At 44.0% G+C, this 225463-nt stretch overlaps 7 protein-coding genes across 13 annotated transcripts; 4 read left to right on the top strand and 3 right to left on the bottom strand.

Annotated features, from left to right (window-relative positions):
- The first annotated feature begins 11131 nt into the window (after positions 1-11131).
- Positions 11132-15848, top strand: LOC110504082 (uncharacterized). Its single transcript, XM_036961818.2, has 5 exons — positions 11132-11239; positions 13280-13425; positions 13568-13630; positions 14880-15294; positions 15433-15848. Exons 2-5 carry the CDS (start codon positions 13282-13284, stop codon positions 15846-15848), a joined length of 1038 nt encoding a protein of 345 aa, XP_036817713.2. The 5' UTR covers positions 11132-11239; positions 13280-13281.
- Positions 15849-28381: 12533 nt separating this feature from the next.
- On the top strand, positions 28382-39578 carry samsn1a (SAM domain, SH3 domain and nuclear localisation signals 1a). Its single transcript, XM_021582904.3, has 7 exons — positions 28382-28594; positions 29267-29476; positions 31215-31332; positions 34345-34496; positions 34614-34826; positions 35216-35363; positions 38494-39578. Exons 1-7 carry the CDS (start codon positions 28538-28540, stop codon positions 38643-38645), a joined length of 1050 nt encoding a protein of 349 aa, XP_021438579.3. The 5' UTR covers positions 28382-28537; the 3' UTR covers positions 38646-39578.
- A 660-nt stretch (positions 39579-40238) lies between these two features.
- hspa13 (heat shock protein family A (Hsp70) member 13) lies at positions 40239-46089 on the top strand. Its single transcript, XM_021582900.3, has 5 exons — positions 40239-40656; positions 40937-41277; positions 41441-41654; positions 44017-44184; positions 44430-46089. Exons 1-5 carry the CDS (start codon positions 40632-40634, stop codon positions 45017-45019), a joined length of 1338 nt encoding a protein of 445 aa, XP_021438575.3. The 5' UTR covers positions 40239-40631; the 3' UTR covers positions 45020-46089.
- Positions 46090-46116: 27 nt separating this feature from the next.
- LOC110504078 (glycerophosphodiester phosphodiesterase 2) lies at positions 46117-151105 on the bottom strand. Of its 4 annotated transcripts, XR_005039309.2 has the most exons (17): positions 150418-151105; positions 103609-103784; positions 82095-82198; positions 79513-79606; positions 79210-79269; positions 75445-75543; positions 74205-74298; positions 69618-69763; positions 67184-67266; positions 55227-55377; positions 54471-54692; positions 53115-53272; positions 52873-53020; positions 51426-51508; positions 49207-49319; positions 48634-48887; positions 46117-48366 (listed from the first exon to the last, which is right to left on the bottom strand). XR_005039309.2 is itself a non-coding variant. In XM_036961226.2 (16 exons), exons 2-16 carry the CDS (start codon positions 103723-103725, stop codon positions 48281-48283), a joined length of 1758 nt encoding a protein of 585 aa, XP_036817121.1. In that variant the 5' UTR covers positions 103726-103784; positions 150418-151105; the 3' UTR covers positions 46117-48280. The 4 variants fall into 4 exon arrangements, 2 of the variants coding, with proteins under 2 accessions (XP_036817121.1, XP_090074925.1); XM_036961226.2 differs by lacking the exon at positions 48634-48887; XR_016491407.1 differs by lacking the exons at positions 79210-79269; positions 79513-79606 and having other exon boundaries at positions 150418-150771.
- Positions 151106-156676: 5571 nt separating this feature from the next.
- On the top strand, positions 156677-160987 carry LOC110504077 (serpin H1). Of its 2 annotated transcripts, none has more exons than XM_021582897.3 (5): positions 156677-157076; positions 158569-159188; positions 159332-159430; positions 159545-159777; positions 159945-160987. In XM_021582897.3, exons 2-5 carry the CDS (start codon positions 158606-158608, stop codon positions 160245-160247), a joined length of 1218 nt encoding a protein of 405 aa, XP_021438572.2. In that variant the 5' UTR covers positions 156677-157076; positions 158569-158605; the 3' UTR covers positions 160248-160987. The 2 variants fall into 2 exon arrangements, with proteins under 2 accessions (XP_021438572.2, XP_090075276.1); XM_090219150.1 differs by having other exon boundaries at positions 156961-157903.
- A 2965-nt stretch (positions 160988-163952) lies between these two features.
- LOC110504076 (retinal guanylyl cyclase 2-like) lies at positions 163953-187895 on the bottom strand. 2 transcript variants are annotated; one of them, XM_090218798.1, is made up of 19 exons: positions 187271-187895; positions 186251-187070; positions 185214-185515; positions 184563-184917; positions 184227-184311; positions 183990-184086; positions 183769-183903; positions 183562-183642; positions 183096-183272; positions 182765-182921; positions 182049-182198; positions 181567-181715; positions 176250-176413; positions 175851-176043; positions 175484-175658; positions 166843-166941; positions 166133-166227; positions 165950-166035; positions 164132-164966 (listed from the first exon to the last, which is right to left on the bottom strand). In XM_090218798.1, the coding sequence occupies exons 2-19, from the start codon at positions 186996-186998 to the stop codon at positions 164882-164884; spliced, it is 3333 nt and encodes a 1110-aa protein (XP_090074924.1). In that variant the 5' UTR covers positions 186999-187070; positions 187271-187895; the 3' UTR covers positions 164132-164881. The 2 variants fall into 2 exon arrangements, with proteins under 2 accessions (XP_090074923.1, XP_090074924.1); XM_090218797.1 differs by lacking the exons at positions 186251-187070; positions 187271-187895 and adding an exon at positions 165617-165712 and having other exon boundaries at positions 163953-164966; positions 185214-185511.
- A 4164-nt stretch (positions 187896-192059) lies between these two features.
- LOC110504075 (sialate:O-sulfotransferase 1) lies at positions 192060-200351 on the bottom strand. Of its 2 annotated transcripts, none has more exons than XM_090219148.1 (10): positions 199980-200351; positions 196411-196574; positions 195776-196238; positions 195430-195544; positions 194421-194605; positions 194174-194295; positions 193837-194011; positions 193438-193602; positions 192982-193182; positions 192060-192771 (listed from the first exon to the last, which is right to left on the bottom strand). In XM_090219148.1, exons 2-10 carry the CDS (start codon positions 196447-196449, stop codon positions 192419-192421), a joined length of 1818 nt encoding a protein of 605 aa, XP_090075274.1. In that variant the 5' UTR covers positions 196450-196574; positions 199980-200351; the 3' UTR covers positions 192060-192418. The 2 variants fall into 2 exon arrangements, with proteins under 2 accessions (XP_090075274.1, XP_090075275.1); XM_090219149.1 differs by having other exon boundaries at positions 200075-200331.
- Between the last annotated feature and the right edge of the window lie 25112 nt (positions 200352-225463).

Genomic DNA, 225463 nt, shown 5'->3' with positions numbered 1-225463 from the left:
CCTCTGCATTATCATTAACAGCAGACTCGTACATTTCCTCCGTGAAAACAATGTACAGAGCAAATGTCAAATTGGCTTTTTACACTATCGTACGACAGACCACGCATTCACCCTGTACACCCTAATTGACAAACAAGCAAACCAAAACAAAGGCAAAGTCTTCTCATGCTTTGTTGATTTCAAAAAACATTGGACTCAATTTGGCATGAGGGTCAGCTATATAAATTGATGGAAAGTGGTGTTGGGGGAAAAACATACGACATTATAAAATCCATGTATACAAACAACAAGGTGAAAATTGTTTTAAAAAACACACACATTTCTTCCCACAGGGCTGTGGAGTGAGACAGGGATGCAGCTTGAGCCCCACCCTCTTCAAAAAAAAGGTCCAGTTGCCAGGACCACAAATACAAATACAAATTCCATCTAGACATCAGGCTTAAACATCAGTTGCCACAGGTAACTTCCACAAAGCTGTGAACGATCTGAGAGACAAGGCAAGAAGGGCATTCTATGCCATCAAAAGGAACATAAAATTTGACATACCAAAAATATTTGAATCAGTTATAGAACTCAGCCGAAACGCGTCGGTTTAAAAAAAACTTTGTTTCTATTGAACATGCCATACTAATAAAGGCATTTAAAATAATTATATGAAGAGTGCCTTGGTCCTCCTTTGTTTTTGATGACCAATGTACCCCTTTTTCCAAAGAGCACCTTCTATCTACCAAAATGTACTATTGTGTACCTTAGTAGCGTTTCCCTTCCTCCTCTTTCTACCAGTTATAGAAATCATTGCCCTTTATGGTTGTGAGGTCTGGGATCCGCTCACCAACCCAGAATTCACAAAATGGGAAAAACACAAAATTGAGACTCTGCATGCAGAATTCTGCAAAAATATCTTCAGTGTACAACGTAGAACACCAAATAATGCATGCAGAGCAGAATTAGGCTGATACCCGCTAATGATCAAAATCCAGAAAAGAGACGTTAAATTCTACAACCACCTGAAAGGAAGCGATTTCCAAACCTTCCATAACAAAGCCATCACCTACAGAGACATAAAACTGGAGAAGAGTCCCCTAAGCAAGCTGGTCCGGGGGCTCTGTTCACAAATGCTGTTCACAAACACAAACACACCCCACAGAGCCCCAGGCCAGCAACACAACTAGATTTCACTTCACCAATTTGGACTAGTTTGTGTATGTCCATTACATGAAATCCAAATAAAAATCATTTTAAATTACAGGTTGTAATACAACAAAATAGGAACAACGCCAAGTGGGGTGAATACTTTTGCAAGGCACTGCAGCTCATCACAAAGCTAATGTGAGGTCACAGTTTTGGAGGTCACAGATGAGCAGTACAGTCAAATGAGCTCAAGCCTTTTCAGAAGTATTATAAAGGTCATGATATGCTACCAAAGGAGGAATTGACTCTGTGCTTCTGAAATACTGAGAAAAGCTATCCATCCCTAACAGACCTGTACTTAAAATGAGAACATACGTCAGCAATATGCATATGCTGAAAGTGGTAAATGTCACACCATTATGAATTCAATACCTCTAGTCTAAAACATCAATCACATCGTGCAGTAGTATGAGTGGCCCACTGAAATAACCTATGAAAGCATGACCCCAGAAACATTGACTTTCTATGCACCCCATGGCTTAATCTACGCTATATAACCAAAAGTATGTGGACACCTGCTTGTCGAACAGCTCATTCGAAAATCATGGGCATTAATATGGAGTTGGACTCCCTTTACTGCTATAAAAGCCTACACTCTTCTGGGAAGGCTTTCCAGTAGATGTTGGTACATTGCTGCGGGAACTTGCTTTCATTCAGCCACAAGAGCATTAGTGATATCGGGCCCTGATGTTGGGCGATTAGGCCTGGCTCACAGTCGGTGTTCCAATTCATCCCAAAGGTGTTCGATGAGGTTGAGGTCAGTCCTCTGTGCAGGCCAGTCAAGTTCTTCCACACCGATCTCAACAAATCATTTCTGTATGGACCACGCTTTGTGCACAGGGGCATTGTCATGGAAAGGTCCTTCCCCAAACTGTTGCCACAAAGTTGGAAACACAGAATCGTCTAGAATGTCATTGTATGCTGCAGCATCAAGATTTCCCTTCACTGGAACTAAGGGGCCTGGCCCAAACCATGAAAGACAGCCCCAGACCATTATTCCTCTACCAAAATGTACAGTTGGCACTATGCATTGGGGCAGATAGCATTCTCCTGGCATCCACCAAACCCAGATTGTCCGTCGGACTACTAGATGGTGAAGTGTGATTCATCACTCCAGAAAACACGTTTCCACTGCTCCACAGTCCAATGGCAGCAAGCTTTACACAACTCCAGCCGACGCTTGGCATTGTGCATTGTGATCTTAGGCTTGTGTGCGGCTGCTCGGCCATGGAAACCCATTTCATGAAGTGACTTGTCACACTCTTTGCATTCTCTCAACCGGCTTCATGAGGTAGTGGTTTCTTTGCAGCAATTCGACCAATCACACAGTCTCCTCTGAACAGTTGATGTTGAGATATGTCTTTTACTTGAACTCTGTGAAGCATTTATTTGGGTTGTAATTTCTGAGGCTGGTAACTCTATAATGAATTTATCCTCTGCAGCAGAGGTAACTCTGGGTCTTCCATTCCTGTGGCGATCCACATGAGAGCCAGTTTCATCATAGCGCTTGATGGTTTTTCCGACTACACTTGAAGAAACTTTCAATGTTCTTGAAATGTTCTGCATTGACTGACCTTCATGTCTTAAAGTAATGATAGCCTGTCGGCTTCTTTGCTTATTTGATCTGCTCTTGCCATAATATGAACTTGTTTTTTTTACCAAATACATACACTCCCTACCTTGCCACAACACAACTGATTGGCTCAAACACATTAAGAAGGAAAGAAATTCCACAAATTAACTTTTAACAAGGCATTCCAGGTGACTACCTCATGAAGCTGGTTGAGAGAATGCCAAAAGTGTACAAAGCTGTCATCAAGGCAAAGGGTGGCTATTTGAAGAATCTCAAATATGAAAGATATTTTGATTTGTTTGATACTTTTTTGGTTACTACATGATTCCATGTGTGTTATTCATAGTTTTGATTTCTTCATTATTATTCTACAATTTATAAAATTATAAAATAAAAAATAAAGAAATTGAATGAGTAGGTGTTCTGAAACTTTTGAGTGGTAGTGTATATAGTGTAGCATTCTGGTACTCCAGTGAGGGGTTTCTATTGTGAATGAGTGAGGTCTCTTTGGTTTTAATGGAGTAATGGTCCCTCCTTCTATTGGATTATGGGAGAGATTTCATGTGATATTAATCTGAGCAGACGGCAGGCAGGCAGGCAGGCAGGCAGCCCTTGACTAGCGACTAGCGGAGGGCTGTTGTTTCTCTGATGGAGTGACTCCCCGGCACAGCTCTCTACAGCTCTGTCTGGTCCACAACAGTCTCTACAGCTCTGTCCAGTTCACATCGCTCTCTACAGCTCTGTCCAGTTCACATCGCTCTCTACAGCTCTGTCCGGTCTACACAGCTCTCTACAGCTCTGTCCAGTTCACACCGCTCTCTACAGCTCTGTCCGGTCTACACAGCTCTCTACAGCTCTGTCCAGTTCACACCGCTCTCTACAGCTCTATCTAGTCCACACCACTCTCTACAGCTCTATCCAGTCCACAACTCTCTCACCAACTCCAGGGGAAAGAAACTGGTATAGTCTTTCCTCTCTTCGAAGATGAACCTCTTCTGCTTCTCTCTGGTAAGGCTCAACTTTCTTTTTCTACCTCTCCTCAGAGTGTAGGGCTTCTCTCTCTCTCAGACGTGTCTGTGTGTTGAGGAGGGGATGATGTGTTCCTAAAATTCAGCGCAGTGAGAAGCACACTGGCAAAGCACACTGGCGGAGCACAACTTGCCACCCCAAAAAGTACATGAACAAATCATAAGACATGATTGTTCATTTTTTTATGACAGGAAATTAAATTTTCTCTCTGCCCCTTGGACTTTACGCTACACCACTGGAGAGGCATGGCTTGATTTGGTGGTGGATTTGAGCCCAGCTCGACACAAACGGACAGGGATTTCTGTGGGGCTTTACTTCAGTGTCTTTTGGTGAATTGTATGGTGCAAGTCCTCTCCTTGGCCAGATGTTAGGGATGTTGAACACAGTTATAATTGAACTGAAGCGTGATTGCTGCTTCAGGCTTTTGATTGCAGATTTGTTGTTATTCACCATCATGTGTATCAGGATCTACTATGGAATAGTTCACAATACATAGTAGTGGCCCAGATGTAATGGATCCCAGTTCTACAGGTGCTGCTGACAGATTGTTTTTTTGATTTTTTTATATTACCCCTATATTACCCCCAATTTCGTGGTATCCAATTGTTAGTAGCCACTATCTTGTCTCATTGCTACAACTCCCGTACGGGCTCAGGAGAGACGAAGGTTGAAAGTCATGCGTCCTCCGATACACAACCCAACCAGGCCGCACTGCTTCTTAACACAGCGCCATCCAACCCGGAAGCCAGCCGCACCAATGTGTCGGAGGTTCATATAAGGAAATCAGTCAATTTAAATACATTTATTAGACCGTAATCTCTGGATTTCACATTACTGGGAAAACAGATATGAAGCTGTTGCTCACAGATACCTTAAAAAGAAAGTAGGGCCGTGGATGAGAAAACAAGTCAGTATCTGGTGTTACCACCATTTGCCTCATGCAGGTGTAACAGTATAACTTTAGACCATCCCCTCACCCATACACAGGCGCGAACCAGGGACCCTCTGCACACATCAACAACAGTCACCCACGAAGCATCGTTACCCATCGCTCCACAAAAGCCGCAGCCCTTGCAGAGCAAGGGGAACCACTACTTCAAGGTCTCAGAGCAAGTGACGTCACCGATTGAAACACTATTTAGCGCGCACCACCGCTAACTAGCTAGCTATTTCACATCCGTTACACTCACCCCCCTTTTGACCACCTCCTTTTTCCGCAGCAACCAGTGATCCGGGTCACGGCACCAATGTAACAGTATAACTTTAGACCGTCCCCTCGTCCATACCCTGGCGCGAACCAGGGACCCTCTGCACACATCAACAACTGACACCCACGAAGCATCGTTACCCATCGCTCCACAAAAGCCGCTGCCCTTGCAGAGCAAGGGGAACCACTACTTGAAGGTCTCAGAGCAAATGACGGCACCGATTGAAACACTATTTAGCACACACCACCGCTAACTAGCTAGCTATTTCACATCCGTTACACAGGGCGACACATCTCCTTCGCATAGACTTGATTGATTGTTGATGCCAGTGGCCATCAAAGGTGGCCAGCGTGCCAGTGGCCATCAAAGGTAAACATTTGCCCAATGAAGTCGGTTACAACGCTGAATTGCAGTCAGGTCAAGACCCTGGTGAGGATGACGAGCATGCAGATGAGCTTCCGTAAGATGGTTTCAGACAGCTTGTGCAAACCCACAGTTTTATCAGCTGTCCAGGTGGCTGGTCTCAGACTATCCCGGATGTGGAGGTCCTGGGCTGGCGTGGTTAGACGTGGTCTGTGATGTGGCATTGTGTTGGGTGACAAAACTGCACATTTTAGAGGGGCCTTTTATTGTCCCTAGCACAATCCTGTGTAAGGATCATGCTGTTTAATCAGCTTCTTGATATGCCACACCTGTCAGGTGGATGGATTACAGTATCTTGGCAAAGGAGAAATGCTTACTAACAGGGATGTAAACAAATTTGTTCACCAAATTTGAGAAAAACAAGCTTTTTGTGCAGATGGAACATTTCTGGGATCTTTTATTTCAGCTCAACAACAGTTTACATGTTGCGTTTATATTTTTGTTCAGTGTAAAAATAATTCAATCAAGAGATGGTAATCCATAGAGATATCTGATCAAATCTTATCAACCTTCCCCCAAGACGCAAGAAATCTCAAACAGGTCTTTGTTGCTAGATTAGCGCAGCAGTCTACAGTGTGTCTCCTGATTGTGTCTGTGATTGTGTGTGTGTGTGTGTGTCCAGGAGGGTTCTATGGGCAGTCTGTATGAGGCTGTGCAGGACTCCAGTGATGCCCAGGTCTACACCATCCCCAGCCGTTCCTCCAGCCGCTCCTGTAGCCCCGCCGTGCTGCTGAATGAAAACACCAAGTTGCGTGGCTCGGGACGATCCATCTCCATGGTGATTACACACACACATATGCAATATGCACACGTGTGCACAAATGGATGAATATACCTATGCAAATGAATGCACACATATACACACACAAAAATTCACACACACACTTTGTACGCTTAGATTGAGTTTTAATGGGGAAGTCCATTTCCCAGAATTAAGATCTTGACCTTAAACATACCTAATGCTAAAATCTGTAGCTCCTCTTTTCTGTGTCCCCAACATATTCACTGATTAGCGCATTCATGGCAGATATTGTCAACTATATAGTGTATAATTTATATAATGCCATGTCATGGGTATAAGTTAGCCATCTGGACAAAAACCAGAGCTAGATCTTGTGGGGTACCTGTTCTCGCAGGAGTTGAGATTTGTGGTCTGCCAGAGGATTAGATTAGACCCAAACAATAAAGCTCATTATTAAATTATGAAGATGAAAACAATCCATTGACAGCTGGTCCTAAAGTCATAACCATCAGCTGCCAATCCATTCTGTTCTGCTAAGATATGTGGACATCACAACCAATAACTGTCATGTTTATGCAAAGGTTTTCTTGACAACAGGCAAACTCTTCCACGTGTTTACACTTTTTATTGAACATTATTTAACTAGGCAAGTCAGTTGAGAACAAACTCTTATTTACAATGACGGCCTACCCCTGCCAAACCTGGAGGACACTGGCCCAATTGTGCAACGCCCTATGGGACTCCCAATCACAGCCGGATGTGATACAGCCTGGATATGACCCACGGACTGTCGTGACACCTCTCTCACTGAGATGCAGTGCAGTGCCTCAGTGCCTTAGACCGCTGCGCCACTTGGGAGCACATACAGTATAAGCATGTAGAACCAAAGATTGATACGGTTGTCTTTTGCTTTCAGGAGATCTCCCAGATGCAGAACAACACCAACAAGAAGAAAAGAAGGTGAGTTCATGTCATACCTTGCTCAGATCGATTTCTATTGACAGAGTGTGCGTGCAGGGTAGTGTATCCATAATAAAAAGCACATGGGAATGGACCAGCCCTGAGTTCAGCCTTTAGTCAGTAGAGTTAAATGTCTCCAAAGGCGCTCTATCCTCCCAAGGGATAATACTTTAAGTCGCAAATCTTTACCAAGCTTCCTGCCTCTATGTAGATTTCACACTGTAAGCCCCCCAAGCATCTGTCTATTTATACAATGCTCTCTAAAGCAAAGGATTGGAAAGGAAGGAACATTACAATCCAAATCAATTACACACTGGAAAATGTCATTTTCATTTCGGTGTCACTTGTCAAACCAATTTTATGTGATCAGATGAAAAGGAGGCCCTGTTATGTTGGTTGCCAAGAAAACAGGAGGCACAGGGCTCTGTGCTAATTTGAGAAAGTGGATTCGAGCACATCCATGTACTCTACAGATCTCAGTCAACACCTTAGGCTTCTCTAATTGATGTCCCACTTCAAAAGCTTCACAAGCAGCACTTAAGAGCAATCTCTATGTCATTTATGGTTTTAGACAGCTATAAACTGCAAATTTTGAACCACAACAATTTACATGATTGAATTATATGGGAATTCTCTCTCACTTGAAGACATACCAGGACTTTCTTTAAATACATCTATCTATAGCAGTAGACCACAATATGGTTCCCAGCCCCTTGGTAATAAAATTGTGTTGTTGTTAGACTGGGGATTAAAACAATATCCACTTAAAATGTAGTCCGATCTAATGCAAAGATCCCTGGGACTTGCTGTCTTAAGTGCACAGTATCCCTTTGGATCAATCAGGTTGTTGAAATAGCAGATTGTGGCTTTAATTCTGTAATTTGTCTGCCCTTTAATTTCAGAACACATATATCCAAATCAGCATCAGATAACGGAACATTAGGTATGTATAATAAAGGTATGTTTCTGAGGTGTACTTGATGAAAAGAGAAGTGATAGCAAGGCAGACTTTTTTCAAGACTTTTGTTTTTTATTTTTTCACCTTTTTTTAACCAGGTAGGCTAGTTGAGAACAAGTTCTCATTTACAACTGTGACCTGGCCAAGATCAAGCAAAGCAGTGCAACACAAACAACAACACAGAGTTACATATGGAATAAACAAACATACAGTCAATAATAAAATAGAAAAAAGTATATATACAGTGTGTGCAAATGAGGTAGGATAAGGGAGGTAAGGCAATAAGTAGGCCATAGTGAAGAAATAATTACAAAATAGCAATTAAACACTGGAGTGGTAGATGTGCAGAAGATGAGTGTGCAAGTAGAGATACTGGGGTGCAAAGGAGCAAAATAAATTAAATAAATAACAGTATGGGGATGAGGTAGTTGGACAGGCTAATTACAGATGGGCTATGTACAGGTGCAGTGATCTGTGAGCTGCTCTGACAGCTGGTTCTTAAAGCCGGTGAGGGAGATATGAGTCTCCAGCTTCAGTGATTTTTGCAGTTCGTTCCAGTCATTGGCAGCAGAGAACTGGAAGGAAAGGCGGTCAAAGGAAGAATTGGCTTTGGGGGTGATCAGTGAAATATACCTGCTGGAGCGCGTGCTACTGGTGGGTGCTGCTATGGTGACTAGTGAGCTGAGATAAGGTGGGGCTTTACCTAGCATAGACTTATAGATGACCTGGAGCCAGTGGGTTTGGCAATGAATATGAAGCGAGGGCCAGTCAACGAGAGCATACAGGTCGCAGTGGTGAGTAGTATATTGGGCTTTGGTGACAAAACGGATGGCACTGTGATAGATTGCATCCAATTTGCTGAGTAGAGTGTTGGAGGCTATTTTGTAAATGACATCGCCGAAGTCAAGGATCGGTAGGATAGTCAGTTTTACGAGGGTATGTTTGGCAGCATGAGTGAAGGATGCTTTGTTGCGAAATAGGATGCCGATTCTTGATTTAATTTTGGATTGGAGATGCTTAATGTGAGTCTGGAAGCAGAGTTTACAGTCTAATCAGACACCTAGGTATTTGTAGTTGTCCACATATTCTAAGTCAGAACCGTCCAGAGTAGTGATGCGGGACAGGCGGGCAGGTGTGGGCAGCAATCAGTTGAAGAGCATGCATTTAGTTTAACTTGCATTTAAGAGCAGTTGGAGGCCACAGAAGGAGAGTTGTATGGCATTGAAGCTCATCTGGAGGTTAGATAACACAGTTTCCAAAGAAGGGCCAGTGTACAGAATGGTGTCGTCTGCGTAGAGGTGGATCAGAGAATCACCAGCAGCAAGAGTGTGACTAAATTATATACTATACCACTAAGAATAAAAATACAATTTTATTGAATTTTTTATTTGACCCTTATTTGACCAGGTAAATTGACTGAGATCACATTCTCATTTACAGCAACGGCCTGGGGAAGAGTTACAGCGGAGAGGAGGGGGGATGAAATGAGTCAGTTGGAAGCTGGGGATGATTCGGTGGCCATGATGGTATGAGGGCCAGATTGGGAATTTAGCCAGGACACCGGGATTAACACCCCTACTCTTATGATAAGTGCCATGGGATCTTTAGTGACCACAGAGAGTCAGGACACCCGTTTAACTTCTTGACGCACCCATCCCGTTAGCGGGATCATTTTCATCAACACCCGCTGAATTGCAGTGCGCCAAATTACAAATATTGAATTTTCATGAAATCACAAGTGCAATATAGCAAAACACAGTTGAGCTTGTTGTTAATCCACCTGGAGGGTCAGATTTCAGTACAGCTTTTCGGCGAAAGCATAACAAGCGTTTATGTAAGAACATCTCTCTCAGTAGACAAAATATTACAAAAACCTAGCAGCCAAGTAGATTGGTCACGAAAGTCAGAAAATCAATAGATTAAATTGCTTGCCTTTGATGATCTTCGGATGTTTGCACTCACGAGACTCCCAGTTACACAATAAATGTTCCTTTTGTTCCATAAAGATTATTTTTATATGCAAAATACCTCCATTTGTTTGGCGCGTTATGTTCAGAAATCCACAGGCTCGAGCGGTCACGACATCGCAAACTAAAATTCCAAATAGTATCCGTAATGTCCACAGAAACACGTCAAACGTTTTTTATAATCAATCCTCAGGTTGTTTTAAAAATATATTATCGATAATATATCAACCGGGTCTGTCGCTTTTTCAATAGGGGAGGGAGAGACAATTGCTGTCCCATTCTGTTGATCAAGCAAAACTCTGCGAACACCCAGCTATCCACTGACGCGATGTTATCTTTCGTGCTCATTTTTCAAAATAAAAGCCTGAAACTATGTCTAAAGACTGACACCATGACGAAGCCATAGGAAAATTAATCTGGTTGATATCCCTTTAAATGGAGGCAAGGCATCCATTGGAACAGAGAGCTTTCAGGAAAAACAGCACTTCCTTGTTGGATTTTCCTCAGGTTTTCGCCTGCAATATCAGTTCTGTTATACTCACAGACAATATTTTGACAGTTTTGGTAACTTTAGAGTATTTTCTATCCTAATCTGACAATTATATGCATATTCTAGTTTCTGGGCCTGAGAAATAGGCAGTTTCAAATGGGTACTTTGTTTAGCCAAAAACAAAAATCCTGCCCCCTACACTCAAGAAGTTCTGAAAGACGATCAATCAACAGTTTAGCATTAGCCAGACACACATTTTCAACAGAATAGTCAAACATGAGCAATGCACAGAAAAACAGTTACATTGCCAAGAGAGTATTGGACCAAATCTCTAGATGTTTTTGCGCCCAATGAGGTAAAAAGATCACTGGCACTTGTCCCAGGAGTCTACTACAGTATTTTGTTGCAAAACTTGTTTGAGGGAGGAGGACACATTCAAAAATAAAATTGGAAAGCTTAAACGCTCATAGCCGGCCACAGGGTAACCTACTTGACTGTCTGTGGTACTTAGGGCCTCCATTTTGTTTTCACTGTGGCCTGACCTGAACTTGGTCAGCCAAATAAACCCTTAACAGTTTTGATTTCTCTCCCTGCAGATCATGCCGCTGCCAGCGGCAATACTGTTCTCTGGCTGCCCGCCAAAGTCCCTCCAGAAAACGATTTAGATTTAGTCAACATTGAGAACAATCAAAACGAAGGTAAATTGTTTGGGGAGTTTGAGGTTAAGCGGATCTATTCACATGCTTTCATTTAGACACTCCACAATATGGAATCTGGCTTTGGCGTCACTTGAGTGTGGCCTACAGTTTTCAAGTGTCTGATGAGATTTCCATAGCACCCAAATCTCTCTTACGTAGAGTGTTGTGTAGACGGGAGCTTTTCTTAACACACTTGGGTGTCAGGCCTTGGATGAATTACAGTGCATTCAGAAAGTATTCAGACCCCTTCACTTTTTCTACATTTTGTTATGTTACAGCCTTATTCTAAAATTGATCAAATTGTTTTTCCCTGTCATCAATCTACACACAAAACCCCACAATAACGTTTTCAGAAATGTTTGTAAAAAATAATAATTATGTATCAAGTTTACACATTTACACATTTACCCTTTACTCAGAACTATGTTGAAGCATCTTTGGCAGTGATTACATCCTTGAGTCTTCTTGGGTGTGACGTTACAAGCTGGGCGCACCTGTATTTGGGGAGTTTCTCCCATTCATATCTGCAGATCCTCTCAAGCTCTGTCAGGTTGGATGGGGAGCGTCGCTGCACAGCTATTTTCAAGTCTCTCCAGAGATGTTAGATTGGGTTCAAGTCCAGGCTCTGGCTGGGCCACTCAAGGACATCCAGAGACTTGTCCCAAAGCCACTACTGCGTTGTCTTTGCTGTGTGCTTAGTTAGGGTCGTTGTGAACTTTCGCCCCAGTCTGAAGCCTGAGCACTCTGGAGCCAGTTTTAATCAAGGATCTCTCTACTTTGCTCCGTTCATCTTTCCCTCGATCCTGGCTAGTCTCCCAGCAACTGCCACTGAAAAACATCCCCACAGCATGATGCTGCCTCCACCATGCTTCATCGTAGGGATGGTACCAGGTTTCCTCCAGATGTGACTCTTGGCATTCAGGCCAAATAGTTAAAGCTTGGTTTCATCAGACAAGAGAATATTGCTCCTCATGGTCTGAGAGTCTTTCAAGTGCCTTTTGGCAAATCCGTCTGGCCACTCTACCATAAAGGCCTGTTTGGTGGAGTGCTGCAGAGACGGTTGTCCTTCTGGAAGGTCCTCCCATCTCCACAGAGGAACTCTGAAGCTCTGTCAGAGTGACCATCGGGTTCTTGGTCACCTCCCTGACCAAGGCCCTTCTACCCTGATTGCTCAGTTTGGCTGGGCAGCCAGCTCTAGGAAGAGTCTTGGTGGTTCCAAACTTCTTCCAATTAAGAATGATGGAGGCCACTGTGTTCTTGGGGACCTTCAATGCTACAGACATTTTTTGGTACCCTTCCCCAGATCTGTGCCTCGACACAATCTTGTCTCGGTGCTCTACGGACAATTCCTTCGACCTCATGGCTTGGGTGTTGCTCTGACATGCACTGTCAACTGTGGAACCTTACATAGACAGGCGTGTGCCTTTCCAAATCATGTCCAATAAATTTAATTTACCACAGGTGGACTCCAATCAAATTGTTGAAACATCTCAAGGATGATCAATGGAAACAGGATACACCTGAGCTCAATTTCAAGTCTCATAGCAAAGGTTCTGAATACTTATGTAAAATAAGGTCTTTAAACAAAAAATACATTTGATAAAAAATCTAAAAACCTGACGCTTTGACATTATTGGGTATTTTGTGTAGATTGATGAGGAAAATTGATTATTTAATACTTTTTAGAATAAGGCTGTAACGTAACAAAATGTGAAAAAAGTCAAGGGGTCTGAATACTTTCCGAATGCACTGTGCCAACAGGATATTCGTTTTGTAACACTGGGGGAAGTGCAGGGCATGTGTCATTTAGTCAGTGTACTACAGTACATGAAGTTGTGGTGGGGGCATTGCATTAGTGTCTAGTACTTGAGACACAGGGTAGACTTCACTGTATAGTACTGAAACTAAATGTGATTGTGAATGGACACAAGAGATTATATCTCAAAATAAAAGTCTCAATCACAGTGTTATATTGGAACATTACCTATCAAGGTTTGGGAGTTTAGAGAGACTTCTGACTGGTGTGACTCTGTTGTTCAGAGATGGTCAAGCCCATGCTCAGAACTGAGGTCCAGGCCAAAGCCATGATCAGAACCAATGTCAAGACCAAAGGAGGAAGAGGAGGACGCGAGTCGAGCATAAAGAAGAATGAAAAACCACCAACCCCACCAATATCACCAACTCAGGTTGGGGAAAATACCTATCCTTCACTTTGTCCAGTACCATGAGCTTGTACAATTTGTTTACAATTAAACATTTTCTATTTGCTCTATCTATTCTTTCCTAAAGTTGATTTAATAATTGTTTACTTTCTGTTGTTGTATGTAGATGGTGAGTTACGATGGCTGGGCTCAGAATCCAGACAGGCCCAACAGCCGGCAGAGAGACCTGGTAAATGATCGGCAGCAGACTCCATGCTGCCCATTCCATGCCAGCTCAGAGTTTTACAATCTTATAATGGGATGTTGATCTGCCTGTTTTCACATCCAACGAGCCTCTTGGCTTTAAATTGGGCAATCACTTAACACAAATGCTGATTAAGTTTCAATGCTGTACAGATGGCTCAGCTGGGAGATGGGTACCACTATGCCCCCATAATCTCTGGGCCACATGGCAAAGACGGGTGGGTTGCTGGGGTGGCACCATGGGAGTGCTAAGGGAGTGCCTACTCTAACTAATTCACAGTGTGGTCCAGACATGGTATTGCTTGCCAATGGTGTTGGAGTGGATCCACATTTGGGCACTCAGAGCCTCTCTCAGTCGCTGTGTTGGCAGCTTGGCACAGATGCTAACAAGACTAGTGCAGTGTGCTGGTATCCGAAAATGGGATTTGGACACCAGTAGTGCCAGCATCTCACCCAGAAAAAATGCATGACTAGCTTTTCATAATACTAACCCGTAAAACCACCATAAGACACGACTGAGCTTTTTGAACCTGACAATAGCTAGGTTTCCATCCAATTGGTGACATATTTTTACACCAGTGGTGTTTCCACCATATTGACTTTTTGCAGATACAAATCCATGTGTGATGACGTATTGCACACAAAATGTACATCTTCTCTTAAGATTTCATGTACCTAAAGTTCAAAATGTTTCCATCGCATTTTCAACTCTACCGATAGTTTTGTCACAAACTGTTGCGTTAAATACCAAATGGGCCTACTCTGGTCTTGGCACATGTGCTCTAGCCAACAGCTCACAGAATCAGTGCTACATCAGTGGTTCCCCAAATATTTTTTGCAGTTGTAGGAACTCAATCCAATTTTCAACTTACTCTTCAAAGTTGTAATAGTGTAATTGTTAGATTAATTTAGTTATTATGTGTTCATTAACCAATTCAATTAAAACACTCTGTCCGTTTCTAAGGATTTGTAAAGTTCTTATTTGCATAAAATGGACAGAGACCAGCCATCAAAATTAATCAATAGCGTTTATTCTCGAGAGCTCTGGTCATAATACCATGTACATTGGTTTATATACCTCACATTTCGTCATAAATGTCCCCCCTCCTCCACATTATTATAATTTTTTATATGATGACTTTAGTTGGATAAAAACTGTGAATGGAAATGTGGTTATTGACAACCTCCAAAACAGACATGTTTTTATTATGTGTTTGATTTTTGTGACACTCCAGATTGTCAATGACAACAGGGAAGTGGCCAGGCCCAGAATGCCAATCAAAAGGAGCCAAAAGCCTGGGAGTCCAAAGCCTGGGAGTCAAAAGCCTGGGAGTCCAAAGCCTGGGAGTCCAAAGCCTGGGAGTCCAAAGCCTGGGAGTCCAAAGCCTGGGAGTCCAAAGCCTGGGAGTCCAAAGCCTGGGAGTCCAAAGCCTGGGAGTCCAAAGCCTGGGAGTCAAAAGCCTGGGAGTCAAAAGCCTGGGAGTCCAAAGCCTGGGAGTCAAAAGCCTGGGAGTCAAAAGCCTGGGAGTCAAAAGCCTGGGAATCAGAAGACTTGTAAGAAAGGGAGTACAAAAAATGGAAAAGAATGGGCCAAGAAAAATCAGGACACCACACGAAGTAAGGAATCTACCACAGACCACAACACTTATGGTATGTCTCCTTGATCATATTGACATAGATAGTAACAACATAACAAAGCATGACAAAACATGTGTTCTATACAATTTTGATGAATATCGATAATTTCGATGTTCATTTCTGTCCCCTTCTTCTCCGGTCACCACGCAGCAGGGCCCATCCCAGTGATGGCAGGACCGTATCTGGATGTGGTCCGGAGGTCAGCTGCTGATTGTGAGTCTGTACTACCATCAGCCCAGGAGAATGCTACCCTAGCCCCGGGTGCCATGGAGCTGAGGACCGGGCCTGGAGGCCCTGGAGCTCATCCTAGGAACCATTGCTGGAGTAACCCAGCTGAGAACGTTCAGGCCTGTGGGACATCCTACCACATCTGTCGCAGGCCCCTCACAGACTACCCCGTTTATGCCCATGACTACACCCTGCCCCGGGCCAAGGACAAACACCAGGATCTGTACCAAGATGAGAGCCTGAAACGAGACCCCTCGCCCCAGGGTGTCTCTCTCTCTGTTACTGATGTGGACCTCTGCAACCCCAATGTGAGTTATTGGCAAAAAACGACAACATAGCCATCTGCTAAAGTAGATTATAGTAGATTATATAGTATGTCTGTAATAGACTGGAACAAAAATGTCCACAAAATGCCCAATCTATACCCTACTTCAAATGCATTGGAACGAACCAATCATTACATTCCATTGAAATAGATGATTTGGGTTTATTTTAACCCATAGTAAGTGACTGCTATAAAAACTATGGTTTGGTAAACAAACACTAGGAAAGAGGATGGGCTCACATGCACTCATTGAGATATTTCTATACATGCAGTATACTGTATCAATCGGAAATTCAGTGAGCACATGCTCTGGGTGCTTTGTGTGAGACAAAGCTGTTGTTTGGACTTTACGTGACATTGGGGCAGATTATTTCAGATTACTCCAGTGTTGTGATTGCGTTGGCTCCTATATATATGTTTTTTCTTTGGTTCCTGGAGAGAGATCAACACCTATTGGTTACAGGCCATTGAACGCAAAACTAGGGAAAAGGAGTGGCTAGTGTTTGAAATGTTTATCTTTAGAATGCTGTAACATGTCTATTTAAGATTTTTCTTTCTAATAAACAGGGTTATAAAATATTAAATAGGACCATGTCTAAAAATATAGGATTATACTGTATCTGTCAACAGCATCAAATCAAAAAAGAAACATTCCTAATGTCACAGTAGTAGTGTTTAGGGTGTTCCATTCTAAATCAATATTCGTGTGTGTACTGTAGATACATTTCCACTGCATGCTACCCTCTAGTAACTTCATGTACAGTCGTGGTCAAACGTTTTGAGAATGACACAACTATACATTTTGACAAAGTCTGCTGCCTCAGTTTGTATGATGGCAATTTGCATATACTCCAGAATGTTATGAAGAGTGATCAGATGAATTGCAATTAATTACAAAGTCCCTCTTTGCCATGCAAAGGAACGTAATCCCCCCAAAACATTTCCACTGCATTTCAGCCCTGCCACAAAAGGACCAGCTGACATCATGTCAGTGATTCTCTCATTAACACAGGTGTGAGTGTTGACGGGGACAAGGCTGGAGATCACTTTGTCATGCTGATTGAGTTTGAATAACAGACTAGAAGCTTCAAAAGGAGGGTGGTGCTTGGAATCATTGTTCTTCCTCTGTCAAACATGGTTACCTGCAAGGAAACACGTGCCGTCTCATCATTGCTTTGCAAAAAAAGGGCTTCACAGGCAAGGATATTGCTGCCAGTAAGATTGCACCTAAATCAACCATTTATTGGATCATCAAGAACTTCAAGGAGAGCGGTTCAATTGTTGTGAAGGCTTCTGTGCGACCAAGAAAGTCCAGCAAGCGCCAGGACCGTCTCCTAAAGTTGATTCAGCTGCGTGATCGGGGCACCACCAGTACAGAGCTTGCTCAGGAATGGCAGCAGGCAGGTGTGAGTGCATCTGCACGCACAGTTAGGTGAAGACTTTTGGAGGATGGCCTGGTATCAAGAAGGGCATCAAAGAAGCCACTTCTCTCCAGGAAAAACATCAAGGACAGACTGATATTCTGCAAAAGGTACAGGGATTAAACTGTCATTTTCTCTGATGAATCCCCTTTCCGATTGTTTGGGGCATCCGGAAAAAAGCTTGTCCGGAGAAGACAAGGTGAGCGCTACCATCAGTCCTGTGTCATGCCAACAGTAAAGCATCCTGAGACCATTCATGTGTGGGGTTGCTTCTCAGCCAAGGGAGTGGGCTCACTCACAAGTTTGCCTAAGAACACAGCCATGAATAAAGAATGGTACCAACACATCCTCAGAGAGCAACTTCTCCCAACCATCCAGGAACAGTTTGGTGATGAGCAATGCCTTTTCCAGCATGATGGAGCACCTTGCCATAAGGCAAAAGTGATAACTAAGTGGCTCGGGGAACAAAACATCAATATTTTGGGTCCATGGCCAGGAAACTCCAGAGACCTTAATCCCATTGAGAACTTGTGGTCAATCCTCAAGAGGCGGGTGGACAAACTAAAACCCACAAATTCTGACAAACTCCAAGCATTGATTATGCAAGAAAGGGCTGTCATCAGTCAGGATTTGGCCCAGAAGTTAATTGACAGCATGCCAGGGTGGATTGCAGATTTCTTGAAAAAGAAGGGTCAACACTGCAACTATTGACTCTTTGCATTAACTTCATGTAATTGCCAATAAAAGCCTTTGACAGTTATGAAATGCTTGAAATTATACTTTAGTATTCCATAGTAACATCTGACAAAAATATCTAAAGACACTGAAGCAGCAAACTATATGGAAATTCATATTTGTGTCATTCTCAAAACTTTTTGACACGACTGTAGGACGAGTTGATGAAAATAATTTCTTGCAACATTTAAGAACAATCATGAAAAACTGCTGAGCATTTATTTCCAAGGGTCTGCCTGGAGGTTCTGAAGAAATAGATTAGAAACTGTGATCCTGGACTGTGACAAGCATTCCTGATTGCAAGCAGTGTGGGATTAGGGAATGTTATTGTCCATAGACTTCTATCATTTGCCATTGGTCAATTGTAGCTCTGCAATGTAAACATTTAATTTATTCCCCTTCCTATAACATCAGAGGACTGATTATACAGATATACAGTTGAAGTTGTAAGTTTACATACACCTTATCCAAATACATTTTAACTCAGTTTTTCACAATTCCTGACATTGAATCATAGTAAAGAATTCCCTGTTTTAGATCAGTTAGGATCACCACTTTATTTTAAGAATGGGAAATGTCAGAATAATAGTAGTGAGAATGATTTATTTAAGCTTTTATTACTTTCATCACATTCCCAGTGGGTCAGAAGTTTACATACACTCAATTAGTATTTGGTAGCGTTGCCTTGAAATTGTTTAACTTGGGTCAAACGTTTCGGGTAGCCTTCCACAAGCTTCCCACAATAAGTTGGGTGAATTTCTGCCCATTCCTCCTGACAGAGCTGGTGTAACTGAGTCAGGTTTGTAGGCCTCCTTGCTCGCACATGCTTTTTCAGTTCTGCTCACAAATTGTCTATAGGATTGAGGGCCGCAGCTTTGTGATGGCCACTCCAATACCTTGACTTTGTTGTCCTTAAGCCATTTTGCCACAACTTTGGAAGTATGCCTGGGGTTACTGTTAATTTGGAAGACCCATTTGCGACTAAGCTTTACCTTCCTGACTGATGTGTTGAGATGTTGCTTCAATATATCCACATCATTTTCTTTCCTCATGATGCCTTTCTATTTTGTGAAGTGCACCAGTCCCTCCTGCAGCAAAGCACCCCCACAACATGATGCTGCCACCCTGTGCTTCACGGTGTGGATGGTGTTCTTTAGCTTGCAAGCCTGCCCCTTTTTCCTCCAAACATAACGATGGTCCTTATGGCCAAACAGTTCTATTTTTGTTTCATCAGGACATTTCTCCAAAAAGTGCGATCTTTGTCCCCATGTTCAGTTGCAAACCGTAGTCTGGCTTTTTTATGACTGTTTTGGAGAAGTGGCTTCTTCCTTGCTGAGTGGCCTTTCAGGTCATGTCGATATAGGACACGTTTTACTGTAGATACTGTAGATATAGATACTTTTGTACCTGTTTCCTCCAGCATCTTCACAGGGTCCTTTGCTGTTGTTCTGAGATTGATTTGCACTTTCCGCACCAAAGTATGTTCATCTCTAGGAGAGAGAAGGCGTCTCCTTCCTGAGCGGTATGACGGCTGCGTGGTCCCATGGTGTTTATACTTGTGTACTATTGTTTGTACAGATGAACGTGGTACCTTCAGGCGTTTGGAAATTGCTCCCAAGGATAATCCAGACTTGTGGAGGTCTACACATTTCTTGGCTGATTTTCTTTTGATTTTTCCATGATGTCAAGCAAAGAGGCACTGAGTTTGAAGGTAGGCCTTGAAATACATCCACAGGTACACCTCCAATTGACTCAAATGATGTCAATTAGCCTATCAGAAGCTTCTAAAGCCATGCCATCATTTTCTGGAATTTTCCAAGCTGTTGAAAGGCACAGTCATCTTTGCGTATGTAAACTTCTGACCCACTGGAATTGTGATACAGTCAATTATAAGTTAAATAATCTTGTCTGTTAACAATGGTTGGAAAAACTACTTGTGTCATGCACATGTAGATGTCCTAACCGACTTGCCAAAACTATAGTTTGTTAACAAGAAATTTGTGGAGTAGTTGTAAAACAAGTTTTAATGACTCCAACCTAGGTATATGTAAACTTCCAACTTCAACTGTAGTACCATGAAAGGCAAAGAGTTAAACCGCTGCCTATACAACTCTTGCATGAACTCACTATTTGATTTGTTTCTGATGTGAATTTGACCATTATTTGTGAGGACAATGTTTGTTTGTTCCTCTTTGATGACAACAGGATCTTCTCCAAACTGAGGCCTACATGCTTAGAAAAAAGGGTTTCAAAAGGGTTCTTCGGCTCCCCCCATAGGATAACTATTTTTGGTTCTTTTAGGTTCTAGATAGCACCTTTTTTTCTAAGTGTATAAGTAATGTTGAGAAGGACTATCGGTTTGGAACATTCCAATGCAAGGAAGAAGTCATGTAGAAAAGCTCGCTCTGTATCAGTATGAAGGTAAGACCCAGATGCAGACAACGTCGAATTAACAATGGTTTAATAATCCAAGAGGGGCAGGCAATAGACAGGTCAAGGCAGGCAAAGGTCAAAAATCCGGAGGTGGGGCAAAGGTACAGGTCGGCAGGCATGCTCAGGGTCAGGACAGGCAAGGGTCAAAACCAAGAGAGCGAGAAAAAGAGAGACTGGGAAAAGCAGTCATAAATTGTTGGTTATCTGCACGAACCCGGTCTTCACTATGAGTCATCCATACTTCAATTGTCTTAAATCATTTATTTATTAACTAACTAAATAATCACAGAAATGCACAAACAAAAAGGTAGATATGGTTACAAGGAAATTATAGGGGAATGTGCCCTAGTGGGCTAAACCAGCATGGAGGCTTGGTGGACAAATGGGAAGTGGGGGTCCACTGAGATAAAAGACACTACAAAGTTGATAATTCTAACAATTGAAATGCTAATCCTTTGCACATGAACGCTCACTCATTCGGGAATAATTGCAATCAATATATATATTTACGTTCAGTGTGTCGTCGTGATCTCTGTTGGAATGTTTGTTTCTGTTGGAGAGTTTGTCCGCCCTCTCTCTCTCTCTGCTGTGGTTAGAATGGTTAGTTCAGAGTAACATTCATGCAATGTTGTAATAGAATAGATGTTTCGGTGGTTGTCCGTCTTCGCGTTCAATGATACCGAATTCCTAGCTGCAGACTAGTAATTAGTATCAAAGATTTGTTCTTATTCTGTCGGTTAGATAGTCTCAGAGTTTAACCACGTGGTATGGTTAAGAATTTAGCAATGGGCTCAAACCTTAGCCCTCTCGTAATTGAGAGAAGCATGGTCTCTACTCAAATCTTAGCCCTCTCGTAATTGAGAGAAACATGGTCTCTACTCAAACCTTAGCCCTCTCGTAATTGAGAGAAACATGGTCTCTACTCAAACCTTAGCCCTCTCGTAATTGAGAGAAACATGGTCTGAAGTGGGAAAACCCAGGTGGGGGTTTTATTCGGAACATTGAAAAGAGCTGTCCCATGACGCCAGGTCATGTCTGTCCTCCTGGGGGCGGGCCAATGACTCATTGAAACTTTAAACAGAAATACAATCCTCTCACATTAACATCATTACATAGCATCACATCATTTCACAAATAGTTTCATCTTGCCTCATTCATTTTATACAATAATTAGATGCAGACCTCATAACTGAGACTCTTGTATAAACATGGTTATGGTAATGTGGCTGTATTGTCTCTCATGAGTTTCACAAAATTGTACCAAATGGACCAGTTCGTAGCTGGCTATTTCACCGACCTTTCATACATTCTCCAGAACATGAATATTGTTCAGTTCTCAAGTTCTGTGAGGTGGAAGAAATTCCTTTGTTCTCTCTATGAAAACTCACTTTCTCTCTATACTGTCTGGCCATGAGGAAGAATCTCCTCCAGGAATTTATGACCTGCCTAACAGCAGCCTGGGTGTAGGAGAGAGAGAGAGAGAGAGAGAGGGGGATGGTGCAGAGAGAAGGGGAGGGTGCTCTCTGTACCCAAAGAGGGCAACGTCATGACAGCAGCATACCCAGAAGCTACAGAGATGGAGAGAGGAACAGAACCAAACAAACAAGCTCATCCATAACATTGATAAGTATAATAAACGTTGCTTAAATTAAACATGAACACGTCTGTATATTCCTTATACCATAACCTGGTACTGACGGGAGGTAAGTGTGAAATGTATGTACTAAGATAGGGACGTTAACTTGTGTGTCGACCCACATTGTTAACGTAGCTGATAACGGAGCAGGGAGGCGCGATGAATGTGTGTGTGTGTCAGTGTACCAAATGCTGCCCGCAGCCAGTGACGGACATCTCCGTCACAGCCTCCACCAGACACTGACGGGAAGGGTCAGGATGAACCAGGATAGGAGCAGTGGTGAGCGGTGTTTAAGGTCCAGGAACACTCAGTCAGCTGCAGAGGACCATGTGAACGGAACCTTGGTAGAGGTAAGTGCAGACAGGGGGAGGCCAGGGTGCTGTAACCCCGGATAAAGAGGCGATAAAACACGTGTTCTTGGGGGGAGCGGGAGAAGACGAGGATGTCATCAATGTAGATGAAGACGAACTGGTTCAACATGTCGCGGAGAACATCATTCACCAGAGCCTAGAACACGGCAGGGGCGTTGGTGAGGTCAAAGGGCATGACCAGATATTCGTAGTGGCCGCTGGCCGTGTTGAAGGCGGTCTTCCTCTTGTCCCCCTCTCGTATCCGCACCACGTGGTAGGCGTGTCGTAGATCCAGCTTGGATAAAACAGTGGCCCCCTGGAGCGGCTCGAAGGCTGAGGAAATGAGTGGTAGCGGATAACAGTTATTCACAGTAATGTCATTGAGTACCCGGTAGTCAATGCACGGGCGCAGGTTCTTGTCCTTTTTCTCCACGAAGAAGAACCCTGCGCCAGTGGGAGAAGAAGAGGGACAGATAAATCCTGTAGCTAGGGAGTCCCCAATGTCGGTCTCCATAGCCTTGGTCTCTTGTCCCAACAGAGAGTACAGACGTCCCGGGGGGGGGGGGGGGAGTGGTGCTAGGGAGAAGGTCAATCCCGCAGTCATAGGGGCGGTGCGGTGGAAGGGAAGTGGCTCGGGACTTGCTGAACAGCTCCCGAAGGTCCTGGTACTCCGCGGAAATGGCGGAGAGGTCAGGAGCAACTTCCGAGCCCCCAGGAAGACGTCCCAGGGCAGGTTGCACCGACTTCTGACAATGGGCGTGATAGCACCTGTAGACCAGTTGATGAGGGGATTGTGTCGCTGGAGCTAGTAGAATCCCAAAACCACTGGAATCTGGAGGACTTGATGTGCAGGAATTGAATGGTCTCGATAGGATTCCCTGACACACGTAGGTTGATGAGAGTGGTGTTATGGGTGACTCGACCTATAGAGCGCCCATCCAGCATTCTAACATTCATGGGAATGGAGGGGGCAGAGTGGGGATTTTCAGCTCGGACACCAGCATAGTGTCCAAAAAACTCTCATTGGCCCCAGAGTCAAATCTCCAGAGAGATTTGGACCTGTTTCCCCACAGCAGAACGACATGAAAAGAGGTGCGAGTAAGGGAAGCAGAAAAGTTCTCCATATGGCTCACCAGAGTACTCGCTCCTACCAGTGAACCTGGTCTTTTACCAGGCAAGAGGACACAAAATTACCAAATATCCCGCAATACAGGCAGCTCCTTGTGTTGATCCTGTGTTGATGTTCCGCTGGTGACAGCCCAGCTCTGCCTAGCTGCATAGGCTAGGGAAACAGTGCCTCGGCCGTCTTTGGGGACTCTCGAGGAAGGTCGGGAAACCTCGGGTGCTCTCGGCAATGGGACCGTTGGGGACTTCCAGGATGACTCGGAGGCGAGGTGGAATCCCTGGACGTGCGAGCTAAATCAAATTTCCTCTCCGTCTGTAATTCCTGCAATCACCCATCGAAGCAGATGGTCAAAGCAATGAGGGAGTCAAGATCCGTGGGTAACTCCCGAGCAGCAAGCTCGTCCTTAACCTCCTCCGAGACGCCGTGCAGGAACATGTCGAACAGTGCTTCCTGGTTCCACGCACTCTCAACTGCCAATGTGCTGAAATCCACCGCATAGTCGGCCACTCTGCGGGTGTCCTGCCGGAGCTGGATTTGCTTTCGGACAGTTTCTCTTCCGGAGAACGGGGCATCAAAAACCTTTCTCACCTCTCCCACAAACCCCTCCAGACTCACGCACATGGCCGGCTGTTGTTCCCATATGGCAGTAGCCCAGGTGAGACCCCTCCCAGACATCAGCGTGATGAGGTAGGCTATCTTGGAGTGATCAACGGAAATGAAGGAGGGCTGAAGCTCAAAAACGAGGGCACAATGAGCTAAAAACACCCGACAGGTGCTCGTTTCTCCATTAAAGCATTCCAGGGGAGGTAAGCGGGGCTCCCGGGAAGGTGGAGTGGCCTATGGGGCGACGCTGCTAACCACCGAGTTACCACCGTGGCAGGCTGCCCCCCCCCCCCCCCCAGACTACCCGCAGAATTGCTCCAGCAGCATGTCCAATGCCCGGTTATGGCACTCAGCCAACGTTTGGACCCCCTCCATAAGACCATGAAGCAATTCCTCGTGCCTACAAATGGAGGCTCCTTGAGAGGAGATGGCTTGCGCAGCTGGCCCGGGTCTGCTGGGTCAGTCATGGCCAGTTCGCACTACCAGGCAGAGGTCAATAATCCACAGGTGGGGAAAAGGTACGGGTCGGCAGGCAGGCAGAGTGGTCAGGCAGGCGGGCTCAGAGTCAGGACAGGCAAGGGTCAAAACCAGGAAGGCGAGAAAAAGAGAGACTGGGAAAAGCAGGTGCTGAGAACAAAAATGCTGGTTGACTTGACAAACAAGATGAACTGGCAACAGACAAACAGAGAACACAGGTATAAATACAATCACAAAGACAGGTGAAACAGATCAGGGTGTTACACTGTGACCTAATAATCAACGTACTAGCTTGCTAAAAAGTTATCAACCACAGTATGAATTAAATAGGTAATTGATGCTGACTGATTCCCTAATTTTCTGAGGGCAACATTTATCTTAGAATAGCTATTTACATAGCCTAATGTAAGATAATCACATCATGTTTGATTTAATGTGGCAGTAAATAACATTTAATGTGTCAAATGTATTATCAAGTAGATCAAGAAGAGCTTGTTTTAGTCAAACGTCCATACGGAGTCCAAATGTTCAAACGGAAACTGTTTCGACATCACAAAGTTGCCATCTTTCTGTGTCTGCAGTTCATAGCCTCAACACTTCCTCAAAACATTCACCCGAGATTTTGACATTTCAGCAAAGAAAAGTTCAACATCGACAGTATAGTATATTTAGGATAATTATATATAATTATAAGTATATTTCCTGCTTTTTTCTTACTGGAATGTTTTGTGTGAAAGAACTTTGGAAAGAACTGAATCCAAATAATAGTAATTGATGAAGGTTTCAAAACATTGTTTATCCCACAATTTCAGTCCAAAAAAATAATAAATAAAATTTGTGCTGTCTGGGATTGATTAGTATAAGGATTTTGAAATGATTTAGACGTTTTTTTATTTGACTTTTAATACTTATATATTAGTATATTTTAGTATATTTTAGCAATTACATTTACGTTTGATACTTAAGTATATTTAAAACCAAATACACTATTATCCAAGCTGTATTTTACTGGGTGACTTTCACTTTTACTTGAGTATGACAAATGGGTCCTTTTTCCACCACTGCCCTACAGTCAAAGTGGATTCTGTTTTTAGAAAATTTTACAAAGTAAATAAAAATGAAAAGCTGAAATGTCTTGAATCAAAAAGTATTCAACCCCTTTGTTATGACAAGCCTAAATATGTTCAGGAGTAGAAATGTGCTTAACAAGTCACATAATAAGTGTGTGCAATAATACTGTTTAATCTGATTTTTGAATCGCCTTATCTCTGTACCCCACACATAAACTCAGCAAAAAATAAACGTCCCTTTTTCAGGACCCTGTCTTTCAAAGATAATTCGTAAAAATCCAAATAATTTCACAGATCTTCACTGTAAAGGGATTAACCACTGTTTCTCATGCTTGTTCAATGAACCATAAACAATTAATGACCATGCACCTGTGGAACGGTTGTTAAGACACAAACAGCTTACAGACGGTAGGCAATTAAGGTCACAGTTATGAAAACTTAGGACACTAAAGAGGCCTTTCTACTGACTCTGAAAAACACCAAAAGAAAGATGCCCAGGGTCCCTGCTCATCTGCGTGAAAGGCTGGACTGAGGGCTTGAAGGCCTGTTGTAAGGCAGGTCCTCACCAGACATCACCGGCAACAACGTCGCCTATGGGCATAAACCCACAGTCGCTGGACCAGTCAGGACTGGCAAAAAGTGCTCTTCACTGATGAGTCGTGGTTGTCTCACCAGGGGTGATGGTCGGATTTGCGTTTATTGTCGAAGGAATAAGCGTTACACCGAGGCCTGTATTCTGGAGCGGGATCAATTTGGAGGAGGAGGGTCCGTCATGGTCTGGGGCGGTGTGTTACAGCATCATCGGACTGAGCTTGTTGTCATTGCAGGCAATCTCAACGTTGTGCGTTACAGGCAATACATCCCCCTCCCTCATGTGGTACCCTTCCTGGAGGCTCATCCTGACATGACCCTCCAGCATGACAATGCCACCAGCCATACTGCTCATTCTGTGCGTGATTTCCTGCAAGACAGGAATGTCAGTGTTCTGCCATGGCCAGTGAAGAGCCCGGATCTCAATCCCATTGAGCACGTCTGGGACCTGTTGGATCGGAGGGTGGGGGCTAGGGCCATTCCCCCCAGAAATGTCCGGGAACTTGCAGGTGCCTTGGTGGAAGAGTGGGGTAACATCTCACAGCAAGAACTGGCAAGTCTAGTGCAGTCCATGAGGAGGAAATGTCCTGCCGTACATAATGCAGCTGGTGGCCAAACCAGATACTTCTGACTGTTACTTTTCATCCCCCCTTTGTTCAGGGACACATTATTCAATTTCTGTTAGTCACATGTCTGTGGAACTTGTTCAGTTTATGTCTCAGTTGTTGAATCTTATGTTCATACAAATATTTACTGTACACATGTTAAGTTTGCTGAAAATAAACGCAGTTGACAGTGAGAGGATGTTTCTTTTTTTGCTGAGTTTACAATTATTTGTAAAGTCCACCAGTCAAGCAGTGAATTTCAAACACAGGTTTTCCAATGCATTGCAAAGAAGATCACCTATTGGTACAAATAAAAAAAGCAGACATTGAATATCCCTTTGAGCATGATGAAGTTATTCATTACACTTTGGATGGTGTATCAATACACCCAGTCACAACAAGGATACAGGTGTCCTTCCTAACTCAGTTGCCAGAGAGGGAGGAAACAGCTTCTGGATTTCACCATGAGGCCAATGGTGACTTTAAAACAATTACAGAGTTTAATGGCTGTGATGGGAGAAAACTGAGGATGGCTCAACAACATAGTTACTCCACAATACTAACCTAAATGACAGAGTGAAAGAAAGGAAGCCAGTACAGAATACAAATATTCCAATACATGCATCCTGTTTGCAATAAGGCACTAAAGTAAAACTGCAAAAAATGTGGCAAAGTAATGAACTTCATGTCCTTAATACAAAGTGTTATGTTTGGGGCGAATCCAACACGAGTACCACTCTTCATATTTTCAAGCATGGTAGTAGCTGCATGTTATGGGTATGCTTTAAATCGGCATAATTTCAGCAGGACAATAACCTAAAACACAAGGTCAAATATACACTGTGGTTGCTTACCAAGAATGTTCCTGAGTGGCCTAGTTAGAGTTTTGACTCAGCTTTAACATCTAATGCAAGGCTGTCTAGCAATGATCAACAACCAACTTGACGGAGTTTGAAGAATTAAAAAAATTATAATGTCCATATATTGTATAATCCAGGTGTGCAAAGCTATTAAACATTTACCCAGAAAGACTCACAGCTGTAATCACTGCCAAAGGTGATTCTAAAATGTATTGACTCAGGGGTGTGAATACATATGTAAATTAGATATTTCTGTATTTAATTTTCAATAAATTAGCAAAAATGTCCTACTTTAAAAAAATACTTTGTCATTGTGGGGTATTGTGTGTAGATTGGTGAGAAAAAAATATATTTATTCAATTTTGAATTCAGGCTGCAACACAACAAAATGTGAAATAAGTCAAGGGGTATGAATACTTTCTGAAGGCACTGTATAGCCTATGCCAGGTGTGAGTCATGCAGCAAATGTAGCCCAACCACAAATGGTAACTAGGTTCTAAAATTATGTCACCTTCATCACAGTGTTCCTAGAAATTAAAATGTTTTTAGAGAGACCGCAAAGTGCTCATCTAGCAGAATGTGTTTTTTCCCCTTCTGAAACGGATACCGTGGTAATAGAAAGAATGTTGATTGCCTCACATGTCACATCCTGTCATTTTGAGGAAGCCAAGCATTCGATCTGGGTTAGTTTAGTGCAGTTAACACTTAACTACCATCAGAGTTGGTCAGAGTACAGATAGGCTTCTTTAAGATTACATTAGACTGAACTCTAAAACCAAACAACATCAACACAAAATGCTACAGAGGGCAGCCTCAAATGTTTCAGACAAACCAAAGCCCAGTAAACCAAAGGTAGGTGGAAACACATTATTTCTAAGTAGCACGTTTAAATACATTGAATTTATAACTATTTGTGTAGAATTGACAACTCTTTAGCGCTAACTACCCACAATAGTTAGCAAGAAAATGTGATTCTAACTAAAAGAAGAAGCAGTGTCTTTGACTGATGATGAGTAGAAGTGCAGCAGATATATGGTCAAAGATGTGAGGAGGGGGAGGTTCCGTCAAATTACTCAAAAGGTTCCCTAGATTCCTGCAGTGTGGGGTCCTGGTATGTAATAGGGATTTACTGGAATTATTCATTAAATACTTTTAGGTTTATGAAAATCTATTAGCTGTACCTCACAAGCACATCATGATAGAGATACACGCATAGTGCAAATGGGATTGAGTTCAAGTAGCCTCACGTGCCAGACTTCTAGGCTCAAGACACATTGCTCAAGACAATGACGCAGTATTACTGTAAATCAAGGGAGTAGGATCAAATAATTAATTACCACTGATTTGGTCCCTTTTTCATCCTACACAGTACTTATATTTGCGTAGTGTATAAAAACGTCTACCTATGTCATAAGAAACGTAAAAGGAAAGGAAATCATCAAAAACCCATAGTGATTTGGTGGGATGGTGTGCAACATGTATTGCATAATGTTCCAGATATTCATCTGTGATCTCTCCATGCAGCGCTCCACCAGTTTTGGGCGATTTGACGGCATCAGACAACCATCACCAGCCAGACTAGAGGAAAATGTAACAAAAGTGACAGAGGAGTCTGGATGTGAGAGTTTTGATCAAACCAAACAAGGCAGCCTGGGGAAGAAGATGAAGGCCATCTCTCTAACCATGCGCAGGAAGATGGGCAAGAAGCACTTCAAAACCTTCTCTGAGGAAGCTGTGAGTTACACTACAGACTGCCTCTTTCTCATCCTACACAGTACTTATATTTGCGTAGTGTATAAAAACATCTAGAGCTCTTAAAATATTGTATATTTTCCATCTGACTGGCTATAACTCACATACTCAAATGCACCATTGTGATGTCTACCTATGTCATAAGAACACTCTTATAAAATACACTATATATACAAAAGTATGTGGACACCCCTTCAAATTAGTGGATTTGGCAATTTCAACCACACACATTGCTGACAGGTGTATAAAATCGAGCCCACCGCCATGCAATCTCCATAGATAAACAATGGCCTTACTGAAGAGCTCAGTGACTTTCAATGTGGCACGGACACAGGATGCCACCTTTCCAACAAGTCAGTTCTTCAAATTTCTGCCCTGCTAGAGCTGCCCTGGTCAACAATAAGTGCTGTTATTGTGAAGTGGAAACTTCTAGGAGCAACAACGGCTCAGCCGCGAAGTGGTATGCCACACAAGCTCAAAGAATGGGACCGCCGAATGCTGAAGCACGTAATGCGTAAAAATCGTCTGTCCTCGGTTGCAACACTCACTACCAAGTTTCAAACTGCATCTGGAAGCAACGTCAGCACAATAACTGTTAGTTGGAAGCTTAATGAAATGGGTTTTCATGGCCAAGCAGCCGCACACAAGCCTAAGATCACCATGCGCAATACCAAGCTTCGGCTGGATCAAAATCAAATCAAATCAAATGTATTTATATAGCCCTTCGTACATCAGCTAATATCTCAAAGTGTTGTACAGAAACCTAGCCTAAAACCCCAAACAGCAAGCAATGCAGGTGTAGAAGCACGGTGGCTAGGAAAAACTCCCTAGAAAGGCCAAAACCTAGGAAGAAACCTAGAGAGGAACCAGGCTATGAAGGGTGGCCAGTCCTCTTCTGGCTGTGCCGGGTGGAGATTATAACAGAACATGGCCAAGATGTTCAAATGTTCATAAATGACCAGCATGGTCAAATAATAATAATCACAGTAGTTGTCGAGGGTGCAGGAAGTCAGCACCTCAGGAGTAAATGTCAGTTGGCTTTTCATAGCCGATCATTAAGAGTATCTCTACCACTCCTGCTGTCTCTAGAGAGTTGAAAACAGCAGGTCTGGGACAGGTAGCACGTCCGGTGAACAGGTCAGGATTCCATAGCCGCAGGCAGAACAGTTGAAACTGGAGCAGCAGCACGGCCAGGTGGACTGGGGACAGCAAGGAGTCATCATGCCAGGTAGTCCTGAGGCATGGTCCTAGGGCTCAGGTCCTCCGGGAGAAAGAGAGAATTAGAGAGAGCATACTTAAATTCACACAGGACACCGGATAAGACAGGAGAAGTACTCCAGATATAACAAACTGACCCCCCGACATATAAACTACTGCAGCATAAATACTGGAGGCTGAGACAGGAGGGGTCAGGAGACACTGTGGCCCCATCCGATGATATCCCCGGACAGGGCCAAACGAGCAGGTGTCCATATACTTCTGGTCATGTAGTGTACGTCTGGCCAAGCAAGACTCAATTTGTATTGAAATTAGGTCTAAGTGACAAAATAGTATCCAACAACCTAGTCAGTATTTGTAAGTGGCTATGTTGAATTGTTAACCTAATGACACTTCCTTCCTTATATAAATAGCACTGTTATTTATATAGCAAAGGAATCCACCCTGAAATGATTTAGCTTACTCACATAGTGGCTTGTCCATCTTGTATTTCCCCATGCAGGGTGAGGACACTGACAGAGACCTAGAGGAGGAAACAGAGAGCAGTCCTCCTGTTGAGAAAGGCTCTGAAGAGACCAGCAACTCTCTGGAGAGCCTCTGCAGTGGACAGAGCTCCTCCAGTAAGTCCTCTCCACAGGGATGTCAACAGAAAGTCATGTCTCTCCTCATACAAGTCTGTAAATGAAGTTACACGTTTGTAAATGAAGAATAAGCTAATGTGATGTGTTTTCATTTATTTTATTTTACCATTGTATTACCATATTATTAAGATGGCCCCGAAAAAGAAGTCTGACGTTTTACGTGTTCCTATCCAATTGTGTTTTTTTGGTTTGTTTCTTTGCGTTGTTTGTAACTTGTTTTTTTACTTATTTTGTATTTTGTACATAATGTTGCTGCTCTCTTATGACTGATAATGTTGCTGCTCTCTTATTGACATCAGAATTGCGATTACTCACCATGAACTGGCAGAATCCTTTTTTTCCTTTAACGAGTCCGACGAGCCCAACGTGAATGACATACTACTTTCCTGGAAACGTGAAGAGAAAGCAGAGAAAAATGGTCCGGAGGGCGGACTGTCTTCTGAGAATTCGTAGGTGATCGAATAAACCCCCACTGCCTTCCATTCTGCTAGCAAACGTGCAATATTTGGAAAATAAAATCAATGACCTACGAAAGATTAAACTACTGCACATTCAAAACTGTAATATATTATGCTTCATGGAGTCGTGGCTGAACGACAACATTATCAACATACAGCTGGCTGGTTATATGCTGTATCGGCAGGATAGAACAGCGGCGTCTGGTAAGACAAGGGGTGGCGGACTATGTATTTTTGTAAACAACAGCTGGTGCAAGATATTTAAGGAAGTCTCAAGGTTTTGCTCTCCTGAGGTAGAGTATCTCATGATAAGCTGTAGACCACAATATCTACCTAGATAGTTTTCATCTGTATTTTTTGTGGCTGTCTACATACCACCACAAACTGATGCTGGCACTAAGACTGCACTCAATGAGCTGTATTCCGCCATAAGCAAACAGGAAACGCTCACCCAGAGTCGGCGTTCCTAGTGGCCGAGGACTTTGACGCAGGAAAACTTACATCGGTCTTACCAAATTTCTATCAGCATGTTAAATGTGCTACCAGAGGGGGAAAAAAACTCTAGACCACCTTTACTCCACACAGAGATGCATGCAAAGCTCTCCCTCGCCTTCAATTTGGCAAATATGACCATAATTCTATTCTCCTGATTCCTGCTTACAAGCCAAAATTAAAGCAGTGAATGACTCAATGAATGATAAAGTGGTCAGATGAAGCAGATGCTAAGCTCCAGGACTGTTTTGCTAGCACAAACTGGAAAATGTTCCGGGATTGCTCCGATGGCATTGAGAAGTACATCACATCAGTCATTGGCTTCATCAATAAGTGCATCGATGACGTCGTCCCCACAGTAACCGTACATGCATACCCCAACCAGAAGCCATGGATTACAGGCAACATCCACACTGAGCTAAAGGCCAGAGCGGACTCTAACCCGGAAGCTTATAAGAAGTCCCGCTATGCCCTCCGACGAACCATCAAACAGGCAAAGTGTCAACACAGGACTAAGATTGAATCGTACTACACCGGCGCTGACGCTTCTCGGATGTGGCAGGGCTTGTAATCCATTACAGACTATAAAGGGAAGCACAGCCGAGAGCTGCCCAGTGACACGAGGCTACCAGATGAGCTAAACTACTTCTATGCTCGTTTCGAGGCAAATAACACTGAAACATACATGAGAGCAACAGCTGTTCCGGAAGACTGTGTGATCACGCTCTCTGCAGCCGATGTAAGTAAGACCTTTAAACAGGTCAACATTCACAAGGCCAGACGGATTACCATGACGTGTACTGTGAGCATATGCCGGCCAACTGGCAAGTGTCTTCACTGACATTTTCAACCTCTCCCTGTCCGAGTCTGTAATACCAACATGTTTTAAGCAGACCACCATAGTCCCTGTGCCCAAGAACACTAAGGTAACCTGCCTAAATGACTACCGACCCGTAGCACTCACGTCTGTAGCCATAAAGTGCTTTGAAAGGCTGGTCATGGCTCACATCAACGCCATTATCCCAGAAACCCTAGACTCACTCCAATTTGCATACCGCCCTAACATATCCACAGATGATGCAATCTCTATTGCACTCCTCACTACCCTTTCCCACCTGGACAAAAGGAACACCTATGTGAGAATGCTATTCATTTACTACAGCTCAGCGTTCAACACCATAGTGCCCTCAAAGCTCATCAATAAGCTAAGGACCCTGGGACTAAACACCTCCTTCTGCAACTGGATCCTGGACTTCCTGACGGGCCGCCCCCAGGTGGTAAGGGAAGGTAACAACACATCCGCCACGCTGATTCTCAACACAGGGGCCCCTCAGGGGTGAATGCTCAGTCCCCTCTTGCACTCCGTGTTCACTCATGAATGCACGGCAAGGCACGACTCGAACACCGTCATTAAGTTTGCCGATGACACAACAGTGGTAGGCCTGATCACCGACAATGACAAGACAGCCTATAGTGAGGAGGTCAGAAACCTGGCCGTGTGGTGTCAAGACAACAACCTCTCCCTCAACGTGAACAAGACAAAGGAGATGATTGTGGACTACAGGAAAAAGAGGATTGAACACGCCTCCATTCTCATCGACGGGCTGTAGTGGAGCAGGTTGAGAGCTTTGAATCCCTTGGTGTCCACATCACCAACAAACTAACATGGTCCAAGCACACCAAGACAGTCGTGAAAAGGGCACGACAAAACCTATTCTGTATCGGTACCGCCATGTATATAGTCTCACTATTGTTATTTTACTGCTGCTCTTTAATTGTTACTTTTATATCTTATTCGTTTTTTTTTTTTTTTTTTACTGCATTGTTGGTTAGTAACCATTTCACTGTAAGGTCTACAACTGTTGTATTCGGCGCAGGTGACAAATAACATTTTATTTTATTATTACCATCATATTACAATATTAGGATAGGCTTGTAACCTTCCCTCCAACACAAGGATACACACACAACCTATTCTTGGTCCATGGGTAAATATGTGCAGTGTAATCATATTGTGATGTATTGTACCCTGTTGGCTCAGGTGGTTTGGCCAGCGTCTCAGATGGCTCCAGTACCAGAGACAGTCTGAGACTAGAAGAGGACAGCTCATACAACGGACACTTCTGTGGTAGAGCACGGGTCCACACAGACTTTGTTCCCAGCCCATATGACACTGACTCCCTCAAACTCAAGGTAGACAGAAGATAATGTTTCCAGAATGGGTGTATTGTGAAATGCTATGAAAGCTGTTTGTAAGAGCTGTTTCATAATCTATATGTATGAGTCCAATCTATTGATGTCTCTTCCCAGGTTGGAGACATTATCAGCATCATCAGTAAACCTCCCATGGGCATATGGACAGGGATTCTGAACAACAAAGTGGGCAATTTCAAGTTCATCTATGTTGACATGCTCATGGAGAAAGAAAGAGAGGAGGAGGCGCCAAAGATCAGGCCTCAGAGGATGAGCAAGAGACCACGACCAAAGACACTACTGGAACTACTGGAGCGGCTACATCTAGAGGTGAGTGCTCGGATGGCATGGCTAGAAGGGATCCATCTATTGTCAAATTAACTTCAGATTTGACTTTTCGTAGCAGGTTAGGAGAATTAACCTAGCAGGTTAGAATAATTGGGCTAAGGTTAGGAAAAGGGTTATGGTTAGCTAAAATGACGTTCATTTGACAAAAGCTGGATAGCTTCTAGCCATGGTCAAGCTCTGACTCTTTAAATGACTTCCAAATACAGACACATTTTGTTCTTTCCTCTTTACAGTAACCAATCAGTGTTGTCTCAAATACACAACAAACATTTTTTATATGCATAAACATAACCTAAAGCACTCAAATGTGAACAGATTAGTATAAGATTATGAAAGGTAGATGAGATGGAACTGTATCTTGTTTATTCAAGGAGTATGCATCTGCACTGCTTCTGAATGGCTACCAGACAGTAGAGGACCTGAGGCACCTGCAGGAGAAACACCTTATAGAGCTGAACGTGATGAATCCAGAACACAGAGGCAGGCTGCTGGCTGCTGTCGACTGCAGATATACAGAGAGTGAGTAGCAAAACCAATTTCTACTGTAGCCTAGCCCTACTGTATTTATATTGGGGCAAAGGGAATAGCCAATTGTACCACATACATTTTATGATGCGCAGCACTACACTCAGGAAGTAACATCTTGATCTTTGTATGTTATAATAAGCAGATGCTTATCGCTGCTATTATTTTAGAATTGCTCATCCTGCTGAGTTGGCACCAGTCAGAGAGAAACTGCTTAAAGAGGCAAAATGTCTTCCTCTATGAAACACTGCAAGGCTCTGAAACATAAAATGAAACAGAAAGATTGGTCTCCAATCCAGATTAGGAAATGAGCAATACTAGACCGTTTCTGTCAGCTGCTTACAAAACAGGATGCGTACAATTAGCATAAAGGTTATTTATGTTTGTGTCCCCACATAACTCCATTTATGTTGGTCTAAATTAAGGTCATAAATGTCTGTTTGAGCTAATTTCAGATCAAACAGATAGCACTGCCACCCTGGCTGAACCAGATACCGTGACTGTGGGCTAGTTTTGGACCAAACAGATGGCACTGCCACCCTGGCTGAACCAGATATCGTGACTGTGGGCTAGTTTCGAACCAAACAGATGGCACTGCCACCTTGGCTGAACCAGATATCGTGACTGTGGGCTAGTTTCGAACCAAACAGATGGCACTGCCACCTTGGCTGAACCAGATATCGTGACTGTGGGCTAGTTTCGGCCCAAACAGATGGCACTGCCACCCTGGCTGAACCAGATATCGTGACTGTGGGCTAGTTTCGAACCAAACAGATGGCACTGCCACCTTGGCTGAACCAGATATCGTGACTGTGGGCTAGTTTCGGCCCAAACAGATGGCACTGCCACCCTGGCTGAACCAAATATCGTGACGGTGGGCTAGTTTCCGACCCAACAGATGACACTGCCACCTTGGCTGAACCAGATATCATGACAGTGGGCTAGTTTCGGACCAAACAGATGGCACTGCCACCTTGGCTGAACCAGATATCGTGACAGTGGGCTAGTTTCGGCCCAAACAGATGGCACTGCCACCCTGGCTGAACCAGATATCGTGACTGTGGGCTAGTTCCGGACCAAACAGATGGCACTGCCACCCTGGCTGAACCAGATATCGTGACTGTGGGCTAGTTTCGGACCAAACAGATGGCACTGCCACCTTGGCTGAACCAGATATCATGACAGTGGGCTAGTTTCGGACCAAACAGATGGCACTGCCACCCTGGCTGAACCAGATATCGTGACTGTGGGCTAGTTTCGGACCAAACAGATGGCACTGCCACCCTGGCTGAACCAGATATCGTGACTGTGGGCTAGTTTCCGACCCAACAGATGGCACTGCCACCCTGGCTGAACCAGATATTGTGACAGTGGGCTAGTTTCGGCCCAAACAGATGGCACTGCCACCCTGGCTGAACCAGATATCGTGACGGTGGGCTAGTTTCCGACCCAACAGATGACACTGCCACCTTGGCTGAACCAGATATCGTGACAGTGGCTAGTTTCGGCCCAAACAGATGGCACTGCCACCCTGGCTGAACCAGATATCGTGACTGTGGGCTAGTTTCGGACCAAACAGATGGCACTGCCACCTTGGCTGAACCAGATATCGTGACTGTGGGCTAGTTTCCGACCCAACAGATGGCACTGCCACCCTGGCTAAACCAGATATTGTGAGTGTGGGCTAGTTTCGGACCAAACAGATGGCACTGCCACCTTGGCTGAACCAGATATCATGACAGTGGGCTAGTTTCGGACCAAACAGATGGCACTGCCACCTTGGCTGAACCAGATATCGTGACAGTGGGCTAGTTTCGGCCCAAACAGATGGCACTGCCACCCTGGCTGAACCAGATATCGTGACTGTGGGCTAGTTTCGGACCAAACAGATGGCACTGCCACCTTGGCTGAACCAGATATCGTGACTGTGGGCTAGTTTCCGACCCAACAGATGGCACTGCCACCCTGGCTAAACCAGATATTGTGAGTGTGGGCTAGTTTCGGACCAAACAGATGGCACTGCCACCTTGGCTGAACCAGATATCATGACAGTGGGCTAGTTTCGGACCAAACAGATGGCACTGCCACCTTGGCTGAACCAGATATCGTGACAGTGGGCTAGTTTCGGCCCAAACAGATGGCACTGCCACCCTGGCTGAACCAGATATCGTGACTGTGGGCTAGTTCCGGACCAAACAGATGGCACTGCCACCCTGGCTGAACCAGATATCGTGACTGTGGGCTAGTTTCGGACCAAACAGATGGCACTGCCACCTTGGCTGAACCAGATATCGTGACAGTGGGCTAGTTTCGGCCCAAACAGATGACACTGCCACCCTGGCTAAACCAGATATTGTGACAGTGGGCTAGTTTCGGCCCAAACAGATGGCACTGCCACCCTGGCTGAACCAGATATCGTGACTGTGGGCTAGTTTCGGACCAAACAGATGGCACTGCCACCCTGGCTGAACCAGATATCGTGACTGTGGGCTAGTTTCCGACCCAACAGATGGCACTGCCACCCTGGCTGAACCAGATATCGTGACTGTGGGCTAGTTTCGGCCCAAACAGATGGCACTGCCACCCTGGCTGAACCAGATATCGTGACGGTGGGCTAGTTTCCGACCCAACAGATGACACTGCCACCTTGGCTGAACCAGATATCGTGACAGTGGCTAGTTTCGGCCCAAACAGATGGCACTGCCAACCTGGCTGAACCAGATATCGTGACTGTGGGCTAGTTTCGGACCAAACAGATGGCACTGCCACCTTGGCTGAACCAGATATCGTGACTGTGGGCTAGTTTCCGACCCAACAGATGGCACTGCCACCCTGGCTAAACCAGATATTGTGAGTGTGGGCTAGTTTCGGACCAAACAGATGGCACTGCCACCCTGGCTGAACCAGATATCATGACTGGGTGTTGGCTAACCCTGGCAAAGATTACCAGCCAGGGATTAATCTAGTCATTAAATCAAGCTTAATTCCATTTGGATGGTTTGAGAATGGCAACCAAAATTGATTTAAATTGACTTGGATCGGGGCAGCTAAGCTGGCAACCCACATGTGTTTGTCTGGGTCTGAGGATCCAACCAACCAGACTGCTTTGTTCTTGTGTTCGCAGGCGATGATGTGAGGGAGAGTGAGGAGCCCTCTTCATCACACAGTTTGAAGGTGGAGAAGAGCGACTGTCCAAGAGACTCAGGCTGCTTTATTCTATCAGAGTGCTCTGAAAACAGCAAAGAGGACACAGAGAGCCAACCAGTCACACACTGATAGGCCAGACTATCCTAACTAACAGGTTTTGACATGTAAATTACGATGGCTCACCATGTTTATCTTGTCTGTATTTGGTTTAACAAGATGGGATTTAATTAATTACATGTTAAATGTAGCCAATTTTTCTTAAAACCAATGAATTTATTCATCATTTATGCACCTTTTATCTAACCTATTCATTCACATGAAGCACAGGTGTCAAACTCATTCCACGGCGGGCCGAATAGCTGCGGCTTCTCACTCCTCCCTTGTACTTGGTTGATGAATTAAGGTCACAAATTAGAAAGGAACTCCCCGCACCTGGTAGTTTATGTCTTAATTGAAAGGAAAACAACTAAAACCTGCAGACACTAGGCCCTCCATGGAATGACACCCCTGACAAATTATATTTGACTTAAATCAAATCTTAATGTTTGTGTATTGTGCTGGAAACTATGGTGTGTGTGTGTGTTTGGTTTTACTATCCTTGTGGTGACAGAAGGCTATTTCAGGCTTAAGGGGTTAGGTTTAGTTGGGGGTTGTGGTTAGGGTTAGGTTAGGGTTAGGTTAGTTTTAAGGTCAGGGAAAATGGGATTTTGAATGGAAATTCATTGTTTACTATCCTTGTCCCAACAACAAACGTGTGTGTGCGTGCACGGGAGTTTTTACATATCTTTTTGAACAATCCTGGTTCAACAAAATGTACAGTACCAGTGGAGGCTGCTGAGGGGAGGACGGATCATAATAATGGCTGAAACGATCGAATGGAATGGCAAACACATGGAAACCATATGTTTGATGTATTTGATATCGTTCTACCTTTTCCGCTCCAGCCCTTACCACAAGCCTTCCTCCCCAATTAAGTTGCCACCAACCTCCTGTGAAATGTACATACTTGTAGAACTCAATAAGTGCAATATGTCACACATTAATAAAGTATTTATGCATCAAGTCATCTGTCTAACTAATCCGTTAATTTGTACTGCACTGAATGTATAATATATTTTCAATCAAAATGTGTTGCAGTTATACAATATTGCTACATGTTGCATGCCTTAAAATGTTACGACGCTGAACACACTCATTTGAACGTCATACACGACTAGTGTTCATGGGAAAGGTTGTTTCTTTGCTTTCTCATTCTGTGTATATATAAGCGATAACGCATGGATTGGAATACGTTACCCAGAAGCTTTAGACCACATTATGGGTGAGTTCGTAAATTCGCTCAGAGTAACTGATTAATTTACGAACGCTCAACACCCGTTGAGTATGGCCGGTGTCAGTAAACCTCGGAAAAAGGCGTAATTAAATTGTTGCTATCAGCGTCACCAACGCTCTGAATAACATGAACACAGCATAACCAGCGCGAGAAAGGGCGAGAAAAATGGTCAGAGCCAGGAAGTATGCCATGCCAGGAAGTAGCTAGCATGCTAGCTAACTTTAGCCAGTTAGCTAGGGTGCTTCACTGCCGTTGTGAGGCCAGAACGCTCGGATCAACCCTACTCCTCGGCCATAGCGTCCAGTATGCCCTCCGAGAGCGAAACACTCTGAATTTGCGAAAGGACAATCTGACAACGCTCTGCGTGTTTTTAAATTCAGAGCGTTGTCAGATTGTCCTTTCGTAAATTCAGAGCGGCAATGTCCTCTGGCACTCCAGATTAAATTTACGAACGCACCCTATAATGGTGACGTGTAGTTCTGTGGATCATCCACATTATTCTGAACGTAGAACAGGTCAAGAGGGGTTTCATTAATTACTACAGTCACAAAGTCACAATTGGCTATCGTAAAAAGGATATGGTTAGTCATAAGGTTAGCAGTGTATTTAAGGGTTAAGTTTAAAATTGCATTTGAAGAAGATACATTGTAGATATAGGCGGGGTTTATGACTTAGTGGCTGTGGTAAATAGTGACAACATTCATCCATTCCGAAACTGATGAGGCGATTAGCCTAGATTTTGTTTTACTACGTTTCAGTTCGGTGGTGATCAATACTTGACAATGGCTGGGGAAATGTCTATGATCGGTAAGTAAGATTTATCTGTAATGTGTTTTTGTTGTTGTGTAACTAACCAGCTGTTTAGCTAGCTAATAGTAAGTAGCAAGTGGGCTGACAAATTACCGGTGGTAACAGCTGGCTAGTTGCTACCTAATTCACAGTAGTCAAGTTAGCTGGAAAGATAAACGAAGTGTCAGAACTGTCAACGCTGAATTAATATGTAGGCTATCGGTACCAGTTGTTAGTTCGCTACGTAGTCAACATCCAGCCCTAAACTCACGTCATTTCTTTATCTTCCGTGTCGCAGGATCGGTCATTCTGGCTTTATTTCTGGCTGGCTATCTGGGCCAGCAGTATCTGCCTCCACCGAAACCCAAAGTGATCGGCCTAGATCTGGGGACCACTTTCTGCTCCGTAGGAGTATTCCACCCGGGTACCGGGGATGTGGAGGTGATAGGGGATGAGGAGGGGCGGAAGAGCATCCCGAGTGCGGTGTCGTTCACATCTACCGAAGTCCTCGCCGGCCACGAGGGTCAGAATCTGGCCGACATCAATCCTGAAAACACCATCTATGATGCCAAGCGGTTTATTGGAAAGATATTCGAACAAGAGCTCCTTGAGCAGGAAAGTGCTCGTTATCCATTCAAGGTACAGTACATACTCCTGTAGTTACTTTGACAGTCAATACACCACGGTGAAAATGGCTTAATACATCATCAGCATTTGGCTACATAAGCTATGTGTGATTACAGGAGTATAAATATGCTATATCAATGACTGCTGACTTTCATTTGTAATACCTTTCTTTCAGGTGATAAACAACAATGGCAGTGCAGAGTTCTTTGTCACCACCAACCAGACGTTCACAGTTACTCCTGAATTCATTGGTTCTCGGCTGCTGCTGAAGATGAGGAAGATGGCGGAGCGTCACCTGGGTGTCCCCATTCAGAGGGCTGTTATCTCTGTCCCTGCTGAGTTTGATGAGAGACAGAGGAACTACACCATCAGGGCTGCCAACCTGGCCGGTCAGTCTATCTGGCAAAACTGTATCAATATCTGATGTGTAAACACTGCTACAGGAATTACTTACACTGTATAGCAGTTTAGTGTAGTCTCATTTAGAAACAGTCTATCATACAGGGATTGACATTAAGGGTTGCCCTATTGCCCGGGGCAAGTAAAACCGAGCGCAAGTTGAGCCTGTTCTGGTTCATCCATATTGTGTAAGGGAAAGACATCATTTATGGCGAGCTGCGCTTGGTCTGATAAATTTTTTTAGTGATAACAACCAAAATACAAATGATTAAATTACTGATCTTTCTGATTCCTCTCCTATGGGTAGGTGAAAGGCAGGCAATATGTCACTAATGCTCGTCAATAGCTAATTTACATTTTCGGATGTGCAACTGCGTTAGACTTTAAAGTCAATCCCTGATATAATTAGGTGTTTGTTCTAAAATAACTGTGTTACTTAATACTTACATAAACCTGTTTTCGCTTTGTCATTACGGGGTAGTGTGTAGATTGATGAGGAAAAGTTATATTTAATCAATTTTAGAATAAGCCTGTAACGTAACAAAATGTTGAAAAAGTCCAGGGTTCTGAGGACTCTCAGACCATGAGGAACAATATTCTCGTCTGATGAAACCAGCTTGAACTATTTGGCCTGAATGCCAAGCGTCATATCTGGAGGAAACCTGGTACCATCCCTACAGTGTGAGCATGGTGGTGGCAGCATACACTGTATTCAGACCCCTGGACTTTTTCAACATTTTGTTACGTTACAGGCTTATTCTAAAATTGATTAAATATAACTTTTCCTCATCAATCTACACACTACCCCGTAATGACAAAGCGAAAACAGGTTTATAGACATTTCTTGCAAATTTATAAAAAATAAATAAATAAACTTACATAAGTATTCAGGCCCTTTACTGAGACTTAAAATTGAGCTCAGGTACATCCTGTTTCTACTGATCATCCTTGATGTTTCTACAACTTCATTGGAGTCCACCTGTGGTAAATTCAATTGATTGGACATCTAAGGTCCCACAGTTGACAGTGCATGTCAGAGCAAAAACCAAGCCATGAGGTTGAAGGAAATGCCCGTAGAGCACCGAGACAGGATTGTGTTGAGGCACAGATCTGGGGAAGAGTACCAAAAGATTTCTACAGCATTGAAGGTCCCCAAGAACACAGTGGTCTTCATTATTCTTAAATGGAAGAAGTTTAGAACCACCAAGACTCTTCCTAGAGCTGGCTGCCCGGCCAAACGGAGCAATTGAGGGAGAAGGGCCTTGGTCAGGAAGGTGACCAAGAAACTGATGGTCACTCTGACAGAGCTAGAGTTACTCTGTGGAGATGGGAGAACCTACCAGAAGGAAAACCATCTTTGCAACACTCCACCAATCAGTCCTTTATGGTTGAGTGGCCAAACGGAAGCTAATCCTCAGTAAAAGACACGACAGCCCGCTTGGAATTTGCCAAAAGGCACCTGAAGGACTCTCAGACCATGAGGAACAATATTCTCGTCTGATGAAACCAGCTTGAACTATTTGGCCTGAATGCCAAGCGTCATATCTGGAGGAAACCTGGTACCATCCCTACAGTGTGAGCATGGTGGTGGCAGCATCATGCTGTGGGGATGTTTTTCAGTGGCAGGGGCTGGGAGACTAGTCAGAATCGAGGGAAAGATTAACAGAGAAAAGTAGAGATCCTTGATGAAAACCTGCTCCAGAGCGCTCAGGACCTCAGACTGGGGAAAACAGCACAACGACCCTAAACAAACAGCCAAGACAACGCAGGAGTGGCATCGGGACAAGTCTCTGGATGTCCTTGAGTGGCCCAGCCAGAGCCTGGACTTGAACCCGATCTAACATCTCTGGAGAGACTTGAAAATAGCTATGCAGCGACGCTCCCCATCCAACCTGACAGAGCTTGAGAGGATATGCAGAGAAGAATGGGAGAAACTCCCCAAATACAGGTGTGCCAAGCTTGTAGTGTCATACCCAAGAATACTCCAGGTTGTAATCGCTGCCAAAAGGTGCTTCAACAAAGTACTGAGTAAAGGGTCTGAAAACTTATGTAAATGTGATATTTCAATTTTATTTTTAATACATTTGCATTTCTGAACCTGTTTTTGCTTTGTCTTTATGGTCTGTGTGTAGATTGTTTTTTTTCCCTCTCAATCTAATCAATTTTAGAATAAGGCTGTAAAGTAATAAAATGTGGAATAGGTGAAGGGGTCTGAATACTTTACAAATGCACTGATACATAGAGTAGAATATTGGACATCTAATCCAAAGTCATTAAGATTCCTAAGGGCTTTGACCAAATCTACACTACCCACTATAACTAACATCTGATTGTTCTGTTTACACCACTCAGGACTGGACATCCTGCGTGTGATCAACGAGCCCACAGCTGCAGCGATGGCGTATGGGTTACACAAGGTGGACGTGTTCAACGTGCTGGTGGTAGACCTGGGAGGAGGAACGCTGGATGTCTCTCTGCTCAACAAAGAGGGGGGCATGTTCCTCACCAGAGCCATGGCAGGTAAGACGCTAATTTACTCTCAACTCTTTGTTGTAGATATGCATGGTTTAGTTGGTCATTTTCATTTATCTTGTTTTTAAATTGGGCATACAGTACAAGTGGAACATTTGCCATATTGTAGTTAAAGATGACCATTTCCAATTAGCACAACTAATTCAAATCATACAGTACATGACCTGAAATGGAATCAACTCCGATAGTATTCTTGGGCTCAGAGAATGATCCTTGCTGTTGTTATTTCCTAGGTAACAACAAGCTGGGAGGACAGGACTTCAGCCAGAGGCTGCTCCAGTACACCATGGAGAGGGTCCGCCAGCAGTACGGCGTTCCCCCCACCCTCAAAGAGGACATCCACCACCTCCGCCAGGCTGTGGAGGCAGCCAAGCTCAACCTCACCCTGCAGCCCAGCGCCGACCTCAGGGTACTTCTGCACCTGGAGCCCCAAGGAGACTCCAAGCAACCACCACAGGGGCCCACCAAGGACCCAATCCCAGTCATCTTCCAAGCAGTCATCACCCGTGAGCTGTTTGAAGAGTTGAACGCCGACCTCTTCCAGAAGATTCTGGCGCCTGTAGAGACAGTGCTGGCTGAGGGCCACCTGGGGAAGGAGGAGGTGGATGAGATAGTTCTGGTGGGAGGCTCCACCCGCATCCCTAGGATCAGGAAGCTGATCAGTGAGTACTTTGGGAAGGAGCCCAACACCTCAGTGGACCCAGACTTGGCAGTGGTGACTGGGGTGGCCATCCAGGCTGGCATCATGGGTGGCTCCTGGCCTCTACAGGTCAGCGCTATAGAGATCCCCAACAGACACCTCCGCAAGACCATCTTCAATTGATCTAGTCTAGAGGTAGCAAGGATGCCACCAGACAGATACTTGCCATATTAAAGGATGGTCTGCATTCTAACTGTTAATTGTGCTTCTCCATCTTCACAAGGTGTGCAATAGTATTATGAGGTTAAAATATGATCTTCAGCTGTAATATGTTCTCACAGAGAAACTCAAATTACACCATCACTTTACTGTCAACCCAACTTATTAGACCAACTGTCATAGATTGAAAATTGTTAAACTCAGGGAACAACCTTTATTTCTAGAGAACTGTGACCAGCCAAGACACCTTCAGCTATTTATTTATTTATTTATAGTGCTTGTACTGTGGGAGGAGGGGTGTACATGAGGTGTAGTTTTTCAGTGGACGACAACGTGCTTGTGCCTTTTCAGAGAGCTGCACTATTAGGCTTTGTGCTTTTAAGTCACCTGATATGAAGAACCACCAGTCCTTTAGGGGGTCCTATTGACGAAGGCATAATGCTATTAGTTTTGGACCAAATATTTTTGCACACATTGTTACTAGCTTTACATTCAAATAATAGCCTATGCTCAGCTTTGTATGGGTTAACAGATTTTCTAAATAAGGGACATGCTCAGTATTCCACTAACTTATTAACCAGCATCATCATTCTGGTGCAATTGAATTAAGAATCACTGGCTGACATGTGTATGTAAGTGCCATAAAAACACAGGACTAGGATTATGGTGCCTGTTTGAAGTGTTACCGTGTCTCACAAGACTGCAGGTGGACAGTAATGGTTGAGGCTGTTACAGCCCCTGGAATTAGAGGACAAACATGTTTGTTGACAATTGACATTCCATGATACAGTGAACACATTTAAATAATATACCTTTTAGAGGTTTGTTCAAGGTAAACAGTTTGCATGCATATCTTGTTGAACGTGCCTCAGATACTGCACAGTTCTCTAGCGATATGTTATAGGAATTTATCTGGACCATTCCATTTCAACATATGTAGATTTTTGTACTGCAAATTTTGCTCCTCCAAATGGCTCCCTTAGATATCTGCTTGTACTACATGCTGCTTTAAATAAATCCTGAATTACCCAAAATACCATTTCATTTTCTAGAGCAGCGAACAAAATTAAAGCCAGCTTTAATATACATTCAAACACAGTTCAGGACCAAACAGAGATTGCCATAAGAGAAAATAACATACAGATGCATCTTGCTGTCTGCATTCCATGATACTGACATTCTAGTACAGGTGGAAGAAAAAAATAAAAGGACATTTGTGATAATGTTCCCAGCACATATCAACTGAAAATTGTGAAAATTGCCACTCACTAGCTTCTTCAGCAATGTGGTAACATCTTGCCGCGTAACTGTACAATTGATGGAAAAACATCAGTATGTTTAGTTACTGGCATGGGCTACTGCATAGTACATTCAGAAAGTATTCATACCCCTCGACTTATTCCACATTTTGTGTAACAGCCGGAATTCAAAATGGATTTGTTTCTTCACACTACCCCATGACAAAGTGAACGTTTTTAGAAATACCTAAGTATTCACCCCTTGTTAGAATCACCTTTGGTAGCAAGATTAGTCTTTCTGGGTAAGTGTAAGAGCTTTGCAAACTTGGATTGAGTCTCTGCAACATGTGACTTTTTACTCCTGAACTTATTTAGGCTTGCCATATCAAAGGGGTTAAATACATATCGACTCAAGACATTCCAGCTTTTCATTTTTAATACAAACATAATTCCACTCACATCATGGGATATTATGTGTAGGCCAATCAATTTAATCCATTTTAAATTCAGTCTAACACAAAATGTGGAAAAAGTCAAGGGGTGTGAATACTTTGAAGGCACTGTACATCAAGCGTTCACATACAGTAGGAATATGGTTGACCTGAGCTAAATCTACACAGTCAACAGTAACACCAACCTAAATGGTGTTAGTTATCTTCCATCTAGAAAAATCACAATAAAAGGATATCACTTTGGTATCAGAAGCATTTTAATGTTGACTTCTGAGGCACACAAATACCAAAGGAGTAAATTAACACAAGTCAATCCATTCCTTGACCCTGTGTGTACTATTCTGATACTCAGCGTTGTCCCTTCAACAGCCTAGAGCTTTATGTTCACAGTTAATATAACACACCCCACTTCATCACGACATAAAAGATACCCTTTAATGTCACTCTATATGGTGCAGTTTGCTGTTCAAATGCCATTGAGAAGTTGGTCTGCAAAATATTTAAATGACTTGACTTTCATAAACTTCAACACTATTGCTATTATTATGCATCACATTTCCAATATAATCATCAGACAGCCATAGCATATAACACTTTTGTAACATGTACACACTCCATGTAGAACTGCATACTTGGGGTAGGTGGTGAAATCTCTACTGCCATAATACACTGTTCACATCCTTTAAAAATCAAAACATTCACAATGAACCGAAAACATACCCAGCAGTTTTGCCTGAACACAAGCCCTGCCTGAGGCTCCACAAGTCACTCGATACTGTATGTCACAAGCATGGATGAAGGAAATGCTGTTCAAATCATTATCTTACATCATGTAAATATTTCACTTAGTCGGAGAAGGCAGGACCCTCTGTAAACAGCTTGTTCGTGTTGTTTTTGTTCCTAAAAATTAGAATAGCACCCAAACGTGGCAAGAAATAGGAGCAATGCTGCACAAGTAGTAAAATCCTCTAAATAACTAAGAATTGGCTGTGCTATAAAGTGACTGCAAGTAAATAACAGTTAAAAAATAAAAAAGGTTCTTAATAATAAACAAGCATTGGTAACTGGGGGGGCCTCCAAAGCATCTAGAGCAGGGGTGGGCACGGGAGGTTTGAGTGAAAAAATATATTTAATAGGCCAGTATATTTTCAAACGAATTGTAAAAAAAAAAAAACATTAAAAAGGGATCTAGAGGTGAGAAGAGGCCACAAATCTGACAAATCAATTGGTTCATCAATAAAAAGTGATTTTAGTCCCACATTTGTATGTAACAAGCAAAAACAAACCTATTTACAGAATGTACAAAGCAATGGGTGGTGCTTGCCTGCGATTCTTCAGCAATACAGCAGCCTGTCAATCAGTCAGTCAGTAGGAGGAACAAACCATATAACAACCAATAACTATCTGGATACACTGAGTAAAACAAGAGTAATCAGGACAGACAAGACAGTCACTTGGAAGTCTTAATTTACTCAGTTTCCACATGCTAGTAGAGTCAGGTATCTTTCAGTAGATTCACATTAGGAGAGTGAGAGTCAATGGGAGATGCCTTCGTTGTTGTAGTAGTCAAAGCCATTCTCCATGTACAGGTCCTCAGCACTGCCCACACCATTGCTCACCTCTGGGAGGCAGAAGAGTGAAGGGACATCAGTAGGTGTTCACAGGGTATTTCACTGATAACACAGACCACATCAATGCATATTGGATACACAGGACATCAAAAACAATATCACTGCAACGTCATATCCAAACCACACCAGAGAAATCCCGTAGCTTCCTTTGCTCTGTATGTCACCACGTATCTTCTAAGACCTACTAGTGTGATTTTAAAGTGGTTTGGACTGACTGATGATCATTGAAGACTCATCAGCATCCCCATTAGACTTACCTTTCACCACCCACCAGGAGAGGCTGGTGGGTCACAGTGGGCTGTCTAGTAGCCCTGATACATGATGCAGGACTCTGTGGGCGATTGGGGAGGAGCGGAGGGAAGGGCGGGGCAGGCAGAGGGAGGTGGGAAGGGAGGGATGGATGGAATGGTTGGAAGAATGGTCACAGCAGGATGGACAGATGGCAGGATGAAGAGTGGAGAGGAGTGCAGGTCACACACACACACAGGATGAGACTGCTACTGCGGTTGACCTTGGGGAGGGCAATTACATAAGACACTCAGAGAGATGCATGCTGGGATATGGTCACACACTGGCATCCTCAGATACTCCTAAAATGGCTGCCTTTCCTAGTCTTCTTTTCTGTGTCCACTGATTAATAGGAGAAAGCAATATGACTGGCCAAAACAACCGGGCATCCACTTCATCTATCCAATGTCATCAGATCAGTGGTAAATAAATAAGGACAGGAGAAAAGGAGTGGAAGACATTTCAGAGTACTGGGATACACCAACACACAATACAGTAGACACAAGAATTCCAGTTCTCCTCTCTGTGGGGTCCTTCCTTACCGGAGAAGATGAGTTTCTCCTTCATAATGTTGACGTCTCTGCTGGACCTCCGGACTGCGGCACTCAGCATGATCTGTTCAGGGTTGTAGCTGTGCATGCCACTCAACCTCCATCTGGTGAGGAAAGGTCACACAGGGGTCAGGGCATCATATAGAGCAGGTCTCTCCGAACCCTGTTCCTGGAGAGCTAATGTAGTGGAAATTTCCTGTATTTACCAAAGTAGGAGTAGTAGGAAAACCTGCAAAATCAGCAGCGTATCAAATACTTGTTCTCCCCACTGTACATCATTGGTTGTGACTGGCTTTGAACATAACAACTGGAGTAACATTTGAGGCAAGAAGATTTACTTCCCTAATCCATTTGGTTATGGTAATTACCAAATAGAGGCATGTAAATCAAAATGATTACATTAGCAATATTGTGTCTTGGCTAATGCATCAATGCACTTAAAAATAACCCAGCAGAGTTTTTGTCCAAATCAACACCATAAATGAAAATGAGCGCTTCCCTCTAATACATTTCTAGAATTAATTTGTAGACTGTCATTCGGTCGATAACAGTAAAACTCAAGCGGGATAAAAGTGAACACAAGCATTTGTGCTGTGGGAGAAAGCATTGCCGTTTGCCACTAAAAGGCCAATAGTGGTAGGCTCGCTTGTATTTACTGTACCCTCTAGCAGGGAGGACGAGTGGCAGCAGTGAAATACAACAACGATACAGGTGAGAAAAAGAGAGAGATCTAAGATGTAAATGATAACGTATATAGAAATAAAGGATGGAGATACTGGCTTCACTGAGATAGAGGAAGAAAGATAAAAAGGGAAACCATCGTGGGTCAGAGTTGACTCAGTTACCTGATAATGTGATAGCTGCCAGATGCCAAAATGCAGCAGAGAAGAGGAGGAGCATGCACATCAGGCAGAGGAGAGGAGGAAGAAGAAAGAAGAAAAGGCGGAGAGATTAAAATAAGTCACTTTAGAAGCCAGCAGCGGCCAGCACTTTGCTAAGCATAGCAAACCCACACATAAGACTAGAGGGTGGAGGCCTTGGTCTGCTGTCCTTCATCCCACAACAGTATTATGGCTCAGGAAGGAAGATTCAATTCCTTTTAGCAGATTCCCATAGTCTTTCAGAAGATTCAAGGAAGCATACTTTCTGGTTTAATGTTACTTCAAAGTGCAAACAACTGTAAGGGGAAACATTGTTTGGTTGACGAGAGATACTTCTGATTCTCAAAGCCAAGCTGTTGGCATTGTAAATGAGCTTTATCAAATAACTAGTGTTTCATCCATCCCTGTGTTTTAACACGCTTGCTGTAAAATGACCTTGCTGTTAATGTGTGTATGTAGAGTTATCTGTTAATGTGTGCTTGTACAACATCTCGCCTGCTGTATACATGGAGCCTGCTGGTCCTCTGTAGCTCAGTTGGTAGAGCATAGCTCTTGCAAAGCCAGGATAGTGGGTTTGAATCCCAGGACCACCCCATACGTAATAAATGTATGGACGCATGACTAAGTCGCTTTGGATAAAACCATCTGCTAAATGGCAGATATCATTATTATGCATTAAGCCCCTGAGAGGTAAAACACACACACCTGTGTGGAAGGAGAGAGGGTGTGGAAGGAGAGAGGGAGGAAGAGATGTGATAACTGTGTAAAGGCTGCCAGAGGCACTATGGCAGCAATTACATATAATTAAGAGAGAGAGGAAAACACTTGATTACTACATTTAAAAATGACATCAGAATACTCGGCCTCCCGAGTGGCGCAGCGGTCTAAGGCACTGATCAGTGCTAGAGGCGTCACAACAGATCTGGTTTCGATCCCGGCTGTGTCGCAGCCGGACGTGACCGGGAGACCCATGAGGCGGGACACAATTGGCCCATTGCTGTCCGGGTTAGGGGAGGGTTTGGCCGGCTGGGATGTCCTTGTTCCATCGCGCTCTAGGACTCCTTGTGGCGGCCGGGTGCATGCACGCTGGCTTCGGTCACCAGTTGTATGGTGTTTCCTCCGACATCTTGGTGCGGCTGGCTTCTGGGTTAAGCGAGCAGTGTGTCAAGAAGCAGTGCAGCTTGGCAGGGTTCTGTTTTGGAGGACCCATGGCTCTCGCATGGCTCTCGCCTCTCCTGAGTCCGCATGGGAGTTGCAGCGATGAGACAAGACTAACTACCAATTGGATATTACAACATATTATATATATATTTTTTAAGGAGTACTTACTTTTGGAATACAAAAATTCCTATAACTACAGTGAAGGAGATGAGATCAGCGGCGACCCAGATCAGACAGTATTCATCTGGACTCTGAAACACAACATGGCAGCATTAGACCACCAGGTGTCACTGTCTCCTAAAACAACTCACAGCCAGGTAGCAACAAACCTAGAACAAAGAATGCCTTCCTAAAATGATGTAATATTGAAATTCATATAATATTGTGGTACAGTAATTAATGTGTAATGCATAATGGCCTCGTTAATCAAAAGGTGCTCCAAGGTACAGATGGGACAATAACAAAATAATACTCTAGTCAGAATAATGTAAGTCCCACATAGACCTAGATCCCATACTATCAGACATTGTGGGTGTAGATAGTGGCCATATTGACTAGCAGGCAAGCAGACAGGACAGACAGACACAGGGTGGGTAACATATGCAGTGCTAGCCTGAACTCCATGTCAACCTCACCCAGGATGGGCTCTATATTCTAGTCTGCACCACCCATTGTGTTCCCTGCTGTGAGTCAGTCTGCTAACCCAGAGAGGGGTGCCAGGAGGGCCTGGGGCGGTGTGGGTGCTAGGGGTGTAATGGTGTGGGTACTAGGGGGGGTACTGTGGGGATAATGGAGTGAGCGCTAGGGAGGTGCAGTGGGGGTAATGGTGTGAATGTTAGGTGGGTGTTGTGGGGGTAATGGTGTGAGTGTTAGGTGGGTGTTGTGGGGGTAATGGTGTGAGTGCTAGGGGGGGGGGGGGGGGTGTTGTGGGGGTAATGGTGTGAGTGCTAGGGAGGTGTTGTGGGGGTAATGGTGTTTTTTTATTTTACCTTTATTTAACTAGGCAAGTCAGTTAAGAACAAATTCTCATTTTCAATGATGGCCCAGGACCAGTGGGTAAACTGCCTTGTTCAGGGGCAGAAGGCCAGATTTTTACCTTGTCAGCTCGGGGACTCGATCTTGCAACCTTTCGGTTACTAGTCCAGCACTCTAACCAGTACCTGCTGCCCTAGTGCTAGGGGGGGTGCTGTGGGGGTAATGGTGTGAGTGCTAGGGGGGTGCTGTGGGGGATAATGGTGTGAGTGCTAAGTGGGTGCTGTGGGGGATAATGGTGTGAGTGCTAAGGGGGTACTGTGGGGGATAATGGTGTGAGTGCTAGGGGGGTGCTGTGGGGGGTAATGGTGTGAGTGCTAAGGGGGTGCTGTGGGGGGTAATGGTGTGAGTGCTAGGGGGGTGCTGTGGGGAGTAATGGTGTGAGTGCTAGGGGGTGCTGTGGGGATAATGGTGTGAGTGCTAGGGGGGTGCTGTGGGGGGTAATGGTGTGAGTGCTAGGGGGTGCTGTGGGGGGTAATGGTGTGAGTGCTAGGGGGTGCTGTGGGGGGTAATGGTGTGAGTGCTAGGGGGGTGCTGTGGGGGTAATGGTATGAGTGCTAAGGGGGTGCTGTGAGGGACTTACCATTAGCCAGATGGGGTAAGGCACCTTTCTGAGGATGTTGGGGGCTTCAGAAGAGACAGAGGAAACCCCGCTGCACCAGAGCACAGAGAACAGCCAGGGCTCGTTGACCGTGTACAGAGTCACACTCACGTTGCTCCTGGAGAATTCTCTGGAGGGTGCAGACAGACACATTCATATTTCATACACACATATATACAGAAGAAGCACACACAGTGCATGTGTGTCTGTGCCTGTTAACCCACCGGATGTCATAGGGGCTGGCCTGGCTGTAACGTAGCAGCAGGCTGCTGATTCCCTGCTGGTGAAGGACTTGAGGCGGCAGCTTCTCGACTGATGTCTGCTGAAGCCCTGGAGCCACCTGTCTTACCTGCCCCCTGTCCCAGTCTGGGGTCCACATAACCTGCACACAGACACACAGACAGACAGACCATGAGAGACACACACAGACAGACCGACCGACCGACCGAGGCACACACAGACCGGCCGAGATACACAGACAGACCGAGACACACACACCGAGACACACACACACCGGCCGAGACACACGCACACCGGCCGAGACACACACACGCACACCGGCCGAGACACACACACGCACACCGGCCGAGACACACACACGCACACCGGCCGAGACACACACACGCACACCGGCCGAGACACACACACGCACACCGGCCGAGACACACACACGCACACCGGCCGAGACACACACACGCACACCGGCCGAGACACACACACGCACACCGGCCGAGACACACACACGCACACCGACCGAGACACACACACACACACCGGCCGACACACACACACACACACACACACACACCGGCCGACACACACACACACACACACCGGCCGAGACACACACACACACACACACACACACACACACACACACACCGGCCGAGACACACACACACACACACAGAGACCGGCCGAGACACACACACACAGACCGGCCGAGACACACACACACACACACACACAGACCGGCCGAGACACACACACACAGACCGGCCGAGACACACACACCGGCCCGAGACACACACCGGCCCGAGACACACACCGGCCCGAGACACACACCGGCCCGAGACACACACACACACACACCGGCCCGAGACACACACACACAGACAAACAGACAGACACACGCACACAAACAGCTCAGATTACTTATGGGACATGTAGATGTGCAGTTAGTGACATCAGTGGTGACAGAGTAATGATTATTACATTGGTGACAGTGATGGATGTCACAGGCAATCTTCAGGTCAGCCTCAAGCTGACTACAGTTCCCTCTCTCCACTATGAGTGCTGTTTTCCTCCTCTTGATTTCCCTAGATAACCCAGGGGGACAGTGTCTGAGCCCTAACAAGGTTCTGTCCACTATCTATAATAATAATAATATTATATAATATGCCATTTAGCAGATGCTTTAATCCAAAGAGACTTCAATCAATCATGTGTGCATACATTTTAAGTATGGGTGATCCCGAGATTCAAACCCACTACCCTGGCATTACAAGCGCCATTGCTCTACCAACTGAGCTACAAAGGACCCCTATCGGAGTCGGGTACACTAGTGTTTCCTGTCTCACCAGGTGCTGTGGAATCCCAGACAGGCGTATGACTTCCAGGGTATCGTTGATCCAACTGTGGTAGCAGGGGTGTCTGTGCGGGGGTCGTCGCAGGCTGAAAACCACTGTCTGGTTATGGAGGGAGGCTAGCCTCAGCAGCTGCTCCAGACTACACACGCCCTGGTTCCCCACCAGCATCACCTCCCTCTGAGCCATGGACTGGACCGTCCAGAAGGGGTCGTCCTAGAGGAGAATGCACACAGGTACTCACAGTCAATCTGATCAATTGACTCTATTTATAAGATTATATGGCAATCGTAATAATACACCACTTTATGATGAGATATGAGATCAGGGTTTGGGTCAATTCTATTTGAACTCAATCCAGTGAAGTAATCTTGATTTATAAAATTGGGCACTTTCTCCACATTTATCAGATTTCCTATTTGCCGAGTGGCAATGAAATGGACCCAAAGCTTGGAGGAGAAATATAGGCCTAGTGAAAGAAAGGGTGGTGTGATTACTGCATGATTAAAAACCTTCAGAGAGCGAAAGATGGCATAAGAGTATACCATTCCTCCCTAGAGAGGGTGTGTCAGACCATACCATTACTCCCTAGAGAGGGTGTGACAGACCATACCATTCCTCCCTAGAGAGGGTGTGACAGACCATACCATTCCTCCCTAGAGAGGATGTGACAGACCGTACCATTCCTCAGAGAGGGTGTGACAGACAGTACCATTCCTCCCTAGCGAGTTGTGAATAATATTGTGGTACCTTGAGGAACCACTGGCCGGCGTTGAGGCTGTGTAAGTCTGTCCAGTTGAAGGAGGAGGCATCGTCCAGCTGTCTGGCTGGAAACACCTTCCCCACGTCTGTAGTCCTCCTCAAGGTGCGGTCTCGCATCAGAAATGGCACCCCGTCAAAGCTAGGACAGGAAAGAGTTAAACAGTCAGGTCTACTAATAAAATAGTATATTAATTGCCGTACAGTTTTTTCAATATATGATCTTATTTCTCAAAATCCCGTGATATTTTGTGGAATTTCTTACAACATAACTAGCTTTACATCACAGCTACTTTCATGTTGCTTGCTTTGCCTTCGCTGAATGCCAAATAATTTCCCCTCCTTTTCAGTTAACCTCAGGTTGTAAGACATGGAAAACGACAAATTACCTACACTTGGAATTGTTTGTCAAATTCAACAGAAGAATCGCAACATTTTTGTCAGATTCCATCCCAAGCAACTAAATCGGACAAAAACATCATGTAACCTATCATTCCTCATTGTTCCTCAGTGACCATTTAGTGTGACTGAAATATTTAATAAGTGCCAGAATGACCTCTGTCCTTTCAGATGTGTGTGTGTGTGCACACGCGTGCATAGCTCTCCTGTGTCTCTGGTCAGGCAGACGTACAGAGCCTGGCCCAGGCCCTGTTTAGGTTTCATTAGTCATCTCCACCATGAGCTCAGTGCAGCCCAGAGCCCAGCCCATCAGCACATACAGTGGATTGCGAAAGTATTCACCCCCCTTGGCATTTTTCCTATTTTGTTACCTTACAACCTGGAATTAAAATAGATTTTGGGGGGGTTTGTATCATTTGATTTACACAACATGCCTACCACTTTGATGATGCAAAATATGTTTTATTGTGACACAAACAAGACATAAGAAAAAATAATAATAATAAAAAAAATATTAACTTGAGCGTGCATAACTATTCACCCCCCCCAAAGTCAATACTTTGTAGAGATTTCCGGCGCCGACAGAGATGGCCACCTCGTGTCGCGTTCCTAGGAAACTATGCAGTAAAAAAACCTTTTTACGTGTTATTCTTAAATTGGTACCCCAGGTAATCTTAGGTTTTATTACATACAGTCGGGAGGAACTACTGGATATAAGAGCAACGTAACTCACCATCATTACGACCAGGAATACGACTTTCCCGAAGCGGATCCTCTGTTTTGCCAGCCGGCGAATCAAAACAACGACGGTGTAAAAGGGGCAGATGAAGCGGTCTTCTGGTCAGGCTCCAGAGACGGGCACATCTCACACCACTCCCTAGCATACTACTCACCAATGTCCAGTCTCTTAACAACAAGGTTGATGAAATCCGAGCAAGGGTAGCATTCCAGAGGGACATCAGAGACTAACGCTCTTTGCTTCACGGAAACATGGCTCACTTGAGACACGCTATCGGAGTCAGTACAGCCACCTGGTTTCTGGACACCACATATCATGAGGCTGCATTCATTGTAGCTGGGGATTTTAACGAGGCTAATCTGAAAACAAGACTCCCTAAATTCTATCAGCATATCGATTGTGCTACCAGGGCTGGTAAAACCCTGGATCATTGTTATTCTAACTTCCGCAACGCATATAAGGCCCTCCCCCAGCTTTCGGAAAAGCTGACCACGACTCCATTTTGTTGTTCCCTGCCTATAGACAGAGACTAAAACAGGAAGCTCCCGCACTCAGGTCTGTTCAACGCTGGTCGGAACAATCTGATTAGACGCATCAAGATTGCTTCGATCACATGGATTGGGATATGTTCCGCATTGCGTCAAACAACAACATTGACAAATACGCTGATTCGGTGAGCGAGTTTATTAGCAAGTGCATCGGCGATGTCGTACCCACAGCAACTATTAAAACATTCCCAAACCAGACACGGTGGATTGATGGCAGAATTCGCACGAACCATTGTTTTTAACCAGGGCAAGGTGACCGGAAACATGACCGAATACAAACAGTGTAGCTATTCCCTCCGCAAGGCAATGAAACAAGCTAAGCGTCAGTATAGAGACAAAGTAGTCGCAATTCAACGGCTCAGACACAAAAGGTATGTGACAGGGTCTACAGTCAATCGCGGATTACAAAATGAAAACCGTCCCCGTCACGGACCAAGATGTCTTGCTCCCAGACAGACTAAACAACTTCTTTGCTCGCTTTGAGGACAATACACGGCCCACTACCAAAACCTACGGACTCTCCTTCACTGCAGCCGACGTGAGTAAAACATTTAAAAGTGTTAACCCTCGCAAGGCTGCAGGCCCAGACGGCATCCTCAGCCGTGTCCTCAGAGAATGCGCAGACCAGCTGGCTGGTGTGTTTACGGACATATTCAATCAATCCTTATCCCAGTCTGCTGTTCCCAGTGTTCCTGTTCCCAAGAAAGCTAAGGTAACTGAGCTAAACGACTACCGCCCCGTAGCACTCACTTCCGTCATCATGAAGTGATTTGAGAGACTAGTCAAGGACCATATCACCTCCACCCTACCTGACACCCTAGGCCCACTCCAATTTGCTTACCGCCCCCAATAGGTCCACAGACGACGCAATTGCAACCACACTGCACACTGCCCTAACCCATCTGGACAAGAGGAATACCTATGTGAGAATGCTGTTCATCGACTACAGCTCAGCATTTAACACCATAATACCCTCCAAACTCGTCATCAAGCTCGAGACCCTGGGTCTCGACCCCGCCCTGTGTAACTGGACTTCCTGATGGGCCGCCCCCAGGTGGTGAGGGTAGGTAACAACATCTCCACCCCGCTGATCCTCAACACTGGTACCCCACAAGGGTGCGTTCTGAGCCCTCTCCTGTACTCCCTGTTCACCCACGACTGCGTGGCCATGCACGCCTCCAACTCAATCATCAAGTTTGCAGACGACAGTACAGTGGTAGGCTTGATTACCAACAACGATGAGACGGCCTACAGGGAGGAGGTGAGGGCCCTCGGAGTGTGGCGTCAGGAAAATAACCTCACACTCAACGACAACAAAACAAAGGAGATGATTGTAGACTTCAGGAAAAAGCAGGGGGAGCACCCCCCTATCCACATCGACGAGACAGTAGTGGAGAGGGTAGTAAGTGTTAAGTTCCTCAGCGTATACATCACGGACAAACTGAATTGGTCCACCCACACAGACAGCATGGTGAAGAAGGCGTAGTAGCGCCTCTTCAACCACAGGAGGCTCAAGAAATTCGGCTGGTCACCAAAAGCACTCAAACTTTTACAGATTCACAATCGAGAGCATCCTGTCGGGCTGTATCACCGCCTGGTAAGGCAACTGCTCCACCCACAACCGTAAGGCTCTCCAGAGGGTAGTGAGGTCTGCACAACGCAACCCCCCAGGGCGCAAACTACCTGCACTCCAGGACATCTACACCACCCGATGTCACAGGAAGGCCATAAAGATCATCAAGGACAACAACCACCCGAGCCACTGCTTGTTCACCCTGCTATCATACAGAAGGCGAGGTCAGTACAGGTGCATCAAAGCAGGGACCGAGAGACTGAAAAACACTTTCTATCTCAAGGCCATCAGACTGTTAACATTGAGTGGCTGCTGCCAACATACTGACTCAACTCCAGCCACTTTAATAATGAAAAAATTGATGTAAAAAATGTATCACTAGCCACTTTAAAAACAATGCCCCTTAATATAATGTTTACATACCCTACATTACTACTGTTCTCGATACCCTCTACTGCATCTTGCCTATGCCGTTCCGTAACATCACTTATTCATATATCTTTATGTACATATTCTTCATCCTTTTACACTTGTGTGTATAAGGTAGTTGTTGTGAAATTGTTAGGTTAGATTACTCGTTGGTTATTACTGCATAATCGGAACTAGAAGCACAAGCATTTCGCTACACTCACATTAACATCTGCTAACCATGTGTATGTGACAAATAATATTTGATTTGATTGAGCCACCTTGTGCAGCAATTACAGCTGCAAGTCTCTTGGGGTGTGTCTATAAACTTGGCACATCTAGCCACTGGGTTTTTTGCCCATTCTTCAAGCCAAAACTGCTCCAGCTCCTTCAAATTGGATGGGTTCCGCTGGTGTACAGCAGCTACTTCTACCACCACAACTTCTGCTAAAAGGGCTACAACTACGGCTGCTACTGCTACTGCTACTACCACCACAACTGCTAAAACTACTACCACCAAGGCTGCTACTGCTAAAAGGGTTACTGCTACTACCACTGCTTCTGCTAAAACTGCTGCTGCTACTACTACTACTACTACCGCTGCTACTACTGCTAAAACTGCTACTACTACTAAAACTACCGCCACTGCTACGAAAACGACCGCCGCCGCAATTACTGAAACTGCTGTCGCTATTAAAACTACTGCCGCCGCCGCAATTACTGTAACTGCCGCCGTCGCAGCTACTCAAACTACCGCCGTCGCAGCTACTCAAACTACCGCCGTCGCAGCTACTCAAACTACCGCCGTCGCAGCTACTCAAACTACCGCCGTCGCAGCTACTCAAACTACCGCCGTCGCAGCTACTCAAACTACCGCCGTCGCAGCTACTCAAACTACCGCCGTCGCAGCTACTCAAACTACCGCCGTCGCAGCTACTCAAACTACCGCCGTCGCAGCTACTCAAACTACCGCCGTCGCAGCTACTCAAACTACCGCCGCCGCTGCTACTACTATTACTAAAACTACCGCCGCTGCCACTACTAAAACTACTGCCGCCGCCACTAAAACTACCGCCGCTGCTGTTACTACCGCCGCTTGCAGCTACTATTACTAAAAATACCGCCGCTGCAGCTACTAAAACTACCGCCGCTGCCACTACTAAAACTACCGCCGCTACTACTAAAACTACCGCCGCTGCCACTACTAAAACTACTGCCGCCGCCACTAAAACTACCGCCGCTTGCAGCTACTATTACTAAAAATACAGCCGCTGCAGCTACTAAAACTACCGCCGCTACTACTAAAACTACCGCCGCTACTACTAAAACTACCGCCGCTACTACTAAAACTACCGCCGCTGCAGCTACTAAAACTACCGCCGCTGCCACTACTAAAACTACTGCCGCCGCCACTAAAACTACCGCCGCTGCTGTTACTACCGCCGCTTGCAGCTACTATTACTAAAAATACAGCCGCTGCAGCTACTAAAACTACCGCCGCTACTACTAAAACTACCGCCGCTACTACTAAAACTACCGGCGCTACTACTAAAACTACCGCCGCTACTACTAAAACTACCGCCGCTACTACTAAAACTACCGCCACTACAACTAAAACTACCGCCGCTACAACTAAAACTACCGCTGCTACTACTAAAACTACCGCCGCAGCTGCTGCCGCTACTACTAAAACTACCGCCGCTACTACTAAAACTACCGCCGCTACTACTAAAACTACCGCCGCTACTACTAAAACTACCGCCGCAGCTGCTGCCGCTACTACTAAAACTACCGCTGCTACTACTAAAACTACCGCCGCAGCTGCTGCCGCTACTACTAAAACTACCGCCGCTACTACTAAAACTACCGCTGCTACTACTAAAACTACCGCCGCTACTACTAAAACTACCGCCGCTACTACTAAAACTACCGCCGCTACTACTAAAACTACCGCCGCTACTACTAAAACTACCGCCGCTACTACTAAAACTACCGCCGCTACTACTAAAACTACCGCCGCTACTACTAAAACTACCGCCGCTACAACTAAAACTACCGCTGCTACTACTAAAACTACCGCCGCTACTACTAAAACTACCGCCGCTACTACTAAAACTACCGCCGCTACAACTAAAACTACCGCCGCTACTACTAAAACTACCGCCGCTACTACTAAAACTACCGCTGCTACAACTAAAACTACCGCTGCTACTACTAAAACTACCGCCACTGCTGCTACCAAAACTACTACTAAAACTACCGCCGCTACAACTAAAACTACCGCCGCTACTACTAAAACTACCGCCGCTACTACTAAAACTACCGCTGCTACAACTAAAACTACCGCTGCTACTACTAAAACTACCGCCACTGCTGCTACCAAAACTACTACTAAAATTACTGCCGCCACCGCAGCCGCTAAAAGCCACTAAAACCGCCGCCGCTACTACTAAAACTACCGCCGCTACTACTACTAAATCTACCGCCGCTCCTACTACTAAATCTAGCGGCGCCGCCACTTGCAGCTACTATTACTACTACTACTACAACAAAAACTACCGCCGCTGCCGCTACTACTGCTAAAACTACAGGCACATCTGATACTACTACTAAATTTACCGCAGCTACAACTACTAAAACTACCGCCACTTCTGATACTACTACTATAACTACCGCCGCAGCTACTATTACTACTGAATCTACCGCCACCGCTATTACTAAAACTACCGCCGCTGCCGCCCATACTACTACTAAATCTACCACCGCCGCTATTACTAAAACTACCGCCGCAGCTGCTGCTGCTACTACTAAAACTACCACCGCCGCTTGCAGCTACTATTACTACTGAATCTACCGCCACCGCTATTACTAAAACTACCGCCGCTGCCGCCCATACTACTACTAAATCTTCCGCCGCTGCTGCTACTACTACTACTAAATCTACCACCGCCGCTATTACTAAAACTACCGCCGCTGCCGCCCATACTACTACTAAATCTACCACCGCCGCTATTACTAAAACTACCGCCGCAGCTGCTGCTGCTACTACTAAAACTACCACCGCCGCTTGCAGCTACTATTACTACTGAATCTACCGCCACCGCTATTACTAAAACTACCGCCGCTGCCGCCCATACTACTACTAAATCTTCCGCCGCTGCTGCTACTACTACTACTAAATCTACCACCGCCGCTATTACTAAAACTACCGCCGCAGCTGCTGCTGCTACTACTAAAACTACCGCCGCTACTACTAAAACTACCGCCGCTACTACTAAAACTACCGCCGCTACTACTAAAACTACCGCCGCTACTACTAAAACTACCGCCGCTACTACTAAAACTACCGCCGCTACCACTAAAACTACCGCCGCTACCACTAAAACTACCGCCGCTACTACTAAAACTACCGCCGCTACCACTAAAACTACCGCCGCTACCACTAAAACTACCGCCGCTACTACTAAAACTACCGCCGCTACAACTAAAACTACCGCCGCTACAACTAAAACTACCGCCACTGCTGCTACCAAAACTACTACTAAAATTACTGCCGCCACCGCAGCCGCTAAAAGCCACTAAAACCGCCACCGCTACTACTAAAACTACCGCCGCTACTACTACTAAATCTACCGCCGCTCCTACTACTAAATCTAGCGCCGCCGCCACTTGCAGCTACTATTACTACTACTACTACAACAAAAACTACCGCCGCTGCCGCTACTACTGCTAAAACTACAGGCACATCTGATACTACTACTAAATTTACCGCAGCTACAACTACTAAAACTACCGCCACTTCTGATACTACTACTATAACTACCGCCGCAGCTACTATTACTACTGAATCTACCGCCACCGCTATTACTAAAACTACCGCCGCTGCCGCCCATACTACTACTAAATCTACCACCGCCGCTATTACTAAAACTACCGCCGCAGCTGCTGCTGCTACTACTAAAACTACCACCGCCGCTTGCAGCTACTATTACTACTGAATCTACCGCCACCGCTATTACTAAAACTACCGCCGCTGCCGCCCATACTACTACTAAATCTTCCGCCGCTGCTGCTACTACTACTACTACTACTTAATCTACCACCGCCGCTATTACTAAAACTACCGCCGCAGCTGCTGCTGCTACTACTAAAGCTACCGGCGCCGCCGCCTGCAGCTACTATTACTAAAACTACCGCCGCTGCCGCCCATACTACTACTAAATCTTCCGCCGCTGCTGCTACTACTACTACTAAATCTACCACCGCCGCTATTACTAAAACTACCGCCGCAGCTGCTGCTGCTACTACTAAAACTACCACCGCCGCTTGCAGCTACTATTACTAAAACTACCGGCGCCGCCGCTTGCAGCTACTATTACTAAAACTACCGTCACTGCTGCCTATACTTCTAAATCTGCCGCTGCTGCTACTACTAAAACTACCGCCGCCTGCAGCTACTATTACTAAAACTACCGTCACTGCTGCCCATACTTCTAAATCTGCCGCTGCTGCTACTACTAAAACTACCGCCGCCTGCAGCTACTATTACTAAAACTACCGCCACTGCTGCCCATACTTCTAAATCTGCCGCTGCTGCTACTACTAAAACTACCGCCGCCTGCAGCTACTATTACTAAAACTACCGCCACTGCTGCCCATACTTCTAAATCTGCCGCTGCTGCTACTACTAAAACTACCGCTGCCTGCAGCTACTATTACTAAAACTACCGCCGCCGCCTGCAGCTACTATTACTAAAACTACCGCCACTGCTGCCCATACTTCTAAATCTGCCGCTGCTGCTACTACTACTACATCTACCGCCGCCGCTATTACTAAAACTACCGCCGCAGCTGCTGCTGCTACTATTACTAAAACTACCGCCGCAGCTGCTGCTGCTACTATTACTAAAACTACCGGCGCCGCCGCTTGTAGCTACTATTACTAAAACTACCGCCGCAGCTGCTGCTGCTACTACTATTACTAAAACTACCGCCGCCGCCTGCAGCTACTATTACTAAAACTACCGCCGCCTGCAGCTACTATTACTAAAACTACCGCCGCCTGCAGCTACTACTATTACTAAAACTACCGCCGCAGCTGCTGCTGCTACTATTACTAAAACTACCGCCGCCGCCTGCAGCTACTATTACTAAAACTACCGCCGCCGCCTGCAGCTACTACTATTACTAAAACTACCGCCGCAGCTGCTGCTGCTACTATTACTAAAACTACCGCCGCCGCCTGCAGCTACTATTACTAAAACTACCGTCACTGCTGCCCATACTACTAAATCTGCCGCTGCTGCTACTACTACTACATCTACCGCCGCCGCTATTACTAAAACTACCGCCGCAGCTGCTGCTGCTACTATTACTAAAACTACCGGCGCAGCTGCTGCTGCTACTATTACTAAAACTACCGGCGCCGCCGCTTGTAGCTACTATTACTAAAACTACCGGCGCAGCTGCTGCTGCTACTATTACTAAAACTACCGCCGCAGCTGCTGCTGCTACTATTACTAAAACTACCGGCGCCGCCGCTTGTAGCTACTATTACTAAAACTACCGCCGCAGCTGCTGCTGCTACTATTACTAAAACTACCGGCGCCGCCGCTTGTAGCTACTATTACTAAAACTACCGGCGCCGCCGCTACTACTACTACTACTAAAACTACCACCACTTCTGATACTACTACTACTACTAAAACTGCTGCTACTACTACCGCTGCTACTGCTAAAACTGCTACCGCTGCCAAAACTGCTAATACTACCGCTGCTAAAACTGCTACTACTACCGCTGCTAAAACTGCTACTACTACCGCTGCTACTGCTAAAACTTCTGCTACCCCTACCGCTGCTAAAACTGTTACTACAACTACCACCACCTCTGCTACTGCTAAAACTGCTGCTGCTACTACTTCTACAGCTAAAATGGCTAGTACTGCTACCGCTGCTACTGCTAAAACTGCTGCTGTTAAAACCGCTGCTACTACCGCTGCTACTGCTAAAACTGCTGCTACTACTAAAACCGCTGCTACTACTGCTAAAACTGTCAACGGTTAGTTGAAGTAATATGTAGGTAGTGTTAAAGTGACAGTGCATAGATAATAAACAGAGTAGCAGCAGCTTAAAGGGGTAGGGCAATTCAAATAGTAGAAGCTGCTAAGAAGCCTTTTGGACCTAGACTTCGCTTTCCGGTGTCCTCCTACTCCTGCCGCCACCGCTACTGCTAAAACTACTACTACCGCTGCTGCTAATGCTAAAACTGTTACCACCACCATCACCGTTACCACCACCACCACCACCGTTACCACCACCACCGTTACTACCACCACCGTTACTACCACCACCGTTACTACCACCACCGTTACCACCACCGTTACCACCACCGTTACCACCACCACCACCGTTACCACCACCGTTACCACCACCACCGTTACCACCACCACCACCACCGTTACCACCACCACCACCGTTACCACCACCACCGTTACCACCACCCCCGTTACCACCACCACCACCACCGTTACCACCACCACCACCGTTACCACCACCGTTACCACCACCACCACCGTTACCACCACCACCACCGTTACCACCACCACCACCGTTACCACCACCACCACCGTTACCACCACCGTTACCACCACCACCACCGTTACCACCACCACCACCGTTACCACCACCACCGTTACCACCACCACCGTTACCACCACCACCACCGTTACCACCACCACCACCGTTACCATTACCACCACCACCACCGTTACCACCACCACCACCGTTACCACCACCACCACCACCGTTACCACCACCACCGTTACCATTACCACCACCACCACCACCACCGTTACCACCACCACCGTTACCACCACCACCACCACCACCGTTACCACCACCACCACCACCGTTACCACCACCACCACCGTTACCACCACCACCACCACCGTTACCACCACCACCACCACCGTTACCACCACCACCGTTACCACCACCACCGTTACCACCACCACCACTACTGCTAAAACTGCAACTACTATGGCTGCTACTGCCAGTGCTGCTACCACCAGTGCTACTGCTGCGAAAACTGTCACCGGTTAGTTGAGGTAATATGTAGGTAGTGTTAAAGTGACTATGCATAGATAATAAACAGCGAGTAGCAGCAGCTGAAAGGGGCGGGGGGCAATGCAAATAGTCTGGGTAACCATTTGATTAGCTGTTCAGGAGTCGTCTCATGGCTTGGGGGTAGAAGCTACTAAGAAGCCTTTTGGACCTAGACTTAGCTTTCCGGTGTCGTCCTCATCCTGCTGCTGCCGCCACCGCTGCTACTACTTCTACTACCGCTGTTGCTAATGCTAAAACTGTTACTACTACTACTACTACTGCTAATGCTAAAACTGTTACTACTACTACTACTACTACTACTACTACTGCTAATGCTAAAACTGTTACTACTACTACTACTACTACTACTGCTAATGCTAAAACTGTTACTACTACTACTACTACTAGTATCACCACCGCTACTACTACTACCACTGCTGCTAATGCTAAAACTGTTACTACTACTACTACTAGTATCACCACCGCTACTACTACTACCACTGCTGCTAATGCTAAAACTGTTACTACTACTACTGCTAAAACTGCAACTATTACCGCTGCTACTGATACCACTGCTGCTACCACCACCACCGCTGCTACTACTAAAACTGCTACTGCTAAAACTGCAACTATTACCGCTGCTACTGATACCACTGCTGCTACCACCACCACCACCGCTGCTGCTACTACTAAAACTGCTACTGCTAAAACTGCAACTACTACCGCTGCTACTACCACTGCTGCTAAAAACTGTCACCGGTTAGTTGAGGTAATATGTCGGTAGTGGTAAAGTGACTATGCATAGATAATAAACAGCGAGTAGCAGCAACTGATAGGGGCGGGGGGCAATGCAAATAGTCTGGGTAACCATTTGATTAGCTGTTCAGGTGTCTTATGGCTTGTCGGGGTAGAAGCTGCTAAGAAGCCTTTTGGACCTAGACTTGGCTTTCTGTCATGCTGCCTGCCTGCCTGACTATAAGGGTTTGAATCCTGGACAGGAGGGCCAGACCAGCAGAATGACCTGTGCTTGGCTGGACTCCTCCATCAACCACAACAGACTTGACTCCCTACTGATCTAGTTTGGCTGCACTGTGAGTCTCTTTCGGTGTGTGTGTGTGTGTGTGTGTGTGTGTGTGTGTGTGTGTGTGTGTGTGTGTGTGTGTGTGTGTGTGTGTACCTGATGGCCACGTCAGCCTCCAGCCCACTGACGTTCATCTGCAGAGCCCTCTGGAAAGACAGGATAGTGTTCTCTGGAGCCAGCTACAGACAGACGGACAGACAGACAGACAGAGAGGAACATCAGCACATACATTATATTGATGCATCTTGGAGGTCAGAGAGGTTCATATACCTTACTGCAATCTGAGAGTTCACAGTTTCATATAGGTGTCAGAAGTCTAATACTCAGTTGAAATGCGCCATTTTCACATAGTATGTTGTTGGGGTGGTGCTGGAGATGAATATGTATTTGACAATTTTTTTAAATGTCCCTTTAAATGTCTGTGAGGAAACTTGGAGAATGGATTCCAGTTAAAAGTCATGGGTTATGAGCTCATGTTTGATAAACAACAGACTATTGAACATTATGACTTGTGCAATTCACAATACCAGGCCACATGGGTCAAACTGATAAGTCAGTGATACTGTAGTTCAAACTGTAATACTGTGATGGGACTGGAAGCCTGGGAAAGTCAATGTAAAGTGCTGCTGGTAAACAGAGTGGGTCATGTGGTGTGTCCTGGGGGAGTTCTCAGGTCTTTAAGACTGTTAATTCCACCACAGTGTTTTACTTCTGGGGTGATCAACTACTGTAACATGCCCCAACTGGCTGGTTGGGGAGCAGAGCAGGGGTGTGTGTGTGTCTGTCTGCAGCTCGCTGGATGTGTCATGTGTACGAGTCGTTAGGACAGTGTTTCTCAAACTAGGGGAAGCCTGATTGGGGTCGCGAGAGCAAATTGACACTTAGTTCATCGAACAAGGGGTTACGTCAGTAACATCTGGTAACCACTAGATGCAGTTATATTAAACAGAGCGGTTTTTGTTTCCTTGGTTTAAGCTACAAATTATTATGACCCCATCACTGAAAGACATGACTCTCAGGAACATGTTGGTATGTGTGGTTTCCCTTTACTTTGCCCACAAGCTGTTAGAACCGAGTGGACAAGACCAAGCACTAAATTAGACAGGGAGAAAAAGAAAATCTCGTTTCCATCCACAGTTTATATGCAAGTCATTCAGTAAAAAAATCACGACAGCTGTGATGGAAACAGGAAGTTTCAGTACCATTTTATAGATGCCTTAAAAGTAATGTTAGTTCGACATGGGATCTTGTGGTGTCTGTAAAATTAAATTATGAGCAAATATTGTTTTGCTCATTGTATCTGCGAGCTGTTGGCTAGAGTGCACGTGCGAAGACCAGAGTAGGCCCATTTGCTATTTAACACAACAGTTTGTGACAAAACTATTGGAAGTGTTGAAAATGCCATGGAAACACATTGAACATTCTATTTTTATTTGGTACATCAACACTTACGTGAAAAAGTACATTTTATGTGCACTGTCAGTACGCACTGACTTTTATCTGCAAACAAGTCAGTTTGGTGGAAAATTGGCATATTTTCTTTATGCAGATTTTAGAATATTCGCATGAAAAATCTATTTTCAATTGGATGGAAACCTAGCTAATGATGTTATTTTCTACACAAAAGATCATACAACATTATTGCCTGATGATCTTCTGAACTTCCCAATACCTTTCTGATGCATTTCAGTCACTTCAAACCATATCAGCTTCAGATTGAAATACTGTCAAAAACACTGCCAGACTGATTTGTAAGAGACTGTTATAGCCCAAATTAAAAAAGTAAACATTGGCTGGCGATTAAATAAAACATATTTTAATTGGTGGGGTCCCAAATCATTTTTAATAGCAAAATGGGGTCACGGGCCAAAAATGTTTGGGAAACCTCGTGTTAGGAGTTGAGCGGTGAGGTTTTGGCAACAGCATGAGAATTCTTCATGCACTAGGCTTATATAGTGTACAGTCATACAGCGTTTGGCTGACAAGTCAAACAAATCAAGACAAACAAAGCAGGCGTGGGCTCTCTCACACACTCACACTTCCTCTCAATCAAATACACAATTCAATTTAATAAAATACAACAATGCCGGAAAGGAAAAGCATGCCTGGGGAGAAATGCAGCACTACGTGATGTGAATGAAGAAAACAAGTGAAGAAATACTAAACATGGTATCATATGAAATCTTACGTCTATAGATTGAGCTGATAGGTAAGGACTCTCACATACAATAGCCTATAGTTTCTATATAGTGCTTACAGAAAGCCCAGAAGTCTGTTTACAGCATCTATTTCTGGGCTATTTCCAGCTCGGGTTCAGAGAGTCATTAATACACTAGAATAGAGCCATAGGTAGTATGAAGGAAGTGAGTGGGTGTAAATATGAAGAAACTGTTGGCCAGCATGATTTCTTTAGTGCCCTCTATGTAGGTTACATCTCTATGGGTCTGTTATTGTATACTCTATAAGCATAGTGTAGGAGGTGCCTCCCCCTACAAGTCCTCTGATTGGGCAGCTGGTTCAGCTGACTCACCATGGGGGCGCCCTGGTGGCCAATGACATCAGGGCGTGGAGTGAGGTTTGCGTGGTCCATGATGCAGGGGGAGGTGATGGAAAGGGGGGCCATGTAGAGGCCTAGTAGAACACTCAGGTAGAGCAGGAGAACCACCACCTGGAACCCTGGGCAGAACACAACATGGATATGGAATGAATAGAAACCCTGTGGCGGGCGTAGAACACAACATAGATATATAATGAATAGAAACCCTGGGGCGGGCGTAGAACACAAAATAGATATATAATGAATAAAAACCCTGGGGTAGACAATTAAAACAAAATAGAATACCTGAGTATATAGAATAGCTATGGCCAAAAGCTTCAATGTCATGGAATACTTATTTGCTCTTGTCACGGATGTCTATTATACTGAGATGGTCAAGGAAAGAAAGAAATAGCACATCTGAAAGTAGTTTCTCTATGAGCAGGAAGACCATTCACTCAATGTTTCTTAACATTTTACGTGGACAGTTTGGGTTGAGATATATACAGTGTCAAAGCCAGCCAGCCTCTAGCCACACTTTCTCCTGTTCCATCTCTGTGCGCTGCAGTGCAGGTAAGTGATGATGAATGTAGCTAGAGTACATCACTGACACAGGAGGTCGGATTCATTTCAAGGTCAGTACTTAGGCCAGATCGACTGCGTCAGAAGAACTCTTGTTACAGACACACCCTCTGCCCTCAGAACCTCTCTGGCATTCACAGAGGCACACCAGCTAGCTACACATCTAACCTCACATCCAGGACCTACTGACCTCTGTAAGCCACCGCTAAACCACAGGCTAATGTATTCTGCACTGAAATAGATTTCATTTGTTGAAGAGATATACAGTGCATTCGGAAAGTATTCAGACCCCTTGACTTTTTCCACATTTTGTTACGTTACAGCCTTATCCTAAAATGGATTAAATAGATTAAGAAAAAATGATCTACATACAATACCTCATAATGACAAAATAAAAACAGGTTTGTATACATTTTTAGAAATGTATGAAAAAAATACAAAACCATCACATTTACATAAGTATTCAGACCCTTTACTCAGTACTTTGGTGAAGCACCTTTAGCAGCGATAACAGCCTTGAGTCTTCTTTGGAAGCTTGGCACACCTGTATTTGCGGAGTTTCTCCCATTCTTATCTGCAGATCCTCTCAATCTCTATCAGGTTGGATGGGGATCGTTGCTGCACAGCTATTCTCAAGTCACTCCAGAGATGTTCGATCGGGTTCAAGTCCGGGCTCTAGCTGGGCCACTCAAGGACATTCAGAGACTTGTCCAGAAGCCACTCCTGCGTTGTCTTGGCTGTGTGTTTAGGGTCATTGTGCTGTTGGAAGGTGAACCTTTGCCCCAGTCTGAGGTCTTGAGTGCTCTGGAGCAGGTTTTCATCAAGGATCTCTACTTTGCTCCATTCATCTTTCCCTCAATCCTGACTAGTCTCTCAGTCCCTGCCACTGAAAAAGATCCCAACAGCATGATGCCGACACCACCATGCTTCACAGTAAGCCAGGTTTCCTCCAGACGTGACACTTGGTTCAATCTTGGTTTCATCAGACCAGAGATGTGCCTTTTACTGAGGAGTGGCATCCATCTGACCACCCTACCATAAAAGCCTGATCGGTGGCGTGCTACAGAGATGGGAGAACCTTCCAGAAGGACAACCATCTCCACAGAGGAACTCTGGAAGAGTGAACATCGGGTGATCACCATGATCACCTCCCTGACAAAGGCCCTTCTCCTACAATTGCTCATTTTGGCCAGCTGGCCAGCTCTAGGAAGAGTCTTGGCGGTTCCAAACTTCTTCCATTTAAGAATGATGGAGGCCATTGTGTTCTTGGGGAGCTTCAATGCTGCAGAAATCTTTTGGTACCCTTCCCCAGATCTGTGCCTCGACACAATCCTGTCTCTGCGCTCTATGGACAATTCCTTCGACCTCATAGCTTGGTTTTTGCTCTGACATGCACGGTCAACTGTGGGACCTTACATAGACAGGTGTGTGCCTTTCCAAATCATGTCCAATCCATTGAATTTACCACAGGTGGACTCCAATCAAGTTGTAGAAACATCTCAAGGATGATCAATGGAAACAGGATGCACCTGAGCTCAATTTCAAGTCTCAGAGCAAAGAGACTGAATACTTGTGTAAATAAGTTATTCTATTTTTTATAGATGATCAAATAAAAATAAAAAACTGTTGTCACTGTCATTATGGGGCATTGTGTGTAGATTGATGAGGAAAAAAACTAATTGAATCAATTTAAGTATAAGGATGTAACGTAACAAAATGTGGAAAAAGTCAAGGGGCCTGAATACTTTCCGAATGCACTGTATACTGTATTTCAATAAGAATAGCCTGGTAAAATTAAGGATAAATAAATTATAGGGTTTTTATATTGTAGCAATATTACAGCACACATTAATAATGTAACTCTTCGTTAAGAGTTACTGTGAGAGCAAACAAACTGCTACGGCGTTGTGTCTGTCCACAAAAATCCACTGTTCTACCCAAATACAACGTATTAAAAAAATGGAACTGGTGTGTCTATAAACTACAACTGAGTGTCTATAAACTACAACTGAATATTCATTAAAGTAATGTGCCTCCAAAAATAGCACTGATGATTCAGTATTTAATCTAGATCCCCAAGCAACTAACACTAGTCTGCCTCCCCTGTACTAGTCTCTGACAAATTTAAGGATGGCAAAAATACCCCAGTACTTGATGTCTAACTGGCCATGTCAACAGACAGGGCCTAATAATGTCCTGTGGACTGGTGGTGTCATGTGAGGCCAGAGGAATGCCTAGTATCCCTGCCAACCTGACGGGGGCTTGCCCTTTGTGTACATGGTGTTAATCATTTAACGCCCAGGGCTCTGAGGCTGTTATAGGAAAACTCCACCCAAAATCTATCTTTTGGCATTTCGTTCATTAGTCCGTTGTTGACATAGTACCAAAAAGTTTTGCTTGTCAGCAATCAAGTTTTCAAGATATGTAACTTTCAAAAAACAGAAATCATCCCTGTATGATGCATTTTGCATCCTATGATGTCAACAATGGACTAATGAAAGATACCAAAAGATTGTTTTTGGGTGGAGATTTCCTTTAAGTCATCTGGCAGTAGTGGCTGAGCTTTCTTCAGTGAGGTGAACAGTTGGTAACATGCTCTAGTGTTGTCACAATAGCAGATTTTTTTTACCTTCAATACCGATACCAGGTTTATCATCATAATACTAGATATGAAAACGATATTCATTACCAAAAGGCTACTCAATACTGAAACGCTGCCACTGCAACAAAAAAAGAAAGTGTATTACTGTAGCTAGTCCCAGAAAACCACTGGGGTTGATAAAAAAAAAATTAAACATTGAACAATGTGTTCATAATTGGTAGAACTACTAAAATAACAAATACAATATCTTCAATTTTATATCAAATGTCTTGCAAAAAATAAACACCATTAAATAACATAAGAATATCTTCAACTTTGCTTATGCAAAACTATAAATCATAGACTCAGAGCAGACAAAATGGTTAATTTGCTTATCTATGGCCAAAATATTGGCTCAAATTACATTCATTAGACCTATAATTCATTACAGCTAAATAATGTACTAAATGAACAGTTTAGTTCCAAAACCACAAAAAAAACACTGAAGCTCATTTCTTAAACTTCTATAGTCTACATGCCATAGAAGTACAATGGAATTTACACAGTATACTATGATTCCCAGAGTGCATTTCACTTCCCATGGTGCAATGCTCTTCCTAGGGCTGCTGGCAGGCTAGTGGCTACTGCTAGCAAGCCCAGACAAATGTGAAGTAGTCTAAATATATTGCTGTCAAGTTATGAGTGCATTTCACCAAACTTTTGGGTTGTGTAATCATATTATAATGCTCACATGAATGTCATGCTTAATATATTGTAACGAAACAGGCAGGGAGCGTGGTTCGGACCATCAACCTTATGGCCCGAAGCCCAGCGTGCCATCGACTGTAGTACAAAAGCATGCTTGTGTGGCTGAGTTGATATACGTGCTTACAAAAACAATTCCAATTTCGTAGAATAACTACAACGTTACAATGCAAATGTCATGTGTAAGAGAGTATTTTTTTGTATGTAGATTTGGAACTAAACGTCCCTTGCACTGCTTTGTAACATCTTTTGCTTAGTTGTTTCGGTGGGCTAGCCCTCATCTGCTCCGCAAGCAAAGTATTCCCACAGTTCGCTTCTGGAGACAGTTTTGTCAACAAGCTGCGGACGTGAAGGTATGATGTTTTCTTTTGAAGAAGCCATGATGTCGGCATTTTCGCTCTCCTCTCGCTTGCTTATTAAAAATGGCTGGCGCTGTGTCAGCTGCATGTACAAGCGCAAGTAGCCTGGCTAGCTTACTACTGCCCCCTTGAGAAGATTCAGACAAATTACTAAAAAGACTCAATCCATATATGACTTGAGACACATTTGACAGAAGTACCGAAAGTAACAAAAACTCTAGTACAGAAGTTTCAGTATACCGTGCAACACTACCATGGTCAGTAACAAGGTCGGGGTCGGGTCGAGCTGCTTACTTATTTTCTCTGTGCGGGCGATCTGCCCAGCCACCAGCCAGGCCAGAGCGGTGACAGCCACCAGAGCTCCTAGGTGTAGGAAGGGACCTGTGGCCTGGACAGGGGACCAAAGGAGACCCATTCTATTAATGAAATCATTCAGTGTTGAAGGTGTGGAATTGCTACTCTCAATCACAGTTGTCAATAGTATGACATATTGTATGCTACTGCATGATTACTAAAACCAAAAATTATTAAATAAAATAAATGATTAATTAACATATTGACTCAGTCTTAATAATATATATATTAGACGCATTTCAATTGAATGTTGCAATTTTATGTACAGTAACTGTCAAAGGTTTGGACATACCTAGTCAAAGTAATGGACTGTCGTTTCTTCTTCTTATTGTTGTCCTTAGGTATTGGTTTCTTTGCAGCAATTTAACCATGAAGGCCTCATTCACACAGTCTCCTCTGAACAGTTGATGTTGAGATATGTCTGTTACTTGAACTCTGTGAAGCATTTATTTGTGCTGCAATCTGAGGTGCAGTTAATGGTAATGAACTTATCCTCTGCAGCAGAGGTAACTCTGGGTCTTCCTTTCCTGTGGCGGTCCTCATGAGAGCCAGTTTCATCATAGAGCTTAATGTTTTTTTGCGACAACACAAAGAAACTTTCAAAGTTTTCCATATTGACTGACCTTCATGTCTTAAAGTAATGATGGACTGTCGTTTCTCTTTGCTTAATCGAGCTGTTCTTGCCATAATATGGACTTGGTCTTTTACCAAATAGGACTATCTTCTGTATACCACCCCTACCTTGTCACAACACAACTGATTGGCTCAAACGCATTAAGGAAGGAAATTAACTTTTAACAAGGCACACCTGTTAATTGAAATGCATTACCTGATGAAGCTGGTTGAGAGAATGCCAAGAGTGTGCAAAGCTGTCATCAAGGCTACTTTCAAGAATCTCAAATATACAATGTATTTCTTTAACACTTTTGGTTACCACATGATTCCATGTGTGTTATTTCATTGTTTTGATGTCTTCACTATTATTCTACAATGTAGAATTTTTTAAAAATAAATAAATAAAGAAGAAACATGGAATGAGTAGGTGTCCAAACCTATGACTGGTACTGTAGTTCAATACAGTCGTTCACATGATTTTTCAAGTATATAACCACATATCGGGAAGGTGTCCTGTGTACAGTGTGATGCAGAGCCCTAAAGGGGCATGGGTTGTTCAACTGACCTGGAGTGATACAGGGATGACTGCCCACTCCTCCCCCCATGTTTGATTGACAGATATGAATCCGATGGCAGTGGTCAGCAGGGCAGCACTCACTCCAATCTATGAGGGCAAACAGAGAGTGTTACAGACAAATCACACACACATTCTTCCCCCCCCCCCCTCCCAAGGCTAACTATTCCAACCATCTGTAGTGTGTTTGGCAGATAACAGCACCCTGGGGCATGATGTCACTGCTTTCACAACCCCCAGGAAAACTAACTCAAAATGTGGGGTTCAGGCAGTGTTCAGTCGGACACTTGAAGACACACACAGTATACAGGCCATATACACATACAGTGAGGGAAAAAAGTATTTGATCCCCTGCTGATTTTGTATGTTTGCCCACTGACAAAGAAATTATCAGACTATAATTTTAATGGTAGGTTTATTTGAACAGTGAGACACAATAGCAACAAAAAAATCCAGAAAAACACATGCCAAAAATGTTATAAATTGATTTGCATTTTAATGAGCAAAATAAGTATTTGACCCCCTCTCAAATCAGAAAGATTTCTGGCTCCCAGGTGTCTTTTATACAGGTAACGAGCTGAGATTAGGAGAACACTCTTAAAGGGAGTGCTACAAGACCATTGCCAAGCAGCTTGGTGAGAAGGTGACAACAGTTGGTGCGATTATTCGCAAATGGAAGAAACACAAAAGAACTGTCAATCTCGCTCGGCCTGGGGCTCCTTGCAAGATCTCACCTTGTGGAGTTGCAATGATCATGAGAACTGTGAGGAATCAGCCCAGAACTATACGGGAGGATCTTGTCAATGATCTCAAGGCAGCTGGGACCATAGTCACCAAGAAAACAATTGGTAACACACTACGCCGTGAAGGACTGAAATCCTGAAGCGCCCGCAAGGTCCCCCTGCTCAAGAAAGCACATATCTGTCTGAAGTTTGCCAATGAACATCTGAATGATTCAGAGGACAACTGGGTGAAAGTGTTGTGGTCAGATGAGACGAAAATGGAGCTTAAATCTTGGGTGAGAACCTCCTTCCCTCAGCCAGGGCATTGAAAATGGGTCGTGGATGGGTATTCCAGCATGACAATGATCCAAAACACACGGCCAAGGCAACAAAGGAGTGGCTCAAGAAGAAGCACATTAAGGTCCTGGAGTGGCCTAGCCAGTCTCCAGACCTTAATCCCATAGAAAATCTGTGGAGGGAGCTGAAGGTTCGAGTTGCCAAACGTCAGCCCCGAAACCTTAATGACTTGGAGAAGATCTGCAAAGAGGAGTGGGACAAAATCCCTCCAGAAATGTGTGCAAACCTGGTGGCCAACTACAAGAAACGTCTGACCGCTGGGATTGCCAACAAGGGTCTTGCCACCAAATACTAAGTCATGTCTTGCAGAGGGGTCAAATACTCATTTCCCTCATTAAAATGCAAATGTATTTATAACATTTTTGACATGCGTTTTTCAGGATTTTGTCTCTCACTGTTCAAATAAACCTACCATTAAAATTATAGACTGATCAGTTCTTTGTCAGTGGGCAAACAAAATCAGCAGGGGATCAAATACTTTTTTCCCTTCACTGTATGCGTAATTACAGTCAAACACTAAAGCACATATAGTTGAAGTCGGAAGTTTATATACACCTTAAACAAATACATTTAAATTCAGTTTCAAAATTCCTGACATTTAATCCTTGTAAGAATTCCCCGTCTTAGGTCAGTTAGGATCACCACTTTATTTTAGGAATGTGAAATGTCAGAATAATAGTAGAGAGAATGCCATCTATGTTGTGAAGTGCACCAGTCCCTCCTGCAGAAAAGCACCCCCACAACATGATGCTGTCACCCCCGTGCTTCACTGTTGGGATGGTGTTCTTCGGCTTGCAAGCCTCCCTTTTTTTTCTCCAAACATAACAATGGTCATTATGGCCAAACAGTTCGATTTTTGCTTCATCAGACCAGAGGATTTTCTCCAAAAAGTACGATCTTTGTCCCCATGTGCAGTTGCAAACCGTAGTCTGGCTTTTTTTGTGGTGGTTTTGGAGCAGTGGATTCTTCCTTGCTGAGCGACCTTTCAGGTTATGTCGATATAGGACACGTTTTACTGTGGATATAGATACTTTAGTACCCGTTTCCTCCAGCATCTTCACAAGACACTTTGCGGTTGTTCTGGGATTGATTTGCACTTTTCACACCAAAGTACGTTCATCTCTAGGAGACAGAACGTGTCTCCTTCCTGAGCGGTATGACGGCTGCGTGGTCCCATGGTGTTTCTACTTGCGTACTACTGTTTGTACAGATGAACGTAGAACCTTCAGGCGTTCAGAAATTGCTCCCAAGGATGAACCTTGAGCTCTTGGCTGATTTCTTTTGATTTCCCCATGATGTCAAGCAAAGAGGCACTGAGTTTGAATGTAGGCCTTGAAATACATCCACAGGTACACCTCCAACTGACTCAAAATATGGCAATAAGCCTATCAGAAGCTTCTAAAGCTATGACAATTGTCTGGAATTTTCCAAGCTGTTTAAAGGCACAGTCATCTTTGTGTATGTAAACTTCTGAGCCACTGGAATTGTGATACAGTGAATTATAAGTGAAATAATCTGTCTGTAAACAATTGTTGGAAAAATGACTTGTGTCATGCACAAATTAGATGTCCTAACAGACTTGCCAAAACTATAGTTTGTTAACCTCACTAGGGAAGGGGGCACTATTTTCACGTCGGGATGAAAAGCGTGCACAAAGTAACCTGCCTGTTACTCAGGCCCAGAAGCTAGGATGTGCATATAATTGGTAGATTTGGACAGAAAACACTAAAGTTTCTAAAACTGTTAAGATTATGTCTGTGAGCATAACAGAACTGATATGGCAGGCTAAACCCCGAGGACAAACCATCCCCCCCAAAAACAATTTCAGTTTACCACTATTTTCAATGGCTAGTATTTTAATAATAAGGCCACGTCCTCCCAGATTGCAGTTTCTAGGGCTTCCACTATATGTCAACAGTCTTTAGAAAGAGTTTCAGGGTTTGTAGTTTCAGAGTTTGTAGTTTTTCTAGGCGGCTCCCATTTTGGCCGTAGTGTTTCCAAGCGCGTGGAGGAAAGCGCGTTCTTTCTTATTTAGCTCCGGTAATGAACATACTATTCTCCGTCTTAAATGTTAGAATTTGAGTATTAGGATACCTAAGGTTTGATTATAAACGTTGTTTAACTTGTTTGGAAAAGTTTATTATTAACGTTTGGGATTCATTTTGTATGCATTTTGATGGAGGGAAACTGAGTGGATTATTGACTGAGGCGCGCCAGCTAAACTGAGTTTTTATGGATATAAAGGACATTATCGAACAAAATTACGTAACTGGGACCTTTTGGAGTGCCAACAGAAGAAGATCAAAGGTAAGGCATTTTTTATATCACTATTTCTGACTTTCGTGTTGCACCTGCCTGGTTGAAATATGATTTATGTGTTTGTATGCGGGGTGCTGTCCTCAGATAATCGCATGGTTTGCTTTCGCCGTAAAGCCTTTGAAATCTGACATGGTGGCTGGATTAACAAGAAGTTAAGCTTTATTTTGATGTCTAACACATTTTCAGGTGTTGCCAGGTGTGACACTACCGTCCCACGTACCCTAGAGAGGTTATCAAGAAATGTGTGGAGTGGTTGAAAAACAAGTTTTAATGACTCCAACGTAAGTGTATGTAAACGTCCGACTTTAACTGTACATACACAAACAAACACTCCAAAAATCGCACACTTGAGCATTACCTTGTGCAGCCAGTGCAAGTTCAGCTGTTGTCCCACTGCTATGTGGCAAAGTGCTAAAATCTGAAAGAATAGACACACAAATAAATCACATCACGTGAATTTCCACAACCACTGTTTTCAAAACAGGTCAACAGCTGCATGTGCCATCATAACTTTCACATGTGGACTTGGTCCAGACATGCATGGCAACACGTTTCTGCCCTGCCAGGTTACACCCCTAACATTACCTGGCTGTTACCCAGGGCCTAGACACAGTATCAATATCATCTCACAGTGAAAGTTTGATGAGATGACACAACTCACCATTAAAAATGCAATATAAGTGAAGCCGGCAGCGGTAGTGGCCAGGATTGGAACGGTCCCGTCGCTCCACTCCCCAGAGCGGTTATATAAAAACCTGTCAAACGGAAGCCAGTTACACAATAGTAGCGTCTCATGGATATCAGGGCAGGCTACAGTTAGTGCTGATTTGGTCTCTGAGATGATGAGCGCAAGATCGTAGAAACCAGCACTGGTCAACCAGGAGTAGGCCAACCAGCTTCCTTGCTGAGCGGCCTTTCAGGTTATGTCGATATAGGACTCTGTGGTAGTTTTACTGTGGATATTGATACTTTTGTACCCGTTTCCTCCAGCATCTTCACAAGGTCCTTTGCTGTTGTTCTGGGATCGATTTGTACTTTTCACCCCAAAGTACATTCATCTCTAGGAGACAGAACGCGTCTCCTTCCTGAGCGGTATGGCGGCTGGAATTTTCCAAGCTGTTCAAAGGCACAGTTAACTTAGTGTATGTAAACTTCTGACCCACTGGAATTGTGATAATCTGTCTGTAAACAACTGTTGGAAAAATGACTTGTGTCATGCACAAAGTAGATGTCCTAACCAACTTGCCAAAACTATAGTTTGTTAACAGGAAATTTGTGAAGTGGTTGAAAAACAAGTTAATGACTCCAACATAAGTGTATTTTAACATACAGTTGAAGTCGGAAGTTAACGTGGCAAATTATTGATGCCTTGTTCTAGAAAGACTGTCTCCTTAAGGTTGTGTCTCCACACACAGGAGAGGAAGTACATCACTGGGGCCAAGCTTCCTGCCAGAGGACCTCTATACCAGGCAGTGTCAGAGGAAGGCCCTAAAAATTGCCAAAGACCCTAGCCATCCTAGTCATAGACTGTTCTGATTCCCAGTGCTACCGCACGGCAAACGGTACCAGAGAGCCTAGGTCCAAAAGGCTTCTTAACAGCTTCTACCCTCGAAGCCATAAGACTGTTGAACAGCTAATCAAATGGCTACCCAGACTATTCGCATTGACCCCCCCCCCCCCCCTTTTTTACACTGCTGCTACTCACCGTTTATCTATGTATAGTCACTTTACCCCTACTTACATGTACATATTACGTCAACTAACCTGTGCCCCCGCACATTGACTCAGTACCGGTACCCCTTGTATATAGCCTCGTAATTGTTATTTTATTGTTCCTCATTCATTTTTTTTACTTCAGTTTATTGGGTAAATGTTTTCTTAACTCTTATTTTTCTTAAAACTGCATTGTTGGTTAAGGGCTTGTAAGTAAGCATTGCACAGTAAGTTCTACAACGGTTGTATTCGGCGCATGAGACCAATAAGATTTAATTTGATTTAGCCGAGTTCAGCTAGGCACCAGCCGAACTGAGGCATGCTGACGCCTTTAGAGAGAGCGTGTAGAGAGAGTGATGATACAATTAATAGGAGAGAGAAGAAGAGAGATAAGAGAATGAAAGGAGAAAGTGGGATGAGGGGGCAGGGAGAGAAATACAGAGCAAAGGACGATGGGGGAAGCAGAGGTGACATTGTGCACTAATGAGAGGAAGAGAAAGGCGGTGGCGAACAGAGAGAGTGAGGGGAATGACCTTGGGGGGACAAAGCAAATTGCACCTTTACAAGAAGAACCAAAGCTTTGCTCTCTCTCTCAAGGCACGCACACATTGCACCAAAAATCTGACTGCCAACATTTTTCACGCAATTCTACATGTAAAATCGGTAAGCACTCGGTTTGCAAATTACGCTCAGAGGTGCAAAGTGCTCTCGGCCAGCAAACGCTGTTGGTGTGTCCGAGAACTTAGCCTTTAGTCTCGGTTTTCTGGGTGACAGAATGATTGTCAGACACAAGCTGACCTGACCGTGTGTCTGTCTGGTCTGAAAACCCAGCGTGAATGAAATGCCACTGAACACTATGAAACTACAGTACACACGAATATGGCTGGACTTAAGCTTAGAAGCACATACTGCCATGTACGAGTTTCTCATATCATAGTGGACTCTGGGGCATAGCGTGCACATTCAATGTAGAAGGCTTTGAGGACTTGGTCAGGAGCTTGGTCAAAAGCTCAACTAAATAAACCCAATTCATAATTTCAGTGTTAGTATATTCTTCAATTGAATACGCAATGTCTCTTGTCTCATGGCAAAACCAACACCTGAATTGTCTCCAAGTATAATTGGTTTTATGGTAACTGTGGGGAAGACATTAATGGAATAATCTGAGAGGTGATTTGGGGTCAAAGGGTATTCCTGCTTTATGTAATCATGCTAACTATAATCTGCAGTGATAGATGCCCTAAGGCCTATACATCCGCACCCATATTAGGGAAGAGGATTATCCCAAAATGATTTTGGCCAACCAAAAAAAACTCTAGTTAGCATTTTCAGTTCAGGCAAAAACATATGGAGACAAAATGGCATCTTTTAAAAGTAAAACATTAAGCTAAGTAATTGCCAGAGAATCAATGTAGGGGACGGTCATTGGAGCATTTAGTGAACAGACCACTGACGGATGACGCCGATATACTGAGAGACATTAATCTATGAGTTGTATAACTAGCATACACACGGTACAGCAGGACTCACCAGTTGAACTCATTGTAGTCGTTGTGTGCCTCCCACCAGAAGTAGAACCAGACCAGGAGCAGAGAGAAGGTGATGAAGAGGATGAGAGACCACAGGAACTCCCACTGGGAATCAAAAAACACAAAGGAAGGATTATTACCTTTACCAGAGTACCATTAGTCAAATATCATCAGATTAACATAAAGCACTTTGGCCAGTGTTGTGTTGAAACAGGTGAGGAAACATTGGAATACTATTGGTACATTCACTGTATTTCTTTCTTTGATTGCAAGTGAGCAAAGGGCTGATGAGAAAGTGCTTCTCCACCCCAGACTGCACACCACTTAACATTACCCCCATACATCAACATACCAATCAACACTGACAACAGAAATGCAAGCAACAACACTCTCCTAGATATCCGGCAGAGTCATCATTGGGCAATCTGCCCTAATCCAGCCAACGTGAGAAAGCCAAAGACTATAATCTGGATGTAGAGAGACTGATGACGGTGCAGCCAGGGCCGGCACACAGACTGATGGCTCAAACCTGGAGGCATGTCAAACATTTTAAACACCATTCGCTAGCTGCATCAGATTAACGTGGTAAACCACAAACAAATGAGGAATGGTCTGGAGAACAAGTCAATACAATAATGCTCATGTTTTATAGTGAATGTACTGTCAATTCTGTTCATAAATAATTTCACACTCCCACTTTGTGTACACATTCACAAAGCCTGCATGACCAAAGACAAGACAACATTCATGCCGCTTTGCAACTGATTGAAAAGAGAACCACATGTCTGGTATCAGCGAAGGTAGAGGCAGTATGCAGTGTATGTGACAAATAAAATTAGATCTGAACGGTCATCGGGCAACATGGTCTCAGTAAAAAAGCAGGGGGGCTCAAACTCACATCCCCCCAATCCACTGTCGTCCCTATCAAGTAATTACTCACATTAACTTAAATAGCCAATAAGGCCATAAACCAACTATTGGTCAGCCTTCAAATGCCACCGCAAGCTGTAATAAGAGCTCTAATAAAAGAGATACAAGATATAATGTTAGCATGCGGACATGCACACATCTTGGAAGACAATGCACAAAATGTGAGCTTTTCAAACAGACAGCAAGACTGGCTGCTCTTCAGAGTCTGGAGGACTGGAGAACGCTCAGATACAGATGTAGAAATATAACTGACATGACTGTTTGATTTGCAAAAAATATATAAAAATACAAAATAAAAAACACTTGTTCCAGCTCTATACATAACATTTATATCTGTAATAATGTTCTTACATTGCACCATCCAGAATAAGACCCAGTTGACCCTGTACTTAGCCTTGCTGTGATAGGGGATATCAAGGTGATATGAGAGCACAAACAAAGCTGTCTGGACGTTCACCTTGGATGACTGTTCCATGGAGGGCATCGGCTGGCAGTAGCACAGGATGTAAGACAGGGCCAGGTCTAATGGCTGGGTGGTGACAGATACCAACCAGCCTTGTATACCTTCTGCCCATCTCCCTGGGCACTTGAGAGGAGAGCCTACATGTGTTAAGTTCAGCCCAGGCCAAACAGCAGTTTAACTAGGGGGACACTAAAGCACATGTTCGGGAAGGTATGAGGATTATTACGTAACATGATGGGACAGATTTGGTGATTTGGGGCAGGGATTGAGAATATAGTAGTATAAGGGAAGGAAGCATGTGGGATTTGTAGGTGGCGATTCTTTTTAGCCACCAATCTCTTCCGGATAAGTAATTATAAAAAACAGGAAAACAACATATGTTAAATTATTATTATTATATAGACCAGAACCTTGTTACTGTTTGACGTCCAAGTTTGAACATTAGTCATGAAGATTAGGCTATTCTTTATATTTACTACTTCCTCCTATGACCGTACCAAGAAAATCACTCTCGTTCAGAAATCAGAGTACTACGGACTCCAGAACGGTTACCATAGAGTTAGTTTCACATGGCTACACTTCCAAATCTCGTATTGATTGCAACGTGAGAAAGCCAGACATCAAGGTAACCATAGGGTTAACCCTGTGGTAGGGAGGTGGTCCCTGTGGTGCAGGCTAGGGTCTGACTGGGCCTTGCTGACTGATCCAACTGCTCTGGCCCTGTCCCCCTGGCTTTTAATGACTACCCAGAAACACCTGGGAGAGGGACACCTTGAGGTCATGCAAGGGGACATTGTTCACGTGTTGATGGCAAAATGGATTACAGAGGTGACACCCCTGGGAGAGGGACTGGATTGTCAATTAGTAGGTAGTGTTTGGACAATAAAGGAGACAAAACGTTGGGGATCATTTTAACCTGGTTGTTTGGGAGCTAATCAAGTTGCCAGGCCAGTTATGTGAGTGGCAAAGATTGCATACAATGTGCAATAAATGTGTATGAAAATAATGTGCAATTCAAGCTTCAAATGAACATATAATTTCAAACGTATTTGGAGCATTATTAGGCTGGCTGTCACATTTATTCCTTCAATTAATATTCAGCCAAGCCAGCATCATTGTTTAGTATGTGCAACGTGTACAGCAGTGGTTCTTAACCTTGTTGGAGGTATTGAACCCCACCAGTTTCATATGCGCATTCACCGAACCCTTCTTAATTGGAAAAATAAAATATGATTTTTTTCAAATTCAAAACATTGGTATATATTTTACTGGTGCACAAAATGAACTGTGCATCAACATCACTGTGTTCAAAGAACAAAATCATCAAAACATGATTTTCACACAAAAACAAAAACATAATAATGAATATTTACTGCAAATCAGTGTGACTTCTTGTAACGCTCCGGGTGTCGTGGGTGTGGAGTCAGACGCAGGAAACAGAGAGTGCGATGCTGTGCTCTTTAATGCCCAAAAACGCAACACAGGGTGCTCACAACCAAAATATACGACCAGGAACAAACACGTTCCTCTACATACAAAACAGAAGGTCACAATCAATCCCGCACAAAGAACCAGGCGGGCCGGCTGACTAATAAAGCCTCACTAATTATACCCAACTCTAAACAGGTATACTCAATAAACACATAAGGAGGGGGAGGAAAGAATCAGGGGCAGCTAGTAGGCCGGCGACGACGACCACCGAGCGCCACCCGAACGGGAGCCACCTTCGGTCGGAGTCGTGACACTTCTGCTGTTGCCTTTCAGAGACCAGTTCAGAAATGCGCGGCTTCACCTTGGCAAGTGCCACTCTCATGTCATTTTCGCAACAAAGTCTGTTCCTTTTCTTCATTTTTATGTCCAGCATCCTCGAAAAGGATTGCTCGCAAAGATATGTTGTAACAAACGGTATGAAAATCTCCAGAGCTTTCTTAGCAATAACAGGGTACGTTACCATTTGTTGACACCAAAACGTTGAAAGCGTTGTTGTTCTGAAGAGTTGCTGTTGAACCGGGCTCTGCTGAATTTCAATGATTTCATCGAGGTATTCATCATTGACATCTGTTGTCTCAACACTAAACTCTCTTGTAGGGAAGTATCCGTCGAGAGACTTTGCAAGCTCATCTAAGTGCGTGGCAATTGCTTGCTTCAGTTCCGCGGGTAAAGAAATGTCTCCAATTCCAGATGCATCTTCGATCTTACTTACACAGTCGTCCAGCAGGGGAAAGTTTGCGAAGTTGTCGTTCTCTGTTCGTCGTTTCCATAACGGTAGCTTTTTTTGAAAAGCATTCAGGTTTTCCTCCGCTTCGATGATGTTGACTCCACCACCCTGCATCTTTTGATTGAGATGATTGAGAGCTGCGAAGATATCAGCCATGTACGCTAAAATGAGAATGAACTCAGAATTGTTGAAGCAATCTGCATGACAATGTTGGTGTTCTTGCAAAAACAGGGCTAATTCCACGGCAAAAACACGATTCAGCAACTGTCCCCGGGATAACCACCAGACATTAGAATGGTACAGAAGTACCTCAAATTCAGAGCCCATTTCTTTACACAGCTCACTGAAGATGCGGTGCCTCAGAGCACTAGTTCGCACATAGTTCACGCATTCCACTACCATTTTTAATACTTCTGCCAGTTTTGGAGGCAAGGTTTTTGTTGCCAACGCATGCCTGTGCAGAATACAATGCGTAACAATGATGTGCGGTGCATCAGCTTTCACTAACGCACCAAAACCAGACTTTCTTCCCAGCATGACTGGAGCTCCGTCCGAACAAACTGCAGAAACCATATCCCACGAAAGATTGTTGTCTTTGAAGAAGTCATCCACAAGTTTCTTCACATCGGCTGCCTTAGTCGTTGTTGTAAGAGGCTTACAAAATAAAAAATCTTCCTTTATCACGTCGTCTTTCACATAGCGCACGAATACAGCAAGCTGGCTTAGATTGGAAACGTCTGTGGTCTCGTCGAGTTGAAGGCTGAATTTTGCCGGGCTTGAAGCCTTTGCTCATGTCCTCTATTCTGTCGCTGATGGTGTCATTTGAAAGAGGAATTTGGTTTAACTTAACTTCAGCCTCTTCTCCCAGCATGATATTCGCCATCTTCAACACAGCTGGTTTTATGAGTGTTTCACCAATGGTGTGTGGTTTGCCCTGCTTTGCGATCAGGTAAGCAACTTCGTACGATGCTGTGAGGATCGGTTTGTTGATGGGTACAAAGCCGAGAACAGGCAGAGTAGCCTTTTCATCTAGTCTGGCTCTCTTCACCTTGAATTCAGCGAGCGTTGTGTTCTTGTATTTTCCATCTCCATGCAGCTTAAGGAAGTGTTCTCTTAGTTTTGCCGGTGCTAGACTAGAATTGCTCAACTTGACATTGCAAATCATGCAGTTAGGACGCTGACTCCCATCACGTTCCGTTATACATGTGAATCCATATTGTACATATTCGTCCGACCACTTTCTTTTTTTGCTCGACATAGTAAGTATGAAGGGATTAAAATATTAAGAAAAAAATCACAAGACGTTCCATCACGACAGTCACAAGTCAACTACTGAGCACACCAAATTCCCTGCAGCACAGTTAGGCCAAGCGATGTAGCGTGATCACCTGCAGCCAATAATGGCCAAGCAGGGCGTGTCATCACGAATCATATGAGTCGGATGTGTGTCGTGACCTCTGCCGAACCCCTGAGACTGACTCACCGAACCCCTGGGGTTCGATCGAACCCAGGTTAAGAACCACTGGTGTACAGTATGACTGAACATTAATCCTGTCTCGCTGTTCTTCTCTGCTGCTGTTTAGGAGCTGATCAAATCAGAGATGTCTGGCATGATACGGCCTGCCTGCCTGATATCACATTTGCATTCTGCAAGGCTTGCTTTATTTAGGGAGGAACATATGCCTTCAGGCCAGAGCCGACACCATAGCATTAAAAACTGCTTTCTGACTACAGTCGAAACAAGGAACCAAGTCAAAATGTACTGAGTGTAATAGATCTAGTAGTCTGTTGAATCATACAGTATGTTGAACTTCCATTAAAAAATGAGGGATGCAACCTTTTTGTTATATTTATCACACAACGTGTCCAAGTGAGGTTAAATGGTCAATTTTATCGACCAGTCAAGAGAGGTCAGGAATATTTTTTTGTAAAAGTACAGTATTTAATGGGTCTGAGAGGAAATAAAAGGTTTTAGATTGTATTGAATGGGAGGTTTTCAAGCCCAACAGAGCCGACTCATTCGGCCTTGTACTCTGCTAGCTGGGTGAGGAAATTACTTTCCTCTACCGGGAAAAATGTATATATATTTTTTGAAATGTCATGAAAATTGCTGTACTGCTTGTTCAGGCAGACACCTGAATAAGAATGGAATACATCATAGCCTAAGCCTCATTGACCAACAGAGGCTAAAAATAGAGGGATGAAAAGGATCAGGGGATAATTCTCTTCTGTGGAACCGTAAACCCTCGTATTACTGCTAAAAATCAGAGGATCCTCCACTGTCTCTCAGGACCAAATATGAGGAGTAGATTGCAGACATGTCATCACTTAAATAACATATTTGCATGTACAGCCGAACAAACGGCATATTCTAAATTGTTTAAAGCTGCAATATGCAACTTCTCTGGGGCAACCTGACCAAATTCACACAGATTGAAAGCAGTAGATATGTTCTGTATGTGCTATTTCTATGCTTCCTGTTCTTAAGTTTCATTTTTGCATCTTTTACTTTAGGTTTTGAACACCAGCTTCAAACATCTGAAAATACAATATTTTTGGTTTTTGAAAAGGTATTTCACAGAGATTTAGATGGTACAATGATTCTCTACACTACACTTGCATGTTTAGTCAAATTAACTATTAGAATTTTAGCAACCTGGAAACGCAGAGTGATGTATGCATAGCGCATCTTTAAATTAATATTTCAAGATGTTTAGAAAAGAGCTCTACTCGTTACATCACAGTAGCTTTCTACTGACCAGTTTAGGTATAACGAGTTTAGTTGACGCAATATATTTGTATATGTTTAAGGCCATCTTGCTTTGCTGTGCCTAAATGGGACTACTCCACAAAAGGTACTTGCACGTAATCCAATTTCCTTCCTACTTGCTAGCTCCAAGGCTAGCAGAGTATTCTCCACTATTCTCCAGTGGCTCCATCTAAACAGCCAGCAGTGTAGTGTTTTATGATTGTATTGGCTTTTCTCTTATGGGGCCAATTCCTCTCGTTACCTCCCAGTACCAAAGTCATTATAGCATCTGCCTCTACCCATGCCTGCTAGGATTCCAGGCTTTTATAGTGTCATTATGACTATAGATAGACCAACCAGCATTTGGCTGCACAGAAGATATCACACACACACCTAGCATGGAGCACGGAACAGTCCACCTTCACTGCAGGTCAGCAAGCTAGAGAGCGCTCCCACGAGACGGTCATAAAAATAAAAAAAATCACAGGCAGGCAAATTATAATGAATGTAATGATGCTAGACTAGAACGTCCACATATACTGTAAACTCATTATCAGGTTTAACTCCCTGTTTGAAACAGAAAAGGAGAACGTCGGATCCAAGTGCACCAGCAAGGTAATAGGAGGACAGACAGAAGGAGCACATAATAAATGAATGATTCACTAACACCATGATGAGGATAATATTATTAGGCTCCAGAATTCCCCTGCCCTACTGCTGTCCCATCTACAGTAGCTCCTGACTGCAGCTCAGTAGAGGAATGAGCTAATTCCACACCAACCCTTGAGGGCTGGGTCTATCAAATCAAGCATGCAGGCACGTGAAGTTCACTGGAAGGGAATCCACTGGGAGGGAATCCACTGGGAGAGAATCCACTGAAAGGGAATCCACTGAAAGGGAATCCACAGGAATCCACAGGCTACAGGATTATGTCTGCAGAATTAATGATGTTACAGTAAGGCACGACAATTCAAACTACATTAGCCCAGTCAATCCACAGAAATACTACTTCAACAAATCAACAGTCCTCATGCTAAATGGTATCCAATCCTTCAATTAAAAAAAAATCCCAAATTGAATAATATGCATGAGATTTATTGAATGCACTTATTGAACACTTAGAATTACACTTATTTCACATGTCAATTCTGTGGAAGCAAGATAAGAGGCGTGAGGAAGAACCCACCCATTACTCATCATATACACACAGCATGCAAACACGCTACCACATGCCAGAAGGCACATTTGGCAATATCTATGGAAATGTGTTGAGAGCGTTTTAGCCTAGAGAACCAATTCCGCCTAGTATTCACACACTCCTCAATCTCATAGGATAATGCTTTAGTTAGCTTCTATACATTGACGGGGTCAAATTGGGGTCATGATAGGGGCTGCACCAAATGTTTGATGTATTATAATTGATAATGCTTATGTTGTATTAATAGAAGGGGAAGGGCTATAAGACCCCTCCACATTTATAGGGTCCTAGACTACAGATAGATTTATATATATAATATAGATTAACTATATCTAATTAATCTTGCACCAAATGTTTGATGTGTTATAATTGATAATGCTTATGTTGTATTAATAGAAGGGGAAGGGCTATAAGACCCCTCCACATTTATAGGGTCCTAGACTACAGATTAACTATATATATATATATAATCTGTAGTCTAGGACCCTATAAATGTGGAGGGGTTTTATAGCCCTTCCCCTTCTATTAATACAACATAAGCATTATCAATTATAATACATCAAACATTTGGTGCAAGATTAATTAGATAAAGTTAATCTATATTATATATATAAATCTATCTGTAGTCTAGGACCCTATACATTTATAATATACATTTATAATATATATATTCATTATAAGGTTTAATTGTTCCAGTCTTTTCTAGTCTCAGCCTCTTATAAAGAAACGGTCTGAGAGATGTGTGAATTATTGCAGGGTGTCTGTGAGAAGGCACCTCTAGGCTAAAAGAGATTAGACAGAGAACCCTGCAGGGGAGTAAAATAGATAAGAGACTAGTCAGACATACCTCTGTAAATCAACTTGGGGAGTGGACATTTACTGATGAGCTCTTAGAAAACTCTGGAACTATTGTATCTCTCTTGCAAGTTATAAATAGCTGTGTATGCATGGGCTTGGTCTGATGAGTAGAAGGTGCAGTTACATCACTAGAGCTGGACTTTGGGCTTAAAATAATTTAGGACTTTTCCTATTTTGCAGAACTCAGGAGAGACATCAGTTGTATGTGTGATCTTTGACTTCTATCTACAGCTGTATTTTGATTATAAAGTGCACATTGAGTGTTCCTTATTTGTTAAGTAAATAAAACGGTGCACAAAAAACAGAACCAACAACATCAAAACTGTGCATCTGTTCAGTCCTGTATTAAAACACACTTCACCCCTTAACACTACAGTCCAAAGTGTATCATCAATTAACTATCTGGAATATGCCAAACTATGAAGAATGCAACTATGGTTTGCCTGTGGATGATGCCGTGCAGGTGTTTGTACACATCCATATACACACACACACAAACAAATAGTGCTATACATGCACTCAAACATTCAGTTCGCCTTGCTGTTATGACTTTTGTTGTTTGCATTGTTGTTTTCTGTTTTCCTTGTCTTTCGTTCATTTTCTTGGTTATTGGGGGGGGGGGGGGGTCTTGGAGGTGGGGAATTTATTATTTTATTGTGGGAGGGGTCTCTGATGGTTGAGGGGCAGCTCTTGGGGAACTGTGGGAGGGATCTTGGAGGGCTGGTGGCCTGGCGGTTGGGAGCTTGGGCCGGTGGCTGATGGATCGCTGGATCGGGTCCCCATTTTTGACCTTGTGGGAGATCTGTCGATGTGCCCTTGAGCAGGGCGTTGACCCTGTTTGCTTCTGTGTGTCGCTCTGGATGGGAGTCCATTAGATGACTAATGTGATGTAGTTGTTGAGCGGCTTCACTGCAAGTATATTGTATGATTTAAATATTCAATACATTTTGTTTTTTTCAAGAATGCAACTAGGGACTGAAGCAGGTGTACACAGGCCGGGATAGCGAGCGAGAGTCCTTCCCACCATCACCCACCCTTTCCTCAGGCAGTGGTCTGCCCAGTCTCCTTGTTGTCCTGGGCCAGACCAGCAGCTGGTGGGGTTGTCACTAGATGTCCCACAGCTCATCACAGCCCTAATCCCTTCACAACTCAAAATCATTAGTGTGTTTCCCCACCCAGCTAAGGCCCACCTATCAGACCAACAACATTGCCCTGAGAAGATCAGGGTTAGAGGGTTCCAGCCCTCTGGTCCTCGACCCTCTCTCCAGTTATGACAGAACTGTCAGGAGCACCAACTGGCCGTGGCTTTACTTATTATAGAAAATAATGGCCTCTTCAGCTCTGTGGAGCTGCTGACCTCATAGCTACAACTAATATGATACCCTAGATATTTTGGTATTACCTGATCTTCTTGGTCAGCTTTTGATCTGAAACAGCGTGTTGTCATTGGACACTCATATCTAAAGAGTTGAAAAGTTCAGGAAAACATTGGAGACCTTGGTAACCTCCCGGACTGGCTGGACTCACTGAACACTAGCACAGGGGAGAGAATACAGTCTCTCATAAATAACACACTACTGCTGAAAGTGTATTTTCTCTGGTTAGCCTTTTGGACATAACACGTACTAGAAGGTAGCCTACACTTCCACCAACCAACGAAAGCTATGTGATTATGGTAAACAAAATGAAATATTAACCACCTGCCTTACATTGCACTCCATGAGGAGCCTGCCTGTGTTACGTGAGTGCAGCAAGAAGCCAAGGTAAGTTGCTGGCTAGCATGAAATCTCTCTTATAAAAAACGATCAATCAATCTTAACATGTTAACTACACATGGTGGATGATATTACTAGCTACTCTAGCATGTCCTGCATTGCATATAATCGATGCGGTGTTAATTTCTCATTGAATCACAGCCTACTTCACCAAACGGGTGATGATTTAACAAGCGCATTCGCGAAAAAAGCACTGTCGTTGCACCAATGTGTGTGTACCTAACCATAAACGTCAATGCCTTTCTTTAAAAACAGTAGACAAGTATATATTTTTAAACCTGCATATTTCGTTAATATTGCCAGCTAACATGAATTTCTTTTAACTAGGGAAATTGTGTCACCTCTCTTGCGTTCCGTGCAATCAGTCAGGATATATGCAGCAATTTGGGCCGCCTGGCTCGTTGCGAACTGTGTGAAGACCATTTATTCCTAACAAAGACTAATTCATTTGCCAGAATTGTACATAATTATGACATAACATTGAAGGTTGTAAAATGTAACAGCAATATTTAGACTTAGGGATGTCACCCGTTAGATAAAATATGGAACGGTTCCGTATTTCACTGAAAGAATAAACGTTTTGTTTTCAAAATGATAGTTTCCGGATTTGACCATGTTAATGACCTAAGGCTCGTATTTCTGTGTGTTATTATGTTATAATTAGGTCTATGATATGATATTTGATAGAGCAGTCTGAGCGGTGGTAGGCAGCAGCAGGCTCGTAAGCATTCATTCAAACAACACTTTCATGCATTTGCCAGCAGCTCTTCGCTCTGCTTCAAGCATTGAGCTGTTTATGAGTTCAAGCCTATCAACTCCCAAGATTAGGCTGGTGTAACCAATGTGAAATGGCTAGCTAGTTAGCGGGGTGCGAGCTAATTGAGTTTCAAATCAGTGACGTCACTCGCTCTGAGACCTTGAAGTAGTTGTTCACCTTGCTCTGCAAGGCCGCAGCTTTGTGGAGTGATGGGTAACGATGCTTCGAGGATGGCTGTTGTCGATGTGTTCCTTGTTCAAGCCCAGGTAGGTGCGAGGAGAGAGACAGAAGCTATACTGTTTCACTGGAAATACTAAAGTGCCTATAAGAACATCCAATAGTCAAAGGTATAGTGGGGAGAACAAGTATTTGATACACTGCCGATTTTGCAAGTTTTCCTACCTACAAAGCATGTAGAGGTCTGTAATTTTTATCATAGGTACACTTCAACTGTGAGAGACGGAATCTAAAACAAAAATCCAGAAAATCACATTGTATGATTTTTAAGTCATTAATTTGCATTTTATTGCATGACATATTTGATCACCTACCAACCAGTAAGAATACCGGCTCTCACAGACCTGTTAGTTTTTCTTTAAGAAGCCCTCCTGTTCTCCACTCATTACCTATATTAACTGCACCTGTTTGAACTCGTTACCTGTATAAAAGACACCTGTCCACACACTCAATCAAACAGACTCCAACCTCTCCACAATGGCCAAGACCAGAAGGCTGTGTAAGGACATCAGGGTTAAATTGTAGACCTGCACAAGGCTGGGATGGGCTACAAGACAATGGACAAGCAGCTTGGTGAGAAGGCAACAACTGTTGGCGCAATTATTAGAACATGGAAGAAGTTCAAGATGATGGTCAATCATTATGTATTATATTAAGTTAAAATAAGTGTTCATTCAGTAGTGTTGTAATTGTCATTATTACAAATAAATAAATACATTTAAAATATCTGCTTTTTTGGTCCTCCAATAATCGGTATTGGAAAATCCTATCTAAATCAACCTCTAATGTCTACATGGAATAATTCCCCTCAATATAACTGGCAATTGTAGTGGGTAAACAGTCCCCTCCTGCCGTTTTGAACTTAGCGAACTCAAAGAGAATCTGAGTAGAGACAGACAGCCGGAGAGGGATTCAAACTGACAGACAGAAAACATTTCCCTTTGGAGAGAGACTGGATTCAGGAAGATTAGGCTATTCCCCTCCTCACCCAATATTAAGAGAAATTGTTTGAATGTCAGCACTACCGAACGTGAGTGCAGGCTGACTGAAAGGTGCTTACATATGATTATTGAACTATAGAGACAGGTAGACAAGGCACTATTAGTACAAAGGTTACCAGTTAATTTGTTTTCAAAGACAATTGATCGTGACCTCCACCAAAGGGTATTAATATAATTGCTTACCTGAATGTCTTATATGAACATAGTGCTTAAATTAGTCAAATTCCATTTCACGTAATCAAATTACCATCAAAATAAATTTCCATAATTAAAATGATCAGACATTAGAAAACCTAGGACTGTGATTTCTAGTCGCTCTAAAGCTTTACTAATGACAGACTCATGACATACTATCACCATCAACCCCTCATTCAGCTAGCCTAGCGGCTGCTGGTTTAGTCGTCTCTTGGAAGAGAATCACACAGAAGTCTGAGGATGAGTGCTGGATACGCACCTGTATCACAGAACGCTCCTGGGCCCACCAACACCATCACTGCACATCGTGGTTTGTGTTCCAAGGCCCTCTTGGCCCTGTCCCACAGGAATATAGAGACATCCTCCTAACGCTTGTTTACTCAGTAACTTCTACAGCTGACAGCCTGTAAATGTGTTTTCTGCAGAGGTGTTGAACCTTTTATTCTGTCAGGGAACTAAAGAAGTAATGGAAGACTTGAGAGGAAGACAGGAAAAAGATAGCAAAGAGAATGCTCCCTGCATGTTGCATGAATGTTCCCTGCCATATTAGAATGTTGCCCATCTGGTTTTCTAGTTTAGTGCGGACTTTAGTTGCGACATAAAACAGTGATGATAGCAAATTATTTGAACAGGATTTCAGTTTCACGTGTCTCTATTTTATTTAACAGACCAAGTCTACAGAATTATGCTTGTTCCTATTTCTAGACCCATTCTGCTCCAGGTAAAGACTGGCTAAATGGAAAAACTCAATTATTACTGAGGGCAGATCAGCTTGCAGTGCCAGTGACGTGGCCACCCTTTCTACAAACCACTAACTCAAAGACCAAGTTAACAAAGAGGGAGGCTCAGGAACACTGGCCTGTTTATTATCCAGCTCGTAGGGGAGATGACGACAGCAACCACTTCTGTTCTGTTCTGAATCTGGGCATTACGAAGCGAGTCCATGTCACATTAAGACCTCTCATGGTCATGGTTCAGTGACGCTGCCTGTCATGTTTAAACATGTAAGTGATCGATCTTTTGATTAGCAACACTGATTGGTAACATTTGCTATTAAAGATGCATCGATGATGTCATCTGACCAGGCAGTGCTGGCACACTTAACAGGTGATCTGCCAATGTGAGATGATTTATAGGCCTCCAATACAAGGCAGCACAGATTCCATAGTTAAATTGATACTTTGGGATTTTGGCAATAAGGCTATTTACCTACTTCCCAAGTCAGATGAACTTGTGGATAGCATTTTCATGGCTCTGTGTCCAGTATGAAGGAAGTTAGAGGTAGTTTCACAAGCCAAGGCTAATTAGCACAGTGAAGAAGTCCATGGTATCTGCTAGCAGATACTCAGACTTCCAGCAACTGCGCTAGTTAGCAACTGCGCTAGTTAGCAACTGCACTAGCGCGAGTTAGCAACTGCACTAGCGCGAGTTAGCAACTGCACTAGCGCGAGTTAGCAACTGCACTAGCGCGAGTTAGCAACTGCACTAGCGCGAGTTAGCAACTGCACTAGCGCTAGTTAGCAACTGCACTAGCGCTAGTTAGCAACTGCACTAGCGCTAGTTAGCAACTGCACTAGCGCTAGTGTCGTGGAAGTTTCCTCTATTTACCAAATCATGAGAGCAAACCACACACAAGTCAGAGTTAGTTATCACAAAAGTCCATCTTTAATTATATGAGCTCTATCACAACCCTGTGACTCTCAGATCAATTCAGTGTCTATCAATGAATTCTCTGAGAGTCCCTTACACATTGCAACTGAGATCCTTTATAGCAAAGACACACATAGCCAGACAGCATAGGCATAATATATCGCTCATCTTTGTCTCCTAAACTATGTTCTTTTCTCAAACTCAGAACCATAAACCAATCCTCCATATCAACAGGCATATATCAAATCCATCCTATCTTGACAAGATCACAGAGACACACTGACTGGCACACAGACATTGTGGAGCCAAGAGATACACGCTTGACCTTTCCCCTCTCTCCGGCCCAAGCAACTTAGTCTTGACATAGAACAGATACTGCAACCCCGCCACAGTATTATACAAAAATTCAAAAACATTCTGATGAGAAGTAACTTACAAACATATGATGAATATAAAACATCTTACCTATGTTACCAACTAATTCTGATTATTCCCCAACACTAGTTAGCAACTTCCTTCAAACCCCAAACAGAGACATAAAAATGGTATCCACGAGATCATCAGACTGGGAAGTAGATAAAGGGCCTCGTTGCCTAAATCCCTAGGTAATCCCTTTAAAGTCATCCTGTTCATTTGAAAGAGAACAAAAATGGTTCACAATGTAGGCCAGGGCTTTGTGTGGGACCGTGTGTCTGTTCTGCCATGTGGGACACAATTATATTCAGTGTTGGCCTGGATGTCAGTCCATCTCTGCAGAGACTCTTTGGTGCTGTAGCACTAGGGCCTCGGCTGTTGGAGCTGCATAAATGGACATCAAATCAAACTATATTTGCCACGTGCTGAATACAGCAAGTGTAGACTTAACCGTGAAATGCTTACTTAAAATCCCTTAACCAACAGTGCAGTTAAAAAATATATATCATTTACCAAGTAGGCTAAAATAACAAAGTAATAATAAAAGTAACAATAGCGAGGCTATTTACAGCGGGGCACCAGTACCGAATCAGTGTGCAGGGGTACAGGCTAGTTGAGGTCATTTGTAGGTGGGGGCGAAGTGACTATGCATAAGTAACAAACAAACAGCGAGTAGCAGCAGTATACAAAGGCGGGGGGGGGGGGCGGGGTCAATGTAAATTGTCCGGTGGAAATTTTTATGAATTGTTCAGCAGTCTAATGGCTTGGGGGTATTTTTTTTATTTATTTTATTTTACCAGGCAAGTCAGTTAAGAACAAATTCTTATTTTCAATGACGGCCTAGGAACAGTGGGTTAACTGCCTGTTCAGGGGCAGAACGACAGATATGTACCTTGTCAGCTCGGGGATTTGAACTTGCAACCTTCCGGTTACTAGTCCAACGCTCTAACCACTGTTGGGGAGGCTTTTGGTCCTAGACTTGGTTCTCCGGTACTACTTGTCGTGCGGTAGCAGAGAAATCAGTCTATAAATTGGGTGACTGGAGTCTCTGACAATTTTATGGGCTTTCCTCTGACACCGCCTATTATATAGGTCCTGGATGGCAGGAAGCTTGGCCCCAGTGATGTACTGGGCCGTTCGCACTACCCTCTGTAGCGCCTTAGATGACGTGCAGTTGCCAAACCAGACAGTGATGCCACCGGTCAGGAAGCTCTCGATGGTGCAGCTGTAGAACCTTTTGAGGATCTGGGGGCCCATGCCAAATCTTTTCAGTCTCCTGGGAGGGAAAAGGTTTTGTCGTGTACACAACTGTCTTGGTATGTTTGGACCATAATAGTTTGTTGGTGATGTGGACACCAAAGAACTTGAAACCCTCGACTTGCTCCCCTACAGCCCCGTCGATGTTAAATGGGGGCCTGTTCGGCCCGCCTTTTCCTGTAGTCCACGATCAGCTCCTTTGTCTTGCTTACATCGAGGGAGAGGTTGTTGTCCTGGCACCACACTGCCAGTTCTCTGACATCCTCCCTATAGGCCGTCTCATCGTTGTCGGTGATCAGGCCTACCACTGTTGTGTCATCAGCAAACTTGATGGTGTTGGAGTCGTGTTTGGCCACACAGTCGTGGGTGAACAGGGAATACAGGAGGGGACAAAATATACACCCCTGAAGGGCCCCAGTTATAAGGATCAGAGTGGCAGACATATTGTTGCCTACTCTTACCACCTAGCGGCGGCCCGTCAGGAAGTCCAGGATCCAGTTGCAGAGGGAGGTGTTTAGTCCCAGAATCCTTAGCTTAGTGATGAGCTTCGTGGGCACTATGGTGTTGAATGCTGAGCTGTAGTCGAGGAACAGCATTCTCACATAGTGGTTCTTTCTGTCCAGGTGAGAAAGGGCGGTGTGGAGGGCGGTGTGGAGTGCAATTGGGATTGCGTCATCTGTGGATCTGTTGGGGCGGTATGCGATTTGGAATGGGTCTAGGGTGTCTGGGAGGATGCTGTTGATGTGAGCCATGACCAGCCTGTCAAAGTAGTACGATTCAATCTTAATCCTGTCTTGACGCTTTGCTTGTTTGATGGTTCGTCTGAGGGCATAGCTGGATTTCTTATAAGCGTCCGGATTAGTCTCCCGCTCCTTTAAAAGAGGCAGCTCTAGCCTTTAGCTCGATGCGGACATTGCCTGTAGTCCATGGCTTCTGGTTGGGATATGTACGTACAGTCACTGTGGGGAAGACATCATTGATGCACTTATTGATGAAGGCAATGATGACTGAGGTGGTGTATTCCTCAATGCCATTGGATAAATCCCGGAACACATTACAGTCTGTGCTAGCAAAACAGTCCTGTAGTGGTAAATAGACTGCTACGAATAATACAGACGAGAACTCTTGGTAGATAGTTTGGTCGACAACTTAACATATGGTACTCTACCTCAGGTGAGCAATACCTCGAGACTTCTTTAATATTAGACATCCCGTACCAGCTGTTATTGACAGAAAGACACCCCCCCCCATCCCTTGTCTTTCCAGAGGTAGTGTCTCTGTTCTGCCGGTGCATTGAAAATTCTGCCAGCTCTATATTGTCCATTTCTTTGTTTGGACACATCTTGGTGACCGAACGAAGGTAGGATAATCTTGGTTGGTAGGATAATCTTAATAAATCGGTCATCAATTAGATTTTTTAATGATTGCACGTTAGCAAGAAGAACAGATGGCAGTGGGAGTTTACTCGCTCGCCCCCGGCTTCTCAGAAGGACAGCCAATAGGCGTGGATCTGGGCCTGTTCAAGTGAAAGCAGGATATCCTTCTCATCGGACTCATTAAAGGAAAACATTTATTCCAGTCCGTGGTGAGTAATCGTTTTTCTGATGTCCAGAAGTTATTTTTCGGTCATAGACTGTAGCAGAAACATTATGTACACAATAAGCAAAAAAATAAGTGACACAAAACGCAAAAAAATGTAATGCCAATTTGTAGACTGTAGACATCCAATTGAACTTAATTTTTACAGTTATACTTTTACTGAGTTTTTATTCATTATACTGAAGTTATTCATGCTTAGTTAGCAGCATTCAAAAGTACAGTACTTCCATAATAATAGGCTCATGGGAGGAGGCAGAAAAATATGCTACTGAAACATGGCATAGTGGGGGTCTGAGGTTGGGATGCAGATTCTGGCAAAGGAGGAGACTGGTAAACACACAGAGTAGCACCACAGCAGGTCCAATATAATCCTGTGGTACTATACACAGACAGGCTGCTGATTGGCCAATTCTCCCCCAGTGGGCCAACGCGCCCGCCACACATGACCATGGTGGCCAAGGCGACACACAAACACACAGCTGACTCTGCAGTACCATATCTACCAGTCTCAGAGACAACAGGAAACACAGCCACAGGATCCTATTCCCACCAAAGGATGAAAAAAAATTCTCCATGTGGCCTTCGACCTGTCAAACATGAATGTGCTCCATCCATCTGAAGATTTAAAGAACTCATGCAGCATTACCTTCCTGAGGGCAAATAGGGTAGGAATGAAAGGTCAAAACGTATAGCTCATCCATCCACCACTCAGCAGAGTTTGCATGCTAAGCTCACAGGACGAGAGGTCATTCCTATAACTAGAAAAAGGGTACTTGGACATATTTTTGATTGAGGTGCACGTGAGATGTAGGATGCCACTGCAATACATGTTACAGTGTGTCAAATTGTATGCCACACCCAAAGGGAATTTTCTACTTTTAAACTCGGACAAAACATAAATGCTAGTTCTAGGTCCCAAGAAACAAAGAGATCTTCTGTTGAATCTGACAATTAATCTTGATGGTTGTACAGTCATCTAAAATATAACCGTTTCCATCTACGTAACATTGCAAAAATCATAAACTTTCTGTCCAAAAATGATGCAGAAAAATGTATTCATGTTTTTATCACTTCGAGGTTAGACTACTGCAATGCTCTACTTTCCGGCTACCCAGATAAAGTACTAAATAAACTTCAATAATGCTAAACACCACTGCTAGAATCTTGACTAGAACCAAAAAATGTGACCATATTACTCCAGTGCTAGCCTCTTTACACTGGCTTCCTGTTAAGGCTAGGGCTGATTTCAAGGTTTTACTGCTACCCTACAAAGCATTATATGGGCTTGCTCCTACCCATCTTTCCAATTTGGTCCTGCCGTACATACCTACACATACGCTACGGTCACAAGACGCAGACCTGCTTACTGTCCCTAGAATTTATAAGCAAACAGCTGGAGGCAGGGCTTTCTCCTACAGAGCTCCATTTTTATGGAATGGTCTGCCTACCCATGTAGGGTAGGCAGACTCGGTCTCGACCTTTAAGTCTTTAGAGAGTTTTCATCTCTTCAGTCGGTCCTATGATTGAGTGTAGTCTGGCCCAGGGGTGTGAAGGTGAACGGAAAGGCACTGGAGCATCGAACCGCCCTTGCTCTCTCTGCCTGGCTGGTTCCCCTCTCTCCACTGGAATTCTCTGCCTCAAACCGTATTTACAGGGGCTGAGTCACTGGCTTACTGGTGGTCTACCATGCCGTCCCTAGGAGGGGTGCGTCACTTAAGTGGGCTGAGTTAATTTCATTTTACTTAACCAGGTAGGCTGATTGAAAACAAGTTCTCATGTACAACTGCAACCTGGCCAAGATAAAGCAAAGCAGTGTGACACAAACAACAAAGTTACACATGGAATAAACAAGCGTACAGTCAATAACACAATAGAAAAAAAATAATGTATATATAGAGTGCACAAATGGTGAGGAGTAAGGCAATAAATAAGCCATGGTAGCGGAGTAATTACAATTTAGCAAATTAACACTGGAGTGATAGATGAGCAGATGATGTGCAAGTAGAAATACTGGTGTACAAAAGAGCAGAAAAGTAAATAAAAACAATATGGGGATGAGGTAAGTAGATTGGGTGGGTTATTTACAGATGGGCAATGTACATCTGCAGTGATCGGTTAGCTGCTCAGATAGCTGATGTTTAAAGTTAGTAAGGGAAATAAGTCTCCAGCTTCAGTGATTTTTGCAATTCGTTCCAGTCATGGGCAGCAGAGAACTGGAAGGAAAGGCGGCCAAAGGAGATGTTGGCTTTGGGGATGACCAGTGAGATATACCTGCTGGAGCGCGTGCTACAGGTGGGTGTTGTTACCGTGACCAGTGAGCTGAGTGACGAGTGACCTAGCATAGACTTATAAATTACCTGGAGCCATATGTAGCGAGGGCCAGCCGACTAGGGCATACAGACCTGCTGCTCAACTCTCTAGAGACAGCAGGAGCGGTATAGATACTCTGAATGATCGGTTATGAAAAGCCGACTGACATTTACTCCGGAGGTGTTGCACCCTCTACAACCAATGTGATTATTATTACTTGACCCTGCTGGTCATCTATGAACATTTGAACATCTTGGCCATGTTCTGTTATAATCCCCACCGGCACAGCCAGAAGAGGACTGGCCTCCCCTCATAGCCTGGTTCCTCTCTAGGTTTTTTCCTACATTCCAGCCTTTCTAGGGAGTTTTTCCTAGCCACCGTGCTTCTACACCTGCATTGCTTGCTGTTTGGGGTTTTAGGCTGGGGTTAGGGTTCTGTACAGCACTTTGTGACATCAGCTGATGTAAGAAGGGCTTTATACATACATTTGACTGATTGATGCGTTTTACCTTTCTCCCTCCACGTATGGATCCTTCCATACATTTCAAATCTACACACAATACTCAATAATGACGAAGAGAAAACAGGTTTAGACATTTTTACAAATGTATATAAAAAAAAATATTCAGTAAATATTCAGCCCCTTTGCGATGAGCTCAGGTACATCCTGTTTCCATTGATCATCCTTCAGGTGCACAGGATCTTCAGAAAATAATTGGAGAAACTACCCAAACACAGGTGTGCCAAGCTTCTAGCGTCATAACCAATAAGACACCCTGCTGTAATCGTTACCAAATGGTGCTTTCAACAAAGTACTGAGTAAAGGGTCTGAATACTTAAGTAAATGTGATATCAGTTTCTAATTTAATAAATTTGCACACATTTACAAAAACCTGTTTTTCCTTTGTCATTAAGGGGTATTGTGTTCAGATTGATTATTAACTTTTTTTTTAAAACACATTTTGCAATAAGGCTGTAATGTTACAAAATGTGGAAAAAGTCAAGGGGTCTAAATACTTTCAGAAGGCACTGTATATCACATTTCTATGCCACTTAAAACATTTACGGTACGTTATATTTCACACACAGGTTTCAGCCCTCTCAGCTCTGTCTACTTGTCCCAGGCTAGCTAGATGATGGTGGACTATTGTGCTCCAATTACGATGTGGTACTAAATCTGACAGACCAGGGCAGCTTGGCATTATGGAAAACCTACTTAAACAAATAAAGGCTGCGATGAATGTGACCAAGGGGAGGCTCTGAATGCTTGATAAAAAAATGGAATACTATCTGCAGCACGTACAGACTTAAACACAGTTCCAGGACATGTAGGTGCTCTGCAAGGCCAAAGGCACCTCCAGTGACAGCCCAAGGACAGGTTATTACGGGATGGGAAAGGGAAAAGGGGATACCTAGTCAGCTGTACAACTGAATGCACTCAACTGAAATGTGTCTTCCGCATTTAAAACAACCCCTCTGAATCAGAGGTGCGGGGGAGGCTGGCATAATTGACATCCACATCTTCGGCGCCCAGGGAACAGTGGGTCTACATGGCTTTTTATAAATTCATCTTGAAAGATGGGGCATGGGTAATGGATGGCATAAGGGAGGAATCCTGCCCACATGCACTGCACGCTCTCACAGACACGCCAAATTAGAGTGTTTTTAATTAATAGTGAGATATAAGATGCAGTGTGGTGCTGTAATCCTGCAGTGAACTTGGAACGTAAAAAATTAAGTGGACTGTCTGGTACCATTCGATTACACTCGCTCCAGTCAACCAACTGACATTTGGCCGATAATAGATCTTCCAGAAATTACTAACTTCCATATACCAACACCAATATGCCATGTCCATTATGGTCATTTAGGTATAAACGTAAGGTCTGCTAGGCAGAACTCACCTTGGTGGTGTCATCATGTGACCGTTGGTACCGTTTCCACCGGCACCCATAGATCCCTGTGAGACATGACAAACACAGCTGCCTCTCGTAAACCTGCAGGGGTTGGTGCTTCACCATGCTCCTTCAGTTCTGGCACACCTCCAGACCTCTAACATCCCATTGACCAAACAGGAAACCTGCATGGGAGAGCAACAAGAAAACAGAAACATTAGTATTGCCTACAATACATTCTAAAAGGAAATATTGTATCCATTAGGACACAAGACCGGTACAAGGTTGATTGTTGTGGGTATTTCACTGAGGTGACATTTGAACATCAACAGTCAGCAAGACAGATGAAATTTGAATAGCAACATGCCACACGCTTATTTACGCACTGAATGAGAAAAGAAAGATAGCTGCCATCTCTAACTGCGCTTCGCTTCAAGTCCTTCGGAAACTGTGCATTATTTAGTTTTTTTATGTATTATTTCTTACATTGTTAGCCCAGAAAACCTTAAGTGTTATTACATTCAGCCGGGAAGAATTACTGGATATCAGAGAGACGTCAACTTACCAGCACAACGACCAGGAATACGACTTTCCCAAAGCGGAATCTTTGTCTGCACCTCCCAGGGCATTTGAACTGATTACAGAGGCCGACCCAAAACAACGCCGTCGGAGGAGCGGTCTTCTAGCAGTCTTCTAGAGGAGCGGTCTTCCTTCGGATGCACATACATCACCCACCACTTCCAAGTATATTACTCGCTAATGTCCAGTCCCTAGTTAACATCTTGGTGACGGGGGCAGTACTTTCACGTCCGGAGGAAATGCATGCCCAAATTCAACTGCCTGCTATTCATCCCCAGAAGACAAGATATGTATATTATTAGTAGATTTGGATAGAAAACACTCTGAAGTTTCTAAAACTGTTTGAATCATGTCTGAGTATAAACAGAATTTATTTAGCAGGCGAAACCCAGAGGACAAACCATTCAGATTTTTTTTTTTTTGAGGTCACTCTTTTCAATGTGTTTTCATTGGGAATCCAATCTTGCAGTTCCTATCGCTTCCACTGGATGTCAACAGTCTTTAGAAATTGGTTGAGGTTATTCCTTTGTGTAATGAAGAAGTACAGCCATCTTGAACAAGGGTCACTTGAAGTGTACTGTTAGATAGAGGCGCGTGACCAGAAAGCATGCTTCAGTTTGTTTTCTTCCTTTATTGAACACAGTCTTAAATTTTATCAATTATTTAAGTATTAAAATACCTAAAGGTGTTTTCCTGGATCAAACGCGCCAAATAAATGGACATTTTGGATATATATTGACGGAATTAATCGAACAAAAGGACCGTTTGTGATGTCTATGGGACATATTGGAGTGCCAACAAAAGAAGCTCGTCAAAGGTAAGACATTAATTATATTTTTATTTCTGTGTTGTGTGTCTGCAGGGTTGAACTATGCTTTCTCTCTTTGTTTACTATGGTGCTATCCTCAGATAATAGCATTGTTTGGTTTCGCCCGAAAAGCCTTTTTGAAATCTGACGTTGGCTGGATTCACAACAAGTGTAGCTTTCATTTGCTATCTTGCATGTGTGATTTAATGAAAGTTAGATTTTTATAGTAATTTATTTGAATTTGGCGCTCTGCATTTGCCCTGGCTTTTGGCCAGGTGGGACGAGTCCCACATACCCCAGAGAGGTTTTAACAAAGTCGACAAAATTAGGGCTAGAGTTGCTTTCCAAAGAGATATCCGGGATTGTAACTAGAGGTCAACCGATTATGATTATTCGACGCCGATACCGATTATTGGAGGACCAAAAAAAGCCGATACTGATTACTCCGACGATTTTAATATATATATATTTGTAATAATGACAATTACAACAATACTGAATGAACAATGAACACTTATTTTAACTTAATATAATACATAAATAAAATCCATTTAGTCTCAAATAAATAATGAAACATGCTCAATTTGGTTTAAATAATGCAAAAACACAGTGTTGGAGAAGAAAGTAAAAGTGCAATATGTGCCATGTAAAAAAGCTAACGTTTAAGTTCCTTGCTCAGAACATATGAAAGCTGATAGTTCAATATTCCCAGTTCTTCAATATTCCCAGTAAAGAAATATTAGGTTGCAGTTATTATAGGAATTATGACTCGTCGACTATTTCTCTCTATACCATTTGTATTTCACATACCTTTGACTATTGGATGTTCTAATAGGCACTTTAGTATTGCCAGACTGCTCTATCAAATATCAAATCATAGACTTTATTATAATAATCACAGAAATACGAGCCTTTGGTCGTTAATATGGTCAAATCCGGAAACTATCATTTCAAAAACAAAATGTTTATTCTTTCAGTGAAACAGAACCATTCCGTATTTTCTCAAACGGGTGGCAACCCTAAGTCTAAATATTGTTGTTACATTGCACAACCTTCAATGTTATAGAGACAAAGTGGAGTCGGAATTCAACGGCTCGAACACAAGACGTATGTGGCAGGGTCTACAGACAATCACGGATTGCAAAAAGAAAACCAGCCTCGTTGTGGACATCGACATCTTGCTCCCAGACAAATTAAACAACTTCTTTGCGCTCTTTCATGACAATACAGTGCCACCAACACGGCCCGCTACCCAAGACTGTGGGCTCTCCTCCTCCGTGGCCAACGTGAGTAAAATAAATTAAACATGTTAACCCTTGCAAGGCTGCCGGCCCAGACGGCATCCCTAGCCACGTACTCAGAAAATGCACAGACCAGCTGGCTGGTGTGTTGACGGGCATATTCAATCAATTCCTATCCCAGTCTGCTGTCCCCACATGCTTCAAGATGGCCACCATTGTTCCTGTTCCCAAGAAAGCTAAGGTAACTGAACTAAATAACTAACACTCACTTCTGTCATCATGAAGTGCTTTGAGAGACTAGTCAAGGATCATATCACCTCCACCTTAGACCCACTCCACAAACGATGCAATCGCCATCACACTGCCCTATCCCATCTGGACAAGAGAAATACCTATGTAAGAATGCTGTTCATTGACTACAGCTCAGCATTCAACACCATAGTACCTTTCACATTCATCATTAAGCTTGAGACCCTGCGTCTCGACCCCACCCTGTGCAACTGGGTCCTGGACTTCCTGACGGGCCGCCCCCAGGTGTTTAAGGTAGGAAACATCTCCACTCCGCTGATCCTCAACTCTGGGGCCCCACAAGGGTGCGTTCTCAGCCCCCTCCTGTACTCCCTGTTCACCCACGACTGCGTGGCCATGCACACCTCCAACTCAATCATCAAGTTTGCAGACAACACTACAGAGGTAGGCTTGACTACCAACAACAAGACAGCCTACAGGGAGGAGGTGAGGGCCCTTGGAGTGTGGTGTCAGGAAAATAACCTCACTCAATGTCTGCATAACAAGAGATGACTGTGGACAACAGCAAAGGGAGAACCCCCCTATCCACATCGACGGGACAGCAGTGGAGGTGGTGGGAAGTTTTTTGTTCCTCGTGTACATATCACCGACAAACTGAAATGGTCCACGCACACAGACCGTGTAGTGAAGAAGGCGCTACAGTGCCTCTAACCTCAAGAGGCTGAACAATTTGGCTCGTCTCCGAAAACCCTCACTAACTTTTACAGGTACACAATTGAGAGCATCCTGTCGCGTTGCATCACCGACTGGTATGGCAACTGAAACGCCCACAACCGCAGGGCTCTTTAGAGGGTGATGCGGTATGCACATCGCATCACCAGGGGCACACTACCTGCCCTCCAGGACACCTACAACACCCGATGTCACAGGAAGGCGAAGTCAGCACAGGTGCATCAAAGCTGGGACAAAAAGACTGAAAAACTCCTGAAAGTCCTCCGGAAAGTAGCAGGAATTAAACTTTCACCTAGCGGTTCAATCGATAAATGATTCATAGAAATGACAGTTTCTATGTGAAGGAAGACTTATGAGATCACGTTTTACCTCACTTTTTAGTAGAAGCCAGGGATGAAATATTGCGGATTCCTTACAATGGGAAATTGGCTAAATTTGCCACAGGAAAACTTATTTTGGGTTGAAGAATCTAGGCGAAATGCCAGGGGAATGGACTCTAAAGGTAACACATTTAAATTAGATGGCTAAACACTCCTTGCAAACTCTGAATGCCTTGTTTAGTTTTTTCTGATATCATGAGACATTTTGTGGTTTTATTTTTAAATAGATTTACGTTTTATGTAGTCTTATTCTGGAATTTATTCTAGAATGTTCGAAAGGGTGGAGGGGTCACGAGGAATTGGTATAGGGGTTACCAAACCTAAAATGAAATTTAAAATGTTTTATGTGGTGGTTATGGAGAATAATGAGGTAAGAAGACCAGTGTTAGACTCGGTGGTAAGATATTGTCGCCGTGTCTAAGGGTAGTACATGCTAAATAAATAATGGGGTGGATTAAAACAAACATTTCATGTTTGGAGTAAGGACAGTGAATTTACAATTAACAGGTTTAGTTTATAATTAATACTTTTGGATTGCTGATTAAAATGTTGCATAGTGAATGATAACGGAATGTACACTTTTCCGAAAGAGCGGTTTCATTATTTTGATTTGGAAGCTCCCCTGAGATTGAAGGAGGAGAGCAGTTAGTGATATTCGGCAGTTTGCGGTATTAATGTAATTGGATTAGGCCATAAACGAGTTCAAGATAATAAGTGAGGCCAGTTCATGTGTGTTCTGGACCTACGGTTCACCAGCACGCACACACCATTTACTGGTTCCGAATGTGCGTTTAGTGGTGTATTGATACTGTGCGATTTTTTTGGATGGGGTCTTTTCAATTCAGTTAAATTGGGAATGCATAAGGATGGAATTTTTTGAAAAGGTACTTAAATTGTTTCTGAAGACAAGGAAAGAAAAGGTGGAGGAAACATTTTAATGGTGTCGAATGCCCTGTATCCTAAAAAAATTCTCGTGAGCAATGATCAACCTCACTAGAAATTAACGGAACACGGGGATTTAATTATAAAATGAATGAGAAACACCAGTCTCGATCCAAATTGTACCATTACTTTAGGAGATTATTATTTCCGTAGGGAGTTAAAGAGTTGTAATTCTAAGTTGATTAGTTATTCGAATTTGTTTATTTTTGATTTAACATGTTTTTGAATCACGTGTTCCAAAGGGGAAAATTACCAGTTCCCTGAGGTCCTGGTCCTTGTGTACTTCTACAGTGGTACAGTGTCCAGTCTGCTTATAGAAAGATAAATGTTAATAAGGGATGACAATTTTTTTTAATGGATTGTGATATATGTATTGCTGATTTTATTTTGTGTTTTGATACAAATTTTACCAGATTGGATAATGGAGTGTGGAATTCTGTGAGTGGTTAGGGTGCTAACTTCATAATCTGGTAACTCTCCCGAGAGGTCGCCAGTAGAATAAAGGAGTATGTACTAATTTAGAAAAATGGTTTTAGCAGTAACAATTCGTTATGCTTTTTGACATTTGTCGTTGAGATAATGTTATGAAGAAAAGGTTAATGTCAAAATTCATCATATAGTCAATGTTCGTCTGGATTTCCTGAAACAGAAATTAAATGAACTAAACTATTGTTATGATCTGTACTTTGAGGTTATCATGGGAAGGTGGTCAGATAGTGTCTTAATGCATGGTAGGAATAATTTGACCACAGTGTGTGTGTAAACCTCAAAACCCTCCCTAACCGGCTGACGAAAGAGCGACAAAGGCGTGCAATGAGAGACAGTGACTTTAACCACTCCTATCTGAGTCCGAGCCATAAACCAGGGCCGGGGTGCTGAGAGCACCTGTGGAGTGAGTGTGGAGAGAGAGAGAGAACAGCTCAGGTGAGACTCGTGTACATGGGAGAAACGGAACCATCTACTTGGATATTAAGAATTGGGACATTATCAAGGGCCATGAAATGTCACAGGCAAATGTTCCGTTGGGAAAATGAACTGTAAATGCTATCTGAAGAAGACACGCTAGAATGATAAGTGTCGGGTGAAGGAAAGTGGGGGGTGGGGGTGATATACACCCTGCTAACTATTTAGACTAAGAATGCATTGAGATACTGATCTTTTATTACCAGGCCACTCGTGACAGCAAAACAGGGACAAAAAAGGGCTGTAATGAGAAGTCATTACCAGCAATAAAAAGTTGTTCATAAACAGGGATGATGTGTGCTAAATTGAGAAGCTGGAATTCCTAGACTTCCTAGACTCAAAGTCAGCACTAAGGACTGTCATTCTACATTTTGGTTGGATAATTTATTAAAATGGTTTTATTTGTGATTGGGATACAGCGAGAGAGAATTGCTACAGAACGATGAGGGGTGGGGGCGCTGCTAAAATGTATTTGGCCAAGAGAGTCTCCAGAAACCTTATCTCTAAGTGTCATCCTGAAGGGAGGTGGTTTGTTAGGGAATCACTGGATTATAGCTTGGGACAACCATGAAAGTTTTTTGTTCTCTTTTGTTTTACCCTGTATTCAGAATTTTAAATGTTACATCGCATTAAGTTATTAAACATGTACTTTGATTTGATTTGACTTCAATACCAACATATTGCACTGAACTAGAAAGACATAAGTGGTCGTTGAATTACAATAAACAAGTAACATTTAATTGCATATAACTACCTAACACATTCATTAATTATGGCAGATTGATTTCACCACCACTTTACAGAAATAGGCCTACAATTGGAATATTGCTCAACTTCAAATCAACAATTCCCCCAGAATTTAAGCGTCTTGATGGATCTGTTTAGTTAAGTCTACTAGGGCCTCCCAAGGGGCGCAGTGGTCTAAGGCACTGCATCACAGTGCTAGCTATGCCACTAGAGATTCTGGTTTCGAGTCTAGGCTCTGTCGCAGCTGGCCATGTCCGGGAGACCCATGGGGAGGCGCACAATTGGCCCAGCGTCGTCCGGGTTAGGGGAGGGTTTGGCCGGCAGGGATGTCATTGCCCCATCGCGTACTAGCAACTCCTGTGGCGGGCAGGGCGCAGTGTACGTCGCCAGGTGCATGGTGTTTCCTCCGACACATTGTTGAGGATGGCTTCAGGGTTAAGTGGGCATTGTGTCAAGAAGCAGTGTGGCTTGGTTGGGTTGTCTCGCTGAAATTGTCTTACTATTTCAAATAACTGCTCGACTTGTTGACTGCTCAATCCACACAGCAGACATTGTGGGCTAGGTTGGGAATATTGTGTTACACCTGTAGCGCAAAGTTTTACGTGGCGTCATTACGTCAAGTATCTACAGTTGAAGTCGGAAGTTTACATACACCTTAGCCAAGTACATTTAAACTCAGTTTTTCACAATTCCTGACATTTAATCCTAGTAAAAATTCCCTTCTTAGGTCAGTTAGGATCAACACTTAAACTATTATTCAGACATTTCACATTCTTAAAAGAGAAAATTACTTATTTCAGCTTTAATTTATTTTATCACATTCCCAGTGGGTCAAAAAAGTACATGCACTCAATTAGTATTTGGTAGCATTGCCTTGAAATTGTTTAACTTGGGTCAAACGTTTCGGGTAGCCTTCCACAAGCTTCCCACAATAAGTTAGATGCATTTTGGCCCATTCCTCCTGACAGAGCTGATGTAACTGAGTCAGGTTTGAAGGCCTTGCTCACACACGCCTTTTCAGTTCTGCCCACAAATTGTCTATAGGATTGAGGCCAGGGCTTTGCGATGGCCACTCCAATACCTTGACTTTGTTGTCCTTAAGCCATTTTGCCACAATTTTGGAAGTATGCTTGTGGTCATTGTCCATTTGGAAGACCCATTTGCTACCAAGCTTTAATATCCTGACTGATGTCTTGAGATGTTGCTTCAATATAGCCACAAATTTCCTGCCTCATGATGCCATCTATTTTGAGAAGTGCACCAGTCCCTCCTGCAGAAAAGCACCCCCACAACATGATGCTGCCACCTCCGTGCTTCACGGACATGATGGTGTTCTTCGGCTTGCAAGCATCCCCCTTTATCCTCCAAACATAACGATGGTCATTTTGGCCAAACAGTTCTATTTTTGTTTCATCAGACCAGAGGACATTTCTCCAAAAAGTATAATCTTTGTCCCCATGTACAGTTGCAAACCGTAGTCTGGCTTTTTTATGGCGGTTTTGGAGCAGTGGCATCTTCCTTGCTGAGCGGCCTTTCAGGTTATGTCGATATAGGACTCGTTTTACTGTGGATATAGATACTTTTGTACCCGTTTCCTCCAGCATCTTCACAAGGCCCTTTGCTGTTGTTCTGTAATCGATTTGTACTTCTCGCACCAAAGTATGTTAATCTCTAGGAGACAAAACACGTTTCTTTCCTGACCGGTATGACGGCTGCGTGGTCCCATGTGTTTATACATGCGTACTATTGTTTGTACAGATGAACGTGGTACCTTCAGACATTTGGAAATTGCTACCAAGGATGAACCAGAATTGTTTTCTGAGGTCTTGGCTGATTTCTTTGGATTTTCCCATGATGTCAAGCAAAGAGGCACTGAGTTTGAAGGTACGCCTTGAAATACATCCACAGGTACACCCCTAATTGACTCAAATTATCTCAATTAGCCTAGCAGAAACTTCTAGCCATGACATAATTTTCTGGAATTTTCCAAGCTGTTTAACTTCTTATGGCCACAATGGGTAGATTAAAGGCACAGTCAACTTAGTGTATGTAAACTTCTGACCCACTGGAATTGTGATACAGAGTGAAATAATGAGTGAAATAATCTGTCTGAAAACAATTGTTGGAAAAATGACTTGTGTCATACAAAGTAGATGTCCTAACCGACTTGCCAAAACTATAGTTTGTTAACAAGAAAATTGTGGAGCGGTTGAAAAACAAGTTTTATTGACTCCAACCTAAGTGTATGTAAACTTACAACTTCAACTGTACATTATATAGGTATGCACGTCAGCTTTGACATTGGTTTTGCAAATCGGCGTTTAACTAGACATTGCCGATACTGATGTTGGCATTTTTAGCTAATATCGTCTGATTCCGATATGTTCACCGATATATCGTGCATCCCTAATCAAAGCAAAAAAAGTAGATGTTCTCAAGTGTCATTGAAGTACCTCAGTAAAATAGAACACAGTACTAGTGGCGGACTGGCCATCTGGCATGACAGGCAAATGCCAGATGGGTTGGTCTATTTTTAGCGCAGTGGGTCTGTCTAACTTGGTTTTATTGCGCAAAATTATAATTATCTGGCTAGTAATGGAGGCCTCAAGGGGAAAATAAATGTCTGGTGTGGGGGCCTCAAGGGGGGGAAAAAATGTACTTGTGTTAGAAATGCCAGGGCCGATTTCTGGTCCCAGTCCGCCCCTGCACAGTACAATGACAAGCCCTTTCAGTGCTTTGATACCAAGCCAAGACACAAATTCGAATTGCCATTGTCAAATCCTGTTTCCAATGACAACTGTCTGCCTCTTGTGGCTTCCATCGATACCTACAAGGTCAGAGCTAAATTACAATCTAGTCATAATTTAAAGGACTGGGCAGGCGGGGCAGGAGTCAGTTTTGGCCTGGGTCTACTCTGACTAATCACAGATTAATTACTCAGAGATTGACTGAAAGATCCTGCTGGCTCAGCAGCAACTCTTATCAGCTGTAATAATAACAATAATGACATTAACATTAAGCCTGGGCCTGGCTGACTCCATACTCTATGTGTCACAGTCCTCCTGGGGTATGAATGAGCATGCTGATCAAGTTTACTCTGAAAAATGCATGTCGATTACAATCTGAAAGTGAAACAATCCAAGATGTTATCAAGAGTGTAAATAATTGATCTGTACACAATACAACCGAGGATGTGAGTTTAAACTGTTAGTAAACATGGCTTGGTGATTAATGAAAATTATTACAAATGGAGATTAGAATGCAATATTATCAGCATGTTTCTCAATTGAAGGCTTTGCCTGACTTGCTAGTCCTCCCACTGCGCAGGTTTAAATTGCAGTGATCCTATGGGCTGTCTTTGTGAGCAGCGCTGTGTTTTAGGAGGGATTTGAAATACGTGTTAATTACACTCATCAGCATGCAATCAGGGCGGTGAGCTCTGCTGCTCTAGACAGCTGTTTATTTGCATCGTAGGAGGGGGCTGTGCTTCCTGTTATTAGTGGAACTGCAGTGAGGAGGGCAGGGGGCTTGTCAAGACCACCCTGTCATGCCCCAGCTGGCCCTGTGGTGCAGCTCCGTGACCAGACCAAAATCAGGCTGAGCCATGTGGTGGAGTAAGACTAGTCCTGGCTGAGGAGCTTCAGGGTGCTGTAGGGTTTAGCTGAGGATCAGACACTGCTGCCTTCTCTGCCTTGCAGCAGCACAGCTTTTTGTGTGGATGGATGGATGGGGTGGATGGATGCATAACACAAGTACAAACCATGGTCTTATAAAATCTGCTGTGGAAACAAACTGCTGTCCAAAGACTTCCAACCTCCCAGGAGGGGGTGAGGAATGGATATATTAAAGGGAGTACTGCATAATGAAGTAGTTTCGGCTTCTATTCTTGGGCACTATCGCGCGCGTGTGTGTATTAATATGGAGAAGAAAGGACTTGGGAGGGTCTTAGTTCCATAGACAGGATGATGACACTGAACTAACCAACTTCAAATATGAGCTCAAGTAAAACATATACACACACCTATTCTAGGTCATCCTATTACGTAGTGGGGTTAATAAACAGCACTCAACTTCACTGTAGTGAATATCTTGGATCATGCCATTCTCTGATAATTATTTGTATTTAGGTTTCTAGTCCAGTCAGGTTTCCAGAGTAGAGATTGATCGCTACAGAATATCCATTGCCCAACGAAGTGGATGGGTATTTTCAAATGGAACAATGGAAAGGCATGACCAATGACAATGGTTGGGCATACTCTTAGACTAGCTGTTCCAGTTCTAGTCACTAATACATTACACTGCACAGAATGCAGACAATTCGATATTCACAGAAAGGTTGTTTGCATTAGATAATGAACAGACAAAGAGAGATGAGTAAAGGTAGACCTGTGGTCATCAACAGGTCAATCACGATCAATGTCTATCTCTAAGGCATTCCTTGTCAATCACCAACTATATATACAATATACACTGTAGCTGTAATGAATGACTACAGAAAAGTGTTCCGCTAAAATGCCATTGTTATTATTAGTGGCTTGTCTTTTTTTATATCAAGGAATATTTCACTTTCTCTGGTCATAGGAGTAACATGAATTGGTGAATTTTTTGTATTGATTAATGTTGCATAGGCTTACGTTTTTTAAGTGATGTTTAAAAAGGACTGAGGGGTCTCTGCTTGCATTTTGACTCAGTGATCTTGACCCAGAAAACATGAAAGATGTCAAAAATAACTAATGTAAATATAGCCTATGCAGTTTAGACTATTTACAGAGCAATCTTGATCTCGTTATCTCCAATGTGATCCAATTGAGTAAAGGCACGACTGAAATGTGTCTAAAGTGCATTTTTCTCACCATTGTTAATTTGCCTGAGCATTATGCAATGGTGACCGATTGCAAGTAAAGAAGCCTGACAGCATACTGTTAGGAGTGTGGGCTGCCCCAACAAAGTCACATATTGTCTGTGACCGTCTGCTAAACAAGACCAGCTCTTTCTTTACAAAGCCCAACGTTCTCAAAATATTTGTTGCGGACAGCAAATCACATGTTGCCTTGAATGCTCTCTGTCCTAATGTCTGAGAAATAAGACAGAAGGGGGAGGAAGGCCCAAATTGTTCATCTCAGATTCTGCTGCCTCATTTCCTTCAATCAAAGAGGCAGGGTAGGAAATGCTTCAGCACTTTTCCCAGGCCAGCAGAGAGAGAGGGGAGAGTGAGACTCCATTAACCACCAAACAGACTAGAAGTATACTGAGGCCAAGAAGCACAGGCCTTCAGCATGATCAGATGTCAGGCCAAAGCCATTGGGCAGGAGTGTTACAGATAACATAGTAGAGACACCTCTGACTTTCATAGCTTCTCCTCTCAGCAGAGGTAACACACTGGAAATTGTATTTTTTTTTTAAACCTTTATTTAACTAGGCAAGACTGTTAAGAACAAATTCTTAATTTCAATGATGGCCTAGGAACAGTGGGTTAACTGCCTTGTTCAGGGGCAGAACAAAATAGTATTACCTTGTCAGCTCAGGGATTCAACGTACTAACCACTAGGCTACCTGCCGCCCCAACTAGCTGGAGCTCAAAGACCCATAGGCAGCTTTTTCAATTGATAGATTAGTTTGGTCCATTCATTAGTACCTGACATTCTATCATAAGACCACCTCATTAAAGAATTTATTGCTTTAATAAATCTCTCCTCATTGCCATTAAAAACCACAACCATCTCCTTGGAGAATTGAGCTATAGCCATCAAGCATATAGATGAATAGGGGAGGCTTTGGTTAATGAAACACCCAGTGAAGAGTACATTTCAACATGCAGGCTGATAGTAATTAGATCACTGACGTTAAAAGAAGCTCAGTCTCAGGGAGAGTTGATGAATCCGTGGAGTGGTGACAGTCACAGCCTGTCACGTCTGCCCTCTCCTCTCTCCCTCTGTGATCCATCAACACATTTAATTAACAGATGGTTGGTTTTCATTTGGTCAATTGTGAAACGAGTGACATCCTCCCTCGAGTCACTCTCCCACATGGCTCCAAAAGGCTGACACAGCTCCTCGTCCCACTTGCGCTAAATCACTTGCCAGGAACTGAGGCGCATATTCATTCACCAACACCTCGTGGTGGAAATTATAGGCAATTATAGGCAATTAGCAAGACACCCCCAATAAAGGAGTGGTTTTGCAGGTGGTGACACAGACCACTTCTCTGTTCCTATGCTTCCTGGCTGATGTTTTGGTCTCTTTTGAATGCTGGCGGTGCTTTCACTCTAGTGGTAGCATGAGACGGAGTCTACAACCCACACAAGTGGCTCAGGTAGTGCAGCTCATCCAGGATGGCACATCAATGCGAGCTGTGGCAAGAAGGTTTGCTGTGTCTGTCAGCGTAGTGTCCAGAGCATGGAGGCGCTACCAGGAGACAGGCCAGTACATCAGGAGACGTGGAGGAGGCCGTAGGAGGGCAACAACCCAGCAGCAGGACCGCTACCTCCGCCTTTGTGCAAGGAGGAGCAGGAGGAGCACTGCCAGAGCCCTGCAAAATGACCTCCAGCAGGCCACAAATGTGCATGTGTCTGCTCAAACGGTCAGAAACAGACTCCATGAGGGTGGTATGAGAGCCCGACGTGCACAGGTGGGGGTTGTGCTTACAGCCCAACACCGTGCAGGACGTTTGGCATTTGCCAGAGAACACCAATATTGGCAAATTCGCCACTGGCGCCCTGTGCTCTTCACAGATGAAAGCAGGTTCACACTGAGCACATGTGACAGACGTGACAGTCTGGAGACGCCGTGGAGAACGTTCTGCTGCCTGCAACATCCTCCAGCATGTCCTGGACATATTACCTCAAATCACCCCAATTACCTCAAATCACCCCATTGTTGGGAAAGGGGTCGTAATTGAGCATTTCTCAGTAAAGTCTACACTTGCTGTATTCGGCACATGTACAAATAAAATGTGATTTGATTTTGTAGCCTACTAGCCTTGAACATGCACATGATGCACGTGGCCTCAAGCTACACAAAAATCACAGCAACCCTATCACACACCATTCCTAACAGGAGTCTATGATAAATCACACAGACAGCTGTAACGGTGTGCTGTGGCATGGCTTTGCGTGCCGTGCCGCGCGCAGTCAGAGCGTCCCAGGCCCCGCACACTCCTATACACCCTTCACCCCCACAACTGCTAAACATAGAGGACAATAACAGGCTAACACACAAAACACTTTCCAAAAGTACTCCCGTCAGCGTAACTCTAATGCAAATGTGAAGGATACAGTTGGCACATTCCACTGGACAGGCAGAGGGATGTCCTGGCATCCCCGATCATCAGAGAGAGAGCCTGATGATCAACAACCATTGTTCAGCAGAGATCCAGGTGGGTGGGTTTTAAACTTTTGGGACTATTCCATTAGGTGCCATCGTGTCAGACTCGCTAAGTTAAGCACAACCTTTAAGCTTTTTTGGAAAGATATCAAATACTATACATTTTAAAAATATATACGCAACACGTAAAGTGTTCGTCCCATATACACAAACCGCTTATTTCTCTAATTTTTTGCACAAATTTGTTTACATCCCTGTTACTGAGCATTTCTCCTTTGCCAAGATAATCCATCCAACTGACATGTGTGGCATATCAAAAATCATGATCATTACACAGGTGCATCTTGTGCTTGGGACAATAAAAGGCCACTTTAAAATGTGCTGTTGTCAAACAACGCCACAGATGTCTCACGTTGAGGGAGAGCGCTATTGGAATGCTTACAGCAGGAATGTTCACAAGAGCTATCGCCAGAGAACTGAATGTTAATTTCTCTATCATAAGCCGCCTCAGTGGTTTTAGAGAATTTGGCAGTACGTTCAACCGGCCTCACAACCGCAGACCACGTGTAACCATGCCAGTCTAGGAACTTCACATCCGGCTTGTTTACCATGCGGGATCATCTGAGACAAGCCACTAAGACAGCTGATGAAACTGGGTTTGCACAACAAAATAATTTCTGAGCAAATTGTCAGGAACTGTCTCAGGGAAGCTCTGAGCTTTAATTGGGGCAGGCAGCTAGCCTTGGAAACAGATGAGCGTGCTTGTGAATAATCAATCTGAGACATTGTCTCTTCTTAGGGACATTGGGGGACACGAATTAGCCAGCTACTCACTCAGAAGGAGGGGGGCGATACTGATGAGGCACCAAGACCACAGGTAGCCTTAATATTATGCCTGAAAACTCACAACAGCATTAACACTAGCAGTACATTCATTACGTGGTGTATCCATTATATGGTGCATCCAGGTTGAAAAAGCCTGACCATCACCACCACACACGCACTTGGGAAGTAGTCCGCACTCCACAGTTGAGTCATCAAGTTCATCAGCTCCATGGTTTCCATTAACCCTGGCCTACGGTAGGTAGTTAGGCAAGTAGGATTGGATTCTAATAAAACATGCAGTCACAACACAGCACTAAGCTTCTTAAACTTCACTCCTCTGGAGTCCTTTTCCAACAGCCAGCTCCATAGGCCTGACCCCTCGGAGTAACTGTGCTCTATTGCTGCAGACTAAATGCCATTTCATGACAGCTGACAGGAAGCGACCAGATCCTTCCCAGCAAGCTGACTTCCCAGAACCCACTGGGGCAGCAGAAAGGCCATCACCTGTCAGATGTGTCCTGAGATGAGCATGCATGCAGTGCGCTGGGCCAGGGAGCTCAACCTTTAGAGGTGTTACGCCTCATGCATCTCAAAGAGCCATGGGGTTTTATGGAGATGGACAACCGTGCTCTGCAAAGCCATAACAAAAACAGGGATACACCACCCCAGTGGACAAATGACAAAAGCCATGCAGGGAAGCAAAAGCAGTACTCAGACTACTGTATATTTCTCAAAGTGCCTACCATCGCTCCCCGTCATTCCTACCGTCACGTCCCATCATTCCTAATCAGGTGGTTCTGGATGAGGGATCCCTTTACAGATCCAATGCAGATATTATTATTTTTTTATCTCAATATCAAAATCATTTATGTGTAACAACTCAGTTTTCAATTAAAATGGCAAAAAATACCTTCTTAGCAGAGAGACATTTCTCAAGCAAGAAATCTGTTAGCACTGTCTGGGAGTGGGGAGGGTAAAACGGAAAATTTGCTATTATTGGCAGAGGTTTTGAACCCTTATCGGTCTATTATCTAATTTAACGCATGTTGATGTCACCATGGAAGGCCAAAACTCCAGAGCACCAAATCAGGCTAAAATGGCAGGCCGTCTTTTCGTAGTATTATTCCAACCTCAGTGTGAATATACAGTGGCAGTCAAAAGGTTGGACACCCCTACTCATTCAAAGGTTTTATTTATTTTCTACTATTTTCTACATTGCAGAATAATAGAGGACATCAAAATGATGAAATAACACATATGGAATCATGTAGTAATCAAAAATATATTTGAGATTCTTCAAAGTAGCCACCCTTTGCCTTAATGACAGCTTTGCATACTGTTGGCATTCTCTCAACCAGCTTCATGAGGTAGTCACTTGGAATGCATTTCATTTAAAAGGTGTGCCTTGCTAAAAGTTAATTTGTGGACTTTCCTTCTTAATGCGTTTGAGCAAATCAGTTGTGTTGTGACTAGGTAGGGGTGTTATACATAAGATAGCCCTATTTGGTAAAATACCAAGTCCATATTATGGCAAGAACAGCTCAAATAAGCAAAGAGAAATGACAGTCCATCATTCATTACTTTAAGACATGAAGGTCAGTCAATCTGTAAAATTTTAAGAACTTTGAAAGTTTCTTCAAGTGCAGTTGCAAAAACCATCAAGCGCTATGATTTAACTGGCTCTCATGAGGAGCGCCACAGGAAAGGAAGACCCATAGTTACCTCTGCTGCAGAGGATAAGTCCATTAAGTTAATTCTTGGGGCAGCAGGTAGCCTAGTGGTTAAAGCGTTTGGCCAGTAACCGAAAGGTTGCTGGATCGAATCCCCGAGCTTACAAGGAAAAATCTGTCGTTCCGCCCCTGAACAAGGCAATTAACACACTGTTCCTCAGTAGGCCATCACTGTAAATAATAATTTGTTCTCAACACCTCTTAGAGCGGAAATCTCGCTAGCGGGATCAAATTTGACAACATCCGGTGAAATCGGAGTATGTCAAATACAAAATCGGAATATTAAACATTCATGAAAATACAAGTATCCTACCTAATTAACTTCTTGTTAATCCAGCCACTTTGTCAGATTTCAAAAAAGGCTTTACGGCGAAAGCATACCATGCGATTATCTGAGGACAACGCCCCACACACAAAGGTATTAAACATTTTCCAAACCAGCACAGGTGTCATAAGTCAGAAATAGCGATACAATAAATCACTTACCTTTGAAGATCTTCCTCTGTTTGCAATCCCAAGGGTCCCAGCTACATAACAAATTGTTGTTTTGTTCGATAAAGTCCTTCTTTATGGTCAAAAAAGTCAGTTTAGATGGCATGCTTGATTCAGTAATCCACCCATTTCCCTCGTTCAAAATGCATACAAAGGAATCCTGAAAGTTACCAATAAACTTCATCAAAATAAGTCAAACAACGTTAATCAATCCTCAGGTACCCTAATATGTAAATAAACAATACAATTTAAGACGGAGAATAGTATGTTCATTACCGGAGATAAATAACGAAGTGCGCACCCTCATCCACGCGTGCCACAATACTACAGTCAAAAATGGGAGCCACCTAGAAAAACTACAAATTCTAGCTCATTTTTCAAAAAACAAGCCTGGAACTCTAAAGACTGTTGACATCTAGTGGAAGCCATAGGAACTGCAATCTATCTGGGCGGTATTCCTTTGATTTTCCCATAAACAAGGATTTGGATGGGCAGACACCTCAAAAAGAATAATTCCAGATGGATTCTTCTCGGGTTTTCACATGCCATATCAGTTCTGTTATACTCACAGACACCATTTTAACAATTTTAGAAACTGCAGTGTTTTCTATCCAATACTACCAATTATATGCATATCATAGCTTCTGGGCCTGAGTAACAGGCAGTTTACTTTGGGCACGCCAGTCATCCGAAATACCGAATACTGCCACCGCCCCTCAGGAAGGTAACTGACTCGCCTAGTTAAATAAAGGTTAAATAAAAAACTTCATTTTTTATTTATTTAACTGCACCTCAGATTGAAGCATTTATTTGGGCTGCAGAGTTCAAGATAAACATCTCAAAATCAACTGTTCAGAGGAGTCAGGCCTTCATGGTCGAATTGGTGCAAAGAAACCACTACGAAAGGACACCAATAATAAGAAGGACTTGCTTGGGCCAATAAACACAAGCAATGGACAATAGACCTATGGAAATCTATACATTAGTCTGATGAGTCCAAATGATAGATTTTTGGTTCCAACAGCCGTGTCTCTGAGACGCAGAGTAGGAGAACAGATGATCTCCACGTGTGGTTCCCACCTTGAAGCATGGAGGAGGAGCAATGTTTTTTGCTGGTGACACTGTCAGTGATTTATTTAGAATTTAACCAGCATTGCTACCACTGAATTCCGCAGCAATACGCCATCCTATCTGGTTTGCGCTCAGTGGGACTATCATTTGTTTTCCAACAGGATAATAACCCAACACACCTCCAGGTTGAGAAGGAGTGATGGGATGCTGCATCAGATGACCTGGCCTCCATAATCATCTGAACCAATTGAGATGGTTTGGGATGAGTTGGACCGCAGAGTGAAGGAAAAGCAGCCAACAAATGCTCAGCATATGTGGGAATTCCTTCAAGACTGTTGGAAAAACATTCCAGGTGAAGCAGGTTGACAGAATGCTAAGAGTGTGCAAAGCTGTCATCAAGGCAAAGGGTGGCTACTTTAAAATATATTTTGATTTGTTTAACACTTTTTCAGTTCCTACATGTCATAGTTTTGATGTCTTCACTATTATTCTACAACGTAGAAAATAGTAAAAGAAAAGAAAAACCCTTGAATGAGTAGGTATCCAAACTTTTGACTAGTACTGTATATATATGAAAACATAGGAAAATCACATTTTTGACTGAATTGTGGTTGACTCAAGATTTTGTCCTTCAAAACGCACAATCACCTGGATGAATATAGATGTTATGTAAGCACACAAGACCGGTGGCATGGCAGTTCAAGGTACATTGACTCTTGGATTTCTATACCCCACGACACTGGGTTAAAACAACAAACCAGAGTATTCAACAACAGCTTGTAAAGAAACACGGCTGCCAGAACATTTGCCTCTTTTGGAGAGGCCCATTAAAAAAAGAAGTTGCATAATATGTCCTAACAGATCTGTCAACACTTACATTCTGCACATTTCAACAGGCAGAGTCTAGAGTCATTTTTTTTATCAAGACCTTACAGCTACCATTAGGTGAACCAACAAGGCATATTCTATTCCACCTGAGATGTTGAGCAATATAGTACTACTAGATATCTATGACTAAGTCATTTCACTCAATGTGCATGCCCAGAAGACAGAACAGAGCAATAAGAGCTTGAAGAGCTGTGTGCACTGTAAAGAATGAGTGACAAGTCGAATACAGTTAGTAGTTTCTCCCTGTGGCTTGCTGCCTGGCATATTGAAGGCAGGCAAACAGGCTGCTGCCTTTAATATGTCAGCAGCAGATGAGTTATGCATCAACTCAAATTGTAACAGGAAGGCTTGGAGTATAGGGAAATAAAGCATCCCAGTCAGGCCTGTTGAGACAAGGGATAGCTGGTTACCAGAGAGACACCAGTAGAAAGCATGCCTCTATGCCAGGGCCTGTGAGACCAGGGCTAGCGAGCTACTACCAGAAGCATCAGGGAAGTAGAGTTTACCCCCTACCTCACAGCAAACTATTCACCACCACTGCTCCCCATAGTCCCTATCCACACAAGCACAGAGGAACCAGGGAACATTCTTCAAAGCTCTGCCGAGGGAGGGGTCTACTTTGTGGGTAAAATAAAACAACCAGAGGAATTGAGTGAATTGAAGATTTTGCACCGACTGCAGTGCTTATGAAACACCTTTCTAGGAAGACTTCAGCTGGCAAGTTCTCAAAAGTCTTACTTACACAAAGGCTTGGGCGGAATATCGATATATCGGTCTTATCCAAGATGGCGTAGCAGTCAGACATCTTTGTCCTTCGTCTTGTCCCATGTATATATATTTTTATATATTTTTCTTCACCTCAACTTCAAAATACTCTCCTGCAATCCGCCTCACCCAATGTGGTGTGGATCTGTTTTTTTATTTACCTCGGAACCAGAATCCCCCAACAGAAGCTAGCCAGCTCAGTAGCTACTAGCTAGTAGTCAGCTAACCACTGCTAGCGGTCATCAGCTAAGCTCTTGCGAGTTTGTACAATGGGGCTCAAACCAGAGCATACTGTACCTATTTTCTCCCCATATCCCTGGAATCCTACCGCAAGCTCTGAACCTTTTCACCTGGATCATCGCAGCTAGCTAGCTGCAATCCGAGTGACTACTCCTGGCTAACGTCTGTCCCGAAGCAAGCACCAATTAGCCTGGAGCTAGCTCATGCTAGGCCCATTCTCCCAGCGAGCTGAAGAGGCTACAATATCCGGACCCCTTCCACTGCCGGTACGGTTCACGGAACCCCGCCGATCCTTCACGACTGGATTACCGATGTAACCTGCTCGAGGAGGTACTCAACTGGCCCCCTGAATGCCAATCTGCTAGCAGCGGCACACTAGCTGTCTAGAGCATATTGGACTGTTAGCTGAATAGATTCATTGGCCAATTTCTTGGGCCACTATACCAATTTTGCCAATTGGACTTGGACCCCTCTGCTACTCGGAACCCTACTAATCCATCACGACTGGTCTATCGACGTCACCGCACGCAGAGGCTAAAACAGGCTTTCCTCCGTTGCGACGTGCATCTAAGGCCCTTCTGCTAGCCCCGGCCTGCTAGCTGTCTGAATCGCCGTATCTCCAGCCAGACCAATCACTCACTGGACCCCTATGATCACTCGGCTACGCATGCCTCTCTCCAATATCAATATGCCTTGTCCATTACTGTCCTGGTTAGTGATTGTCTTATTTTACTGGAGAGCCTCTAGCCCTGCTCAATATGCCTTAACCAAACATTTAGTTCCACCTACCACATATGCGGTAACATCACCTGGTTTAAACGTCACTGCAGACAATATCTCTCATAATTACTCAATGCCTAGGTTTACCTCCAATGTACTCACATCCTACCATACCTCTGTCTGTACATTATGCCTTAAATCTATTCTATTGCGCCCAGAAACCTGCTCCTTTTACTCTCTGTTCTAAACATACTAGACGACCAGTTCTGATAGCCTTTAGCCGTACCCTTATCCTACTCCTCCTCTGTTCCTCTGGTGATGTCGAGGTTAATCCAGGCCCTGCGGTGCCTACCTCCACTCCTGCTCCCCAGGTGCTCTCATTTGTTGACTTCTGTAACCGTAACAGCCTTGGTTTCATGCATGTTAACACTAGAAACGTCCTCTCTAAGTTTGTTTAATTCACTGCTTTAGCACACTCTGCCAACCCAGATGTTCTAGCAGTGTCTGAATCCTGGCGTAGGAAGACCACCAAAAACCCTGAAATTTCCATCTCTAACTATAACATTTTCCGAACAAGATAGAACTGCCAAAGGGGGCGGTGTTGCAATCTACTGCAGAGATAGCCTGCAGAGTTCTGTCTTACTATCCAAGTCTGTACCCAAACAATTCGAGCTTCTACTTTTAAAAATCCACCTTTCCAGAAACAAGTCTCTGACCGTTGCCGCTTGCTATAGACCACCCTCTAGCTGTGCCCTGGACACCATATGTGAATTGATTGCTCCCCATCTATCGTCAAAGCTCATGCTGTTAGGTGGCCTAAACTGGGACATGCTTAACACCCCGGCCATCCTACAATCTAAGCTTGATGACCTCAATCTCACACAAATTATCAATGAACCCACCAGGTACACCCCAAGTCCATAAACATGGGCACCCTCATAGATATCATCCTAACCAACTTGCCCTCCAAACACACCTATGCTGTTTTCAACCAAGATATCAGCGATCACTGCCTTATTGCCTGCATCGTTAATGGGTCTGCGGTCAAACGACCAACCCTCATCACGGTCAAAAGCTCCCTAAAACACTTCAGCAAGCAGGCCTTTCTAATCGACCTGACCAGGGTATCCTGGAAGGATATTGACCTCATCCCGTCAGTAGAGGATGCCTGGTTATTCTTTAACCTCTGATCTCTAGGGGCGCTATTTCATTTTTGGATAAAAAAACGTTCCCGTTTTAAGCGCGATATTTTGTCACGAAAAGATGCTCGACTATGCATATTCTTGACAGTTTTTCAAAAAAAACACTCTGAAGTTTCAGAATCTGCAAAGATATTGTCTGTAAGTGCCCCAGAACTCATTCTACAGGCGAAACCAAGATGATGCGTCAACCAGGAAATGAGCAGAATTTCTGAAGCTCTGTTTTCCATTGTCTCCTTATATGGCTGCGCAAGGAATGAGCCTACACTTTCTGTCGTTCCCCCAAGGCGTTAGCAGCATTGTGACGTATTTGTAGGCATATCATTGGAAGATTGACCATAAGAGACTACATTTTCCAAGTGTCCGCCTGGTGTCCTGAGTGGAATTCGGTGCGCAATTGCCAGCTGCTTGTACTTTTCCATTTGATTGAGGGGAGAAACCATGCTTCCATGAACGATATATCATTGAAGAGATATGTGAAAAACACCTTGAGGATTGATTCTAAACAACGTTTGCCATGTTTTCAGTCGATATTATGGAGTTAATTTGGAAAAAAGTTCGCGTTTTGAGGACTGAATTTTCGGGTTTTTTGGTAGCCAAATGTGATGTATAAAACGGAGCTATTTCTAATACACAAAGAATCTTTTTGGAAAAACTGAGCATCTGCTATCTAACTGAGAGTATCTTCATTGAAAACATCAGAAGTTCTTCAAAGGTAAATTATTTTATTTGAAGGCTTTTATGTTTTTGTTGAAATGTTGCGTGCTGGATGCTAACGCTAATGCTAACGCTAAATGCTACGCTAGCTAGCTACTTTTACACAAATTATTGTTTTCCTATGGTTGAGAAGCATATTTTGAAAATCTGAGATGACAGTGTTGTTTACAAAAGGCTAAGCTTGAGAGATGGCATATTTATTTCATTTCATTTGCGATTTTCATGAATAGTTAACGTTGCGTTATGGTAATGAGCTTGAGGCTGTAGTCACGATACCGGATCCGGGTTTGGGAGATCAGAGAGGTTAAAAAGTGCCTTCCTCACCATCTTAAATAAGCATGCCCCATTTAAAAAATGTTGACCCAGGAACAGATATAGCCCTTGGTTCTCTCCAGTCCTGACTACCCTTGACAAGCACAAAAACACCCTGTGGAGTTCTGCATTAGCATCGAATAGCCCCTGTGATAAGCAACTTTTCAGGGAAGTTATGAACCAATATACACAGCCAGTTAGGAAAGCTAACGCTAGCTTTTTCAAGCAGAAATTTGCATCCTGTAGCACAATCTCAAAAAAGTTCTGGGACACTGTAAAGTCTATGGCGAATAAGAGCATCACCTCCCAGCTGAACTGAGGCTAGGAAACATTGTCACCACCGGTAAATCCACTATAATTGAGAATTTCAATAAGCATTTTTCTACGGCTGGCCATGCTTTCCACCTGTTTACCCCTACCCTGATCAACAGCCCTGCACCCCCCGCAGCAACTCGCCCAAGCCTCCCCATTTTTCCTTCATCCAAATAGCTGATGTTCTGAAAGAGCTGCAAAATCTGGACCCTTACAAATCAGCCGGGCTAGACAATCTGGACCCTCTCTTTCTAAAATGATCTGCCAAAATTGTTGCAACCCCTATTGCTGGCCTGTTCAACCTCTTTCGTATCGTCTGAGATTCCCAAAGATTGGAAAGCTGCCGTGATCATCCCCTTCTTCAAAGGGGTGCACACTAGACCCAAACTGCTACAGACCTATATCTAGCCTACCCTGCCTATCTAAGGTCTTCGAAAGCCAAGTTAACAAACAGATTACCGACCATTTCGAATCCCACTGTACCTTCTCCGCTATGCAATCCGGTTTCAGAGCTGGTCATGGGTGCACTTCAGCCACGCTCAAGGTCCTAAACGATATCATAACCGCCATCGATAAGAGACATTGCTGTGCAGCCGTATTCGTCGACCTGGCCAAGGCTTTCGACTCTGTCAATCACCATATTCTTATTGGCAGACTCAACAGCCTTGGTTTCTCAAATGATTGCCTCGTTCACCAACTACTTCTCTGATAGAGTTCAGTGTGTCAAATGGGAGGGCCTGTTGTCCGGACCTCTGGCAGTCTCTATGGGGGTGCCACAGAGTTCAATTCTCAGGCCGACTCTCTTCTCTGTATACATCAATGATGTCGCTCTTGCTGCTGGTGATTCTCTGATCATCCTGTACCCAGACAACACCATTCTGTATACTTCTGGCCCTTCTTTGGACTGTGTTAACTAACCTCCAGGCGAGCTTCAATGCCATACAACTCTCCTTCTGTGGCCTCCAACTGCTCTTAAATGCAAGTAAAACTAAATGCATGCTCTTCAACCGATTGCTGCCAGCACCTGCCCGCCCGTCCAGCATCACTACTCTGGACGGTCCTGACTTAGAATATGTCAACAACTACAAATACCTAGGTGTTTGGCTAGACTGTAAACTCTCCTTCCAGACTCACATTAAGCATCTCCAATCCAAAATTAAATCTAGAATCGGCTTCCTATTTCGCAACAAAGCATCCTTCACTCATGCTGCCAAACATACCGTCGTAAAACTGACCATCCTACCGATCCTCGACATTGGCGATGTCATTTACAAAATATCCTCCAACACTCTACTCAGCAAATTGGATGCAGTCTATCACAGTGCCATCCATTTTGTCACCAAAGCCCCATATACTAACCACCACTGCAACCTGTACACTCGTTGGCTGGCCCTTGCTTCATATTCGTCGCCAAACCCACTGGCTCCAGGTCATCTACAAGTCTTTGCTAGGTAAGGCCCTGCCTTATCTCAGCTCACTGGTCACCATAGCCAGCACCCAACCGTAGCACACGCTCCAGCAGGTATATCTCACTGGTCACCCCCAAAGCAAATTCCTCCTTTGGCCGCCTTTCCTTCCAGTTCTCTGCTGCCAAAGACTGGAACGAACTGCAAAAATCACTGAAGCTGGAGACTCATATCTCCCTCACTAGCTTTAAGCACCAGCTGTCAGAGCAGCTCACAGATCACTGCACCTGTACATAGCTCATCTGTAAATAGCCCCTTCCAATCTACCTCATGCCCTTACTGTAGTTATGTATTTATTTATTTATCTTGCTCCTTTGCACCCCAGTATCTCTACTTGCACACTCATCTTCTGCACATCTACCATTCCAGTGTTTAATTGCTATATTGTAATTACTTCGCCACCATGGCCTATTTATTGCCTTACCTCCCTTATCCTACCTCATTTGCAAACACTGTATATAGACTTTTTCTACTGTTTTATTGACTGTATGTTTGTTTATTCCATGTGTAACTGTTGTTGTAGGTGTCAAACTGCTTTGCTTTATCTTCACCAGGTCACAGTTGTAAATGAGAACTTGTTCTCAACTAGCCTACCTGGTTAAATGAAGGTGAAATAAATAGTGTATACTGGGGTATTTGGAAAAAGCCATAAGAAGGTTGTGTCCCTTTTTCGGGACCCTGTCTTTCAAAGATAATTCGTAAATATCAAAATAACTTCACAGATCTTCGTTATAAAGGGTTTAAAACACTGGTTCCCATGCTTGTTCAATGAACCATAAACAATTAATGAACATGCACCTGTGGAACGGTCGTTAGGACACTAACAGCTTGAAGACGGTAGGAAATTAAGGTCACAGTTATCATAACTTAAGGACACTAAAGAGGCCTTTCTAATGACTCTGACACCAGTATGACAATGCCACCAGCCATACTGCTCATTCCCCCCAGAAATGTCCGGGAACTTGCAGGTGCTTCATAGTAATGTGACAGATGAAATGAACGCAATGAGAGTGGGGTAACATCTCACAGCAAGAATTGGCAAATCTGGAGCAGTCCTTGAGGAGATGCACTGCAGTACTTAATGCAGCTTGTGGCCACACCAAATACTGACTGTTACTTTTGATATTGATCCCCCTTTGTTCAGGGACACATTCAATTTCTGTTCGTCACATGTCGGTGGAACTTGTTCAGTTTATGTCAGTTGTTGAATCTTATGTTCATACAAATATTTACACATGTTAAGTTTGCTGAAAATAAACGCAGTTGACTGTGAGAGGACGTTTGTTTGCTGAGCTTAGTTAGCTATCTAGCTAAGTGGTTAGCTTCTTCCAAAATTAAGCATTCACTTGGTAACAGCAGAGAATCCCCTACTGGCTAATATTTGTTTTATGCTTAGAGCAAACTGAGTAGCATTTGAGTTACTTGTATAGTTTAGGTCAGAAACATTTAGTTAGCATTCTCTATGGGATTATACATGTACTTGTTAGCGTCGCTAACCTTCAGATTACAGAGCATCAGTGCAGTTTGAAAACCGCTCCCTTTGTGTTCAATTCTGGCATTACCGAATATCCAGGTATGGCACAAGGACGGTATGAAGTTATGACAATCTGGATATCACCCAAGCATAACAAGGGCGCCTGACGGAATAAGCCCATCTTATCTTGTGATACTGAAGGGTGACATGATGAAACTATAGACACGTTGATCTGTTTACCTTTTGGTGAGACACACACACACACACACACACACACACACACACCACATACCACATTCAATACAAGCATGTGAAATGCAAGCAAGGTTCAGAGGTGGTGGGTAATTATAGTTGAACATGAGTTGATTTGAGACTCAGTTACCCCAATATTGTTCACCACTGAAAATGTGCAGTGTAGGTCCAACAAGTTTCCAGATATCCATGATAAAATTGGGAACATGATACTTTGAGCACTGTCCTTAGTCAAGATAGAACTAATGACCCATTCTAGGCTACTTTAGGAGAACATCTGCAAAACTAGGGCATGTTAGTCTCCATTTTGTACTGGTCTAGACAGATATTATATAAGCAAAATCCTGCAAATTAAAGATATTCAAAGTAAAATAATCCCAACAGATCTTTTTTCAGCTAAAAGTTTAAAAAGGGAATAGGCCAACCGTAGATCAACGAGTGTGAATTCCACAAATGGACTATAAAATGCACAATCAGTTTTCAAGTGTCACCGTCATAGGCAGGCATCCGGTGAGGAGGAGACAGACTGCGAGATAGTTGTGGAATGATATGTTGGTACATTCACTGTAACAGCAAGTGAGACATGAAGGAAAGATAATCTAAAAAAGTCATTGTCTTTTTGCCAGAAGGCACAGGAAACGTCACAGTTTTCCCTTGCCCATAATAACACTGAAGCAAGCAATGAAGAAAAATCTTAATTTCTTAAGATTTACAGTCACTGCGGTTTGCCTCATTAACAGATCCAACATTTGTAAGCACTGAATTTCCCCAGCTCTAAATTCTCAACAGAGATGCTGTACGGCATGAAAGGCGAGGCTGAGACTAAGCCACATTCATCATTCTGAAAAATGGGTCACTGGTAATCTAACATCTAATGGACGTCTAATAACGCTTTGGTATTACAGAGAATGATGGGGGGGTGACAAGGGGTCATTCATTTAAATTAAAATTAGTACATTGAATAAATAAAGGAACAGCTGTCACCCAGCTCATTGGAATCATGAAGGAGCACCGGAAACCTGCCAGGACAGGTCAGCATAGGCATCCTAAAGGAGCACCAGAAGCCAGGAGGGGTACAGTAGAACTGGGTCAGATGCCATAAAAGGATCCTCTCATTTTTTCATTAGAGAAAAAGGATATCTCAGAGGAAGTGCACAGACCCCGTCTCCTCTCATGGGCCAAGGAGAGATGTGATCTGTCGCAGGCAGGACACAGGCAGGGGGAAATGAGCCGAGTCAGACGGTTGGTAATACTGGGTTATACTGCATCCAGTGTGCATCTGGAATCAGAGCCCGAGGAGAAGGTGATTGATCAGATGAAAATAGATTTAGGTAAATATAGCCTTCTCCTTGGGGAGTTAGAGGGAGGCATCACCTGCTGGGGCACCAAAGTATCAGTTACAACAGGTGTCCTCATTTATATTGCTGCTGACATACATACATTTTTTATTTTACATAGGCAGGCAAGGGAGATATGCTGTAATCCAGAATTATGTTCCACAGATTTTAAAGGATTACATATTAAGATAAAAATGTGAAGACACCATGTAAAGGAGATATTGCTTGGATACACAAGGCAGACTTTTGCATAATCACACACTACTTGGTTTCAAACAGTTTTGTTCTCCTTGATCAAACATCCAATTAAATCAGACTAGCATCAACAAGCAGTAGCTCTCTTTCAACCTGTCAGGTGGTGATGCATTTCATTGAGTCATGCAGTCTCAGTAACAGTGAGCCTGTCATCATGTGGGCACAATGTATGTTTGCAGATGCCTCGTCTCAGAGGTGAAAGCCTGTGATTAAGGCTACCACATAAACAGTGGAGGAGAGCAGCGCTAACCAACAGGATGGTGCTTAGAGACCTGATGAGTGGGGTTATAATCAAAAGACAACAGCAGCGGTTGGTTGCCATTAAGCAAAAGTGGCGGTGTGGAGTAGTACAGTTTCCAAGTCACCCGCACAATAGTTTAACTGTCCAGAGTAAAGTGCAGCACATTCATTATTCCATGAGGCAACACATGCTAGAACACCCAAAACCACCAATTCCTTAATATTTACAGTTTTAAATAACACTAATATGGGAGAACAATATTATTTGTGAGCAAATGTTTCATTTTGGCATTATAATAAGGTTGGCAGCAACATGGAAAATCACTGGAAATCTGTTGCAGCTTAAGTCGACTACAAAATCCACAATGCAATGCTCTCTGGCTAGCTAGCAAACAAACATACCTACACACAATAATACAAAAGACAATATCACCATGTAATGTAACTAGTTAGCTGTAAAATAGGCTAAACAAACTTAACTATTGATTTAGGAGTCTACAATCTCACCATGTTCAACCTATAGATCGATGTGCCTCAGAAAGGAGTCTAACATTTGCAACGCAAATAGACTTTTGAGTAGAGTGGCTAGACGTCCCCGTTTTCCAGGGACATTCCCCGTTTTTGGTGGCCTGTCCCCGGCTGGAGCTGTCCCCAGAAATGTCCCCGTTTTTAACTGTGCGTTAAAAACAGACAGCAAAGAGAAATAATATTTTATGTGGTAAGACCAAGCAGCAGAGCCTACCGGTTGACGTCTCAATAGCGTTGTGCTTGTTTTGTTCAGCAGAGGTGGCTGCTCGCTATATAGATGCTCTGCTTTATAAGGTTTTAAATAGCTAATGTTAGCTAGCATAACCTGTCGACTAAGCTATCTAGCTAGGTTAGCCAGCTACTGTCGTGGTAGCTAGGTTAAAAAAACGTTCACATGTAAACATGCAGTGGAAGGGCTATTTGAAAATATGATTATATTAAATTAATGCACAATGAGAATATTTATTCGTAGATTACAATTTTAATGGTTTGACATAAGTAGTGTAAAAAAATATTTTGACATTTTCATGGATAACATTAGCATAATGTTTTCTGTTAGAGAGTGGAGAGGAAGAAGACTGGATAGGAAGAAGAGTGAAAGAGAGGAGGAAAGTTAGATATTACAGAGCCTGCCAATTTATTATTTCAAACTATTTTTTTTTGATAAAATACAAAAATAAGGCAAGCAATGGGAATCTGTTAACCAAAGTATTTTATCTAATAGTGTACTATTTATTATTAAAGATTGGAGAAGGAAAAATTAACCTCCCTGGGATATGTGGGACGGTAGCGTCCCACCTCGCCAACAGCCAGTGAAATTGCAGGGCGCCAAATTCAAAACAGAAATCCCATAATTAAAATTCCTCAAACATACAAGTATTTTACACCATTTTAAAGATAAACTTGCTGTAAATCCAGCCAGTGTCCGATTTCAAAAAGGCTTTATGACGAAAGCACACCAAACGATTGTTAGGTCAGCACCTAGTCACAGCGAAACACAGCCATTTTTCCAGCCAAAGAGAGGAGTCAAAAAAAGCAGAAACTGAGATAAAATTAATCACTAACCTTTGATGATCTTCATCAGATGACACTCATAGGACTTCATGTTACACAATACATGTATGTTTTGTTCGATCAAGTTCATATTTATATCCAAAAATCTCAGTTTACATTGGAGCGTTACGTTCAGTAGTTCCAAAACATCCGGTGATTTTGCAGAGAGCCACATCAATTTACAGAAATACTCATAATAAACATTGCTAAAATATACAAGTGTTATGCATGGAATTTTAGATCCACTTCTCCTTAATGCAACCGCTGTGTCATATTTCAAAAAAACTTTACGGAAAAAGCAAACCATGCAATAATCTAATTCCGGCGCTCAGACACAAAAACAAGCCATGCCGATACCCGCCATGTTGTGGAGTCAACAGAAGTCAGAAATAGCATTATAAATATTCACTTACCTTTGATGATCTTCATCATAATGCACTCCCAGGAATCCCAGTTCCACAATAAATGTTTGATTCAAATACCTCCTTTTTGTTTGCACGTTTAGTACACAAATCCAAACTCAGGAGGCGCGGGCAAGTCCAGGCGAAAGTTCATACGAAAAGTCATATTACAGTTCGTAGAAACATGTTTCAACCGGAGAATTCCTTTGTCTGTAGAAATGCAATGGAACGCAGCCAACTCTCACGGGAGCGTGCGAGACTGAGCTCATGTCACTCTGCCAGACACCTGACTCAATCAGCTCTCATTCCCCCCTCCTTCACAGTAGAATCCTCAAACAAGGTACTAAAGACTGTTGACATTAGTGAAAGCCTTAGGAAGTGCAATATGACCCCATAGACACTATATTGGAATGGCAAAGAGTTGAAAAACTACAAACCTCAGATTTCCCACTTCCTGGTTGGATTTTTCTCAGGTTTTTGCCTGCCATATGAGTTATGTTATACTCAGACATCATTCAAACAGTTTTAGGAACTTCAGAGTGTTTTCTATCCAAATTCTAGCTTTTAGGTCTGAGTACCAGGCAGTTTACTCTGGGCACCTTTTTATCCAAGCTACTCAATACTGCCCCCCAGTTCCAAAGAAGTTAAGGGAGTAAAAATAGTGAAGCGAGGAGTGTGGAAGAGTGAGGTGGGAAGAAAGGTAAAGAGAAGGAAAGGAAAAAAAGAGCAGGAAGACAAGTGGAGAAAGATTGGAGGAGAAGAAAAAGTGAGTAAGAAGAGTGAAGAAGAGCAGACAGATAAGGTACAATAGATCTTTCAAGAAATGGAAATGCCATTTTAATGACATGAGAATTTCCATTTATACGCTCAGGTCAAGACGATAGAATGGTTAACTGCACCCTTTGTAATTCCTCTTTTTCATTTGGCAGCGGGGCAGGAACGGCAGTGGTAGAACGTCAACAGACAAAAAAGCATAAAGCCTCTCTGATTGCCCGTGTTGGTATGCCCTCACACATTCTTCAAGAAGGTAGAGCCTTCCCAAGAAGAATATGATTTAGCTGTGCAGGAGGGTCTTTGCATACCACACTATGTGACACAATCATAGTTACAGATCTAAGAATTGCACAGCACAACTGACACGAAAGCTTTATGAGCCAAAGTTTACATGTGCTAGGACAAAATGTGAAGCCATAGTGAGTAACGTGTTAGCACCATGGGCAACCTTTTTGGTAACACAGGACATAGACCAGGTTGAATTTGTGTCCCTGTCCATTGATGCGTCCAATCATGGACATGTAAAGCTGCTGCCAATAGTAGTCAGATATTGTAAGATATATGGTGGCAACATCTGAAAACAAAACTGCATGATTTTGTTGAATTGAATAGAGAAACAGCAGAGGAGATTGCAGCCGAGGTCCTGGTGGTCATACAAAAATGTAATCTGCAAAACAAAGTCGTGGCACTCTCTGCCGACAACACAAATACCAACTTTGGAGGACTGAATAGGCTGGGGAGGGTCAGTGTCCATACCAAAGTTAAAAATGCCTTGCAGCGGGAGGGGATTGGCTTAGGTTTCCTGCCCACATCATTCATAACACATCCAGAACAGCTTAGGATATGATTCCCCTTGATGTTGAGTACCTGCTCACAAAGATATTTTCATATTTTCACCGTCAGAGTAGAAAGACTGAAGAGCTTTTGTGAGTTTGTTGGCCAGGAGTATCATAACATTTTAGGACACAGCAATGTTCGCTGTCTGTCCATGCTCCCTGCTCTAGAAAAAGTGCTGAAAAGGTATGTGCCATTGAAATCCTTTTTTCTTTCTGAAGAAAAATGCCCTGTTGTCCTGCGAACAATGTTTGAAGATCCACTGACTGAACTTTGGCTGGTCTTTGTCCATGGAAACTTGACTGTATTCAGTGACATGATCAAGATGCTTGAATGCCAGGACTGCTGTGCTGTGGAGTCAGCTGCAATTCAGTGAAACATTGAGGCAAAATTGACTGCAAGATGTGATGACAACTTCATTCCAGTTTTGGTCAGAGGACTTCTGAGAGAGCTAGAGGAAAATGGAGCCATGTCTAAAGAGAGTTCTCTCAAAACATCCCAATCATTCTTCACTACGGCTGTGAACTACTTGCAAGCATTGGGAAAGCACACAGATAATCTAAAATATTTACATTGTCTCCTTTTAAAAAGGCAAACCTCAGCGTGAAGAGATCCAGAAGGCAGCAGGCACACTGCAGGAAAAATTCCCCAATGTGACCATCAATGAGGATGCATTGTTTGACGAGGTTACTGGCCTGCAAGAGTTCCTAAAGGGGGGATCGCTTGAAGAATGGAAAACATCTGAGACACCGCTTAGTCAGAGATTGAGCACGGTGGTTACCCACTTCAAAGAGAACGACATCCCACACACTAACCTGGCTAGATTAGCATCTGTTGTCATGTGCTTACCTGGAAGTAATGCACCAGTCGAGAGAGTGTTCTTCCAAATTAATGATATATGGACAGCAGCAAGAAATAGGTTCACTGTTCCTACCATCAAGGCCATGCTTATTGTGAAGACAAACTTAAACCTCCCCTGCCAGGAGTTCATGGAGAAGCTGTCCAAAGAGAGCAATCCTGAAGCAGATACATTCTTCTGAGAAATATACAGATTAGGTTGGTATAAGTATATTATGTAGTTACCAATCTCATCATCATCTTATTTCTTATCCTAAGTATTTCACATATACTATTGTCTGTTTTTTCAATTTTGCTCATGTTCTCTTCTGCTCTTATTCTACCCAGACTACCAGGACCACTGTTCAGATTGGACAGTTCTGTCTTGTCTGTAGTGTTTCTGTAATATAGTTGTTTTCTCTATCACAGTGTACCTGTTAGACTAAATACATGAAACAGGAATTGTCCTCCTTTTCTATTTCATAGACAATAACATTTGATATTTTAATGATATATTGACCGCCGAACTGGAAATATCCCCGGTTTTAATTTCAGAAATCTGGTCACCTTACTTTTGAGGAGATGGGAAACATTGCGTCAATGGGCCACATGGTGCATTATGGGCGATTCTGGGACAAGGAGCACTCTCCTTCAAGGAGTGAATGGGAGTCTATTGGGAGCCAGCTCAAAAACCAAACAACCCAAATGTCATCAACACGTACAACAAATTTACAAATATTTTCAGAGATTTGAGATAATTAACTGGCTACCTTTAGTATCGTATAGCTTTGGAATCGTGACATTGCGTACTTGAGGAAAATAGGCAAGTTTCTCGACATCGAGAAGGGATTGCGCGATGATTAGCTTAGCAAGCGCGTGACGCAGCATAATAACATGAACGCAATTGATCGACAGTCTGCTGGGTGGAGCGTTATACATTCCTTCATTACATTAATTCATTGGATTCCTATCTCCTTTCTATAATACCCCAGCAACGGCACCATGCCGGTGTTGCCAACTTAGTGACTTGGTCGCTATATTTAGTAAGTATTCAGACCCCTCAGCGGCACATTTTCAAAAAAGTGACTAGCAACAAATCTAGCAACTTTTTCTGGTGTTATTGGAGACTCTGAAGTGAAAGTACGTATCATTCTTACTCTTCTCAACGAGCAGCTGGTGCTGCTGTGGGCCCCCCGTCCCAAAACTCACAGGCGGCCCAGTCCTCGCGTAGCAGTCCCTCCCAGCTGCAGTCAGAGCAGGAGATGTTCACTCCTCCACATCCAGACTGCAAATGAATCGCGCATACGGGAAGCCGCCGCTGGCTGATCAAGCCCTGGCTAATTTTTTTATTTTTTTTAAACTATTAACCTGAATTAGGGCCCGACTAGTTAACATAATTGACAGTTTTTTCTATCGTCTTTTTTTGGTCCATTTAGATTGTATACAGATAATTTTTTTTTTTTTTAATTATAGTAAAAATGTTCAAGTTTTACTGTGACTTGATGTAGGTTTCTAAGTGGACCATAAGGTTAACTTCTTGGTGACAGGGGGCAGTATTGAGTAGCTTGGATGAATAAGGTTCCCAGAGTAAACTGCCTGATACTCTGTCCCAGATGCTAATATATGAATATTATTAGTAGTATTGGATAGAAAACACTCTGAAGTTTCTAAAACTGTTTGAATGATGTATGTGAGTATAACAGAACTCATATGGCAGGTGAAAAGCTGAGAAGAATCCAACCAGGAAGTGGGAAATCTGAGGTTTGTAGTTTTTCAACTCTTTGCCATTCCAATATACAGTGTAAATGGGGTCATATTGCACTTCCTAAGGCTTCCACTAGATGTCAGTCTTTAGAACTTTGTTTCAGCCTTCTACTATGAAGGGGGAGAGAATGAGAGGGGATTGAGCCAGGTGTCTGGCAGAGTGCCACAGGCTCGTGACGCACGGTCACGAAAGAGTTAGCTCTCGTTCCATTGCTTTTCTACAGACATGGGAATTCTCCGGTTGGAACATTATTGAAGATTTATGATAAAAATATCCTAAAGATTGATTCTATACTTAGTTTGACAAGTTTCTACGGGCTTCAATGGAACTATTTGAACTTTTCGTCCGACGTTTGGATTTGTTTACCAAACGCCCTAACAAAAGAACCTATTTGGACATAAATTATGAACTTCATCGAACAAATCAAACATTTATTGTGGAACAGGGATTCTGGGAGTGGATTCTGAAGAAGATCATCAAAGGTAAGTGAATATTTATAATGCTATTTCTGACTAATGTTGACTACACAATATGGCGGATATCTTTTTGGCTGCTTTGTTGTCTGAACGCTGTACTTAGATTATTGCATGGTTTGCTTTTTATGCAAAGTTTTTTTGAAATCTGACAGCGGTTGCATTAAGGAGAAGTATATTTCTAATTCCATGTATAACACTTGTATTTTCATCAACATTTATGATGAGTATTTCTGTAAATTGATGTGGCTCTCTGCAAAATCACTGCATGTTTTAGAACTACTGAACGTAACGCACCAATGTAAAATTAGATTTTTTTGATATAAATATGCACTTTATCGAACAAAACATACATGTATTGTGTAACATGAAGTCTTATGAGTGTCATCTGATGAAGATCAAAGGTTAGTGATTAATTTTCTCTCTATTTCTGCTTTTTGTAACTCCTCTCTTTGGCTGGAAAAATTGCTGTTTTTCTATGACTTGGTGGTGACCTAACAATCGTTTGTGGTGCTTTCGCTGTAAAGCCTTTTGAAATCAGACATTGCGGCTGGATTAATGAGAATTATCTTTAAAATGGTGTAAAATTCTTGTATGCTTGAGGAATTTTAGTTATGAGATTTTGTTTTGAATTTGGCATCCTGCACGTTCACTGGCTGTTGGGGGGGGGGGGGGTGGGACGCTACCGTCCCACAAATCCCAGAGAGATTAAAAACAAAAACTAATTAAGAAAAATAAAATAAAAAAATAAAAAACTAAGTAACTTCGGGTCACTTTTGCCGGTCCCAAGCCCTGATAAAAGGAGGAGGGTTGGAATTGTGACAAAAAAAAACAACAAGAAAATCGACAGAAGAAAGTTCATTTGTAGTTCTAAACATATTTAGGGTGTTTAACTCACTTTTTGCCTCTCCCATGACATTATTCCTCTCTCCTACAGCGTCCATCACAATTACATGCACATGGCCAATTATGCAAATTAGGCGATGACGCAATTTCACGACTTTTAGGATAGCCAATAGCTACTTTCCTTACTGAGGAGTTGGCAACACTGCACCATGCAATGCACCCTGGCCTAAAGAGGCAGACAAATAGGAAAAATGTGCTAGACCCTTCGTTAAATTACACATTTCCTCGAGGTAGGAATGTCTCAAAAATATGATAAATGGCTCATTTGAGAAAAGACATCCTCAAGAGTTATGAGATCAGCCAGTATTGAAATCTGACATGTATGATAGACATTTCCGTGATCTAAAAGTCGTATTCCTATTAACTTCCAGTGTAGTGGGACTGACTTCATCACGGTTCTACGTCATACCTGCTGGATTTCTGCCTGCTTGAACACCAGTAACTCAGATACACATGAATTAAGCCAGGGAATCGATAGATCATCACTCAGAGATGCACAAAAACAATATAACATTCAAAATGGGTGAACCGTTCCATTAATGATCATTACCCTCAGGACTTTTAGAGGATGTTGCTGCCTGCAGGCTTGTCTGAGACCTGAGGCCTTCCTCACCATCAACCAGGCCTGGTGTAATATGCGATACTGGCAGGCAATCTCCATGCAGAACAGAAGCAAGTCTGATGTGTTCTAACACTGTCCTGCAGACCTGTGGGCAAGGCTGGCTGGCACCTGCCTCTATTGCTGCTTCTCTACTATACCAAAACTGACAGCAGGTGTAGGCCATCTGGGGATCCCTCCTCTCCACCTGAGTTTCATATCAAGAAAGTATGTCTTCTATACTTTTTTTGCAGTCTCAAGAAGCTATGAAAGTATTTGAAAACTTATGACTACAGTAGCAGCAGTTTGTGTGAGGGGATGTTCCGTGTGGTTGGTTTTTAGAACACTTTTAGATACAGAGGCTACATAGTTAGAGCTATTACAGTGCACTAAAGGAGACTTAGTAATACTCTCATCACTCAGCCACGTAATAGTCTTTGTAAAATGACTTGTTATGGACCATGAATTTTTAGGGATGAAATTAAATCCGAAATTATACTTATTTATGGATACTCAGGACATACTAGATAGTGGAATGGAGAGAGCTCATTAATTATGCTATGGACCATTTGATAAAACTGCGAATTATATAGTAATTCGTAATGTGTAATTGCAACAATTTGCCCAGCTGCTCCAGGACAGACGCAGTAGGCCTACTGTTTGGTAAGAACGCTTTACAATTCCCGATACGCTCTTCCCAACGGGGCGATTCGCCTCTCATTTTGACCTTTCCCCCACACAGCTGGGGATTCTTACCTAACAAATCACATGGATTCCTGCTCTTTTACAACAAAAAAGGCCCTTGGTTATGCCAGCAGAGAACCTCTGTCAAAGACTGTAGAGCTGTATCTCAGTGGCATGGTTATACCTCCACATGAAAAATAACCCCTAGAAAAATATTTCCCTTTTAACTGCCTCTAGTTTGTTGGCTGAAGCAGCTTCTCAGATGAAGGAGCAACAGAACCAGGCCCTCTGTCTGAACAAACAGTGCTTTGACTGGCCGATCTCATATTGCATACACTTCCACCTGGGGCGCTTCCTCAAACCTTGTCCTGTCTGCCTCACACAATGTTCCCCGTATCATGCTGGTGTTGCCTGCTCAGTATTAAAACAATGGCTCAGCTCTCCCTCCCAGTCTGTCCGGCAGGTCGACGTAGGCCTGTGAAAGTAATTCTGGTGTTGGCTCCTAATCATAGGTGCTGATACAGTGGCCTGGAAAGGAAACTGCTGACAAAGGCCTCTGTGGCATGCAGACACAGGAGGAACTATTGTTGAGTTGTGTGAACGAACAAACACTATCGGCATTCTCATTAACTCATTGTGTGCTCTACAGTACAGCCTGTGTTTTACTGTACTGAACGTAGACGCAGGCAGTATCCAGGCAGGTGCCATCTGTATGGATGGGCAATAGATGGTTGGTCGGTACGGTAGCCATCTGTCGGTTGTTGGCATCACACAGAGCTATGTCCTTTATCAGGGGACTGATCTGTGCCAGGTGACGTTCTCCTCACAGAGTTGAGGTAGACAGTCAGGGACAGACAGGCAGACAAGCCCAGCCTGTTAAGCAGTCCTTCTCCTTGAAAATCTCTTTCCCATATAGAGAGAGCTGGGGCGCTACTGACTCTTTTAATCATTGGAAGGTTTGTTTCATGCTTGTTTTACAGGATAAACATTTGTGTCCGCAAAGAGAAGGAACACTGTTGGCTCTGACTCACCATATGGTTAGACTAGTGTTGCCTTTCACCGTGGGGGTATAAATATGACATCGTTGGGTGCCTCTTGCTTTGAGTCTCTATGGAGACTAAGTAAACATGTCAATTAGCGATGGGGGGGGGGGGGGGGGGGGGATCTATACAGATACATGTCAGGATATTATTTTTGACAATATATTGTATTGACGATATCAAATATTATTTTTGCGCTAGTTCGCTATACCTGCACCAAATCTCCAGTATTTTTTCCTTCATAGCCTTTTCTCCATCTTCTTTAGAAAATAGGGAGCCAATTTGTTTTCAGCACTTTTATTTCCATGACTGATCAAACATTTTCTTATGGCTCTCTCTTGTCCCTCTGCAGCAGATAGGTGAGAAAAATGTTTGGAACATCAAAACACAAATCAGTAACAAATCCAAGTAAGGAATCATCATGCTTCAGTACAGCTGGCGCCTCGCGCTATTTTTCCAGATGTTGCCCTACTGGAGTTAAAGTATTGTTGAAACGCATATCCCTGAGCTACTTGCTATGGACGTCACTGCTATTAGCTTCGACTGACATTTGGACCAGCGATGTCAGCCCCACGAGCATGCCGAATCTGACAGCACAGTGGATCGATGAGGATTTCATACTGAGGAAAGCAGTATTGCATGCTCAAGAATGTGCTGGTTCTCATACCGCTGCTGCCATTTCAATGGCATTTGAGAACATGAATACACTCCTAGCTCCATTTGAACAACTCACTTGAGAAATAAGCTCATCTACTGTGTATGCAGCAGACGTGATACAATCAGTAATGGCATTGAAATGCCTGCTCAACAAAACTGCCGACACAGAACGTGGGGTTAAAACTTCGGTGGCGTACCCGAGCACTGAGAGAGCACAGCTCCTATCCCAGCATCGGACGCATCCACCTCCACTATGAACGCCAAAGAGGGATGAGCCAGCACAAGAGCCGAGGTAAACAGAGCCCTCAGGTGACTAAAAGCACTATCCGCCTCAGCTGTCCACTGCAAGCGCACCGGGCCCCCCTTCAGCAGTGAGGTAATGGGAGCTGCTACCTGACCAAAACCTCAGATAAATCTCCGGTAGTAGTTGGCAAACCCTAAGAACCGCTGCACCTCCTTTACCGTGGTGGGAGTCGGCCAATTATGCACGGCTGCAATGTGGTCACTCTCCATCTCCACCCCTGATGTGGAAATGTGATACCCCATGAAGGAGACGGACTGTTGAAATAACAGGCATTTCTCAGCCTTGGTGTACAGGTCATGCTCCAAGTCGACCAAGCACCTTGTACACCAGGGACACATGCTCAGCGCATGTAGCGGAGTATATTAGAATGTCATCGATATACACCACCACACCCTGCCTGTGCAGGTCCCTGAAAATCTCATCTACAAAGGCTTGGGAGACTGATGTAGCATTCATCATAGTGCCCAGAGGTGGTACTGAAAGCAATCTTCCACTCATCTCGCTCCCGGATACGCACCAGATTATAAGCTCTCCTGAGATCTAGTTTGGTGAAGAAGCGCGCCCCGTGCATTGACTCAATCGCTGTGGCTATGAGCGGTAGCTATACCTCACAGTGATCTGATTCAGACCCCGATAGTCAATATACGGGCGCAGACCTCCCTCCTTCACAGAAAATAAACTCAAGTAGGCGGGGGAAGGGGAGTACCGAATGTATCCCTGACACAGGGATTCGGAGACATATGTTTCCATAGCCTCCGTCTCCTCCTTTGAGAGGGGATACACATGACTCCTGGGAAGTGCAGCGCCTACCAGGAGATCTATCGCACAAACGCCCCGTCGACGAGGTGGTAATTGAGTCGCCTTCTATTTGGAGAAGGCGAGAGCCAAAATCGGCATATTCAGGGGGAATGCGCACAGTGGAGACCTGGTCTGGACTATCCACCGTAGTAGCACCAACGGAAATCCCTAAACAACTACCTGAGCACTCTCGCGACCACCCCGGGAGAGCCCTCTGTGGCCAAGAAACAGTGGGGTAATGACAAACTAACCAGGGTAGGCCCAGCACAACGGGAAACCTCTGCAGCCACAGATGGTACACTGAAAGCCCCGCCTCCGGTCTCCCTGTGCGCAGCACCTCCAAGTTCCACAGGCACCAGAGCGGTGGTGCTGGGATAAGGAATCGACAGAGTCCGCGGGTGACCAGCAGGTTATCCAGCCAAATGGACATGTCCACCAGCTGGTCGAAGGTAAGAGTGGTATCCCTGCAGGCCAACTCCTGACGGACATCCTTACGCAGGCTGCAACGGTAGTGGTCGATGAGAGCCCTGTCATTCCATACCGCTCCGGCGGTCAAGGTCCGAAATTCCAGTGAGAACTCCTGGGCACTCCTCGTCCCCTTCCTCAGGTGGAACAGACGTTCACCCACCGCTCTACCCTCGGGAGGGTGGTCAAAGTCTGCCCGGAAGCGGCAGGTGAATTCCGTGTAGTCATCCAACGCCGCATCTCCTTCTCCCCACACGGCGTTGGCCCACTCCAGAGCTCACCCTGAGAGGTACGAGATGAGGGCGGACACACTCTCCCTTCCCGAGGGAGCTGGATAAACGGTGCTCAGGTAGAGATCCAGCTGTAGCAGGAAGCCCTGGCACCGTGCCGCCGTCACATCATACTCTCCAGGAAGGGTGAGACCGGGTACAGGAGTAGTGAAGACCCCTGTTGTGCTGGGGGAGGTACTGGAGGACCTCCCTGTCTCTCCCAGCGATCCATCGTCTGAACGACGCGGTCTATGGCGGTGCCGAGATGGTGAATCAACGCTGTGTGCTCCTGGACGCGCTCCTCAACTCCGCTACCATAGGTACCTGCTCCTGCTGACTCCATAATGGGTGTGGTATTCTGTCAGGTATGTGTAAATGGCTGCAAGGGAGTCAGGCGCAGGAGAGCAGATAGTATGTAGCAAACAGAGCCTTTTATTTCAGCGAACCAAAAGTACACAACGAAAACACGAAATACAATACGGGTTGACATAACCCAGCGCAACCAGACATACGTGTGCATACATGAAACAGATAAACAATACCACACAAAGACATGGGGGGAAACAGAAGGTTAAATACACAACACATAATGAGGGAAATGAGAAGCAGGCGTGTGGAAAAATGAGACAAAACAAATGGATCGGCGATTGCTAGAAGACCGGCGACGTCGACCACCGCCTGAACAAGGAGAGGTATCGACTTCGGTAGAAGTCGTGACAATATCCGCGCACATTGACTCGGTACCGGTACCCCCTGTATATAGCCTCGTTATTCTGTTATTTTTTACTTTAGTTTATTTTGTAAATATTTTCTTAACTCTATTTCTTGAACTGCATTGTTGGTTAAGGGCTTCTGAGTAAGCATTTCTCAGTAAGGTCTACACCTGTATTTGGCACGTGACAAATAACATTTGATTTGATTAATTTTGCAGTTCTTGCCAAGGAGATCTTAGTTGAGAAATTTTACATATAAGATGCTTAGTGCAGTATTTCTCAAGAAAAAAAAATGTGCATGAAAACTAGTCATCAGCAGCAAATACTTTATTGAAGAATCCCTACTGTTGACCGATCACTGACGAAGGGGCATAGACCAGCTTGCCTCGAGAAAAAAGTGCCTGAACAGCCCCCCCCAAAAAAACTCAGTTTTTCACAATTCCTGACATTTAATCCTAGTAAAAATGTTTTGTCTTAGGTCAGTCAGATCACCAATTTATTTTAAGAACGTGAAATGTCAGAATAATAGGAGAGAGAATTATTTATTTTCAGCTTTTCTTTTTTTTCATCACATTCCCAGTGGGTCAGAAGTTTACATACACTCAATTAGTATTTGGTAGCATTGCTTTTAAATTGTTTAACTTGGGTCAAACGTTTCAGGTAGCCTTCCACAAGCTTCCCACAATATGTTGGGTGAATTTTGGCCCATTCCTCCTGACAGAGCTGGTGTAACGGAGTCAGGTTTGTTGGCTTCCTTACTCGCACACACTTTTTCAGTTCTGAAGATTTATGTCCGTTGCGTTATGCTAATTAGTGTCAGATGATGATAACGGTCCCGTTCACGGGATGGGGTGTCACTAGAGGTTAAGACATTTTGCCACAACTTTGGAAGAATGCTTGGGGTCATTGTCCAGTTATTCTGGGATTGATATGCTGTTCTCGCACCAAAGTATGTTCATCTCTAGGAGACAGAACACATCTCTTTCCTGAGTGGTATGACGGCTGCGTTGTCCCATGGTGTTTATACATGCGTACTATTGTTTGTACAGATGAACGTGGTACCTTCAGGCATTTGGAAATTGCTCCCAAGGATGAACCAGACTTGTGGAGGTCTACAATTTTTGTCTGAAGTTTTGGCTGATTCCTTTTCATTTTCCCATGATGTCAAGCAAAGAGGCACTGAGTTTGAAGGTAGACCTTGAAATACATCAACAGGTACAATTCCAATTGATTCAAATTATGTCAATTAGCCTATCAGAAGCTTCTAAAGCCATGACATCATTTTCTGGAATTTTCCAAGCAGTTTAATTGCACAGTCAACTTAGTGTATGTAAACTTCTGACCCACTGGAATTGTGATTGTGAATTATAAGTGAAATAATCTGTCTGTAAACAATTGTTGGAAAAATTACTTGTCATGCACAAAGTAGATGTCCTAACCGACTTGCCAAAACTATAGTTTGTTAACAAGAAATTTGTGGAGTGGTTGAAAAACAAGTTAATGACTCCAACCTAAGTGTATATACATTTCCGACTTTAACTGTATATGCATGAACTCTTCCGAACGGTTTCGTTTGGGAAGCGTGTGGATGCCTTAAGACAGGCTGTTTGCCTTTATACAAAAACCAAAGATAGAAGTCATTGAAAGTACTATACATAAGGTGAGAATTTCAAATCCCCAGTCTAGCAGTGGTACTGACGCCCCCATATCACATTATTGTCCTCCAGTGGTAGTGCTAAAGGGGTGTGGTTAGGCATGCAGTGACCCCGTCCTTACATTAGGCCTACTCATCACACCAGGATACATGGGGGGGGGGTCAGAAAGAGGGTGTGTCTTTACTGGAGGTAGGGTGTCAGAGAGAGGGTAGGTGGTGGAGGGCTTAACTCCCACGGGACAGGCTGTAATAATAGGCTTGCTCACCATCTTCCGCTCCCACATGTTAATTAGGATAATACCACACTGCCATCTCATCTCGACTGCTAAACATGCAGTTTACATGCAGCCTTAGTGATAGAAGCTCTTATTATAGATGTAAGACCAACAGCAGATCTTGACTGTTGCCTTTCTCAAGGAACACACACTGGCTATTAAAAAAACGATGGCACCATTTATGGGAATAAACATTCCTCCGGCAGTTTATGCCCCCAAGAGCAATTAAGCAAGCAAGATGGGCTGCATGATATTCTTAGACAAAGAAATGTTGAGAACCGCACCAGTGCAAATGGACACAGCTTATGCTCAAAATACATAAACAGTCTAAGAAAAGGTTCCAGATAGAGTCCATCACATAACATTTCATGTCATCTTAACATTTGTATTATGAGCCATTTATAAATAGGTTAACAGTGAAACTGACTCAACCTCTAGTCAAGGAGTAGGCTGTGGGTACCCCAATCAGTGTTTGGTGTGTACACATGAAACACATAATAAGAATAACTGTTGAGGACACAAGTGCATTCCATGGAATGTTCTAGTCCATTTTCCTGTGCCTGTCCTAGCCAGACTGCTGCAATAATGCAGAGTTCTCCATAAAAAATGTCAAATTTCAGCATTTAGACACCAATATCTATGACTGATGTTTTTAAGTTCACACTCACCAATAATACAAGACATCTAGTCTGTCTACATCAGAGTGTAGAGAGATTGACACTCACCACTCAGGTTTTTGATGCCAAAGTAAAATGCATTGCCTCAACACAGGTCAGTCAAAGTTGATAGCATTTTTGACAGAGCATAGATAGCAGATGACACCATTCTGTATACTTCTGGCCTTTCTTTGGACATTGTGTTAACTAACCTCCAGATGAGCTTCAATGCCATACAACTCTCCTTCTGTGGCCTCCAACTGCTCTTAAATGCAAGTAAAACTAAATGCATGCTCATCAACCGATCGCTGCCCGCACCTGCCCGCTTATCCAGCATCACTACTCTGGACAGTTCTGACTTTAGGTATTTGTAGTTGTCCACATATTCTAGGTGTCTGGTTAGACTGTAAACTCTCCTTCCAGACTCACATTAAGCATCTCCAATCTAAAATTCTATCTAGAATCGGCTTCCTATTTCGCAACAAAGCATCCTTCACTCATGCTGCCAAACATACCCTCATAAAACTGACTATCCTACCAATCCTTGACTTCGGCGATGTCATTTACAAAATATCCTCCAACACTCTACTCAGCAAATTGGATGCAGTCTATCACAGTTCCATCCGTTTTGTCACCAAAGCCCCATATACTACCCACCACTGCGACCTGTATGCTCTCGTTGGCTGGCCCTTGCTTCATATTCGTCGCCAAACCCACTGGCTCCAGGTCATCTATAAGTCGTTGGTAGGTAAAGCCCCGCCTATTCTCAGCTCACTGGTCACCATAGCAGCACCCACCCGTAGCACGCGCTCCAGCAGGTATATTTCACTGGTCACCCCCAAAGCAAATTCTTCCTTTGGCTGCCTTTCCTTCCAGTTCTCTGCTGCCAATGACTGGAACGAATTGCAAAAAAGAAAATTATAATAAAACATTTTTTTTTTTTTTTTTAATCACTGAAGCTGGAGACTCATACCTCCCTCACTAACTTTAAGCATCAGCTGTCAGAGCAGCTCACAGATCATTGCACCTGTAAATAGCCCATCTGTAAATAGCCCATCTGTAAATAGCCCATCTGTAAATAGCCCATCCAACTACCTCATCACCATGTTGTTTTTTTGTTCCATTGAACCCCAGGTTCTCTACTTGCACATCTCTCACTCCAGTGTTTAATTGCTAAATTGTAATTAATTCGCCAGTACGGCCTATTTATTGCCTTACCTCCCTAATCTTACCTCATTTGCACACACTGTATATAGTTTGTTTATTCCATGTATAACTCTGTGTTGTTTGTGTAGCACTGCTTTGCTTTTATCTTGGCCAGGTCGCAGTTGTAAATGGCAACTTGTTCTCAACTGGCCTACCTGGTTAAATAAAGGTGAAATAATAATAAATATATGTATTTTTTTAATAGCAAACCTTTTAAAAAAAAAAATCTGCTTTTTCCACTTAGTACTGGCAGGTTCACACAAACTTATTTATGATTTCCTCTGTGTACATATCTGCAGTTTGTTTTTATGCCTTTTGAAATTCGCCATACATCAGTGAAGGCCGCTGATTGGCTGAATACTCAGGGCACGAAGTGGTTGGAGTTGTCAACAAAGCAGCAGGACAGAAATATGATGCCAAGTTTTTGAACTACTCGTAGTTGCTTTATATATCTTCTCAAAGAAATCTGTGCATTTGAACAGCATAAATACACCCATTTCACTTTTGCTTGTCAAAAACCAAACGCTCACTGCAGCACATTCTGCCACTGTTTTGAACAGATTAGATTATACTATTTAGAACGAGCAGCCAGCAAACGAGTGCACTAGGTAGAACGCAACAACCATGCAAATGCAATAAGTGAACACACATCTAACTAGTTAACAATGTCACAAAGCATGATGCACTAGCCAGTTAACTTTCATTTTGAAATAACTTCAAAATGTCAGAGTTAGTCAGATATTAGTTTTGAAAGACATGAAATTAGTTTTAAAAGACATGAAATTGGCATGGGAGCTAGCAAGCTACCAACTAGCTAGCCGCTTATCAATGGTAGATCGACTGGTTAATTATTCAAAATAAAAAAGTTATAAAATAAGCCAAACAAATATTTCTGCTTCTCAAAATTACTGTAGCTGCCTAATTCATTTTATCATGCTTTGTGATACACCCGGTTTAATACAGTTGTAGTCCACACAACATGTCGCCCTGTCACATAGCTACATTCGAACCTGATGAACAACATGGGGGGGGGGAAACAATAAACCACATTCTTGCTTTTTTGTCCTACCAGATCTAGGGGGGTTGCAATTACAAGTGGAGCGCCGCCCCAACGCCCAAATGGGAGGGCCGCCGATGCCATACCACAATTCAGAGATGCATGTGAATTAGGGTATGTGCATTAGAATAACAGCCCCCCTTTGACTATGTTTTACTGCTGCTTCATACATCTGGAAGTGAAACAAACCTGCATGTTCAAGAATAGTTTAATTTACTGCCATTAATGCCAGATTTATTTGTCTGTAAATTGGACAGATGAAAATGCCTGTATAGGCTGGTTGTCTGAGGTGGTGTGTAGCCTATAAATATATAAATAATACATCCTTAGTTAAATATAGTCTATTTTCTCCCAATGCAGTTAGGGTTTTCCAACCATAGGCTGTCTCGCATACACGGGCGTCTCCTTTGTAGCCTATTAGGTTAATTCGAGGTGTGAATTAATTAATATTTCATGATTAAGCGTGCCATACATGTGAGCTTCTGAAGTTACTACATTTACAGAAATAAAAATGCAACAACTCCTGCTGAGTGTTCCTTTTCAACAAAAAACTACTTTGATACCATGACATGGCACCCACTTACTTCAACTGCTTGGATATGACAACACTTACCTTTATCAATTATTTCAGGCTTTTTCTCCCATGTGAAGTTGTAGGAATATTTTACGAAGTCCTCAGACCAACTGTCCTCACACCACGCGACAAATGGGCTGCTGTCTGCGTCAAACGTGTTGAGGTGGGTGGCCACCAAATGTTGTCAAAAGGAAATGTGTCCTGTCACAATAAAGGAAAACCATTCAACCCAGAGTTATTCTACTAAATTCAACCTCGTGGGTTTATGCTGCATTGAAGTGTGTATCAGTTTAACTTCGTTTTCTCAGTAAATATTCCAAGGTTAGAGTCTTCTGAGGTTAATGCAAGCCTTGCCTATGAACACCGGGAGAGAAAATCAATCGACTGAGTACCAGTGGGCGGAGTTGTAGGTTTTATTTTAAAGCGAAAGAGCGTCACCCATCTTCCCGGCACGCGACGTCTCCCATTATAAGAAGCCTGAAAAGGCTGAAAAACAAAGGATGAGGTAATGATCATGTAAAAGTAATCAAATATAGCTCCATAACCCACATCATACACACAGTAAAATGCTATATATAGTGGGTCTGATGGGGCACGGCCAAAAGCATCACTGACTCAATAGCAATCTAATAAAGAAAAAGTGTTAAAACAAGTTGAGACTGTTGGTGGACAGTCAACACCACCCAGTAGACTAGAGGAACAGGAACCCCACTGCTGTCACAAATCTGAATCTGTCACTACAGCCATGAGCATTTATTCAGATTGTGGGAGGGTGAAGTGTGTGAATCCCAAAAAAAGCAATTATACAGATTTTTTTTTTACGTGCACATGGCAGTTTTCATACCTTGGTTTCTGTGGTAAATGTGAATGAAAAACAACTTTTCACTTTTGATCATGTTTTTTATACACATCCCTTGTCCATAATGTAGACGTCTCTGGGATTTTCATTGAAGAGGTAAGGGATGCTGCTGTGACTGAGTCTTGTAACGGTTTAGAGAAACCAAAATGAACTGTAGATGATACATGTGATCTGCACAACATACCAATACCAATTGTACATACCTTTGTCTGCCTACTGGTCAGTATACCTGCAGACTCAGACACACACAAAAGTTCAGTCATCTGCACCCAATGGAGCTGCAGCCTTTAACATATTCTTACCTCTTTGTTGATTGATATCCATTGAATTGTGTCCATTTTCTGTTTTAGAAAATGGACAAAAAGTCAAACAACACTACCATTTCTACAAAGAAATAAAAAAAAATAGATGGCATAATCATAAAACAATATACATTTAGATCAAACAAGGGAGAAACCTTACCTTGAGGAGATCTTTACATTTTTATCTGCCTGCTCCTGCTGTCATCTCAAATCCAAATGTTTAAGTTGGGCAGTTAGGTTCCTGCAAGAACCCCCACCAACTAAGGAGGTTCCTCGATGAACCCCACCCCCTTTGGGGTTCTTGGAAGAACCTTTCGGGTGCATTTTTCAGTGCCAAGAACCCCAAGGTTCTTCATGGAACTTTTAGTATCTTAGAAGAACCCTTGTTGGACCCCACATTCTTTTAGTGTAATATCAGGTGATAATAAACTGTCAGCTCTCTTCATTCATTATGTAAAACTTTAATGTAAGGATTTTTTAAAATGTAGATTATGCAACTCTCGGGACAATATTATGTTGTTTTGTTTGCATAATTGAGGGTAAAAAAAAGGCTTGTGTCATTGATTCTCACTCACCCAAACGGAACTTACTGTCGTTAACAGAACCGGGCTTTGATAAACAGTAGCTTCTGTTCTGGTTGGGGCTCAGCTGTTAATTTCATACCATTTAATCTCTGCCCAAGTTGATTCTAGCAATTACACACATCCAGATTTCCCACACAAAGAATAGCAACATTAAAATGCCCTAAAAAGTGCAGAATAAAATTAACTCTACATTTCATAGTATATGTTTTATGTTCATAGTGTTATAGTTTTCATCATAATTAAGGCCTGATGTTTTTTCCTGACCATGTTACCTGATCAGGAAAAACTCTAGGCACTAGTTATAGGTGTAACTTTCTGTCTATCAAGTAGTTGAATCTGTGGTTGGCATGACAGTACATCCCTATCTCAAGCGGAAGGGGAATTGTGACCAGAAAATACATATATATTTCTATGTATCACTAAGGAAACAGAAAATGCTTTCATTGCTATCATTCTGACGTCAATTGAATTTGACAGAGGGAGAACCTTGAATGAGAATTGCACAGTGATTGTTGTCAGGACATGTACAAGTGTAATTTTATGGTTGGCACCCAAAATGATTGAACATAATTTTAGTACTGTAGTGGTGTAGATCCTTTATGCATCCATCTGGTTCATTTATACTTTGTAATTCTCAATTAGCAAGAGAGTGAACAACCCACGGATAGAAGTACTGGAAAATTCATGATTTAAGTCCAATTAATCTCTTGATATGAAATGATGCATGACAGCCAGCGGATCATCCATCCACATTTCAAACACACACACGCACGCGCACCCATACACACACACACTCACACAGGGCTCCACTTCCAGGCTGGGAGCGTGCGGATGCACAGAGGAGGGGAGGCAGCATGGTGTTTGGACTACTTCCTGTGACATTTGATGTGTGAGGGAGCAGCAGCAGAGTAGCAGACCCCCTGCTCTCCCTAAGCAGGCATTAGTCAGAAGCTCCAGCTGGTTTGATGATTCTGTACATCTCTCCTCCAAAAGGCCAAGCAGCAGGAAGGGTGGCTGGGTGATAGAGGTACTGGGGCCATCACAGACTGGGGTCTTTGTACAGGTGAAGGTGTGTGAAGCAAGGTCAAATTAGGATGTAACAGCTTGCGGCCACTCAGGTGATGGAGAACTGGGCTCTTTTTCAATCGTCTTTCCTTAATACCTTGCATATTCTCCCCTGCCCTCTTTCTCAAAATGCATTAGAGGAGAAGATCCAAGGTTCCTTGACTGACCTTCTCCTCCAATTGGATCAAAATTGCAAAGACTTCTTACAAAGTGTTGTCTCTGTCTCAGTTCAAAACGTTCAACTTCAGATCAGACAAGGCGTTTATTTGTTTTGACCACCATCCAGTGGCTATGTGTAGAATGGCATGGGATTAGTCTCATTGTGAATGTTTACAGGGTCACTTTGACACGTCTTAAATCCGTATGCTTATCTAAATAGGAAAACAAACAGATGAATTAGTATGAATAAATAATAATAAAATATGAAGTCTATATTTAGAAGATAGATAGTGAGAATAGGAGTCCAATCAGAACTAACCTCAGGGTTATATTAAAGCCACAACAAGATTATTTCAATTATTTTAAAGTGCCAAAATGTGAACTCAATTAAAAACTAGATCAACTTGAGACTCCCTCAAGTACTGCACTTGCACAATGAAAAGGAAACTTAGTTGCCGTTTGGGAAAATGTGAATCTCTTTAGACCACCAGAGGGCCTGCTAATCCAATAGCCAAGTATTACGAGCCCTTCCCTTAGATTACCCTGTTATACGGTCTTTGTCCCACCTACAGGCAGTCATTAGCCTATTCTGTCAACCCAGCACAGACACAGACCTGAAGAGGAGCAAAAGTTAATCAAACCATAATTAAGACAAATCAAGTTTATATGTAATGTTCAAAAGTTTGGAACAAGAGCTGGATGTTGGAACAAAATGAATGATGCTAAGCAATGGAAGTTTAGTTACTTCAACTTGACAGAAATATGCAATAGTTGTTTTTTCAATGTATTGTTGTTGGTCAATGGTTACACATACTATCAACCACAGTATAAAAATATATTGACATGGAATCAAAATACCTCCTATAAGATAACGAGTTTATAGATGTATTATTCATCGTAGACTATGCATTATCGTGATACATTTGCTGATTCTTTAATTACGCTGCTCTTTACATATCTACAAGACCTAAAGGTAATGCTTCAGAAATGTACATCCTGCAGCATCGTGGAAACATCACTGAGGTCTTACATCATATGTTCGTCTTGGCAGCACCACCCAAGCTTCCTTTAACTCAATAGATCCCTTGTGTCTGTCATATTCGCTGAGTGAAAATACAGAATCCTGCATAGCGGTAGTGTTTTACAAGTCCAATCATGTAGAAACACAAAAACTCAAACACAGAAAATGCTGATAGTGTATCTAACGTTCAGCATGGGAGCAAAATGACAGGTTTTTTTTTTTTTACCCCTTTTCTCCCCAATTTCGTGATATCCAATTGGTAGTTACAGTCTTGTGCCATCGCTGCAACTCCCGTACAGACTCAGGAGAGGCGAAGGTCGAGAGCTGTGTGTCCTCCGAAACACAACCCTAGCTTTTCAACCCTGTGGGTTAAGTAAGAAGTAGTAGCACCCCCTACAGCTTTTTATTTCATATAGAAGTGCTGTGTACAGAGGTACAGAAGAGCAACAGAAATGTATAACATATGTCCCTATCTCCACCAGGCGTAGGTCTACTTGTCGCTACATCGTTTCACAGGAGTCTCAAGTTGTATTAGTCCTATGTACAGGATACACATGGTATACACTGGCCAACAAAATGCTTTCTTGAAAGTTTCTTCTCGACAACAGAACAACAATAATAAATAATACAAGATAAGAATACTAGCATAAAGAAAATGGCTCAGTAGTATAGAATATACATTCTTTCACAGGAGCACCTTTAAGTCCATGTTGGTCTGCTGAACTAAAATGGAATATGCACTAATGAGGCCCTCGTGAGTTTTATAGTCCTCACTCAAAAACAAATCTATTGTTACTCTGGATAGGGCCATCTTTGCATGTATATTAGTTCCATTGGGGATTGGACCAGGCTTGATTGAACTAGGCCTACCCTGCCTCATGCAGGGGATGAGGAATTTCAGAGTATTTGACTCTATTAGAATAAAAAAACAAAGCCTGGGGCAGCGGGTGGGGACATGGGACTGCGGCATGGGTATGGTAGCGGAGTTGTGTTTGTAGAAGCCTCAGGAACATTCTCCCCCAGTATGGATCAGACTCCCATACTCCCGGCCTCCTGCCTGGTAGCGCCGGTCATGTGGGAGCTGGACGCGGACATTGAGCAGGCTTCGCGTACAGAGCCCGCTCCCCTCCAGTGTCCCGTCGGGCGTATGTACGTTCCGTCTACTGTCCGTGACCAGTTGATCTATATGTCCAGAGGAGTCGGAGGAACCTCCCGCACCTCAAATTCCTGGAGCAGACCAGCCACCACCGGCCTGAGGAAAGACACATGGAACAAGTGGTTAATACGGTAATCAGAGGGAAGCTGTAACCTGTAACACACCTCATTCACCCTCCTCAGGACTATGAATGGCCTCACAAACCTGCAGACCCAGCTTCCGGCAGGGCAGGCGGAGGGGCAGGTTTCGGGTCGAGAGCCAGACCCGGTCCCCCGGTGCGAACACCGGGGCCTCACTGCGGTGACGGTCCGCAGGGGGGTGAACTTGGCTGGCCTCCCATGTCTCCTCCGCGCGCCTGAACCAGTCGGCCACCGCAGGAGCCTCAGTCTGACCCCGATGCCACGGTGCCAGAACCTGATTAAATGCAGTCTTTCTGCATTGTGAAGAGGGAAAACCCAGATATTCACAACGTTTGTGATGATTGACAGGTTGTTTCTTCATGCAAAATAGATTTGGGGTTTAAAATTCAGTCAAGCTGCTTTATTTTAGGGGTTTAGTGAAGGCGGGTAATTTTTGACCCTTAGCACATGGGGAGTATACAGAATGTTAAGACTACACAAGAGTTAAGACAGGGCTGCAAAAAGAGGAGGGGAAAATATGTTACATCCACAGTGGAATGATGTGATTTGGATATCGAACTGATGGCCTCAGAACTACATTTCACTAAACCTATTTAAGAGATGTACCACATGGTACCAGTAGAATTTCAAATTGTAATTCAATAAAAGGTTACTTTTAGTTGAAATTATGTAAAAAGTGGTTGCAGTTGCTTGTATTGAGACTGGTGAGGACGTGTTTAGGTCAGAGCTTGATTTCTAGCTCGTTTACAGCACTGTTGCTATAGCTCCTGCTCCACAACCCCCATCCTGAACAAGCCTGCAATCAGCCTGGGAAGACGTGGCAGTATGGGGGAGGGGGGAGTGATGAGGAGGCTGAAACGAATTACTTTGACAAACTTCTAGTAACTATGGTTACAATTACTGTTATAAAAGTCGTGTGGAATCCCTTCCATAATCATTGCTTTTGAACAGGATTATTGAAAATACAAATCATGCAGACAGTATGAGCATTGTGCCCAATGTACTCATTCACAACTACAAGAGGAAGCCAAAGGGATGTCATCATCACTGACATGCACATATCCTCTGTTGAAAAATACACCCTATTGTACTTTACCCATATATACTGTGCTGGTGAATGAGAGTTAGAAAATGTGTGAAAGTTTTATATGATGAAAGCTGTGTGTGGGATTGAGTCAGCCTGCAGCATTAGGACCATGCAGAGGACTCCAGCAAATGGATCCAGGGGAGGTCTGACGTCTAGGATTTCTAAGGAGAGCCAGAGGTTTTCATTTGCATAACCCATTCCCAACTTCCAGAAGTTTCTTTTCTGTGGGATATATAGGCCGGAGTAAAAATAATAAGAACATCAATCGACAGAGGAGCTAACCCAAAGAGTGATATCTGGAAGAGGTCGTGCCAAACTGTGCCAGGTAAGGACTGGGAGAGACTGGGAGAATGCTCAGTTTTAACGATGTTTTGTGGGGAAAGCTGTTGTTTTGTTTTAATGGTTTAAAGTAAAAGTAGTGCATGCATTTAGGTTCTGAAACTATTTTCAACATAACTTTGTAGAATTTGGTATGTAATTCTGATTCAGGCACTCTTGCACAATCTTTACGTTTAATCAAACGGCACATATACGCTATTATCTCAACTGTTTGGTGATAACTGGAGTAGCTGATCGGATGCCGCATTGATGTTCATGCAATTTATCTATAAAGGGTATTAGATATGGCAGTTATTGGGTTACAGTTATTCAATAAATGAAGAGAGAAAATGACAAGTCATTGCATTAACTTCATTGGGGATATTATTAGGTTGTGGGTAATTGCACATACAAACAAGCTGAATTGTTAGTTACATTGCATATATGATTTTGGGAGTGGTGGGGCGTTCATAGCGGTGGGAAGTCATTTGGGGTGGGTGCTGCGATGTTTTCTAAAAATAAAATAAAAATGATGGAACAAAGACTTTTCCTGCGCTGCAGATGGCAAAACCTGTGGATCATTCACTGATCAATGAGAAGTTTTACATTTGTGTATGCACGATATACCTAGCTATGAATCATTATTCAAGAAAATATCAAATACAAAATGTTTTCAAGAATGACCCTTATTCTCAAAGAAATGTTATGAAAAAAAAAGCTCCATGTGGGTTTGATTGATGCTTTATCACCTGCTGTATGGAGATTATCCCATGCACCTCTTTTCTTTCAGAATGAAAAACGAAAACCTTGGCATCAGTATGAAAACATTTCAAGGTATCCCAAGATGATGCAAAGATATACAAAGTGAAAAAATGCTAAATAAGGGAAAACCAGCTCTACTGCCATGTTTTTGAAGGCAGAGAAGCAATTTACAAGTAGTCGAAAATCAAAGGATTAATAGTTGTTAGACGTATCCTGCGGCTGAACATTTGCTCCTTTTTATTTTAAAAAGACTGTGGGCTTCTGTTCACGGGCAAAAAGTACCCGCATAGGTTCTATGTGGAAATTCATAACAATGTGCATTAATGATACCTCTGGGAACTTCTGAATATCACATTTTCTTTTAGAAATTGTGAATTTATACTTTTTTTCATTGTTCTACAATGAATAAAAACACAGAGGTATACAAAATACACCTTCAGTCAGAGCCCAGCACACTAGGGTGCTGCTATAGCTCAAGTGTTCTTCAGCCGCTGACGTGGCTAGAAACATGGCTGCCTGAAATTGGAAGCCATTCATTTGTGCAGCCAACCCTGCCCTCTTCTGGGTTCAACATTGTAATTTGTGGTGACTATTGTAATTTAACTGCTGAATAAGTGTCCTCGGTCTAAAACTACACTCCAACACTTATTTTCTACACAATCATAGACCCTTTTAAAACAGTGGCCTCAAATACCAACACAAAAATCCTACATTCTTGTATTTTTGTCTGCTTTCAGGCTTCTATAGCTGCTCAAGAACCAGAAGAAAGACAGGATGTGGGTGACCGTCGTAGCTCTGTGCCTGCTGGCCATTGTGGCCTCTGGAGAAGACAGGAAGAAGCTAAGCAGCCACGCCACCACCATGGCTGACCAGAGCGCCAACCTGGCCTTCAGACTCTACCACACGGTGGCCAAGGAGAAGGGCCTTGACAACATCCTGATATCCCCTGTGGTGGTGGCCTCCTCCCTGGGCATGGTGGCCCTCGGGGGCAAGGCTTCCACTGCCTCCCAGGTCAAGTCTGTCCTCAGCGCTGACGCCCTGAAGGATGAGCACCTGCACACAGGCCTGTCAGAGCTCCTGAATGAGGTCAGCAACTCCAAGACCCGTAATGTCACATGGAAGATCAGCAACCGCCTCTACGGCCCCAGCTCGGTCACCTTTGCCGATGACTTTGTGAAGAGCAGCAAGAAGCACTACAACTATGACCATTCAAAGATCAACCTCAGGGACAAGCGGAGCGCAGTGAACTCCATCAACGAATGGGCGGCCAAGTCGACAAACGGCAAGTTGCCTGAGATCACCAAGGATGTGCAGAATGCTGATGGAGCCATGATCGCCAACGCTATGTTCTTCAAGCGTGAGTAGAGTTCTTCAAAAACACTCTGTAGCCTAGTAGTTAGTACCTTCCGCTACTGCTATTACTGTTGATATTGGGGAGTATTAAACAGTGAGCTTGTGAGATGTGAATATCTTTAGAAAACAAACATCCTCTGTCTACAGCTCACTGGGATGAGAAGTTCCATGAGAATATGGTAGACAACCGTGGCTTCCTGGTGACCCGTTCATTCACAGTCTCTGTTCCCATGATGCATCGCACTGGTAGGTTTCATTAACCGTTTGAATAGAGACATACCATACTATAAGCCTTAATATAAGACATTATCAAGAGATCAGTTGACTCATCTATTCTTATCTCATGACTGTTTTCCACAGGTCTCTATAAGTTCCATGATGACACAGAGAACATGTTGTTTGTGCTGGACATGCCCCTGGGCCAGAAGCAGTCCAGCCTGGTGTTCATCATGCCCTACCACCTGGAGCCCCTGGACAGGCTGGAGAAGCTGCTGACCCGCAAGCAGCTGGAAACCTGGATGGGCAAGATGGAGGAGAGGGCCGTGGCCATCTCTCTGCCTAAAGTCAGTGTAGAAGTTAGCCACAACCTCCAGGTAAAGACAACATTGTGACTATATTGTTTTCAATAGATTTAAAGGTTATTAATGACTTATCTCATAATCTATTAGTTAGCTCTTAAGCTTGACTATGAAAGAACATATTTGACCTACATATAAACCATTTCTCCATGTTTCACTCTCTATTGTACTCTTCTCTCCAGAAAACTCTTGGTGAGCTTGGTCTGACTGAAGCTGTGGACAAAACCAAGGCTGATTTTTCCAACATCTCTGGCAAGAAGGACCTGTACCTCTCCAATGTGTTCCATGCCTCTGCCATGGAGTGGGACATTGAGGGGAACCCTTTTGACACCAGCATCTTCGGAAGCGAGAAGCTGAGGAACCCCAAGTTATTCTACGCTGACCATCCCTTCATCTTCCTGGTGAAGGACAACAAGACCAACTCCATCCTCTTCATCGGCAGAATGGTGCGACCCAAAGGAGACAAGATGCGTGATGAGTTATAATAGTTAATGGATGTGAGTTACGGTTTACTGATTGAATCATGCCAGGAAATGGTATGTGTATCATGGTATCACTGTTACCTCAAGAACACATTCCAACAGGTAACCTGTGGACTGAATACTACTAATGTATCACAGACACATTAAGCACTCTCAGGGAACAGGAGTGTATACATTTGAATGAATGCTGTTTGGCCTTTGCAATGTGCCATAATGAATAACATTGTTAAAGTCTGCATTTCAACACATTTCAGGAAATAGCCAAACACCATAAGTGCCTTTAGAGTACCTGAACATTGAATAGCAGATGACCTGACATCATGCTTATATTAATTAGCTATGATCTCTCAGATTTCTGCCTTCCATAAAATCAGACATATTCCACCATTATTTTCACCAGTATGGGTTTGGCTTCTCTCTTATTTTGAGTTTGATCTGTGTGGTTACTTGCATTATCTTTGTTTAAAGAGAAATATTGTTGCACAAGCAAATTTCATGACATACTATCTTCCACTTTCCAACCAGCAAAGTACATGTATCAGGCTTTCACAGTTTTTGCCTTCCAGCTGCACTGAAACTGTTCCTCTGTACCCTTTGTTTTAATTGAATTATCTATGCCATTTGCCAATCAAACTGTGTGACTTTATGTTGTAGGCATTTACCACAAAACCTTGGAATGTTGCCATAATTCAATGTTGTGTCCTTTTTTGACTATTTTTCAATAAAAATAAACACAAAATGAACTTGGTGTGTGATTAACATTCAAAGTTGATAAGTGTAAGACTCTGGTCAGTTTTGTCTAAGCATACTGATACATCATGATTAAGAAAATATTAGATTTAACATAAGGGGCCATAATCAGGATATAAGCCTCTGAAATTAACTAAATTGTGCAGTGAGTATGCAATTGTGTATCTAACTGTCTGTGTTCAGTGAGGAAAATGATAACAATCGTTCCAGTCGGCCTGAGGGCGAACAGTCCTCTGTCTCCAGAATGGAATGTGGAGAATCTTTCGTGGGGGACCTTTACATAGGCTAACTTTTAAACCTGCCAAAGACACACAATTCCAAAGGATTCCCAAACCTTACAGGCCTTACCTATTTAACACATGAGTTAGTACTGCCGGAGCTTAATATAGAGATCATTAAGATAGGAAATCCCCATTAAGAAGATAATCAACCTAGCTGGGTGAGGTTGTAGTGCAGGGTTAGCATGGTGAAACAGGGAGAAGATCTACTCAACAAGGAAGTACAACTTATGACACATCTCTATTGTCAATTGAGACCTTAGACACGAAACTGATTCAGAAACTGTTCATCAACCATCCTAAATAATTATGAAAAACAGACATTTTGTAGAATATGGGGTGTTAGAAACAAAGTAGTCTTTCATCATCACGTTCCCATGAACAAACAATTTAGAGAGTAATGGACAAAGGTGATGGAGGACAGAAAGATCAAGAGATGTGATCTCACCGCCATCTTCTGGCGAATAGAGCAACCACGTGGATAATACTTTCCCTTTCTTTTTGTCTAGAAGAGCCAAAGAAATTATTGTAACCCAGTGTCAAATGCATACATATAAATAAAACCACAGTGATTTATTTAATTATATATATAATATTTACATGAGTCTTTGTGTCTCATAAATATTCAAGACAAATAACATATAATGAATGCATCTTTACGTTTCTGATTACGGATACATTACTGATTACTTTATTTTTTATGTAACTGTAATCAGTAACAGATTACATTTTTCAACACTGTGCATCTTAAAAATGTATGTTGCATACTGTACATTATTTTAATTAATTGTTCTCTTAGTCTATTAAATAGATGAATTAATATACATAAGACACTAAAAGCTTACCAATATACTGTATATCATCAAACAACCATCTGCATATATCATTGCTCATGTTATTTGGTAATGATCTATACATGTTTTTCACTGCATAGGTAACCCTAAAGTATGCGCTCATAGTGCTTGTAATGGACGCTCATTCATTGTCATTCATACAAGTCATACCTTCAACCAAACAAAAGATAGTACGCTTATCAATGAAGTCATCGACATTGGACATGACAATTCTTTACTTGTCTTGTCTATTGAGAATCACTATACCCAGTGGCTCCAAATGCCCCGCTTAAAAATGGCAAGACTTTTTTACAGAAATATTACATAGACGATCTATAACAAGCGGATACAGCATGCATATACATTTTTTTGAATTTCTAGAGGTCAATGTAACACAGAAATCCACAGTTCAAATTAAAAATTGAATATATGTGTCTGTCCTTATTTTTTGCATTGTATCATTGTCCCCAAATAACACTATTTTTTTCTCATACAAACAAACACATGATTAATATAGGGAATTATTTATCTATATACCAATCTACTGACAAAACAGATAGATATATATACAATATATATACACTACCGTTCAAAAGTTTGGGGTCACTTAGAAAAATCCTTGATTTTGAAACAAAAGCTTTTTTTTTGTATGTTAAAATAACTTCAAATTAATCAGAAATACAGTGGAGACATTGTTAATGTTGTAAATGACTATTGTAGCTGGAAACGGCTGATTTTTAATGGAATATCTACATAGGCGTACAGAGGCCCATTATCAGCAACCATGTTCCAATGGCACGTTGTGTTAGCTAATCCAAGTTTATCAATTTAAAAGGCTAATTGATCATTAGAAAACCCTTTTGCAATTATTTTAGCACAGCTGAAAACTAATGTGATGTTTAAAGAAGCAATAAAACTGGCCTTCTTTAGACTAGTTGAGTATCTGGAGAATCAGCATTTGTGGGTTCGATTACAGGCTCAAAATGGCCAGAAACAAATAACTTTCTTCGTCAGTCTATTCTTGTTCTGAGAAATTAAGGCTATTCCATGCGAGAAATTGCTAAGAAACTGAAGATCTCGTACAACGCTGTGAACTACTCCCTTCACAGAACAGCGCAAACTGTCTCTAACGGGTATTGAAAGAGGAGTGGGAGGCACCAGTGCACAACTGGGCAAGAGTACAAGTACATTAGAGTGTCTAATTTGAGAAACTGACACCTCACAAGTCCTCAACTGGCAGCTTCATTAAATAGCACCCGCAAAACACCAGTCCCAACGTCAACAGAGAAGAGGCGACTGGGGGATGCTGGCCTTCTAGGCAGAGTTCCTCTGTCCAGTGTCTGCATTCTTTTGCCCATCTTAATCTTTTCTTTTTATTGGCCAGTCTGAGATATGGCTAGAAGGCCAGCACCACCTCTTCACTGTTGACGTTGAGACTGGTGTTTCGTTTCTTGCCAATTTCTCGCATGGAATAGCCTTCATTTCTCAGAATAAGAATAGACTGACGAGTCTCAGAAGAAAGGTCTTTTTTCTGGCCATTTTGAGGCTGTAATCGAACCCACAAATGCTGATGCTCCAGATACTCAACTAGTCTAAAGAAGGCCAGTTTTATTGCTTCTTTAAACATCACAACAGTTTTCAGCTGTGCTAAAATATTTTTTTTCAAGTGATCAATTAGCCTTTTAAAAGGATAAACTTGGATTAGCTAACACAACGTGCCATTGGAACACAGGAGTGATTTTTGCTGATAATGGGCCTCTGTACGCCTATGTAGATATTCTATAAAAAATCTGCCGTTTCCAGCTAAAATAGTCATTTACAACATTAACAATGTCTACACTGTATTTCTGATCAATTTGATATTATTTTAATGGACAATAAATTGGATTTTCTTTCAAAAACAAGGACATTTCGAAGTGACCCCAAACTTTTTAACGGTAGAGTATATTTCCTCTCACAACTTTGGAATGCTAACCTTACATTCTTACAAAGGTTTTTGGCCATAACTTAAAAATGGAATTTCATATTTTCCCATAACTAACTAAAATGAACTCTCTTCAGATAAGTGCTCCTTTCAAAATGTTTAGAAGAGTGATGAAACAATAACAAAAATAGAAAATAATTTCCATTATGCATGTGATTAAAAGCTACAGTACAGTATGGGAGTGGAGAGATTACAGTAGATCATTCTGTTGAGGTCTGGGACTTCAACTCCACTTGGCCATGTCCAGATGGGTTACAGTTTATGTCAAACTGATGTCAAAAGTTGAAATGTTTTGCATTTTAGCTAACTTTACCCCTAACCCTTTTCCTAACCTTAATTAAACTTAATTCTCATAAGTTACTACATTCATTCTCCTAACTTGCTGCGTAAATTCTCCTAACCCGCTACGATAAGTTTGTTTTGACATAAACTGTATCCCATCTAGACAAAAATACTCCACTGACACGAAGCCACTTAGTGGCCAATGGGAGTCCAGAGAAATAAGTGCATAGTTCATTAAGAAGACATGCACTATCCCTGTCGCAGGACAGTAATTCAACAACCTTCATTTCATTAGTGTTCTCCCTTTCTGCTGTGCTGGCCACAAGCAGATTACACAGACAGCAGCCAGGCAAATCCTATTAAAGGAGACCATGTAAGCCGCAGTGAGTAGGCCGGTCCATGCCCTCTGTCCACCAGTCCTTCATCATCCTTTTCTCTTCCTCTCTCTGTCTTCGGATGTGACCTCCTCCTCTCCCCATTTTTGTCTCTCTCTATCTCTGTCTCATCTGCTCAGATTTTAGGCTTGTCCACCTCCCGGTTGGCCTTGCGAAATATCGTCTTGATCTCATCTGTCACCATCTCTTGCCAGTTGTCCCTGAGAATGGAAGATCCAAAAACATTTAAACTCGTACTACTCGTACGTACTTCCACTTCAAACAATAGAAGGACTATCAGATTATTGCAAACATGGCAATTGGAGAAACAAGACGAGACAAGATGACATGGCAGAAGAAGCAGAATGTTAATTGTCTTCGAGGATAGGAGGCTGGTGATGGGAGGACGGCTCATATTAATGGCTGGAATGGAGTGAATTACGTGGTATCACACACATGGAAACCATGTATTTGATGTGCACCATTCCAATTATTCCGTTCCAGCCATTACTACGAGCCCATCCTCCCCACCTGTGTCTTAGAAGTGCTGCCTCAAATAAGAAGGTGAAAAGAACGGAAGGACGGTAATGACGGTGAACCACTCGATTAACCAAAATGAATAGAGCTTTTCTGGGATGGTCAAGGTCTGCTCTGCTTTTAACGGTATTGAAGGTGATAAGATTAGAAGATTAGAGAAGAGATCAGATCAAGAGACTATGGATGAACAGTATAGGGGGTGGGGGTAGTAGAGGGGGCTCAACAAAACCACACAGATTGTGAAAGCCACAAACCACATGCAACAGAAGACACCACACAACAACTAGATTTTCACCATGACACAACAGAGCACGGCATGCAAATTGCTAGCTACCTCCTCGATTTTGACTCAGAGAATCAAGCTTTTTCTTTGCTTTTTTTTCTCTTGTACGCTGCTATATCCTCTGGGTTCAGTCCATGATTGTCATCCCTAAAGTAGACAACACATGTACTGTAACACCACCATAACAGCCTCAATCACATCCTGGTACTCATTGGGACTCCATTTTGCTCATGCAGTGAATGATGAGAAAATTAGTGAAATTATTACACATAAACTGCTGTATAATCAATTAACAAATATTCACTGAATGAAATGTAGACATGTTAAGATTAACTTAGTTCTCGGCAGGGTCTCAACATAAGGTACGGTATTGTGAGGTCTTACCCTGGTTTAATCTCTGGAGGCTTCGGTAAAGGCTTTGTGAAGTTTTCTTTCCCAACCAGCCAGTATGTCTCTTCAATGCCTTTACCCTGTAGGAACACATCATTATTCATCATTTATTTATAAACAGTTGAAAGAAATCCTACAGGTGAACACATAGGATAATGTATTGTGAGGTGTTTATACCTTCAGCTCTGTCATGCCCCTGATGTCTATCTTGTAGCCCTCGTTGAGGGAGCGCAGGATCTTCACAGTGCTCATGTTTACATGAATTCTATAAGCTGAAAGGAAATAACACTGTCACGACAAACCATACCAGCAAAATAATGCAGACATCCTGAGCAGAAATACACTGAGTGTACAAAACATTAACAATACCTGCTCTTTCTATGACATAGACTGACCAGGTGAATCCAGGTGAAAGATATGACCCCTTATTGATGTCACTTGTTAAATCCACTTCAATCATTGTAGATGAAGGGGGAGGAGACAGATTAAAAATGATTTTTAAGCTTTGAGACAATTGAGACATGGATTGTGTATGTGTGCCATTCAGAGGCTGAATGGGCAAGACAAAATACTTCAGTGCTTTTGAACGGGGTATGGTAGAAGGTGCCAGCCCAGGCGAACCGGTTTGTGTCAAGAACTGCAACGCTGCTGGGTTTTCCACACTCAACAGTTTCCTGTGTGTATCAAGAATGTTCCACCCAAAGGACATCCAGCCAACTTGACGCAACTGTGGGAAGCAATGGAGTCGACATGGGACAGCATCCCTGTGGAAAGCTTTCCACACCTTGTGGAGTCCATGCCCTGACGAATTGAGGCTGTTCCAACTCAATATTAGGAAGGTGTTCTTAATGTTTTGTAAATCAACACCAAGAACCTCTGATACTCACGCAGCCCAGTGGATTCCATACGCGAGGCGGTGTTGACTGTGTCTCCGAAAAGGCAGTACCGAGGCATGGTCAGACCCACCACCCCAGCAACACATGACCCTGTACACACACAACACATGAGCATCACATCTCAGACATCACATTGAGAAACCAAACCCTGGCCTGCTACTGTTTCAGCCGCCCTCGTTATGAATGATGGATTCCTACATACAGACAGTTAGAAAAGGAAATAGAATCAAAGTAATTGATTGTGATATGAAGAGCTTATTTCCAAAACACTATATCCACAAATTGTTCACATTGGTGCTTATGGTTAGCTTCATATTCGTGTTAAACATTACTTTTCCAATTCATCGATTTTAAGTGTGTATTAAAATGTAGTTATTTTTTGCAAAACCCTATACAGCATTGTTTAGCTAGAATGGAATGTTCGCACACTGTATATTTGACTGCGATATGTGGTTGTCTCAACTAGCTACCTTAAGATGAATGCACTCACGGTAAGTTGCTCTGGTTAAGAGCCTCCGCTAAATGACAAAAATGTCAAATGTTAATGTTTATGTCTTATATAACTGTATTGATAAAACATTTTTAAATGTAACTTCTTATGGCTGGGGGTCAGTATTGAGTAGCTTGGATGAATAAGTTGCCCAAAGTAAACGGCCTGCTCCTCAGTCTCAGTTGCTAATATATGCATAGTATTATTAGTATCGGATAGAAAACACTCTAAAGTTTCTAAAACTGTTTGAATGATGTCTTTGAGTATAACATAACTCATATGGCAGGCAAAATCCTGAGGAGAAATCAAAACAGGAAGTGAGAAATCTGAGCTTTGTATGTATTCACCAGAGTCCCCAATGAAATCCCCTTGAGATATTAATCACATTGCACTGCCTAGGGGTTCCACTAGATGTCAACCATCAATAGAAATTTGAATGAGACTTCTACGGTGTTGTGGGAGTGAATGAGAGCAGAATCTATCAGATGTCTGGCAGTCAGCCATTTTCTGATCACGCGCATTCCTCATGGTATTCACTTGCGTTCCATTGCTCATGAAGACACGAAGGAATACTCCGGTTGGAACTTTATTGAAGCTATATGTTAAAAACATCCTAATGATTGATTCTGTACTTAGTTTGAAATGTTTCTTCGACCTGTAATATAACGTTTTGAAGTTTTTGTCCGATCTAACGCTAACCAGAATGAGCGTTTGGATATGTATGCCAAACGCGCTAACAAAAGAAGGTATTTGGTCATAAATAACGGACATTATCGAACAAAACAAACATTTATTGTGGACCTGGGATTCCTGGAGTGCTTTCTGATGTAGATCATCATCAAAGGTAAGGGAATATTTATCATGTAATTTCTTGTTTATGTTGTCGCCATCGTTGCGGCTATTGTGACTTTTACTTCGGAGCGTCGTCTCAGATTATTGCATGGGTTTCTTTTTCCGTAAAGTTTAAAATAAATCTGACAGCGGTTGCATTAAGGAGAGGTATATCTATAATTCCATGTGTATAACTTGTATTATCATCTACATTTATGATGAGTATTTCTGTTGAATGATGTGACTATGCAAAATCACTGGATGTTTTTGGAACTAGTGAATGTAACGCGCCAATGTAAACTCATATTTTGATAAATATGAACTTCATCAAACAAAACATACATGTAATGTGTAACATAAAGTCCTATGAGTGTCATCTGATGAAGATGATCAAAGGTTAGTGATTCATTTTATCTCTATTTCTGCTTTTTGTGGCTATGTGGTGACCTAACATAATCGTTTGTGGTGCTTTTGCTATAAAGCACATTTGAAATCGGACACTGTGATAGGATTAACAACAAGATTAGCTTTAAAATGGTATGAGATACATGTATGTTTGAGGAATTTTAATTATGAGATTTTTGATGTTTTGAAATTGGCGCTCTGCACTTTCACTGGCTGTTGTCATATCGCTCCCGTTAACGGGATTGCAGCCATAAGACGTTTTTACATATATCACAAATGTACCATTTGTACAGTTCTTTATTAAAAATGTAGTTATTCGTTACATTTGAATGTGTAAAACCTAGCAATACTACTTATTTCTTGAAGAGTAAGGTGAATATATCGTGTTTTGAGAAAACAACTGATTATTTGTCTCTCTAAAATGAAACGATCAAGTGATATTGATATGACAACAGCCAGTGAAAGTGCAGGGCGCCAAATTCAAACAACAACAAATTAAAATTCCTCAAACATACAAGTATTTTACACCACTTTAAAGATAAACTTGTTGTTAATCCCACCACAGTGTCCGATTTCAAAAAGGCTTTACGACGAAAGCACACCAAACGATTATGTTAGGTCAATACCTAGTTACAGAAAAACACAGCCATTTAGGTCAGTACCTAGTCACAAAAACCAGAAATAGAGATAAAATGAATCACTAACCTTTGATGATATTCATCAGATGACACTCATAGGACTTCATGTTACACAATACATGTATGTTTTGTTTGATAAAGTTCATATTTATATCCAAAAATCTCAGTTTACATTGGCGCGTTATGTTCAGTAATGTTTTGCTTCCAAAACATCCGGTGATTTTGCAGAGAGCCACATCAATTTACATAAATACTCATAATAAACATTGCTAAAAGATAGAAGTGTTATGCATGGAACTTTAGATAGACTCACTTACCTACGATGATCTTCATCAGAATGCACTCCCAGGAAACCCAGTTCCAAAATAACTGTTTGTTTTGTTCGATAAAGTCCATAATTTATGTCAAAATACCTCCTTTTTGTTCACGCGTTTTGTCATGTATTGTCATGTTGTGTCTTTCTGTCCTTTCCTTTCACCCTGTCTCCCTCTGCTGGTCGTATTAGGTTACCTTTTCTCCCCCGCTTTCCCCCAGCTGTTCCTTGTCTCCTCCTGACTACCTCGTCACCCCGTTTCCCACCTGTTCCCTTTTTCCCTCTGATTAGTCCCCTATATCTCTCTCTGTTTTTGTTCCTGTCCTTGTCGGATTCTTGTTTGTTGTGTTTCATGCCTGAGCCAGACTATCGTCATGTTTGCTGTAACCTTGTCCTGTCCTGTCGGAATCTGCCGGTCTATCTGAGCCTACCTATGTTTGGTTATTAAAGAAGCTCTGTTTAAGTTAGTTCGCTTTTGGGTCCTCATTCACGCACCGTAACAGAAGAATCCGACCAAGAATGGACCCAGCGACTTCGGATCCTCTCCACTCAGCCGTCGAGATCCAGGGAGCGATGCTAGGCAGACACGAGCAGGAATTGTCTGCTGCTCGACATGCCGTTGAGACCCTGGCCACCCAAGTCTCCAACCTCACAGAACAGGTTCACCATCTCCGCCTCGATCCACCGGCCACTTCCAGGGCTTTCGAATCTCCGGAGCCCAGAATCAATAACCCGCCGTGTTACTCTGGGGAGCCCACTGAATGCCGCTCGTTCCTCACCCAGTGTGATATTGTGTTTTCTCTCCAGCCCAACACTTACGCCAGGAGCACTGCTCGTGTCGCCTACGTCATATCTCTCCTTACTGGACGGGCTCGTGAGTGGGGCACGGCAATCTGGGAGGCAAGGGCTGAGTGTACTAACCAGTATCAGGACTTTAAGGAGGAGATGATACGGGTTTTTGATCGATCTGTTTTTGGGGAGGAGGCTTCCAGGGCCCTGGCTTCCCTATGTCAAGGCAATCGATCCATAACAGACTACTCTATTGAGTTTCGCACTCTTGCTGCCTCCAGTGGCTGGAACGAGCCGGCTTTGCTCGCTCGTCTTCTGGAGGGTCTCCGCGCAGAGGTAAAGGATGAGATTCTCTCCCGGGAGGTTCCTTCCAGCGTGGATTCCTTGATTGAACTCGCTATTCGCATTGAGCGACGGGTTGATCTTCGTCACCGAGCTCGTGGAAAGGAGCTTGCGTTCTCCGTTGCCCCCCTCTCCTCATCACTACCATCTTCCTCTGCCGGCTCGGGAGCTGAGCCTATGCAGCTGGGAGGTATCCGCATCTCGACTAAGGAGAGGGAACGGAGAATCACCAACCGCCTCTGTCTCTATTGCGGTTCTGCTGGTCATTTTGTCACTTCATGTCCAGTAAAAGCCAGAGCTCATCAGTAAGCGGAGGGCTACTGGTGAGCGCTACTACTCCTGTCTCTCCTTCAAGATCCTGCACTACCTTGTCGGTCCATCTACGCTGGACCGGTTCGTCAGCTTCCTGCAGTGCCTTAATAGACTCTGGGGCGGAGGGCTGTTTTATGGACGAGACCTGGGCTCGGGAACATGACATTCCTCTCAGACAGTTAAGGGAGTCCACGGCCTTGTTCGCCCTGGATGGTAGTCCTCTCCCCAGGATTCAGCGTGAGACGCTACCTTTAACCCTCACTGTTTCTGGTAATCATAGCGAAACCATTTCTTTTTTGATTTTTCGTTCACCTTTTACACCTGTTGTTTTGGGCCATCCCTGGCTAGTTTGTCATAATCCTTCCATTAATTGGTCTAGTAATTCTATCCTCTCCTGGAACGTCTCTTGTCATGTGAAATGTTTAATGTCTGCTATCCCTCCTGTTTCCTCTGTCTCTTCTTCACAGGAGGAGCCTGGTGATTTGACAGGGGTGCCGGAGGAATATCACGATCTGCGCACGGTGTTCAGTCGGTCCAGGGCCACCTCTCTTCCTCCACACCGGTCGTATGATTGTAGTATTGATCTCCTTCCGGGAACCACTCCCCCCCGGGGTAGACTATACTCTCTGTCGGCTCCCGAACGTAAGGCTCTCGAGGATTATTTGTCTGTAGCTCTTGACGCCGGTACCATAGTCCCCTCCTCCTCTCCCGCCGGAGCGGGGTTTTTTTTTGTCAAGAAGAAGGACGGGTCTCTGCGCCCCTGCATAGATTATCGAGGGCTGAATGACATAACAGTTAAGAATCGTTATCCACTTCCTCTTATGTCTTCAGCCTTCGAGATCCTGCAGGGAGCCAGGTTTTTCACTAAGTTGGACCTTCGTAACGCTTACCATCTCGTGCGCATCAGGGAGGGGGACGAGTGGAAGACGGTGTTTAACACTCCGTTAGGGCACTTTGAATACCGGGTTCTTCCTTTCGGCCTCGCTAACGCTCCAGCTGTCTTTCAGGCATTAGTCAATGATGTCCTGAGAGACATGCTGAACATCTTTGTTTTCGTTTACCTTGACGATATCCTGATTTTTTCACCGTCACTCCAGATTCATCTTCAGCACGTTCGACGTGTCCTCCAGCGCCTTTTAGAGAATTGTCTTTTTGTGAAGGCTGAGAAGTGCACTTTTCATGCCTCCTCCGTCACATTTCTCGGTTCTGTTATTTCCGCTGAAGGCATTAAGATGGATCCCGCTAAGGTCCAAGCTGTCATTGATTGGCCCGCCCCTAAGTCACGCGTCGAGTTGCAGCGCTTTCTCGGCTTCGCGAACTTCTATCGTCGTTTCATCCGTAATTTCGGTCAGGTGGCAGCTCCTCTCACAGCCCTTACTTCTGTCAAGACGTGCTTTAAGTGGTCCGTTTCCGCCCAGGGAGCTTTTGATCTCCTCAAGAATCGTTTTACATCCGCTCCTATCCTTGTTACACCTGACGTCTCTAGACAGTTCGTTGTCGAGGTTGACGCGTCAGAGGTGGGCGTGGGAGCCATTCTTTCTCAGCGCTCCCTCTCTGACGACAAGGTCCACCCATGCGCGTATTTTTCTCATCGCCTGTCCCCGTCGGAACGTAACTATGATGTGGGAAACCGCGAACTGCTCGCCATCCGGTTAGCCCTAGGCGAATGGCGACAGTGGTTGGAGGGGGCAACCGTTCCTTTTGTCGTTTGGACTGACCATAGGAACCTTGAGTACATCCGTTCTGCCAAACGACTTAATGCGCGTCAGGCGCGTTGGGCGCTGTTTTTCGCTCGTTTCGAGTTCGTGATTTCTTATCGTCCGGGCTCTAAGAACACCAAGCCTGATGCTTTATCTCGTCTCTTCAGTTCTTCAGTAGCCTCCACTGACCCCGAGGGGATTCTCCCTGAGGGGCGTGTTGTCGGGTTGACTGTCTGGGGAATTGAGAGGCAGGTAAAGCAAGCGCTCACTCACACTCCGTCGCCGCGCGCTTGTCCTAGGAACCTTCTTTTCGTTCCCGTTCCTACTCGTCTGGCCGTTCTTCAGTGGGCTCACTCTGCCAAGTTAGCCGGCCACCCTGGCGTTCGGGGTACGCTTGCTTCCATTCGCCAGCGTTTTTGGTGGCCCACCCGGGAGCATGACACGCGTCGTTTCGTGGCTGCTTGTTCGGTCTGCGCGCAGACTAAGTCCGGTAACTCCCCTCCTGCCGGCCGTCTCAGGCCGCTTCCCATTCCCTCTCGACCGTGGTCTCACATCGCCTTAGATTTTGTCACCGGACTGCCTTCGTCAGCGGGGAAGACTGTTATTCTTACGGTTGTCGATAGGTTCTCTAAGGCGGCTCATTTCATTCCCCTTGCTAAGCTTCCTTCTGCTAAAGAGACGGCACAAATCATCATCGAGAATGTTTTCAGAATTCATGGCCTTCCGTCAGACGTCGTTTCGGACAGAGGTCCGCAATTCACGTCTCAATTTTGGAGGGAGTTTTGCCGTTTGATTGGGGCTTCCGTCAGTCTCTCTTCCGGCTTTCACCCCCAGTCTAACGGTCAAGCAGAACGGGCCAATCAGACTATTGGTCGCATCTTACGCAGTCTTTCTTTTCGCAACCCTGCGTCTTGGTCAGAGCAGCTCCCCTGGGCAGAATACGCCCACAACTCGCTTCCTTCGTCTGCGACCGGGCTATCTCCTTTTCAGAGTAGCCTCGGGTACCAGCCTCCGCTGTTCTCATCTCAGTTCGCCGAGTCCAGCGTCCCCTCCGCTCAGGCTTTTGTCCAACGTTGCGAGCGCACCTGGAAGAGGGTCAGGTCTGCACTTTGCCGTTATAGGACGCAGACTGTGAGGGCTGCTAATAAGCGTAGAACTAAGAGTCCTAGATATTGTCGCGGTCAGAGAGTTTGGCTCTCCACTCAGAACCTTCCCCTTAAGACGGCTTCTCGCAAGTTGACCCCGCGGTTCATTGGTCCGTTCCGTATTTCTCGGGTCATTAATCCTGTCGCAGTTTGACTTCTTCTTCCGCGATACCTTCGTCGCGTCCACCCGGTCTTCCATGTCTCCTGTATTAAGCCCGTTCTTCGCGCCCCCGCTCGTCTCCCCCCCCCCCCCCCCATCCTTGTCGAGGGCGCACCCATCTACAGGGTCCGCAGGATTTTGGACATGCGTCCTCGGGGCCGTGGTCACCAGTACCTCGTTGATTGGGAGGGGTACGGTCCTGAGGAGAGGAGTTGGGTTCCCTCTCGGGACGTGCTGGACCGTGCGCTGATCGAGGATTTCCTCCGTTGCCGCCAGGTTTCCTCCTCGAGTGCGCCAGGAGGCGCTCGGTGAGTGGGGGGGTACTGTCATGTATTGTCATGTTGTGTCTTTCTGTCCTTTCCTTTCACCCTGTCTCCCTCTGCTGGTCGTATTAGGTTACCTTTTCTCCCCCGCTTTCCCCCAGCTGTTCCTTGTCTCCTCCTGACTACCTCGTCACCCCGTTTCCCACCTGTTCCCTTTTTCCCTCTGATTAGTCCCCTATATCTCTCTCTGTTTTTGTTCCTGTCCTTGTCGGATTCTTGTTTGTTGTGTTTCATGCCTGAGCCAGACTATCGTCATGTTTGCTGTAACCTTGTCCTGTCCTGTCGGAATCTGCCGGTCTATCTGAGCCTACCTATGTTTGGTTATTAAAGAAGCTCTGTTTAAGTTAGTTCGCTTTTGGGTCCTCATTCACGCACCGTAACACGTTTAGTTCACAAATCCAAATTCACGACACGCAGGCCAGACAAAAAGTCAAAATGTTCCCTTACAGTTCGCAGAAACATGTCAAACGATGTATAGAATCAATCTTTAGGATGTTTTTAACATAAATCTTCAATAATGTTTCAACTGGAGAATTCCTTTGTCTTTAGAAATGCAATGGAACGCAGCTACCTCTCACGGGCAGCGCCTGACTGAGCTCATGACATTCTGCCAGACCTCTTACTCAATCAGCTCTTATTCTCTCCTCCTTCACAGTAGAAGCCTCAAATAAGGTTCTAAAGATTTTTGACATCTAGTGGAAGCCTTAGGAAGTGCAATTGGACCAAATGTACACTGTATCTTGGATAGGCAAAAAGTTGAAAAACTACAAACCTCAGATTTCCCACTTCCTGGTGGATTTCTTTCTCAGGTTTTTGCCTGCCATATGAGTTCTGTTATACTCACAGACATCATTCAAACAGTTGCAGAAACTTCAGAGTGTTTTCTATCCAAATCTAATAATATGCATATCTTAGCTTCTGGGCCTGAGTAGCAGGCAGTTTACTCTGGGCACCTTATTCATCCAAGCTACTCAATACTGCCCCCCCAGCCATAAGAAGTTTAAACAATATAAGCTAATTTACCAACATTTCAGAAAATGGATATATGGTGTTTTGGAAAGAAACTCTTCATATTTATAAACACCTTACTTTGGCATACCATTGAGCAAGATTGATCATCTAGCTAATCAGCCTAACTTCAGAGTGTGTCTGCCAGGCAGGGACAACCCAATGCCCTCTCTCACCTGAGTGTATCCCTATTCGTATCCTGACGGGAATGCCGGGCATGTGGCGCATCTGGAAGGTGCCCACAGAGCTCAGGATGTTCAGGGACATGTTGGCTATTTCCGCTGCGTGTTTGTTGCCATTTCTCTTGGGTAGACCTGATGCCACCATGTAGGCATCACCAATGGTCTCCACCTATACAATGCAAACAAGCAGGCATACAGTGAAACATTGGCACGTTGATACTAAAAAAAATCATCACGTCACTTGATCTGTGCTGTTGTGAAGCTCCCCTGGCACAACACCCCAACCCGTTTCCAGCAACTATGATGCCTCGGCTCAGCTCATTTTGGTTCAACACAGTAGTGTGAAAATAGTATAACTGACCTTGTATACGTCGTGGTTGCTGAGCACAGCGTCGAACAGCGTGTACAGGTCATTGAGCAGGTCCACCACCTCGATGGGATCACTGAGGGAAGAGATGGTGGTGAAGCCTACTATGTCACTGAAGTAGATGGTAACCTGGTCAAAGTACTCTGGCTCCACCGTCGCACCCGTCTTCAGAGCCTCTGCCACAGAACTGTAATGTGACAGGGGACATTTTGTGTTAGTGGTAACGTGTTAGTGGTAATGTGACATAGAGCAACAAACAATCATTCGAAGTTGAAAGTAAAGTACCACATCATGTAATAAAAGGATAATACCCGTGGCATCAAACAAGAAACAAGATGCCCATTGTCTTATTTAGTTGTCTCTGTGAGTGTTATAACATGATGCTTGACTCACGGAGGTAGCATCTCAGAGAGCAGTTTCTCTGTCCTCTGTTTCTCCACTTCCAGCTCCTCTGTCCTCTCTCTGATCAGGTCCTCCAGGTTAGACGAGTACTGCTCCAGCATCCGCAACATGGAGTCAATTATGTTGGTCTTCTTGCCCTTGTTGATCAGCTTGAACTGTGACATACACCATCAACATCGGTTCACTACATTATGTAATATCAGGTATGACTTATGATCTCTGTAAAAATCCATAAAGCTGAGACAAGACTTTGTCCGTGTCTGAAAACCTGAATACTAGCGTTCTAAATAGTATGCATTTTAGGTACATTACCTGTCAAAAGGTTGGACTCACCTACACCTTCAAGGGTTTTTCTTTATTTTCTACTATTTTCTACATTGTAGAATAATAGTGAAGACATCAAAACTATGACATAACACATATGGAATCATGTAGTAACCAAAAAAGTGTTTAAAAAAAATCTAAATATATTTTATATTTGAGATTCTTCAAAGTAAGCACATTTGGCCATGATGACAGCTTTGCACACGCTTGGCATTCTCTCAACCAGCTTCACCTGGAATGCATTTCAATTAACAAGGGTGCCTTGTTAAAAGTTAATTTGTGGAATTTCCTTCCTTCTTCTTGAGCCAATCAGTTGTGTTGTGACAAGGTAGGGGTGGAAAATAGAAGATAGCCCTATTTGGTAAAAAACCAAGACCATATTATGGCAAGAACAGCTCAAATAAGCAAAGAGAAACGACCGTCCATCATTACTTTAAGACATGAAGGCCAGGCAATACAGAACATTTCTAGAACTTTGAAAGTTTCTTCAAGTGCAGTCACAAAAACCATCAAGTGCTATGATGAAACTTGCGCTCATGAGGATAAGTTCATTCGAGTTAACTGCATCTCAGATTGCAGCGCAAATAAATGCTTCACAGAATTCAAGTAACAGACACATCTCAACATCAACTGTTCAGAGGAGACTGCGTGAATCAGGCCATCATGGTCAAATTGCTGGAAAACACTACTAAAAAACACTACTAAAGGACACCAATAATAATAAGAGAATTGCTTTGGCCAAAAAACACGAGCAATGGACATTAGACCGTTGGAAATCTGTCCTTTGGTCTGATGAGTCCAAATTTGAGATTTTTGGTTCCAACTGCAGTGTCTTCGTGAGACTCAAAGTAGGTGAAAGGATGATCACCACATGTGTAGTTCCCACTGTGAAGCATGGAGTAGGAGGTGTGATGGTGTGGGGTTTCTTTGCTGGTGACAATGTCAGTGATTTATATGATTTATATGATATGGAATTTTTCAGGGAAGTTAGGAACCAATATACACAGCCAGTTAGGAAAGCTAAGGCTAGCTTTTTAAAACAGAAATTTGCATCCTGTAGCACACACTCAAAAAAGTTATGGGACACTGTAAAGTCTATGGAGAACAAAAGCACCTCCTCCCAGTTGCCCACTGCACTGAGGCTAGGAAACATTGTCACCACCGATAAATCCACTATAATTGAGAATTTCAATAAGCATTTTTCTACGGCTGGCCATGCTTTCTACCTGGCTACCCCTACCCCGGTCAACTGCCCTGCACGCCCTACAGCAACTCGCCCAAGCCTCCCCCATTTATCCTTCACCCAAATCCAGATAGCTGACGTTCTGAAAGAGCGGCAAAATCTGGACCCCTACAAATCATTCGGGCTAGACAATCTGGACCCTCTCTTTCTAAAATGATCTGCCAAAATTGTTGCAACCCCTATTACTAGCCTGTTCAACCTCTCTTTCGTATTGTCTGAGATTCCCAAAGATTGGAAAGCTGCCACGATCATCCCCCTCTTCAAATCCCCCTCTTCTAGTGCTGTCAGAACAGCTCACAGATCACTGCACCTGTACATAGCTCATCTGTAAATAGCCCATCCAATCTACCTCATCCCCATACTGTATTTATTTATTTATTTTGCTCCTTTGCACCCCGGTATCTCTACTTGCACATTCATCTTCTGCACATCTATCACTCCAGTGTTTAATTGGTATATTGTAATTACTTCGCCACCATGGCCTATTTATTGCCTTACCTCCCTTATCTTACCTCATTTGCACACACTGTATATAGACTTTTTCTACTGTATTATTGACTGTATGTTTGTTTATTCCATGTGTACTTGTGTTGTTGTATGTGTCGAACTGCTTTGCTTTGTCTTGGCCAAGTCACAGTTGTAAATGAGAACTTGTTCTCAACTAGCCTACCTGGTTAAATAAAGGTGAAATAAATGTATTTAGAATTCAAGGCACACTTAACCAGCATGGCTACCACAGCATTCTGCAGCGATACGCCATCCCATCTGGTTTGTGTAAGGGCAATTTGACCATGAAGGAGAGTGATGGAGTGCTACATCAGATGACCTGGCCTCCACAATTACTCGACCTCAACTCAAATTAGATGGTTTGGGATGAGTTGAACTGCAGAGTGAAGGAAATGCAGCCAAAAAGTGCTCTGCATATGTGGGAACTCCTTAAAACGGTTGGAAAATCATTCCAGGTGAAGCTGGTTGAGAGAATGCCAAGAGTGTGCAAAGCTGTCATCAAGGCAAAGGGGGGCTACTTGTCACGCCCTGACCATAGAGAGCTGTTTATTATCTATGTTGGTTGGGTCGGGGTGTGATTTAGGGTGGGTTATCTAGGGGAATTGCATTTCTATGTTGATCTGATATGGTTCACAATCAGAGGCAGCTGTTTATCGTTGTCTCTGATTGGGGATCATATTTAGGTAGCCATTTCCCCATTGTATTTGTGGGATCTTGACTATGTTTGTGTGTAGTTGCTTTCTGCACTGCATGTAGCGTCACGTTTCATTTATTCGCTTTATTATTTTTGTGCTTTAAATTTCTCTTCTAAATAAAGGATGGAAACATATCACACTGTATCTTGGTCCATTCATTATTACGAGCGTGACATTACTTTGAAGAATCTAAAATATATTTTTGGTTACTACATGATTCCATATGTGTTATTTCATAGTTTTGATGTCTTCATTGTTATTCTACAATGTAGAAAATAGTAAAAATAAAGAAAAACCCTTCAATGAGTAGGTGTGTCCAAACTTTTGACTGGTACTGTATGCAAAAATAGAACGTTTCATAGTGAGTGAAATTTCAAAACTCAAGTATGCTTTAAATTGAGCATTATTTGATGACACATTCTCAGGATGGGTGAGCCGAGTATGTTAGTTGTTGCGTACTGCATTTGTTTTTACTAAACCGTACGTTCTAAATAGTGTGTAATACGATTAGTACACAGTATCTCGTTTTATTAAGTAGTAGGCAAGACTGATTTTGGACCAGGCCCATGAGTGCTGAGAGACCAATTTCTGCTGTCCACAGCCTATAATTACCCAGACATATTCCCTGCATTATCTTGCTATGACACTGACAGCAGGTAAGAATATTTCCCAAGATAAATACACAACGCAGAGGACGAGAGGTCAATAGAGTACAAAAGGTCAAGAGGACTAAAAGTCAATAGAGTACTAACGACTAATGGAAATAGTGTTAGAAATTAATGATCAGGGGTCAGAGACATGGGAGGAATTTCAGTCTGGGACTCATAGCTATATGGCAAGTTCTCATTGGTCCAAATTGATTCCTGAAATAGTATACTTGTTATTTAGCCATTGGCCCAGTTTTATTACAAGGAAATCCAATTGTTCAACCACAGGCTAGGGCTGGGTTCTAAAGTACATCCTGTCCCTTTGTTCTGATGAGACAATCACAGGAGAGAATCACAGGAGAAAATCACTGAAGAGAATCACTGAAGAGAATCACTGAGGACAGGGGAGAATGAACTACAGTTGAAGTCGGAAGATTACATACACTTAGGTTGGAGTCATTAGAACTCGTTTTTCAACCACTCCACAAATGTCTTGTTAACAAACTATAGTTTTGCCAAGTCGGTTAGGACATCTACTTTGTGCATGACAAACCATTTTTCCAACAATTGTTTACAGACAGATTATTTCACTTATAATTCACTGTATCACAATTCCAGTAGGTCAGAATGTTACATACACTAAGTTGACTGTGCCTTTAAACTGCTTGGAAAATTCCAGAAAATGATGTCATGACTTTAGAAGCTTCTGATAGGGTAATTGACATTATTTGAGTCAAATGGTGGATGTATTTCAGGGCCTACCTTCAAACTCAGTGCCTCTTTGCTTGACATCATGGGAAAATGAAAAAAAATCAGCCAAGACCTGAGAAAAAAAATTGTAGACCTCCACAAGTCTGGTTCATCCTTGGGAGCAATTTACAAATGCCTGAAGGTACCACGTTCATCTTTACAAACAATAGTACGCAAGTGTAAACAACATGGGACCACTCAGCCGGGACCACACATACCGCTCAGGAAGGAGACGAGTTCTGTCTCCTAGAGATGAACGTACTTTGGTGAGAAAAGTGCAAATAAATCCCAGAACAACAGCAAAGGACCTTGTGAAGATGCTGGAGGAAACAGGTAGAAAAGTATCTATATCCACTGTAAAACGTGTCCTATATCGACATAACTTGAAAGGCCGCTAAGCAAGGAAGAATCCACTGCTCTAAAACCGCCATTAAAAAAAGCTAGACTACAGTTTGCAACTGCACATGGGGACAAAGATCGTACTTTTTGGAGAAATGTCCTCTGGTCTGATGAAACAAAAAGAGAACTGTTTGGCCATAATGACCATTGTTATGTTAGGAGGAAAAAGGGTTATAGGTGCAAGCCGAAGAACATCATCCCAACCATGAATAAAATGCAAATTAATTACTTAAAAATCCAGAAATTCCCATGTGATTTTCTGGATTTTTGTTTTAGATTCCGTCTCTCACAGTTGAAGTGTACCTATGATAAAAATTACAGACCTCTACATGCTTTGAAAGTAGGAAAACCTCCAAAATCGGCAGTGTATCAAATACTTGTTCTCCCCACTGTTTGTAAACTTCTGACCCACTGGGAATGTGATGAAAGAAATAAAAGCTGAAATAAATCATTCTCTCTACTATTATTCTGACATTTCACTTTCATAAAATAAAGTGGTGATCATAACTGACCTAAAACAGGGAATTTTTACTAGGATTAAATGTCAGGAATTGTGAAAAACTGAATTTAAATGTATTTGGCTAAGTTGTATGTAAACTTTCGACTTCAACTGTACCTCTCAGTATAACATCTCCTCTTTGAATAAACCTATTTTTCTCCCCCTGATTTGATTTGGGGTGTGTTTTATTGAAGAGTAATGTCAACTGCTAATATAACCATGGAGACAGATGAGTGTTGCTGACCCGGTCAAAGATCTCATCGAAGGCTGGTCTCCGGTCAGGCTGTTCACTCCAGCACTGTTTCATCAGCTGAATACACTCCAGAGGAGCCTGATCTGGGGCCACCGTAGGCCTGCACATGGGAGGAGGCTTCTTCACCTTACGGATGATCTCTGATTGGGAGGAAGAGAGAAAGAGAGGTGAGAGGTTATATAGCAACAGCACTAGAGCATAACAACTCATTACACAGCTTATTGGCAGCTGGTACTAGACAGTTTGTCAAAGCAAAGCAGAAATGCTGTACAATATGTAGCTACATTATACACTGTAGATAGGGAAATTATTGTGATTTACAACTCTGACATTACTCGATAGATACCAGTATAACTAATCAATCAATTGATGTTGATCCACAAAATACCAAAAAATTACCTCAAGGTAAAACAAAACATTTCCTCTCAGAGTGGATTGTATGGTTTTGCCTGTTTTTTATCCCCCAGACCTACCCGCAGGAGTCAGACCCAGCATGCAATACGGAAGTCCTCGGACAACCACCTCCTGGAGTATAATGGCAAAACTATACACATCTCCTTTATAGGTGCCCTTCCGAGAGTTCTCCACGTCTCGGAGGAACTCTGGAGCTGTCCAAAACTGATCTGAGATAAAGAAGCACAGAGTCATGATTTTGGCATGGTAGTTAAATGCAGCACATTTAAATGACATAGATGTATGCTCACAAACTAGAAATACAAATGGTTGTGTTTGAAGTCCATCTTTAAAGGTCCAATGCAGCAATTTTAATTTCAATATCAAATCATTTCTGGGTAACAATTAAGTACCTTACAAAAATAGCTTCTTAGTAAAATGACATTTCTCAAGCAAGAATTTTGCTAGGACTGTCTGGGAGTGGTCTGAGAGAGGGGCCTAACTGGAGGATCCTAGTGGGAGGGATGTGTAACCTGAAAACTGTTATTGGCAGAGAGGAGGGAAAACTCTCTTTGTTATGATGTCACCTGGTGGTCCAACACACCACCCATGCAAAACAAGCTGAAATTTAAGGCGGTATTTTCAAATAACTCTTACACTAAAAGGGCATTAACATAATTTTATTATTTATTTCAACCTCATAGTGTGGAAATATATATCACATTTTTGACTGCACTGTCAAAAAAAGAGTGCCATTTCTTTCCCAAAAATGTGCAGATCTAGGCATAGATGTTACCTTCAGGTGGAACTAGATTTTGGGGGGATTTCTGGGATTCCAGCAGCTCGTTAAAGCCATAGTCTGTGATCTTGAGGACAAAGCGACCGTCCACCACACAGTTCCGTGACTTCAGCCGGCCGTGAGGGAACTCTCGATGGTGCAGATACTTCATACCCTGAGAGGCCAATATGATCAACACATGTAAACCATTGGTGTTACTTATGACAAAGTACTAGAAAAACAATTTAAATGAACATGATCAGGTTTTATAAGATATTTTAAAATCTTATTGGGACAAATTAGACTAGCAGAAAAAGTTCTGTAACATGACACGTCAAACATGTCATACCTTGATTAGATCCAGCAACAGAGAAGACTTGAACATCCAGTCCAGCTTCACGTCGTCGTTCCTCAGGAGGTCCTGCAGGCTGCCACGGGAACAATGCTCCGTCACCACAGCAAACATGTCACAGTCTGTGAAGAACCCCAGGAACGGATTGATGTTCTCATTTCGCAGATCCTTCATCTGGACACATTCACACAAAATTAAGACCCTAAAGTTAACAAAAACAACCTCACATCCCAGACAAGATTCTATACATTATATTATTTCTCATGTTTTCTTAATAGTATAATACTAATAATTAAATATATATATATATATATATGAAATAAAATGCAGTATATACATTTATATTAAATGTTTAATTAGCTATACTATTTTAGATATTTATTTCTGCACTGTTGGGTAGAGCTCGCAAGCATTTCACTGACCTTGTGCTTGAAATTGCTGTTGTTGTTATGTTTTATTTTACCTTTGTAAAGATCTTGGTCGTGCTCTGCTTGACCTCCTTGAAATGGCCTTCTTCAAACTTTTTCAGCCACACCCAGTCACCCTGTGAAGCCATGGACAAAAATATGTGGTTTTATCCTGGCTCCATTCTCTACAAGTCACGTTGAAATCTTTTGGGATAGGAATGAAAATTCGACTTGTGGTTCAGCGGTCAACGTCGTCTACTTACCTCATAGACAGCTACATTTGTGGTCTCATGTGTTGCTGTTGTGATGCTGTCCACAGAGTGGTGCGGGTCTCCTGAATGCATACTGTTGTTGTCTATCGCACTTTTAGAGTCACCCAGGTCCTCTAGAGTGATTTTCTATGAGGCATAAAATATATGAATGAACATACAGTACATCAGATAGAGGTAATGTTGTAGAGAATCACATGGGACAATATATTTACTCTCTTGCTAAGCTGAGGGTTGATGAATGTGAGGTCCTCTATAGTCAGTAGGATCCGATTGGGACCCTTCACCAACTGGATCTGCTGGATTCTCCTCCTGCCAGCCAATCAGAGAGCATGTCAGCCAAGATCACAGCACAGCAATACCAACTATCTCTGTCTGGGTTTATAGTCTCTATGTATCTGAACAGCATAAAAATACAGTAAGAAACAGAACAGAACAGTGAGAAGAGTTACCTTACAAACAGACTTAGACCAAGTCCTCCCACGATCATAACAAAGAGGATCACAAACACCACTATGACGAAGGTTATCTCCACACCTGAGACACAGGTAAGAGATGGAGACTAAAGACATAGTTTGGTTGTGTGATGGACGAATGAAAGACACAAACTAACAACTTTATGTTTTACTTTAATTTATTTAGTAAATATTTCCTTAACTCTATTTTTTGAACTGCATTGTTGGTTAAGGGCTTGTAAGTAAGCATTTCACGGTAAGGTCTACCTACACCTGCTGTATTCGGCGCATATGACAAATAAAATACGATTTGATTTTAAACAGATTCTCTACCTCCAGTGCAGATTGTGTTCGGTTCAAACCAACAGCTGGAGTCTGAGGGAGGAGGGGAACCCCCGGGGAAGTTAATGGACTTCCCCGCGAAGCGAACCATGTCAGCGCTCAGGTCCACCATATAGGAGCGGTACAGCTGACCCTCCCATCCGTCGGAGTCCAAGATGACATAGTTAGTCTGGCTCTCCCCTTCAGTGTCTATCTGGATCTTCTGGTTGAAGCCAGAGAACGTCATGTTCCTGGTGAAATAAGCTAGGTTGGTCCCAGAGAGCCACTTGCCAGCTCTTCTGGCATTGTGCATGGCTTTGGCAAGGAGGTAAATACCGTTGTAAATGGTTCCAAACAGGGGGTTGACCTGGAATGCAAGGAGGCCATTGATAAATTGTTTATTTGGCTAAAGTGATTAGCTTTTCCAAAACTGAGAGTGATACATTGACCTAAAACAGATAAAATCATCAAATGACCTGAAGACTATGGTGTTTCTCCATATAACCAATATTCAATAAATGCAATCAATGGCATATTTATAATAATATTGTAATAACAATAACAATCAATTGAATAACAATCAATCAATAACAATCAATTGAAATTCAGATGGAATCCACTCACATCCCAAAAGTGAAAATATCAAAAAAGCACCCTCCTCACCTGCTGTGGGACCAGTGATATGGTGAGTTCCTCAAACCTCTTGGCCATGTTGAACGCCTCATTGAATGACATCAGATCTGAGGACACAGTGATGGTGAGCACGGCGTCGTAGGCCTGCCGCAACTTGGTGTTGTTTTGCAGGAGGAAGTAGGATGTGTTGGCGTAGGGCAGGCTGTAGAGCAGGGTGTCGTAGGGGACAAACACGTATCGGCCCTTCGTCAGACCCATCTCATGGGCCTTCAGCAGGAAGGCTGTCTGCTGCTCCCCACCAATAAGAGCAGAGTGCATGCACATGATGATCACTGGAACACACAGGACAGAGACAGTGAGGGGTCGCCACCTGGAATGACCATGTGCATGAAGGAATTGCATCTCTGTGCATGTTGCTGAATCATCCTACTGTAAAAACAAATTATTCATTCATGATAGCATTGATTCACACTTCAGAGACAACCCCTAATCAAGTTAAAAATAACTTAATCAACACAGGTTGAGGTAACATTCATCATTGGCCAACATGACCCTACCTTAAAGGGTCAATCTGTAGTTGCTGCATAACATTTGGGACTTATAAATGAATCATATGTACCCATTGATTCTAGAACAATATAACTTATGTCTCATTAGCTTATTCCAACTGTCTTATCCCATCAGAACCCGAAATTAAAGCTCATTGTACTCCAATGTTTGTAAACAAAGTAAATGTAAACAAACACTTTATAGTCTCTAACATGGTTAAAACTATGATGTTGATTTCATGGATGGTTAGTAATTGTATCCATAGCTATATCTATGAATTTGAAAGGGGTTAGATTTCTTCTACCCCATCCCTCAGTTTATTACGGAAACCAGGGCAGGGAAATGCTTTGTTATTGTTTCAGTTGAGGATGACCCTTTTAAACTGATCAATCACATAGTTGTGTAGGCCTACTGTCTTGTGAGGCTTGATAGCATAACCTGCACATACTTCAATCGTATCTCTTCAGTAACTAAAACTTCCGCAAAGAGACGGTAAAGAAATTGTTAAAAACACTCGCCTTTGATCTCCCCAGCAGCCTGGATTCTGCTCAATGTACTCTCCATCTCCGTCTCGTTCATTCCCACCGACGCTACTATGCCAACGGGAAGTCCCTGGCTCCGCAGGGAGTTGGCCACTTTACCGGCGGTGTCCATCCAGATATCCTCATTGGAAGACACGATGCCGATGTTGGCCCAACAGAAATGCTTCAACACCGTGAACAACACCCGTGTGGGTGACGGCAGTGTCCGTGCGAAGGTTGGGTAACCCTTGATTCGATCCAACTCATAGTTAATACAAGCCCAGGAAAAGATAGCTTTATCCCAGTTTTTGCTCAAAAGTGAGGCTGCGTCACAGTATCCTGGATTCGTGGGGCCGACGAAACCGTCCACCATTTTCTCGTAGTACACAAATGTGGTCAACGCTTTAGACGTTTCACATGCTTCTTGCAGGATCACGAAGTCCAATTTGCTTCCCAAATCTAAACTGAAATCCTCGTTTATTCTACCCACGGCCAATTTAGCGGCCACCGCAGGTAGGGCCTTGGAGTAGACCGGGTCGCAGTTCCAGGGCCCAAGGACCCCAACTTTGAAGATTAAACACTGGACACAGCATGGAAACGTCAAAACCCCGAGCAGGACCCATAGCAGAAAGTTATAGAATGGCAGCGTTGTAAGGCTTTGTCTGCTCTTGAAGATGGTGGGGCTGTATGGATAGTTGGATAAGTCCCATAGCACACCTCCAACATTTAGAGGAATATGTTGCATTATCCTGCTTGAGTATCCGTATTGGTGAACTGTGATCCTACATCAGAGCATTATAAACCAAACCAAAGACACCTGCAAAAAAAAGTTTAGAGTAGCCTATTTATTTGAACATAATTTCTAATTAGGGTTAGGCTACTTCAAAGTTCATTGAACTGCATAGCGTTAAAACAAAGTAGGCTATGTGGAAGTGAGATCACTGTATTTGATAGCATGTTTTCCCAAAGATACACTCGTGAAATAGCATAACTTGAAGCGTAATAGGTTGCACTTACCATTGCTTTTCTTGGCCTTCTTGAAAGCTGAGAAGCCCGAAGAGAGTTTTTTAACACTCCTGATTTTTTCCCCAGTAATCCTTACCTCACCATTTCAGTATTCTCTATATTTTCACACGTGTAAAATGTCCTACCGTTGCCCAGTTGAAGACACAACACCTCATTATCTTTCTGGTCTGTATGATAGAGTGAGGAAGAGGCAGGAGCTCCCTTCTGTCTGTCAACTTCAGCACCCTAGAGAGCTCCTTACATCCCGCTGTTCGCGCTTCACGAGGCTATCGCGCGCTACACAGGTTCACTCCACACGCAAGTTACATTTTTCTCACCTTATAATATTAGCTCATTAGATTCAAACAGACTAACATTATGCATTATTGTAAGGTATCCTTGGAAAGTCAAGGTTACCTGATGCTCAACAGGTTGCAGAAACTTAGATTACTAAAGCATTCAAATTAAAGCGATATTTTCTTCAATGTCAAACTTATTTATATTGAATTTTTAACGAATATATATTGTACATTATAACAGGCCAAGATCAACCACGCCAATTCAATCAAAGCCCTTTCAAAGTGACCTGTAGGCAAAACGGGTGCTGCACACGGACCTAATCCATATTCGGTAAGGCATACTATAAGAGGATTGTCAATGCACGTTGGAGTCTCTGAAACACATTACCGTCCCACAAAGCCTTGTCAAGATAGTAGGTTATATTCTATAGAATATCACATTTTGATTTACAGAGAGGGCTCTAAAGAAATATAATTAGACATTTTCTATTTGCCACTAATAACAGTGATGAAGATGAAAAACTGAAAGTATTTTTTTCTAGGGTAATTTAACTTATTATTTTCCTTTGCCATGGCGACAGCTTGTTGCATGAACAATATGCATCGAGCAATAATTGGTCTGATGCGTTTATGTGACAATGATAGGCCTCACACTTAAATTGAATTTGCTCTCAGGTGTTGAGGGAATAATTAACGTTAACGAAGGGTTCTCCCTGCTCGTGTATCCCCCGAGCTCCTCAATATTTGCCTGCGTCAGTCATTTCAGCTGTTTTGACGTCGCATTTCAGGAACACAGTACCAATTTAGACAGATTAGGCTAGTGGCAGGGCCTCCCCAAAAAAATTATACCCCTACCCGAGGTCGAACAAAACACAACCATATTTTTTCACATCTCTAATTTGTCCATTTATTAAATGGTTGGTTATGAAAAAATATTTTACTCAAAACGTGCTGGCTGGAGGGGGGATGGGTCACATAAACTCATGTAACCCAATATTGCAAGCGCTGATATTGCTCAAATTTGGAATACAAATAGTCAGTTGTCTGCCTTAGGATTAGGATATCATATGCATCTAGCCAATTGTGTGCCGCCCGTGACAGACTTGAACCCAGAATACCCAGAATATCTAGAGGCACAGCTAGCACTGCGATGTAGTGCCTTAGACCACTGCACCACTCGGGAGGACCCAGACATTACCATTTTCTGAGACAATTTTCACTGTCTCAGCCCACTTGTTTTCCTTAGAGCCAGTTACAATAGCTTCAACACAAAAAAAACTTGTAACTGTATGTATTTTTGTCAGGCAGGACAATACAGCACCGAATGAGAGCAAACTTGACTTGAGAGTTGTCTATTAATCAGCAACAAAGCATTTCATAAACGGGAGACATTGGAGATGTGAAAAAAATATGGTTGTGCTTTGTAGGGGTATCTCAAAACCTAAAGCCCTTTTTGAGGATTGTCCACTTGCCTAGATACAAACAACTGGCTTTCGGCATCGGGACTCAGAGACACGTAACTTTGAAGCAAGTGACTTTTCATAGCAGGTTAGGAAAGCATTTTTGCTAACCTTTAAGCTAATTCTCCAAACCTGCTACGTTAATTATTCTAATCTGCTGCGTAAATTCTCCTAACCTGCTACAAAAAAGTTGTGGCGCGTTTTTAGGGAATCTCTTTCGACATCACAACATAGAGAAATGTAAGATAGATATCATGCACCGGCCTATATTTGAATATTGACAGACCTACTATATTTGAATATGGACATACCTCCATATTTGAATATTGACAGACCTACTATATTTGAATATGGACAGGCCTACTATATTTGAATATTGACAGACCTACTATATTTGAATATGGACAGGCCTACTATATTTGAATATGGACATACCTCAATATTTGAATATTGACAGACCTACTATATTTGAATATGGACAGACCTACTATATTTGAATATGGACAGGCCTACTATATTTGAATATGGACAGACCTACTATATTTGAATATGGACAGACCTACTATATTTGAATATGGACAGGCCTACTATATTTGAATATGGACAGACCTAATACATTTGAATATGGACAGACCTACTATATTTGATTATGGACAGGCCTACTATATTTGAATATGGACAGACCTACTATATTTGAATATGGACAGACCTACTATATTTGAATATGGACAGGCCTACTATATTTGAATATGGACAGACCTAATACATTTGAATATGGACAGACCTACTATATTTGAATATGGACAGGCCTACTATATTTGAATATGGACAGACCTACTAAATATTGGGGATTATCTCCTATGACTAGATAGGTCTTTATTGATTAATTTGAATCCTGGGTGGTAGGCTATGGCAGTGTGTGTGTGTGTGTGCATGTGTGCATTAGAGAGAAACACACAGAGAGAGAGAGAGAGAGAGAGAGAGAGAGAGAGTGTGCTGGGAGGTGGGTTGAAAAGCAACTCCACCTTTGCTGACCCATATCCTGAATAAGCTGATGAGCCTCTTAAATGTAACACCTTGGCACCTCTCTCCTGCTGCCAGAAATAGGGGAGAAAATGACGCCTCAGCGGAAGACACCAACTAAACATACAAAATCACCACACACAAATCATACTAATGAAATTAATGAATGTGTACACATGCTTTCTATCGTGCAGTTTTGTCAAAAACCTGTCCATGGATAAAAATATATATATTTATTGTTGTCATATCTGGACAATATGCTTATGGAATGGCTGTAGCATGCATTACTTGTCCTGTTAGGATGCTCTATAGGTCCTACCCTGACACCATCTGGTGGACTTTATATTACAATGCCTGATAAAGAAAAGACAATGTGAACTGGTGATTTAGGTATGATGTGGACAGCATTAAGGTATATGTACTTATCACAGTGTACTTTATCAGTGTTGAGGTAAATTGCAGGTTCAGACACAACACGTTTTAGTAACCTCTTGATTAAATGTTTGTTTATTCTTCCATAGTTGCAGTAGTGGTATGGCGATGGTGAATCGACTACAGCCAAAGTAAATTGAGAATAGTATATATTGAGGGAACTATCCCTTTACCCATAATTCCAACATTGCATACCCATGGTCTCTGCTGAAATGTTTTATTTTATTATAACTTTTATTTTCAGGATGTACATGCTTTATGTGTATTTGTGTAATAAGGCCTAATAGGAATGCAATATGTAGTTTGGTATTTTGATATATCACTAAGCTGTTTTGATATATCACTAAGCTGTTTTGATATATCCCTAAACTGTTTTGATATATCCCTAAGCTGTTTTGATATATCCCTAAGCTGTTTTGATATATCCCTAAGCTGTTTTGATATATCCCTAAGCTGTTTTGATATATCCCTAAGCTGTTTTGATATATCACTAAGCTGTTTTGATATATCACTAAGCTGTTTTCCAAAAAACATTTAACAAATATTTTCCATGAGTGTATTCGATGCTGCAGACATGGAGGGAGGGATAGAGACTGAGACAGAGAGAGAGAAAGAGAGAGTACCATATTATACAATTGTAAATCCAGACACTTTGGTCCAAAGTGCATCGCCCACACAACCAGTGCTGCTGCTCTTATCAGCTCAGTACAGATTAGTATAGAGGACTAGTGACTTGCCCCTCTTCCCTGGGCTGCAGGCTGGGACTGTCTGTCTGGCCTGGTCCAGTGCTGCTCTTGACCTGGGACAGATCATTCTGTCATGGACCTACACACTCTCCTTCTCCTCTCTGGCAGTGGTGTAAAGTACCTAAGTAAAAATACTTTAAAGTACTACTTAAGCAGTTTTTGGGGGTATCTGTACATTACTATTTATATTTTGGACAACTTTTACTCCACTACATTCCTGAAGAAAATAATGTACTTTTTCCTCCATACATTTTCCCTGACACCTAAAAGTACTCGATATCTTTTTGAATGCTTTGCAGGACAGGAAAATGGTCTACGTCACACACTTATCAAGAGAATATCCCTGGTCATCCCTACTGCCTCTTATCTGGCAGACTCACTAAACACAAATGCTTCGTTTGTAAATTATGTCTGATTGTTGAAGTGTGTCCCTGGCCATCTGTAAATTTAAAAAACAAGAACATCATGCCATCTGGGTTGCTTAATATAAGGAATTTGAAATTATTTTGGATACTTCAGTATATTTTAAACCAAATACTTTTAGACTTTTACTCAAGTAGTTTTTTACTGGGTGAATTTCACTTGAGTCAATTCCCTTTAATGTATCTTTACTTTTACTCAAGTATGACAATCGGGTACTTTTTCCACCACTGTTCTCTGGGGATGTAGCACTCAAAATACCTGACAGATTTGTTCCACTTCCACTCCAATGTTAACTCATATAACAGTATCCCTTTTCTGAAGATGTTGCCTGCATTGTATATTTGAAATGTCACTTTATTATGTTGTAATCCAATATATTGAGTTTTTATATTTTGATCACAAAAACAAAACTGAAAAGTGGATTGTACCACAGGATGTAGCCTACAGTTTATTTTGAGTTGATTTAAAACAGAGGAAACTGTTTCCGTTGTTTGGTACACTTATCAGTTTACCTCCAATAAGGCAATGTCCCAAAAACCAAAACACATCTAAAACAGAAAAACAGAGCTTTAATAAACCAGCGTTTCTAAAGCATAAAAAGTGCTTTGTGAGAATAGCCTCTATGTTTCCTTTGCAGGGCACGTTCCTGATTTGAAATGCTTTCTCTTGAGTTGGATTGGGGGTATCCATCCACCACAGCTTTAAGGCAGTGAAAACTGAGGAGGGACAGGGTAGTGGACAAGGTAGAGATCAGGGTTATCAGAGTTTAGCGGTCCATCATCTGGGCAGATACTCCAGTGGAAGACCTGTGTGGTTGCTGTCCCGGAGAGCCTGGTCCACAGCACGGATCAGCCCGTCTATCAGTCCTCTCATGTCGGGTGTGAAGGGGTCGAAGGTGGGCTGCCGGGCCCCGGAGCGTTTAAAGTGTCCATCCTGGTTGCTCTCGGCACACAGCAGTCTGTCCTCGGTCACTGTGGTGTTGAGGAAGGAGGCGATGGATCGTAGTCGGGGCACCAGCGCTGTCTGGAGTTCCTCGAAGTGGACCACTAGGACCCGTTGGCCGAACCGCAGCCAGTCCAGTACGTGGGATGCCCACCAGGAGGCGTAGCTGCTCACAAACTCAGGCCACTCTACGAGAAGTGTGGAGGTGGGGGCATGTTATTGTGCAGTGCTTTTCAGAAAGAACATCAACTCACACAATGCAGACAGACACACAGACACTCCCCCCTTCAATAAAAAACAAAACACGGTCCCAGAAGGACTCCTACTGGCTGGTGTACTATACTGTACATGATTAATGCAAGCCACAATAAAACCCAGATTCCAGGCTGGCTCTGTACCTTTGGTCTTCCAGTGCTGATCAGAGGCGTATCCCAGATGTCCTGCACACTTCCTGTTGAACTCAGCCATGAGGGAACGGTACGGGCTCCTGATCAGCAGGATGACAGAGTCATACATCTCTATCTCTCTCCTCCCACTTTCATGTGTTTTCACACAAATGGTCCGACCACTCTTCCAGTAATCCTTCTCGCCTTTGAAGCCTACAAAACACCAAGACACAGATGCACAAACCATATGGGAAATATTTTGCTTTTATCTTTGGCCATATAAACCAAGCAAGACAGAGGGGTATGGATGATAACTTTTACAAAAAAATATTGAATTCATTATGGACTGAGGCAAAAAGCTGGATCTGCACAACAGATGGCCAAGGACAAAAATGGTTTCCTAATGTGTGGGTGCCCTCTTTCCTATCCAGTGTAAACATACAGTGGCTGTACAGTATAGGAGCTGACCTCTGTTGTAAAGGGTCCCATCGAAGTAGTAGCTGCCTGTGTAGTATCCTGTGGCCAACTCTATGAGGTGTCTGACCCAGGTGTTGCCTGCTCCTGGGAAGCTGGAAAGCGCTACCAATGAACTGGACTTCTCTGGTAGGAAATTCTTCTCTGTGCATCTGGAGTCTAGGAGAAAGGAATGTAACATTTTAAGTTAGGATGGGATTTGTAAATAGCCTGCTCAGAAGCATACCGAATTGCAGAAGACAAAGTCCAACACAATTTGAGTGATATATTTGAATTTCCGTGGTGCAAAGTGGAGTTTGGTGTCAAGCCAAAGTGGTGCTTAAAATTATTTCACAAGGTTGGCAGTCCTGGATTTGAAGGAAGAATGCTTTTGTGGTTGTCTGACCGTGTTACCTTGGACAGGTGTCTGGTAGACCTGGTAGAAGTGCTGGAGGGTTGATGGTAAGGAAGCTTCAGTGGTGTTGCTCTGTGAACAGTGCTCCTCCTCAGCCGGCTCATGGAGAGTGAAGTCAGGAGTAGCGTAACCACAGAAACAGTCCGGACTCCTCAGCATAGCCAGTGGAAACTCCTAGGCCAGGCAAATTGGATAACACTTTAAACAAACTAAAACGTATAATGGGTATATAGGGCATTCAAAAAGTCTTCATAGGCACATAGTAAATGCTTCACAATGTATTTATAAGCAACGTCATTCTGCAAAATCCTGGCAATGGTCCCCTAGGGGTCCAACCTTGTTCATGCAGGCCTCTATGCAGGACTGGGAGGTGAGGTTGAGCTGGAGCACATGGACCAGAGATGTAGAGGAGCTGTTCTCAGGCTCCCTGAAGCATCCGCGGTATCGCACGTTCCTGTCTGCAAACACAGGAGATGTAGTTTGCACAGCTGCAAGTCTCAAGTGAATGTGATGCGATATCAACTTCACCCAATCTCCTGCTGTTCCCCAGCTCTCAAGATTGGACCAGGTCCCTCATACTCACATCTCCTCTGGCCTGGAAGCATATCCTCCACCGTGAATACTGACAGGCGCCCAACACCGCCACAGAGCGAGCCTTTCTCCCCTTTACAGTCCAAGTTACATTCCTTGTCTCTCACACGTAGGCTGGTGATGTGGTTGCCACAGTAACACTCCGACCCATACTCCAGACCAGCAAACTGGTAGCCACTGTAATAAATGACATTCAGATAGATATGAACCTCTGGTAACAGTTTACATCAATTCAAAGTATTCACAACACATCCGTAATCTCTAAACAATCTGGTTATTCATAAGAAACGTATTTAATATATTGATTGCCTAAAGAGTCTTCTTTTTAAGAGTAATGTTTTTTCTATAACTATGCTGAACCAGGCGTATAACATGAGAACATACAGTATGTTAATAATGAATTCAACAGCAACGCAAATGCAGCACGCTCTTCAACCCTAGGGGTTAATTAGGGGAGTACCATATGTCTCGCTCCCTTTGCTCTGCTGCACAATTAATACTGACAAGAGACTGAAGCAGTATGCCTGCCTCTCGCTCCCTAGTCCCTCACTTCAGATCACCCCCCCCCCCCCCCCTCCTCAACCCCCCCAACATCTACCCTGAGACCACAAAACTCCTCACCTCCTCTGCTCACACGTCCTTAATTCGGAAGCTTCAAATTCTCAGCCTGGGACAAGCCAGCTAGAGCTCTGCTCCCGCAACTGTAGGTCTGTGCTTACACTCTTTCCCCCAAACCCTCTTCTATTGCTAGTTAATACAAGTCAAGTATCATGGAGCTCCTCGGGGTGAGCATATGCATATGCTATGCTAATTCTATAGTCTGCCTACCTGTGAGTGCATTCCAGATACACATATTCTGTGCAGTTTAATCTGCAGAGATTATAGGATGTGAATGGGGGTTATATAATGTTGATGATATGCTCCTCCTGAGATGTGAAATATTTCCTATGTTATGAAAGATCTGATAATAGTGTGTTGAAGCAGGATGGAGATATATTTACCTCGCTGAGCAGGTATCCTGGCACATGGTGCTGGTCATTTTGCGGAAATCAGTAAATACAGACCCCCTTAAAGCCCGCTCCTTGGAATTATCCAGAAAGCAGCCTATGTAAGAACCTTGACATGAGACCAAACAAACAAACATACATAAATCAGCAAAGCATTAGTTACAGGTTAAGTAGTCTGTCATTGTGTTACTTCATTTTGTCAACCACTTTCTCAGGTAGCATCTCCAAAACTTGAGGAGTTGCCACATAGCTAATTTATAGAATAGAAAACCCCTTCAGAACTTCCACTCTAAATGGCAAAGAATAATTTTCCTAATTTCTGGGATATTTCGGTAGGTACCTTTGTGAGGCACATTCCTCCTGGGGGTGCTCCTCTCCACCTGTGACATATCCTTCTCCGTCATCAGGCTGTGGAACCAGCGCCGCCGCAGGTGTCGGATCTCCAGATTCCTCGACATGAGCCAGCGTGCTCCAGTCCTGTTGTCCAACAGGCTCCCAGGCTGGTACCCCTGCCCCCTGGCCATGATCCGTGAGCTCCTGCCCCCGTAGCCTCCTACCCTCACGGGTGGCATCCCCAGCTCCACGGCCCGGGGTGGTGAGGGTATGGAGGGCAGGGAGGGCAGTGGAGGGCTGGTGGCCCCTCGCTGGGTCACCACCAGGCTGGCCCGTTGGAGCAGCAGGACGCTCCCAGCCATGATGTAGGCCACACCCAGGAAGAGCAGGAACAGCTGAGCCCTTCGGAGGAAACGCTGCAGTCTGTAGAGGGGCTTGGCCATCGATCCCCTCTTTATCTCAGCCTGCCGCTGGCTCCAAACATATACAGAGCTCTGGTGTAAAGCATTCTATCCCAGTATCATACCCCCTTGTCTACTCATCTCAGCAAAACAATTATTGTGATCTACAATAATTCTCAGAACGAGAGGAACAGGAATCAGGAGTTGGTAGACCCTACTGGTCAAATGTCCTTAGATGTACCTCGACCTTGAGCCGCTTGAGCAAGAGGTTCCACTCCATAGCTTGTTGATGTAAGACAGAACCTCTCAAGTCAGGATGATTCAGCCCACCTCCTCCAGAGCCAATGGAAGGCAGTCTGAATAAGGTCAAGGCTCAGCTTTCTCGTCTTATCCCCAGAGATGAAACTACAGAAAGGAGACACAGGAGAAATATTGTATTATTGAGGCAGAGTGATTATGGTTGTATACGTCTCTATTATAAAGGAGAGGAGGTGAGCCTAAGTCAGTCACCATTTCCTCCTCTACAAGATGGCAAACTATAAGTTCTATGTCTACAATACGTAGTTGGCATGCATGACACAAAACCAATTGCCTGAATGGTCTCAAAACTAGATCCTGCTCTTGTCAGAGTAACCTCTGACCATCTCAGACTCAGGTTTGGAACATGGCCCAGTTCTAAACAAAGGCTTGAGATGCGATGGCATTCTTTCTTGCCAACACAAAGCGAGACCAGAGTGGAATGAAAATAAGCTTAGAGAAAGAGTTTATAGAATAACTATCAGATGCAAGTTTTCCTTCACAAAAATGACAGCTTCAGTATCGTTAGCTAGTGATTATATTACAGTCTTTAACCACAATGAGCGATTCATTGTGTCATCATCTAATTTGTCAGTTTCTGACAGGAACCAACAGTGAGGTCAACAGATCTTGCTCAGTCAGCCTTTTAACCCCCTCCTTTTCAGCAATAACATACTTGTTTTTGCAGAAAGCAGATGGCACTTGTCAATCTCAACTGGGCAGTACAAGACAGAGGTAATACCAGTTTTTCTCATCACCTACTGAGTTGTGGGTAGCCTCTTCCCTTTTGAAGATATATAAAAAATTGGACCCCTACAGTTATGAAGCTGAGCTTTTCACTAATGAATATAGATCATTGCTCAAACAACACACAGTTTAACCAGGACTGTGTGTATGGCATTAACAATTTTGGGTTATGCTAGTACAGATATCAGATGATTAAAGGCATTAATCACATGCAAAACAGGCTACTTTTAAATGGAGAATAAACATTAGAGACCAGCTTCAAGAATTATGGGAAGGCTGGCAATAAAGCACTGCCGTGACTAAGAGAGCCTGTACAAACAGATACATTTATCTGTCCAAAAACCTGCCAAATCTCTTAAGTTTCAGGACAAGACAAATCTCTTGCAGAGCCAGATAAATCTCTTGAATATTCATCCAAATTCATATCCTGATATGCCAGGCAGAGCTCCCTCTTACACGTTTTCTGTGTTTGTGAGTTTTGCCTCAGAACAACTACCAGGCAAGCACCAAGGTACTTCTTTAGTTGTTGTCCTTTGTTTTTCTTTTCATTTTCATTATTTCTGTTGCTCCTTACTTCCTGGAACCCAAGGACTGTCTTCAGGTGCAGTACAGACAAGTTGATGATCATAAACATAGTTAAGCTCTAGAGTAAGCTCCCTTTCATATGCTTTAGCCTACCTTCACATCTTAGACTATCTTGCACATTTTGCCAGTTTTAATCATTTGTTTTTCCAATTAAAAAACCTTACTGTGGCATTTCTGCACATATTTTTTGTGACCGAATGTGTATTTTATTTTATTTTTTATAAAGCAGGAGTATGAGACCAAGAACAGGAGTTATTTATATGTATACATTTCTGTAAATTCTGACCCAGATTTTAGGGTGTGAGCTGAGAGTATGCTAAGCCAAGGACAGCCTCTCCATGCGTGACCTGTGTGGAATACACTCAGCCACTCCTGAGAGTGGTCCAGGGCCGGCACTTACCAATACTTTAAGAGCCAGCCAGCAAGGGATATATATATATATGTGGAGCGCTGCATTAATATTTTGTTAGGGAATGGACCTGTCTTGGGTTATTTACACTTTGTGTTGCATTTTCATTGGCCAAGCCATAAACAAGCCACAGTCACTAAAAACCGCTCAATAAATGGCTGCTAAAATGATCACAAAAGCCAGATCCTGGACAGTATTTTATTGACTACTGAAATAAAATGGATGCGTGTGTAAAGCTTGAGGAGCTGCACCAAGCTCTGCTGCTGCAAGACTGTATTTATTGAAGAACATCTGGTTATGCCTACAGTGTGTTTAGCCAGTGATTTGCAGAAAGTTTTTAACTGCAGTTACAGAATATTTTGTTGTAATATTTTTCTTCATCTCTCTGTAGCTAAAAATGTATGGCATGGGGCCTCCTGAGTGGCACAGTGGTCTAAGCCACTGCATTGCAATGCTTGAAGTGTCACTACAAACCCGGGTTCAATCCCAGGCTTTGTCACAACTGGCCGTGACTGGGAGTCCCATAGGGCAGCGCATAATTGGCACAGCGTTGTCCGGGTTAGGGGAGGGTTTGGCTGGGGGGGGCCTGCAGGCTGACTTCGGTTGTCAGTTGAACGTTGTTTCCTCCGACACAGTGGTGTGGCTGGCTTCCGGGTTAAGCAGGCAGGTGTTAAGGAGCGTGGTTTGGCGAGTTGTGTTTCGGAGGACGCATGACTCGACTTTCGCCTCTCCTGAGCACATTGGGGACTTGCAGTGATGAGACAAGATTGTAAATGGATATCATGAAATTGGGGAGAAAAAGGGTTGTAAATAAAATGTGACTGGTGGCACACTGGCATCATATCTTTCATTTTCACCTCCATTTTCCTAACCCAGACAACAAGCCTCCAACCATTCCCCCTTGCAACCTTCCACAATTCCCCCTTCTTCTACCACTGCTGGACCCAAATGCCAGAGCCCAGGAGGCTGACAGTGGCTTGTGATCTAATGCAAACAGCCCACTGAATACCCCATTCAATACTAGATTGGAGGGAAAGGAGTGTGTGTGTGTGTGCGTGTGTGTGTGTGTGCAAGAGAGAGAGGGGGTCTTTATCTTGGGCTCTCTGACTGAAAGGATGTGTGGGAAGAAAACAGAGTGAGAAATTCACCACTGAGGCCTGTGTACTGCACCTGCTTTGTCTGGGCATCAATGTAGGACCAATAAGGACACCTACTTGACACGTGCTTCTACATCTGCATTGCTTGCTGTTTGGGGTTTTAGGCTGGGTTTCTGTACAGCACTTTGTGACATCAACTGATGTAAAAATGGCTTTGTAAATACATTTGATTGATTGATACTTCGATGATGTATCATATTTAAGATGTTTTTGTATTAGGACTATACATGCTCTATAACGCCTTTATACGTTGGGAAAAAGTGGGATCCTTTATATGAGGAAAGATTTGCCAATAAATCATAGGTTAGATTTCAACTGATCAAAAATAATCTCGTATCTTCTCCAAGTATTCCACTTGTTTGCATCATGTAGTTTTTCGCATGGCCTCAATGCATCATTTATGCATCACTTCAATTTACTATAACCTACAACAACCCTTTTTAATCACCAATGTCACATTTGAGGTTGTTTTCAACCTGTTCAGTGGCCTATACACGTCCACGGGATAGTCCATGCACAAATGACAACTGAACAGTTTAAAAAATCAGCAATCATCATACGAACAATTTCTAAATATATACGGCTCTACAATTACAAACATACTGCAGGTCTTACCATAACGGCAGTTTTTCGATGGTATTCTGGGCTAAAACAGACCAACGAAAAACAAATCGTTAACAAAAGCTCCATATGTTAATGAAATTCTGCACCTCCTTCATAAATGGCAATCCCCAGTCCTTGCGTGTTTGATTCGAATTGGCGCTCATCATTTCATGTGGCGATGTGGATGTCTCGTCTTCGTAGGCCTCATCTCATCCTTTTTATTTTCTTATGTAATGCCTTCTAAAGCGAAGGCATTAGAAAAGCAATAATCCCAATATTTTTTATCCTCGACATGTCGCCTCTGTCACACACACAGCAGAGCAGAATCACGTTTGTCTCTCTCCGTGCAGAGACCCAGCTGTTTAACCGGATAGAGACAGGAATACAGCGCGCATGCTCTTCAAGGATGCTCCAAACAGCTCACTGGGGTTTCAATGTGCACTGTGCACGTTTTACACATGGTCTACCTCACATAAACCTTCATTCGATTGTATTTAAATTATTTGTAAAAAATAATATAAAATATATGTCTTTACATTTACTTTCTATCATCACATTCATTGCGATATATCAATTAGGCTCCATCATGGAACATTCTTGTAATGAATTTGTTTAAATACTGTCATTCTAGACAGGTGCCCCTGGTCTTACAGGCACCTATTAGTGTCTGTGAGATAGAGGTTGGCTATTGGTCTTTTTTATGTAGACAAAGTGTCAGATGGCAGGGGAATATCTGTGGCTTGAATTTGAAATATCAGACTCCAACAGCTGCATCAGTGTTATGACCTGGATGGATGGATCAATGGGATCAGTATTGACCTGAAATTACAAACAGAGTGGAAGGGAGGATAGAAAGGGGTGCAGCTGTGGAGGAATAGACCAAATGCTACATAGTCAGTTTGTAGTGTCAGTCAATTAAACTGTGTTCAGCCCAATTCTGATATTTATTTCACTAATTGGTCTTTTGGCCAATCAGATCAGCGCTGAAAAAAGAGCTGATGTGAAAAGATTGGATGTGATTGGTCAAAATACCAAATAGTGGGAAAAACATCAGAATTGGGATGCCGATGTAAATGCAGCCTTACTGACCTGTTATAAGGCTGGTTAGAACATATGACCTATTTTTCTCTCTACACACACATTCTTGCACAGTTAACCTTGTGGGGACATACAATTCAGTCCCATTCAAAATGTTATTTTCCCTAACATCTAACCCTAACCCTAATTCTAACCCAAACACTAATTCTAACCTTAACCCTAAACCCCCTAGAAATAGCATTTGACCTTGTGGGGACCAACAAAATGTCCCAGGTTAGTCAAATCTTTGTTGGTTTACTATTCTTGTGGGGACTTCCGGGCCCCGCGAGAATTGTTAAACACACACACACACACACTCACGCACACGCACACTCACACTCACACTCACACACACACCAGATGATTGTTTAACTGAATTCTCCAGTGGGCTGCTTGGCTTTACTGTTGATGGAGAATATAGTGGTTGGAGAAGGAACAGGTTTTTTAGTGCCATTAGTAATGGATAGTCACAGCACAAAGTTAGCAGAAGGCAGTGCAGGACTTCATTGTCGGTCTCCCCTGCTAGATTGAAATAGTCCATCCCTGTGTGGTTGCGTCGTAATGAACACACTGATTGCTGTTCCTAATGAGAAACAGAAACATGGAAATGGTCTCTGTATAGAACTGAAGGTAAAACATCTCCTCCGTCACAGTTCTTCACTGCAGTGCATACTCCCACACACACTCCCATGGGTGTATGAGCTTCATGCTATCTTGAGCCTTTGGAGAAGCTCTCATATTCACACTTACATTTCACTCCTGTACAGTCAGTCTCCTATCAACACGAAAGCTAATTTATTACCCAGTGTGGCAATGTGCACAACACCATGCAAACTACAAGTAATGTAATTACAGCTGACGCTGCCTGGCGCCAACCACAGACTTGACAGAGGTATACAACCTACTTAATACCAATTAAACAGATGCTAATGTAGGCCACTGCTTTGCCCTTGATGCAGATGACACACCCTGTAACCATCTCAGGGACAGAGAACTAGCATCGATCCTGACGCACCCTAGGCAGGGATTGTCATGTACTGTCATGTTGTCTTGTCTCTGTCCTTTCCCTTCACCCTGTCTCCCTCTGCTGGTCGTGTTAGGTTACCTTTTCTCCCCCGCTTTCCCCCAGCTGTCCCTTGTCTCCTCTAACTACCCATTCACCCCGTTCCCCACCTGTTCCCTTTTTCCCTCTGATTAGGTCCCTATATCTCTCTCTGTTTCTGCTCCTGTCCTTGTCGGATTCTTGTTTGTTTGTGTCATTCATGCCTGAACCAGACTGTCATCATGTTTGCTGTAACCTTGTCCTGTCCTGTCAGAATCTGCCGGTCCATCTGAGCCTACCTATGTTTGGTAATTAAAGAAGCTCTGTTTAAGTTGATTCGCTTTTGGGTCCTCATTCACGCACCGTAACAGAAGAATCCGACCAAGAATGGACCCAGCGACTTCGGATCCTCTCCACTCAGCCGTCGAGATCCAGGGAGCGATGCTAGGCAGACACAAGCAGGAATTGTCTGCTGCTCGACATGCCGTTGAGACCCTGGCCACCCAAGTCTCCAACCTCACAGAACAGGTTCACCATCTCCGCCTCGATCCACCGGCCACTTCCAGGGCTTTCGAATCTCCGGAGCCCAGAATCAATAACCCGCCGTGTTACTCTGGGGAGCCCACTGAATGCCGCTCGTTCCTCACCCAGTGTGATATTGTGTTTTCTCTCCAGCCCAACACTTACTCCAGGAGCACTGCTCGTGTCGCCTACGTCATATCTCTCCTTATTGGACGGGCTCGTGAGTGGGGCACGGCAATCTGGGAGGCAAGGGCTGAGTGTATTAACCAGTATCAAGACTTTAAGGAGGAGATGATACGGGTTTTTGATCGATCTGTTTTTGGGGAGGAGGCTTCCAGGGCCCTGTCTTCCCTATGTCAAGGCAATCGATCCATAACAGACTACTCTATTGAGTTTCGCACTCTTGCTGTCTCCAGTGGCTGGAACGAGCCGGCCTTGCTCGCTCGTCTTCTGGAGGGTTTCCGCGCAGAGGTAAAGGATGAGATTCTCTCCCGGGAGGTTCCTTCCAGCGTGGATTCCTTGATTGAACTCGCTATTCGCATTGAGCGACGGGTTGATCTTCGTCACCGAGCTCGTGGAAAGGAGCTCGCGCTCTCCGTCGCCTCCCTCTCCGCATCACTACCATCTTCCTCTGCCGGCTCGGGTGCTGAGCCCATGCAGCTGGGAGGTATCCGCATCTCGACTAAGGAGAGGGAACGGAGAATCACCAACCGCCTCTGTCTCTATTGCGGTTCCGCTGGTCATTTTGTCACTTCATGTCCAGTAAAAGGCCAGAGCTCGTCAGTAAGCGGAGGGCTACTGGTGAGCGCTACTACTCCTGTCTCTCCTTCAAGATCCTGCACTACCTTGTCGGTCCATCTACGCTGGACCGGTTCGTCAGCTTCCTGCAGTGCCTTAATAGACTCTGGGGCGGAGGGCTGTTTTATGGACGAGACCTGGGCTCGGGAACATGACATTCCTCTCAGACAGTTAAAGGAGCCCACGGCCTTGTTCGCCCTGGATGGTAGTCCTCTCCCCAGGATTCAGCGTGAGACGCTACCTTTAACCCTCACTGTTTCTGGTAATCATAGTGAAACCATTTCTTTTTTAATTTTTCGTTCACCTTTTACACCTGTTGTTTTGGGCCATCCCTGGCTAGTTTGTCATAATCCTTCCATTAATTGGTCTAGTAATTCTATCCTCTCCTGGAACGTCTCTTGTCATGTGAAATGTTTAATGTCTGCTATCCCTCCTGTTTCCTCTGTCTCTTCTTCACAGGAGGAGCCTGGTGATTTGACAGGGGTGCCGGAGGAATATCACGATCTGCGCACGGTGTTCAGTCGGTCCAGGGCCACCTCTCTTCCTCCACACCGGTCGTATGATTGTAGTATTGATCTCCTTCCGGGAACCACCCCCCCCCGGGGTAGACTATACTCTCTGTCGGCTCCCGAACGTAAGGCTCTCGAAGATTATTTGTCTGTAGCTCTTGACGCCGGTACCATAGTCCCCTCCTCCTCTCCCGCCGGAGCGGGGTTTTTTTTTGTCAAGAAGAAGGACGGGTCTCTGCGCCCCTGCATAGATTATCGAGGGCTGAATGACATAACAGTGAAGAATCGTTATCCGCTTCCTCTTATGTCTTCAGCCTTCGAGATCCTGCAGGGAGCCAGGTTTTTCACTAAGTTGGACCTTCGTAACGCTTACCATCTCGTGCGCATCAGGGAGGGGGACGAGTGGAAGACGGCGTTTAACACTCCGTTAGGGCACTTTGAATACCGGGTTCTTCCTTTCGGCCTCGCTAACGCTCCAGCTGTCTTTCAGGCATTAGTCAATGATGTCCTGAGAGACATGCTGAACATCTTTGTTTTCGTTTACCTTGACGATATCCTGATTTTTTCACCGTCACTCCAGATTCATGTTCAGCACGTTCGACGTGTCCTCCAGCGTCTTTTAGAGAATTGTCTTTTTGTGAAGGCTGAGAAGTGCACGTTTCATGCCTCCTCCGTCACATTTCTCGGTTCTGTTATTTCCGCTGAAGGCATTAAGATGGATCCCGCTAAGGTCCAAGCTGTCATTGATTGGCCCGTCCCTAAGTCACGCGTCGAGCTGCAGCGCTTTCTCGGCTTCGCGAACTTCTATCGTCGTTTCATCCGTAATTTCGGTCAGGTGGCAGCTCCTCTCACAGCCCTTACTTCTGTCAAGACGTGCTTTAAGTGGTCCGTTTCCGCCCAGGGAGCTTTTGATCTCCTCAAGAATCGTTTTACATCCGCTCCTATCCTTGTTACACCTGACGTCTCTAGACAGTTCGTTGTCGAGGTTGACGCGTCAGAGGTGGGAGTGGGAGCCATCCTTTCTCAGCGCTCCCTCTCTGACGACAAGGTCCACCCATGCGCGTATTTTTCTCATCGCCTGTCGCCGTCGGAACGTAACTATGATGTGGGTAACCGCGAACTGCTCGCCATCCGGTTAGCCCTAGGCGAATGGCGACAGTGGTTGGAGGGGGCGACCGTTCCTTTTGTCGTTTGGACTGACCATAGGAACCTTGAGTACATCCGTTCTGCCAAACGACTTAATGCGCGTCAGGCGCGTTGGGCGCTGTTTTTCGCTCGTTTCGAGTTCGTGATTTCTTATCGTCCGGGCTCTAAGAACACCAAGCCTGATGCTTTGTCTCGTCTCTTCAGTTCTTCAGTAGCCTCCACTGACCCCGAGGGGATTCTCCCTGAGGGGCGTGTTGTCGGGTTGACTGTCTGGGGAATTGAGAGGCAGGTAAAGCAAGCACTCTCTCAAACTCCGTCGCCGCGCGCTTGTCCTAGGAACCTTCTTTTCGTTCCCGTTCCTACTCGTCTGGCCGTTCTTCAGTGGGCTCACTCTGCCAAGTTAGCCGGCCACCCTGGCGTTCGGGGTACGCTTGCTTCCATTCGCCAGCGTTTCTGGTGGCCCACCCGGGAGCATGACACGCGTCGTTTCGTGGCTGCTTGTTCGGTCTGCGCGCAGACTAAGTCCGGTAACTCTCCTCCTGCCGGCCGTCTCAGGCCGCTTCCTATTCCCTCTCGACCGTGGTCTCACATCGCCTTAGATTTTGTCACCGGACTGCCTTCGTCAGCAGGGAAGACTGTTATTCTTACGGTTGTCGATAGGTTCTCTAAGGCGGCTCATTTCATTCCCCTTGCTAAGCTTCCTTCTGCTAAAGAGACGGCACAAATCATCATCGAGAATGTTTTCAGAATTCATGGCCTTCCGTCAGACGTCGTTTCGGACAGAGGTCCGCAATTCACGTCTCAATTTTGGAGGGAGTTTTGCCGTTTGATTGGGGCTTCCGTCAGTCTCTCTTCCGGCTTTCACCCCCAGTCTAACGGTCAAGCAGAACGGGCCAATCAGACTATTGGTCGCATCTTACGCAGTCTTTCTTTTCGCAACCCTGCGTCTTGGTCAGAACAGCTCCCCTGGGCAGAATACGCCCACAACTCGCTTCCTTCGTCTGCGACCGGGCTATCTCCTTTTCAGAGTAGCCTCGGGTACCAGCCTCCGTTGTTCTCATCTCAGTTCGCCGAGTCCAGCGTCCCCTCCGCTCAGGCTTTTGTCCAACGTTGCGAGCGCACCTGGAAGAGGGTCAGGTCTGCACTTTGCCGTTATAGGGCGCAGACTGTGAGAGCTGCTAATAAGCGTAGAACGAAGAGCCCTAGATATTGTCGCGGTCAGAGAGTTTGGCTCTCCACTCAGAACCTTCCCCTTAAGACGGCTTCTCGCAAGTTGACCCCGCGGTTCATTGGTCCATTCCGTATCTCTCAGGTCATTAATCCTGTCGCAGTGCGACTTCTTCTTCCGCGATATCTTCGTCGCGTCCACCCGGTCTTCCATGTCTCCTGTGTTAAGCCCGTTCTTCGCGCCCCCGCTCGTCTTCCCCCCCCCCCCCCCATCCTTGTCGAGGGCGCACCTATCTACAGGGTCCGTAAAATCTTGGACATGCGTCCTCGGGGCCGTGGTCATCAGTACCTAGTTGACTGGGAGGGGTACGGTCCTGAGGAGAGGAGTTGGGTTCCCTCTCGGGACGTGCTGGACCGTGCGCTGATTGATGATTTCCTCCGTTGCCGCCAGGTTTCCTCCTCGAGTGCGCCAGGAGGCGCTCGGTGAGTGGGGGGGTACTGTCATGTACTGTCATGTTGTCTTGTCTCTGTCCTTTCCCTTCACCCTGTCTCCCTCTGCTGGTCGTGTTAGGTTACCTTTTCTCCCCCGCTTTCCCCCAGCTGTCCCTTGTCTCCTCTAACTACCCATTCACCCCGTTCCCCACCTGTTCCCTTTTTCCCTCTGATTAGGTCCCTATATCTCTCTCTGTTTCTGCTCCTGTCCTTGTCGGATTCTTGTTTGTTTGTGTCATTCATGCCTGAACCAGACTGTCATCATGTTTGCTGTAACCTTGTCCTGTCCTGTCAGAATCTGCCGGTCCATCTGAGCCTACCTATGTTTGGTAATTAAAGAAGCTCTGTTTAAGTTGATTCGCTTTTGGGTCCTCATTCACGCACCGTAACAGGGATGAGCTCTCCAGAACTCTAAGGTTCTAATTAAATCAAGTCTGTTCCCAATTTTTCAAAAGTTATCTGGATTTCGCCTGTCGGATAGGATTAAATGCATAGAAATAGAAAGAATACAACGGGTTCCCCATTCAAGTCAATGATTCGTCCGTTCTATTCATTATTTTTCTATGCATTCAATCCTATCCAATAGGTGAAATCCAGATAGATACATATTTTTAAAACTGTGCCCAGGGGATATAGATGACTAATGTTAGGAGTCCCCTGTAAAGTAGGCTACACTTCACCCTGGGTCAGGATTAACACCTTCTATACATTACAGGTTACCATCCATGCATGAAGGCTGCATATATAACACGGACATAAGATACAAAGGCTTATAGTATGAAATCCCTGCGTCCTTTCCTTGCCTTTATATTACCCTCTATAAGCAAGTGGAGGACAATGCGTCTGACTCTAGTCTGTACACTGACTGTCTGCCAGTGACTGATATGTTCATCAGCTTGCGGTGCAGTAATGTCCAAGATAATGTGTTTGTCATCCGGTCCGGGTGTACAAATCAGCTTATCCTCAGGGACTAAACTGAATGCAGCAATGCATATTAGTAATGAATGAATCCAGGGCTGACTCAGTTCAACATTGACCTCCTTTCTCTGTGAAATGTCAGGAGTTGGTCTGCCCCCCCCCATCCTCCTCCCTCCTCCATGTTTGTTAGCATCCATCAGCTATTTCTCCCTGCCCTTTCCCCTTTCTTTGTTTTCTTGCAGTCAGAGTACATTCATGTGTCAGGAATGAGAGGGAGGGAGGGATTTTTGCCCTCTTTCATTTCCTGCAGGGGTGAACTGAAACAGCCCCGCTAGAGTTGGCCTTTCATCATAAAATGAACCGAGAGCGATCTGTCTGTCTGTCTGTCTGTTGGTGCTGAGGGCGAAAGGGGAACTGAACTTTAAAGTCTGCTTTCCACAGTCACTTGACCACAGAGCAGTCACTTGGATGAAGCTAAGGGATTGGATGCTTGAAAAATGCAGCCTCAGTCCATGCTCTACTTTTGCCATTTAGACTCTTCTCCTTCTCAGACTCCGTTTCAGCACTGCCTGCCTGGCCTGCACTCTTAATGTACTGTTTTGTCTCAAATATAAAAGGGATGGATGCGTTGCAATTTATGTTTTTGTTGTTGCTTGATGACTATCATTTGTAAACTCTGGCATGCGGTGCAAAGATGCAATTTGTTTTATGGTGCCTTGTTACTTAGTTTTACATGTTCTGCTGGTAAACAAATGAGTTGTAATGAGATTAAATGACAGGGCTATAAATTGCTATTACGGGTGCTTCTCAGTAGTGGGGGAGATGAATGCTGCTTTTAGTGTAGCTGGCTTAGTCTGATAGATGTGTCCATGTTGTTGTTCCAGCATTAATGAAGTTATTCGTATGGACACTGGTGCTGCTGGGTTATTTCTATTTCTACTGTGACATAAGGGATTTAAGCCTCTGGAAAAAAACTATAACGAATCTGAATCTGTCACATTTACAGTATCTTGATGAAGAAATGCTATGATAATAAGGACAGCATTCAGCTCCCTGAAATCCCTCAGAGCTTAGTTCAAATACTCATCCATCTTTCAACCCCCAAATTGCTTTGATTATAGATGATATATATGGAGAGTAGGCTGAGTAGGACATCTTTTAGAGACGTATAGTTATAGGTACAGTGGGGCAAAAAAGTATTTAGTCAGCCACCAATTGTGCAAGTTCTCCCACTTAAAAAGATGAAAGAGGCCTGTAATTTTCATCATAGGTCACAAATCACATTGTAAGATTTTTGATGAATTTATTTGCAAATTATGGTGGAAAATAAGTATTTGGTCAATAACAAAAGTTTATCTCAATACTTTGTTATATACCCTTTGTTGGCAATGACAGAGGTCAAACGTTTTCTGTAAGTCTTCACAAGGTTTTCACACACTGTTGCTGGTATTTTGGTCCATTCCTCCATGCAGATCTCCTCTAGAGCAGTGATGTTTTGGGGCTGTTGCTGGGCAACACAGACTTTCAACTCCCTCCAAAGATTTTCTATGGGGTTGAGATCGGGAGACTGGCTAGGCCACTCCAGGACCTTGAAATGCTTCTTACGAAGCCACTCCTTCGTTGCCCGGGCGGTGTGTTTGGGATCATTGCCATGCTGAAAGACCCAGCCACGTTTCATCTTCAATGCCCTTGCTGATGGATCACCGTGGATCACCGTTCTTGTGATCATTTTGACCCCACGGGGTGAGATCTTGCGTGGAGCCCCAGATCGAGGGAGATTATCAGTGGTCTTGTATGTCTTCCATTTCCTAATAATTGCTCCCACAGTTGATTTCTTCAAACTTCCCAGCCTGGTGCAGGTCTACAATTTTGTTTCTGGTGTCCTTTGACAGCTCTTTGGTCTTGGCCATAGTGGAGTTTGGAGTGTGACTGTTTGAGGTTGTGGACAGATGTCTTTTATACAGATAACAAGTTCAAACAAGTGCCATTAATACAGGTAACGAGTGGAGGACAGAGGAGCCTCTTAAAGAAGAAGTTACAGGTCTGTGAGCCAGAAATCTTGCTTGTTTGTAGGTGACCAAATACTTATTTTCCACCATTATTTTTTTTCTCATTTTGTCTGTCATAGTTGAAGTGTACCTATGATGACAATTACAGGCTTCTCTCATCTTTTTAAGTGGGAGAACATGCACAATTGGTGGCTGACTAAATACTTTTTTGCCCCACTGTATATTCAGAAAGAGACATTTCTTAGACCGGCTGACTCATAGAGAGAGGAAGGAGAGCTGTGGGACTACGTCAGGATGTGAGGGTTGCGCTTGGTTAGGGAGAAGCTTGAGCTGTCACCTCCTCCACTGACATGGCCTCAGAGCAGCAGGACAGGACTCAGACCTGGCTGACTGGCTCAGAGCTCAACACTCTCTGACAGCTGACATGCTCACTTCACTGGAGCACTCAAGCAGGGAGACATGACAGAGAGAGAGAGAGAGAGAGAGAGAGAGATGTGTTAGGAGTTCTATCTATTTCACAGTGAGTGTCCTTACTGAGCAAATGTCAAATGGGCTTTTTACCAAATTACCGTGCGACAGACCACGTATTCACCCTGCACACCCTAATTGACAAACAAACATTTTTGACGGTGACTACCTGCTGCTTCAGAGGACCGAAAAGACTGGAAAGAGAAAACACTTTCTTTACCATATATTTGTATTTACCTCAGCCTGCCTACTCAGCTAGCCAGCTACACTCATTCATATATCTTTATGTACATATTCTTTATCCCTTTACACTTGTGTCTATAAGGAAGTAGTTTTGGAATTGTTAGCTAGATTACTTGTTGGTTATTACTGCATTGTCGGAACTAGAAGCACAAGCATTTCGCTACACTCGCATTAACATCTGCTAACCATGTGAATGTGACAAATAAAATTTGATTTGATTTGATTTGAGACAGTTTTATATAGCTAACATTAGCTAGCTAGCTACTGTAACTGTATGTAGCTTGCACTTCAACGGCCTCCCTCGAGGAGATTTTATTTTATGTTTCCAACCAAGAGAAGTACTATGAAGGCACCACTGATCGCAACAAGAGATTCAGAGAAATTAACAATTCAGGGTAATGTTAAGCAGTTAAGCAACTTCTATTAAATAACTGGATGGATTTAGCTATGTACAACCAGTTTTCAACAACCATTTTCCATCTAGCTAGTTGGTCATCTACATGTTGCTAGCTATACATATAGTTCAGAGGAGGCTGCTGAGGGGAGGATGGCTCATAATAATGTCTGGAATGGCGTAAATGGAATGGTATCAAACAAGTGGTTTTTATGTGGTTGATACCATTCCATTGACTCCATTCAAGCCATTATTATGAGTCGTCCTTCCCTCAGCAGCCTCCACTGATATAGTTATATATCTGTCATATTGAGGTATCCAGCTATACATTAAACCTGATCAATCAAATGGATAGGTGTAAGCAATTATGGTAATTCCAGATGGTGCCTCTTCCTGTTCGGGCGGCGCTCGGCGGTCGTCGTCGCCGGCCTATTAGCTGCCATCGATTCCCTTTCCGTTTGTTTCTGTTTATTGGGTAATTGGGTACACCTGTTTTGAGTTAGTGTTTGTTTGTAGGCTATTTAAGGGCACTAGGCCCGCTGGGTATTTGTGCGGGCTTGTTTTCCTGTTATCTGGTGTATGAGTGTAATCAATATTTTTCCGGACAGTTTTAGTCTGTTGTATTTTGGGACGGGTTGTTTCATGCGCCCTGGTGTTTTGCATGTCGTGGCTCCACAGTCTATGGAATAAAATATCCACAAACTGAATTACCTGCTCTCTGCGCTTGACTCCTCCACTCACCACTGTTAGAAGTTGTAACAGAAGCCCGCACCCACTAAATGGAGTCAGCAGGAGCAGCGACCACCCCTCTCCCAACTATGGAGGAGCGCGTCCTTCACCATACAGCTGTCGGATCGGTACAGCGATGGACCAGATGATGGAGAGGATGGAGCGATGGGAGAGGAGTGGTCTACCGACGTCTACCCCAGCTCCCCCACAGACAACGCCACCTACTCCGCATACGTCGTCCAGCACATTGCGTCTCTCCCCCCCGAGGGAGTACGATGGAGCGGCGGCTGGGTGCCAGGGATTTTTGCTCCAACTCGAGCTCTACCTGGCTACCGTGCGTCCGGCTCCCTCGGGTGAGGAGAGTGTGAGCCTCCTCGTCTCCTGTTTAACGGGTAGGGCCCTGGACTGGGCCAACGCTGTCTGGAACAGCCCAGACTCGGCTCGGGACAACTACCTGGAGTTCACCCGCCGTTTTCGAGCTGTGTTCGACCACCCACCAGAGGGCAAAGCGGCGGGTGAGCGACTGTTCCACCTCAGACAGGAGACGAGGAGTGCGCAGGACTTCGCGTTGGAGTTCAGGACCCTGGCTGCTGGTGCTGGGTGGAATGACAGGGCCCTGGCTGCTGGTGCTGGGTGGAATGACAGGACCCTGGCTGCTGGTGCTGGGTGGAATGACAGGGCCCTGGCTGCTGGTGCTGGGTGGAATGACAGGACCCTAGCTGCTGGTGCTGGGTGGAATGACAGGGCCCTGGCTGCTGGTGCTGGGTGGAATGACAGGGCCCTGGCTGCTGGTGCTGGGTGGAATGACAGGGCCCTGGCTGCTGGTGCTGGGTGGAATGACAGGGCCCTGGCTGCTGGTGCTGGGTGGAATGACAGGACCCTGGCTGCTGGTGCTGGGTGGAATGACAGGACCCTGGCTGCTGGTGCTGGGTGGAATGACAGGACCCTGGCTGCTGGTGCTGGGTGGAATGACAGGACCCTGGCTGCTGGTGCTGGGTGGAATGACAGGGCCCTGGCTGCTGGTGCTGGGTGGAATGACAGGACCCTGGCTGCTGGTGCTGGGTGGAATGACAGGGCCCTGGCTGCTGGTGCTGGGTGGAATGACAGGACCCTGGCTGCTGGTGCTGGGTGGAATGACAGGACCCTGGCTGCTGGTGCTGGGTGGAATGACAGGACCCTGGCTGCTGGTGCTGGGTGGAATGACAGGACCCTGGCTGCTGGTGCTGGGTGGAATGACAGGACCCTGGCTGCTGGTGCTGGGTGGAATGACAGGACCCTGGCTGCTGGTGCTGGGTGGAATGACAGGACCCTGGCTGCTGGTGCTGGGTGGAATGACAGGACCCTGGCTGCTGGTGCTGGGTGGAATGACAGGGCCCTGGCTGCTGGTGCTGGGTGGAATGACAGGACCCTGGCTGCTGGTGCTGGGTGGAATGACAGGGCCCTGGCTGCTGGTGCTGGGTGGAATGACAGGACCCTGGCTGCTGGTGCTGGGTGGAATGACAGGACCCTGGCTGCTGGTGCTGGGTGGAATGACAGGACCCTGGCTGCTGGTGCTGGGTGGAATGACAGGGCCCTGGCTGCTGGTGCTGGGTGGAATGACAGGACCCTGGCTGCTGGTGCTGGGTGGAATGACAGGGCCCTGGCTGCTGGTGCTGGGTGGAATGACAGGACCCTGGCTGCTGGTGCTGGGTGGAATGACAGGACCCTGGCTGCTGGTGCTGGGTGGAATGACAGGACCCTGGCTGCTGGTGCTGGGTGGAATGACAGGACCCTGGCTGCTGGTGCTGGGTGGAATGACAGGGCCCTGGCTGCTGGTGCTGGGTGGAATGACAGGACCCTGGCTGCTGGTGCTGGGTGGAATGACAGGGCCCTGGCTGCTGGTGCTGGGTGGAATGACAGGACCCTGGCTGCTGGTGCTGGGTGGAATGACAGGACCCTGGCTGCTGGTGCTGGGTGGAATGACAGGGCCCTGGCTGCTGGTGCTGGGTGGAATGACAGGGCCCTGGCTGCTGGTGCTGGGTGGAATGACAGGACCCTGGCTGCTGGTGCTGGGTGGAATGACAGGACCCTGGCTGCTGGTGCTGGGTGGAATGACAGGACCCTGGCTGCTGGTGCTGGGTGGAATGACAGGGCCCTGGCTGCTGGTGCTGGGTGGAATGACAGGACCCTGGCTGCTGGTGCTGGGTGGAATGACAGGACCCTGGCTGCTGGTGCTGGGTGGAATGACAGGACCCTGGCTGCTGGTGCTGGGTGGAATGACAGGACCCTGGCTGCTGGTGCTGGGTGGAATGACAGGGCCCTGGCTGCTGGTGCTGGGTGGAATGACAGGACCCTGGCTGCTGGTGCTGGGTGGAATGACAGGACCCTGGCTGCTGGTGCTGGGTGGAATGACAGGACCCTGGCTGCTGGTGCTGGGTGGAATGACAGGGCCCTGGCTGCTGGTGCTGGGTGGAATGACAGGACCCTGGCTGCTGGTGCTGGGTGGAATAACAGGACCCTGGCTGCTGGTGCTGGGTGGAATGACAGGACCCTGGCTGCTGGTGCTGGGTGGAATGACAGGACCCTGGCTGCTGGTGCTGGGTGGAATGACAGGACCCTGGCTGCTGGTGCTGGGTGGAATGACAGGACCCTGGCTGCTGGTGCTGGGTGGAATGACAGGACCCTGGCTGCTGGTGCTGGGTGGAATGACAGGACCCTGGCTGCTGGTGCTGGGTGGAATGACAGGACCCTGGCTGCTGGTGCTGGGTGGAATGACAGGACCCTGGCTGCTGGTGCTGGGTGGAATGACAGGACCCTGGCTGCTGGTGCTGGGTGGAATGACAGGACCCTGGCTGCTGGTGCTGGGTGGAATGACAGGACCCTGGCTGCTGATGCTGGGTGGAATGACAGGACCCTGGCTGCTGGTGCTGGGTGGAATGACAGGACCCTGGCTGCTGGTGCTGGGTGGAATGACAGGACCCTGGCTGCTGGTGCTGGGTGGAATGACAGGACCCTGGCTGCTGGTGCTGGGTGGAATGACAGGACCCTGGCTGCTGGTGCTGGGTGGAATGACAGGACCCTGGCTGCTGGTGCTGGGTGGAATGACAGGACCCTGGCTGCTGGTGCTGGGTGGAATGACAGGGCCCTGGCTGCTGGTGCTGGGTGGAATGACAGGACCCTGGCTGCTGGTGCTGGGTGGAATGACAGGACCCTGGCTGCTGGTGCTGGGTGGAATGACAGGACCCTGGCTGCTGGTGCTGGGTGGAATGACAGGACCCTGATGGACCATTACCGTTGCAGTCTCCGGGAGGACGTCCGCCGGGAGCTAGCTTGTCGGGACACAACTCTCTCCCTGGATGAACTAATAGACATGTCGATTCGATTGGACAACCTGCTAGCTGCCCGCGGGCGTTCAGAAGGGGTCCTGTCAATTCCACCTTCCAGCCCTCCTGCTCCCACTCCGATGGAGTTGGGAGGAGCTGCATCTAGGGAGACCAGAGGAGGAGGCTCCTCCTGCGCCTATTGTGGACGGAGAGGACACACTTCGGACCGGTGCTGGAGGAGTTCCTCTGAGAGTCGAGCTGGCCGGCGGAACACTTCTCGGCCCCCCCAGGTGAGCAAGCACCAAACTCACCCAGAGCTCCCTGTTGGTCACATGTTTTTGTTTATTTTTTTCCCTGCATTTTTTCCCTCTCTTCAGCATAAGGCGCTAGTCGATTCAGGCGAAGCTGGGAGTTTTATGGATCGCGGACTCGCCCGTAAATTGGGTATTCCGTTAGTGCAGATAGACCCACCTGTCCCCGTGCACTCCTTAGATAGCCGTCCGTTAGGGTCAGGGCTGGTCAGGGAGGCCACGATTCCGCTGGACATGGTAACGCAGGGGGATCATAGGGAGAAGATCAGTTTCTACCTTATTGATTCACCTGTGTTTCCAGTGGTGTTGGGGATTCCCTGGCTGGCTATTCACAATCCCCTCATTTCCTGGAAACAGGGGGCTCTTCAGGGGTGGTCAGACGAGTGTTCGGGTAGGTGTATAGGAGTTTCCATCGGAGCCACGACTGAGAGTCCAGACCATGTTTCCACCGTGCGCATTCCCCCAGAATATGCCGATTTGGCTATCGCTTTTAGTAAGAAAAAAGCGACCAAATTACCACCCCATCGACGGTGAGATTGCGTGATAAACCTCCAGGAGAACGCTGCACTTCCCCGGAGTCACGTGTACCCACTGTCACAGGAGGAGACGTTGGCTATGGAGACATATGTCACGGAAGCTCTGAGACAGGGGTATATTCGGCCCTCCATGTCACCCGTCTCCTCGAGTTTCTTTTTTGTGAGGAAAAAGGAGGGAGGTCTGCGTCCGTGCATTGATTATCGAGGTCTCAATTCGATCACAGTAGGTTTTAGTTATCCGCTACCTCTCATCGCTACGGCGGTGGAATCATTCCACGGAGCGCGTTTCTTCACAAAACTGGACCTCAGGAGCGCGTATAATCTGGTGTGTATTCGGGGAGGAGACGAGTGGAAAACAGCGTTTAGTACCACATTGGGCCACTATGAGTACCTCGTCATGCCGTATGGGTTGAAAAATGCTCCAGCCGTCTTCCAATCCTTTGTAGATGAGATTCTCAGGGACTTACACGGGCAGGGTGTGGTAGTCTATATTGATGACATCTTGATTTATTCTGCCACACATGTCTCCCTGGTGTGCAAGGTTCTTGGGCGACTGCTGGAGCATGACCTATACGTCAAGGCTGAGAAATGTGTGTTCTCCAAACCAGGCGTTTCCTTCCTGGGTTATCGCATTTCCAGCTCGGGGGTGGTGACGGAGTGTGACCGCGTTAACACTGTGCGTAATTGACCGACTCCGACCACGGTAAAGGAGGTGCAGCGGTTTTTAGGGTTTGCCAATTACTACCGGAGGTTTATCCGGGGTTTTGGCCAAGTAGCGGCGCCCATTACCTCACTGCTGAAGGGGGGGCCGTTGCGTCTGCGGTGGTCGGCAGAGGCTGATGGAGTTGAACCAGTTGAAGGCGCTGTTCACTGAAGCTCCCGTGTTGGCGCATCCGGACCCTTCGTTAGCATTCATAGTGGAGGTGGATGCGTCCGAGGCTGGGGTTGGAGCCGTGCTGTCTCAGCGCTCGGGCACGCCACCGAAGCTCCGTCCCTGCGCTTTCTTTTCTAAGAAGCTGGGTCCGGCGGAGCGGAACTATGATGTGGGGGATCGGGAGTTACTGGCTATGGTAAAGGCCCTGAAGGTGTGGAGACACTGGCTAGAGGGGGCTAAACACCCTTTCCTCATCTGGACTGACCACCGCAATCTGGAGTATATTCGAGCAGTGAGGAGACTGAATCCGCGTCAGGCTAGGTGGGCCATGTTCTTTACACGCTTTAGATTTACGATCTCTTATAGACCAGGTTCCCTTAACACTAAGGCCGACGCGCTGTCCCGTCTCTATGACACCGAGGACCGGTCCATCGAACCCACTCCCATCCTTCCAGCCTCTCGGCTGGTGGCCCCGGTGGTATGGGAGGTGGACGCGGACATCGAGCGGGCGGTGAGGGTTGAACCTGCACCTACACAGTGTCCGACCGGTCGTAGGTACGTGCCGCTTGGTGTCCGTGATAAATTGATTCGTTGGGCTCACACACTACTGTCTTCGGGTCATCTGGGGATTGATAGGACAGTGCGGGGTCTTAGGGGGAAATACTGATGGCCCACCTTAGCTAAGGATGTGAAGCTCTATGTCTCTTCCTGTTCGGTATGCACTCAGAGTAAGGCTCCTAGACATCTGCCTAGAGGGATGTTACAACCCCTCCCGGTTCCACAACGGCCATGGTCCCATCTCTCGGTAGATTTCCTTACTGATCTTCCCCCTTCTCAGGGGAACACTACCGTTCTGGTCGTTGTGGATCAGTTCTCTAAGTCCTGCCGTCTCCTCCCATTGCCTGGTCTCCCTACGGCCCTACAGACTGCAGAGGCTCTATTTACCCACGTCTTCCGGCACTATGGGGTTCCAGAGGATATCGTATCTGATCGGGGTCCCCAGTTCACGGCCCGGGTTTGGAAGGCGTTTATGGAGCGTCTGGGGATCTCGGTCAGCCTTACCTCTGGTTATCACCCCGAAAGTAATGGGTAGGTGGAGAGAGTAAACCAGGAAGTGGGTAGGTTTCTGAGGTCGCAGGACCGGCCAGGACCGGCCAGGAGGTTGCCAGGACCGGCCAGGAGAATGGGCGAGGTACGTCCCCTGGGCAGAGTTGGCCCAGAACTCACTTCGTCATTCATCCACGAAGATGTCGCCATTCAAATGCGTACTGGGCTACCAGCCGGTCCTGGCTCCGTGGCATCAGAGTCATACCAGTGTGTGATGAGGATAAACGAGGTGTGTTATAGATTGCAACTTCCCTCTTACTATCGCATTAACCCCTCGTTTCATGTGTCTCTCCTCAGGCCGGTGGTAGCTGGTCCCCTACAAGACGAGCTATTCTGGACTTGAGACGCCGGGTGAGGGGCCTGCAGTACCTCGTGGACTGGGAGGGGTACGGTCCCGAGGAGAGGTGCTGGGTACCGGGGAGGGACATTTTAGATCCTTCCCTCTTGAGGGATTTCCACCGCCTCCACCCGGATCGCCCCGCGCCTCGTCCTCCGGGTCGCGGGAGCCGCGCGTCAGGGGGGGGGTACTGTCACGAATCTCACCGAAGATGGTGCCTCTTCCTGTTCGGGCGGCGCTCGGCGTTCGTCGTCGCCGGCCTATTAGCTGCCATCGATTCCCTTTCCGTTTGTTTCTGTTTATTGGGTAATTGGGTACACCTGTTCTGAGTTAGTGTTTGTTTGTAAGCTATTTAAGGGCACTAGGCCCGCTGGGTATTTGTGCGGGCTTGTTTTCCTGTTATCTGGTGTATGAGTGTAATCAGTATTTTTCCGGACAGTTTTAGTCTGTTGTATTTTGGGACGGGTTGTTTCATGCGCCCTGGTGTTTTGCATGTCGTGGCTCCACAGTCTATGGAATAAAATACCCACAAACTGAATTACCTGCTCTCTGCGCTTGACTCCTCCACTCACCACTGTTAGAAGTTGTAACACTGATAAGTTGTTTTGTAATGGTTGCTTTATTTGACCACAGCAGAGTTCAATATTATAGAATGTGTGTGTGTGTGTGTGTGTGTGTGTGTGTGTGTGTGTGTGTGTGTGTGTGTGTGTGTGTGTATGTATGAAAACCAGTATTCTTCTCTCTAACACTTTAAATGTTAGGGGTGGACCTCATCGGACCACTTTAAATGTCAGGGGTGGACCTCATTGGACCACTTTAAATGTCAGGGGTGTACCTTATCAGACCACTTTTAATGTCAGGGGTGTACCTCATCAGACCACTTTTAATGTCAGGGGTGGACCTCATCAGACCACTTTAAATGTCAGGGGTGGACCACATCGGAACCTTCACGAAATCCAGGAATGGCAACGGTGACCGATCATTTTACCAAGTGGGTGGAGGCAATACCCATTAAGGTGAGTAAAAGGAAGAGTATGTGCTTAACTCTAAATTCCCTTCTGTAAACCATTAAAAAGGGTGCTTGCAACCAAAAAAAAAATTCCGTTTCGTATGATACCCATCAAGGACGAGACTAGCGAGGCCACCTCCAAGGCGATGATGGATATCTTCAACACCCACGGTTCTCCTCATCTTGAGTGATCGAGGTCATGAACGCTGGTACGGATGTTATACGTTATATTCTGTCACCAATGGTTTGTTTTATTTATTTTTACAATTGGTTTTTGTTTTTCCATGGTACATAATCAGACATATTTCACTATCTTACATTGTCAATAGATATCGCTTTCCTGCCCCCTCCTCCAGGTTTGGTAAATGGACCAACCAGACCCTCAAGACTGCCATGGGAAAGTCCCTTGATTGGTACCAGGAAGGGTGGGAGAAAAAGGTTATTCTCTTAGCACACAATAACAGCATCCAGGCCTCCACTGAGTATGGATGGGAGCCGCAGCTGTTGACTGAGGTAAACAATGCAATTGTATATACAATTATTGCATATACTGTAGTCTTTCAAATGAGTGATTGACTTAGTGTTGTTGTTGGTCTATTGCTATTTTTGTATAACGTACTTTCCGATCACTGAAACCCCACCTGATGTGGTGGAAGTTGTCGAACCAGGTCAGAACGCCTTCGAGGATCACCTTCAGGCACCGATGTGGAGGTTTTTGACCAGGTAAAAATGATTTGGTTGACATTTGAGAAAGTAAGAAATGGTAGACCTCTTCAATTTACCTCTTCAAATGACTTTAGCACCATCGACTGCCCAAGCCTCCCAAGAGGTATCCCATCCACCAGAACCAGTTAGGATCAGTCTGATTATCTATGCTCTGAGTCGGAGGGGGACCAGCTTGAGGTAGGCTATACCTTCCAAAAGTGTTGAAAAGTACATATCTTCCATTTATAACACTGCACTAATCCATTAAATGTTCTCACGGTAAAGTGTAACCTGTGTGTTTAATTGTTTATATCTGTCTCCTACCCTGTTCCCTTTAACTCTGCTCCTGTTCTCCAGGACCTAGGGGTTCTGCCAAACACCCAGACGTGGATCCACCTGATGTCCTCCATTACCAACCACTCTCCAACATTTCATTACATCATCTACAGCTACTGTTAGTGTCATGTTGTTAATATCTGCTAAAAAAGTTTTTTTGCCTTATCATACTGGGCACATAATATGTGAGATACACAGATGAACTGAAGCGGTCTTCTGGTCAGGCTCCAGAGGCGCACCGCACCCGAGCATACTACTCGCCAATGACCAGTCTCTTAACAACAAGGTTGATGAAATCCGAGGAAGGGTAGCATTCCAGAGAGACATAAGAGACTGTAACGTTCTTTGCTTCACGGAAACATGGCTCACTCGAGACGATCAATCAGTCGGTAAAACCACCTGGTTTCTTCACGTATCTCGCCGACAGAAACAAGCATCTTTCTGGTAAGAAGAGGGGGGGGGGTATGCCTTATGATTAACGAGACATGGTGTGATCATAACAACATACAGGAACTCAAACCCTTCTGACTTAGAATTCCTCACAATCAAATATCGACCGCATTATCTACCAAGAGAGTTCTCTTCGATTATAATCACAGCCGCATATATTCCCCCCCAAGCAGACACATCGATGGCCCTGAACAAACTTTATTTGACTCGATGTAAACTGGAAACCATATATCCTGAGGCTGCATTCATTGTAGCTGGGGATTTTAACAAGGCTAATCTGAAAACAAGACTCCCTAAATTATATCAGCATATTGATTGTGCTACCAGAGCTGGTAAAACCCTAGATCATTGTTATTCTAACTTCTGCAACGCATATAAGGCCCTCCCTGCCCTCCTTTCGGAAAAGCTGACCACAACTCCATTTTGTTGCTCCCTGCCTATAGACAGAGACTAAAACAAGAAGCTCCTGCGCTCAGGTCTGTTCAACACTGGTCGAAACAATCTGATTCCACGCTTCAAGATTGCTTCGATCACGTGGATTTGGATATGTTCCGCATTGCTTCGAACAACAACATTGACAAATACGCTGATTCGGTGAGCGAGTTTATTAGCAAGTGCATCAGCAGTGTGGTACCCACAGCAAATACTAAAACATTCCCCAACCAGAAACCGTGGATTGATGGCAGCATTCACGAGAAACTGAAAGCTCAAACCACTGCTTTTAACCAGGGCAAGGTGACCGGAAACATGACCGAATACAAACAGTGTAGCTATTCCCTCCGCAAGGCAATCAAACAAGCTAAGCGTCAGTATAGAGACAAAGTAGAGTCGCAATTCAACAGCTCAGACACAAGAGGTATGTGGCAGGGTCTACAGTCAATCACGGATTACAAAAAGAAAACCAGCCCCGTAGCGAACCAGGATGTCTTGCTCCCAGACAGACTAAATAACGTTTTTTCCCGCTTTGAGGACAATACAGTGCCACTGACACGGCCTGCTACCAAAACCTGCGGACTCTCCTTCACTGCAGCCGATGTGAGTAAAACATTTAAACGTGTTAACCCTCGCAAGGCTGCAGGCCCAGATAGCATCCCCAGCCGCGTCCTCAGAGCATGTGCAGACCAGCTGGCTGGTGTGTTTATGGACATATTCAATCAATCCTTATCCCAGTCTGCAGTTCCCACATGTTTCAAGAGGGCCACCATTGTTCCTGTTCCCAAGAAAGCTAAGGTAACTGAGCTAAACGACTACCGCCCCGTAGCACTCACTTCTGTCATCATGAAGTGCTTTGATAGACTAGTCAAGGACCATATCACCTCCACCCTACCTGACACCCTAGACCCACTCCAATTTGCTTACCGCCCCAATAGGGCCACAGACGACGCAATCGCAACCACACTGCACACTTCCCTAACCCATCTGGACAAGAGGAATACCTACTGTATGTGAGAATGCTGTTCATAGACTACAGCTCAGCATTTAACACCATGGTACCCTCCAAACTCGTCATCAAGCTCGAGACCCTGGGTCTCTACCCCGCCCTGTGCAACTGGGTACTGGACTTCCTGACGGGCCGCCCCCAAGTGGTGAGGGTAGGTAACAACATCTCCACCCCGCTGATCCTCAACACTGGGGACCCACAAGGGTGCGTTCTGAGCCCTCTCCTGTACTCCCTGTTCACCCACGACTGCGTGGCCATGCACGCCTCCAACTCAATCATCAAGTTTGCAGACGACACTACAGTGGTATGCGTGATTACCAACAACGATGAGACGGCCTACAGGGAGGAGGTGAGGCCCTCGGAGTATGGTGTCAGGAAAATAACCTCACACTCAACGTCAACAAAACAAAGGAGATGATCATAGACTTCAGGAAACAGCAGAGAGAGCACCCCCTATCCACATCGATGGGACAGTAGTGGAGAGGGTAGTAAGTTTTAAGTTCCTCGGTGTACACATCACAGACAAACTGAATTGGTCCACCCACACAGACAGCGTGTTGAAGAAGACGCAGCAGCGCCTCTTCAATCGCCTTGTGGGCGGAGCAGTTGCTGTACCAGGCTGTATCACCGCCTGGTACAGCAACTGCTCCGCCCACAAGGCTCTCCAGAGGGTAGTGAGGTCTGCACAACGCATCACTGGGTGCAAACTACCTGCCCTCCAGGACACCTACACCACCCGATGTCACAGGAAGGCCATAAAGATCATCAAGGATAACAACCACCTGAGCCACTGCTCGTTCACCCCGCCATCATCCAGAAGGCGAGGTCAGTACAGGTGCATCATAGCAGGGACCGAGAGACTGAAAAACACTTTCTATCTCAAGGCCATCAGACTGTTAAACAGCCACCACTAACATCGAGTGGTTGCTGCCAACATACTGACTCAACTCCAGCCACTTTAATAATAGAAAAATGTATTTAAACAAAGACACTTAATATAATGTTTACATAACCTACGTTACTCATCTCATACTGTCAGCGATTGGGTGCAGAAATGTAGCGGAGTCAGGCGCAGGACACAGGTTTGAGCAACACAACTGAGTTTACTCACAAAAATCCAAACAATATTCCAAATAGGAAAATACATACAAACTAACACCTACAACAACCACTAAGACACCAACAATCACGGACAGAACAGAAATGTATGCCAGAGGGTTAAATTGCCCTCGCTAGAAGCATGTGTTTCAGACATAAGGAAGTGGATGGCTGCAAACTTTCTACTTTTAAACTCGGACAAAACATAGATGCTTGTTCTAGGTCCCAAGAAACAAAGAGAACTTCTGTTGAATCTGACAATTAATCTGAATGGTTGTACAGTCGTCTCAAATAAAACTGTGAAGGACCTCGGCGTTACTCTGGACCCTGATCTCTCTTTTGAAGAACATATCAAGACTGTTTCAAGGACAGCTTTTTTCCATCTACGTAACATTGCAAAAATCAGAAACTTTCTGTCCAAAAATGATGCAGAAAAATGTATCCATGCTTTTGTCACTTCTAGGTTAGACTACTGCAATGCTCTACTTTCCGGCTACCCGGATAAAGCACTAAATAAACTTCAGTTAGTGCTAAATACGGCTGCTAGAATCCTGACTAGAACCCACAAAAAGTATCATATTACTCCAGTGCTAGCCTCCCTACACTGGCTTCCTGTCAAGGGCTGATTTCAAGGTTTTACTGCTAACCTACATGTACGCTACGGTCACAAGACGCAGGCCTCCTAATTGTCCCTAGAATTTCTAAGCAAACAGCTGGAGCCAGGACTTTCTCCCAAAGAGCTCCATTTTTATGGAATGGTCTGCCTACCCATGTGAGAGACGCAAACTCGGTCTCAACCTTTAAGTCTTTACTGAAGACTCATTTCTTCAGTGGGTCATATGATTGAGTGTAGTCTGGCCCAGGAGTGTGAAGGTCAACGGAAAGGCTCTGGAGCAACGAACTGCCCTTGCTGTCTCTGCCTGGCCGATTCCCCTCTTTCCACTGGGATTCTCTGCCTCTCAGTCACTGGCTTACTAGGGCTCTTCCATACCGTCCCTCGGAGGGGTGCGTCACTTGAGTGGGTTGAGTCACTGATGTGATCTTCCTGTCTGGGTTGGCGCCCCCCTTGGGTTGTGCCGTGGCAGAGATCTTTGTGGGCTATACTCGGCCTTGTCTCAGGATGGTAAATTGGTGGTTGAAGATATCGCTCTTGTGGTGTGGGGGCTGTGCTTTGGAAAAGTGGGTGGGGTTATATCCTTCCTGTTTGGCCCTGTCCGGGGGTGTCATCGGATGGGGCCACAGTGTCTCCTGACTCCTCCTGTCTCGGCCTCCAGTATTTATGCTGCAGTAGTTTATGTGTCGGGGGACTAGGGTCAGTTTGTTATATCTGGAGTACTTCTCCTGTCCTTTCCGGTGTCCCGTGTGAATTTAAGTATGATCTCTCTAATTCTCTTTCTCTCTTTCTTTTTCTCTCTCGGAGGACCTGAGCCCTAGGACCATGCCTCAGGACTACCTGACATGATGACTCCTTGCTGTCCCCAGTCCACCTGGCCGTGCTGCTGCTCCAGTTTCAACTGTTCTGCCTCTGATTGTCATGTACTGTCATGTTGTGTCTTGTCTCTGTCCTTTCCCTTCACCCTGTCTCCCTCTGCTGGTCGTTGTTAGGTTACCTTTTCTCCCCCTCTTTCCCCCAGCTGTGCCTTGTCTCCTCCTAACCACCTCGTCACCCCTTTTCCCACCTGTTCCCTTTTTCCCTCTGATTAGGTCCCTATATCTCTCTCTGTTTCTGCTCCTGTCCTTGTCGGATTCTTGTTTGTTGTGTTTCATGCCTGAACCAGACTGTCGTCATGTTTGCTGTAACCTTGTCTTGTCCTGTCGGAATCTGCCGGTCCGTCTGAGCCTACCTATGTTTGGTAATTAAAGAAGCTCTGTTTAAGTTAATTCGCTTTTGGGTCCTCATTCACGCACCTTAACACTGATTATTATTATCTGACCATGCTGGTCATTTATGAACATTTGAACATCTTGGCCATGTTCTGTTATAATCTCCACCCGGAACAGCCAGAAGAGGACTGGCCACCCCACATAGCCTGGTTCCTCTCTAGGTTTCTTCCTAGGTTTTGGCCTTTCTAGGGAGTTTTTCCTAGCCACCGTGCTTCTAGACCTGCATTGCTTGCTGTTTGGGGTTTTAGGCTGGGTTTCTGTACAGCACTTTGAGATATCAGCTGATGTACAAAGGGCTATATCAATACATTTGATTTGATTTGATTTAAATCAGGAACATGATATGGGAATTGAAACCAAGTGTGTGTAATACAGACAAAACAAAACGAAAATAAAACATGGATTGGTGGTGACTAGAAAGCCGGTGACGTCGACCGCCGAACACCACCCGAACAAGGAGAGTGGCCGACTTCGGCAGAAGTCGTGACACATATGTATATACTGTAGTCTATACCATCTACTGCATCTTGCCATCTTTATGTAATATATGTATCACTAGTCACTTTAAACAATGCCACTTTATATAATGTTT

This window comes from Oncorhynchus mykiss, chromosome 24 (assembly GCF_057628025.1).
Source record: "Oncorhynchus mykiss isolate SJ-2025 chromosome 24, ASM5762802v1, whole genome shotgun sequence".
NCBI lineage: Eukaryota > Metazoa > Chordata > Actinopteri > Salmoniformes > Salmonidae > Oncorhynchus > Oncorhynchus mykiss.
Note: the sequence above shows the minus strand (reverse complement) of the source record. Positions and strands in the feature narration are given on the sequence as shown.

Coding starts and splice junctions, on each gene's coding strand:
- LOC110504082 (XM_036961818.2), top strand. CDS start 13,282: ATGGTCAAGCCCATGCTCAGAACTGAGGTCCAGGCCAAAGCCATGATC. Junction 13,426..13,567: donor CACCAATATCACCAACTCAG/GTTGGGGAAAAT, acceptor TGTTGTATGTAG/ATGGTGAGTTACGATGGCTG. Junction 13,631..14,879: donor ACAGCCGGCAGAGAGACCTG/GTAAATGATCGG, acceptor GTGACACTCCAG/ATTGTCAATGACAACAGGGA.
- samsn1a (XM_021582904.3), top strand. CDS start 28,538: ATGCTACAGAGGGCAGCCTCAAATGTTTCAGACAAACCAAAGCCCAGT. Junction 28,595..29,266: donor CAAAGCCCAGTAAACCAAAG/GTAGGTGGAAAC, acceptor CTCTCCATGCAG/CGCTCCACCAGTTTTGGGCG. Junction 29,477..31,214: donor AAACCTTCTCTGAGGAAGCT/GTGAGTTACACT, acceptor TTCCCCATGCAG/GGTGAGGACACTGACAGAGA.
- hspa13 (XM_021582900.3), top strand. CDS start 40,632: ATGGCTGGGGAAATGTCTATGATCG. Junction 40,657..40,936: donor TGGGGAAATGTCTATGATCG/GTAAGTAAGATT, acceptor TCCGTGTCGCAG/GATCGGTCATTCTGGCTTTA. Junction 41,278..41,440: donor GTGCTCGTTATCCATTCAAG/GTACAGTACATA, acceptor CCTTTCTTTCAG/GTGATAAACAACAATGGCAG.
- LOC110504078 (XM_036961226.2), bottom strand. CDS start 103,725: ATGGTGAAGCACCAACCCCTGCAGGTTTACGAGAGGCAGCTGTGTTTG. Junction 69,764..74,204: donor CGCCCGCACAGAGAAAATAA/GTAAGCAGCTCG, acceptor TGTTCTGCCCAG/GGTTCCAGGTGGTGGTTCTC. Junction 48,367..49,206: donor GGAGAAACTCATCTTCTCCG/GTAAGGAAGGAC, acceptor TCTGCCTCCCAG/AGGTGAGCAATGGTGTGGGC.
- LOC110504077 (XM_021582897.3), top strand. CDS start 158,606: ATGTGGGTGACCGTCGTAGCTCTGTGCCTGCTGGCCATTGTGGCCTCT. Junction 159,431..159,544: donor TCCCATGATGCATCGCACTG/GTAGGTTTCATT, acceptor TGTTTTCCACAG/GTCTCTATAAGTTCCATGAT. Junction 159,778..159,944: donor AAGTTAGCCACAACCTCCAG/GTAAAGACAACA, acceptor TCTTCTCTCCAG/AAAACTCTTGGTGAGCTTGG.
- LOC110504076 (XM_090218798.1), bottom strand. CDS start 186,998: ATGCAACATATTCCTCTAAATGTTGGAGGTGTGCTATGGGACTTATCC. Junction 184,087..184,226: donor GGTCTAAGTCTGTTTGTAAG/GTAACTCTTCTC, acceptor ATTGGCTGGCAG/GAGGAGAATCCAGCAGATCC. Junction 166,228..166,842: donor TATGGAATCCACTGGGCTGC/GTGAGTATCAGA, acceptor ATTTCCTTTCAG/CTTATAGAATTCATGTAAAC.
- LOC110504075 (XM_090219148.1), bottom strand. CDS start 196,449: ATGGAGTGGAACCTCTTGCTCAAGCGGCTCAAGGTCGAG. Junction 195,545..195,775: donor GAGGAATGTGCCTCACAAAG/GTACCTACCGAA, acceptor TCTCATGTCAAG/GTTCTTACATAGGCTGCTTT. Junction 194,606..195,429: donor CAGGATACCTGCTCAGCGAG/GTAAATATATCT, acceptor CATTTATTACAG/TGGCTACCAGTTTGCTGGTC.